Source organism: Teleopsis dalmanni, chromosome X, assembly GCF_002237135.1.
Source record: "Teleopsis dalmanni isolate 2A chromosome X, ASM223713v2, whole genome shotgun sequence".
NCBI lineage: Eukaryota > Metazoa > Arthropoda > Insecta > Diptera > Diopsidae > Teleopsis > Teleopsis dalmanni.
The window spans coordinates 12099151-12366940 of NC_051848.1; the positions used below are offsets into that span (position 1 = coordinate 12099151).

A 267790-nucleotide genomic window follows, 5' to 3' on the forward strand; every position below is an offset into this window, starting at 1 on the left:
TTTTGGAATTTCTATTTCCCAAAAATAAATGAATTGAAGCTAAAAATAAGTTTTAAGTTTATATTGTAAGGTTTGAAGGCATATTTAACCTTCATGCAACATTTTTTTGGCAGAGGTCAAAAATCAAATCAACAGGCAAGTTGAAAAATCAGCTTTTTGAATTGAGAACAAATGAATTACAGCGAATGTAAGCAGTTTCAAATGACTCATTTGAAATGAGTCATTTTCGGTCAGTGTAAACGCCATATTACACTCTGCTTTTATTATTTTAATGGTATAAATAACTATTATGTATGATTATTATAAAAATCAGGAATAACTTTTATTTTTGAAAACAAAATATAACTCACACTGCGTGCCTTTTATTTTTAAAAACAAAAATATAAAACGCGCTTTGCTCGTAAGATAGTTTTTTTTTGAAATTTATTAAAAAAAAAAATTGTTTAGTTTTTTACACAAAACAATACAAAAACGAAAACTAAAAGTAATATTTACGAACATCAATCTTTTATATTTTGTATTTATATGCATTTTGTTTACAAAAATAAAAGTTATTCCCGATGTTTAAATTTTTAAGGCAAAAATAATAGTTATTTGCGCGTTTTAAGGTAAAAAGTTGAGTGTAACAGTTTTTTGTGCGTGGAAAAATTAAATGCACATAATAATAATTTTTGAAAAATATAATATGAAGTATATTTAATTATTACTTTTTTAGTTTTATTTTAAAATGCTCATTATATAAAGCATTCATAATATTAAGAATGAGAATTGTTAGAATAATAACTATTTAGTTAAATATGAGCTCAAATTTTTGTTGCTACTATTTTCTTAAAAATGTTTGAAGCAATTTATTTTCGGTCAACGGTTTTCGAACCTGGTTAGGTTCGATATTTTTAAGTGTAAATATAAGGTCTGTTCCACGAGCTACTCGTAGTAAAACTCAAGTAAAACACAAGTAAAGTACAAACTAAGAGCGTAACACAAATAAAGTGGCAAATTTTGCTCATTTCATAGATTTTTATGAAACAGCTTTGTGTAAAGTCTGGTAAAAACATCAGTACCGCGCAAATAAACAATATAAAAATTTTAATTCAAACCAAACAGCTGATTTACACATCACACAAATTTTACTTGAAATAAAATGTACGAGTAAAGTCTGTGTAGCATTTTCAAATTTCGACAGGGATGTTACGCTCTCTCAGGTGCTTTCATTTACTCGAAAATTTGCTGGTGGAACGCACTTGTGTATACACAGTGTTACTCAAAGTTACTATATTATCATATTCGTATTCATATAATTTCATACACATTTGCATAATTGTACTAATAAAATCAAGTTTTAATCTGTCATATTAGAGCAGAAATTCAAAAATTGCCAGAAGTACCGAAAAATTTTGAGATATATAATTTAAGAATTAGAAAAAAAACATAGAACTGTTGCTGAATCTTTAAATCAACTGTTGTTGACTTCAACAAGTTATCTTATTATATCAAAATTTATAAATTATGTTAGTATTTTCATATTTTATAGGTAGAAATACACAAATAATGTTATTGTAATATCTTATCAATCAATACTACCATATAAAATATTTTCTATAAAACATTTATTAATATGTTTTTTTTTTTTATTTTTATATTTAAAAAATGAAAGCACACTTTTACAGTTAAATCGTTTACAAAATTTCTTTCTTTGGACAATAAATGTAGAAGAAGAGAGTTAAAGTGAGAAATTTGCTCGTCTTGCTCGTCTTTGACTATATTTACGACACAATTAAAAATGGAAACGTTCTGAAGTGGGACGCATTTTTCCGGGAACTATTACTTTATTGTTTATATCAACAATAAACAATATATAAATATACTTTTGCATATATTAGTTACTATTTATTTATGCTTTAATTACAAATTGTTATTCATCAGTTTCATTATAACTGTGACCCAATTCTTTTTAACAAAATTAAAGTTACATAATAATAGGAAATTATAAAGTAATAAATTTTAAATATAACAGAAGACAATAAATTTTAAAATAATTCATTTTAAATTGTATTGTTTTGAATAAATGCAATCCTAGTCAAAAACAATCTCGGATAATAATCGCATTATTGAGATATCAATGAGATCATGGGAGTGAAAACATGATCTTAAGCAGTCGATGACGTATACAAATTTATATATGGAGACTAAGGGGTAATTTTTTAAAGACTTTTTTACACTTCATTAAATTAACTATAGTAACAGATAAGAGGGTTATGTCAAGGGGAGAATATACAAGAAACTATTTTTTGTCGAAGTTCTTTTGCAATAAATTAAATAAATTATATAAGTGTCAACAGTATTTAAATTATATATTTATATAACACTTTAGTGTCAAATAGATACTTAAGTGTCTATTTATAAATAAAATTTCTTATAGTATATAAATGTTTTATAGAATGTTTTATTCTTAATTAGAAATCTCATTTTTAAAAAATTATAATCCCAATATCATTGAGCAGTAGGCTTACGTAGAGGGCTTTTGTAAATATTAGTGACTCTCAATAGACGGGAAATTTCTTTAATTCAGTGTTATGTATGTAGAAGCAAGTATGTAATTTTTGAAATAATTATTTATATTAACCATACAACCTCAGTGTAACATCGTTAACGTAGTTAAATTAATGGTTTCATAATGTTGGAAGAATGATTGAAAATGCTAGAAAATTTTTAATTTGGTGACCGCTGATGAAAAGCGCGATAGATAACGTCCACATCTTCGATTAAACGGCATGATAATAAACGCTTTATATTACTCGATAGAATCTACTAGCGATAACAAGTTGCAGAATAAGCTGAGTGGTGGATGCTGCTGGACTTGACCAAAAGCAATACATGTTTATAAAGGTCAAATGAGTAAGTAATAATGGTACAAATAATCACATGTAATTGAGTTTATGTATTTCTAAATTGTGACTTATAATTATTGGTGCGCAGTAAACTTGATCAAAGAAAAAAAAATAGGTAAAATTATCGCATGAGTTAAATTGTATTCATACTTGTCCTAATCATATTAGTTTTATAATTATAACTAACTAACTATAACTAACTAAGCAGATAAGCTTACTTATCTTTTACATACATTAAATATGAAGTTATTGAAACTGTTTTGTAAATAGATGAAACAACAGTAAGTCATTTTACAATTGAATAATTATATATTTTTATATCCTATGGCATGAATTCTATTTTGAATAGAAAAGAAATTGTTAATTGAGTTTATTTTTGATACGACCATACACCTATTTTGGGTACTGCCAAATATCTTTATTACATACGAGTATAGTTTACTGCTACACAGTAGTTTAAGTTTCAATATCGAAAAGCTTATGGGATCCCAATTAACCGACTATAACTATTTTTTGATTATAGTTTTTGAAGTGTTACTTGTTGAAGTACAATTATAACTTTATATCTATTTAAAATAGTATTTCACTTATAGGTATATTGAAACCCATATTATAAATTAATACTTGAAAAATGACAGCCAAAAACTTTGAGTTTAATTCTGTTGATACCAAGGTATGCATGTATGTTATTCTGTCTTCCTGGGTGTAGCATTGAGTTTTTGTTATCAATTTGAATTGAACTCTGTTTTTGGAGTAGGCAACGACAGCATTCCATGAATTCGCGTCTAGAATGTTTTGAGTTCCGCCTCAATGCTTGTCAAGCAAAATATAGCTATTAAGTCATCTGAAAGTGTGTTCTATCCAGTTTCATGCTGACACACAGTCAGTCGCGGAAAAAAAAAATATAAATAGATATTTAAGGTACCCTCACTTGCATTTATGTGTGATAAACATAAAAATATATGGTACCGATTATTTTGAAGAAGATTTTAAATTTATATAATAATTAGGTGTATTTAGATCGAACACAGTAGCTTGAAATTCTGTAAATTTTTTTGCTAAGAAGAGATAGTTAGGCGTGGCCAATAACTCGGCTCTTGTGAAATTACACCGTTACCAAGCTAACGAATTACAAAGGCATGGTCCGGCAATTTTTTTTCGTTTTTCGTATTCATTCTTAAGCAAATAAAAATGAAATCAGCTGATTTGAAGGTTCACCTACATATATAAATATATATCACTTTACCGGATAAAAAGTTCGATCTAAACACGCCTATTATAAAACTAGAATGGTTGATAATGATTAGCTTTAAACGTATTGGATACAAAAAAAAATTTTCACACTTACATATCGAATTATTAAAATACTTACCTTGTTTGATATCAATATTGATTTCAACTTTCTTACACCAATTTGCGGATTTACAATAATTTTTTCATTTTATATTTATATATTTTTGTTTAAATTTATAATAAAACTCAATTTAAAATTATTTTGGTTTAGTGATTCATCAAAAAAAATTTTTCCTTTATTGAATAATTATTTTAACTGCTTTGCAAGTAAAGAGAATAAAATTACAGCTTATAATTATTATAAAATATTTTTTGGATAATCAGAAATAAGTATGTATTAAATATTTAAAAAAATCCTTTGCCATTTTATATATATATATAGATTTTTCTTAATAATGTATTTTATATGTTGTCATAACCGAATTTTTTTAGTCAAAACAGTTTATCCTTATGAAAATATTTTTTATGAACACATAATTTTTTCCTGAGCTAGCATTATCTAGCATTTTCAATTAGTATTTCAGATACAACTACCTAATGTCGATATTCCGTTGACAACCATTATTTTACTTTAGATCCTAATAATATAGTGCTATAGCTCTTTTTTTAATAATATATGAAAATATTTAATATACATGAATATGTTAATATCACCTTTAACATTGTCGAACCGGATATCTAGCGATCAACTCAGAAACAAAAGTTATTCGATTGGGCGTATTAAATCAGGTAATTCACAATAGACATAAGTTCTCAAAAAGCTTTTCATTCGCAATAAACTTTCAATCACATAAAATGACAAAAGACTTAAGTGCATTCACGTATTGAACAAATGTAGAATCGAGAAAAGTCGATTTTTTTGATTTGAAGTGAATCAACCTATTAAGTTGGAACTTTAAAACTTATAAAAGGTTTCTTTAGAAAAAAAAAAAATCAATAAAAATGACTTTGGAAACAAAATAGAATATAATAGAGATATTCTTAAATAATAAACAAAAATCTAAGTCATTTGAAATACAAAGAATTGTAGTTTTAAACTTCTTACAGATCTAAATCTAATTCATACTAATTAAAAAATAATAGCCAATTGATTTCCATTCTAAAATATAATGATAAGTTTTTTATTATTTTAGTTTTAACACAATTAATTTTTGCGAAACCTGGATTTCTTTCAGATTGAAAGAAAAAGGGAAGAGTGCTGAAATAAAATACTATAAGTCTTATATACTTATATAATATACCTATAGGATTGACAAATTAAAATTTATTTATCGGCAAAACACTTTATATGACAATCACATACTGTCTTTCAAGAAATTGTTCAGTCTATTTATAAAATGAAAAAAATAGACCTTGACAGAAGACAGCTGGAGTAAGTAGATGTATCACACCCAGACGAAGGGCAAGGTCAATCATCCGCAGCAGTAGTGGGGCCTGGACGCAAGTCACACCTATGGAAGTCTTAAATGACTAATAGGGACATAATAGGATTATGTTTTAAGTTTAAGTATGAATAACTTACTTATTTAACATAAACTTTATGTAACATAACTACTGTATATTGTGTATTATATATGAAAATGAAATGGAATAAAATTATTGTTTATAATTTCCTTTTAATTTTTAAAATAAAAAAATGGATCTGTAACGCTGTTCTTATCTTGGATGGACAGACGGATTACCTGTTGACACCGTTTGCTTGCAGTTTCAATATATATTAAAATAAATAAAAAGCAATGATTTTAAAAAGATTTCAGTTATGATACCTACAAAAAATTTTTTGACAATTCAATTATTATAAGATCTTAAAGGTATTATAAAATCAATAAAACTATAAAAATAGTTCTTGATTTTTTCTTAAATTTCATGAATCCAACCATCAATGTGGACAGACTGGAAAAATAATTTAAAAATTAAGTACAGTAAAAAGGTCTTTTTGGATAAGTTCTAAAGGTCGTGGTACCCATCAGACAGTAATATACATTATTGCTGTGAATGATTTTGATTTTGAATTTTCAATATAATAACTTTTAATTCTTGACTTAATTAATTGTTGTAGGTTTTTGTTGTAGTAGGTTTTAAGCCGGCAGTCGATTCAGTTCTGGTTTTCAATCCGCCAAAAATATTAGTTTTTTTGATTTTGGTTTAGTTTCAAGTGAAGATTTTTGTCTTCATTATTTTATATATTTAAAAAAAATATAGCTAACAACTTTATTTAATTGAAACACAAAATTCTATAATTATAAGTACTAAACTTTTAAACTTGAATAAATAGGTATCGGTCTATTCGGTTCAGAACTAAAATACAGGCATATATTTTTTTTCGGTTCGGTCTCGTTTGAAGTTTACATTCTGACAGAAATATCGAATTTATATTTTCTCATTACGGTTCAATTTCGATTTAATGCGCTGGGGTTGTAACATAAATACGATATATAAAATTAATTAAAAACAACAATTTCACAGATATTAGGAGAAAGAAAGTATTTAAATAATAGTGTTTAGTTAGTTATCAGACACTGAACGTTATATATGTCGTTCTCTTGAAACAAAAACAGAACTGAAATGTAAACAAAAAATATTTATTTCAAGTAAGAACTTTTTCAATATACATATGTATGTATATAAAAATTATAAATATTTTTCATATATTATACTATTCCAAACAAACAAACTTTTAGGAGAACAAATTTTCTACTTCTTGGGTTTATATTTTAAATTCTATTTTAGTTGCATAGATTTTTTTGTTGTAGTAACTTTAATATATTTTATTCAGACATATTATAATTGTTGATTAACCTACATGACTACAAATTGTTAGCTTAATCTCAAGCTCAAATAATACTTCAAATATAAATGTAGCGCTCTTAGCAGTGGTGAATATATATTGCAGTTACCAACTGCTAACTGTATGGTCAAAGTTAAAGTGGTGAGTTAAAAAAATCATAACGTTAACTAAATAGCATTCGGCCTTTAAAATGCAACTTTTAAGCTGTTATAGATTTACGATTATTATTGATAGAAAAAGTTTAAAATTTTAAAGTTGAAGGTGGAAAATTTTTTAAATAGGTCATATGTTGGATAATTAACCGTTATTAAGGAAATAAAAAGATGGTCATAGAGAAAGAAGTAAATGCATTTGGCGATTCAACTACCATATAATATTTTTATTTCACCTCTTTGTAGCTTTAGTATACAGTGCACATACGTACTCAACGTATAAGACGCACAGTGGTACAATAGTAGCAACAAAATAAAATTGTTGAGCAGTTTTTTAATTATTTTATATGAAATGTTATTAAAATCATGTTTCTAAAATATACATATTTGTGACATTTTTTATAAATAAATTATTTAGGAGCCTTTGAAATTGAAGAGGCTGTAAAAGATGTTAATATTCCCCTTATATATCATTATAAAAATTAATAAGAGGACGAAGGACTTAGCAGTCCAGTTCATTATTCTTAGTTAACTTTAAGATTTATTTTAATGTTAACTTATACATAAATAAATAAATAAAATAATTCGCATTCATTACTTTTGCAGACAAAGTTTTCTTTTTATTTAAATAATTATTGCCGATGAGGTTTAGTTGAAACCGACATTTACAAAGGTTAAGAACAGTTTGTTGGAGCATTTTGGGTACACTATATATATACATATATATTAATCAGTATGTAAAGGTGTACTCTGCTATACAGTCAATTAAATTGTATGCTTTAAATTAAATATTAGAAAAAGAAAAGAAAAAGATATTGACAGTTAATATCTGTCCATAATGTTAAAATGAATAAAAAGTTGGTTGTTAAAGTTGATTATCAACCATATATATCTATCTACTTACGGCATAGGATCGGTTTTTATATTAGCTTGCAGAGTATTTTTCAAAACGATTAGTATGACAGATCCATTGTTTCTCCCATTGTTTTGCAAGATCTATGAGTAAGTAGATTATGTCTTTTAACAATACTTACAATATTTTTTTCATATATTTGTAAACATGTTGGAAGTTAATAAAAACCATGTTATTAACCTGATAAACTCCTTTTCCGTTTAATTTTATTCTTAATTTTTGAGTTGTTACAACGAAACTATTTTAAAGTCGGTTTTGTTTTTTTTTTAATTTTAACTTCAATTTTGAGTGTTATTTTTAGTATAATTCTATATGTCTTTCGGCACATTCGGTCTTGCATTCATCAGGAGAAGAAAGGAAAGGAAGAATCGGTGGCATTTACATTGTCATTTTAAATTCATATTTTTATTATATACATTTGAAGATATATAAGAGCGTACTAATGCAATTATACCTTCAAATAAACTAAGACTAAGAAAGAGTCGTTATACACGGATGTAATATTATTAGAAAATTAGAAAGAATTACAATACAATTGGGGGAAAAAATTAGCACCTCATCATATTTAAGTATTGATCACACACAATAAGTCCGAAATAATACTTATCTTGTTTACATTACATAGGCTTCTAGACTAAAAGTTTTGAAATTGAAGGATTATGACTTCCTTGACTTGAATTTATTATTATTATGTTGAGGCTACTTAAGTCAGTGCACTTGAGCACATTTACTCTCTATTAATTGCGAGGTTTCTTCATAACCCTTCTTTACGCCTTGTCTGGATTATTGTTTATCACTTCATCAGACTAAGATATAATTGACCTCAGATCTGCATACCTCCCCGAGGAGCCTGTAACCATTCTGAGATTCGATAACGCGGTGTTGGTAAGCCTGTCAGTTTTTGTAAATAATTTCAGGGCTTTATTTTATAATGTAATATAATCATCATTTACCAAACAATGTATTATCACATAAGATCGCATATTATTTTTATTATTATTTTTATTATTATGGAAATGCATTTCAATAATAGCTTGGCTTCACCTCTAATTTCGGGTTATGTGATTGTGTGCAAAATTATTTATATTAAGGTGCTCAAAAAACGATAATAACTGTAGAGAGAATGTGTTCTCCAAAACGTATGTAAACATAATAATTTATTAGTGTTAATTTTTTTATTTTCAAAATATTATTGAATTAATAACTAGCTATAATAAGAGTTAGTATAGATTATTGCATGTGATTTGAGTTCAATAAATATAATCATATAAAAAATATAACACCGTTTTACATAGCAATATGTAAATTAAATTTAATATGTCTTCTCATGGATCTCAGGCGGTATTAACCTACTATATATTGTCTGTTAAGACGGTATTAGAGTTTTACAGCTCGAAATTGACGGTAATCAATCTGATATCACGTCGCTACTTTAATGTTTAGTTAATACTCATAAATGTAATATTGTAAGATTATTAGAATAGATTAGAATAGCACTTAATTTTCATATTGTACTTGGATTTACAGTACGATGGACATTTGGCACATGAATGATGTTAATCATTACAGAATATCTCTCAAATATAGTTCTATTGGGATTAATAGATATTTGTATTAGTGTATTTATTTAAGATAATTATAATTATCTTAAATAAATTGTAATTTTTCCTTAATTACCTTAATTTTTTTTACCTTAATTACTTAAATTTATTTATTTATAGATAACTATTAATTTCGAATCAAAAAAATTGTAAGTTTCAAAAATCTTTATTAAAATATAAATGATTTTATTTATAATGAGTTATATAATTAACTAATTATATATTATATTATATTTATATAGTATATTAATTATATAAAATCATATTTTATGTTGTATTATATGAAATTAATTAAAAAGTTAATTACATATTAAATTACATATATGTAAAAAATTTTGATTAAAAAATAATAGCAATATATATAAAATATTTTAATGAATTAATTTAATTTTATCAATTATAAAATAAATTTAGATATTATCTAAATTTTTATATATTAATTGTATATATGTAGATATATATATATATATGTTGGTGTAAATACTATTTAGGCATCTGCAAATCCAAACTTTTTTTGTTGTTTCTTCATAATTTTTTTTATTTAAATGTTCTTTTTCTTTGTTTGCCAAATTAAGTGTAATTTTTATCGTATTCAAAGCCCGGAGCTTAATAATTTATATTCCTTTTTATTTGAACTCGAATAACTTTATGATATTTAATAAAAGGATAATAATTAATACTATTACTTTTATTTTCTCTTTTTACATTAGGTAGAAAGAATTATAAGTCAAAGTGTGAAAACTGAATCTGTCAAAACCACGTCTTAGGAATGAGTTGTGAAAAATCCTAGCCATTGGACTGTAAAAGACTGCCAGCTAAATAATATTTCTGTAGTTATGAAATAAGAGCGCTTTTATAATTTATTTTAATTCTAAGAAATAATGCGAATTAGAACTCTTTAAAAGTACTTTCTATGAAACGCGTTGTTATATCCGCGATTAAACATCGGAACTACGAGGCGTATTTTGGAGACCTTCAGAAAAGGGCCTGAAGAAGTTCATTGAAAAATTAATAATTGTGCACAATATCAAAAGGAAAATTTCACCCATATGGTATTACTTATGTAATCGAAATCATAATTATATATTTATTTTTATTTAAATAAATTTAAAACAGACTTGACGTTTCGCGGAGTATTTGCTATTTTTAGGGGTAAGCAAATGTACCTATTAACTGTATTCTTAATGTAATAACCGTATTAGTACTGATATTAATTTCACTATGTTCTATAAATATATTTCTTTCTCACATTTTTAGCAACTTTTAAATCAATTTTATGTAACTCGCAGAGTATCACTTCAACACTTTCAAAGAAGTTGGAAAATGGCTCGTCGAATTCTTTGCCGCAAAATACAATCAGTTTTACTGACATCAGTTTTACTGATATTCATAAATTGTTTGAAAGATAAGAGAAATGTGTAGAAGCCGATGACCAATATTTTGAATAAAGGAAATGTATATTCTTTGAAAATAACGTGTTTTTACTTAATATAATTGTATAATTTCACCGATCAATCTAGTTTTTGACAGTGAAATGTATTAAAATTTTTGATACCCAACATCAATATTTTCACGATATTATATTTGCAAATGAAAAAGATTTTCCCATAAAACAGACTAGTTAACCGAACCATCATTCTGTATGTCTACTATATATAAATTTGAACAAATCCTAAATCTAAATAGTCTAAATATATTTGCACTATCACCAATGACGATTACCATATATCAATTTGATTTAAATCACACTACTGTAAATTTATAATCACTATTGATTCTGATCCACACATATTTATTATCTATCTTAAACTAATATAGTTTTCATACTATGTAAGGAGCTAAGAGACTCTACAAACAACCCTGTCTATCCCTAAAACTCATAGTTCAATAAATGATTTCCCAGTTTTATTCCGAGTTGTTCTCTTGCATAACATTTGCGATGTATTGTGTATATTATTTAACTTTTTGTGAGATAATCTATTATATTATTTCAGATAATATAATGAATTTTCGCTTCATTTTTAAACATTTATTTATGTTCCTTACTTTAGCGGACGCTCCAGAAATTTGTTATGTTCAAATATTTAAAGTAGCCGTCTTTAAACGTTTATATATCCCTCATATTATTATGAACAGAGAATATCAAACGTTTAGTTATAATGATAATTTGGTACTGAAAAAGACGAGTTTCATACAAACATAATATTCATAATAGACATTTTTAGCGATATTGAGGTGTTGGGATATTCGTCTATTTGTCTATCTATCTATCTGTCAGTGGCAGATTGAGTCACAAGAAATGAACAAAACCGCTTATCTATCTGTAGGTTCTATATGTAAAGAAAATAACTTCCACAAACAATTATTATACTTTTGAAGTAGTTAAGTCTTAATATAATCGTATAGCTGGATTAAGCAGATGTATCACACCAAGATGAAGGGCAAGTCTTAAATGACGGGGTAGGACAAGGTCTTTAGGAATGAGGGAGAATGGTTTAGTAAATATCCTGAAATGAAAAGATATAGTGGTTTTCTACAAATATTTGAACGGCCGTTTTTATTCTTCGTTTTTGCTGTAGTATTTTCTTCGAATTATAATATATGTTAATATAACTTAATATAATGTTATGATTTCACTGTTTTTGATAGTGATGTACACAAAATATGTAAATATATATTAGTATATTTGATAAAATTTTTATTAGCAAATAAAGAAGTTTTTCTTATAAAGCAGTCTAGTTAACCGAATTATCATTTTGAACGTCAGCTTTATACAAATTTGAATTGATTTTAATGATTGATTGAGCAATTACAGATAGCTCAAAACCTGGCTTTAAGAAAACTGTTTAAGATTCCATGGTATATTAGATCAACAGACATACATAGAGATGTTAGGATTGACTCAATGAAAAAATATATCAGAGACAGAGCTCTAAAATTATTCACTAAAGTTGATACGCTAATTAACCCCGCCGTAACAATCCTCAAATCCACTTCTGGACTCTCAGGAAGTTATGCTGATTTAAAGTCCGTCATCAACTAAAAGACAAATATATGATATGTTTTTTTTTTAGCCTAGTTAAAGCCTAGTGTGGGGTAGAGATAAGCTCCCCAGCCATTATAGAGTAAAGGTGCGTAATAGCACTAACTCAAGAAGAAGAAGTATCAAGAAGATAGAAATCTATCAAGTATTTCTCATATTCATAATACAGGTCTTTAAAAACTTGTGTTATTTACTTATGTAATTTATAATATATAAACAATGAAAAGCACGTATCTCGATTATTTAGTTTATATAGCATACTCGAATGTTATAATATATTTAATCCACTTTTTATCATTATGACAATTAAGGTTTTCCATGGTTAGGAAAAATTTAATTAATTTTATATAAGGGAAATTCTATTATATTATAAATGATCAGAACTTAGATACCTATGTTCTACTAAGTACTTTACTGCATCTATTCCATATTATGTCACATATCCCTATTGTGCTGAGTGGGAGAAAAGCACCGTGTTTCGTGACTCTTCTTGGAATTTTTTTAGACAGCAGTTATTCTTAAAGCAATTTTTAAGCTCTTCCATGATTAGGAAATATTTAATTAATTTGTAAAAGAGTAATTCATATTATATTATAAATGATCAGAACTTAGATACCTATATTCTACTGAGTACTCTACTTCATCTATTCCATGTTATGTCACATAACCCTAGGGTGCTGAGTGGGAGAAAAGCGCCGTGTTTCGTGACTCTTCTTGGAATTTTTCTTAGACAGCAGCAAAGCAGCAAGGCAGCTACCACCTTCTGTTTCTCGTCTTTTAGCCGTTTTGTGATTTTTACCTGTTTATGCTGCTTCACTCACCAGTTGCATGTTTCTTAGCTACAAGCATTTTTCGAATTTGTTAGTCTGTCAGTCAGTCGTTAGCTCTGATCGTGTAAGCATGTCGAAGTAAGTCCGCCAATAAAAGTGATCGTCTTACATTGATTTCGAATTAAATCGGTTATTTGTTGTGCTTTGATTGTGTTCAAATCCACGAAATTATAAAAAAATAATATATACAAAATAATAAATATAAGAATCGTGGAAAGTGTAATTATGTACTAACTTATAAGCATCGAGATCGCCATAATTGATATTTAATCTTGGTTCTATTGTCGTTTGGGAGTGGAGACTGCAAGTATTTTGAATTAATTATTCTTCCAATTAAAAAAATTTATTTTCGTATTCACCTTTTTTATTTCCAATCGGACTTTTAATGTACTAACTCGGACCGTTAAAACGGTTGTTTTCGGTGCGTGCTAATATTTTACAATGCATGAGCTTCAAGTATTTTTATTTATTTTCAAGTTTCTCCAGGTGACCACCGTTCAATTTGGCGTATTTACATAAGCACTTATTTCTGTTAGCAATTCTGATCGAACATACTCCATACATAATTAAAAGAATTTAATGTTCCATTTTTATTAAGCCAAACAGGTTGTTGTTATTGTTGTTGTTATTTTTGTTGTTGGTGCTGTTGCTTGTGCTATTGCTAGTGCTAGTGCTAGTGCTAGTGCTAGTGCTGCATTTTTCTGTTGGTTGTTTGGTGTCGATGTAGGTTAACTTCGCCCGTCAGAAGTCTTACTTGCTTCTTTCTCATAAAACCCCAATATACGAAGACACAGATTGCGAGAGTGAGAGAGTGAGAGAACGTAGGTAGTTGCGCGCCGGATTAACTGAGAGCGAAAGATGTTGTACGTAATGGAGTGTATGGTGTGTGTGTTTGTGTATTGGTTTCTTCGTTGGGACATGATCAGTTTGGCTTAAGTAATTAGAAATACGGTTCTTTGCTTGATATTTATGGAAGTGTGTATCACTTTTGAGCAAGTGCTTGTTTCTGCTGGTCTACATTTGGGAATAAATATTTACAACTTATTGTAAAGATTTCGAATAGCGTTAAGAAGATTTCAAGCTTGCTGTAGAAACAATATGCATAAAAAAGTCTTAGATCTTTTAAGCGCGGTAGACTCGTGGTAGTTGAGTTTAGGGGTTCGTTGCTGAAACCAGTTGTGATTCTTACAGTTTTAACTGGTTTGTCTTGATGCACTTTTTTTCTAAAAGTGCATCAAGCTAATTTTCAGTCTGCGGTTGGAAAGCATAATGTCATTATTTAATTAAGCGCCTTAAACGGGATTAAGAGTGGTGGTACAAGCTATTATCTCTGGCAATCTCTCTTTCTAACAGCGCTTAGTTTTTATGCCGCAAATCTTTAATTTATGGCTTTAATTAATTGAATTTAATTTAGTTCATGATCAGCGCTAATTTGCATAAACAATATCATAATTAATACAAAATAAACAATAAACAAAATTATTTATGCGTGTATGACATCGACTGCACGCTGTGGGCGTAAATAAGTTTTTTGATTAAACCTTTTAATTTTTTTTGTGTTAATAATTTATTAATAAAACAAAAAATTAAGATTTCCAAAAATGTCTATTTAAGGAATTAATAAAATTACTATAAGTGTAATACAAAATTTATGCAGCACAACATAGTTATATGAACTCTTCTAAACTAATATTAGAACTCTTCTATGTACAAACAAAATTTAGCTAAAGGAATAATTAATAAAACTAATTAACAATCGTATGTATTTATCTACTGTATTGGTGTCCTGATTATTGGAACTACTTTACGGTTTTGTGTTGACCACAGTTAAATCGAACGGAATAATGACCTATTTAGGAATCATGAAATAAGTAAGAGTTTATCACGTTCATCTGTGGTGACGTAAAGTCTCTTGAGGAAAAAATGACATTTTATGTATATCTAAATATTATATTAAAATGTTTTCTTTATTTTATAACCGTACAATTAAAACAACAGATCTTTATTCCGTTTTCTATTAATTTTAAAGCATTAAATATAATATTTTTTGAGTCGAAAATTGATTGCATCTAAATAGGAAAACGTTTGCACTTCTTATTTAACAAGATCTTCATTAAATATTTGAATATTTGAACTCTTATACGAAAAGGACAAGAATTGTTGATAATAATTCAAAGATGGGACTGTCATACTACTTATGTGTTTAATGTTATAAAATTTTTAATTTTATGCCATATTAGTCTATAAATTTTTTCTAAGTGTTGTTAGTTTCTGATTATATAACAATATCAGCTACCTATGTTCATATTTGTTCACTTATTTGTTAATTGAAACAATTTTGGCGTCTTGTGACTACAATAAAATTCATAACCGAATATCTCTGACGTAAACCTCGCCGCTTCCGGAATTATGTCTCCTATGTTATGCTACATATCAGACTTATCTATACCTATATTATATACCTATATTACCTTTATAATTTTGATCAAAAACTATGATTTAGATCACACTACCGTAAATTTGTAATCACTGCTGATTCTGAAGTCTGTTGCTTAAACACATCCACACATATTCATTATCTATCTCTACTATATTAGATTTCATACTATTTAAGGAGCTAAGGGATTCTACAAACAACTCTTTTTATCCCTAAAACTCATAGTTCAATAAATGATTTCCCAGTTTTATTCCGAGTTGTTCTCTTGCACAACATTTGTGATAAAGTGTATATTAGTTAACTTTTTGTGAGATAATCTATTATATTATTTCAGATAATATAATGAATTTTCGCTTCATTTTTAAACATTTATTTATGTTCCTTACTGTAGCGGAAGTTCCAGAAATCAAACGTTTATATATCCCTTATATTATTATGAACAGAGAATATCAAACGTTTAGTTAAAATGATAATTTGGTACTGAAAAAGACGAGTTTCATACAAACATAATATTCATAATAGACATTTTTAGCGATATTGAGGTGTTGGGGTATTCGTCTATTTGTCTATTTGTCTATCTATCTATCTGTCAGTAAACTAATTTCTAAGTTTTTAAATTAATCAAAACTTTTTGATAAACTTTTTATTAAACAAGGCAGATTGAGTCACAAGATATAAACAAAACTGCTTAATTATCTGTAGGGTCTATATGTAAAGGTAATAACTTGCACAAATAATTACTTCAAATAACTTTTGAAGTAGTTAAATCTTAATATAATATCGTACGTTACATTCATAATTATTCTTTATTTTAAACATAACTTTGTCTCTATAGAGGTTTTTTAAATATATTTGAACGGCCATTTTAACTGCTAAAATTCAAATTCTGTTTACTAACATGTAACCTTTTTTTGTGATATGCTCCTTTGTGGCTGTGAGGCAACAGCACTTTTTTTGGCATAGCCTGTTTTAGCACTAAATGACAAATAGGTGATCGTAACGCATTTTTTTTTTGTTACATTTATGTTCTAAGTTAGGATGAATGGCATTACTAACTTTCAACCTAGCAAAATTTTTATTCGTTTTAATTTCTTTTGATAAAAAAAAACATCTTACAGATTTTGATGGAACTTAGATTAATAAATTTTCGTGGTCTCGAATTGGTCTCAATTTCTCTTAAATAGAAATCACACATTGAGAATATTATTTAGTACATCTAAATACAGTATATAATAAATTTAAACGTTTTTTAACATAACTATTGGTGTAGAGTAAGACCAAAGATAATATTATACTGGTTTTAAGCTAATAAAGTATTGTTTTGCTATACTCGCTGCTGCAAGGATTTTTTAAGCAAATACTTTAGAATGTAATATTTTCTTTCTCTCTTATAGAAATAGGTATTTATAGAATTCCGGATTTTCAAAGTACTCAATATATCTTGTTAAAAATAAAAAACGTAAATAGATACTTTAACACGAAATCCTTTTTACTGGAATACTCTAAGAACAATTCTGAACAAATCGAATTTAAGCGTTAAGCGTTAATAAATGACCACTTATAATTAAATTGACAAGTAGTCGCTGCTCCTTAAAGAAGCATAAAATGCGACTAAAACTATCGAAAATTGACAAATGCAGACTTTGTATGGAAGATACAGAAACATCTTAGCATATCCATGAAGAATGATTTGTCGTTTCTTTACTGATTGTTCTTCTCCATGTTGTCCTCGGCCGACCGCAATTTCTTGTTACCTGCGGATTCCACTCGAGTGCAGCATGAACAATTTCGGTGTTTGGCTTGCGAATAGTATGCTCTAGCTATCCGTATTTCCTCTGAATCATTTAGTCAGCTAAGAGCAATAGTGTGCGATCATAGTAATTGGAAATCTCCTGTGATTAGACTCAGTACATAAATGTTATTTCTGAACATGTCAATAAAAACAATAATAATCCTTGAAGAATACCTATCTAATATTTTATAAGAGAAAAATTTTCCGCAAAGAAATCTTTCATTTACTGTACAAATACAATAGTTCACCAATGAACGCAGTATCATGGATAGTTAATGTTCGGGCCCCCTACAACATTACGAGTATAATAGCATCTTTAAATGAAAATTTCATAATTAATTTAATATAAAATTAATTGACACTGTACTAATAACAGTTGTGTGTGGTACAGAACTGTTTTTATTATTTTATTGAAACTGTTTGAAGTCAAAAAAGCGATTGCTTCATTCTTTCTTCCGTTTATGGAGATTTTAGGCTTGTCTATGTAAAAACAAAGAAGATAAAGTATCAAGGCTTGTGGCAGAAGTGTAAATTGGTGTCACACTTAACACACAAAGTCAACGGCACGCCGTTTGTTGAGCTCATATTGAGGTGTTCGAACACCCAATCTAACACCCAAGCTAACTTCGAATTTCAACGAAACACCTAATAGCGCGGCTTAAGGTGTATTCAACTAAATGCAGACAATTATTTTAGAAGAGCTCACCTGTTTTTGGTGTGGTGAATCACTTCTAATTTAAAATATTGGCTTTTAGCATTTAAAGAAATATTTGGAATGGATATGCATGCGTGTACATATATATATATATATATATGTGTGTGTATGTGGGTACATAGTTATAGATATCTATATACATATATACTTAAAAGAAGATTGCATGTTTAAATATGATTTTATTAACATTTTTTTTTTCATTTTATCGCAGCTCTTTTTGTGTTCATGTTTGATGAATTGAGGCTGAATGAAATGTTTGTTCTCTCGTATTTACTTTTCTCTGTAATTCGGTGTTAAATGATAATAAATGAAAATAATGTAAGCAAGTGTAAAAATCAGTTCAGATATAGTTGTACGCAATCACAGCAACAACATTCAATTTCAAATAAGCGTTTTATTTAGGCTACTTTCTGTGTGTTTTCGAATCGCTAACACCGACTCTCGCGATTGAGTGACTTAGTTACTAACTAAATGACTTTCTCCATATTAGCAGTCCACGCGTATTATCGAAGTTGTCATGAAGTTTGTTATTACGTTAAGAAATTGCTAACTTAATTAAACAGAAGCTGCACGTCGGCAGCATCTTGGTGCTCTGTGCTCTGTGCTCCGTGCTGTGTACAGTGTAAACTCGAAATTCTGAAATGAAAGCTTAACTCTTGTTCGAATTTCAGCTTCTTAACTTTGAATTCAACGAAAGTGCAATGTGCAGTTCGAACGATAAAACTATTAGTTCAGCCTATAAGGGAGTGCATTTCAAACTAATGTTTTCTTTTTCTGAATTTTCTGAATTTTTTGAAAAATTTATTCAGATTTTACTTTGAATTGTGTTTAGAGGAAAGTTTTATTTAAATTTTTAAGCTTCAGTAGATTTAGTATACGAAAACATTTTTTTAAGCAAGCTCTGAGCGTTTTAATGTTTGAATTTTGAGTTTTGTTGAATGCAAGATACCTCAACTGTTGCAATATAAAAACCATTTGAGTCGAACTCAATATTTATGTTGAAGTTTTCTTATTTGAAAAAAAAGAATCACTACATATTCAAATTCCATTACTGATATTGTTTGTAATTAGAATAGAAATCTATGCAAATGGGCTATAGATTCTGTACAGCAGTGTAACATAGTATGAGGGGAATGGGATGGCAAACTCTTTAAATAACTATAATTTTCAAAATTTTTATGAATATAAATGAAATGAGGTTAACTCTTCACTTAGAAACCCCCGACACTAATCATTAGTTAATTTTATTTATTCAATTGTTTTAGAAAATAGGTTCCCATCAAAAGATAAGTGTCAAAATTACATGATATTAATTTGCTTAAACATTGATTTTATAAAACCCCCTATAAAAACCCCTAAATCCAATAACGTTTTAAAAACTGTCATAGGATCTCTATTCGGCTGAAATCAACTGTTTTTCGAGGGTTCATTAGTTAGAATGTAGCCATACCGCCATACAGCCATATATTCTTTTTCCTATAACAAACTCTTTCAAAGTTGGTTATAACAGTTAGTTTCTTTATAAGTTATCTACGTGATTATTTTGGGGACTATCAAAAAAGTCAACGAAATCATTTTCAATTATCATAAATTGAAGTTTATAAAGGTACTTGATAGGTTTGAGCTAACAAAAATAGTGCAAATATTAATTTCGACCTTCAAATGAAGAGTTATGAAGAATAACGCACCAAACAAACGTAAACAGCGAAATAAGAAGAAAGGAGTATGGTTGGATTGGACACACACTAGGGTTATCACTGTTGTTTTTCAAAACTTTATTGGAATATTGTCAAAGTTTTTTTGTTCGTCCTTTACTTTTATCTTATTTAAGTATTGTTAAAATTCAGATTTGTGCAAGAATACAAAAGGGGATTGGCGTTTACAAAAATGAACACAATATGGAGGTCCAGCTTTTACAGGTTAACCACGATAGTTAACATTTTCAAAGCATATGTTTCATCCGTAGAGAGCGAATATAAACGACATCAACATAAATATTCACAAAAGAAAGTTTGGCTGATTTGGTTACACCTTACGGAAGCCGTCGTGTGAACTTTGTTTTCAAGCCCTTACGTATAATCCGTAATACAACAACCACACACCTTAGTAGATTATACATCAATATTATTGAGAAATTTGTTGATAGCGTATGCCTAATATAGAGGCAGCTTGGAATCATGTGATGCCAAGCAAGGCTTAATAATAAAAAAAATAAAATAATAACTAAGGTTTTGCCCCTGTTCTTGAGGAAATGTGCTGCAATCGCCTTCCTTACGAACAATAAAAGTATTGCAGAAGTTGTTAACATTATTTGGTAATCGGTTATAAATGAATCGATATTAATTCTTATTGCATAGCTATATGTATTTTGCTCTCTTGCTTTGTTCGCAATATTTTCGTGCGAATGGTGCAGACCGTTTTCGGACCCCATTATAATGAGCATAGATCTGTATAATATTGTATTTTCGCCTTTAAGAGTCTACTTCTTGGAAAGAGGTTGGTACTAATGTTTGCAAAACAACTTGAATATTTTTCATGTCTTTAATGTAGTTTCGATTGAAAAACACTGCTCTAGATCATTATTTTTTACTGCACTTGCTATGTTTAAGAACAAAGTTTAGTTTATTTTGTACAAACAAGATTGGTGACATCTATCAATACCATCGATAAATTCAGAGGTAAATAATCATCCTGAATAGAATATATCATCCTGATTATACATTTCTGATGCATAATCACTTTTTTCTTTCAAGGAGTTGTCATTGCCATTCCTATATGGTCAGCTAAAAATTCAATTAATTAAAATAATAAAAAAAAGACTACTTTTCGAAAACGTCTTTATAAAAGTATAAGTAAACTTGAAAATATACTCCTATATATGATATTATCATTTCCATTATATTTCATTATATCGTTATGATTTTATAATCTATATCACCTTTGGAGATATTATCTCAATATACCGCAATAATACCGATAAAATATCTTTCTGTGTATATAAATATATAATTGTTGACAGTACAGTTCTGAGCTTTTGGGCAATCGAAACATATCCATCGGACTCGACAATTTCCATGATTTTATCGACATTTTCGACAATTGGCCTTCCAGTGCGTGGTGCGTCTTTGACATCGAAATTGCCGGAAAGGCTGTTACTGTATCAGGACCATAAACACTATTCACTGTAAAATATGGTGTATTTTCCCTTTTTTAGTATTCATCTTTGACGCGCATTCAAACAAAACTTAAAAGCTATTTAAGAAGGAAATCCCATCTTTTTAACGCCACCTAGCCTAACTCGATCGGATTTATACAACGCGGGATACAGATAACTAAAGCCATCTATTGAAAAATAATGGATTTCTTTTTACTACACCTAATACCTATACATCTCTTTTATATATTTCCTGATAAGTCATGCACCACAAGTAAGCTGAATGCCCATTGTTGTACTATGATGGTTAATGCCATAGAAATAAATCATTTTATTAAAAAATACTTAAAAATATTAAATTTAAATAGTTATTAAATGATATCATAATATAAAATATGATATCAGAAAAAACTGGTAAGGTGTTTGCTTCACCTATGATATTTCCATTGAATCTTCATTGTCTACACAACACATCACTTGTTTTGAGTCTTAGTTTGCTCTTCCGGTTATTATAATATTATTCCTATATTAACACACTTGCCAATTACCAAGCCATGAGTCAACAAATGTAAATGATTTAAATGATATTGACCAACAACTCCGGTCCTTGCTTTCTTAAGTAATAGCGAACTGTATTCGAATAAGCGCAGAGATGCTGAAATGTCCAAATACTTAAATGGCAAATTAGGTTTCATTAAATCATCTCGTCGTTTTGTTTACTTCATCGCTGATCATTCATAGCTCATCGCCGTTTGCGGCACAATTAACTCTGAAAAATGTCGTGGAAAGCATAAATGATTAAAAATAAATATGTTCGTATTTCATTTTTGTTATTTGATAACCATAACAAGTTTACTATTTTTAGTTATGCTCAACTATGTTCCTAAAACAGGTCTTATTGCGTTGTGGCTACAAAATATCTGTACATCTTCGAATATGCAGTTAATCGATTCTTCTGTGTATTCAATTTCGAAAATTCATTCAAGTTTATTTATATTTTGAGCTTTATTTGTTTTAATTTAAGCTACTTGCATTGCTTCTGACGATGGACCCCACGCTGACGCACCATAAATACACGTTATTATACTTAATCTGGCACAAGATGTTATATTTTAATAAAACTGTCTGTGCCCAAAAATAGAATAAATCTAGTACACATCTTAGTTTTAATGTTATAAACCACCTATATGAAAAAATGAATACATATAAAAAAACAAACATTTGTAATGGATAATAACGTAATTGATTTTAATTATGTACAATAGAAAAACCGACTGGGATTCATTTCGTGAATATGTATATTGATTTGGAATCTAGAGTAAACCTACCATTAAGAACCAATAACGATATAAATAGCGCAATCGTACATCTTAACGATGTTATTATAAAATCAGTGGAACTATCGACACCTTCAGAGGTTTATAGCCAGAAGAGGAGTAATACGACGTCACTTATTCATAAGCTCCTTAAAAAGAAACGAAAACTCCGTAAAAAATGGCAAACAACTAGATCAAGTCAAGACAAAACGATCCTCAACAAAGCTTTAAAAACGCTAAAAAAAGTTTAAGGGAAGCTGCAAATAATGCAATAATAAGCTATATTGTTACACTAACACCTACATCGGAAACCAACTATTCGTTATTGAAAACTACGAGAAAGCTAAAACATAAAGTCATGAATCAACCTCCACTAAGAAAAGAAAATGGAACATGGGCTAGATCAGATAGTGATAAGGCGAATCTTCTGGCCAATAACTTTGAAAAGGGTTTTACCAACACAACTAGTAAAAAAACAGCTACTACTAATAGCAGAAAACCATTTTACATCACAGTCAACAACACGATACGACTTGTAACTATTGTGGAATTAATAAAATTAATCAAAAACAATAAATCCAATGGAAAAGCGCCAGTTTATGATTTAGTAACAACTAAAATTCTTAACGAGCTACCAACAAATGCTATTAAATTTATTAAAAATATTTTTAACACTGCAATAAGGTTGAATTATTTTCCTAAAGTGTGGAAAGTCGCTATCATAACCGCTATACCTAAACCTGGGAAAAATGCTACTCCACCGACTTCTTATAGACCCATTAGCTTATTACCTAAACTTTTTGAAAAAATTATCTACGCTAGATTTGAACCAATACTAAAAGTAATTCGAGCCATACCAAACCACCAGTTTGGATTTCGGCGCAATCATTCAACAGCACAGCAAATTCATAGAGTGGTGAACAAAATCCTAACAGACTTAGACGAAGGTCGCTTTTGTGTTGGTATATTTCTCGATGTTGAAAAAGCCTTTGATAAAGTAAGGCACAAAGGACTTTTACACAAGATAAAAAAAATAAGTCATCACCTCATATCTTCTACGAACTCATTAAAAGTTATGTCACTGAACGATGCTTCTATGTTAGATACAAAAACGAGTATTCTACAATCAGAAATGTCCAAGCAGGTATCCCCCAAGGAAGCGTTTTGAGACCCGTATTGTATCTCCTCTATACTTCAGATATTCCTGAACCAACCAGTAAAAACTCAATGCTAGCAACGTTCGCAGATGACACAGTCCTGTTTACCTCACAAACAAGCATCGCAGAAGAAACTTCCAAAATGCAACAAACAAACAATATGACTAAAAAATGGTTTGATAATTGGGAAATAAAAATCAACGAAAACAAAACTTCACAAGTAATATTTACAACAAAAACAAAATGTGATTCAACACCTATCATCCTTAACAACAAACCCATTCAAGTAACCGAATCAGCAAAATATCTCGGTATGCATTTTGACTCTAAACTAACATGGAAACGTTATATTGTGAAAAAGCAGTTACAAATTAAAGAAAAACAAAGACATTTGTATTGGCTACTGAATAAAAAATCTAAACTAAGCTTAAATAATAAAATCCTACTCTATAAAATGATAATTAAATCAATATGTAATAAATATGGAATCAAATAAATAAAAAAAAAAATTATATATAGAATATTTGACTTGAGCAAAACCAAAATTGTGTTTATGACTGAAGACGACTGGATCTCTTCACTCTATCTCTATCTTCTATCTCTATCTTTTTACGACTGGAATTCAGATATACTAAAAAAAATAACCACGCTTAATATTTAAAATCGCGTTGTAAACAAAAGAAACTACCAAATATGGCATATATGTATATCGCCTCTATGCGGAATCTTATGACGGCGATATATCTTTATATGTCGTTATCTTTAGTAGCCAAAATTCTGAAGTCTCTGATATTAAATGAAATATCTTGTCACAAAGAAGCGTTCTAGGAACATACTATGGTGGAATAGGGAAACTGAACACTTTGCGCAAAAAAGCTCGTTAGCTCGTTAACAGAGCAAAGTCCAGCGGATATTGGGCATCATATAAATGTATTTTAACAGCTTACAATTAGAAATAAAGGAAATCAAAAAAATAATCATGGAATCTAAGACCAAAAATTATGGAGTTAAATAAGGCTAAGATGACCCTTAACAAGATTCATCGAATAGCCTATCTAAGCAGAAAGGAAGCAATGAGAACGTGCCCCCTCCCAAACTACCATTACCTACCCATATCCTAACCCATATACACGTATTTGTAATTCCCTTCATATTATCTGCTCTGTAGATATCCGCGGGTTACAACAATACGACATCAACAGAGCAAGAAAAATGTAAAGTTTAAAATACTGATGTAAAGGTGAGAATGTTGTGTGTAAAGAAAAGTGAGGATAATAATAGGTGCATGTAGGTGTATAAAGAAAAGAGCAGAAAAGGATTGAGCAGGATGAGGGAAGGAAAAGGGTGTTTCATGTAACGAACTTGGGTTAAAGCAAAGAAATCTTTTCACTTCATCGGGATAGAGTTACAAATCAATAGGAATAAAATTAGTATGTAAGTTAATGCATAAGCACATATGAGCGGGCGACGGCATAGGAAGTAAAGCTGTAGTTGGGCCATACAATAGAATCTAACGTTTTTATATGATGTCAGCGACATACAATTCTATTGGAATTTTTAAAAAATAAAGTTAAAATTTATTTTTTATTGCCAATAGTTGGCTATTTAATTTAGTTATTTAAAAAAATATAAACCTTTTTGTTATTTATTATTTTATATAAATGTCGTGCTCTCAGTGAAAGCTGCACATAATCGCATTTTTTCACCAGTAACAATAGCACGCAAATATTGTGGGCCAATTTCATCAGATTCTGCTGAATCGTTACTTCCTTTTGTACGCAACACATACTCCTTCCTTATTAATTTCGAGCTACCATCATTCAATTTAATATCATTCATTGCACTGCAACAGCCGTTTTTAAGTATTATTTGGAAAACCTCCTTTATTTTTTCTAAATCATTGTTGGGGCTATATTTATGCTCGAAGCATTTGTAATTAAAGAAATCAACTTCTAATGCGTTGAACTTATTTAAAATATCTTTTAAACAAGATGCGATGCAAGATTCGTTCTCTTCTCTTATTGTTTCCAGAGACAGCAATTCTAAGTCGTTTAATAATAGAAGCGTTTTCTCACTGAACATTTGTAAAACTCCAGATGTATTCAGTATGTCTTCCAATTGCAGTAAAGCCGAATGCAACAAAGGAATTATTGTTAAGTCAAGAATCTGTCTTATTTGTAAAGATTCCAGAAATTGCAGTACTTTCAATGCTTCACTTGTATCATCGAATAAACGTTTCTATGAATAAAATTTTATTAAAGAAATATTACAACAAAACCAGATATATATTACTTGTTTGCATGCAGGTACTGCTTGAGCTTCATTCCAAACTGTTAACCAAGTGTTTCCAGGTGTAACCATACGCGTACTTAATTCACCAACAGGTTCTCCAGACTCTGTTCATAAAATATTGACTTTTTATTTAATTGTTGTTTATTGGTGTTTAGGAAAATATTACAAACCGTTAGTTGTGTCAATCCAATCTCTTGGACTGTACCAACGTATGAAATCCTCCATTTCTGCGCTAGGATTTGCTGCCTTGAAGGCTTCCATATCAGATAATAAAGATGGACACATTATTTGTGTTTTTGTATCTAAAAAATAATTGTAATTTGTTTTTATATTTGTTATATGATTCATTTTTATTTTTATTTTTGTTTCAAATTGTTTAACATTAAACATTAGTATTAAGATACTAACCTGAATCGTGTTCTAATTTCAATAGCAATTCCGATTCGTTGTTTAATTGATCTTCTGTTTTTATCACAGGTTCTTGTGTTACTGGAATATACAAATACTCATCCTTATTTAATAATTTCAGATTACCTAAACGTTTCAATCTGCCCTCTGCTTTCGTTGATTGTTTACCTGTCTCCGACTTTATGCCATTATCAAAGTCTTCATTAACGCAATCATAGAATTCGTCATTTTCATTATCTTCATTGTCGTCATTATCCGATTCCACAACTTCCATTTCCGTGGTACTTTTATTCATCTCATTAGGGAAGTCTCTTTCTCTTCTTCGCTTTATACAAATATTTAACATTTGTAGTTTTTGATGCAACAAACAGGTGCGATGGTCAGGAAAACCTGATCCAACTCTGAAAGTAAACATTTTAAGATATCCGAAATTACAGAATTAACATATAAAACAGAAATAAGAGATGGAAGGATAACTAAAATATATATATATATTGTATTCACATTAACAAGTTACAGAGATACAAAAATTACATTAATATGTTAACCGCATTAAAATAAAAAATAAAAATTAAAAGTACAAATTTTCTTCGATTTGTAATCGTGAAACTTGATTTCATTTATCTGTTTATATATGTGGTTTTCTATTGAACTTTTACACACTTTATTTGAAAAATTTTTGTCCTAAGTCGAGCAGATACTCACTTATCTTTATGTGTTTTTTAGCGTTTGCAGTTTCTGTCCTATAACTATTATTCTTTAAATATAAAATAATGAAATCAATTACTTTTAATAAGATTATACGTAACATACCAGAAACAAGATTTATTAATTTAAAAATTCTATTTTCAGGTTAAATAGACTTTATATAGTATCACATATAGAATAACAATTTCAACAACAACATGAAAGGCGTATCTTTTTTGTTGATATCGCTCATAGTCATTTTTCGATCAGCATTCAGTCAATGTCCTTGGCAAAAGGATGTGGAAGAATTACAAACGTCCTGCATTTGTGCCTATAACTTGGGACGAGAATTATCTGTGCAATGTGATCAGGTATGTAAATCGATTATATCGAGAAATCACAACGTTAACATTTTATTTTCTCACTTACAGGTTAATTTTCTGCTACTACTCAATGCACTAAATAAGTTTGCCACACAACAACCTATAGACTTAATATATATAAATAATTCTACAGTTGGAGAACTAACAGACAACATTTTCGCCAATCTCAGTGTACACAATGTACAAATGTCAAGTTGCAAAATTAGAAAAATAACTAATGATGCATTTAAAGGCCAAGAAAATGCACTTAAAAATCTTAATCTTCAAGATAATCTTCTAACTGAGGTTCCAATAAATGCAATAAATGCGCTTTCGTTATTGAATTTGCTCGATTTGTCTAAAAACCGAATAACAATTATACCAAATGATGCATTTATAGGTTTGACAAAGCTTTCCACACTAAAACTGAATGACAATAACGTGACTTTATCGCCTAACGCTTTTCGTGGCTTGGAACAAAGCTTAAAGAACCTCAACTTAAAAGGCACACGACAGCGACGTGTACCCGATAGCATACGAGGTTTAAAGGGTTTGGCATTTTTAGATCTTTCACTAAACGGTATCAAAGAACTGCCTGGTCCTGGTGGAATACGTATTTTTGATGGTTTAGATTCACTAACAGCTTTAAATCTAGAACGAAATTTAATACAAAGTTTAGGCGAAACTGCTTTTGCTGGTGTTCGGAAAACATTGAGTTCGTTAAGTTTATTAAATAATCTTTTATCAGAGTTCCCGGTAGGAGCTGTACATTCACTAAAAGAATTACGAGTTTTGGACATAGGTTTTAATTTACTAACTACATTACCAGAAACAGCATTTCGTGGAAACCCAAGTATTACTTTGTTAGCTTTGGATGGTAATCCACTGACAACAGTCCCCGAAAAAGGTTTTCTACATCTTAACTCTACGTTGCGTGGTTTGTCTCTAGGTGGAAGGTCCTTACACTGTGACTGTAAGTTAAAGTGGGTAGCAAAATGGATACGCAATGTCGATTTACAAGTAAGTTAATGATTTTTAACATCACAACCAAATGACCAATTTCAAATCCGCTTATATTAAAAGGTAACATCACGAGAACGCAATCCTCAATTCTGTGGTTCTCCAAATCGATTTCGTGATCGAGGTTTTTATTCTATTGAACCTGAAGAGTTTACTTGCACAGACCCTACACCAGTCGAATTACCATTACCTGCACAACGACCAACAATAGCATCAGAACCAATTAAACCAAATACAATTTCTGCTGGTAATCATACTTCGCCATTAGAACCTGTCAACAACTCTGACACGCGTAATACTTCACTTACTAACTTACCTCCTATAACTGAAACCCGGCCTCCTGTGACTAAAATAGCACCAACAGTAGGCAAACCAACTATTAATACTCCAACAGTTCCAACAACAGTAAGTGGAAAAAATATTAATTGAAAATATAAAATTGCAAATTAAATGTATGAATATTTTAGACAAAATCTATCGAAGCTACTGCATCTACTATAGCCGGTGCTCCTTCTACAAGTTCCACACATCAAGTAAACAATTCTCGAACTTTGTTAAACTCATCTGCTACAATTGGTTCGACGGCAGTTGCAACTAGCTCTAATGTCAAGCATTTGCCAGGTTGGCGACAAGGCACATCAGCACCGAGTTTTGACACTGGAGCCTCCAATAAACAACAAAGACCACCTTTAGTCATAGGTTTTCCACCAGCTCGTGGTAATCGCGTCGACGATGCCATTGAAGTGGAAGTAACAAATGCATTTCGACAAGATAATTCAGTTATCATACATTGGGACTCAAATGTAGTTAATATATTAGGATTCCGCGTTGTTTACAGATTGTTTGGAGAAAAATCTTTTAAACAAGGTCCACCTTTAGAAGCTACTGAACGAGAATTTAAAATTAAAAATGTACCCGCTCAAGAATGCATAATTGTTTGCGTGATATCGTTGGAGGAGTTGCACGTTACACCCGAGACAGTACCCTATCAGCAATGTCGGGAGGTGCGTACGGAGTCATCTCAAACCTCAAATATGGACAAAATAACAATTGCTGCAAGTGCTGGTATTTGTGGAACGATTATAGTAGCAGTCATAGTATTTATTGCAGCAAGCAGGTAACCCCTAAATTAAAGAGTATTTTTATTCATAAAATCTAATGAATAATGTACCTAGACGGTCCCAAAAACTACAAACAACACAACAGAAAAGCGCTTTGCCTATTGCACGTTTACCGGTGAACTGCTGTGGACCAGCGAGCTCACCTGGACCACTGGGTTCAATTGCAACTTTGTCAGCCTTTAACAATAAGGTATTAGTTAAATAAAAAAATATATAAAACTTCTTTTTTAGTCTTGAAGGATATTAAAGCACATGGTGTTCTTTCACAAGATATATGTGTAACCAAATATAATCAATTTTAAAACTCTAGACTTGATAGAATTTGTTCAAAGAAGCCAAGTAACAAAGCTCCATTAATTTAACGAGAGCAACCTGTTTATTAAAGTTATATCACCTTTGAAAAGTCTTGTAGCACTATGTATGTGTTGTTTGTTAGAGTTTGTTAGGACAGACTATAACAAAAACAACAACAATATTAAATCTTAACAATTTTGTTTTTTGATTTTATATGAGAACAAGTATAGGATTTTTAAAAAACAACCACTATAAACCAACTAAATTTTATTTTTTGTTCACAATAAAGGAATGGGATCAAGTTTCAGCATACAGTGGAAGATCTATACCAAGACCACGTATCTACTCCACAGATAATCAAGATGATATGCGTAGTCACATTTCCGGAATGCCTGTTAAAGTCGGTAAACCCCGGTAAGTGCAAATACAAAATTTTTTTACAAACTCTAGATGAGACATTAAATATGAAATAGCAAATATTCTTCATAGTTTCCATTTTACATTAGTTTTTGATCTCATTATAAATCACATTCTCATTGAAAAAAAAAATAAACAGTTCCATTGCTGATGGTCAATCACAACATAGCTTCTCAAATAATTCACATCGCGGTTATTTGGGCTCAGCATTTCCATCAAATTTAGTTAATTATCGTCCTGAGTTACGGCAATCCCGTCAATCATTAGCAGCAGCTTCTGAAAGAATGTCAAGAGCATCTTACGCTGGTTCAATTCACGGTCCAACAAGCATAGCTTCAAGTACTCGACGTTCACGGCCACGTTCCAGATCTCGTGAAAACCTAAACATTACACATATACATAATCACCGTCCGGGCAGTAGGTAAGTTTAAAAGCCTAATATCATTTTATGATTCAATCATTAAATCAGTAGGTTCAAAGTTCAAAGTTCAAATGCCTAATATAGTTTAATGATTCATATCGACATACATTATTGCAAGTCTATCACCAATAAACTCCACACGTTCTCTACAAGATTCATTAAGTATATATAGAATTTAAGTTGTACAACAAACAAAGTCCAAGCTTTCATAACAACAAGGTCTATTAAGTACACATAGAACACAAGCGTTTCTTTAATAAAATTCAAACTTTCCTAACAACAAGATCCTTCAATTATTGCATTAACTATGAAACTCATACTATACAATGCATCACAATGAACATCTTATAACGCGTAAAAAGTTATAAATAAATAAAATATTATTTGCATATATCATCTTCTGCTTTTTCACATAAATGTCAACAGTTTTTATCTATTTTGTACAGTACTGACTTGACATTGTTAGAGAGAGGATTTTTGTCCGTATGTCCGTCAGACGGATGGTTTCAAGGAAATTATAAAACTACCGATAATAAACATATATTAGTGACATGTAACTCAATAACATTTTATTTCAGCTACAAATCGAAAACGCGACCATAATTGCAACTACTTTATCATATTGCATTGTACTTTGGAGTTCACAAATTTATTGGTTTAATTAGAAGAATATCCTTTTTATTGCATTTCCTATCTTTTCCTAAAATGTGAAGAATATACCGTACATATAACACTTGTATTTGTTTAAATTGCAGATATTCCACAGCCGGATCTACGCATACATTAAATAATTACTGCGACACATCTGACAATTGGACCGATCACGATATGGAAATTTATATGGCTCGAAATCCAACAACTCGAAATGGATTAGTGCCCTTATGAGAATATGACTTTACATTCTGTAATCATTTCAATTTTATATTACATTATTAATGGGACCATACAAAAATTAAAAAAACAAAAGTGTACATAATTTCTGATTGTATCTATAATAGTCTACAATTAGTTTAATACTTTATAACTTTTTAGTCTGGGAAAACTTCCATGCTTGCTTACTTATTAAATGTGAAGCATTTCGAATAAAAACTAAATGTTAATAATATTGTTAACAATTTATAGTTTTATAAAACCAATTGTTTTCCTCTAAATCCAGTCATTTATTCTCAATCAATTTAAATTAAATAATATTGGTTTAATTAACTTTTAATACTCAAAACTTTTATCTTCTAATATGTAGATGAAGTGAAATGTCTACTTTTAAACATTGTGTTGAGGTTGGCACTTTGCAAGACGCGTTGCAGTACTCAGGATATTAAAAAACATATTATTAACAAAAGTGAGAAGAAAATAATAAAAATATTTAATAATAACAGCTTTAATTATTTGTAATTTAAAAAAAATAAATATATTCATATCTTCGACGCACTCAAAGTGACCCAAATAACGACATCTACATTTTTATTTTTCATGGCAATAGGATACTAAAAAGTGTAAAATTATGAATAGTGCCGGAAAAGCAGTGTTCCTCTATTAGGAAAATGTAGTATTTAATTTTCAACATATTTTCTAAAAAAAAAAACAAATCTTATATACCATTTAATATTTATATTTTGAATTTTTTTTTTTTTGTAAATTTTAACTATTATATCAACATTGCCTGCACTATCCAAATATATTTTTTTAAAGCAACACTTTTCTATTACTCATATAAGTTAACTGCAATCTGTATAAAATATATAAAATGATTAAGTCGGACAAAAATATTCTCTAAATAGTAGAGTAAGTCGCTCTACTAGTTAAAAACTATAATGAAAATGTTCAGAAATTTTTCATACATAGGGTGCTTTATATATTTCTTTACATTAACTCTCTATGTAAGATTTTTTAGGATAATTTAATTAGACACACAATTAATCAAATTTTTTATGATAAACAATAAATTATATTATACAAGACATGTTGTTTATATACATAAAACAAAATTACTTGAAATGCTATTTAATCAATGTAAAATAATTATATATATATATATATATATATATATATATATATATTATACATTTCTATACAAATAAGCTATATAATAAATACGACTAAATTAATGATAATATTTAAGTACATGTTATTATATACACTAAGTTATGCTAAGGTCATACATATATAAACGATATTGTTGATTAAGGTGTTAAAACATCGAATATAAATAATTGTATAAGAATAACTTTGTTTAAATAAAAAAAGAATAAAATTGTATAAAACACTAAAAAGTCTCTATATTTTCTAAACTGAATAAACAAATTTTAGCAATTTTATAATTTCGTTAATATTTGTTTTTTTTATAATGGTTTTTATCTATTTCATATCCGGCTACATGTCAATTTTTGTTAAAATTAAAATTCAACACCCCAGTTATAAATATATAACATTAACTATTTAAAGAACAGCTTTAAAATAAAAATAGGAAACTACAAAAATAACTTTCAATTCGTGGAACTTGTGCTTCCAAATAAAGCTGTAGTTAATAAAGTTATTTTAATTTAAAAAGCATGGTAAGTGCTTTGGGTAGTGTCACTTACAAATAAAGTGACAAAAAACTTGAAACTTGAGCATTGAAAATTTGTGACTGCACAAACTTGTGGAAAAACACGATTAATCTCATCGTTTCTAATTTGACAGGCACGAGTTCTAAGTCTTACGCTTGCAGTCCAACATATTATATACGGACGAAAAATTAATTAAATAAAAATTCGAATATTTCCTAAAATCACTGACGATAAGTACTTGGCAAAACTCGAAACAGCGTTGTATGGTCAGCCAAATTTTAATAAATTAATAAAATTTTTGTTGTTGCTTCTTTATTACTGTATGAACCCTTCCAGTTTCCTTTCGTCATAAAACGCGTCACATTCGACAAAAAAAAATAACATTAATTATTTTTATGTAAACTTATATGGCAAACTACTAAATCAAAATATATATAATATATAGTCAAAATATATATAATATGTAATCAAAATATATATTATATTATAAAATTGTGTCTTAAGCAAACGAAATCAAAACAAAATATATAATCAAAATAATGAAATATTCTGTATTAATATTACAAATTGATATTATTACAACTTACCCAGGTATATCCAAATAATTATCCCAGAAATTTCGCAAATTTCTTGTAAATGCAACCCACAATTGAGCCATGCCATTAACACCACCAAGATGAGAATTACAAGTTGCCAATAAACAACTCAGGCGGTATACAAGAGAATCTGGAACTGCTGACTTAAGACGCATCTGTGTGATAAATATATATATATGTATGTATATGTATATATATAATACAATTGATAATGTTACGGTATGCATATATAAACATAACTTCTTAGTTACCTTGTTATTCTTTGCACTCGAATATGGAAATAAATGTTCAGGAAATAAATAGAGTACCATTTGATGCAATTCGTTTTCATGAATAGGACCAGGTAGTTTTTTCGTGTACGATTGTGAGGTTTTCATATATTCAAAAGTCTTACGAGTCTGATTACTATCAGTATTATTAAAAAAGTTTTGTCCAATAATAGATTCCAATGTTTGTGTTACAGAACTTAAGTTCGTATAATCATTTAAACAACTTGACATGTATGAAGTAGCTCGTGCTTTTGAATAAAATATTCGCTTCGGTGCCTTTGATTCCGTAAAATCAGAGTGATATGGTGAATCAATAATAATGTTATCAGATATATTAAGCCAAATACAAACAATAAATTGTTCTGTTTCGGAACTACGAAAATATCCATAAGGTAGCGCAATGAAGTTGCATGTTGTAAGTTTTTTTATGTTTGAAGCCAAGTCCTCACTGTCACTTTTTGTTGTTGAATGTGCAAACGGTGGAATGTGCATTGGAATAAGAATTTTTACGTCTGCTAAAGCATATGTCATTCTAACAGCGACAGATATATTTTGTAAAAAGTTTTTTGGAAGTTTTTCTTTAAATAATTTTGAAATGCCCGTTAAATAACAATATTCAGCAGGAGCTTTATCGATTGCAATAACATTGAAATTTGTACGTAAAGTTTGTGATATGCCAGTACCAATAAAATAATTCCATTTTGGATTATAAACATGTACAAAAATCGGAACTAGAGCACCACTTTCAACTGCAACAACATTTGCTGAGCTTAAGAAATTAAATTCTGCCATGTTAAAAACATACGGAGAACTTTGAGTATGTGGACAGATTACAACGAAGCTCCGTAGTCCATAGAAACGTGCTAAGGTATGACACTCGTCCATATGCTCATTCAATGCAGAGTCAAAGGTATTTCTCGTCGACAGGAGATCATTATGGTATGTAGGTTTAGCGTTTTTCTTATTAAAGCTGGCATAATCTTTAATTTCTTCTCTATTCACATTTGCAGAATAATAACTAATAGTTATTTTTTTATTATCTATTTCGAGTTTTTCGCTTTGTGTAGTCCATTGACATTGAAAAAGTTCATTTTGTTGCATTTCTGTTTCAGATTGCTCATATGACAGTTCCCATCTCTGAAATAGCTCACCAAGTTGTGCGTTAAAAACTTCCCAATCAGATTCTGTACTAAAGTCTTCATGGTAAAACCTATCTTCATCAATTTCTTCAGCCATTATTATTACGTTGTAGTGGATCACCAAAATATTTTGATGACAACTTGGATTCGTTTATATTAAGCAGTGTTGCCAGGTGATTGTTATATTGAAATCGATGTGAGTATTAAGCTTTAACTAATAAATGTTTATATAAAGATTTTTATGTTTTATGTACTAACATTAATTTTGCACTAAAATATGATTGATATCCATATAATTCATAAAACAAAATTTGTAATATTAAGAATTCATTGCAGTAAGATCGGTATATTAAGAATACATATATAGGACGTGTGCGAGTTAGGCTAAGTTGCGTTCTAAATGATGGAAATTCTAAGTAGTGCCGATAATATAGTGATGTGTCGATACCTATTGATAAATGGCTATATGTGTGCAGTGCAAAAATCCCAAGAAAAGTCCTATTTGGTTTAGCATCAACTTAGCCTAACTCACATACGTCCTTAGTATTAAACTTTATAACTTAAATCATACAAAGTAAATATGTATGCATTCAAATATAATATTTATTATATTATGCTTATTTTAAAAATAAGATATGAAACAACAACACTGTTGGCTTATTTAGTCCAACATGTTTGAAATCGCTTAACTAATAAGCAACCCAAATCGCATGGTTGTCAAGACTACAATTTCGTCTATTGTGAATGATTTTTGGGAATATGTACAAAATTATTTGACAAATAATACTTAATTCTTTTTAATTTATTATATTTTTCTGTTAACATTAAAAAAAGTCTGAAAATACAAATTTTATTGATAATCGTGTAAAAAATAAAATTTTTTACACATAATTGCAAAGAAACTTTAACTTTAAATTTTATTACATGTTTTGCATATATAAGCCTCACAAAGTGTCCAATTCTTCCAGAGATGTCATTACAAGTAGTGTTTCTTCTATGTTGTTTTTTTTTTTGCCGTGTGTGAGTTCGAGTAAATTGATGGTAAATTGCAGGACATAGTAAATTATGTCGGTCTGTCAGCGAATGTTGATATTTACCAGAATTTCGAGTACGGTAAATTAGATAAAAATTTGATAAATTAGGTGTTACCATTGTGAAAATTTTATAAGATGTTTAAGAAATAAATTTGAAAACTTTTAACAAAAGTAATAAATAAGTGCAATAAATAAATTAATAGATATTTACGTAAGTGCAGTGCAGAAAACTTCTAGGAAATTATAATTTACTTTACATCAATTCACTCGAACTCGCACACAGCCATAATACACCTGCACCATTGAAACAAATCAAAAAAAAAAACCTGCCAATAATATTGTATATAATTGGCAACGCTATTGTTAGTCCCATGCTGAAATGACGGCACAAATGTCACAATATATATAAAAAATTACAAAAAAATGCTATTGCATTTTCAATAGACATTTATATATCATACAAATTTTTTAACATATGTATCTCGTCAAGTTGTTTTAAAACACAAACAATAAGTCAATCTCAAAATCATGAGTGTGTTTTGCGTGCACTGTTTTTAAAAAAATAAATAATATAAATGCCCAATATTTTGCGGGAGGTGAGAAAATCGCTTCTTTGATGTATAGATCTAAATTTTCAATTTGGATATAAGGTGAGTTACCTACAGAAAAATGACAAAGTAGTTGCAATTTTACAAAATATAAGAAGTTAAGCATATATAATTAATACTGACTTCCATTCTTACTTCAATCAAATTACAGTGCTGCTAATTTAGCTCTTACCCCGATTGATATTCCTCATTGCTCAGTTTAATAAAACTGTGTGGAATATTACTCATAATATGCTTAAATCATCGTCAAATACACAAGAATTGCGATTACCCCGCACTGAACATAATGGATCCGCATTATTATCAAATTTGGATACTCTCAAGACATCTTTTTTACCAGACCTAAGTAACAACATGGAAACAAATAACATTATAAGTACGTCCACGCAATTTTGCCCAATGTGCGCACAACATGTAGAACGTCAACATGCTGCTGAACATATACAGCAGTGTCATGGAATAATAACAGGCAATAGTGGAATTATAATGCCTCCTAATCTACAAAATGTTGAAGCAAATAGTTCAAAAATAGATTATACCTGTCATAGTTGCGATGAAAAGTTTTTAACAGCACAAGAATTTGATGAGCATAATAGAATTGTTCACCAAGCAACAACATTTGTAGCACGTTGTCTAGCGTGTGGTATGTATGGAGTTTCTACAATCAGTCCTCAGGAAAACGACGAATATAAATGCCTGCATTGCAGTTCAATTTGCAACGCTGCAAGTTTGGGCATTGCACAAAATGCATATATTGGGCAACAAACAGAAAGACAAAATGCAAACGAAGTGCCATCAATACAAACTGTAGATATAAACTCTTTATCTAGAACCGAAGCACAACGCCATCAAGCACAAACTTTACTTCAGCAACAAGATCCATTACATATTCCAATTCAACAACCTCAATTGCAACAGCAACAACATCAGCAGGAGCGAAAATCTGATGAAAGGCAAGAAGAAATACAACGTAAAGTTCCACCACTTACCGTGAAACTTAATAAAAACAATGGAATTGGCGATCCTTATCCTCATGTAGTTGTAAAGCAAGAGCCTGTAAGCGTTAGTGATAACGGCAGTGATGGTGCTTCAACTTCTATACCTGTATTTACTATTCAGCAGCCTGCAAATATCGGGTCTCCAACAAACACATCTGCTATAATTGGTGATGGTCTCACTACAGTTGTATCAGGAAATAAAGTGCGCCACAAGTGCGCTGATTGTCCGAAAACATTTAAAACTCCAGGAACACTTGCTATGCATCGCAAGGTGCACACTGGCGAGGCAGAGTAAACAAATTTTTATTTATTTCATTATTATTAGTAATTAATATTTTAAATGGAGTAAATCTGTGTTTTTTTTCTTAATTTTTGCACAGCGTTACGCCTAAAGAACGTCCTTTTACGTGCTCATATTGCGGCAAGTCTTTCACACAATCGAACACCCTTAAACAGCATACGCGCATTCATACAGGTGAGAAACCTTTTAGATGTGGCTATTGTGGCAGGGCGTTCACTGTTAAGGACTACCTGAACAAACATTTAACAACTCACACGGGTGAGAGATTTTTTTGCAAAATCAAATTCAGCTAAAATTCAGTCAATTCCACAAATCCACTTATATCAAATAAATTACAATTATTATATATATTGCTATATATAGATGAATTTATATGTAGTAATATATACATATATATTTATATATTATTTAAACGCTTAATAATTTAATTGGGCGAATTTCAAATATTAATCAAATTTTCACTTATAAATTGAACTCATAATTCTCTCATCTCATTGACATTGACTTCATTCAATTCAGGAGAGTCTTTTATTGAATGTTCCATCAATATTATTTAACAAATGTAATCATTCTGAGTTGACAATAAGACAGTAAGAATATCGGCTATGAACTTAGTCCAAGCTAATTTCATTTATAAACAATTTTCGTTTGCTTGAAAAGTTATACATTTTTACGTTCCAAATTTAAGTATTTACTAATTTAATTTAATGTTTTCTTTTTAGAGTGTGTTTGTTATATTAGACAATATGTCTAAAAATGTAGCTTATATAGCATTTTAAAAATTTCGATAAAAACTTTTGAAAGTATTTATTGAATTAATTTAGATAGTTCAGGGTCCAAGTAATATACAGAAATGCATTGTGCAAAGATGAAACTATTTTATTATTAAAAGATAAATTATATGATAAATTCAAGGTTGTTATATTTATGAAGTTAGATTAAATAAACCGACGAGCTCATATCAAATTAATCGTCATAAAATGTGTCTTTTAAGGCCAATAATTTAATTTTTAAGTTGCTTGTTTTTTTTTTGTTATATTTGTGATGCTTTAACAATTGAGTAAATTAGTCTAATAACTTTAACTCATAGGACCAATTATTAATTTCAAATATGTTATTGTATATTATATTAATTCATAACAAAAGAAGCATAACTATTAGAAGAATAATTATATATTAGAATAATTATATTTGTGATAAAAGACAAATAAATCTTTTCAGTATTTTTCAGTATAGAGCTACCAGATTTTAACTGTTTCAATAAGAATTAGGCCATTTGCATAAAACCTTTAAAAAATATGTGCTCTCTTTTTGAGCTTCAGTAATATATTAAAATTATTGAAATATTAATTGTTCAATCAATCAACCATTTGCAGTACTAATTGAAATGCATTAATTAAAATATCCATTACATATCTAAAACATTCATTATTGAATTTTATAGTTGCCTTTGCATATAACAGCAATATTTCTTGCAGGTACCACATAAGGAAAAATATTTAATTAATATATATAGAATCTGCTGACAAGGTTCTATAACCAAAAAAGTTATTGTTGCATTTATTCTTTATCGTCAAGACTACTATTTTCAGTTAGAACAGTTTTTTGGTCTTCCCATCACACAAAGTACAATAGTTTAAGTATCATTTAATGATTTTTAGGGCAACATTTGCTATTTTAACTATTTGCATTATAATTGCGATAAAGTTATTATTGTTATCTTATATTCTTTATGAAATTACTTTGGTTTATCCTTGTATATGACTAAATAAAAGAACTTAAGTTGATAGAATCCACCTAACAAAAAGCCTCCAAAAAGAAGAAAAAAACTCTCTTAAAACGACTATTAAATAAGGCACATTATACCCTAAGAAATGTGCGTGTTAAAAGTGCTTTTAAAATGTTCCTGCATAGAATTGTAGGAGTGCTTCAGGTTATATTTGCGAGTTTAGAGAAATTAAAATAATTTATTTTAATTTTTGCAAATCTTTTATTATCTTTATTATACAAAAGTAAAAGTTAATTTTAAATAAAGTAATCTTAACTTTAACATTTTTAACATTTTTTTATTTTGTAGAAAACAATTGTGTTTTAATATAAGTAATATAAGTTAATACTATTATTATTCAATAATAGGCTATGAATGCACTTCGACCAAAAAGCGCACTTAAAACAATTCTAGAATATTTAAAAACCTCGAAATTGCGGTGAGCTAAATTTTACCTATTTGATGTGGGACCAAGATCCCGCTTCCTAGGTAGTCAAGTCTTTGTCCTGTCACCGTTGGCAACTTATATTAATATAATATATTATTTCTTTTGTATGAAATGCAAAACATATTAACATTTTTACACTATCAGCTTTCATGAATTTTCCTAATACAATGTAAGTTACTTCCGAAAACAATTTGTGTGTTGTGTGTATGGCCAATTATTTATGCTAACTATCAATAACATATGTTTCGTAACCAATGCAACTTCGAGATCCTAGAACACTTCCAAAAACAAATCAAAGCCAAATGGTTGGCTGAAAAGTTATTCAATACTTACACTTACACATATATAGTTGATAGATCAGCTGTTATTGTAGTTGTATCCTATCAAGCAGATAACATAAATAGGGTTAGGCCACTATGTAAAAGAGGGGGAAGAATAGAATCTAATGGATAAGATGTTTGCAGAATGTGGAGTATTAAAAAGAGGAATAGTGCAATCAATGAGCCAGGTGTAAAAATCTCTTCGTTTTAATGTGGTGAAACCACTGATGGGTTCAATCATTTTAGTTTCAAATTTTTAGTACAAATTAATCATTAGTTATAAATGATTAATTAATACTTATAATTATTTTCGACCTAATCAAAGTTAATACCACCTTGATTACTTGAGAATTTTGATTTTGTAATATTAAAAAACTTATTTTACATTTCGGTATGACTGAGTAGCATATACCAATCCTTTCTGTATATGAAGACATAAGTCTTACAATAAATGTAACATGTTTCATTCAAAGATCTAAAAATACCCTAGTCTCAAATATAATAAACAACTCGTGTTTGTGAATGTTTAATATATATAACAGGTTTAGTCTTTCCTTGACTTGGCTCGGTATTACGTTCTATATTTTTTTTTTACTTTCAATGTTCTCTCATTACATATTGCTGTATGTATACAAAATATATTTGTACATGTATATATATAGCACCTTAAGGAAAATGCTTAATTTGTGTAAAGTTGCATAATTAAATTTATATAATTTATGCAATATTAAGCCTTTTCGCTAAGTAATTGAAATATTATACATTACTTTATTTTACAGGGGAGAAACCATATCATTGTGGTTATTGCGAGAAGTCATTCAGTGTGAAAGATTATCTCACGAAACATATTCGGACGCACACTGGGGAGAAGCCATATACTTGTCCGTATTGTGATAAACGTTTTACTCAACGCAGCGCTTTAACAGTTCATACCACGAAGCTGCATCCGCTCTAGGAAAGACCAGAACGAAGAATGCATATAAATTCATAACATAAATTCACATCCTAAAATAATTATGCATTAAAAGCTTTTAAATGAAAAAGGAAAATATAGAGAGATGAGAGAGCAACGCTGTTTTTGTATAATAACTACTGCGTCAGTTGAATTATTTTCCTCTTTTCTAACTTAGTAAGTAAATAGAAAAATTAAGAAATAAACTATCTGTAACAGTGATATCCTCAATGTTATGTATAATTTTAAGCTCTGTTAAATAATTGTTGATCGTTGGTGACTTAGTCAACAGAAACACAAAGTAATCGATATTCTCAAGAACAGAAAAAGTCATCTGATTTTAAAACATGAGAAGAGTTAAAATCTCCTGTGCATTTTAAAAGAAAAAACTAGAACTCGTCAATATGATCTTTCTCAAGTTTGCGTTAGTAATCTTTACACTATATAGAGATTAAGGAGTGAAAGTTGTAATGAAATTTGAAGATTTTGGTTATAGACTTTATAAAAGTATTGGAAAGAAAAAGAAAAAAATCATAATTTACAAGATTAATCAGACATTGAAAATAATCATCACTACAAAGCCCAAGCCTATGAAGTGGGCTTTGTTTATTGTTTTATATATTTCTTAATATGTTTTATTTATTTTTTAATCTGTTTTACTTTATTTTTATATTATGATTTATTTTATTTCTTGATTTTGTTCTAATTTAATTTTATTTTAATTTTTTGTGATTCCTTAAAATTAAACTAAAAGTGTTAAGTTTTTTGTTCCTAAAACGTTTGTTATTTTAATTAAATTAAAATATAAGAAATGTACATTTTTGTCAATTTCGATATTATATTTCGCATATAATTTTTATATATACCAAAAATAGCAAACAATAGATATAAATAACCCTACTTAATTAATTTTTTGTCATTTGCCAAGCAAATTAATATTTGACAGCAAAGATTCAACTTAAATATAAAGCACCGAAATAACATTAATCATTACATTTAAAAATTTTCGTAGAATTCAGGTATAAACATTTTCAATGTTAAAAATGTTAAATATATACAATTGTCATTAGGAAGTTTATCCTTAACGTTTGACTGGCGATACATAAATAATCTTTGTGCTAAAGTTCAGATGAAATGTACCCTATATTTTAATTTGCCTATCTATAACCATTTTGGATCAAAATTGATAAAAACTAGCAAGTCTTGAGAAATATATGGTATATGTTTTATATTTGGCGATAATAATCAAGTGCAATAATGTATGTATGTGCAACACATCTTTTATTTGTTTTATAATATAAAAATTTTATATACATGTATGTAATAAATATAATGCAATTATTTCATTAGTATTTGCATTTAAAAACAAATTCAATTATATAAAAAAATCTGTAAAAATTGAGGATTTACTGATGCAATTTTGATATTATTGTATGTAAATATATATTTGTACGTATTAGATCAATAATTTATTTTCTCATTTATATAAATACTATATATAATATAAATTCATTTATTTTATATATATTGTTAAAATTAAGTTTTATCGTTTATGTGACGCAGTTGTTTGTAATTCGTTAAAATTTTTTTGTCAAAAATGTAAGTTAAATGCTTGTTTTATTAAATAAAATCTTTTTAATAGAGCAGGATCTCTATTGAAATATAACAGTTTTATTATAACAAAAATGAATTTGACTATTTTAAAATAAAACATATGTAACTATGTATTTTAAAATAAAAACACTTCAATTATAAAAATTTTTATTCATATTTTTAATGAAGCACTAAACTTAAATCATTTTATTGCATATAAGGAACCAAATAATTTATATGTATTAAAGAACAAAGAAGAATACATTAAATATAAATTACAATAAAATTTGACAAATCGCACAACTAATATTTATACATGTATAAACAAAGATTAGCTCAATAATATGAAAGATGGAAAGGTTAAATTAAAGCAATTGAATCTTTTTAATAAATTATAAACTACAAAAATAGTAGTGGAATATTTATGTATAAATAACTAGTAAATACTATTGTCGAGTGTTTCAATATGTAGACAAATAGTTCCAATGCATTTACTCCTCCGTTTATTGAGACACATGTAGGAGCCCAGCTTTTTGACTCGAAGAATCGCCTTGGTCGTCTGAAAAATTGGGTAAGTCTGGGAAATACACTCAACCGCACGTGTTGTCGTTTTTTTAGCTGTCAAGTGGTAAACATCATTAAGTATCAATGAAAGTGGACTTTGTCTCTCCTTGCACAGCGTTTGTTTACATTTGACAAGCTACAAAAGAGAACTAAAGTTTGATGGGATTAAATAAATAAGAAGCAAAAGAAATGATTCTATCTATAAGAGATACATTCAAACAATATTCAAAGCACCATTGCTTTTAGGATGATTTGAATTAAATATTTATGGAGTCCAAATCATTATAACATTTTCCACACAAGTGTTACTACCATAGAGTAAGCTGAAACTCGTCTTAACATGAATGACATTTTTTTTATATTATAGATAATTATGTTAGTTTAGACTTATTTAATGTTTGTTATGAGAAAGACAAGACAAGTACTACTTATCTGTTCCAAGAATTTTAATTTGAGCTTATAAATTCATTTTCATTTACTTATCGCTTTTTATGAATAAATTGCATTAGTCCTCTCTGCTTGAGTTCTTAACATAATAAGTAATTAGGCTTAAATAGACAAAAGCGTTTTAGTATCGCTATCATATGCAGTCTGACATGAAATCTTCCGTTATGGCTTTGTACAATTTTTTTTAACAGGCTCAAAAACTAAGAAAATGTTTTGTATTTTAATAGACATATGGACTCTACGATTCCGACGGGCCTTAAAGGTTCGTTTTCCTATTAATAACTACATATAAATAAGAACTCATATTAATAGAAAGTACATATTACTTTTTTTTTAATGATTTCCACTGCTCTCAAAATGGTTTTCATTTTAACAGACATACACTGCCATGCACGTAAATAGGGACAAGTATTTTATTACGAATACACAAAGATTTTACTAATCCAACTAAAGTAAATCAATAGACAAATATTTTTTTTTGTTCAGTATTGTATTTTGTATTGGATTAAAAGAAAAAACTTTTTTAAATTAACATAATATTTTTAAACATTTTTTTTTTCACGAGCTCTGCATATTTTACATATTTTTATATAGCACTTGATCCCTATTCCCTATACTAGAATTAAAATTAGTGTTCAAGAAATGGTATATAAATTTTCATGAATTGTAGACCTTACTTATTATTTATGTTCATAATTTAATTATTTTAATAATGTGTGGAGCCATCTTTTATGGAATTAACTTCATACATCCTATTAGGAAGAGAGTCATATATTGCCTTGATGTAATTTAGGGATACATACTTCGCTGCAGGCTATGTTGATGGCATCTGGTAATGCCTGTATGTCTTCGTATTGTGTCCCAGACTCATACACTTTTTTGTTAACCATTCTCATAAATTCTCGATTATATTCAGATCAGGAGAATAAGGTGGACAGTTCAGTGAAGTTACATTTTGCTGCCGAATCCAGGATTGTGGCCTTATCCTGCTGGAAAGTCCACAATAATGGTCTGAAAATGTTGTTTACCTCAGGAAACTCTTTCTCGAGCAAAACTTTGTAATCCGTTGCTTCCATTTTAGAGGACACAACTTGCAGCTTACAAGTTCCATAATATGATATGGCACGCCATACCATAACACCTTTCACACGGTTATGGTGACGGGACAGGAAGTGTTCTTCTTCTCGAATATTATGAAAATAGTAATTGGAACCATCAGGTCCATCCAAATTGAAACGTTTTTCATCTGAAAACACGACGGTACGCCTCGTTCTTCCAAGTCATATAATTTCGAACAAAGCCTTGACGAGAATCTTTACGTTGGGTATTAAGTGGTGATTTTTTTTTGAATTTTAAGCTCTTCGTTCTCTCCGCCGTTCTACAAAACGCGAAAGTGCTTTTTTGGCATTTCATATTATTCCCATACTTTGACGGATTTTTAAGAAAATTGCGTATTACACTCTTGCTTTTTCAAATTTTTTCAGCAATGGACCTGAACGTAGAATTACACTCCTTATACGCAATTGTTTTGTGTTAAAAGCAAAATTGAAAATAAATTACAACGGTAAATTATCAAGGTGTCTCTCTTATCTTCAAACTTTGCCTATACTCGATTCGTTAGAAAACAGCATACCACATGACAATAACAACAGTAGATTAATAGAAAACTATAACGAAATATATTCAATTACTTATCCCTATTCAAGTGCATGGCAGTGTATATAGGAGTGAACAGACAGACTAGCAGACTTACATCTCTTTAGATTAAAAATATATACATATATATACAAAAAATCTAAAGCCTCTCATCATATAGCAAACATTTGGACAAATATAATGTAATTATATCACATAATGTTTATTATATAAACAAGTCGTTTATTTAGAATAAAAAATTAAGGCATTACACACTCAAATCTTACGGCTGAATAATAAAACAGTACGAGAACAATGTGTCCATAACGTCAACCCATGTTAAAATTGTATATTAAACAATAAACCACTTAGGGATGCATTCTGTTTTGCTTCTATTGGTAATTTTATTTAAAGCGATAGAGAATTATAATTATTTGATAATGAAACAATATCTAAATTAGAAAAAAATTATAGTAAATATTCTGTCATATTGAAGGGTCAATAAACTTTCAGCAGGTAATTATATCATCATATATTGAGTTAAACGTGTATTCATTCACTCTTTTCGTTAGTGATTAGCTTTATAATAAGCAATTTATACTTACTTTTGTTCTGGATATTTAGATGCGATAAATGGAACTGATCTCTTCTTATCTCTGGAACTGAAGAATAAGCATTTTAAAGTTTCTATGCCTCATGTGCTTACTTAAAAAACTTTAATGGTCTATGATGTGGAATGAAAACGAACTATTTATGAAGTATATAATATATATACATTTACCACATTAAAGCCAGGATCGATGAAAAGAAAAGAGATGCTGTAAGTTTGAAGGAAATGCAGAGTACAATTTGTTATGAGTCTAGTCAAACAAATAATTAGAATCTTTATTGTCACTAATCAGTACCGTTGAAATAAGAAAACACAAACAAAACCGAAGTAGTTCAAGAATTATGGGGTTGTGATTGATTATGGCAGCACAAAAGATCAATCTGGTCGCAGTGCTACGCTTCGTTGGGAGTTGGTACCCCGTTCATTTCTAATTGATTATTGCAGTCATTTTTTGTGACAGAGAAAGTTGACAACGAAGAATTGATGAATCCATCAAAGCCCTTTCTTCCATTTTCAGTTGCTAATTTATTTGCTAAAAAATTTAAAAATAGAACTACATCAGCAGTGTTGCAAAATGCAATAATTCTTTACAGGAGTCAACCAAAAAAATCTTCACAATTTAGATTATAGTCTTTGGAACTATTTAAAGATATTTTATATATTCAAATCTGACAATCACTTTTAGCCGGAGTATGGACAAAAAATCTTTTAGCGATTTTTGCATGAAGCTAAGTTAATTAGAGAATTATAATTTTACATATTATTAAAACTCATTTGATATACAAAATATTAACAAATATGATCATTTCTTCTGTGATCTGAATTTCTGTGATCGTAATTCTACAGTTATTATAGACTTGTATTTTAACTCACCACTACCTTCAATGTCCAGTCCAGTCTCAACTTAAAGTTAAATACAATGCTCGGAAATAAAACAAGACAGGAATAATTTTATAATTAATACATTAGTTAATAAATTTTATTATACAAATAGGTTATGTGGGTATTGTTATATACTTAGATAAGTTATATTGTATAAATATAAATTATACATAGTTATATTCAGCATATGGCAATTTATATACATACATTTTAGTATTTAAAATACTAAGTTCATTTATTATACTTAATTTACTTTCAATTAATACAATATCTGCGTTAATAATAACTTAAATAAGTTTACATATATGTATATGTATATTGCAATATTTATTGTAAAAAGACTTATATACACATATATATGTATGTATGTATATATATATTCTGGTATATATATACTCGTATATTGCAGTAACATTTCAAGAAATTTGACAAGTACTTTTTCTATTTTCTTTATAATCAAAGTCAGATGAAAAGAAGGTACACTTATGTATCTATGTACCTATGTATATATGCTTGTATGTATGTATGTATGTAGTGAAAATAAAGATTTAAAGTTTTGATTTATATTTCCAGTATATGCTGTTATATAAATATGTGACATACACATTTACATATATATTTATATACATATGTAGGTGGGTTATCAATAATAATTTAATTTATAAATTATTGTTTTGACTTACTCAACATTTTTTATTGATGTTTCCTATTACAATTACTTTTAATTTATGTATAAGTATATATTTTGTATATGTATATATATCTATAACGGATAAAAAAATGTATAAAAAATCCTAAAAAAAACTCTTTTAAAATAAAGTAATAACTTCTTTAACTTGTGTTATAAAAGACTGGCATGATTTTAATTATATTAAACTCATGTCGGAGTATTGCGATGAGGATAGAATACAAGACTACGCCAAAAGTTTTCGAAAATGTTGTATGGACACATATTCATATGATAAACTATAGTAACAGCCAAGATAACATTTTCTATAATTATTCTAAATAGTTTCAATTCAATAAACTTTTTTATATATTATTTTAAAAAAAATATTTAAAAAAATATTTAAAATAATATTAAAATTGTTGATTATTAAGATATTTCAAACCCTTTGAAGCTATTGAATCTAGAAGAATGCATAGCTATATAAACTCGAAGGTAATTAAGTAAAGATTTATATGTTTGATTTCAGCAAAACACTATATTTTTAACTGTAGTGAATTAGAAATATTGTATTCTCCATTCAGAAGTATAATTTATTGATTATACTACCTTACTTAAGCCTAACCTCTTGATGAATATAAACATAGAAAGATTTTCTCCTAGTAATTGTAGTTAATAATTTATTTTAAATTTTAACCAGCTTTTACTTTCGAAAGGATAGTCATTCTTTACAAAAAAAAAGTCTTACCTTCAATTATATAAATATATAAGTGCGTTTAACGCTTTAAGATAAAAATATATCGAGATACTCCTAAGGTCTTTCTCTTAAAAATACCATTAGCATAATGAATGTAACAAAAGAGAAGAATTTCGCTAGCAGAACAACTAATGCGAGTACACAATATTGCATTATAAATTTTTATCTAACTATTGTATAATATATATAGTATACTGTATCTTTTCCACAAACATCTATCGAAAAGAGCACTGATTGGCATTATCAGGTTTAAAATTAAAAAATTGTCTTTAAGCAGTTTTTGGTGGTAAAAAAATGTTTGATATAAATACAAAAATTTTCAAAATTATTATAAAATGATAGATCAATATTATATTTAATCTGAAAAATTTCTTAATAATAAAAAATAAAAATTAAGCATTTATAAGAATATGTATGTATACATATATATCTCATCAATGGTTACTATAACGTGGGTGTGGCTTTTACCGTCTTAAAGATACAAAAAGAATTTGTGTTAAAAAAAATTATTAGAAAGAAAATTATATTATTTACACCTATTTATATCACAATTTTTTTTTACTAAAAGTAATAGAAGTTAACATATTTAAATAAATATGGCAAAATATTTAAATAATTAATAAAATAATTACTTGAAAACAGGCAGGAAATGAAACTTTATTTTTTGTTTAAACGAGTATATACGCCTACAGCGCACGTAGAAACTCTTTCTGGATTTACGTGTCCCCAAGCTTTATACTGTATGCATTCATATAGAAAGTAGATGTAACAGGAGGCTATAATGAACTTTCAATGAGATATGTTAATGCTGATATTATTCCTAGAATCGCTCTCAATCAAAATAATTCTTGAATAATAATTACAGAGACGAAATAATAGTTTAAGCATAATTCATAAATAAAATAAAAAACTATTCTTCTAGCTATTTTAGATAAAATGGCTTAAAGTTATTATTTTCGCAAAGAATATTGTTATAAACAAAGAATCATTATACTACTTTTACTTTCAAGTAAGTACAAATGAAATAAGTGTACTTCACTATTTGTCCCACTAACTTCTAATACCTACATACCTATATCACACTATGAATGGTTTCAAAACCATTCATAGCAAAAAGAATGGTTTCTCTCATTAATTTATTTGTTTATAGCTTATATCTGCGCATTTATAACTTCTCATTCATACTTGTATAAAGAGGAGTATTAGAAGTATTTCTAGAAAACTAGTAATAGTACTAAGGGAAAAAGGAAGGAAAGGGCTCATAAACCAGATTCGAGATAGCTCGATAACACAGAGCACATTTTTCTATCTATCTACCTACTTATGCTTATATCACACTTGAAAGAGGGAAATGCTTGTGGTAGTAAATGAAACAGTGAATGGTTTGGAAATAGAGATTGGAATTATAGGTGAGTACAGAAAATAATTATCATTAGCAGATATAAATATCAGAATATGTAATGTAATGGACTGTACTTTTTAGCTAATATTTTTGTTACATAAGACTTAATTAAACTATTGAATAAAAAACTCTTTATTGAGTTTTTATTATTACATTTTTAGTCTATATATGTATAATTATTTCTATTTGACGCCTTTTTCAGGGCGACGATGTTATACGTATCGTATACAGATGATTGTAAAATTTGCTTATATATTTTTACAAATTCATGTATATTTAGAGGATATTATTTCTACTTAATGATGTAGTCAAAAATCGCTACAAAAGGCAATTGACTCAAGTAACAGTAAATGTATAAGCATATATTTATTATAGGACCAATTGAATAGATTTGAAAATACGTTATTATTCAGAAAATAAATAAGACACAATTAATAACTTATATAAATAATAAGTGTGAATCAGTACTGAAAAATGTCTCTATTTTTAAAGACATAAAAATTCACAAAAAAACTTTCCAACAACACATTTTTATATTTGTATACAAAGGGCCTTTAAGTTAGGGCTTCATCTCAAGGTATCTGTACATATTATATTTGTATAAGTTATATACAATATTACAAATATTTATATGTCTTAATCCAAAAGTATTTTCAGAAAAATATTATAATTTTCAAAATAAATATTTGTCATTAGAAAGTTTATACAACTGCAGATTAAGATTATTAGCAGCCAAAAATCCCGAATCAAGAATCTAATATGTAAATCTTATCAAAGAAGTTTTTAAAATTTTTCTTATCTAACAAGTTATGCTCCTATATATAAATATAAGCAATATATTATATAATCAACACATAGTTCATACATAGTTCTGCACATATAAGCCTAGATATGGTTTCAATCAGTAAGGCTATTTGTAAACTGCCAACTTGTCGATAATGTTTTAAAACTCGGGTTTAGGGTTGACTTAATTGAAACTTCTATATTCATATATAATATATCAATTTTTTAAATACAACATTAATCCCAACAAATGCAATAACTGAGCAACAGCAGTAAAAAGTGCAAGGATATCAATAAATATTCAAAACGAAATCGGCTGATAAAATCTTGTTTCTATCGTTATCTATGGAATTGAATCCAATTATTTCTATTGTTTGTCTATATATAATGTGTGTAATTACAATTTACTGTCATTTTTCTAACTAAGTACATATGAGTTTATTTGTAAGTATTTATTTATATGCAATGCATGCTAATTATTTGTTCTAGTTAGGTTTTTATTTTGATTGCGACACCATTGAATGCGAGACAACAGAATGCGACAGCATTGATTGGGAGATTCCGGATATTTCTGCATTAAGGTCAGCACTGCAAACTGAATACTCTTCAGGTGTTCGAGAAGGTTCCGCTTCCGTAATTTCAATATCCTGATGATGCTTATTTATGCGATGTTTGGCACTCAGCGCCTATAGATATGTATGTAGAGAATTTACCATTTAAATATATATTCGACAATATAAACATTTTAAATGAACGTACACGCAAATATGTTTTACTTCACTTAAAACTGTGCAAAAAGCTAAAATGGTATAAATCGGATAAGTAATATGGCATGCAAACTAATATATAATGGTATATATTGACTAATAATATATTTCAATACATATTAAGTTAATACATATAATAATAACACATATACGTAAATATTTATGTATAAATTTTTACAATTAAATCTACATAAATGTGATAATATACAAAGTTTCTATGTTATATATTATGAGCCTTAAACATTTTTAACACTTATTTTCTACTATGTTAACAGTATGTAGATTGTATCACGTCTATCACGCCTATCCCTTTAATCATTTTAATATATAATTTTTCCTAAAAATTAGGTTAAGTTGATCTCACCGATTAACTGTGGTATGTTCTCAGTGGTAGTGTCCATAAATCATATTTTTGTAAAGGGTGTCCAAGTTCTAAGCTACATAATTTTAATAGATCCTTTAAGAAACTACATAAATGCTCTTTAATATAGTTAGAAACAGAAGTGATTATTTTGGCGTTATTGAAAAATTCTATATACAAAGTACAAGACGATTTTGGTTCAACACACAATACAAAAATATGCATTTGTTAAAATATATACATTTCAATTACATTTATAAATACAAATTTTATAGTAAACAAATAAAAATATCCTATAAACTTTATAAACTTAAACTTTATATATTAATAGTTATAAAAGCTTTATACAAGCTTTGTAATCTTAATTGATCTATTAATAACTATATGATAATATGTTATCGTATGAGATTTAAATTGATTGCTTTTGCTATAGGTTAAGTTACATTGCTCTGGCTAACTTGACTATAAGCCACACATACTATATATATATCTATTGGTTTTTAGCAACACCAAATAGAATTACAATATATTATTTTTTATATAACATAAAACAGAATTAAAAAGGTTTAATTGAATGAATCGCATGTTCAGGTACTTTTAAATAAAAATTCCCATTTGCTGGTTAGATACATTTACGAGTAATAATATCAGTCTAAATATATTGGAGATCTATGTGGAATTGCCTGAGGTCCCCTGGTTAGTTATGGTAGAAGGTAATTTAGTTTTCGTGATTTCTGTTTAGCGAAGCTTTACATATAATTAAAAAGGGAATCTTCAAAAATTCTAGTAATTCTATTAGTTTATAAATTTGCATTGCCAATATACACATCAACAATGCAATATATGTATATAAAACTGGTAAATTATTATGACAGGCAAATGTCATCTATTTAGATAGATTTAGATTGATTATTTCTTATTGAATATACACAAAAGTGGAAGTTAATGTGGATAAGCAAAAGTCTAAAGTTTTTAGACGGTTATGGGAATTCTAAGGCAACAATCTCAATAAATAGGAAATGCAATAATCATTTTCTTAATTGATATTACAATTAATTGCATTATCATTTACTTATGGCGATTTTTGTCCATTGTACAATATTTTGTAATATACAATATAATGCATTTATTATTTTCGGATTCAGGTTATAGTGCTACTATTTCATTGTTATTATAAATATTTTTTTTGTCATTATTGCTGCAAGTGAAGACTAAAATGAAGAAAAAAGTCATATGATATATTATTTGCCACAAAAGCAAAAGCTGAAAGTAAAACATCTTACTGTTGATATCCTTTATTCTGTATATTTAATTCAATACTATTCTGCATCCTTGAAATAAATACAATAATTCTTTTGATCGAACTTAATAATAATGACCACAACAATCCAATTAATCGTTATTTAAAAAATCGACGTTTAGCGTACATTTCCTATGTCTAGGTTCAGTACAATGTTCATTGTTCCTCTGTATGTGTAGTCCAGAGTCCTATTAGATGACCTAAACAATTCTTAACTAAAATAACGATGGCGAAAATTTAATTTAAAGTAATTTTGTAAAATTAAAAATAGAGACCAGAAATTCGAAAACATTAATTAAATCTGAAAAATCGAATAAAGTACTAAAGAATAAAATATTTAAATTTATTTGCAAATCTATAAATTTTAAATGAAATATATTTAGATTAAAGTATATAATCATAAATCTTTTCTAATTAGTATCTCATTCTATGTTTAGAGTACTATGTATTTTATATTAAATATATTCTGTTATATTGAGTTAGATTCATACCGTAAATGTGCAGTTATTATTATTGTAGTAAATTAGTTAATATTATAGCTTAAATTCTTAAATAACTTTCCTTCTAACTACTTAGTTAATATATGTATATTTGTTCATTTATATAAATGTCTATACATTATATATGTACGAGTATAGAAAGAGATATATAGATTTACTAATACAATTAATTCGAAATTCGACCAAATCTTACCTTGTCTTTGCTGCCCTTTTTCTAATTCAAACATCACAGGCAAAAACAGTAAAAATACATTAATACAAATTACGTTTCAATATACAAGCGCTAAAATTATCATCACAAATAAAAATGGATATTTTTTTAAAAGTTTGAAAGTTTTAACAAAATGAAAAATGAAAAATGAAAAATTATTACAAAAGAAGCTAATGAAAGGCTTTAATTTTCGTTATCAACAACACACGTCTTCAAAACAAAAAAATGGGTTAAAATTCGAAATCCAACAAAACTTGCTACTTTCGGCTGCGAATGATTATAAACTCAAGTGAAAATGATCAGATTATGTACATTCTATAAAAATATAATATATATAATATCGTAGAAGATGTTAATCTATCTCTTCCACTTTTTATTTGCCTTTACTAAGTGATTAAATCCAACATTTCTCCCTATGAAACACCATCAGTCCGATCAGTCAATGATCGATTCATTAGCGCACACTTTGTATCGCTATTACAACAACAATAACAACAAATACTTCAGATCTCCTTCAGATCGTATAGAAATATTGTCTTTAAAATATAATACATAAACAGTGTTGCCAATATTTGGAAATTTTTTTCCCGGTGAAAGTCATTCCAAAAACCTTTAGAATTAAACCTTGTTTCTTTAATATAAATTTTGTATATATAATTTGAATTGCAAATTAATTTTCTTTGTATTAATTTTATTTTCTTTTATATGCTGGACAATTTTTAACTTCGAATGTTTGGTGTTTGCACGCATATCCCTAACAATATTCATTACATCCAGTGTTCAATAGTTTAATACTATAGACATGTTTTTGAAGAAGTGATGATAAATTAAATATATATATATATATATATATATATTGCCATACAGTTTGTGGTAGTGCTGTTCATATTATTCGGATATTTTAAAAACCGAAGCTATTCAATTGTTCGATTAATCGGATACTCCAAATAGTTCGTAAAACTGAAAACGAACATCACTAATTTGGGGTTTGTTTTGGCGTACGTTATGAACACAGTGCGTGTGTCCCGCAGAACATATTGATCATAACATATATATTTAATAATAATTATTTTCTATATATTTTTATTGACAAGGTTTTGCTCACGAAATTGGGAGCCTTGTGTGTAAAATATATACATTATGTAAATGAAAAAAAAATTTTATTTTTAATATTGAAATGCAGATAAAATAATTTTTCGTGCTTGCATGATTCACTTAAAATTTGTTTTGTAACACTTTTCAAATTTTTCCCCTATAAAAGCGTTGTAATTGAGATGTAAAAATGAAATTGTCATATTAATATAATATGTTATTTGAGCTTTGAATCAATTACTATTATAACGTCATTTTTCTAATATTGGAAATTATTATTTGGTTATAACATATATCAGCTTCCTGTTCTTAGCATTGAGATTTTCATTTTTGAATATATTTGTACATCTTTTTATCCCAAAAGAATGTCATTTAGATAACATAGTTCGGGTAATTTTTGAACGAAATATATATAAAATATATTAATACAAATAAGACTTTATGGTTTTAAAATTTTAATTTGAATACAAAGTTTTGAAATGCACTTCATACAATTTGTTTCTCTCTGAGTGTACAGATCTTGTATTCAGTTTAGTTTATATTTATATTTCATCAATGTCATGTTAGTTACTATTTATAAAATACGTATAAAATACATCAAGGAAATTGTTATTGTTGTTACTGTCGTTTTAACGCACTTCTGAAAACTACAATAGAAATGTTATTATATCGTAGTGGAATGATTTTAAACCATAGTTTAAACCATAGCCCAGTTGGTTTTGCAATCTCCCCATTTTAGTTTGATGGGTTAGTTTGGTGCACCTAATGAAACAAAATAGAGTATATCTTACAGTTATTAACTTCCTTTCAGGCAAATATGTTATGCTGAATGTATACTTATTGGTTACTCTTTCTAAAATTATATTAACCGAAATCATTTACTAAGCACTAATACTAATATACAACATGGACTGAATTCATTTCATATCCCCCAAATTTTTATATTGAGTGTTTCATCTGGTACAATATGTATAGAATTAGTTTCTATTTATGCAGTTTAAGCCTGCATAAACTGCATAACTTCAAATCTCTATTTGTTGTTACATTGCTAGTCGAAAATAATTCTAATCTAAGCTTCATTTAGCTTTTTACTTTTAATAAAATAAACTAACAGAAAATAATCTAAAATAGTCTAATAAAATAAAAACTAATAGAAAATAGTTTACGAGTATTATAAAAAAAAGATCCTATGTGATCTAAGATTATATTGATGGGTAGAAATTTATTAAAATTTACAATCTCTAATTTTTTGGGTTTATAATCATTTGCAGCAATTCAAATACAAACAATCCTATTCAAATATATAATTTATATTCATTTCATGTAATGAGTTAAGAAATTCAAATGCGATGGTATATTTTACATTTGAACAGAGAACACAATTCTGCGACACAAGTGCACAGATTTCTTCAATGTCTGAGTGATTTTATATGGCATGTTTGAAACTTACTTGTAATGAAAATCGACGATGGCCTGGCTTTCGTCCACCTCGTCGTTTGCTTATATGGGGATTGTCTTGCCGTAAAGTTTTATTTTTTAAGATTTCAAGTTGCGTATACAGTCTATATAATAAAATATTGCAATTAAATTTGTTACACTCTTCATATTAAAAAGCAAAAAAAAAATGGATTTCTAATTGAAATAATGGATATTCTGCCTTAACCACTGACATTTTCTTCATATCTTCTCAAAGGGAACATGGTCTAAAAATCAGTATACATTAATATTACTAACTGTTTTTTTATTAAATTTAATTTTTTAAATTTTAGAAGCAAAAGATAACTCAAATACTATACATTAGTTCCATAATTTTTTCAATTCTTTCAAATCCACTTAAGTAACGTCGTGATGCGTTAAAGCTCTACCGTTTTTATTTAATCCGTTTATCTATCTATCATTACAGTGAATAGTTTTCTGCATATATTTTTGAAAATAATATTAAACATAAAAAATAAACATGCTTAGATTTATTATGTATTAAAGCTTTTTAAAAAAAGAATAAAAGGAATAAGAGAAGAAGAACAGCATTTGTGCTCTATAAAGAGTCAATTATATCAGTAGTATCATTAAAAAAATAATAGTAAAGTAATATTTTCTAAAAGACTTTAAAAGACATTATTCCAGATATCTTTAACTATAATTTCTCATAAAATATAACAATTTTAAGTTTCTTATAAATAAATGGACAGAAACTTATTTAGATGAACTCTAATAAAATAATTTCCAATTAAATTGTTTATGGTTTGTCCGAAAGTTATATCATTTTCAAATGATCAATTTAAAACTGAGTTCTATGCAATATACCTCTTACAATATTTTCTATTAATGGTTACTTTTTGTAAGTATATTCTTATATGTGACAATTTTTAATATTATATGTAGGTTAGTTAAGATAAAAAAACTGTTAATATTGTAAATATTAAGCACCCAATTCAGATTATATATATGTATGTATACCAAAGAAATTGTGTTCAGCGCTAAAACTAATGATGATTAAAGGATTTTATTAAACTAACCTTTTTAGTTCGGCACGTATATCCTCAGGATTCATTTCAGATATGGTTAGCTCTCCAGTATCAGGATCCCCTAAACAAAGACCAGCATATCCGCCACCCAGGCGTTGTCCAGGATCGTGAGAACCCTTGAAAGCATCCACAGGTAAACGTATTGATAGATCATGGGCAAGGAAACGAACCTGCAAGCTATGAAGATGCAACAAACACCGCAAACCACACAGAAAAACACAAACAATAGGATAACGTAAAACGAAAAAAACACAAAAAAAAAGAAAATTAAATATAACTCAATCTCAAAAGAAATTCTAATTTTGCACAATGCAAGAGAGTAAAATCAGTTTATTATAGAACGAGCATTTAACCTTTATTAAAAGTAAACAAATGCTATATTTAAAGCAGTCATTTTTTGATATACAATATGTTTCGTATCAACGAGGTTTGACTTCGGGAATTGTTTTCTTGATCAAAACACTAAATAAACTTATGGGTCTTGCGGGTCTATTATCAGTATTTAGATATATACAGGATATCGAAAGAAAATCCACTAAAAAAACATGCAATCATGAGACATAATATATTTAACACGGTTCATTGGAATAACTTAAGTCGTATACAATGCAAAGTCATATACAATAAAAATCTCAAAAAATTTTAAAAGAAGTCACAGTATTCATAATAATGAAAGAAAATTTTTTTAAAATCTTATATTTGAACCACCATAACTCTTGAACTAATAAAAATAGAATAATCATTTAAGTATCACGTTGCAAAATATCACTCAAAATAAGCTATATATGTTATTTTTTGACTGTATGTTTTTTTTAGTAAAATTTACTTTTTAAACCGTGGGTAAATCGGAGTAAATACTAAAAATAAATCCAACTCCCATGGGATTTTTTTAGTTTCATGGGCCAAGCAACAACATCTCGAAGGTAAAGCACGTTAGTGCCAAACACACTGTTTATACATGTTTGTTAGAGCTTAATCTTTCTATAATACATTAAATAATTTTTTTACAATAATTGATTTACAATAGCACTGGATATCGAAACATTTGACTATGTTAAAGTTCAATTAGTATGATAAATAGACTTTAAAAATATTAAAGTGAAAAATATTTAATAATTTTTTCAAAGCTTTAGTGTTATTAAATATAAATAAATTATATAGATGTCGAAATTTGTACAAATTGTTCACAATTATTAAAAAGAACTTTCTTGTACAAATTCTCTTCTGAGAAAACTTCTCTTTTCTGAGTTTAGTCTCACTTATGAAAATTGAGAGCGTAAGTAAGAATTTGATTCTCAATATTTTTCTGAATTCGGTAATAGAAATCAAGGCAACAAAAAACTTTATTGAAAAGTTCTCTCTCAAATCCGTTTAGAAATTAGATCATTTCAGTACAAGAAATCTAAAATTTTATGATCAAATATTTTTAGGGCTAAATATCTATATGATTTATTATCTTTGATGTTGATATGTTCTGATTAATAAATACATATTTATCAAATTTTTAGTCTAAAAATCAGACCGAGAAGAGCACTGATGCACTGATGCACTGATAGTGCATCACTTTTTAAATAGAGTGCTTGCAATTTGCAAGAATTCCTATTTCTTGCCTTTGTAATCCGGTTAAATGCCCTATGTTCCATGAGACGCTATAACGTGACAACTGATTTTACTTATGTGCTCAGGAAGAAAAAATTGAATACATTTAAAAAGTAAAACAAAAAAAATTTCTAATATAGTATACATACGATCTATTTTTCTAATTAGTTTACTGTAAAGGTTCAGAGCAATGTAAGGAAGATTTAAGAATAATTTTAATTTTAATTTAAGTTTAGTTCATTTCAATTTCTCTAATCTCAATTACATTCATTATGTAAAGAAATATTGTGTCTGCAGATAGTATAGGGTTATAATAGAATAATTTTCATATTGGAAACCGAATTTTTAACTGAACTAAGATTCATGCGTATGTAATAAGAAAATACTTTTAAAAAAAAAAGCAAATGAAGTATGGAAAACGAAAAAAATATTAGATGAAGAGAAAAAATCTGTATTAACAAAACAAAACAACACTTTTTCTAAATTTTCCATGCATAGAAACACTCAATATTTAAGTTAAGAACACAGTGAAGATATGATAGATGATAGACTATAGACTATAGATGACCATACAAAAGACAATATATTTAACATAATCGAAAATTGCGAAAATTAAATCAGAACGGCAGCTTGAAGCGAATGAGTTTAAAATTGGACAAAACTATGATTAAACGATCCTTACATGTGTACAAGTGAGCATTGATCTATGGAGCATGCAAAGTATATTATCTTTAAGAACTCTTTTCAACATCGAGATATTTATGAGAATTGGAAGCTACAAACATACTGCTGATTTGCTGGCTGAGAAAAATCGTAAGATTTTACAAATTTATAGAACATCTATTATAAATATCTGCTATAAAATAGATACCAACGTTGGGTAATTGACATTCATAACTAACATTGTATATATGGATTTAAATTATGTTGTGTTATCATAATTTCTTCATTTACTAATTTTAACTAAAACACTCCATAAGGACTATAGATCAAATGCATATGCTAATAAAAACAATACAAAATATTAACTATAGCTTAACCGAAGCTTCAATACCCCTCAAGTGAACATCGCTGAATAGATTTATTTCGTTTCGCTGATCAGAAAATATGTGTTTTATGTGATATCTAAAATCTTATGCATAGTGATACAACCATCTTGACAATTCTTATAACATATACAAATCAGACTAACAGACTAATTTTAAAATCTCATACAGACAGCTTCATACAACACTGGTGGAATATAGTAAATAGTATAATATTCCTTCATTTCGAAAAATTTTTAAAATTTTAATATATTTTATAAAAATTATGTAAAATTCTCCACTAAAGAATACGGAAATTCGAAAGTGAGAAGTGAGCGTAATATTTGAGTAATGAAATTTATTTAAAACACAGTACTCATTGTTATCTTTAAAATATGAATAAAAAGAACTTTGTAATGGTAATTTTAAGCATATTTAAACATATTATTTTCTTCACAAAAAAGGCATTTTATTATAAAATAAGTATAATTACAATTATTTTACCTTTTTACTCAAATACTTTCTTAAAATTTTTAACAATATGATCCTATCAATTTCTAGAATTTGTCTAAAGATTGCTAAAATTCCTCCTGTGCTTGTTTAGTATATAATAATTATAGACTAGTCATAGTCAAAGTAAGAAAAAATAGCATAAAGATACTACTTCAGCTAATCATATGATTTAAGAGAAAGACTTAAATCTTAATACATAATCATAAACATGTGCTACTCATATAAGATAATTCATTCTATGCAAAGTATAACAAACTTATTGACGCACATTTAGAGAGTTTATGAGACTGTACCAAAGATGATAGAATTAATTAATTTATAACAGAGGTAAGAAATAACGTATACACTGGTCTACTATCGTATTTAATATTGTGTTAAGTTTTTATATATTTAATAACCATTAAAAATAAAAGTGTGACATAGATGAATACAGAGAATACTATTACAAATTTAACAAACACATAATATATCCTGGTATATAGATTAATATGTATAAGCGATTAAACGAGTTAATATATTTAGATGAAATTAAATAATCCAAAATTATGTAGACCTAAAACATTCTTACCTTTTTCTTCGTTTTCCACTTACAGAAGTAGAGATGTTAGAAAAACAAAAATTTCACTAAACTTATTTTCTTCTTGATTCAGAAACAATAAAGTATAACAGAACAACATATATCCGTCATGAAATTTGGTAATCGTTTATTATTTTTTAGTGAATTCGAATCTGACACACAAAATACACAACTTCTTTTATTATTTAAATGAATTTTTAATTTTTGAATAAACTACATGGGCGATATAGTATTGTTGAGCATAAACCATAGTCGACCACAGTCTAGTCAAGAGACTAGAAGAATCAAATTTTAAAATTTGCAATAATCTAATTAAATATATTGAAAAATTATTCTAACATTGAATTTATCAGTAATTAGTATAGTGGCGTAGGCAGTATTAAAAGTGTGAGCAATAAGATATTTTTAAAGAAGCCAATGGGAAAGCAAAAGGTATAGAGATTAATGTAACAACTCTCACTTAAAACGATAATCAATATTAACTGTAAATTGAGAATTAACCCACGTGAATTGTGAAAACTGAAACGAAATAAACTGGATATACTTGTTCACCTTGTTCCTTCATTTCTCTTCGCTATACTACTGCCAAGAGGGGCAAGATTTTATAACTTTCTACCACAGAATTATCACTTTACTTAAAAACTTAAAATCAAGTGTTTATACTAATCAAAATTTTGACTAGTAAATACAGGTGTACAATTTACAGTATTAAATTGCGAATTCTTCGATTCGCAATTCTTCTCATAATAACTTTCTTTTGCAATTTTTAAATGATCAATAGGAGAGGACATCTCAATTATCACTCTAAATAGGGTCACCATTTTTGATGAAGAGCAGACTAATAGGGAAATAATAAATACTTAGCGGGGATTATATATTGATATATCTTCAAAATTGAAATGGTTTATCGAATTTTGAATAAATAAATGAATGTTGTGCTACTCCTATTATTTAAAAAATTTTTAAAATTGTAAGTACTGTAAAATTGTATTATACATTCCATTATAAACATAAATTTCACATAAATTTGCAAAAGCCATGATTTTCAAAACTACTTTTAAAATGGTTATAAATCTTCAGAAATACATGAAACTAAGATTACTATATTTTATTTCAATTACTCTAGACTTGTTAGGTGGTGATGGGTGTGCACTGTGATGAAGAATAAAAAATATAAATGAATAAGATTGTTACTATTACTGAAACAGCACAGAACATGCTGAGCTATATATATATATATATATATATAAATATGTTAATATATATATAATAATCTAATAAACTATAACGTTAAACAAAAAAAAACATGAAATGAAATAAAATATGAATCCAGCACTTAAAGCAACTTCATAGCTCGACAATAAAATGTTATATACATATAAATATAATGATTTTCCTGACATATTTTTTATTTACTATATCATAAACATTAAATAAAATACATAAAAAATTAATATTCAAGAAAAATTTATTCAAATAAAAAACACAAAAGACAGTTTCCATCGTTTGACGTATTACTCAAAACCTGACTTTAATCTCAATATCAGTAATTGGATTTACTTATTTGTATATTTCTGGTACCTTTCTCAATATCGTTAATATCTTAGTTGTAATTATCAATAAAATCAATAGATTAAAAGTAAAAATATTTAAAAAGAAATTCCATTCTGCGCTATCGCTTATCGTTACTAGTTAATAGACTCCGTTCAAACATTTACCTGCTTATGCTGGTACCATAATTTTGGAATGAAAATAAGGCCAAGTGCAATTGTGTTAGTAAGTTGTGAACGCAAAAATAAAGCTAATAGAATTGTACCCGGGTTCATTTGCGGTAAATAAAAATAACGCATTGCATAAAATGTACATGAAATAATGAATTCCAAGAACAAAGTTGCCGCAAGAAATTGCCTCTCCTAGTAAAAAAAAAATCATTAGCATATGAAATTACTAATGTAAATAACAATGATATACTTTGAACTGTGTATTGGCATTTCGGGTAGCAAAAGATAAATTGAGTCCGAAGCACAATATAATCACCTCACTCGCCTGTGTGACATACTCCCATTTCAGTGGTTTGCAAGTGTTAGTCCGTTTTTCACGTAAGCTTTCTAAATGTCCAGCTTCTAAAAGATCCATTGATGAAGCGGTAAAAGCTGTCATATAACAAATGACCGCAAATACCATTGTGCTTAGATATTTAAGCAAATCAACATCCCGCAACACCCACCGATGAGCCTTACGTGTACGAAACTCGACTAAATGTCGATACAATTTAAGTATGATTGCCCCGTAGCATGTGATGAAACCAAGTTCGCGAAGCCACGGCTCAAGCAGGCAACGTTCCGTGGAGGCAGGAAAGAAATGGACGGCAACCTGTAGAAAACATATTTTAAAATAATCAAATAATCTCTTCTATATATAAATATTGTTATATTATATATGGTATACTGCATAGTAATAATATGTGTTATACTAATGTGTTCGCATATATATATTTAAGTGTAACAATAAAATAATATATGTAAATCAAACATACCGATAAATAAAGTATTATTATTCCTAAGAGTATGGTTTCTAAAACAGTCCACATGCCTGAAGCGATTGCCTATATTAAAATCACAGATTAAATAAACAGATTCATATAAACACCATTTAATTAATATTAATTAAAAGATTTGTATTTACCTTGCATTTTCGTTGTCGAAACACTATTACACTCAATACAATACAGCACAGTATGCATGCACCTAACACAGATCCCACAGACACTTTCAACAAATTTTCCATGGACACAGTCTCCTGAGGAGATGCAAGTAAACATGTGCCATGTTGATCGCAGTGTGTACAACTGCCTGGACAGCGCACGCAAGAATAATTATCAAATCCTTCAGACATTTCCACAATGTCTCCTCGAAAACCTTGTAGTGTGGAATTTGGCAAATAGTGATACTCAAGACATAAACAAGTATAAACATCACGAGGAGGTAAAGGTTTATTTTCAGTTACGAGGCAGAATGTTGTATTACGATCGCAGCTATAAAGCAAATTCAATGCGGCATAAGATAAACGACAAACTTATTTAACAAATTTAAAGGATAAACTAATAAAATTAACTCACCCATGGCGTCTACCGAAAATTTCTTCCAGCTCATCATTGCATACATTCTCGTCTGCTGCTGTAAAAGCTGCAGCAACAATTCTAGACAAATAAAAGTTAATTAGATTTTGTTAAAATTTTTATATTTTTATATTCTTTGTCTATTACTTAATTTTTGAGTCGGTAAAAGAAATGCGAAACGGCCACAGCCAACGTCCTTTTAGCAAATTACAGTCTCTAAATGGTGCTCCCCATTTCGGTGTACTGTCAGTACTATTCCATGCGTAACCTAATTCACGCCAATAAGAGCCAAGAAATGCTTTGTTATGTGATTGTTCGGGGGGTATCTAAAAAAAACCATAGTAATAAAACTGTAAAGGTGACTAATATTGTTACTTACAGTTACATTGTCTCGGAACTTGACCACAACCGTATGTATACTAGGAGCAGCAATAGCGAATGCAAGTAAGTTATCATCTTCATTAAGAGCATAGCTGGCGATTCCATTTGCGCGACGCCGTACTTCGTCTCGTATTTCATCAGTAATAACTTGTTGTGCTTGGGGTACTGAATCAGGAAATTTGGTGGTCAAAAATTCAGTAAATTGTCTAGCAGCGTCTTCAGTAATATCGGTAAAATCGAATAACTATAACATATATGAAAGTGTTTAAATTAACTTAAACATACGAAGAAAGATTCTTCAATTTAAAACTGTTTAAAAATTAGCAAGTAGTACACAACTATTGTACATTCTATACCAGTAAATAAATCTTACCGGTGCTGCAGGTATTATGTCTAAAACTTTACTTTCGCATTCTTCATCTGGTGCCAAAGTTGTTGTTGTAGTGGTGTCTGATGAAACACTTCTTTTTGCCGCGCTTTTACTTCGATGTTGCTTATGAGAACTCTGCTGCTGATAATGTTTATGGAATATGGATTCTTGTGCTTCAAACAGATCCAATCCACCATTAAATGCCTCATCACTTTTAATTTTCTTTTTGATTTCGTTTTCTTGAATAATTGATGGAGTTTCTGTTTGATATTGAAAAAATGAATCAAACGCCTCCCTTTGCATAATACCATCAACAGTTAAAGTATTTGATGCGTCTACTAAAAAAAAAAACAAACTGTTAAATTATGAATTAAATATTAAAGATAAAAGAAATGAGAATTTGAGAGGGTGTGGAGTGAAAAGGAGGAGATTGTGACATAGATTGCAATGAAATGAAATTGTATACAAACTGATTTAAGATTTCTGTATTGATCCAGCACCTACTAAGTCTTTGCTTCAGTACCATTCCCAAAGTTTGACAAATGACCATTCCCTTTGAAATTTATCCACTCACGTAAAGGATGAATAAAAGAGATATGCATTGGAATAGTAAATCATTTCGTTGCAATGCGTGGTCAAGCGGAATAAAGGAGTAGCGCTGGGAACAGAGTAGGAGACGTAGACCATTTTGAACTAATATATCATTATCATTACTTTCTTTATCTTCTGCAGAAGTAAAGGATGATAATACTACAAGTCTATATCAATTAGTCACATTTGTTTGTTCGTATTTGATGCAATTGGTAGAACCGTTTAAGGGTAATTCATTAAGTCATTATACATAAATAATTCGATAAGACCAGTAACAAGTAATGTAACCAGTAACAAGTAATGAGACTAACATGTAAGGTATAAATATGTATATATGTACATAAAAAAATCTTCCTAACTAATACAAAGGGAGTGCACAATTAATGATTTCGTGATATGTTATAAAAGTTGTTATACTCACCATTTGACTTTGAGTTGGGTATAGCTGTAGCTTTAATCGGCGTTACCGATACACTAGCTATAATAGCTATAAGACATATCCATTTCAGTCCTTCCAGAACTAAACGATATTGGTTTGGCGTTTTGTTACTTTTTACACATTTTATTAAGGTTTTTACTGTTATTAAGTTTATGAATGTTAAAATTATATTACAAAGACCACTACATGACCACGAGGATATTTTTTGGTTTCTGGCATTATTGAATTTATAACTACATCTGTTCAGAAAATTCGTTACAGGATGCTCGAAAGGATTTCGTTTTATATGTGTTGCTTTTTTTCTATTTACAAATATTGATTTGAACTTTCGTTTTTTATGTTTAAGTCCTTGCAAAAAAAGACTGCTTTCATTTTTGATTTTAGGCTGTAGTAGATGTTGGTGGTGCTGTTGCTGGTGGCATTTGATTTTCAAGTACGTCCCATGTGTTCTCTGTTCTGAAGTCATGTGAGATTCTATTGTCGACATCACTTTAAGAAAACAGTTCATAGACATCTTAGTTAAAGCTGTGATCAAATTTGTTTTTGCAACTCGCAGCTAACCTCTGCAATATTAATAGAAACTATTTACAAAGTTATAATATTGATTTTGGGATTTTAAAAGTCTAGTAGTTAAGTAGTTTAATAGCAAATTATACCTTAAGCTTCAAATTAAAATGATGTGATAGTGAAGCACAGAAATTAATAATGTGTTTCCGTGCTGATAACTTAGTAAGTTTTAGTTGAGATCAGAAAACATGTACATATTTCAATAATATTGATCACATTCTTGCATACACTAAATGTAAGAAAAGTGTAAGAAAATGGTCCACTATAGGAAATATTTTAAGACAACAGAAAAACCGTGAAAGTGTTTAAAAAACTCGAGCATTCACTGAACAAAGCTAGACTAAAATAAGCAAAAAAAGACTGAAGTTATCTATTGATTATAAGACCGTGAGTAGAATGCAATTGAATCTACCTTTTCATTAAGGAAACTTCTATCTTTAGCGCACAGCGATGTAATAACATAGCACTATTCCTTCTTATAATAGTGTTGAATCAGATTATTATTAATATCGTTTCGATTTCACTTACAACTTTGCTGAAGGCGGGACGGATTTCAATATAGCAATTGAAACAGATGTCTTAATAATACAATAAAACAATAGTATCCAAACGAAGTTTCGATGGGTGTTACCTGGACCTGTCAAGGGTGTATCGATAATGATTAAATAAAGGTACTGTCACATAGAAAAACTTTTACCAAAAAAGAATAAACTTATTCTAGAACTAGAAATTATTGATACTAACATAAGCAAAACCAATAAATAAAATCTTTAATTTTAAAGAATAAAGAGATGTAAGTTAATTTACTCTAGAAATCTCGTAATATGTCCTTATCGAATCGTGCGCAACGATGATGTAAATAGTGAAATATTTTGAAATTAGATTACTTCGCAATTCTAATAGCTTATGCTTAATAAACGTCTCCCATATTGATCCTCAAAATCTCTAATGATTAGGTCAACAAAACAAAAAAGATATACACCAAAGTTGGAAACGCTGACAAAAATGCAACAAAATAACTCTGCTGAAATGCCATAATAAAATAGCAATAAACAACGATTCTTATTCCTAAACTTCTTAGCAACAAGTCTTCTTATAAAAACTATGATTGCGTGTAGTCTGACTACTTATTGAGATGTTTTGAATGTTCATTCGTAAACGAATCCTTACTCAATTTAAGCGAGCCTGTAAAATAGAGTTTTAGTCTGAATTTCTTTTTGTGATTTAATCATGATGGACTACATTTACTTGAAAATTTTTATACATAAGCTGCGCTTAATAGTGCGTGTGTAAAAAAACACAGAGTGAAGAAAAAACAAGAAAGTAAGTGTTTACTCACTTTTAAAGATTAAGCTTAGTGGTGAAAATCCCACAACTGATTAAGTGGTCACAATCTTTGTAAATCAAAAAAATCAATAGAAACAAGTACAAATCGTTGTTCGTCATTTGTGTGACTTAGGGAAGACTGTGATAAAGCGACTGTGATAAAGCGACTGTGATAATCGTAAATGCGACAACTAAACTGGCAACATAACATTGTTTGGCAATGCTAAAATATGTTACTTATTTTTATTCAAATAAGTAGAGTTTCAAATATTATTTGAGCAGATAGAAGATGAAACCATTTTAATGTTCGAATATGCTTGCACTTGCGCTTTTAACTCGAAACCATTCAAAAATGTTTGAAAGCTACATTATGTTCGATCATTTACTGTCATAAATCATTTTACATAAATTGCAATTTATATAAAACACAACAAAACTATCATAAAAGATTTCGGAGAAGTTTGTATGTTTAACTCGAACAGCTCGAACATTTCCGAACAATTAAAGTCGGTCCAATTGTTCGACTGGCTAGACTTTACAAGATTTCTTTTGCGATTACAAAGAGTACGTATTATTTTTGATTATTGTATTATTATTATTATTATATTATCGTATTATATTATTATCTGGGGGGGGCCCGCGTGCCCTCTGGGAGCGAGTACACAAGGCAACGTGTCTGATTGCATTTAACATGGAAAATGCCAGCGCAATCCTTGTTGTCCTCAATCCAAGTTGTCGCACAGCCTCCTCGTGGCACCCCTGGATAGTTACCTGGCACCCGCTGGGTAATGAACTAATAGTGCGTACGGCGAGTCCTATCCCCAGGACTTTAAATTTGGGTTGTGCACAGGGTTTGGTACCCGTCACGTAAAATCAACCACCAATGAAGGACGCAAGAATGCCTCGGAACTGGAAACCGAATAACGTTGACGACCAATGCAAACGATTAAAGGACTATGATTTACGGATATGCACCTGGAATGTCCGGACCCTCTATAGGGAAGGTGCCTCTATCCAACTGGCGGAAGCCCTCAATAAATGTAAGGCACCGTCACCGCCATCCAGGAAATGCGATGGATAGGACAAGGCTGCTCTAAAAGAGCAAACTGTGATGTATACTACAGCTGCCATGCAAATCGACGTGAATTTGGATGCGGTTTTGTGGTAAGCAAGAGACTATCAAAATTAGTCCAGCGATTCACACCGGTGAACGAAAGGCTTGCCACACTCCGTATCAAGGCAAAATTTTTTAACATCACGTTAATTTGCGCTCACGCGCCGACAGAAGAAAAGGACGACTTGACCAAAGATACATTCTACGCGAGACTCGAGGAAATTTATGACCGCAGTCCCGCCCACGACGTTAAAATTGTTCTCGGGGATTTTAATGCAAAGGTTGGAAGAGAAGAAGTCTTTGGTCCAACTGTCGGAAAATTTAGCCTCCATGAATCAACCTCCAACAACGGTCTAAGGCTAATTGATTTCGCTGCGGCGCGAAATATGGTAGTATGTAGCACCAGATTCCCACACCGTGATATTCACAAGGCAACGTGGCTGTCTCCCGATCAAGCAACACGAAACCAGATTGATCACTTCGTGATTGACGCAAGGCACGCTTCTAGTGTGCTGGACGTACGTTCATTTCGTGGTCCAAATATCGACTCAGATCACTACCTTGTCGCAGCCAAGGTACGCATGCGGCTTAGTACCGCCAACAACGTACGCTCCAATGTTCAGAAAAAATTAGACGTTAATAAGCTGCGATCACGAGAGACAGCCGAAGCCTTCGCCGCTCAGCTCTCTAGCCGATTAAACAACCAACCCTCCCGTTCCGATAATGCCGGTAGACAGTGGGGACATATCTCTCACTCCCTACGCACAACAGCGGAAGATGTCCTTGGTTTCCAACGTCCCCCACGGCGAAACCAATGGTACGACGAAGAGTGTCGCCAAGCTACTGCTGCGAAGAACGCGGCCTATAAAAGGACCCTGCAGTCAGCAGCAACGCGAACCGTGCATGAACAATATCGGGAGATGAGGAAGGTAGAGAGGTGCCTATTCAGACGGAAGAAACGAGATCAAGAAAGGCGCGAGCGAGAGGAAATCGAGGTGTGTAGAAATAGGAATGATGCCCGTAAATTTTATCAAAAAATCAACCGTCTGACTCAAGGCTTTAAGCCTGGTGCATCAACCTGTAAGGACGAAAATGGTAATCTGGTTACAGATACGCAGAATGTACTGAAAGTATGGAAGGAGCATTTCTCCAAACTACTATCTGGCGATGATAACATCAACTCTGCCATTGAAGAAATGCCCTCTGTATCCCCAATCGAAAATGATGACGTTGAAATTCCACCACCTAGCCATAACGAAGTGCGTGTTGCTATACAGCGACTTAAGAACAACAAAGCGGCAGGCGCAGATGGCCTGCCTGCTGAATTGTTCAAGGCCGGCGGCGATATGCTGATAGGGTGCATGCATCAGCTTATCTGCAGAATATGGTTAGATGAAAGTATGCCCAGCGATTGGAATCTCAGTAGCCTTTGTCCTGTCTTGAAAAAAGGTGACCCGACGATTTGCGCCAACTATCGCGGGATTAGCCTGATACCTGTCGCGTACAAGGTTCTTTCAACTGTACTGTGTGAAAGGTTGAAGCCACATGCCAACTCACTGATTGGACCTTATCAGTGCGGCTTTCGACCTGGTCGCTCCACCATTGATCAGATATTCACACTGCGACAAATCCTGGAAAAAGCCCACGAACATAACATCGATACTCATCACCTTTTTGTCGATTATAAAGCAGCTTTCGATAGCCCCATTAGGGATCGCGTTTACGCCGCAATGTCTGAGCTCGGTATCCCTGCAAAATTAATTCGGCTTTGCAGAATGACGCTGAGTAATACCCGTAGCTCCGTCAAGGTAGGATCGAGTCTCTCTGAACCTTTTGATACCGTGCGAGGCTTCAGACAAGGTGACCCCTTATCATGTGACCTCTTCAATTTCGTCATGGAAGTGATCATGCGCAGGGCAGGTGTTCATCGTAATGGAACAATATTCTACAAATGTGTCCAGCTCCTTGCTTACGCCGACGACATTGACATCATTGGGCGTAGCAAGCGTGATGTTACAGCTGCTTTTGCTGCTATCGAAAAGGAATCTGCAAGAATGGGTTTAGCGGTGAATGAGGGAAAAACGAAGTATATGTCGGCTACTGGTAGAAATGTGCGTCGCTCGGACACCGGGCTAGTGGCTGGCGACTATACTTTCGAATCTGTCAAGGATTTCATCTACCTTGGCACCGCTGTAACGAATACAAATGATGTCAGTCTGGAGATCAGACGAAGAATCACCATTGCTAATAGGTGCTACTATGAGCTCAATAGGCAATTGGTATGTAGAGCTCTCTCTCGACAAACAAAACTTACGCTCTATAGGTCGCTCATCCTCCCTGTGCTTCTGTATGGCGCAGAAGCATGGACGTTATCCCAGAATGATGAAGCAGCACTGGGAGTGTTCGAGAGAAAAGTTCTTCGTAAGATCTTTGGTCCTCTACGAGTTGGCGACGACTACCGCATTAGAATGAACCACGAGCTGTACGAGCTTTATCACGACATTGACGTAATTCAGCGCATTAACATCCAGCGGCTTCGCTGGCTTGGTCATGTCGTGAGAATGGATGAAGACGCTCCGGCGAAAAAGGTGTTTGAAGCAGTAGTTGGCGGAAGAAGACGTAAAGGTAGACCGTGTCTCCGGTGGAGTGATCAAGTTGAGGGAGCACTAACTGGACTTGATATACGAGACTGGAGAAGGCGCGCACGCAGCAGAGGCGCCTGGGGAGACATGCTGCGTCAGGCCGAAACTCGGTAACGGGTTGTTATGGCCACATAAGTAAGTAAGTAAGTAAGTAAGTATTATCTGCGAACAAGAATTTGTATGTGTTCATTAGGACGGAAAAATTAGGAGTGTATGCAAAAATCTTAACAAAGCTTAGCGGCTGTTGATGCTAGTAATATTATATAATATGAGATCTAGAACATATACTAAAGAATTATTACAAAAAATGTTACAACAAAAATTTATTTTATATTTTTTTCATATTCATTTTTTTATACCCAAATACCCGTCATCAGTGGTCTTGGAAATACGTTTTGTATTTAACTATTCGTAAATAATTTTTTGAGACTGCAAGTACCAGGAATCGAACTCGTGTCCTGCCAAATTTGAATGTTATAGAATATTATAAAGTATGATTTTTATATGTTCATAAAATAAACAAGAAGTAATAAATAAAAGAATGTTCCATTTTATTTTGAAATTTTTAATTAAAAGGATTATTACACCTGACTGTTTTTAACATCGAAGCAAACTATAATTATTGCTGTGTTTCTACCCGAAGTGCTATAGTCATAAAAGAAACTGATCTTATCTTGTATTATACAATAAAAATATTACAGTTGTTTGATTGAGATAACAGATAAAAGATAAGAGATAATAGATAACAGATAAGAGAAGCCAAACCAATACTACTTATTAACACCAAAAATATATATAAAGAATCAACTTCGAATTAAGTAAATGGGACACACCTTCTGCTTGTTATTTTTCTGTATTGTAAGCAAATAATGATTTAAAAATGATTTAATTTTCGCCCATCACTATTGGTGCAATACTATAACCAAGGATAGAAAGAGATACTGGCACAAATAAATATTTAATTTTCAGCCCAACGACCTGCCAGTTTATTGACTATTCTGAGTATTCTGAGCATAGGCAGCTTACAGCTGATGCTTTATATCCTGTTTAACACAATTCACAATTCGCAGCTATAATCAATTTCATTAGATTTCGCCATAGAAACTAGGTAAGCATTGCTTGCGTGCCATTGGAAAATACACGCCACGCGATTGCCCATGTGCTTCTCATTTCAACATTATTCACATTTTAAAAAACGTTCCTACATAAAACACATTAACACCGTTGGAAGCATCCCTTAAAAATAATAGTTTATATATAGTGAAATAGTGAAGTGTAAAGGCAGAACATACACGCACGCACAAGGCAAACAGCCAACAAAACTGAAACCAAATTAAAAACATAAACTTTTTCATTTAGCAATTACGGCAAATTAATAGTTGAAATTCAGGCAAAAGTGGTGCTTTCGGTGCTGGGACTTGGGTTGGGATAAAATGCCAGCGGGACGATACGCTTAGCTGAAAGAAGATAGTCCGTCCGATTACAGAGGAAAACTATTATAAAACGCAACTATTTTATTGATTGTGACTTTTTAATAACACACAATTTTAAATTGCACATATTACTTTTGTTAATTGAAGTTGTTTTTTTACTTCTCTTCAAGCTTCAAGTTCTCTTTGGCTCGCTGACAGCCAACATTTTGTGCTGTGCAGCAGAATGAGGATATGGATACGAAAGCTAAGAAAACGAATGAGTATGTGACTCCACACGTTAAACACCTTAAATTTTTTCATTAAATAATTTGAATCTGTTCATCCTTGCACAATTGTAAAAAATATCCAATATCCAATTTTAAATGCGTTGGATTCAAGTAATTCTTATTTATTTGGAATCACAGTTTATACGTTTTGACACAATACATTGAAAAAAAAAATAATACTTTTCGCTTCACTTTACCGCCTTTTTTCATTACTCAGACTGAACTTTACACTCATGTATCCTTAACTAAACTAAAATACGATTATTTGTGGATAACAACACTCTCCTTTGGTTATTTTTGAAAACAACCCCTAACTACGGAAATGTACAACTTGAAAGCTTCCAGCCTTACTTCATGCGTACATACATACATCAAACATCTAAATGCAGGGAAAGCTCTTTAGTTTCCTTATTTAATAGTTTTAATTGTTGCTTCCTTGAGTGCTTCTATGCTTCTATGCTTCTTACGCATTCCTCGCTGTGCTTATGCTGTGCTTTCGTTCTTAATTTCATAAATTTTAAATTTCTGAATAGCTTCATCATCACATATTTTTTCCCTACATCCTGTTTCTTATTGAAAGATAATAATATATATAATATAAACATAAATATACAATATTATAATATAAAATATAAAAATAAATATATATACTATTTATAATATTTATATAAATATAAATATAAAAATAAAAATATATATTTTTTTTGAACAAAAATAAAACATATATTTTTTTAAGAAATTCTATCATTTTATGGAATGATAAAATTCTTCTTCTTCTTTATTAAAGGATTAAATCCTGTTTTGTCACAACAATTGAATCGGACATATTTATGTGAAATGATGACATATCAAATTATTATGTTTCCGTAGAACCTGACGTCCAGCATTCACGCCATTCACGCTGTTGGTTGGTTTCTATACCATTGCAATCTTGGCCAGGCAATGATTTTTCATTCTTTCAACATACAGATTCCACTCCTTCCGTCCTCGCCTACTCCATTTAATTATGTCCGACACCTTGCAGATTCGCCTAATGATGTCATTGCTCATTCGGTCCTTACGGCTAAAGCCAGTTATCGAGTGCAAAATGTGCATTTCAGTTTTGGATATAGCATATTCGGTGGTTTTTATATCGGCACTTGTTTCAATGGCATATGTCTATATAGGTCTAACGCACGTTTTATATATCCGGACTTTTCCCTAAGCGAGCCGATAAAATTAAAGATAGAAATGATAATACAATCATACGTCAGGCTGTTATTTAAGTGCCATAATCTGAAGTACGCCTACAAATTAAAAAAAAAAACCTGTTTAACACACAGACTATAAAGTTTAACAATGTGCTTTTTAGTAGCACTGATATTATTATTGGGTTAGTGTAATCTACCTTTAAAATATATGGACAATAATTCCTGAGTAAAATTTCGAAAGCAGATTACAGCTCAATAATAATAATAAAAAATAATTACAACTCAAAAACTAGATTTAATATTTGAATATTTTTTAAAAATTTTAAATTTTAAATTTTTTTCGCATGTTATCTTATATATGTATGTTATGTAGAAAATTCGTCAGACATATTGATAGGACTTCCTTCATTGTCTTTTCTTCTTGTTTACAGCTTCTGCAATTCTGGGTTAAAGGGTTGCCAAATTTTTTAGATAGCCACTGCAATAATACAGAATTTTCAAATGAAACTATTAAAAATCTTGTTAGCAACTTTTTCAAGTTCTTATGAAAATCAAAATTCAAAATAAATTATTTTAATATACATCAAAATGAAATTAATATTTATCAACAATAAATTTATACTTTTTACAATATCTAGACTACAACTGATTTTAGCAGTCATATATGTAATAATTTCAATTGAAAAAAAACCAGGGTCAAACGAGAGCTTAAAGTTTCAATAAAGCTTTTTCAGTTATTTGTGTTAAGTGCCTTCACGTCGTTTAGTACTCTGAAGATTCTTTTCTTATAAATATATGTGGCCTATCCAGTCGTATTTGCACGTTTTGTCACCTGCTTTTACACTCATCTAGTTTATTGTTTTCTACAATAATTATTCCAATATTAATCCATGTTCTTAGAATATTACTTAAATATTTAATAACAAATTCACATTAGTTTCGTATTAGTTTCTGCTATGATAAACCATGTTGATAAGCCTGAAGTATATAGTAGCAACCTGTGCTGGTATTTCTAAAAAAATAATATTTATAAATTTTAATATATATATAGAGCTTTATTTTTTCCCTTACAACTCAACATCAATACTCACTTCGGTATTTCACATACATATGTGACAAAAAAGTAGTCTCCTGTTATATAAAAAATAACACCGATTTTTTAAGTTTAACTGCAACAAAATGAATTTCATCGAAATTATAACCCTACTACAGGAGCAATACAGCAAATAAAGAAACTCTACGTCCACATTCCAAAGCTACTTATCTGCGATGACCAATTCGATGTACGACAAGCAATTCAAACATTAAAAAAATTTTTATATTTCAAATAGTTAAATATTATATATATATAATAAGTATATTAAATAAATTTTTTATTGATATATTAGCCTATCATTAATTTATTGTCCACACATATTCATATAATTAAACTATTATATGATTATAATATGACACATTAAACTTATTGGATGCCTTCTGACCAAATGCTCATGCAATTCTAACAAATCTGACCTTATATTGGGAATATTCAGACCAGACTTGATAACTTGGTATTGTCATTAATTTTAAAAGAGAATGTATGTGTAAATAACCGATTTCGTATAAATCAATATTTCAGAATAACAACAGATTTTCAGTTTCTTATTATTTTATTAATTAAAATTATAACTATTAAAATATTACGTGACCTAATTTTTTTCTATAATAATTTAATTAATTAATTGCCTTTGATATATGAAATCTTCAGAATGTAGGATGATTGCGTATGAAGTAAACTTCAGATTCCTTCTCGACCCATTTCAATAATTTATCAACATTCTTAATCACAGTGCTTTTGTCTACTGTTGGTTCGAACACTGCATATAATCCATATGCTGCAGTTATCCACGCCAACACCACTTCATGTTCTCTTACTTCGTATATCAGTTTCAGTGGACATGAGGAGTTTTGTATGCGGTGCAATAAATCACAATAAATTGTCTGAAGACGTTTAAATTGTTCTAATGTTGTGTAGGGCGATACCAACTCTGAGCACAGTAATTGTGCAATAGATTTGGGTTTGTACAGAAAATGCCGTAAATCAGGTACACCTATTGTACTTAACTTTAATTTTACATCACAACGGACTTTAATGGCTTCGTTTATTGCATCAAGACAATGATTACGACGTAGTTTCTCGGTAATACGACTTTTAGCATCAGAAAGCGTAAAGAAAGCATCTCGGTCAACTGAAAGCAATAAAAGGCAGGCTTGACAATCATCAGACAAATATGAAACGTGTGCATGCAAATAACCGTTCATATCGAACTTAGGTAAACATATTGGTGTCCAATTTTCAGAAGCCTTAAACGATTCCGAGCATTCTATTAAATTAAAAATAAGTCTGAAAAATGAATTAAAAATTGTTAGCATATATAAAAAACAGTGAACAGTGTGTTCTATTGGTAGTTTTATAGTTTAATAGTAGAAATGATATGACTAATTCAATGATACAGATATTTTTATCAGTCTGTCTTATCTATCTATCTTTTTTGCACTGTATAAATGTAGATGATTATATTATATTAGAGCACTGCATTTATTAAAATAATTTTAAAAATAAAATATATATTTATTTACCTTAAATCTGCCGGGTGTATCGAATACTTTTTCATTCGAACCAGAGATATAAGCTTATTGTTTGCTATTAAAACTGCAAAAACTAAATTCTTTATTTTTGAGCAATTACTTTGGATTGCGCTAGCAATGCTTGATCGCACTGCTGTTGATAGGGGCAGTACTCTAATAGAATTTGTCAGAGATGCAAAGACGTTGTTTGTTACTACGAAGAAAGAAAAATTATCTAATTTGTTATAAACTTAGACACAAATATTTACTTTTATTTCCATTATAATTAGAGAGCAGGTTGTATATCAAACGTTCACTTCCAGACAATAGACGCCTTAAATCAAAATTTTTCCTTTTTTCAAATATTTTATTCATATGCGAATACGTTAATGTGGATAAAATTTGACTATACACATCGCTATGAAAAACAAAAAAGTCAGATAAATGGCTAACAAACTATATTGACATTTACCTTAACTGCATTTGCAATTGTTGAACACTCATATTACTTCTAGAAGCAGCTACTAGTATAAGTGAGTTTCTTACGAGAAACACAAATTTGATGCTATGAGCATGTATGGATATGATAGCATCCTGTCCATGTTGCACAAAACTTACAAGTGCTTGGATAACTCCAAATATTGTTGCTAATTTATCTTCACTTCCATGAAGCGAATATATTGGCTTACCAGCTTCACTTAATATAAATATGTGCTCACATTTATTTTTCCATTCTTCGTTATTCATGTAATCACTTTCCTCATCCTCTACAGCTAGGTTGGAAAATTTGTTTGATACTGCTAAGCTTGTATCTGACGACGTCATCGAATTTAACTCTACGCTTCTTTGGTCACTTTGTGAAGAAACTGATTTTTGCATTTCACTTTCATTGTTGCATGATACATTTGAGTCAATTTCCTGATTTTTAACAATCTCTGAAATTGTACCATGCGGCTCCTCATCAAGATCTTGCTCTGCATCGTGAAAGCAGTCGCTATCTGTGTTATCTTGTTCGATTACTCCCATTTGTTGACATTCTTCGCTTGAAGTTGTTTTTTCTGGATGGCGTAATTTTGTATCCATTAGAATTAAAATATTTATTAAATACTCTCCAACATTCAAATATTTTACATACTGCTTTTACTTATTACAAATTTATTTCATTAAGAATGTCTTATACAGTAATGGTTAATGTTTAATGGTTAATTGTAAGCAATTTCAATCCACTGAAACACAAACTCAGCTGACAGGGTTGCCACAATGCTTTCTAACCTATATTATAAAAGCTAATAAACTTAATAAAATAATTTATCTGATTAAGTTTATTTTTCAAAATTAAGGGTGCAACTAAAGTAATTTAAATTGGCAATTTTAATGAGGTGTAATTATATCAGTACTTATATTACAATCAAAATTACTAATGTACATAATGAGGTGATATACCTTTTTAGAATTTTATTTATTTATTGTAAAAACACAACTCTGCGTTTTATTTAACTTGACGTTTCACAGCGAAAAATCCGCATTTGTGGTTACGAAGTTTGAGAAAATATAGAAAGCAGTATGTTCGGTATGTTAAAATTAATTTATATTAGAGATTTTACAATGAAGTATCTACATTAATTAATTTTTTTATAGCTGGAAGGATTAGCTTAAATATAGGTAGAAGTACATTAAAACTTATGTCATGTCGTTCACAATCAACAATACTAAATGTATCTCCCGAGTTAAAAGAGGAACAACATGGACCAAAAGATATCAGTACATTTGAACAAGAGTTTTTAAAACATCCAGATTACTTTCAAGTTCACAATATGTTTACTGTAAGTGATTTGTTTAATGCCCGCGTTCATTACGGCCATAAAATTGGTTCACTAGACGAACGTATGCGGCCATACGTGTATGGATCACGTTTAGGTCACATAATATTTGATTTAGACAAAACTGCCTCAAATTTAAGAGATGCACTCAATTTCGTAGCACATATTGCTTTTCGTGATGGTATTATTTTGTTTTTAAATCGTAATGCGTTAAATGGGCATTTAGTGGAGAAAAAAGCTATGGAAGCAGGAGAATTTTCACACACCAGATTTTGGCGTGGTGGTATCTTTACAAATGCCAATATACAATTTGGTGCTGTCACACGGTTGCCTGACCTTTGTATATTTCTTAATATACAAAACAATGTTTTAACACAGCATGTTGCGGTACGAGATGCAGCCAAAATGGCAATTCCTACAGTTGGCATAGTTGATAGTAATTGCAATCCAAATCTGATTACTTATCCAGTACCGGGTAATGATGACTCGCCTGCAGCAATTGAATTATATTGTAATTTGTTTAAGGAAGCAATATTACGTGGTAAAAACAAAAGACGAGAATTATTTGGAGAGTCTGAAAATATCACTAAAGTATAGAAATCGCCAATGAGTAAACGCAGCTTTAGACAATTAATAAAAGTAATTCTACAAATGCAATTAGTTTTTAATAACAAATATTGTTAATTAGTTTTTAATAAAAATCAAATTTGATATGTTCGATAATTAAGTTATTTCTAAAATATGTGTTTATAGGATAATTACTGGATTACAAATGTACTCTGCATATATGTACTTGTGATAAGGACCTTCCATATAAACATTTACTAACTGAATCATAATACAAAAGGCAAGTGTCAATTATTCAATTCAATATACTAATAAGTAGTCAATGGATTACTATATTGACAACAGACAACCAGTTTCCACTCATTTCTTCTATTTGGAACACAAATGGATGGTCACCTATTTGAGCTATAACAACCGTAACAGTATTTTTAATAAAAATAGTCGCATTGATGGAATTTGACTTTAAATAAACATTCCTGGTGCAATAAGTTTAATTATAAGTGATAAATAAATTTTATAAACAAATAATAGTCAGTTGAACATATAAACTCATATGATCTACATGTTAATCAAATTTTCTAGACGATGAAATAAAAATATCCCATATACATATGTATATATATCACCCTAAGTTTGTTAATCCATTAAGTACCAGGCAATTTCAGACTTGGAATTTTACGGTGAAATTTCCATAATAAATAGTAAAATAAAACGATTTTAATATTTATTTGAAATATTACTCTCACTTTATATTTACCTAAAAAAGATAAAATATTTAAAGCTAGCCGTATGGGTTAAGCAGATTTGTAGACAGATTTATTAAATTTTACATAGCATTATAGTTCGACTATATATACCAATGAACAAAAAGAACTCTACGTTTTAAAATTTAATAATGATATTAGTTGTAATGATTGTAGCTGAATATGAAAGTAAAATTGAATTAAATATATAACATATGTATATGTATGCAATAATTAATTAATACATATTTTACGCCTTTAAAAGTAATCGAATGACTTTCCATTCGTTATATTATTTTATAACTTAAATTCATATTATCTTGAGGACAATTGTTTTTGATTGAAAATTTCTTGATGAGTGGTGAAAAATTTTCTCTAAAACATTTGAAAAACGAATAATGCTAAATTGATTGTCAAATTAAAATCATAAATCAATATTTCTATGTTGTTGCTATATTGCTATATTACTATCCACTAACAAAAGGCAATAATATGGTATTCAAAACTTGATCGTTATGGACGAACTATTTCTAGACATACACGGTACTGTTTAAAATTTCTACTATACACAACAGTTATTGATTGTTCTTGATTATACTTTCGAATATCGTTTGATTGTCACATTATCACTATCTTGTCAATTACTCCATCAGTACAAAAAAATCTATAAAATGTATTATTATCCACGAAGTTATATAACAAGACCTATGACAAGTTTGTAATCAAAATAGGTCTAAACTCAAATTAATGACTGATTTCTAAACTGCTCATGCTTCGTCGAAGTGGCACCTCTTATACACTTATAGATATTATGAAAAGTTGAGTCAAACATTCGCTTATTTTTTTCTGTTCGAAGAAACGAAACCATCAGCGAAACCTTCAGCTGAAAAAGTTTAATTGGACTCATCATACTTTATGGAAAGCGTAAAAAAAAAGTATAGGTGATCTAGTTTATTAACCGCAATCTGACAGAAGAACAGGTCATCCGGAGACTATATAGTGGTGCTCCACATTAGCAGAAATAAATTCGGTACCTTCTTCGATGATAGACAGTGTAGTCAACTTTCGGCCAGAAAAAGATATTGAAAATTAAAAGAACTACTGCACACAAGTTAGACAGTATATGTCTGGAATAGAGACAGTTTAAAATTTCTTATGTTAAACAAGATTTTATTTTTTTTTATAATCTTGATTATAGTTTGACTCTACTGCTCACAGTTACTTTGTACTGGCATTTTTTGATCATTTTAATAATTATTATTATATATTATTGTTGTAGATATTGTATTATCATCAGTAATGTTTGAAAATGATTTAAATGTGTTTTCTTCATTAAGCTCAAGCTCTGAAGAGAGTATGATACTCCAAACGTGACAACTCTATTATCTCTTATTAATTTCCATTTGTTTATTAAAGACATTTGTTAATTAATAATTTAATTTATAAACTGCGTCGTGTATTAGATGTGAAAGTACAAATGAAAATTAAGTGGATATTCGCAAATCCAACATTTTTCATATCAAGCAAAAATGTAACAGTTTTACTGACTGAAGGAGTCAGTAAAACTGTTATACTCCTTTGCGCATAATCAATAAATTAAATAATAAATATTGTTGACGTTCAATAATAGTGCTTAAAAAAATTATTTACTATTCATAAACACTGTTTTAGTCGTAATAATCTATTATGAAATTATTTTTCCATTTTACTAAAATATTATATTAGTCCTGTGATAACAAATTCCATAAATCCGAGTTTCTATACTTAAAACCGTAATTTTCACTACATACAAATATCAAACGAACCTTCGTTGCTCAAGACGATCATAAAAGAAAATTATGAAAGATAGTGTCTATAAGCACTATATCCAACACAAATATCTAGCGCACTTCAGATGTGTACAATTATTAAAAATAATATAAAACCTCCTAACGTTATATGTTAATGTCATTATTAAATTTATAAATAGATTTGTACAGTTATTTGATATCTGATAGTATTTGCAGATTCAGAAAAAGTATTCAATTGAATGTATCAAGTTCTAAGCTCTGTACTCTCTGTCTACTTTGCTCTCCTGTCCGATCATTTGTTTTTAGAGTAATTTAACATTTTTGTATTTAGTTGTATTTATATTTATATTTTTCATAAATACACACACATATATATGTCGAATCCAATTACACTTTATCTTTCAAGTCTTGTTACTCTGGCAAAATATCTAGACTGTTGTAATTTAATCTCGAGTTTTATACATTTTGCTCGAGATTTACCAATCAAACATAAAAATTGCACTAAAATTGGATCTCAATTGAAGAAATTACCCCAGATTCATCAATTGAAAACGGCATTAGAACTATATCTGGATTCACAAGTATAAAATAACATGAAATGCATTTTATTAACTTATATTTATTATGTATTAATTTAAGTGATACAATGTCAAAATATAAAAAAAAAAGTATTCAAATAATATTATATAGTATACAGATATATGTATGTATATATCCATATATATATATGTAAATAAGATAATAAAAATATTATAATAATATATGTATGGTATAACGTTTGAAATGTTAAAATCCAGCCATTTTGTGAACAGTACAATAAGTACGCTTATTACAATACGTGGCCCTAATCCCAATAGCACTTATATCAAATAGTTAAGATTAAATGGAACGATCCATTTTAAATCGGAATATCTGGGATAATTAAAACTAAACTAAACATATTTCTAATGTTTGTCCTTGTAGTTGAGGAGCAGTGGTATTTATTTAGCGAATTTAAGTCTCGCGTAGCACTGGTAGGTTTATCCATTTAACAAGATAACTTGTCAAAGCAGACATCCTTTAATTTAAGAAGTACCATCTGAAATACATAGTTAACTGCAAGATATTCCTCTTATGTTCAGCACGCTAAGAGCAGTTGACATGGTTCCTTGTTTTTATATTGGAACGGGCTTCTATATTTTGGACTATAACAAAGTAATTATAACCTTATACTATTATACAAAAAAAAAAATATATATATATGTATATACTTATTAAATTTGGAGTACTGTGAAAGTTGGTCTTTGGGGCATTCTATGTTTGAGTTATAAAAATCTTACGCTAGTTTGGTTTTTATTTCATTTATGCTATTAATATTGTTAATTAGTCTTATTTACTTGTTAAATACAAACAATTTTTCAAAAATGGGAACTACGATTAACACAATCGCTTTACTTTCAATTTGATTTACAATTCAGTACAAAGTTCTTACATATGTGTCCCAGAGCCCAACCCCAGTACCCAGAGCTTATATTAATGATATCGATTATGCTTCATATACTCATTTACATTCAGCATATTCAGCCATCGTAACAAATGGATCGATCATAACCGAGCTAAATAATTTTCATAAAATTTTACTTCACCGCTCTCACGCAACAGGAGCTTAAGCGATATAATGACGAACTTGTAATTGTAATTGTAATTATAATTGTAATTTCTTAAAGGTATAGACATTTTTATCTAAAACAGGAGAGAACTAAGTATGTATAATATTTGCATGTCTGGTAGTGTTTATAGTTTTATGTGTAAATTAAACAGTGGATACTTATCGAAATAAATGGGAGTTGAAGAGTCCATTAATTGAGTTGTTTTTGTAATTGTTTGAGGAATTGTTCAAGGGAGCCCATTGGTTGCTGCTACCTCCATTAAGACTGCCATTTCGTTGCTTCCATTGACCTGCCCATTGTGCATTCTGTCCGGCCTGCCGAATACCACCAACAAGTTCGAAAGATCGGTTTGCCGATTCTGGTTGATTGAACTTGCTTAATGGTGAGCTGTTTTGTTTTCTAATATATATTTGTAATTTGCTCTTGTTTAATTGGTCCCAAGGCGATGGTGACCGCTCTTCATTGCCATCCAGTGGCTCATCAGGGAAATCATCATAACCACTGCAATAATTGCTTAGATTTTGACCTGGTGGCATACCTTTTTGGTCCTGATTGCGTATCCAGCGCATTGCTGACTTTTGGCTTAACATCATTTTATGTGCTGAAACTGTCTCCTGGGCACGTTGCAACCTTACGCGTTCCTTTTGATCGAGATCTTCAGGATTACGTTTACCTAGTCGTTGAATGGTGCGTTTAGCGTTTGCGAATTCCCGGTTTTTAAATGGTTTCATAGCTTGTCTATACTCTCGCCACATGCGCTGTTTCTCCTCCTTAGTCTCAGGTGTTACGGCGTGCATTGGTGGTGGCATTGGAGGCTTAAGTACCCAAGTATTTTGTACATTTTTTTGATTTGGATGATTTTGTGAACCGTTATTTACACGATTAGGCCCATTAACTTTCGTCACATTCGGTGCAGCATTTTGATTTGGTGAGCGATGTGACATGTTGTTACGGTTCCAGTTATTTTTTTGAGGCATCTTTTGGTTAGTTACCTTACCCGTGTTGTTATTTGCATAATTCTGAGAACGAGTGTTGTTGCTAGTTGGAAGTGACGGAGATTGTGACGAAGAAGCTGCTTGATTTAGGGCGCGTTTATATAGTTTCCAATCGCTAAACGACATATCAATATTCTTCGACTCATCGAGCTGCTGGCGTGAAATAGTTTTCATGGGATCCGTTCCATGGTTAAAAGTTGTTTCAGCCCATTGCAAACGCAATTGCTCTTCCTCTTCAGGAGTTATCTTTTGAAACAACCGAAATTCATTGCTCATCCTGATGTCCGGATTGCTGGTCACAACTTATTTCAAATATTGCCGTTAAATTGGAACGTAGTTAGTTAGGACGGACACAAACCACTCAATATTTCCAAACTTTTAACGCAAATTTTATTTATTTATTATTTATACACGAAAAGAAATTTTATTTTAACTTTCTATCTATACTGATATTTTGTGTAGACACATATTTGACAAATCCATATTGATTTTCTTATATATACTCGCGTACATCTGCTTACTAGATAATGCACTTTTAAGATATCGAGTGCCATATGTGAACTAAACTCTTACAATTTTTTCTAAAAATTATTACTTTCTTTAAAAATGATCACATAATAATGAATTAATTGAAGAAAAACTTTATTTAATGTCGTATAACATGAAGAAATATCATGATTCATATTATTATACATACTTATCTTGAATATAATTTCGCAAATTATTGAATAGGTTCTTTTCTGTGCTATTTATTATGCGTAAACTGTTTTATCGACAATTCTGCGATTGTGTTTATTATGTGTAAGAAACAATTTGCTGCTTTGTGTTATACACAATATTTCAAATTTTGTGTATCTTTTGGCTACTTTACCTGATGCAACATTAGTTTCTTTGTTTTGTCTTTTGCAAGAGTGTGCGTCATAGGCACTGTCGCCTACCTGAAATGAATTGTCTAAAGCAAACGCTACGAAAATGTAATTACTTGCGTCTTTTTTGTTGTTACTCGTTATGTACACATTTCTGTTTGTTAAAGTTTTTTTTGTATTTCAAATTCATTATTTCTCGTTTGCACAGGAGCGAATTTATTGTCAACTTTTATGAGTATATGCAATTTTGTAAAATATTGATAATAAAATTCACTAAATTCAAAAAAAAAGTTGTTAAGAAAAGAGAATTATTGTCTACTTATTTTTAAGATGAATAAAAATTATGGATATAGTATTAAGCGTCCTTAATGTGAAAAATATCATATTTTCGGTTTGGCAATACATCACAAATTAAACATAGACCAGTTAAAATTATTGCATCCCTTTATTTTGGAGAGTGTGATAGACTGCTTGACACCGAAACTGGTTCCTTAGTGACACCAGTTAGAAATAACGTTTAGCAAAACCACAATAACTGAGTTTCGTCAGGGGGATAAGAATGTGCTTATTGAATTTTAATTACTAAAAAATCTATTAGGTCTAATACCTAATTCTCATATACAATGAAAGAACATTTCTTTGTTATAACCACAAACATTTACATGTTAGTTCCTTTGACGACCTACTCATTGACTTTTTCTCAAATATACGCTTATTCGATGGATTTTGAAGAATGAAATTCATTTATTAAAGTGAATGCCTTAAGAAAACTATTTCGGTATCACTATCCAGTAAGTGCATTCAAAATACTATACCATATGTGAAATATTGCTCCAATCACTCAAACAAATCTATATATATTTGTTATATATTTTATGCAGCAAATGTAAATTCAAAATAAAGTAAAAATAATCCAATGTATATGGAATTAACGTTGTATTTCGCATAAACCAAACCTGAATATATCATTTAGTAATTCCACTCCTTATAAATACTATTTAATGAAAATGCACTGTATAAATTTCGCGCGTGTGTGTGTGTGTGTGTGTGTGTGTGATGTTTTGGAAGGTAAAATATTTTCTTCTACAAAATATTCATAAAATAATCATAAAAATTCTTGCCAATCACGTCGATCTAAGCTAGCGCGTACACAAACACGGTACGGTATTCTAATACTTTCAACTGAAAATCGTATCGGTAATACAGTATATCAATTATCTGCACCATACAAGGCAGCCATTTTGATTATGAAATAAAACAGAAAGTAAAATGTTATATGAGTTCCACTTTTTTTAGCTCTCAATAGCAAAATTTAAAAATTATAAGAAATAATAAAATTCGATGATCATTTAGTGCAAAAATAATAAATTCTATAAGATGTCGCAGTTCGCTCTTATACACTTTAGAGCTTTCGTTGAAGCATACCAACATTAGGTGTCCAATGAACACAATCCACATTTTCTACACACCGTATACTTTGTTATTATGATTTTAACAGAAATTAATACAATTCTGTTAAAGAAAGTAAGATCACAATATTCATTTGTAATAATTGTTTATATGACGTCTTCACTAGGCAAAGCAAATTGTTGCTTATTTTTACTACTTTAAGCAGATCAATTTTTTGTAAAAATTTATTAATGAAAGAAAATGTTTGCTTATTTACTTGAAGAAAACAAGCAATGTAGAAAAAAATGAAGGGACATATGTACATATGCATATATTCTCTATATATTTATTTATATCACTTTATAAAAATTTATTTGAAGAAAACAAGTTTCAAATCATATTTTAATTGTTTTTATTTTATGTGTACTTGTTTTGATAGCCACAGTATTTTATAAATTTTAGAAGCAACGATAATTTGTCCATTGGCACTTAATTTCAATTAAACTGCGTTGAATAATATTAGGTACACTATTCCTGTTGTATGTTTTATTGTTAAATACATACGTCTTTTTGTTGGGAGTGAAATATATCTAACCCAAACATATCCACAAAAGTTATACAATGTAGTATAATTAATTCTACAAACTTATTTTAAATAATTTATTATTATATGTATAACTATTTAAATTAATAGTTATTAATTTTAAGCATATTATAGTACATTTATTATAATATTATAATATAACTATTAAAATTGATATATTTAAACATATTAAAAATAAATTAATTAACTAGAATATTACTATAACATATTTTTCAATAAAACATATCATAGAAAAAGTGTACCAAATTTTATTCAAGGCAGTTTAATTCATTTAATGTGTCAATGCATAAATGATCGTTGCTTCTAATATTTAAAATTATTTTAGCAATCAATATATATAAATATGTGGAGAATATGTGCATATGTACATATGTAACAATAATTTTTTGTTACAATACTTGTTTTCTTCAAGTAAATAAGCAAACATTTTCTTTCATTAATAAATTTTTACAAAAAATTGATCTGCTTAAAGTAGTAAAAATAAGCAACAATTTGCTTTGCCTAGGGAAGACGTCATATAAACAATTATTACAAATGAATATTGTGATCTTACTTTCTTTAACAGAATTGTATTAATTTCTGTTAAAATCATAATAACAAAATATACGGTGTGTAGAAAATGTGGATTGTGTTCATTGGACACCTAATGTTGGTATGCTTCAACGAAAGCTCTAAAGTGTATAAGAGCGAACTGCGACATCTTATAGAATTTATTATTTTTGTGGAATACAGTTTAACTCACCGTCTCCGGCAGCTTTGCTTATATGTGTGAGCAGAGTATGTGGTTTACAAAAAGTTTAATGACTGGTCCAGTCCGCATGTCTAACAGCTATAAAATAATAAATTACATTTGATTTCGTTATATATCTTATGTTAATAGCGTATTAATTGCTAACCCTTCTAGAATAAAAGTAGAACAGAGGAATAGGCCACTAAAATCTAATTCTTTTTCTATAAAAATCAAATACATGAATTTAATTTTTAAGTATTTATCGTTATTTGTCATCCATATGTGCCCTGGAAAAATTATTTTAGAATTATTATTTGAAGAGTGTATCATTATAAAAAAATTTTTAATAAATATGTGACATTACTGACATGATTTAATTTTTTAATTATTTATTATTATTTTTCATGTATTTTCCAACTCATCGTACTATTTGAAATTTGTTAGTATTTCGGGACGAAATCATATAAGCACTATAATTTGTGCGTTCAAGTTGCCATAAAGATTGTTGTAATCACAATTTACATTACCAATGGTACAAACGTAAATTCTTAAATGACTCCTAACTGTTTATATTTAATCAGTGTCAACTGTTATTGACCTGGATATCTACATAAAAACGTTTAAGAAAACACAAAAAGGCGGGATAATCGCTATTTAATACGAATTTTGCTAAAATTGATTATTCTGAGAAAGTTTTTCTATTACGGTACATATAGCTATGGATGTTTTTAATCTTATAGGACATTCAAGGTAAACCATTTATTGCACTTAACGAAAATCGAATTCAACTAAAATGTTTTTAACATTCGTTATTTGTGGTTACCAAACACAAATCTATTTGATTAAATTATGAGTGAAACATTTGTTTCTTGCCTTCATAGAATCCACACAAACAATTGTAGATGTGATAAGAATCATTCCATAAAAAGTTTTTCACGTAGCGACATCTATGAATTATTGGTCACAAACGTTATGTGTTTATGGACGATGAGTTTAAAGATTTTATAGCTGTCCGACTATCAGTAAATATGTTTATATAATTAACGGAGGCAGCATTGGGTTTCAGCCAATCCGAAAATTCCCCTATAGCATATACTTCAGCTTGGAATATAATCCTCCTCCTACTTGTTCATCTAAGTTTGAGTCATCTATGAAAAAGTTAAGACAATTATCACTCTTTACAGAGTAGCGTTCCCACGCCTCCCTACAAGAAATGAATAATTCAAAAAATCTGTCCACGATTGTGATCGTAGCACAGTAATCTGTTGTATCTGGAATAAAGTCAATTCCTTTGAAAATGGAATCATACTCCCATCCACAGCTTCCTAATTTCCTAATCCGTAAAGCTGCCCCAGCTACCATGCCTTTTGCAGCGATGTTGATAGGTTAAACATTGAAGATGGCATTTAGGGCAAGTGACGGCGTTGATTTTAACGCTTCACTTAATGCCATCAGTACAGTCCTTTGAAACTTTTCCAGTTTTTTGCATAGTGTTGACTGTATACCATACAGGAGAATCGATCTTACCACCACATTATATATTCATAGAATAGACTTCGGGAAAAGGTTCTATCTTTTACCTATGGTGCCTCTACAACAGTAAAAAGCAACCATAGCCTTTTGAGTACGCCCAATAACATTAGGTCACCAATTCAGTTTTCTATCAATTATATGCCCTAAGTATTTGACTTTATCATTTAGAGCCAGAATTTTCTGCCGAAAGCACCTACTGTAGTCGCTTTTCTTGATTGCGTTGAAAAGGCTGGTGTCCTTGGTTGGGTTGTTGTAGTCCTTGTTGATTGTACATCCCTTTCAAACCAAAAACATAGTTATTATACTTTCTACTATTTTTTACTGTATCAAAACAAATTGTAGTATTCATTAGACGTAAATTTTTCTTTCAGAGTACCAAAAAGATATTCGCACTTACGAAAGAAAACATGTGAAGCAACAACAATGCTCCTAAAATCTTCAGAATTAGGTTTTACTAGCAAAAAATTTGAAATCTTTAGTTAAAAATCAGTCTATTGTGAATGTTTACTGGAAATATGTTGCAAAATTCCAGTCATCCGTTAAAATTATATGAGCATTTCATTTACTAATAAATTCCAATACATAAATAACTTAAATTATATATATAAGATAAAAATACTTATCATTGCTCTTCTAATAGTATTAATTTTGTTTACATTTATTTAAATTCATTAGTTTTTAGTTTAAAATTTTTTTATATATCTACTATATTGTACACAGCACAACAAGAAATATATGTCAGAAAAAGCAAAGCAGAGTGATGACACAAGTGATTGTGTCAATCAGAAAAGACTCTAGCTCTTTTCTTTTGTAAGCATATCGCAAAAGAACAACCGCTTATTTTAAAAATAACTTATTAGTCCAACCTTTTTAAAATCGCTTAACTAATAAGCAGCTTAAATCGCATGGTTACCAAGACTAAAAATTCGTCTATTATAAATTATTTTCGGAAGTACATACGAAATTTCCAGTTAAATGTCAACAAATGTTCGTAACAAATACGTTACTTTTTTCTATTCATGTAAAATCATGAAAAAAATAATTTCTTACTAATAATTGCAAAGAATTATTATTCATTGCGTAACAAAATTTCCATTTTGTCCATTCCATTTTGAAGAAAAAATACGGCTATTATTACAAAAAAAATTGAGGTTTATTATGAGCTCCAAGTAAGCTTTATACAATACAATATACTTCTTTATTTTTAGTACGGGAACACTAACTATAAAAAATTCTACCAACTTTTTGATATATTTTATTAAAAATACATCTCTGAACAGATCTATTACCATAAAAGCTTCTGCTTGAATGTACTGCTAGTAACACACGATAAAAGTTATGAATGAATAATCTGCGTGCTTAGGTGCAACACTGTTTTACGTATTTTCTAGTTTTCTATCTTTGTTGACTTTTCTCTTTACTCATTGTCTCACTTCATTGTTTTTCTCGTTTTTATCGTGGAGCTGTTAAATATTTTATATGATATTAATATTCGTATTAATAAAAAACTAAAATATTGTTTAATTTAAATTGAAACAATATTTTGTTGCATATTTAAAACAGACAACAGCAATTACCCGTCACTTTGTAACGTGTTTACTCGCTGCTTCCTGGTAAGATATCAACAAATGAACGAGACGAATTAATTAATTAATATTTCACGAAGGCAAGAACTTTCAACTAAAATTTATCGAATTTGCATAAGTGTCTAAAAAAACCAAATCAAAAGTTTATATCTTTAAATCAAATAATTGAAATGTATAAGATACGATATCAACGAAAAAAGATATTTACGTCATTTCAATAAGAAAAAAAATAATTTTTTATTGTGAAGTGCATATTCTGCCTGCAAATGCTTTTGAGACGTTTGGCTTTTCAGCTAAGTAAACATAACAATTTGCTAAGCATATTCTATATAATTTACCAATAGTAAGTGAGCATCAATTTAATTTGTAAGTTTTTTTTTATAATTATAGCTTTATAAACTAAACTCATTACATAAATGAGATTATTATTATTTTTTAAGCGAGAAATGGAAGTGCCTTCCTGGAAACAAAAAGTTGCTTGCAATTACTAAGAAAAACATTTTCACAATTATAGAATTTATATAATTTGAGAAGCATTTAAAACACGGCAACGAAAGGAAAAAATAAAACAAGCACAGCTTATAAAGTATATTTATTTTAACTATACTTTTGGACAGAGTAGTGTTTTATTGACTCTGGTCCATGTATAAATTGAGGAATGGTACTATTGAAGCCGATAATTTAATTTCTCTCAAGATAAGTGGAGAACAAAAAGAAAAATCGTCTTTATCAAGTAATGTAATTCTTATATTTATATTTAATAAGTATATATATTTAAGCATTTACTATTGATTATCATCTTTCGTTTAACAACCGAAAGATAAATGCTTATTGTTAATCCTTTGGTCACATTTTTCTGAAGAACATTACGCACTCCAATTTATTTAGTTCTTATTCTAATACATATAATAAATTGTAAATATGAACATGTAATATGTTTTCCTATGTTGTAGGTATTGCAAAATGCTCGAAATGCTCAAGAATTTGAATCATACATTTAAAGGGTTTAAAAATGTTGGAACAACTTTAAAATATTAAAACTACTCAAATCGCAAATATTTTGTTTTTCATATACAAATACTCTTCACAACAAATGCTCAAACACAATATGATATTCGAACGTATTTAAGCGGTTCAAGCCGGTTGTGTTCGAGCACAATTATATTCGAACTTCAATATGCTTAAAGTCTTAAAGATAACGTATAATATATTAATTTCTAATTGATGTAAGCTTTAAATGGAATTGCATACCCGACTGCTAAATCCCCCACGAAGTTCTGCTTCAAACAAATTAGTGGACTATAATTTATACCATCCATGCAAAATAACTAAATATCGTAGTTTTCATGTCGAAAATAATACTTTTAAATATTGTTTTTTAAAAATTTTTTAAAAATAGTTAAAAAACTATGTTGATTATTAAAACTAAATTAAATTATTAATTTTAAAAATGTACAAAAAAAATTTTATCAAATTTAATTGCTCAGCCGTTCAAAAGACAATGCTCGTAGATTGTTTACAAAAAGAACTTATTTATAAACATAGATTGCTAATTTATATTCTCTTAATCATGAGATTTCTTGGTATAACAGCTTCTGCCAATCTCGATTGGCTTTCGCTTTTTGCGAAGATTAACTAGCGTCTACATTGGCAAAACTTTGGCAAGATTTTTACATAAACTCACTCTATAACTAGGCACATACAAATTTGTATTCATAAACAAAATTCGAAAATAATACGTATTTGCATTCGAACATAAAAATCTAATAAAAGTTCGAAGAAAGTGATGAAAATCCGTTTATCGTGGACAACGAAAGTGTTCGGCAAGTAGCCGATCCGAAATTCCTATTGTCGTGTTGTAGTTTTATTGTGGTAATAAACTCCATATTGTAGCATTAAATAAATCAACAGATTATTCCAATGATCACTGTTGTTCTATATATGGCAACATCCAAAACAATTGTATGGTCAGTTCAAGAGTTTACTTGATTAAAAATATTTATTTTTTTGATTTGAAAATTTTTTTGACTATTTTCGCAATAGATTTTTGGTCACAAAACAAAAAATTTCTAATTAAAAATCTATCCTATTATATAGTTTTATATTGCGTTAACATCAATGAGGCCGAATACAAACGTGGACTTATACCACTCCACACTAATGCAGTATCTTCTTCGAGACCTAGGTTTACTACCAACAAGGTTCTCAACAGGCCTTCGCCTAATATCTCCCAGGAAGAACGTCGTTTCCACCGTGCAGCAAAAACTGTCCTAGCTCAATTGAGATCATGATATAGCCATGTGCTTAACAGTACTTGTCACGCATAAACACGTCCAATCCTAATGTGTGCCCAAACTGACATATTGCACACACTAATTCAAGTCCTATCGATAGCTGGACTCCGATTGATTTCAATTATATACTTCCCATTATCCCCTTAACTCTAATCCTACTCATCTCCTCCTCTACTCATGTATTCGTCTTGTAATTCTTACATGTTATCTGCTTTTCAAATCCCAACGGGCTACAACAACAACATCAGACAAAACGGAAGTTACTACCGCACATATATGTATATGTACTATGTGCATATGTATAATATAGTAATTATGTGTAGAAATTATATAACTAACTCTATCTCATTATATAAAATAATGACATAATTATTATACCTTCTGCTATTTTTACAATATTCAAAGCATACCTGGCAGTGGGTCTATACTCTTCTTTTTAATGCGTATCAATTATCTATTACAGTACACACTTTATTTTCATTTGTATTAATTTTTAATATTTTACGAGTATTTTACTTTAAAAATATTATAATATTTTTAATATTGTGGAAAAGTATTTATGTTTAATTACACCACACCCCCTAATGAACCAATATAATGCAAGAAAAAGTCTACTTGGTCAACCGTTTGAAAGATACGTGTGTGAATTTAAAAATCTCACTTCCAAAAAAAGTCAACCAAATTTCAAATTGTGATATTCCCCTTTAAACTTCTCTTAAGCTCTTCACATTGCAGGCTCTACGAATCGGTTGGCATAACAGAACGTACAAAATGAATCTTATTTTTTGTAGCTTTTTGTTATACGTAGTCACACGGTGACAGTCAGCTGGAACTAATGACTCAGGGCTTACATATATTATGCTAAATTAAGTTTTCACTTAATTATCATTAGATTATTAATAGCTTCTCTGTGTTGTGATTATGTGACGCATACCGTTTTCAATTGAAATACAAAGGAAACGTTTTTCTAAATTTAGTATTTTTTTTAATTTATTTTGTAGATTATTTATTTTTGTTATAATTTATTTATTAAATATCTGTTTGCTTTCCACTGCATTAAAGCTAATAAGAAGAATCATATTACATTTAGAGAGCATGAAAAGCTAACCACTAAAGCTTCTTTTAAAAAGGCTAACAAAAAAAATAATTTTGTTAAAAATTTTACTAGTTAATATTAATTAATTATTTATAGTTTTAGTCAGACATGGAGCTGCTGTGGTTTTAATAAATGTTCTTCTAAACTCAATCTTAATACTAAAGCAGATTTGTGACAACGGATTTTAGTTCAATCAGCTATTATGAGCAACTTTCTCCACTCCGCAATATGGAGAGGATATAACATACTCATACTCTATAACACATGATATAACATACTTCTCGAGAAATTGATGTTTTCGATGGTTCATTTACTAAAATCTGTTGTCAAATCGGTGTTCTCAAGAAATCAAAATCGTGTCGAAAAATTCATTAACTTTATATAAATAGATTACTACAAACAGATTGTGAATGCTGTTTAAACATCTACCATGTTTCTTATAGTAGTTATAGCTAATAAAAATAGATACATCATTCGCCCTCTTTCTGGCAGTTGTAGTTACATGTAGTAATCATTATTGGGTTTGAATGCATTTTTCCGTAACTAATTTTAACCTCAAGTCCCACTACTATTGAATATTTGGACAGCTGATATAACATTTTGTTTGTGAAAAAGTTTGTGGGATTTTGCGTAACAGTTTCTGTTTTGTTTCAATAAAATATCAATATATCAAATAAGTCAAATATCTAAAATGACTTTTGATGTGTATAATAAAGATGAATACCACTGCCAAACATTATTTTTCAAAATATCATTTCGGTAATTTTGACACGATAAACGCACTACCTACATTATGGAAGGCCAGTTGAAGCAGATAAAAAATATAAAATCATAGATTGATGCAAATCGTCGAATAACGACTGGTGCTTCAGATTTCATATTTCAAATTAAATTTTAAAAAATCAAAATAAGCATTAAGTTTATCCAGATTTATAAAATTAAGGCTTGACATAAGTAAATGTTGTCTTATTTATTTATATGCGCTCTATCACATAGATATAGCCAAGTATGTCTATGTGTGACCGATGTGATTGATCGATAACGAATTCTGCAGTTTTGTGCAGCAATTGATTCCCGATATTATTACAATTAGATTTTTTTGTAAATGATAAAATAATAGATAGTGAACAGAACTTCAATAATTATTTCATGGAAATAATATTTTTTTTTTGTTTGTCTTCTACTGGATTCACACAAGAGTTTTGGTTTGTAATTTTAGTTGTCATGTTTGTAATTTTAACTGTCAATTGTTGTTGCTTTCAATGCAAAATGAACCTTTTTGACAGCTGTATGAGCTATACAACAACATTAACATAGCGAAGAAGCGAAGAAAGTGCTTCGGCTAGAAAGATGTTTGATTCGACACCCGCAGGTGGAAAACGCGGTAGGACACCCGCATCTAAGGTGGAAGGACCAGGTGATTAACAATTTGGAGTTCACTCGATACTACTAACTGACGACAGCAAGCAACTAATCAGGCTGGCCGGCAAAGGACGACTCAAATCTGTAATGGTCAACTAAGTAAGTAAGCAAGTAAAATAACAAACAAAACTCTCGTGTGAATTCAGTATTAGAACTGTTTAAATTATTATAAATGAATTAAAAAGAATATATATCCTTGGGGCCCCGCTTACTGGCTATGTCCATACTATAACATCTTGTATTGTGATAGTGTTTGTTGCCATTCTGTCCTAATAAACGCAAGATTGCAGAACTCCTACGTACCCATTTTCAATCTTAATAAACTGATTACCCGTGATGATATAGTTGCCGCATATTATAGTTATTAAAAAAATTTGATATGCATTAGTTTCCACATCTTCAAAAATATGTTTTTATAAAACATATCAATTATATATAAAATAATTGATAGCTAATTTGATATGCAATGTGATTATCAAGGACTGTTTTGATTATGTATTATTCTGCAGTTCACTAAGACTTTTGTTTGCTTATTAAAAACAAAAAAAAATTGGTCTTGCTTTCAGTTCCGTTGTTGAAGAGAGTAGATGAGTAGATATGTAGATGCGTCACTGTATAGTCGACAAAACTGCTTTCAAGTCGCATTGCTTCACAACAGCGTTTTATATTCATATATAAATTCACATATCCATTTACGTTTCTGTTTCGCTTTGTGGTTAGCTCTAATGTATATAATAAATGTATATGTTTATATAATACATATGAATGTGTTGATATATATCTAAAAAATTGAAAAGTTTGCATTTGTCGTACGTGCTGTGTATAATAATGATTTCTCTCAATTTAAACGCACAGTAATCAATTCACATACTCGTACGGCTTGGAAAGATAAATAAAGAGCCTCTCATATTTCATTCTGAACTTCCATCTAAGGGGAGTAAATAAATGCATATATTTTTCAACCCATTCAATCTAAGATAGCTTATTTTAAAAAAGTTTTAATTTCCGAAGTTTTAATCGTTAGTTGGAGTCTTAATAAATTTTCTTTATTTTAATGGAAAATTTATAGTCTTTGCTAAAAAATTTTCTAGTATGATAAGTAGATGCAGTTACTTTTTTAGAGTTTATGTACTTAATTGATTGGCAAACAAAAAATGATGCTTAAAGATATCAGCGCCGAATAATAAAGTAGTTTGAGCGAACAACCCATATACTTAGTATATAAGTATATAATTTTATCTATCAGTACACTTGGATAGGTTCCAAAATATTTTTGGTTACAACCTTCTGACCTATTTTATTTATAAATATTATTGATTTTAATAAATACATTTGTCTGAAGTTCTAGGAGTACACTCTACATTCTGCAAACACTCATCTAGGACAATCAACTATTTTACACCACTCTAAGTAGAGTCTTACTGCTTACAATCATGTTGAAATGACACGTCGACTCACAACATCGACAACAGCTTTTTTAGGTTACAAAATCACACCGTGGATTAAGTAGATATGTTTATTTGTAATTTTCTTGACTTAAGTGCTTTTACACTCCGTATAGTACTACGGGTTCTAGAAGTTAAGTAACCAGAAAATACGAAGAGAAGTCTTTTGAATAAAAGAGTTAAGGAATCAGTGTTAATAAGTTTTATAAAAAAGATGCAGTCAAGTCGAAAGTAATTAGTGTGTATAAGAGTATGTGATGGTTCTCACAATGGGCGCCATCACCTACAAATGGATTTGATATACACTACAAGAAAATTCAGTGGATTAAAAAAATTATGCTAAATTGACCTGCATTTAAAGCATATTTATTTAGTAGAAGAATCCCAGTCTATATTTAAGGTCAGTTATCTACTACAAATGCATTTCCGTTAAAATTTCATTGTTCGAAAAGGCGAAATGAGCAGATATGTGGGCACCCAGATTTCTGTAACTCTTTAACACATATTAAGAACCACTCAACAGTCTCGTCAAACTCACGTCATACTACTTTTGTTGTTTAAAACTATAATGCTTCTTTTTTTGAGAATGATGAACTTAGATCAAGAGCTGTAAGCGGTGTTTGGTAGTCGTAGACCACTTATTGCTTATGGAATATAAACACAGTTTCATCTCTAAATTTTTGCTGTTTTATTTTTGTTCAGTGTTTTAGGAGTTATCGCTTTATATTTTTTTAAAATTTTTTTGATTATGTTTCTTTTCATAGAATTCAAATTTATACCCACTGCCCATATTACACATAAAATATTTGTTTAAGCATTATCATAAATATCTAAAATCGTTTCTGATTGCCAAGTTCTTGATTATAGTTATAGTAACATTATTAGTGCATGCTTCTAGAATAATAGTAATCCAAACATTTAAGGAATATAAAAAGCGATTCCTATTAACGATGTAAATTAAACCGTCTGTCCAGTTGTTTGGCTGGCCTCAACATAACTATCTTTAAGAATCATAACTAGAACCTTACAGATCGAAAGATGTGTTGATGTGCTATTACATTTCTTAAAAGAAAGCCAAATTTTTCTTCAGAAAATTCAAATGCTCTATTGAGAAAAATCTTAAGTCTGAAGACATGACGAAATAAGTTAGTGCTTTATGAAGTCATAGAAACTACAAAGCGTTTATAAGGTAACATGCATTCAATCTGAACTGAATTGCTCTTAGTTAAGCTTACAAAATTAATAATTTTAAATTTGCTTTTTTATATTTATTTTATTTGCTCCTAGCATGTTTTACCGTTCAAACACTTGTTTTAGACACAAGCATTCACTTTATTTGAATTAAATTCTTTAAGTATTTATTACTAATTAAAATTTTTTACATACAACACGGGTAGCAAGTGTATATGTGGGACACGGTAGGTTAAAAAATAATTAAGAGCGAAAAACATACCACAAGTCACAACTACACTTGCCTGTCATTCTAAATATTGACTGGCATCTGGATTTAGCTATTCACTCACATTCTATTCAAAATACAATTAATTTTCTTGCTATTTACATATAATTCACTGTGTTTATATGGGAGATATGAAAGACAGAAGAATAGCAAAGAATGGAGCAGAAAACACATCCAACAACTGTATCTACCTATTCAGGTCTTAGTCAATCTGTTAGTAATATGGGCGCTAACTACAATTCTAATCCTCAAAACGTTCAACTAGTTTAATGTTGTACAGCCATAAACAAACCTGAGGCCAATTGATCTATACTTCTTCTCACTGTAATGAAAATATTGTATTTAATCTCCCTGTATCCTTCCCCAATATAGTATTGAAATATTGAAATAGTATTGAAATTTAACAATTAAAAATAAAAAATATAATTAATTCAAATATTCTACAACTGGTTTATGACTTTGTTCTAATATAAACACAGCAAGGAAAATAATTGAAGTTCTCTGGTCTGAATAGTCTACTCATATAGGTAGCTACATTCGAATCTGAATCGGTTTGAGTAAAATTAAAATATTATATTAAATTTGAGTTTTAAAGTTAATTATGATGAAAGAAACCAGGCTTGTTAATAGAAACTATTTTTTTAATAAATTAATAAATCAATAAACAATAAAATGTTGTTGTGATTCACTACTGTTCAAAATACCTCCCTACGAATATTATATACTATGTACATTAGGGTGGCCGTTATTTACGAATGTGTTCAAATTTTAGATGCCACCCCCTAAATTTATTCGAATACTCAAAAAACTACTAAATGTGAAGTTTTAGACTAATCGGATAATGTTTAGAGGTCGCTCATCGACCTTAAACTTCGGAAAAATGCCATTTTTTCACTTTTTTCAAATTTCTTCGCTCCCATCTCGCGTATTTTTCACCTTTGACTATTTGTACTAAATTAATATTATTCTTTAACATATTAGCTTTCAAATAAGGTAAAAATCAATCAATTTCGTCCACAATTAACTAAATTATCACTAAAATAAGAAATCATACTCGACGTTTATTGAAGCTTTCAAGAGCAGCATAAATATGGGAGTAAATACGAGTACGTATGAGCGAAAGCACAGTTTCTTGGACACAAAATGGTACAATATAATATTTGAAGACAATCAAATACTTCCTCACTATATATAATTGTCCACACTTGATTTGAATAATATGCTCAAAATAGATTAATAAATATAATAAAAGGAAAGGAGTCCTTAAGTAATTTATTTAAAAAAAATATTAAATTTATTTATTATTTGACAAAACTGTTTTAGTATACTTTTTAAAAGTCTTTCTATAATCTGTTATAACTTGCAATAAATATTGTTTATCTTGCTCATTTTTACCAAGGACTCTATTAAATTCTTCGAAAAGTTTTACTCCTCGCTCTGCCGTATCATTAACAGGTCTTATACTGTGAACAATTTTTAACGCGTGTACATAATCTGTATGTTGGTTCCATTTTTCTGGTTCTAGGTTCAAGAAATCTGTAGATATATTGAATCGCTTAAAAAAGTTAATGGTATTGGCTGTCACAAAATCCTCTAGTGATTTCGATAAAAAATCGGTTACATTCTCCGTCTTCAAAAGAATTCGTTTTTCTCCGTCTTTTTTAATATCGTCCACATTGTCGTGGCTTTCATTGTTATCATCACTATCTACTTCAACATTCATTGATATAATTTTTTTTAACTTATCTGCCATTCTTTTTTTAATTTTAATTGGAATGTTGTCATGAAAAAATGATAGACCAATGCGTTCATCGGATAAATACCATAAATGGTTACACATCTTCTTAATAGCAGCCTCAGATATTGTCTTATCAATACATCTATAATTTTACATTTCTTTTATAAAACAAAAATCTTGGTAAGCTGCTTCTGATGCTATAACACATTTGAACCAATATTTTACGTAAACATGTATTATGAACAAACAGATTTCTTTTAGCTTTTGCTCTTTGAAAGATAACAATGAGAACTCATTTCGAAATAAATATATCTTTAAACAGTAAAGGGCTTTAGACATCCAACGAGCATGGTGCATTGGTCCAGTGTCACGGAATATTGGTGATGAACTTTCTCCCAAAGAGATGATAACTAGTTCCAATAGTTCTTTATAGTCATCTCTGCAAATTGATTTTTGTAGTTCTTTGTAACAAAAAGTTGTTATTTCATCCTTAACACCTAAGAGAATTTCTTTTGTTTACTTAAGGACTCCTTTCCTTTTATTATATTTATTAATCTATTTTGTGCATATTATTCAAATCAAGTGTGGACAATTATATATAGTGAGGAAGTATTTGATTGTCTTCAAATATTATATTGTACTATTTTGTGTCCAAGAAACTGTGCTTTCGCTCATACGTACTCGTATTTACTCCCATATTTATGCTGCTCTTGAAAGCTTCAATAAACGTCGAGTATGATTTCTTATTTTAGTGATAATTTAGTTAATTGTGGACGAAATTGATTGATTTTTACCTTATTTGAAAGCTAATATGTTAAAGAATAATATTAATTTAGTACAAATAGTCAAAGGTGAAAAATACGCGAGATGGGAGCGAAGAAATTTGAAAAAAGTGAAAAAATGGCATTTTTCCGAAGTTTAAGGTCGATGAGCGACCTCTAAACATTATCCGATTAGTCTAAAACTTCACATTTAGTAGTTTTTTGAGTATTCGAATAAATTTAGGGGGTGGCATCTAAAATTCGAACACATTTTTTTGCCCCCATACATATTACGGCCACCCTAATGTACATGTATAATGAACCACATTTAAATCTAGTAATTTCATAAATAATGGGGAAAAATCATTTGAACAGTTTCGATTATTCAGTTCTTATGGAACTCGTTTTAATAAATGTTATAGGTTCATTTCCACTACGTCTATTTGCAAAAAATGTACAACTTTACTCGAAAACTTGGAGACTGATTTTTTCGAAAGTAACAGACTATATTGTCTCGGTAAATTGATTAATAATATATATGCCTTATCTAATTTCTTATATCATTATTGTTTCAAAACATCTTTACAAATTATTATAATACTATAATTTTAGCATTCTAGGATATAAAAAGGAAAACATGCGTATGAAAGATTATCATGTCATTATAATCATTGAAAGTATACGAGCTCATTTGCTAGGGAAAATAGGAAATGCAAAAAGACTTTGTATACCCACAATGGTTTGTTACGAGTTTGGAATTGATTATTGTTGATGACGACATCAAGTACGTGAATATTTTATATTCACAGTCACTACGAATGGTGAAGTAAAGGCCACCTTTATATTGACTGCTTTTCAGAGTTTATTTATTAATAATAGATATGTCGAAATTTAGGAAAATTAGTTATACAATTTCAAATTTATTTTAAACATCTATCAATGGTGTAAAGGTGCAAAAGTGTGTATTTAAATTGTAAATTAAATAAATTACTATTACATTAATTAATAAATATTATTTGTGTCTTACGAGTACAATATACCATATTTCCAATCTCAGTAGAATTTTAATAGGAAATATTTTTGAATTAAGAATAGAACTGTATTTAAATATTTCTGTACTTCACTTCTTAATAAATAAATCATTAATAAATCATAATCTTACTAGTATCAAACTTGTCATAGTTCAATATCAATTCATCTTAACAGATATATTTATATTAAAACTCGAATAATAAATAATACTTTTACTCTCTTACATACAGTTTTTACTATTCTTTCATTCTTTTTTAAGAGTAAAGAAATGAATAATGAAATTTCGGTAACCATATATATAATATAAGTATTTGATCCGCATGATAACACGCCATCTGTCGCGCATCTAGTTCATTTAGTTGCAGTTTTTTGTTAAGCGGACACTTTTGTTAAGTGTTAAGGGACACATCCAGGGAAGCACCAGAGCGGCCTAAACTGTCAGCTTTCTCGTTCCCTTCGATGTTCCTTGTTTTAGGATTTAAACAATTTAAAATTTTTTTAATAGTGGTTTTTATATATTTTCAAAATCAAAGAATATAACCTATGTATATTTATTAAAATAATTATTTTATTGTTTTCCGAAATGAGAATTTCTAAATCAATAAAATTTATTTAGTATTATTTTTTCACATTCAGAAACAATTTTTAAAATTTTTAATATTTTTAAAATACTTAAAATTTTTATAACTTATAAATATTAAAAGATTAATTTATATTCTTACTTTATCTAACATTATTGTATCTTGATAAGAGCTACTTTAATTCCTTCGGTCAATAAAAATTTTTTTACTTATAAAGATAAACGGAGAGATAGTTTGATATGTAAAATAACAACGATAGAAAACGTAACTTTTTATCCACCAACGGCGTCAATTCATTAGTGGACAGCAAATTGAGATAAGTTTTGCAAATCTTCCAAATAAAAAAAAATTATATTTTATATAAAAAATATAAATGTATTATTAACTTAATGTATGGTTCATGTATGGGACACAGTACTGGTGTAAAGAAAAATAATAGAGTTTGTATTATTTACAGACATACAATCGGGTTTTAAAAATTTCTAAGAATACTTCTTAAAACGAAGTGAAATTAATAGCAAAGCTGAGTTCATCTACAAACTAAAATATTATTCAACAATCATAATACTAAAAAAAATAATATAATAATGTGAATCTAATAGTTTCATCTGCTTAAGTCAACAAATTTCAGTATTGAACATTTGAGTTTTAATAGTATTTTCAACAGTAAATAGTGTGACTATAACAAAAAATCAAATTTCAAAGCAGTGGATTCTATAACTAATGTGTTATTCAAGTTTTCAGAATTAGTTGGGTTGGGTCTCTGCTCTGAAACCATTTTGCTATGATGACCAGATATTTTCTTTATAAACATGCAAACGTGCAAGTTTAACTATTGAAGGTGAAGTGACACATGATCACATAAACTATAACCATATTTATTGTTAGAGATAAGGTTTTGCGACTTAAATAATTAACACAAAATAAAAATCCTCATCATTGAATAAAGTAATTAGCTCATGCATTGAACATGTCAGACTGCATAAGAATTGCCTTGACTTAAAAAGCGAATCCTGTCACTCTTAGTGTGGAAGTAGTTAATGCACAACTAAAATAAGCAAAACTAAAAGTGCTACCTAACAGCTCAAAATATTAAGAAAACAAAAAGATACGAAAAGAGAGATATAAAACACATTAAAAATATATTTGTCATTGTATATTGACATTGTCAAATTCCAAAATTCTATAAAAGTTCTATTTTAAAATCAAACATATAGTTTAGAATATATAGTAAATACATTTGCTTTTATTTGCAGAGTGTTTAAAAAGTGGATTAAGGGCAACCTAGCAAATCATATTTAAATGTTTTAAGTAATATAATAGAAACAGTAATAGTAACAGATCCACTCACCTATTTTATGATATTCATACATTCGACAATTTAACGAAACTTATATTGATAAATAACGATAATGGCACACGTTGGACGTTCGATGAAGAATCCGGAGGCTCCACGCCCACTAAAATCACAATCGCGCGCATCATTAAAAAATAATTATATGCTAATTGAAGAACTGATACAGCTTATTGAAAATGTTGCAATAACTCTTCAATCAGGAGTTAGTAGTACGGAACCAATGGCAACATTAGTACAAAATTTGCGTGTTCACGGTCCACAACTAGAAAGTGTATCAAAAGATACTTTAGATCGCGCCTTCGTAGTTTTCCGCAATGCTTCACAGGACGAAAGACTAAATATAATGACAAGACTGAATTTACTCGAGCTAATCGAATTGCGCGCCAAAGGATGGTCTGATAATGGTTTAAATTCTTATTACAAAACAAAGCATGTCACCAATGAAGTATGTTATAAATATTGTATAATAGCAAATTATGTATAGGTAATTTACATCTTATTTTTTGTGTCTATTGTTTAGCTACCAGATAATCAACATCAAGTTGATCAAATGGGGTATATAAGCACTTCTCCGACGTTTGGTGCCAGTATGGGTGGAGCAGCAGTTGCCGCCGCTGCAGTTATTGGTAATGTTGGTTCAGCGCAGCAACAGCAATTATTATTAGGTCCCGGTGAAGTATTACGAAACTCTGGTAAATTTTCAAAACCTACGAAAATTCCTGGCAAAACTTACTGCAAAGATGAAGTTGTAATACGTAATGCCGATTCCGGAAAAGGTAAACTAAATTTTTGTTGATATTACAAAAAAAATTTCTTAGAGTTTAAAAACGAGAATGTTTTTTTTTTTGTGCTTTCAATTCTGTTAATTCTCGAATTTATTTATCACTCGGAAAGAAAACTATTTCTCAATTATTATAAAATATTATTATAAAATTAACTGCAGTTTTAATATATAACCTGTGAACTAGAGAGTCAATAAATACGAAATATAATTATATATAAAATAATAACATATATTTCTATTTTTGTTATAAAAATAATCATAATTAATAAATTTTTTTTATAACTTCTATAGTAATGGGCATTAAAGGACGACGAGTTCATATGATTGAGGAATTAAGTGAGACGATCATTTCGTTTCAAAGAGGTAAATTTCATATTTTTTAAAAATTAATCCATAAAAATAATAATTGTTATTCATATAATTTATAAAACTGAGAGTGTTAAGCGATTTGAAAATTTGTTGACACATTCTGAGTTACTTAAAATCACGTCTCAAAAATAAAGGCCATTAGGCTCCAGTTGGGTGACATTTTTTTTTGTAATCGGGTTAAGTGAACAAAGAAACTGGTTGAAGAAGTTAAAGGAGTCACCGATAATGATGTATTATTCTCAAATAGATATTAACGTTTTATTTAAACAGTGAACATTTAAAGAAACGATTTTCACGAAACAGCAAAAAATAATGCTTCTAAAATCAGTTTCTCCTGGTATTTATTACACTTTTAACTCTTCCCTAAATTTTCAGTATCGACTGATAACAGTCATTCTCTATAGGTTCATCTAGTTCATAATTTGAACGACTTTTATATGTTTCGTCAGATTATATTATTGGATTAAAAATGCTTCGAAGGACTCACTGTTTAAGTATGACTAACTAGTCAACTTTCCTCACTTGTTGTTATTGTAAAATCATTCCTTATACACTAATTTAGGTCAAGATCTTGACGGTTTTGTCTTTTTGACAAATTAAGCATTTTCATTGGGATTTTATGTCATAATTTTATGTCTAATTTCCATAGTCACTTATCTCAATGACTTTGGGTTGTACCTATAAGAGTTATTTTAACAACTAAGATCATAGCACTTACACCGATAAAGTTTCTGGTATAATTTGATCGGTTCTTCCAAAATAGTTATAAAGTATTAATAAATACTACCTGAGTTTGGTATAAAAATGTAAAAAGATTTATCCTAGGAATAAAGTAATTCACGTCTTTCTTAGAAGCGACAGTGTCTACCTTCCGAAATCACAAGTGTATGACGACTAAATTACTGTCGATTGCACATTTTCTTTATTAACGTTTAATCCTTTCCAAAAAAGAATAAATACTCACCACTACAATTTATTATTTAGTTGTGCATTTTTCATAAATTTTATATATATATATCATAAGTATATATCATTATTGTTATTTTTGTGGCCGAACGGTGGCCTGCTTTCCTGATTTTTTTTAGGGGGCGAACATTATTTGGCCGTCTGTTAAAACGTGTAGTTCCGGGACGTAGACGCAGTCGTTCTTGGAACTATTAATATTTATCATTGTTTAGTTTCGAATTGTTTTGTAAATGTATATTTCTTCATTTAGTTAACCCGGGAGCCAAGGAGCGTTTAGTGCAGATTACTGGCCCAACAGAAGATAAAATAAAGTAAATAATATAAATTATTATTCATTTTTGAAATGAAATATATATGTTGGAATGATTTTTTAAAGTTATGCAAAACAACTCATTGAGGATACAATTCGACGTAATGCATCTCCTGTTCGCTTAGATCCAGCAGTCGGAGGTGCAGGTTCATGTTCTTCACTGGCTTCATCAAATTCAGATGAGGGCTCTCCACGTATACCTGGTAATTCCGGAAGTAATTTAGCCAACCGTTTAAGCTTTAATTCATCTAAAAACTTTATGACTGGTCAACAAGCTGCTGCCCAACAACAATTGGGAAATATAATGACCACTGTTCCAAATAATATGTCCAATACAAACATCAGTGCTGGCACTGCCAAATTGATGCGTCCAAATGCACAAATCCTTTTGCATTCTTATTCAACTAACGACGCATCTCTTGGAGAGTATAAGTACACTGTTAATGTGGGACAGCATATCATAAAAATTACCGGAGATTGTTGTGAATTTGTGCAGGTTAATAAATCTTATTTTATATGTACTTTTTATGCTATAATATAAAGCTTTGATCTTTCTCTTCGAATTGTAGGTGGCCAAACTAGTTCTTGACGATTATTTCAGCAGTGCTGATTTTCTAGCGTCGTTTGAAGAAGGTGTTATTTCAGACGGTACTTTAGTAAGTCCCATAGTAACACCAGGTACACCAATTGGCGCACCACAATTTACGTTGGGTAATACAAGTCAGCATGGCCCACAAGCTCAATTAGTGGATGGTGGCGTTAAATATAATTATATGTTGGGCCAACTAAGCAATAATGTACACGAAGGAGATGATGAAGTATTTACTTCGGCAAATGGTTTAGGTGAGTGTAATAAAATTGAGTGTTGTACATTTTTAAAAATATTTATATAGATATTGATAATCGATCAATTTTTTTTTTTTTGACAATTAGTCTAAATAAAAATTTACGAAAAAACTAATAAAGAAATAAATTCACTAATAAAGAATTCGGTGGTGCTAATATTAGTTGTACTCTAAAAAAGTACAAGATTCTTTTATATATTATCTATATACATATATACAGTAGATGCTGACAATTCTTAAGCCTTAGAAAATTTTAGTTTTCGAGAAAACCCAAGCTAAATTTAAATCCAACACAACGTTCTAAATTCAGTACAGTTTCTATTTTATGCATTTTTTGTACAAAGCTCCATACATACGAGCACAAAAAACACGTTATTAAATAAAGTAAAATATTATGTATATAAAACATGACTTTATATGTAAATAAATGTGTAATGACGAATATATACAAATATGGTTTCCACGTTAAAGCATTTAAATGTTTTTCACAAATTTGTAAAGGCGCCTTAAAATCTGCAGATTCGATTAAATTAAGTATGTAGCTATTAAAAAACTACTTAAGAATTCCAAGCGGAATTCCAAACGGCTACGTATCCATTATGACATAGAATTTCTATATTAATTCTATATTAATCTCAGCTTTAATTCCGAAAATAATTTACAATAATAATTTGCATTACAGCAAACTCCAATTTGACAAGTAATAGTCTTTCACGTTCGAGAAGAAGTCATTTTTCTCGTAAGGACTCGACTACTGAACAAACATCTAATAATATGGCATCGCGTAAGAAGAGTGAAACTGCAATCGCTGGCGATAATGGAACAAAAAATTCAAGTATATTTAACTATTTAATAAAAATATATATAAGGTTTTAAAATTTCATATATTTTCTTTAGCACGCATTTCCCATGAATATGAGCATTTACTGTATTATGCCAAAAGCCCACATGCTTGGGCCTTTCCATCTGATTGGCAAAAAATATGTGAGAAATGCCCATCTATAATACGCAATAAGGTAAAAGTTGCAACTAACAAAAAATCAATTTCAAACATGAAATCATATGAAAATACAAGTTCAATAAATAACAACAAATCCTCCGCTCTGCAAAATCCTTCAAGTACGTTAAATAAGCCAAATCTAAATCATGTTGGAAGAAAGTCACATATCACAATAGCGCATATCAATAATAACATAGAAAGCGAAAAACAACATTCGATTTCTTAAAAAGAAGCGCAAATTAATCACAAAATCATTTATCTTGATATTTTATCTAATTTTTATATAAATTTTAAGGACTTGAGTGTTATATTGGTTTATGCTTTTAAGTGAAACATCCTGCTCAATTTTTTCTAAAGTATATATGTATACCATATACATATAGTATATATATAAAAAATTTTAACTCTGATTATTATACGCTACAATCATTTATAATAAAGACAACGAATACGATCTTAATTAATTTATAACATTTAGCAAACATTTTTTTTCGGTTTGATTTTAACGAATATTATCAATTTAATCCGTTTTAAATTTAATGCACTAAATTAATTCTGGATGTATATTTATAATTGCCTTTGAAAACTACTAAAATTTTAAAGATTGAAAAATAAGGTTTATAGATAAATAAGGTCGTGATAATGTCACAGTATAATCTGGTGTATATAATAATAACAATAATAATAAAAAAATTAAAATGAATAAAAATATATAAAGAACAGAAGACTCATAATATATCTTACAAGCGAAAAGAAATGGTTTTAATATATATATTAAAATAAACTCTTTTATATAAATATATATTATAAAATTTTTATACAAACACTAATGCTACATTTATAAACAATCACATTCGCTTTCACGAAAATTAAATTAATTATTACTCTTATTATTACGTAATTCTCTTTTAATGCTTTGTTTATTATATACTATATGTTACTGATACCTTCATTACTAATTTTTTCAATTTGATTATTATTATTATTATTTGCTCTGCCCTCTGCTTATCGATGCATATAAAGTAAAAAATTTCATGTTCAAATTATTTGAGTTTATTATTTTGAAAAAATTATATTCATGGCAGTTGGAATAAATTCTCGAGTATGTGTACCAGATTTCTTATTGCACCATAAATTCTTCTTTGAAAAAAAACAATTTTTTTTTGAGGGGTTTACTGAATATTGTTTTCGGTAATTTTTAGGTTACTAATTATACATGCCAGGTTTATGTTTTTAATAGTCGATCATCATTCAAACGAAAACTGGAATGTGCAGCAGATGATGTGCATTCAAGTATGTTAAAACACAGAATTTATTAGAGATATTCGTTATGCATAAATCGGCATTTTACAAACTTCTGCGTTTTGATTTGTAATTCCAAAAACCTGACCTGATACACTTCTTTCGTTGAAATGTTTACACATATAACACAGATTTCATTGCGTTCCTGTGCTCAACGTTAATATATATATATAAATTTTTAATTTATATAAAATATAAAATTTTAATTTAATTTAATGACAAGAATTGCCACCAACTTCGACTGTACGTCATTTTTAAAGTGGAAGCATGTTTCGCAGTGAAAGAATTTAACATTTTTTAAAACCAAAAGAACATTGCATAATCAAACCCTCACACTAGCACAAACTATCGGGCCCTACACCACTCAACCCACTTAAACCCCATTCTCAAGATGAGGCTATAAAGTCACAACTGCGAAATTTTTAATAAAATCTAACAAATAGATGTTGTGTCACAGCAGGTTTGCTTAAATGAACATCCGAAAGTACAAAAATACACTGGAACTAAAAAACAAATGTATATAAAATTAATAAATCTTCAGTTTTGTTGACCAAAAATGAGGTTACTAGAAGTTGTTTCGCGTCATTTATATATTGTACTTGTCCCCCTCACTCCTTTTCTAGTGCTTACTTTTCTTAGAATTTAGTGAACACATACACGAAAATTGTCTCCTATTAATACAGTTTGCAGTTTTTTTTTTGTTTTTTCAATTAAAATATTAATAAATTTTATTTATATATCATATATAGTATATGATTTTAGATGAAGATTGTTAAGTTATGAAGAATATAGTGTCATTTAATAAAATTTCATTTAAATATAAGTAATAACTTTTAAAAATGTATTAGATAAGATTTTATCGTTATTATTATTTATTATAAGAAACCCCAAACATGTATATCTTGTATTATCATTATTATATATTATATTTTATTAGTATTTTTTTTTTTTTGTGTTAATTTAATATGATAATTTTTTATTTATTTACCATTCTTACTTTTTATTTAATTATTAAATACTAATAAGAAAAATGAAAAATTTTATTTGTTCGTAAACAAAAGTTTGTAAATATTTAATATTATATTTTATTTATTTCAACAAACCAAATATTTTTTTTTGGTTCATATTTTTGTATTATGTCTTTTTCTTAGAATACAAATAAAAATATTTTTATTTATTTATTGTTATTATATTCTACTTGTGATATGTTACTAGTTTTTATATATTTTTTATATATTTACTTTTAATATTTTATATTCATTTGTTAATATATTTTTATTTATTAGCACTATTTAAAAACTCTCTTCTAACGAACATCACTTTTGAATGAATTCCCATCTTGGGTAGACAATTTTTCTAAAATAAATTTTTTTTGATAATTTTTTGAAAGAACCTAATTACGTTGGGACAAATAGCAGTCTTGGATGGACGTAAATTAATATCCATCTAAGTTACGTTACTGTTGAGTGTCCGCTCACACACACACAAGAAAGTTATCGTTGTGTAAAGCTCTAGTCAAATTAGGCTACCTACCACTTCCATGTTTTCTTATTTTAATATATTAATAATATTTCACTTTTACTATATATCATTTTAATTATTTTGTTTTTATAATATTTATTTGATTTGATTCTTATTTTTCTTTTTTTTTTTTAACTTTATTTGATAACACAGGATTTACAAGATGAAAGTGGTCGTTTTAATGGGGAAACATATTTAGAGCTAGTTAAATCCGGCAGCAAACGCAATTTTATGACAGCTGAAGAAGCGATAAACGATTTTGATGAACAAGAAAACGAATAAACGAACAATCGATTTTTTATTTATTTAAAGTTACTATATTAATTCTTATATTCAATTTTAATTTAAGTTCTATTTGAAAGCAAAGTTTTAAAGTATTTCCCGCTATTTTCTTAAAAATAACAGGAACTAACAAAAATCTAACTAAATAATACTTTTTGGAATATTTTTATAATTCGCGTACATATACAGTGTATGAGTCGGATTAAAAAATAATTCTTAATTCGGGTATTTCAAACTAATTGAATTCGAAATAAGCGAAATACCAAACAAATAACTAACAAAAATAAAATTTTTGTTATATTGTCTACTCCTGGGTATGGAGGAATCCGTATCCAAAATATAAAATGACAAATTTTAACAAATAATAAAATATTTAATTAACAAGCATCGACATAATGTGTATTGGCACTTGTTGACCATTAATTTTAAAATTTAATTTTTAACTGTAACGAATTATCAATTTATTTATTCAGATCAATATTACGAATACAAAATTGCATAATCCAGCATTTGAGTAATTTTGTAAAAATTTTTATTTATTTATTTTTGTCTATTTTTATCTAATGTGGTCCAACCTAATTGCAATACAATATTGATAATTAAAAGAAACTATGTAAAAGCCAAATCTTCTCCCGATTTTTATATTCTGCAAACAGGCTCTGTGAAAATTCTAAAGAAGTAAAAAAATTAGTCTCAAGTATGCATTTTATTTATTGAAACTAAATTAAAAAGTTATTAAATATAAATATACATATATATGCAATTATATATGTTTTCTTTTTACTATTTAACGAAAAAAAAAAAAATTAAAATTATTTTAAATCATTTGACTCTTCATATATTTATATTTACAATATAATGTATTTCAATAAGGATATATATTATTTAAAACATATAAAAACTTTATTAATAATTGTTAAGTTTTTGAATTCTTTTTGATTTTGTATTATTATTTACGAACAATTAATTATCAACATATACACATATAAAATCGTTTGCTAATGTATTTATATAACAGTCTAGTCTTTCGTTGCTTTATATAATCCAATTCAATTTTATTAAACTTGTTTTCAAATTTTGTAAAAAAAATTGTAACTTATTTTCACTTTATAGAACTTTTCTAATAAGACAATAAAAAGTAAAAAAAATAAAAATACACATAAAAATGAAAGATTGTCTTTCATGTTTTACTTATATACAATTTATAGCGTTACGTCATAGTTTTGTAGATTTGTTTTTCTTCTAACACTTAAGAGTCGGCAAAGTTGATGCTATCCTTGACCTAAGCAGAAACGATATTAAAATCTATACTGAACTTCTTACAGGACACTGTAGACTTAATTACCACATGAAGATTATAGGTGCGGTAGAAAGTGACTTCTGTCGACTCTGTCATGAGGAGAAGGAAACATCAGAACATGTTCTATGCAACTGCCCAGCGGTGGCAAGACGTCCCAAATCAAGTAAGTAAAATTAAGCCCACAGCAATTACAAGGTTTATAAATAGTCTAAAATTGTCCTAGTTGGGCCTTTAGGCGCACAATAGATCTTTTAGGTCGGGGTACTTTAATAGCCAATTACGTAATAATAATAATAATAATACAATATCCTAAAGTCCATATATTTATTAATCATCAATGATACTGACAACTAACTGCCTGCTTAGTAACGTATCTGGTATTATGTATGACGCGCATGCTTGTAAAGAAGAGAAACACTGAATAGAGAAATAAAATTCAATTTTATTAATAGTTGAACCTGATAATACTAATTGTCTTAATATTGTTATAAGAAATCAGCTATCAGCTGAGCACCAATTCAACCTTTTAATTTTATATTAAATAGTAGGACTTAAAGTAAGTGATCTAAAGTAATTGCTTAGTATTTCTCGTAATTGCTTAGTATATCAACAGTAAGTTGTTGTTCTTGTTGTTGTTGTAGCACGTGGCGATATATTTGTGTAGTCCCTTTTAGGGAAGGTGATCGACACTTAATCGTTGAACGCGCCACCACGGCTCCGTGATGTAGGTTGCGGTCGTTGTTGAAACCATTATAATTCTCGGAATATTCTGAAAGCACATCTACTTTATGAACCTCTTTTGGGAGGAGTAAGCAGCTTGATCACTTTCATCACTGGGTTCAATTTAACATTAAAGGTTATATATATAAACCAAAAATCCAGACATCATTAATTTTTTATGTAAAAAATTTCTAGGTACTGTAACATGACATAATTCGAAATTTTTCCTATTTTTAATATAAAAATTGTATAAAATTCAATCAATCTAATATTTATTTATACAATATTTATTTATATATAATATTTATATATACTACATAATATTTATATATACGATATAATATTAATATACATGTATATAATATTTATGTATATATAATATTTAATATATAAACTAATCGTATCGCTACTAAAACTTTAAGATCATCATTAATTCCATTATTATTGACATAGAAAACATTGATAATGATTTTTAATAGTCTAAATAAGACTTAAAAAGTTTATTTAAATTAAAATTTAAATATTTTATTTATTATTTACTAATTGATTATTATGAATTTTTCATTGTATAGTATAGTACAACAGAAATTCACACTCATAAAAGTTATAAAAAAAATCACAAAATAATTGATAAAAGTCGAACAGTTTTTTAAATAAAATACCAATTGCTATTTGCGATATGTACATATATAGTTACAAATAAAGTGGATATTAAAAATAAAACATAATGATTTGTATATTGCTATAAATACATTTGTGAGTTTCGATCACCGATCACTATTGATATCATATAAAATAACTGCTTAACAATAAAAACTAAATAAAAATTTTATTAAAATTTTTGTTATATATATTCATCAACAGCATATAATTCTATAAGACAATAATTAAATATTACAAAATATATTTTAAAATGGTAACAGTTCAATTTATATATATAAACGCAAGATCTGATAGTTGAATTGTTCTAATTTTGATTTTGAGGAATCATTTTGTTGCAGTTGAAACAGTTAACAGATAACAGGTAACATGCAGAGATAAACGTTTAATTATCCAGTAACGGCTCCTGATCACTGGAGTAGCCGGCATCGTGCGTATTTGTCGCAGTACTAAAGACATTAAAAGAAATAAATAAAATAATTGTGATCAAATTTAAATAATATTTTATAATTATTCGTAATTATACCCGTAAATTTAGTACTTAATATCAATTTTGAAACTTGTCATACATTGTGTTGGAGTATTGTACACGTTGGGCTGGTGTCATATTAAGATTGCCTTTTATTTTCTTATCGTAGGCCCAAATAATGCATGTCGCAATTAAGGCAACTGTAAACAAAGTAATTTTATATTTACATCACATTAGAACATATATATAATAATGATTAATATGTAACAAGACTTAATTGTATTATTTATTAAATATACATATATTTTTTTTTTAATTTGATATATTGTTTAGATAGTTTACTTCCCAATTATTTTTGGTCAGAAAAAAAATCGTAATAACTAAAAACGCTAGCTATGGTTAAGATGATGATACAAAATATGAATACCTACTTAATCCGAACTCATAATTTTGATCCCATTGAAAGCTATTTCTGTATTGATAAAATATTTCGACTTTTAAATTTTACTAAAATGATGCATATGTATTTCTTTAAAGTTTTTAATGAAATACAAGTACAGATAAAAAAAAGTTTTCGTTGTTACCGATAGAGTAGATATAAAGCATTTCCTTCATTATTCCTGTTACCACGGCATTATTTACTAATAACTTAGGCTAACGTTTTTACATTATAACATGCTACTTAGCCCACCAATTACCACCCACCCCACTACTAAGATTTATGAGAATCTAATCTTAACACAATTTTTAGGAGACTTAAGCTTCTGTATAGATGTTTTCAGAAAGTCGTTCTCTTCTGTCAGTAAAACGTTCAAACTAAGTGATTATAAGGAATATCTAAATATGCTTACGTTATTAAGATAAATTATGGCATGCATTAGTATAAGTTTAATTACAATAGTTTAATAGTATATACTTTGAATTCATATATGTTAAAAATTATATAAAAACAATAACATAAAACCATAAGATTATGTAACTTACTTGTCAACCAGCTAATGAAAAACAGTTCTACCCATATATAATTATCTGGAGTTTTATCCACAATCATACCAGCAACAATTGTTATTACAGCAAGACCAAGATTTTGCACAGATTGACAGCTGCAGTAACAAAAATGTTTAATTACATATATAAAAAAACTATACTTTCACACAAACTCACAATCCATAAGCAGTTCCTAACTGATAGTCTGGAATAATTAAAGCAACAAGTGGCCACAAGCTAGCGGCAAGCATGGAATATGATAGACCCATAATAATCATACCAACGTATGGATTAACCATAGTAAAAGCTAGCAACGAATGGGCTCCAATAGTTGACAATGTTGCAGTAAATACCCAAGAAACATTGCAGCCAGTTTTGTCAATGACAAAACCGAAAACTGGTGAAGCAACAGCTGCTATTAAATAGACAATTGAGTTGACGTTATTAGCTGCATCAGCCGGAAAATCGAATTTTTTCATGAAAAAGGTCCTATGCAAAAATTGAATAAGATACAATTTAATAACTTCAAAAACTCTATTTAAAAAATATCATACTTACTTTCCAAGAGCAATAAATGGAAATATGGCTACATAATATGCCACGCATATTATGGAAACCATCCAAAAAGAAACTTTGAAAGTCACTACATCACTTAGTTTTGCTATTTCACCAGATGCGTTATTGTTGCGTTGAAGGATACGTTCGGCTCTTTTATCCATCCAGCCTAAAACACAATAAAAAAATAGAGAATAATGCTATTTTGAAAGAGTCAACCTAAATACCTAATATTAATGCACACAACAAGGATAAAACACAGGTTCCTGCAGCGAGAAGCAACACAACGCCAATTGCTTCGTGGCCCTGATAGAATTTATGCACGTAATTGTAAATTGGTTGCATTACCCAAAAGTTAACAGTACTGCCAAGCCGTGCCACTGATAGCTGCAATCCAAACACCATGTTAAGTTCTTTTCCTTTAAACCACAATACTGCATAGTTATTTTGTGCAACCGCAAGAGATTCGGCGCCGATACCAAATATAAATCTTCCTAATATCATTATCCAAAACGTGCCTAATATGCCGCCAGATGCGAATAATAATTGTCCGATGAGTAAAATAAAAAGATATATAATAGTGCCTAAACGTATTCCAAATATACGATCAATCAAGAAACCGCCAACAAAACACAAGATTACATTTGGCCATGAGTAAATGGAATAGATGAGCGTAAATTCTGTAGTAGTCAGATTGAGATCTTGTTTAAAAACTTCCTGCAGCGCACCGGGATTATCATAACAAAAGTATGAACCTAAAAAAATTAAACACAAATAATATATATTAATGTTATTTTTTTTATAATTTTAAATTTTCAAAAACTTTAAGTAAAATACATCACATTCCCACTATAATACATTGTTTCATTGTATGATATTTGTAGTGAGTATTTGATGTATATAGTATACTTTTATATTACACTAAATAGAAATCTGACCCCAACTAAGCGGTTTGCCAAGATCATCCATGGCGTAATATCAATTACTTTGTGAAGGGTGAGTAGCTACTAACACCCGTTTAGTGTCGAATTTTGAGGGGTTTAAAAGCGTGACTTTCTCTCCGTAAACAATTTCTTGTAGTGTTTAACTTATATATATTTAGGATTTAACACAGGTATGAAATCAATATCGATTTGAATATTGATTACAGGCACAGTAACTCCTCATCATTTTCTGTTATGGGCTAAATGAATTTAAATGTAGTCATGCTGCCAGTTGTGATGCACTATTTCTGTAGCATTCAACTTATAATGTTTCGGATAAATGAGTAAAAATGTACGAGTTTTGCTACAGTTATTCCTATTTGAAAGATAACTGCTGCGTATGATCATGCTGGATCATAATTGCCATATTGTAACGATTTTAAAACTATAACTAAAGTTGCTTTAATATAATATAATTCAATTTAAACATTAATATCGTAATGTAAACGGAATATAGATCTAGTACTACACAATCGAAAAGAAGGAACAAATAAAAGAGTTGACTTTATCGTGTCGAAAAAATGAGGACTTTGAAGTCGATCAAAAAATTTATAAAATTTTATATATTCTGCGCTTATATAACTATTTCTTTGTAATCGTATTATTCTATATTTCCATATGAAAAATAAACAAAAGATAAACAGATAACTCATAGGGATTTGTAAAGCAGATAATATAAAAATAATTACAAGACGAATACATGGATTAGGATAAGTATTAGCTGTATGAAAGAGGAAGGATTTATTTGGGAGTGAGAGTGGATTGTGGGCTGGGTGGGATTCAAGTTGAAGTCAACCAGAATCAAGACGGAGAAACCAGGCCGCTTTTATGAGACAGGTCCAAAGGTCAATTGAAAGGCCAAAGGTCAGGTTTATGTAGGAAAACAGATGAGTATACTAAATCGTAATATTCGTACGGCTTGAAAAAATCGGGGAACCATTGCATCAAATGTTTTAAATTGAATAAAACAATCAACAATATGTGCTTTATTATAGCAAAATTAAATTTAAAAATTATATTAATCAAATGCAATTGGCTTTCTATATCCTTTAGAATATCTAACTATGAAAAAATTTAGATTTTTTTCTCTCTATTAGGAGGGTGTGTACCCACATTGGATGGGCCAAAACGTCGTTAATACCAAAATTTATTTTTAACTGTTAGAAGTTTGTTGACAAGAAGTATTCGCTAAAACGATAGATCGATGTATATAAGAACACAAATTTAAGTTTTGAGATACTATTTGATAGCCAGAACTACAAAATTACAAACACTCTCTGTATAATATACAGATTAAAATTATGTGGCATACAAACTGCAGCATGATAGCGATATACAGATATACATATATGTTCATTTCAACTTACCAAATCCAAGTAAACACATAAAAACCAAAGCAATAAAACGATGAAGGACTCCCGACGGATTGCAGCAAGCAGTAGCACCGCATCCTGTGGGCTGTAAATCTAACTCATTATCTTCCTGACTGCGACGAGTTGGTGCACGTTCCAATTGATCATTTTCCACAATAGGCAGTCTATCATCTTCCATGATAGAATCCATTCTTACTAATTTCTATAAAAGCAAACACTCAAATCTCTATATGCAGTAATGCGTGTTTGCGTTTCACTAGTTCAAAATGTACTGCGACCGCGACTGCGACTACGGCTACTGCTCCTTGTAATACTTTGTTTCCGTTATTGCACTGTGTGTTGTATTAGTGAATACAGTTTGTTATCTTTTATATTCTGTTTTATTTTGTCTTTGTTGTAATATTTTCGTTACTATATATGTATGTTCTCTTTGATATTTCAATGAGGGCGTATGGAATAGAGCTTCTTATCGGTATTTATGCAAAATATTAAACAATAGAACAAAATAATATTACGGCAAACAGAAGTGTTATTTCAATTCTAATCAGAGCGTCTAAGCCTTATCGGTTTGAGACCCCTATTATTATCTCTGATCGTTAAAACTTACAATATTTTTTGTTTATATTTTTGATATAAATAAACGCACTAATACTCAGTCGAGGTTGGGGTTCGTTCAAACAATAGTAATCTGCAATTAGAAAAAAATAAAAACTTTGATTAATACAAATGTAATTAAATGAATTTTGCAAATTCTAATTATTTATTGAAATCAAAATCGTCATCATCTCACACAGATGAATAATAATTTTCAAATTGTTATCCAATAATTTCATTTAGTAATTTAGTAAAGTTGATGTTCCATTATCAGCATAAGGTGATAATTTCCCTTATGCTAGTTAGTTATTAGAGATAATTATAATTAAACAGATTTATTTGAAGTCGTAAAAATATAAAAATGAATTAACGTAATTGCCATTGATGCTTTACCTACAATTATGCGGGTGTATCTACAGGCGAATATTTCACATAATCTATATACTTAATGATATACATATGTATGTATGTATCTATGCAATTAACTCTGGTATGGTTTTTTAATTTGTCTGTCGTCTTCTGCAGGGGTGACTTGTACTCCTTAACGATTTTCACAAGTATTTCACACCATATGGAAAGAGAAATTATAAATTATAACGCCCGAGGTCACAACCGCCGTCTCCTGTTGCATGTAATCAGAAAATTAAATATATATACAACTTCAATTTCATTTTTAATCAATTTTACTGCGGTCAGTGGATACGATGATTCACCAATAAATAACTTGTTGATATATGTAAGTTTATCCGATAAATTTGGTACGAGGCGTTTCGAATTTCACACTTCAAATAAATTTGCGTCTTTGGTGCACAGTATATGACGTTATTTATGTATGTAAAATTTTAAATGTATATGCACAAAATTGGATAAAACGCTTATTGGCACAAAATAATTGCAAGTTTGCTAGTTAAACACACAAATGTTTTCTTTGTTTTTAATTAAGCAAAGCCATAAGCAAAATTAAATAACAAACTCAACTACGTAGATATATATACATATATGTTTTAATTAATTATTATTTTTCTGAATAATATTAAACTGTTTAACTATGACATGTCATTTTTTATATGCATTAACCAAAGTACTAACAATTCAATTGAACGCAATTTACGCACATACGGATTTAACTTTTTTTGCAATAAAAGAATTGAAAATCTTTTTCAATTTTCAAAATTTTTTAATTAATTGTAAACACAATAAACTTACCAAATCTGTTACACTTTCGTCAAATTATTCGTTGCCAATGTAAAATAATTTCTTGTTTTTGAAATACTATAACATCACAATATGCAAAATATAATTAAATTTTCTCTAAAGTATCTCGTATACTAGAAAGCCTCAAATTACTTCGTCTACCTGTGCTGTAGACAAGTTACAAAACCAACAACAAACAAATGTTTTCTTTCTTTGTTTTTCTTTTTCTTTTAAACAGTGCTGCAAATCAAAGCATTACAATTATATTTGATACACTTTACAGAGTTGCATTTTCAAACAAAACATCTTTTTTTGACATTTGAAGTAGTTAAATGCAAACATTGTTTTTATATGCAAATATGTATAATTATAGGGGTATTCAAGATCTCTATTCATCGTTGAATGTGCATCAATGCAAACTTAAAGAATCGTGAATGCATTTTGTGCATATTAGTCTTGCAAATATTTAGAACAGATATTTTTGTTTATGTATTTATTTATTTGTAAAATATAGCTCAGATTCGATATGCATAATTTTAACGATGCCTAGAAAAAGTGAAAAGCAGAATATATTAAATACTATGCCAGATTTTGCTGTTGCCGAATTAATGGGTAATTTAGATATGTGCATTTGTATGTATAATATCGCACTTTCTTGGATGTAAAATAAACACATAATCAAACAATTGTCAACAAAACTTAACAGTTTCGCTAGAGTGTTACCCAGCGAACAGTATAAAAAGTAGTACCATTCACAATAGAGCCTTGAAAATCATATATGCAAGACGTAATTGGTGTTGAAAATATGATCAATATGACTAAATTATGATCAATTGATTGGCTTGGAAATCAATTACAGAATCATAAGAAGGGGAATTGTTTTTGTAAAATCAAAAAATTTTACACATGCAGTGATACACAAAAATCCTTAATACCCTTTATAATTTTATTTAACTTTTCACTTTTAAATTTTTTTGTCAAAAATCATATATAAACAAAAATTCAAACAAAATTCAAAAATTTCATAAATTTGAAAATTGGGAAAGATATAGACTAGCATGCGTTTTTTGCTACACTTGCGAGTCACCGAAGACGCTTTATATACACGTATTATTTTCGAATTTTGTCTGGAAAAAAATTGTTTGTCAATAAAAAAGTAAGAATTTTTACAAAAGCTTGCCAGAAATGTAATCAGTGTAATCACATCTATGTTAAACTATATCTTATATAACGGCCTATATGTAGATTCTTATAGATTCTGATTCTTATAGAATGAGCCTATTGTGAATGTTTACTGGAAATTTGTAGCAAAACTCCAATCATATTTTAAATATATAATAAAAATTGCTTTCATTGCTCTTCTAATATTCATTTTGTTTTCTTTTATTTAAACTAATTAATTTGTAGTGTTTACAATTTTTATATTTCATGTTGTACACAATATAACAAAAAACTTATGTCAAAAATAACCGTTTAACATATTTTAAAAGTGATGCCAATTTGTTTCAACCAGACTTAATGCTATTTTTTTTCCAACTCTGAAAGAAAAAATTACGGCAATTGTCAAATTTATTTAAGTTATTTAAAATGTAAATTTATTATTTAGTTCTTGAAAATAAAATAAATAAAGTAAAATAAAACAAACACACTCCTATAATTTTCTGCAATAAGTACTGAACACACAAAATCTTATTAGTAAATTCTATTATTTATACAAAAATTTGTGCTAATTTGTGTAATGGGCGTTCATTTGCATTTTATGCTCTCCTTTTAACTTTTGCTTACGAATAATTTCACTACGAATAATAATCGCAAATCCGGATATTCGAAGACTGGATTTATAAGAAATGCGATTTTTTTTCAACTCCGGTGACTTCGTTATTATCCGATTAATCGAATAACCGAATAGCATCGGTTTTGAAAATACTCGAATAATATGAACAGCACGAGTTAATAGTGCTAACACAAAACAGTTTACCTAGCTTTATAAGACTTACTCCAACATATAAAAACCTAGGGCTCATTCAGCGGGTTTGTGCTATTTGTAGGAACTAGCAACTTACGTCTTGCTAGTTATACATTGTTTACTGAAAAAAATGTTACTCTTTTTTTTAATTTACGCAACACTATTAAATTTAAAACCTGATTAATTGGCCATAACTACTCATGATCCGATTTCGAAGTGCTTCTTTGATTTCATCACTACATCGAAAACATGGTCTACCCCTACGCCTTCACCCTCCCACTGCAATGATATTTGCATTTTTGAGCACATTCTTCCATTCGTGCAAACTAAACAAAGCCAACGAAGCCGCTGAATATTATTTAGCTAAATGATGTCAATGTTGTAATAAGGTTCATACATCTCGCTGGTCATTCTAAATCGACAGTCGTCATTAACTCGTAGAGAACCAACGATCTCAAGAAGAACTTTCCTGTTGAAAATTCTCAGTTAAGCTTTATCATTCTGTGGTAATCTACTGAGTCCAGTGACACTGTGATCAGTGCATTTCTAAAAGGCGAAATTGCTGTTATAATGGCCAGATAATAGCTTAGAGAAATGTTCTTTCCAGATTTTTAGTACATGTTGTGTATCTGAAACTAAATTACCATTTGCGTTATACATGTTGATGCGTCAGGTTAAATGGCTTGGTTTAGACAGTTGACTTTTTATGAAACTTACGAACATCATTCCTGTTGCTACACAGCTCGATTTATTCTCGTTCCTCCCATTCTTAATCTCGTTTTTTTCATCTGAAGAGAATGTCTTTTCCTTCCTCATTTGCAGATATTGTTCGCGAACGGTTCGCGTAGTTGTCTAATCTTCAGAATAGACACTCTTCATCGAACCATTGGTTTTGCCGAGGTGGGCGCTGGAAACCAAGAACCTTTTCCACATTAGCAAGTAGGAAATGACAGACATGTCCTTATTGTCATCTGGCATTATCAAGATGAGAGGGTTAATTATTCAATCGGTTAGAGAGTGAAGCGGTGAAGATTTGAGTTGCTTCGCATTATCTGATAAATTTTTTTTTTCGAGTCTATAATTAAATCACTAAATGAATGTACGTTCAGCACATTTGAAGCGTTGCTTGTGTTAAAATGGAAGTAATCAATCTAATCGAGGGAGAGTCATATTGCTTTATGAATATTACGCTGGGGGAGTATAGTGCTACATAAAACCATGTTTTGCATCGCAGCAAAATTAATCAGACGGGTTAATCAGAGATGGGTTCATGAAGACTATATTTTTCGACCATTGGACCAAAAATTCCTTCTCTCTCGATCTATGTTTTAAAATTTTCGAGTACAATTTTAATATCGTGATCGGGAGAGTAGTCATAAATTCTTTCGAGTCTTGCGTAGAGATTATCTTTGCTTAAGTCCTCCCATTCATCTGTCAGTGCAGGTATGTAAATTAAATTGATTTTTAAAAATTTTCCTTTAATGCGGATAGTGGCAAGCCTTTTGTTCACTAAAATGAACTGTTGAACTAAATTTAAAGGTCTCTTGCTAACAACAAAGCCACTTTAATATTCATGGCTGTTTGTATGGTAGCTGTAGTAGATGAGTTGCGCAATTCGCTTTTTAGAGCAACTTTGTTCTGTTCATCGCATTTCCTGCATTATGTAACGCCAACATTACATTTGTTAAAAGCATCCACTCTTAATGTCCGTAAATCATGGTACTTAGTTCATTTAAGGGGTCGTCAACATTATGTGTCGATATCCGAGGCTTCCCTTTTACGTTCTTTTAGTTCATTACGCTGCGATGGCCAGATAATAACCTTGGGGAACCACGTGTTGGCTGTGTAACAACTTGAATTGAAGACGCCAAGGATTGCGGTTGCATTTTTTAAGTTGAATGTAATTAGATATGTTGCCCTGTGTACTTGCTCTCATGGGTTCACGGGCCGTAAAAAGGAATAAAAGTAAATATGAAAATAAAACCATATATCCTCTCTAAGAAAAGAAGTTTAGATCCAAGAAATCGGAACTATTCATTCGTACTTAATTTGTTTGAATAAATACACAAATATTTTTAAATTTCGTATATATATTTTTAATTATGATGAATTTTTTTACTGTGAATTCACAACAGAATATATGAATTCTGAACAGAATGTGTGGATTCTGAACAGAATACTCTATAAAGAATTATAAAAAGTAATTAACTAATTAACAACAGAGAAACAAATTAAAAAATAGCAATCAATGAATGCGTTGCGATGCTACATTGCTACATTATGATTTGCTATTTTTGCTTCATTGCTATAGCCGGCACCCGATTCGACAGACAACAACCAACTACCAGGTTGCTAAATGATAGTTACGTGCTACAAATCAATACTTTATATTTTATCTCGTTTGACATATTATGCAGTAAAGAATTAACTCTATTTGACACTTGATGTTTGGAAAGAAGTTCATTCATTTGGACTACAATTACATATGATGTGAGTTCAGTGTCATACCGATTACCAGAATACTCTGAACTATATCTTTTAAGCTAAAATGTTCACTACTTAAATAGCACACTGAATACACTGAAATGAACGCAAAGAGAATTGCTGTATTGACAATCAGGCCATTAATGCATTGTTAATACATATAATCTCTTCTCGAAACTGACCTGAGTCCAAACAAACTATTGACTTCTTAAAGCTCCATATGTTCTGGTATCCTGGACATAGAGACGTGCCCATAAAAATGTCATACAAGGTCCTCATTAGACAATAACATTACAAAGGCAAACAGAAAAAAATAAACAAATTAATTGTTTAAAAAAAAAATTCTTCATCAATGAAACGTAAATACTTATAAAAATGTGTTGATAATGTAAATCAAGGCTTCCGAAGAATTTATATTATCAGCGGAAAAGCAAAACTAATAAGTAGACAAGAGTAAAAACCTATTGTTCGATTGGGTCTCACATAGATTGTTAACAATTCTTCAAATTTAACTACTGCTTAAGTATTTAAGTTCTCATACCGTGTACGAAACAGTCTTTAATATTATCAAGTATCATTGACATCGGTCTCTAAAGGAAAATAATGACGTCTCTAAAGCTGGTAGTAATAGGGATAGCAACCACCAAGTATTCCTTATCAGCATTCTTTCCATATAATTAATAAATAATATTTAAAGTGATCTTAACGGACATCTTTAACAAATAATCTAGGTACCTATGGGTTTATTCCTAGTATTTGGTGTTAACTTTAACAACATATGTAGATACTTCCAATAATTAAGTCAGATTAAAATAAGTTGTTATTATGTTTTAAGAAATTTTATGCACGTCCTTGACAAGTATTGTTAAGGGTATGTCATATTAGATGATACCTGATAACCCGTGCACGCTACTTTTTTTCCGCTGAATAGAACTCATACTTAGATATTTCTAATAACTGATTCAGGTGGAAATATGTGTTATTTTATTAAACGTAATTTTATGCACGTCCTTGAGAAGTATAACTTGTTAACTAAAACCAAGGGCATTCTATTCGGTGTCAACTAAAATAGACTACATAGATATTTGTAATATCTATTTAAGGTTAAACTAAGTTTTAAAGTGTTTATAGTGATCTTAACGAAGTATTTAACAAGTATTCTATGTACTAGGCTTCTAATAACTAATTCAGGTAAAATTAAGTGTTAATGTACTTAAAGCTATCTAAAAGATTTCTGTTACCGTTCGATGGAACTGAGTATGTTCAAAATGCAGAGTACGTATCTTCTAAATTTGATCATCTAGAGAAGCCTATAAAATAGATACAAAACCATTAGCTAACAGTATATGGTTGTTTGTGAAATAGTTTTATTAAAAATTATATTATCTAAAAAAAAAATGATTTAATTATCAAGAGTTATATACACTGATTGATTTGAGATCACTAAAAGGATTCCGCTCCTCAGTTCAATAGATCATCGATTAAAACTAGTGTAAGTCGAAATTAGATCATTCCAACCTGTAGCTTTTGTTGATTTATAAGATTTATAAATGTTTAAAAAAGATTGTTATATAAATTTTTGCTGAAAAATAGTTATAAATTATAATAGTTATAATTTTTTTAAACAATCAAATTGTTCAAAAATACAACGCTGTTAATGTAATTTATAAATATAATAACCAAAAACAACAACAGGAATAACAACAAAGACCTTCTTGTACTATAAACACGCAGCTGAGTAAAGTGGCAAAAAGGCACCCAAACAGGAGTTAATGCATTTGTCTCGTCAAATGCATTCAAAGAGCAAATGATATTTAGGATAACAGCACGATTTGTTTTGAGTAGTGTCAGTAATGGATACATTTAAGGTATGTGGTGTTAGGTCACAAAAATAGGTCATTTGTCATCATGACTTTGTTATTTATTTGTTGCGTAGAATATATGTACTGGAGTGTTTTATGGCTTTTGGGACAGCATAAAAGGAATTTCTCTCCTCTTTTCTATTGATGCAGAAATACATAGACATAATGCGGAAAAAGAAATGGAAAAGCAGCTACGTTTAAATCAACACAAATATATAAGACGAACACCATCACCTACACCCTCATCAGCATCAGCCATGTTTCGTCAAATTAAAGAAAGTGAAATGACAGAATTTAAACTTCGTGACAGCTCAGATGAGCGAAGTTTAGAAAGCATTAGGAAACCATCTACGACTTCAATAGAAAAAACTCCTAAAGGGTAAAATATGAACTATAACAGAAGTACTGATTTAACTACAATTCCTAAATTACTATCTTTCTTTCTTTCTTTAGAGAAATGAAGGTGACCAAACAAATTCTGAAATGTTGCGCTTTAAATGGAGGGTTTACGTGGCTTAGTATAATCATTTTTGAACAATTTCTGCTACCAACTATAAAATTAGTGTTAACACTGTGCTATGGTGACAACTCACAAGAACTGCATACAGTGTGGGCTTGGTTACAGCCCATACTATCAATTATATTTGGGATGATGTGGGTTTTGCCAATTTTTCTATTAAGCAAATTAGTAAGTTCTCTATGGTTCGCAGATATAGCGAACGCTGCATATCGTGTCCGAAAAGGTCGTCCACAAATGATACCGAACATAAGTAAGCTTGTCGCAGACTTTCTTTTCAGTTTAGTGGTGCAGGCGTTGTTCCTAGTGCAGAGCATGTTAATTAATTTATTACCTTTACGATATCTTGGCACAATGCTGTGTTTTGTTCACCTCTGTTTGCTTTATTCTTTATATTCATTTGAATATAAGTGGTTCAATATGGGTTGGGAGCTGCACAGGCGATTGAGCTATATCGAAAACAATTGGCCATATTTTATTGGATTTGGTATACCACTTACAATTTTGACAAATTTGTCAACGTCCGTTATTGTTAGGTAAGTTTTGCTTAATAATAAAATTTAAGTACTATAATCTATCTTCTAATATCTTCTAATTTTTGCAGTAGTTGCATATTTTCTATATTTTTTCCACTATTCATACTTAGTGGCAACGAAGCGAAACCGTTGATCGGAACCACGTAAGTTTTTAAAAATTGATAAATTTCACAACTATTTTTAATTATATTTTAAAATAATATAGCGATGTTCCCATGCGCCTTTTTTCACCGGTAATTTTTGTATCAAATTTATTTTTCCGAAATTCCGACAATCGCGCAAGGAAAAAACTGCCAAACAAACATCAAAGAAGTAACTAACGTAAAAGTATGTCATATACTTATATATATGTATATATATATATATATTTGGAGAGGGACCGATAAATAATGATATCTAGGTTAAAATAAGTAAAAAATTTGCGAAAACTGATACAACGATGGCTAGCCTTTTTGTAATCCATTTATTTATGTGTGTACATTGTGACTATATTTTTAATAATGTATGAATTTATATTTTTTCTATTAGATACATATACATATTTAGTTAAATTTTTTTTTTAAATATATGCATAGGTATGTTTTTACCTATAATTCAGTCCGCTTTATATTCCTCTCATTACCTTGACTTGACATTAAAGTTTTTGAAATCGTTTGTAATTTTATAAATATACTTAATAAAAATAAATGTTTATTGCATACAAATATATATTTTTATATCTAACATTTAGACTTCCAATGTGTATCTCACATTTAGTAAAATTTTTCAAATATATAGTGTTTTTTTTAGGAACTTACAATTTGAGCAAATTAATTGTACATATGTTTTTTTTGATTTTTTTGAATGATTTTATGGGATTCAATTGGAAATAGTTTTCTTGGTGACTGCATTTTTAATCTACAATTTTGCATAACTTTTCGAATAATTAAAACTAGCACAGTTAGTCTTTGCATCAAAAGCTGGAATCGTGTTGATTTGGCGGTCAATGTAGTTGATCAATGTCTTTAAATACTTCTACAAAAAAATACTATACTGACGGTAAACCTTAAGACCAAAGAGGCCACATTACAGTTTCATTTTTGAGGATAATAAATTCATCAAACTCTTTATTTAATGTCTCGTTGATTTCACTGACAATATAAAACATGGTACACTCTGTCGTTAAAACTAAGAGTCATCTAAGGCATGTACAACAAAGAAAATAATTCGTTGTTGTCCCCTCTGTTCAGGGCGCTGATATCATTTTATTTTTGGTTTGGGCTAATCATCAGTCCATAATCAGCTTCAACAGTGTATTTTTTGGGATACATCGGAAGCTGTTGTTGTATTGCTTGCAGTCCAAACGTGATAGTTTTTTTTATTAGTAAATCTACTTACACAAAAATGATGTAGTCCTCTGCAAAAGATTATTTAATAAGGATATTTGTACAAAATTATTTATAAACACGTTTTAGTAAAAAATTTTTGCCAAACAATAATTATTATAAAAATAATGTTAACCGATAGGTGAACTGCATTGATTAATGTAATTGATGAGCCACCAGATCTAGGTCACTAGATCAGATCATTCGTTTTCGATGTCCAAGCTATAATTGTATCTTCTGTCAGAGTTACAACAAGTGTATAGACTTGGAAAAGTGTAATTTAAATAAAATATATTGTTTAAGTTTAAATATTAATAAATGCTTTATATGTTTTATTCTAGTATAATTTCATTGATATGCTTTTATTATTATAAATTACTATAATAAAAATTCTAACAAATTTTATTCTCTCATTAATATAAGAATTCATATATCTAGAGTTGGTCAAGAATATAATTGCTTATGTGTCAGTTCATTTTATATTTATTTTCGAATTGTACAGTTTTTTCCTACAGAAAAGGAAAAAAAGTTTTTTTTTATAAAGAAGTTTAAAATTTTAATAATATTTACAACTTTAGACTGTTGTCTTATCAGCAGCAAAAATCCTTTAAATGATTGAACTTTGTAATGGAGTTAAAAATTAAGCAACGAATAACATCTATATTAACCTTGAACACTTTCCGGTTTAACGCCTTAATATTATTGTAAGAATTATTTTTTTTAAAGTTAATATTATTTACAAAAATATATTGGACTGTAATTCAACTACAACTCTTTTATAGTTTAGACAAACGTGCGACATTTGTGACAATTTTAATATCACTTACATACAAAAATGTGCTTGTGAGTAGGCAGGTATCCAGGTGAGAGACGTGGGGGTTGAACTCCCACCTGAAGTAAATCGAAGGACTCTATTTATAAATATGTATTATTTAAATTATTTAAAAAGTTCCCTTCGAAGTACATTTCTGGGTTCTGGGTACAGGTTTGTTAATGAGGTTTGATAATTATATATGTAAACACATTATTATACTCAAAATCGCTAATTATTGTACAATTATTATAGAAATAATATGTTTAAGTTTATTTTTGAAGAAAGAAGAAACTAAAAAACCTTCGCAAATATATCTAGAAAAACCGTATTGAAATCAACTAATAAGTATGTTTATAGTAATATAACATACAAAGTAAAAAAAATTGGAAATAAGTTCTTAAATTGGAAATAACATAAAAATCTAGAATAGCATACACACGCTTCAACTTAGCTCCAATAAAACATCAGGTGGTTGATCTCTTATCTCCGGAACAGTGTTATATGCAGATAATGCAATTAAGGATTGTAGCGCATCAAAATTTATAGTGGGATCCTTCTCTTCTGGCAAGTTAAATTTATTTTTTTTACCTGTATTAAGTCCTTTAAAGTTTTTCAAGCTTTTATAACCAGGATCCAATTTTAATAAAGCAATTACTGAAGGATTTGACAAACCAAAAAATTTTTCTCCATTTACGCATAATGGTAAACTAACAATTCCAGCCAAAGTACGCTGTAAGGCCTCTAAAATATTTTGATGACATACACTAGGAGTATCACCAACAAATATACTATCAAGATCATTATTTGGTATTATCTGAAATTGTGGGATTCCAGCGTTGTTAAGTATTTTACAAGTGTAAACACACTTATTCTGTGGATTTTTTGGATGTGCATAAATACGCGTCGAAATAAATCCCACAGGATATATCCAGTTCGTTGTGTGAAAATTTGGATTGCTTGTTATGATTTCTCCAGCTGAATGAACTAAAACGTTACACAAATTGAGTGGAAATATTGGCTTTCCGTTTGCATCCAATGTTATTTCATTTCGTAACCTTACGGAGCGTTTATCGACTTTAATAATTTTGGTCTCGATTACACGTTTTTTAGGTCCACGTTTTTTTGGTATGTTTGGAGGATTAAAGGTATTGGCTTTTATTGAAGGAATGACTTGATTTTTAAGTAAAGAGTTTTCTTGTTTCGTCGGTTTTTTCTGCTGTTGTTTTGGCTGCGCTTTAGTTTTTGGTTGTTGACGTTTTTGTTGTCTTTTTGGTACTTTATTTACAGGTTCATAACCTTCATGACGCATCAACCGTTCTGCTAAAAACTTTCTATTTTCCCGCGCTATAATGATATCTCTTTGAACTTCGGCAACTTCATCACAAAGGGCTGCGTTTTCCTGTTTTTATTTTATATTTTTGTATAATTAAAATATTCATATATAAACTAGTTTGTATTAGAGAGATTCTTAGAGCATTAATATATTCAAATTGAATTAATTTCTAATGTTATTATTTTATTTATTACGATTATCCACATCTGTTAGTGTAGGCACATTGCATATTCAGTAAATGTACTTAATATTGTGTGCATGTATATTTAAAACTGAAGATATGAATGCTCTGAAAATTTTGCTGGATGGACTATTTTACTTACAAAAATCATATCCTTTATTTGCTGTTTCAGACGTTTGTATTTCGCTTTGTATTTTAAATTCATGACTCGTGTGTGTTGAGTATTTTTATAAACAAATCCTTTTGGCTTCGACATTTATTAATAAAACAAGTTTTACAATGTTTTAGAGAAATCTGTTACGTATACAGATTTATGGTTAGTTATAAAAAAATAATATTATTCAGTATTTAATATAGAAAATATCAAATGAAAGAAAAATACAAAACACTTTTGGATGCTTGTCAACAACAACAAACTTTCGGTGTCGAAATGTCAAACTAATGAAATTTCCCCAAATATCATAGACCGCTTTCACTTTCAATCACAAATTTTCGTTGTTTGAATAGCTGTTGTCAATAATTAAAATAACAATGCAAAAATTTTTATAATGTTTGGTACAAAATAAAAAACAATTATAGCAGTGTGCGAGTTTGAGTAAATTGAAATTTTCTAGGGATTTTTGCACTGCACTTATGTAAATATTTATTTATTTATTTATTTATTTATTGCACTTATTTATTCTTTTTGGTTAAAAGTCTTCAAATTTATTTATTAAACATCTTATAAAATGTTCACAATAATAACACCTAATTTATCTAATTTTTATCTAATTTACCCTATTCGAAATTCTGGTAAATACCAACATTCGCTGCCATACCGACGTAATTTATTATTTCCCTCAATTTACCATCAATTTACTTTAGTAAAAGCACATATTAAGCAATTTCATGCGTTAATTTGTACAATATACGAACTTGATGTCTATACTGGCCAGATTTTTATGTTCAAATATATATAGGTATATACGAATTATTTCTGTAATTTGTGTGTGTGTATGAAAAGAGAATGAGAGTGTACAAAAATCTTGTAGTCGCAGAGTAGTATTAATTTCAAACAGATATTGATATAATGAAACATATTAAAATATCATTATATTTTTAAATGAGCTTGTATTATCTAACTCAACTTTATTATACACTTATCAATTAGATCTGACACACACTAATTAAGTTTGCTTAGTTCACTGAAAGCGTACAATACATAATTTATCTATAACCTTATGTTTTAATTATAATAGAGCTAATATTATCATTTGATTGGAACAATAGTATTTCATCACAATTTTAATTATAATATTATGATTTGAATTTTTTTATACAATATACTTCGTTATTAAGATACATAATTTATGTAAAGGTAAAACATATAACAAAAAAATCATATGAGATTTTCTCGATCTAGAATGGCTAAGCAACAAATTTTTCACGTATCAGGGCCATGTCACGTGGGAGAGCAAATGATCACCGATTATAAGATTTGTTGCTGACAATGTAAGCTTAAAATTATGAAGCAGTTAAATTAACAAGTAATGCGGACATCGACGCTTATTTGATCGCATACGTAACAAGGACATTACAAATAGATGACTTCTAATGTGTGTTGTGAAATAGTACTTAATTAACATTTAACAAAAAAAAAAAAAATAAACTAAACACCTTAAATATATTTGAACATACATGTAATTCAACATAACGGTTCCATATAACAAGCAACACTTTAAAATAATAATATCAAATAAATTATTTTCTTACATGTTCCGTTGTTTTCCTGTATAGTACTAACTTAATCTTGCGATTGCCAAACTAAAATTGGATTTTGAATAAAGTTTACGCACTCATAAGAATTATTTCAAAAGGTATTGGTTATTCCTTACTGTAAGTCGCATATGTTTCAGGGATGTTCCGCTCTTTCAAATGCTCTAATTTACTGGAAAGTTTTCTGGTGGAACGCACTTGTATATTCACAGTATTACTCAAAGTTACTATGTGTAGTTCGTGGAACAGTCCTAATAGTTATGAGGTGTGCTACCTCAGTCAGGTAATTATGACTGAGAAACATGGTTTTTTTTCGTTAAAATTGACTTCAGAAATCAAATTTAGTAACATATTTTATATAAAATCCGCACAAAAATATATTAATGAGACTTAATAATTATAAGGCAATTATTGTGCATTTTTTATTTTTAATATTGTCCATAACAAATTTAAAACATGCACAAAAAACTCAAATATTATTGAAATCAATCAGTTCTGTTTCTGATCAGTTAGTTTTTTTATTGAAATCAATCAGTTCTGGTTGACAAGCATGCTGCTGAATAGAGTTTCCAAACATATGTGCACCCAAACTTCATTATTGAAAGCAGGTGACAGGTGTTCTCTGGGCGAAAAAAAGTAAAACAAAAAAATTAAATAAATAAATATTTTTATGTCATATCACTTTATAATTTAAATTTGTTTATGCTGAAAATAATAAAATACGCATCCGGTAGTTTGAAGTTTATATGAAAGAAAGATTTTAAATTAGAGTGTGGTGTTCACCTGCCTATAACAGGACTGGAATTTGCAAATAACACAAGACGGAGCTACACCTGAATTAAAATTTGACAATTGCGGTTCATAAATGCACTTTGTGAATTGAACTGTTCGGAAAAAGCATGTAAACAAGTACTTAATATAAAGTATGGCGACAAACAAAAACGAAAAGGAAACTAACATTGCATAATTAAGGACAACTTAAGAACAACTAAATTTTGATATTTAAATGGTACACATTTGATTAGCTTGAACAATAAAAAATACACATACACAAATAAATATTTTGCTTCTCAATTAGTTTTATAGTTGACTTCATGTATTGGACTGTGCATTTGGATGGCGGTCCACGCCGCGTAAATCACGCAGCTGTTGGTATTGGAGAATTTATATATTCCTTTGGCGGTTATTGTTCAGCTGGTGATGAATATGGTTTCAACGAAGCAATCGATGTGCATGTGTTGAATACTAATACACTGCGTTGGTCTTTAGTAAATTACAAAAAGGATGAAAATGGTTTGCTAAAATATCCTAATATTCCATTTCAAAGGTAGGAGATAATAGATTTCATGTCTTAGAAAATTAACAAAATTATATGATTTTAGATATGGTCACACAGTTGTCGCCTATAAAAACAAAATATATATGTGGGGCGGTCGTAACGATGAAAGTCTTTGCAAGATTTTATACTGTTTTGACCCAGAAACGCTAAGCTGGTCTCGTCCCAAAGTTACAGGAGAAGTGCCAGGTGCCAGAGATGGTCATAGTGCTTGTATTGTTGAAAACTGTATGTATATTTTTGGGGGATTTATCACAGAGATAAACGAATTTTCTTGCGACGTACATTGCTTAAATTTTGATAAAATGGAATGGAAATATGTGCAAACTTTTGGTGTCCCACCTACATTTCGTGACTTTCATACTTCAGCTACTATTAATGGACGAATGTATATATTTGGTGGCCGTGGAGATCAACAAGGGCCCTACTATAGCCAAGAGGAAAAGTACTGTAATGAAATCGTTTATTTAGACCTTAAAACTAAAGTGTGGCATCGTCCAGCTACTACTGGCAAAGTTCCTGTCGGTAGGCGAAGTCATTCAATGTGTAAGAATTTATTGTTTCTTATATTTGTTTAATAATTATGTTGAATGTTTTTTGTTTAGTTATTTACAACGAATTAATTTTTATTTTTGGCGGCTATAATGGACAATTAGATCAACATTTCAATGATTTGTATGCATTTAACCCAAGAAATAATTGTTGGATACTTATTAAACCACACTGCGAACCACCAGCAGCGCGTAGACGTCAAGTTTGCATAGTAAAAAGATCTAAAATGTTTTTGTTTGGAGGCACGAGGTAATTTTATAAAAATTAGCTTGTAGTATTTGTTATAATTTTGCGGAATCAGCAAAAGCCTTTATACAGAAGTTTTTGTGAAAAAATTTTCAATTATTATTAATCATTTATACATTTTTTAATATCTACATTTTTAGGAATTGAAACATTCGTAAATTAAATTGAAAACAACTAAAATAATTGCGGAAAAATACCTTAATTTGATTAAGTGATGACTGTTAGTCTCATATGTTGCTTTATACTATTGTCTGTTCCATTACCAAGTCCTGACCATTGGTGAAAATAAAAATCTTTCAGGAAGTTCTATTTTTGTTTAAATAAAAATAGATAATGATATAAGTTTTTCACAGTTTTCTCTTTGCTTTTAAAAGTTGGGAGAACCTTTATTACTTTGTGATATATTTTTAGATCTAAATTATATTCAACAATTAATTTAACTAAAGTTGTTGTTATAGTAGCCCGTAGAGATCTATATAGCATATACATTGCCAACATAGTTATCATGACACAACAATAGTTCTAAAAAGAGACTATTTAACTATAGTAGCTAGAAGAATTAAAAATGAACAAATGCATTATTTTACTACTGTCCACGATTAAGCTACAATTCACCTCTTATCTGAAACAACACTTCGTGTTTTCACTCTATCCTCACCCTACCAAATTCTAATCCATGTACTCGTATTTGTTATTTCTTAAATGTTTCCTTCTGTATGTATCACCATGGGCAACAGTAGCAACAAGAGAACTACAGTTAGAGTAGTCAGCTACAGCATCGAGTGTCTGTAATGGGTATTACTTACATTGTAGGTAAACATTGATCTGCCAATATCATTCCGTCCGCATTGCAATTGGTTTAAGTACCATAGAGTTTAAATTAGAATATTTAGAATTAGAATATTCAATTCTTTACTATAGATGTTAATTGTAAATTGTATAAAATATGCTTTATTAGTCTTATTTATCTGACTGGGAAATTAGCGTCGTAACTATTTTTATATTTGCGGTTTATCGTTGCGCAAACAAATTAACTTGCTTTGCAAATATCATCAGCTTCAGCTTTAAGGAAGCTAAATATTTTAGTAATCTGCTACTTTATGACTAGTGAAAAGTAATATTTTTCACCTATGTATTATCCGTACCAGAATTGACACACTTGCAGCTACTTAACATATGAACATTTTAAAAGATAAAAAAGTTCTAACTTTTATTAAAAGTTATAGTTAATATTTTGTTTTTTTTTCTATATTTAATAAATATTTGGTTGTTATACCCTAAGTAGTTCCATTGTGCCAAGAAATCACTTGGTACTCTTCTTGCAAAATGTGGAATGGTCATTATTAGTAGCGCTTTGTTGTTTTTGTTGCAGTCCACGGGGATCTGCTTATGTAATCCCTTTGGGTGTAGCGCATAGTACGTGGTCGATAAAATTAACGAGTAGCTCTTAAACGTAGAGCCGTCGAAAAATCTTTGAATCTTTGAAAATCTTTGAAATTCAAATCCGCCAACCCTTGAAACCTTTCAATAAAGATAACTACAAGTATTCACCGTTTGGATTTTAGTTTTAGCTATATATATATGCAATACAAAAAACAATTGTGTTAGTTATTTCTATAAAACACATAATTGAATATATAAAAGAATCCTTATTATATACTTAAGTGATTCCTGTCGACTCTGTCATGAGGAGAAGGAAACATCAGAACATGTTCTATGCAACTGCCCAGCGGTGGCAAGACGTAGACTCGATTAGTAGCGGGATCCTGGTCCCAAATCAAATAGGTAAAATTAAGCCCACTGCAATTATAAGATTTATAAATAGTCTAAAATTGTCCTAGTTGGGCCTATAGGCGCACAATAGATCTTTTAGGTCGGGGTGCACAAATAGCCTATTTTAAATAATAATAATATATACTTAAATTAATTATGTCGATGTAAAATTTGTACATATATCCTATGATCTATTAGTGATCAGCTCTTCAATTTTTCCTATCTTGTAGATTTAAACAAGATTGAATATTAGGTTATTCCTTCACCTTAAGTTTAAATTTTTAATGTTAAATTTCTCCCCTTATCGCTTTTCAGCCCAGTGTCTAGTGGACAAGATAGTGGAACTCTAACGGATAATAATGATATGCATATACTGGATTTTGACCCAAGTCTGAAAACATTATCCATGTTAACCGTTCTCAAATCTCATATCGACATAACATGTTTACCAGAAGAACTTAAGTAATATTTGAAAATTGTTTTAAATATTAATTTAAATTTCTTTAAATTATTTTTTCTACTCAGATTGGATATTCGCTATAACACGCTGCCAAACACAATATCAAGACATCATCGAAGCATCAACCAAACTGGATAAATGTAAAAAAAAAAGAAAAAATCGACGTAGAATTCTCAAATTCTAAAGTTTTTATAAGACATCTTTTGTCGAATTCAATATTATATATTAAAGGTGCAATAATTCGAAAAATAAATAATAAATATTACATTCAATAAATTATATAAATTAAAACGTGATTTAGTAAAAAGCAATATTGGTATATTTCCATTGACGTATAATATTTAAAGAGAAACGAGTTGTGGATAAACCGTTAACGAATCATTCTTTATTATTGAAGTCATGATACTGATTTGGAATTGTCTTAGAAATTTTTTACAACAATTTTAGTTGTCTTGGACTCCCACCCAGTTTTAAATTGCAACAATAGAGTTTACATGTGGGAATTACTCGTTTACACAGACGATCTATCTTTACTCACTTTATACCATGTAATTATGAAAGCAGATTATAAAGCGCTAAGAGAATAACAACATTCTAGTGATATTTGAACCGTATGAATTCTGTTTAGAAGCACTGGTGCGGATACTAGATAAACTTATTTTTTGTCAAACTAATCATTTTAAAGAATATAGAAATGATTGAGATTCAAAGACTTTATTTATTAAGTCTGTAAATGTCAATTGTTTATGGTTTATGGTATATATGGTATTTTCATCATAAATGAGATCTGAAATAAAATATATCTTATATTAAAAATTAAAAATATTAGAAGTGAAGTGAAAACTTTGCTTTTGTCAACTTTATAATCCAAGAGATTTGTGGTTTTACTTGTTATTATAACTCTTCTTACTTCTTCTTACACTATTTCCAAAAAAAAATCAGGTGATAGTGAATTATACATTATAAATTCACTATCATCGATCGCGGACATCGATCGTGGATATCGATCGCACTACGTTCGCATTGCATCCGTCAATCTCTTTTTTTACATCATGAATACCTTGACATTTACCGCTACTGAGCTAACATCAGTGAAGTTAATTCTTGATGAGGCTAAGCACTCTTCAAATCATCATTACTTTGAATGGATTAAGAGCCCATTAAAAACCTAAAAATGGCCGTTTTTTCTATTTTATAAGTTGTCGGGATCATAATTAGCTTTTCTGCAGATTTGAGCGTGTCATGCAAGAAATGCGTATCTTTTGTTTACTTGAATGTGGTCTATCTGCTTTTCGACACTCAAGTTAGGTTTTTTCCAGATGCCTTTATGCACATTTTTATAAGGAAATAAGGATCTTCATCTAAAGTGTGTTCGCTGCCGTCAGAGTAGAGAGCATCAAGGTAAGATAATATTGTGTAATACGAATTTGTTACCAATTTGATTTATAGAGTTGACCTGCTCTATTTTCAAAACAATTGCAATACGAGGGCCACTATTTATATTTTAAGACTAATAATGAAAAAATACTAACTTTTCGTTGAAAATTGTTTCTCGATGTATTCTCCTTTATGATGATCACTTTTGCATGCGATTGAACCATCTTTAAAAGTATTTTTTCCAATCTTTACACACCACCAAAACATGGTTTTTGAAGGCTATTGCATCTTCCCCCGACAAAAACTACCAATCGTCCACGCAATTTACGAGCATTCTTGACGTTCGAGAACAAGAAGAAGTCATTGGGTGCCAAATCAGGATTATAAGGCACATGACACAACAATTCGATTTTTTGAATATTTAAATAGTCGGTTTTTAGACGAGATGTGTGAGCACCCTCACAAATCATCTCCATCTCTTGATGGAGATCGAGAATGATCCGAGACCGCTAGTTTGTTTTCCATATTTCACTGAATACTTTCAGTTTATCATTGTATACCATTCGTAATTGACCGTTTTACGTTCCTTTAATGATACGATTATAGTTGCCACATGATCAGTTTTCGTGAAAAAACAAGCGAACATTTGTTCCGAAGTGCCTCCAGCGCGAATAACTTTTGTTGGATTTGGTTCATCTTGAAGCACCCATACAGTCGACTGCCGGGACGCGGCTCATACGCATATATATCCATGATTCCGCACCTGTTACGATTTCATACTTATATTTATACGTGTTTTGTTCTTGATTATTTGTGTATCTGACGATGGAATCTGACGAGAACAAATCTTTCTCACGGTTTAATGATCGGCAATATTTTATATAAACTGGTAGAACAAACTCCTTGGGTTCCCTCAATCTCACAGTATGTCGAATGATGCGTTTTACAGTGGCAAAGGATGAAACTTCATCGTCAAATGTGGAAATAAGTTGATCGATGCACTCTTGTCTTGATAATCCACATCGAAAGTCGTAATAAATCATCGTATGAAGATTTTTTCGCGTTAATTCCATTTTTTCGCGAACATTTATTTTAAAAATCACTTTAAATAACACAAGTAACGTTAGAAAACAAACTGTCACCGCAGACCGCAGACTATTGTGCCGCAACATCGATGCATTCAAATATGCAAGTTTTTAAAACCCTTTTCAAATATCGTCCGGTCATTGTGCGTCCATAGCTCGCAGTACACCTGTACACGGTTGATGTGTTTTACTTACTGCGGGGCCATTTAGTTAATATATCTTTTATTATTTTTTTAATACTCGTATATATGAAACCTGTGTTCCAAAACAAACATTACCTTTTATAAATAAAGTCAGCGAAAATGATTTATTATTTTTAGAAAACTCCTTCTGAACCAATTAATCGGTTTGTATAGCATAAATGTCAAATGAGTATTTTGTATCGTTGGCTGAGATGTAGATGCCTTTTGGGAGACCTCTACGCCCACAAACCGCTTTTGTTCTATTGGCAAATGGATTCTTTTCGAAAAAGTGAAAGTCATACAGTGTAAAATCAAGTGAATACGGGGAGTGGTTGATCTTATCGACTCGTGCAATTAGCAATAGACGGCCTTACTGCAAACCTTCCTCTGAAAATAATTCACATTTCTTAACTTTATTTAGTCTATAAAGTGTCTTCAAATAAAATAAATGAAAATGAATGAATTATACTATTATTGAAACAAACAAATGTTGGTTGTAAATCAGTTTCAGTTTATTTGGTAAATACTTTATTGCAAAAATATTTGTATTAATTTTTATACTTAACTGAGTTGCAACTGTTTGAAATGTTTATTTTTAGATTAGAAAACAGGGTTTATGGGAGTAAATTAGAAAGCTTCGTAATTACATCTAAACGCACAGTGCTCAAGAAATGTTGTAACGATCGCCATTGTAAACACACGCACAGGCCAAGCACGAAGAAGACGAGCATAAATACAAAGGATTTATGACGGCTTATGCGGGAGTATGCCTGCCCCTATAATATGTTCTTGTTCTTAAACTTATCAAGTTCTCCGTACCAGTTTGGTGAGCAATTATTCAGCAGTCGCCAATTAGGAGAAGGTGTGTCTGGCGACAACCAATTAAAATCGGCGACATCTGTGTAGTTGTTAATGGCTCGACTTAAATTTGCCTTGGTAAAGTCACTATCGATGCTTGGATAATGATAGTTATAATTGCCGAATTCAATTTCCTTACAGTCTTCAATTACTGCACGGCAGCTCACAAATAAATAAATTCGGCAATCTGAGGATGAGTGTAATCTTAATTGTTGACACGCTAGCGCAAATGTAGAATTTTGACAATTCTCAGCAAAAAACGATCGCATTATCGGTCCGCACAGCAGTATGCAATTGTTCAGATGCGATGCTTGTACTGATCCAGGGTGACCTTGCAATTCAATGAAGCAATTTTTTAAATTGGAGAGTGTCACATCCTTCTCATCGACTTCATCACGAGATAACATTATGTATTCGTCCTTTCGATTGCACAAAGTCCACACAATCGTTTTGTTGGCATTCAAGTATTCAAAGTTTTTGTTATCATTTAATTTGGTTGTTAGTGTTTTGGAATTTTGTAATAATTTTTGATTAGCGTTTCTGTTGCTGAAGCCAAATTTTTTCTTGGGTATAAGTTTGGCACGTGTTTGTTCACATAGGCTCGTTATTTCATTCAGCTCCATCTGGCAGGACTTGACTTTGAATTCAGTCAAAAATATGGTTGAAGATGTCAGATAATTTTGCAAATCACGTATCTCGATTGTAACATTACTGAACAAGCGCCCTAAATCTGCTTTCGTGACAGGATCAATCAATTTGTTTTCGATTGCTGAATCTGTAATATTTTTTATTTGTGCCATTATTTCCTGTGCACGTTGCGCAAACATTTGAGCAAAATTATCCTCATCTTCTAATTGCACTATAGCCTTATTGCGTTGTTCGGTCCTGATGTCATTGTAATTCTGTCTATCTTTGTTGCGCTTATTAAGTCGTTCTAATATACTTCCCGTCGTCCTATTTGCAGAGTCTGTATTATCGACCCCGCGATCAACTGAAGGATTTATGTTATACATTTTGAATGCTTAAAACTAAAAAATTTGTTTAAATATATGTTAATTTCTTTTTTCAATTTCAACAATGCAATTTTCGCTTTAATACGATTTCAATTAATTTTGCTTCTTAGTAGGATCTTCAATTTCATCTGTCACATTAGCTGATTTTTTCAGTTGATCCATAAACAATTGCTTATTTTTGTTTTCAACTGTTGGAAAAGATTGCGAAGATGATGATTTGATACGTTCTAACTTCTCACCAGATGGTGTGGTTGCAATAAGTAGTCCGTATCCAATGCCACCAAAAGCTGCTAACCAAAATAAGGATTTAACGTATGGGCTTCCTGCCATTTATAAATAGGAGTAATATATATAGGTTTTAATATAGATCGTTTTGGAATCTCGAGTTGATGATCTACCTGGTGACTGGTCTTGTGTTTCTTTATTTATTCCCCTTTTTGATGTTCACCCAATTTCTTGGTTTCACTTTTCCAGACAGAAGAATCAATTTGACGTAAGTTGCTTTCCCCCAAAAATTCACCAAGTTTATAAAAATAGTCGAGCGCAAATGGAAAATTTTCGTTGATGTAATAACGGAAATCTGAAACGGACAGAAAATTATCATTTGTTGCATTAACAATTGCAAAAGTCTTAAAATACTTTAATAGATGTTCGGCAGCCGGAAAATTAAACGGGAAAAAATATATAGTTTGTGTTTGAGCAAAAAGTAAAATTTACATTTAAATTTTATGTTGCTTAATTAAATTTTTTTTTTTGGTTTCAAGTTATATTGACAGATGAGGTAACACGACCATATGGTGCAAGTCACATGGATAAATCAACAGAGACATTACCAACGTACACACCTATTTTGCGTTTTGGTAAAATTACTAGAAACTATCGGAACAGCCACAATGACTGGCACAACAAACTTATGTCCGTCCGCAAACCAACAGACGGACAAAACAAAGCGCTGACAAAACTTGCTCCGTACGCAGCAGGAAAACAATCAGAACAAATCAATGACTCTATAAGAATAATTTACATTTAATTCGTTCATATGCTGGCTTATGCACTTTGTCACAAATTATTGTGTTATTTATTCAAAATATTTGCCTTTAATGCAATTTGAAATGAATCAATAAATCACAGATTAAATAACTTTTGAACACACCACCACATTGAAAACGTTGTGTTTTTGTGTATTGGAAAACTAACCTCGATTCGTGTTCATACGATAATAAACGGCGTAGGAGGCAGCAAAGCAAACGGCTTCAAATATAAAAAGAGTTTTTGCACTACTTTTAATAAATTTCCACACTGCTGGTTTTGGTGTTTTCGGCAACATTACACAAAAATTATAATTCTTTTCTAATTTTTAACTATTTCTTTTACAAAGCAGTGTCAACATAGTTCAGACACTTCTTTTTTAATGACAAATCATCAAAGCAGCTGATCACAGTCCCTCCTTGAAGCTGTCATCATTTAAACTAGTAATTAAGCGGCCCGTGCTTGTGTTTGGATTGATTGTTATTGGGTCTGTTCCGTGACCTACTCGTAATAAAACTCAAGTAAAACGCAAGTATATTCCAAACTGAGAGCGTAGCACAAATAAAGTGCCAAATTACGGTCTTTACGTAGATTTTCACGGAACGGTTTGTAAAGTCTGCTGAGAACACCAGTGCGGCGCAAATAAACAATAAAAAAATTTAAATTCAAACTAAAACAGCTGATTCGCACAATAACATAAATTTTACTTGAAATAAAATGTACGAGTAAAGTCTGTGTAACATTATCAAATTTCGACAGGGATGTTCCGCTCTTTCAAATGCTCTCATTAGCTCGAAAATTTGCTGGTGGAACGCATTTGTGTATACACAGGGTTACTCAAAGTTACTACGAGTAGCTCGTGGAACACACCTATTATCATGTAACATTGTAGTGTGGATAATGGATAACATGAACAAATATTTTAAAAAGTACAATTTTCTTTATGTTTATTAATTTTTAGTATTTTAAATTCCACATACACACATTGTAATATCAACTCACTGTATCACGTTTTTTTTCTTTCTTGAAACTGAAAAACTATCAAAACACTTTGTCCGATGTCGCTGGCGTGTTCACCGCAGTGGGAATCGCACACATAAGAGGAAAAAGCAGCGACACAATAGTGATTTGTATGGTACCATATATAACAGCGGATCCTCTTTAATTTTACTACTCCAAATAACTTTCTACTGCGGTATATGATATATAGTAGGGTTCTCTAAATATCGGGCTTTAAAATTGTAAAACAAGTACAAACAAAATTTCACGCAACATTTAGAATTTTAACAATCATTAGTGTAAGCAATGTAAGAATTGGAAATACTGCTTGACAATAGATGGCGCTACGACATGAAGATATTTTTCATGTAAAAAATCATATAAAAAATCCCTTTAAGCTCTATATCTCAAGAATCAAGCGATATCGATAAGCAGCATAATAGAACAACTTGCTCAGAGTAGTTAATTTTACAAAAATCAAATTGTTGTCAAATTGTCGCATCTATTGCGATACGTTGTCATGTCTATTTTTCAAAAACATTCCCTAATTTTGAGCAATTAATCGGTCTCAGGATTAGACAGCTCATACTTCATGTAACAAATTGGCGAAAATGCCATCAAACAGCAAACCGTCAACGAGCGCTAGAAGAAAATATAGCGAAATAGCAAGGGACGAGGTACAGGTGGCGCTCATTGATAACATTACTGGCAATGGGAAAAGGTGTTGAAAGGATATGGGGTGAGATTGAGCCCAGGGTATCTGAAATGGTGATGGCATACCGTTTAGCAAATCTAGATGCCCCCACACCAGATTTTAATTTATCAGAAGTGGGGCGTGGTTGCAGAGTCTTTAAGTACGACGATTAATTGTCCAAGGAACTTCTTTGTAACAGATTGCCAAAGTTAGTGATGTATAGAAAGATTTAAAGCTTCCCAGCCAATGAAATTCCAAGACGACCAACGGCTCGCATTTGGCTATGAATTATAAAAATGGAGCAAGTAAAAATGGGAAAGTATTCCAACTTCTGAACGACTGGGTAGTCATCAAGTAATGTTATCGAGAGAGCACCCACAAAAATAATATGACGCTTCTTATAGTAATAAACGAGGTATCCGTTAAACCAATAGAAAAAATGAACTGCAAGCTCAGGCTTCGTGTGCGGTATCCAAATTCAAATCTTTTGCACAACAAGCAACGATGACGAAAATAATAAGTTAGAGTGTGCCAATAAGTTGATCGACAATATGAAGTTTCAGGAAGAGTATCGGAGACGTCGTAAGCCTACTCTAATGTTAAAGGTAGCACAAACCAATCTTCTACATTCGAAAATCTCCTCAGATAATCTCGTCGTCCATCTAGTCGAGAAGGACGTTGACGTCAGCATTGTGCAAAAGTCATGGGTCAGCGATAAGGACGTTATGGAGCTGATGGTGAAAAATTACAATAACCTATATATTAGGAATAATGGTAAGCCAAGATCATGTATCCTAATTATAATATGTGTTAATGCTTTTCTTTGTCCACTGTATAGTGCTAATGATGTAACAGCCGTGAAGATCAAAATACCAGATGGACCAAACTTAATTGTGGCTTCTACAAACATGGTGCATTATAGGAATACTCCTCCGGAAGAGGTGGTCGTGCTAGTACGCAGTAGTTCATCAAAAGGCATCCCCATGCTAATTCGATGCGATGCCAACGCGAAGCACATGAAACTAATGATGATGAAAACCTGGTCCCACAGATCAGTTTTTGATCTCAAAAAAGGTGTACTATTTTTATAAATCAACCAATTCAATTCATCGCAGATATCTATAGATATCTATATACTGCAGTTACACTCAAGCTACAGTTTTTTTTAATAGAAGGACGTAGAGAAAAGAGTCTTACTAAAGAATTTAATACAAACTTGGTTATAAAGTTCACTGTAAGGAGACTGATGTCTAGAGTTCTTTATATTATAATCTTGTGTCATCATGTTACTCTTAGTTGATCATGCAACTATTGGATTCATAATAAAAAACGTGTCATGACCGCGAGAATTCGATCGTTTTAAGCTTACATCATTATAGTTAAAACACATATTAGATCGAAAAACGTTTTGTCTAAAAAGAGAAGCAAGTTGGTCTAGTATTATTGAGACGGAATCGTAGACTCAATTTATTTGTAATGAAAATATTTCCAGGTTACTAGTACCATTAGATGAGCCGTACTTTCGGAATGAGCCGTAACCGGATTGGTAAATATAAACAACAAATTTTTAAAATATATTATTAAATATTATTGTGTTTATTTTTGTACAATTTTTTTTTTCAGATCAAAGATTAAAAATAAAAATACAATAAAAAGTCTAATTTTTTAACGTTACTGAATATCCTCATTGTGGAAGACAATCGCCGGAGTGCACCCAATTTTAAATGACATTTGTTATTGAAATCTTTTAAAAATAACCTGTAGTATTTTAGTTTCCTACAGTGTTAAAATCTTCGTGGATTTAAGGTTTCTAAATATCATCATATTCCAAACTGTTTTTCTTAATTATGAATGGCATTGAAAAAGTTAATAAACTCCTCCGTTCTATGGTTTGCAGCTCCAAATGGAATGTTTTTTTTTTGTGCACTTCCCCTTGCTCTTTATTGATGAGCTGTATTTAATAATATCTGATATGTGTAAAGAAACTATATTTATATATTATAATTAACAAATCAAATCTAATAAGAGTTCAATGCAAATAGTAAATTTCCCACTCCTTCCGATAACATATCATCCATTCTCACGCCGTGAACCAAAATTACGTGGACTCGCACGTAGAGAAAACGAAGCAAATATATTCGTAGGAAGGTCAGCAATGTAATTTTTCCCATTACTTGCAAGGACATCTTTGTGAACTGTTGTGCTATTTTATAAGGTTGCTAAATGGAGGATTTGCGAGATTATAGTGTGACCTTCCTTACAGTGTCTGTGTCTGGTGAAAGATGCATAAAACTTGTACTCTGTGGAAAGGTCGTGGCATGTATGTAACCTTTTTCCGTTGTGGTTGTAGGTTTTGGAAAATTTATGATAGTAAATAATGAATAATTTTTCTATAATTGTAAATTAATTGCAAAAATAATCATCTTAGTTAATTGTATGAATTGGGAGATGGGCGAGGTTCAAACGCTTGTGGTGGCGAATACGGCCAGTATGTACGTGCGAGCATAGTTGAGGACGAGCTTGTGTTATTCGTAGTGGTTGTTGTTTTATTGGTGTTTGTAGTTGTTGTTGTTGTTGGCATTGGTGGCATGGGCGGTGGTGGAGGTGCGGTTGCAGATGCAGATGGGGGCGCTATACTTGTCGTTGGCTGTATTAGAAAATTTGTATTTGTTGGACACATTGAGTGCATAACGCTGCTCATACTGGAAGAAGATGGCGACGGAATGCCAAAACTGGACGATGTCGTTGATGATGGAGAATGAAGATGCTGATGTGTTGAATATGTGGGATTTATGGGATGGTTATGATGATGATGTTTGTAGGAACTCAACATTGTAGCAGTTGTGTCATGTGCTTGAGCCTGACATGCTGCCATTAGACTATTAAAATCGAATTTGTAGGCATATCTTTTCCCGTGAACCTTAGTCATTATATTCTTATCATAATAATATCTGCAAGAAAAAAAATACATAAAAAAAGCTACTTTTATTAAATAATTTAAAAAATTTGGAAAAAAAAAATTGCAAGTCAAATTAGTTTAGTTGTATATTTGTATATATAATAACTTGATAACATAAAAATATATGCTTAAAATCGCAATAACAAAACAATCGTTAAATATGGTTTGGATGATCATGATTCAAGTATCAAGAAATCGGCTACCTCGATTCCAAAATAAACGTATATCAAAATAACGTGAGGGCTAGCTGGTAGTGACAGCCTTGTGCAACAAAGTTCAGTCAAATACAAGTAATCGCTCGTTATGATACCAGGAATAAAATAAGGTACTGTTCGTACACTTAATCCGAAAAACTACCGTACAAGGTAGGAGTTTCAAACATCTAGTGAACGAACCGCATCCTTTTGAGAATGTGAGGGCTTTTCTTTACATGAATATTTGGCTATGCTATAATTGTTAGTGAAGTAGTTATGTGGGTGGGTGTTGATATGTTCACAATTGATTACTTATGATTCCAAGCACATCTAAGGCATGTCTAACTGAAATAAGAATGCGATATGTAACTATAGATAAATTATGGTTTCATCGTAACTAACAAAACTAAAATTAAATGATGAAAAGTTGGGATTTTCTGAGTTTAAAGGACATTTCATTTTAATACATCCACTAGTTTAGAAAATCGAGTTTTGGTGGTTTAATTTGAATTATACATCACTGTGCCCCACAAAACTGTGTAAACAGAGTGATAAAAGGCACCGGAGAAGGAGAAAATATTCACAGAATGCATTGAATTTGGAAAAACCATCAATAGAAAATGTAATATAATGCAATTAGTGAACGATGAATTTGAAAAAGACTCCCAAATTAACAAGAAGTTTTTTCTATATAATATAATGTCATATCACAAATGATAATAAAGATGATCAAATTATGTGAATTACGATTTTTCCTCACTCAGTCTATTTTCCAGATATAACTCTCAGTGACTATTGTTTGTTCATAGAACTTAAAAGTATTCTCCGATGAAAGAAATAGGGCTCGATTAAAATATCGCTCAAAGAAGCAAAAGCTAATTTTTGAAGTTTCAACAAAACGATTTGGAAGAAAAAGTAGAATGTGTTGTGTTTTTACAAAAAAACTTTTCAATTTACTTTAACTTATGTAGAAATATACTCGGACTATCGTGCGGTGATGGAGGGTCTATATTTTTTGATTACGAACATTTAATTGGATTGTTGCTCTAAAACCCACTTATCTGAGGTAGTAAATTCGAATGAAGTGATAACTGTTAAGACTTGTAAAAAAATGGCTTGAAGCTTTTCCACAGAATATAACTTATTTAAAGAAACCTCAATGACCTACATGTGATAGACATTTGGGAATAAAATGAGGTAATTTTTGGATGCATAACAATTTTTTAATATTTTTGTTTTTCAATTTGTTTTCATTTTAAGAATTGATATGTGAAAGACTTCTCTAGCTTTGATTGACTTCTTACCAAAATTGTCGACGACATTATGGATTATGGACCATGTTAGATGGTTCATGAACTAAGGGATTCGCTGGTGAAATGGAGCAAACACGAACTATTTTTGATACATTTGGATACAAGTGATGAAAAGTGGATCACAAATTATGAAACAATATGGAAGCAATCCGGTTTAAAAAAAATAGTCTGCTGAGTCTACTGATTGTGGCAAAGTTATAAATGATAACAAGGAATGATGAATGATGATGTTGTGTGTAACTAGGCTTGCTTTGTATTTTTCTTTGTCTTGTCTGTAGTTGCTGTGGTTGAAGTAAGAAACTGAAAATAAGAGACCGGAATCTATAGAGAGAAAACCTGTCAAGTTTCATTATAATGACCCAGCAGGTAGGCTCAGAAACTTAGCTGCATTCAACATTAAGTCTCATTTTTTTTTAATGTCAGGATAACATTATTTTTGCAAAACATTCTCTTCTGGGAGTAAAATTGATCTTAAAAGCTGGATGTGTTAGTTATGTACATTATTTTTACAAAAATATAATGATGAAATTTTATAACAAATAAATATAGATCCGAGTTGTTTAGATCCGAAACTCTACAAATTTTTTAAAAAATATTAAATATTTATGCTGAACTGCGTTTACGGCGTTTACATTGTGAGATTAAAAGTAGATTAAAGCAATAATCGAGAACAAAGTACTAATCTCGTTGTTTAATCGCAGATTTTCCATACAAAAGTTAGGCTCTTTTTGGTCGAGATCAATTCTTAATCTCTTCAGAAATGGTGATAATTTTTTTGTGCAATTTGCATATGGCTGAATATCATAGATTTTTTTACGATCCCAGAGAAATTGGGAAAAAAATGGCAAAATTTATGCAAAACAAACTTTGAAAATGTCAAAGTGAATAAATTATAAATTTAAATTTTAAATTTGTTTAATAATAGTTTTGTACACAATTATAACTAAAATTTGTTAAATTATTGTTATAAAACAATTTATTTTAAATTTATATTATACATTTTATTTACAGAAATTTTTCACGAAACAGAATATACGAAGATAAGCGTCAACAATTATCTTCAATGAATAATGTAAACGGTGGAGATTAAAAATGGAGATTAACTTAATCGCGTTCTCTTAATCTCACAATGTAAACGTAATATTATTACCTGTTTACCCGTTAGCCGTTACCCGTTTACCGGCATTACCCAAATGGTGTGCGGAAAGCATTTTTCGTATTCCAATTATACACAAATTTTTTAAACAAAATATATTTTTTACACATTTCAAATATTTATTTACGTGAATTTTTTAATTTGAATTTTTTATTTTAAATCAATTTTCGTGTTAAAATTTTGCTTTGGTTGTGTTTTTTTTTCGTTCACTCCATTATTGATTGAACTTCGCACATATTGCTTTCAAATATTGTACATGCTTTGTTTTTGTTTTTGGTTTTTTTTTACCTTAAAGCTCTGCTAAGTTTATCGTAATTCATATTGGGTTTGGCCTTGCGTTCACCCCACCGCTTTGCGACTTCGTCGGGGTCGATAAGCTTGAATTCGCCATTGGTGCCTTCCCAAGCAATGCACGATGCATTCGACGAATCAGCAAGAAGTTCCAGCAAAAATTGCCACAATTGTATCTGCCCTGAACCCTGTGCGACCAATCGATGCGAGGCAGCGTTTAAAAGCTGATATGGATCTGAAACACATGTACACACATTTATATATATACATATACATATAAATAAAAGTATTTTATTGAAATGAAAAATAAAAGATAAAAGGAATAAAATAAAATTTTAAAAATAAATTAATAATTGGCAATACAAAAATGGAATCGCAGCGAAAAATTTGTGTGGTTTATCTTTTGATTTGTATCTTTTCAGTGGTGAATAATTAATTTTCTGTAAATATCCATTAGTATCAAATTATAAATAAATATGTATGTATTTTTTTTTATTCAAATGTTGATGACCGCAAAGTTTTTTTAATTTCATTTAATTATGGTGGATTTGTTGATTTCAAATAGTTTTGAAGATCTTCACCCCAACCAGTAAAAAAGTATATCACACATTATTTCATCCTTGTAATCCCCTCCTTCAAATTTCAAGTAACTTATAGTAAAAAGCATAAATATATAATAATTTTGAAGAACTCGAAAAGGCTTTCAGGGTAGGGCTTTCACTACTAATATAGAATTATTTTTATTTTCAATATTTACTTAAAATATGGACGAGTATTCCAAATAATTTGAGCTAATTTAAAAAATTAAAGTATTTTAAACAATTATCGAACAGCATTAGGGCATTTTTTAAAAAAAAGGTTTTTTCGAACACTTGTGAACTACAAGAACAAAAATTCATATTATATTATTTTAATTAATTGAATTTTTGGCTGACCATACCGCTGTTTCGAGTATTGCCAAAAACCCACCTTGGAAATAATTCTTGTATTTAATTATTTGTAAATAATATTTTGAGATTGCAAGTACCAGAAATTAAACTCGGTGTTAATAGATTTTGTATAAAAATTGTTCTAATTGCTGCACATTTTTCGAGTTAAATGTGACAGTGTAAACACAACACAAATGAAACATAAATTTTAAATTAATCTTCCCTGGACAAACAATAATTTGAAAGAAATGTTTCCATATAGAAAGAAAATTTGGCTTTGCCATAAAATTTCATTTATATATATCAAGTCAATAGCTCTTTTATTAAACTAGAACCAATTAAATAAGAAAATAAAAAAAAAACACGAAATATATATTTATTCTTACTACACAAGTGCAAGTCAATAAATTGTTTTGTTAATAATAAAATAAAGCACATTTTTTTAAATTAATTCATTTTTTTATTAAGCGTAGTCCTCTACGAGTTGGCGAAGACTACCGCATACGAATGAACCACGAGCTGTACGAGCTTTGTCACGACATTGATATATTTCAGCGAATTAACATCCAGCAGCTTCGTTGGCTTGGTCATGTCGTGAGAATGGATGAAAATGTTCCAGCGAATATGTTTGAAGCAGTAGTTCGCGGTAGAAGACGTAGAAGTAGATCGTGTTTCCAGTGGAGTGATCAAGCAGTAACTGGACTTGATGTACGAAACTGGAGAAGGTGTGGACGCAGCAGAGGCACCTCGGGAGACATGCTGCGTCAGGCCGAACCTCGGTATCGGGTTTTATGACCAAATAAGTAAGTTAGTAGTCTTCATGATACTTTCTGATCTGGTACTGATTCGCCAAATGATATACCAATATTACAATCAATTATTTAGTGCACTCACACTCGCTAATCAATCGAAACAATATACATAACGTTATATACATAACGTAACAACCTGTATTGGGCATCCCGGACATTATGATTTACTAAAGCATGTATGATCAACCAGTCAATTGAATATAGTCTTAAAAACTACCTCAGATATTCTATAAACTTTATTCTGTCAAAATCGTTCTTACTAACGGCATTAAGTTATATTTTAATATTATATTAAATATTTATATATAGATATTTAATATATAAACGATACTCGTTTTTCTTCCATTCAGAAGAAATATGGAAATATAACGATTGTTCGCTATAATTATATACGGAAATTAATATTGATTTCTAATCCAAATACTATAGTATACAACTCAAAGATAATATTTGTCAAAATGTAATGTGACATCACATTGCCAGTTTTATCAACTTAAAGTTCTACGGATTTAGAGTCACACAACTGTCCTTACTCACTTCGTTATAGAATAAAGTACTGTAACCTTAAAATTTTGTTTTGAAGTGCTTTCTCTTAGTCAAAGATCTTACCTGAAGTTTAAAATATAGAACTGCTCATGAAATAAAAAATTCAGTATGCTACTTTTCTACTATATCACTCCAGTCTATATTGATAAGATGCCTTGTAACGTTTTGTTTTCGCCTCGTGTTTCGATGTTTCATCACCAGTTACAAGGGTTTGTATTTACAATGCTGAACTCTACTGTCTTTTTGGTAATCCGTTAAAGTATATAACGCGACCTCCCAAGTGTCGAAATCTTCGGACCAAATTCAATATGCTGTAGTTTTTTGTCCTTATTTTTCTCTTTGAAGATTTGTGCAGGCATACAGTGGCTCTCTTAAATATTTTTTTGTTACTTTAATTGATATTGTTGCTTCAAATAAAGTTATATTGTTTTTCATAAGAAAGTTTAGTTGCGGCTAACAGAAACAGTTCATGAATTGGCAAAGCTTCATTAATTATCACCCACCCTTTAAGTTTCAATACCAGAACCCGGTAGTCAACTGTGGTAGTCGATTCAACATATTCTAAATAGATTTCCGAGCAATGAAGTGTGTGTTAAACTGGTATCAAAGAGGCACTATCCCAACTTCATTACTTAAATCACATTCGTAGAATGAAGTGGTTTCTCAATTAATGGTCACCTATTTTCAGACATTATTCTCATAGCCATTATATCTTTTCCATTAAAAACCAACTTCTTTAATGTCTTGTCAAATAAACTACTGATTGGATTTCGTCCTTATTTTTGTGAGTAAAACTTCATTACGCTTCTAGAAATCAGTACATTGAACATGCGGTTTCTCAATTAAACATCAAGAATGATGATTTTTTTAAATTATATTAACAACTTAATTATCAAGGTGCTGAACTTTGTGGCCGGTGGTCTATAGGCAAAAAAATAAGTCTTGGTTTTTGAACATTGACTCTCAATATTAGAATTACACATAATAATAATAACGGTGCTACTGAATTTTAGAGGAAGTAAAAGTGATAGTTTCTGTTGATAATGACGATGACTTGATAATGGATAGGAATGGGAAGGTTCCAGCAAAACTTATGCCAAGTTGACGTAGTGACTTTGAGATGAAATGTTATTTGCTGGATATTTTATTTTGACCAGAAGAGACCTATTACAGTGAGAACCTCCAGCAAACCTTAACTTTATATAAATATTGTTACCTGAGAACACTCAGAACGTGTCATGTCAATTATTTTGAAAAATATTATATTCCCTTTTTTTTATATTCCAGATTATGTATTTTATTTTACATATGTAAAAAAATTAATTAGAACAATGAAGAGTTATAAGCCGTAGATTAAATTAAGCACTAATTACATTTAATGAAAAGAGCTTTGAAAAGAGGCAAAATATTTGCTCTGCCTAGCTTAAGCTTTGAGAGCCTCATCGAACGACTAGTCGGCAAAGATTTCATAATACACTATACTATTGTATTCTATTCTAGAATAGAATAGAATAGTATCACTAACAGCGTTATTCCAAAATTATTTAGCGATAAATATGTCATAGTGTTTTTTTTTTTTTAAATTCAATAATTTTGGAACAAATTTTGTTGTCACTTCAAAACCTATTTGAATAGTAGATAGGCGGATGTTTTTGTTTATTTTTTATAGAATCTACAAGTATCAGTGAACATGCTGAAAATATGGAGAACGGCATGTTAGGAAACTAGGTACGAGTCATTATGGTCTGGTCTCAAATGTTCACCCACATAAAGTTCAATTATATCCTAATTCAAAATAGCGATTATGCCTCGAAGATGTGGAAATAACTATGCATATTTTTTGTTATTGTCCGGCCTTAACAACGCACAGAAGAATCTAGAGCTCTTCTCCAGATTTTCTGAATTTTGTTCATAAAGCTGTAGAGGGTTTTGTGTAATAAAAAGAGAATTTGGTACAAAAAGATTCTTCTTGCCACAGTACCGGGTTTTGGGCGAATTCACGACATTAGTTTAAAAAAAAGAACAATTGAAAACTAGGTATTAATGTAGTTCGATATTGATTTATATTTAATAATCTTTTTCTGATCTTTAGGAATAGGTTATTTAAGTTATCTGAAGTCATTAGAAATCGGTCTTCACGATATCTGAAGATATCATAAGGCTTTCGTTTTGAAAAGTTAAACAATATTTTATTTAACTAATTGTTAGTCAGTAAAAATTAATCAATGAAAAAATTTGAATAATGCAGAATTTTCAGAATGTTAACATTTTACTCAATTTTAATTAATTTATCGGAATTTCAAATTGAATTGAACCGCGGAAATTAAATCTTAAAAAATGAAATTACTGGAAAGAAATTTAAAATTATGAGTTTTAAAATTTGATGCAGGATATAAAAACAATATATTATAATGAATCCTATCCAAACAAATCCTACAATAATCTTCTTATATAATCTACACAATAATCTATAAACTTGAACTATTATTGCTTAAAAGATACATACATTAAAAAAGATTCTTAAACACTATAAGTTGAATAGAATTTAAGTTTTATAGAGCTATTTCTACTTTAAATATTTTATAAGGTTGAAATGGTCATGTGGATATTCAAATAGAGGTTCTTATGTACACGTTTGGAATAATAATGTCTATATACAACTTGACACTGTAGTTCAAATACTTTTAAATATTTTATTATTAATCCATTTAGTTTGAAGGAAAAAATATGTACAGTCGATCAAGCCGACAACTACTGAACGATCAATACATACCATACACCCCCATATATTTGGGGAGTTCTCATATCACAAACATTTACTGCCTATTATTCACTAATCCTCATTTTAACTGACTGATTCATCGAAACCATAGATATTCAATGGTTTCAATATAATTTATCCTTCATTATAACATCTCCATTTTTGGACCAGATATGCCACAAATCTTTTTTTTATATATATCTTATATTATTATAATTTAATAATATATTTTTTTTTGATTTTTTCGTTGGAACATTATTGTTTACCGTTATAAATTAATGAACGAGCTGGAGCGGCCGTAGGTGCATAGTGCGGATGTCCATGATAATGAGGATGTGCCGATGATTGATGCATTCGCACACCAAAACGACGGCTCAAATCTTCTGATAGGCGCCACATTACGCCTACATCAACGCTTACACTCATTATTAAACAGAACTATTTTAAAATATTTTTTATTTTATTTTATCTTAGTTTATATTTCAAAACAATTGTGTTATATATTTTTTGGAACACGTTTCGAATGCCTTTTACTACATCTTCCGTGGGAAAAATTCTAAAGCGAACCGCTTCGTTGGAACTTTCTTTTAAAACTAAAAGTTTTGCAACTTTGTTTGAAATAATTTTGCTGGCAGTTTGTGTTGTAGCCTTTGACTTCCTCCCCCATTCCGCATTTGTTGCAAACTCTCGGTCCTTTATCACTATTCCATCCATCTTTCACCTGCCCAGTTGGTGGTAAACGGTATTGCATTTTAACACCCGAGCAAACAAAACCGTGCCAACACTGAAACGGCACGACAAAGCGCATAGGCCAATCAGCAGCTATTCAGCTTTGATTTCTGAGCACGTGCGTTCACTTTCCCCCCACCACCTAAACGGAATTTATTAACTGTAATCTAAATCATGTAATCCGGTATGGAATAAAAAACAAATCAATTAACTATGTGGCTTTTATTTTAATTTTCTGTTCACTTTCCCCACCTCTATATATACCCTATAACCTGTTTAAGATAATTATTCCATGATTAAAGGTTGCGAGCTTACTTCTGCTGCTGTTAAGGCGTGATATCTTTCCTGATGTTACGCCTTGAATGGATAAAAACCAGTTTTGGATAGATAGAATATATAGTTTTGGACGAGCTTTTTAATTAACATAAATATACAGTATTGGATATTATTTAATAACTATAATTTTAAATGTTATATTATATTGTGTTAAAGGATTGACGTAGTATTTAATTAATTAGATTAATTATAAATTAATTAAAAAGGTGTATATATCTATATTTTATTATAAATTTCAGATATGTACAAATCAAAATTTCTTACTGGTAGAAAAACTATTACTAAGGTATTAATTAAAGTTAATAATATTTATGTTTAAAAGTATATTATATAAATAAGTAAAAGTTCTAAGGATAACTTAATACGAGAATATAAAAAATTCTTTTAAATATGAATGATTTGACATGGAAGTTTAGTCGTCTTCTTATTGTTATCCTTATTGTTATCTTTTTTCGCTTAAATCTTAATGGATGGTAAGGCCTTTACTTGTTCTGTTGGAACTGAATTGAAGACAATGTCATATTAATATTGCAAATACAGTACATATTCAATGAAGATACAAGTTCGACAGCAATTCTGGTTTTCTAGGTTTTCAATTTAGCGCCAGGTTAATGTCTTCTTTACATCGCCCATCAAAATCCCTATGTATGGTTTTGGTTTTTGTAGCTTACGGCCGTGTTAATGCCATTTCTACCTTTTGAGTGCAATATTTCATAGTTCAGCTTTTATATTAGCAGTAAGTAAACATTATTAGAGATCAATATACTACAGTGCGATCAAAATAGATCTATTGTACATAATCTTGCTTTTTAACATTATATAATACATTATATATAACATTATATAGTATGTTTAGGTTTTTTAAAAATTGTATAAATCGGTAACATGTGGGTTCATAGTTTATATCGGAGCACAACAAAACCATATAAGTGGTAAAGCCTTTGTCTATCAAGAGTAGTGCATTCGTACACACCGTATCATTGTATGTTGATAATAATACACCTTTTTCAGGATAAAGGAAATAACTGATAAGAGGTTCTGTTGCGTAGATTTGGTGGTAATTAGAAGTATGATACTTTTTTATTTCTCGTTTGAAAATAGATTCTCCAGGGTAATCAAATAATAATTATTTAATTGATACGCTTATGTTTATATAAAAAAAAACTAATTGAATGGAGCTTCTTATGGAGCTCTTAATACTTAAGTTCTTCTATTCCAGTTAAGTTAGCATAAGTGTATGCCATTTTTACATGATTTGATTGAAGAATCAGATGTAATGTTGGACTTTACAATCCAACACGAAAACTCTTTATTTATGTAGCTTAAACGTGTTAGTTGTACAGGGCATGTACACTAAATTTCCACATGGAAAGTTCTATAAGATCTATTGTGTCAATAACTTACCTTTTGAAACGTCAATCGCCCAATTGATATCGCTCCGTAGATTACTTTACTAAAGGTATCATAACGCTCGGTAGAAATAGAGACGTTGCATGTATGTAGAAGGAAAATTTGCAGGTAAAAACTCAATTTGACCGAGACCAGAAGAAGAATCAGACCACCGGGACTTGGTAAATATTTGATATTGAAATATTAAAACATAAGATTAAATAAAATTCTCTTATGCAATAACAGTCACTCTATACTATTGTATATACTTTTATTAAAACTGAACAGGTCCTGTAAAAAAATAAATAAAAATATCATGAGAAGAAATTTTCGAATTGATTCTGTACTAACCGGTCCAAACTGAAAATGAGAGAATAACAAAGTTTCAGAATACTGAAAGTAGGGTATTGCGTTTATGGGAAGTGATTACAACATTTTTTACCAAGGCTAATACTTATAGCAGTAAGAGGGCATTATTATTAACTTTTCCATCAAGTACATTTTAGCTACGGGTAAATGGCAAACGTAAGAACAGGAAGGATGCAACGAATAAATAAATTCCTGTTCTGCTTCCGTTCTTGCTGTTCGTTGCTTTACTGTCGTCGGATTGTGCCATTGGGTTGTGCCCTTACAACTATGACAAAACGACGAAACGAAACCGGAAGAACGACAAACGAATAAGCCCCGCTGTGTGGCAGAGCTTTTCTTTTTCTGAATAGCATTAGGCGTAGAATGACTTGCTATGGAATTTAAACGTTTCAATGTTTGAAAAGGATTATTTTGATTTTATTATTAGATACCACATCCTGTGAGAAATTATCATATTTACATCATTTATTAGGTTCATCACTTGAAACGCGACATCAAGTGTATTGCCTTAGGTAATGCGATGCAATAATAAACAATTGCTTCGAATTTTCATAATGAACTTCTGAAACTCCTGAACTCCAGAGCTTTAGTACCGAAGTAAATGGGAAGTTGAGAAATGACTCTGGGTAGCAATTTGAACTTTGCAAGCCATTGACAGGATTATAATAAGCATTTTAGTTGTTATAAAACGAACTCAATATGCCATTTTGGCATTTAATTACCAAATAATTATTTAATTAATTAATATCATAAGAATACTTAGTAGTTTACAGATTGCTAAATAAAAAAAGGGTTCCAATAATATTGTACAATATAGTAGTAATGTAGTAATATTACAATACATAATTATTGCACATATCATTTTGTTGCTCGAAATAATAAAATCTATAAAAAAGTAATAGAAACATTTAATGATTTATGTTTAGAGACCCTTTATTTTATAGATAATAAAAAAAAAATAAATAAATAGTTAATATTGAGAATTATTACATAAGTAAGGAGAAACAATGTGAACAGTTCTTTTACAGCGGACAATAAGTCCATAAGAACTCTTTTTGCCAAGGACTTTCGGAATCAAGGACTCTTTTTATTTGCTTCGGAATCAAGTGCACTTACTCCAGTGTTTTCCAAGTCAGCAATAAGTCCAGTAATACTAAGTCAATACCTCGTTGTATACTTTTTTAGACAGAAACGATATTCTCTCAAGTGAAAATAGGTGAACTTAGTTAAGATTGGGGCTTAAGAGATTTGACAAAACTATGGCAAAGCAAGTATATATACATTTAGAAAAGATATTTAAGAAATAGAAAGGTTTTGAACAGTAGTGAATTGAAACAACTTTTTATTATTTTTTAAATAATTGAATCTATGATTCGAGTATTGAAAAATATTGAGCTGTTTCGAGTATTGCCAAATATTGACAATACCGGCAAAATATCATCTATTCAAATTATTTATTAAATTTGATAATTCGTAAATAATTTTTGAGACTACAGCTCTTATTCAGACACAGTTTTACTTAAACTCTTGGGAATATTATATATGAGAGTATTTTTCAAACTGAGTCAAAATATGTGGCAATAAATATGATATACAATACTGAAAGCTGGAAAGTTTCTAGTAGAAATTTTGGAGCTTATCAACACTGTCATTGTGACAATTAAGTAAATCAAGTAAAAGGATTAACACTGTTTGGATGAAAGTAGGTGGTCTTAAAATGTAATAAAGTCAGCTCCACACATTACACATTTAAAAAACCTTTCTAAATAAAACGAAGATAAAGTGAATAGTATTATTCCTTATAGTGTCTGTGAAAATGCTAAACATTAGGAGCTCCAAAAAGGATTATGAAGATTTCTTCACGGATATTAAAGATGTTCCAAAACTGTTAAATTCTCACATTTTCAGGAGTCAACATATCAGATTTTGTATTATAAACCAATAATCGTAATTACTACTCAAAATGGTATATGAATACCAGTATACTCAAGCAATATCGGTTAGAGATTGTTTATTCACATAACTTAATTTATGAAATATAAATATGAAATGTGGCCAGTCATTGAATATTAAAAATAAAAGACGAATCAGATAGCAATTTAAGACTCATTCGGTTCCTAACTGGGTATGAGTGGAATATTTATTTCGATTAGATAGTGTAAGACACTAGATTGATGTTGGTGTTTATTTCTAAGAAAATTTTCAAAATATTAAAAGTTATTTTTCAAAAATCGTGTTCAGCTATCAATAGTCGATATGTTATTAATTTTGAACTCTTCAATAACTCATTAAAATAGAGCTATGGATTGGAATGGAATTTTTTACAAGACACATCATCTATATGTCTGACTTTTATGTACATAATATTATACTTTTTTTACTTTCTAAGTAGATAACATTTCAATCTGAAAACACGTTATATATAGTTAATTAAGAAAGCCATGGTTAAATAATTAATTTAATATTAAACTAAATTTGTACTTTCAAGACAGTCCAACAACTATTTTTTAATATTCTGGGTTTTATGACTGTATACTGTTCACTTGAACTTTGTCTTAGAATCGAAGAGCAATGCAAATGGGACTACTGAAAGTAGAAACATATTGAAATGAAATATATTAAACAAATTACCCATTAAATGGAACAAGTTTTACATTCTAATTTATTATATTTATACAATATTAATAATAAGTTTTTAAGTGCTGTTATATAGCACTATGCAGCTAATTTTGCTCACTATAATTCAATTCGACTAACAACAGATTAATGAAGTTTTCGTTTGGAAATATGTGCTTAATGAAAATATAAATATGTCTACTTACACTACTACAAAAACGTTAGATTACTTTAAAAATGTTCGACTAGGCAACAAAATTTGATAAATCGATAGTTATTCTAGATTGAACCCAGATTTACCAATTGAAAACGCTGGTAAACGATGATAACTGCTGGTTTCTCTACCAATGCAATCTTGCCCAGGCGATTATCTTTCATTCCTTGAACATGCAGATTCTTTCCGCCTCCGTCTAGTCCATTTAATTATGTCCGGTACCTCGCAGATTTGCCTAATGTCGTCATTGCGTATTCGGTCCCGACGACTGAAGCCAGTTATCGAGCGCAGAATGTGCATTTTAGTTTGGGATATAGTATCGTACAGCATATTTATTCATCACTTTTTAAATATTCCAGTATAGTGCCGCGAATGTTCTCAATAACTTTTTTCGGTGCGCTATACGTCGATGAAGCTGAGTTCTTGAGATATCAATCATTTAAGGTGAAAACTTTTGCATAAAACACCAACAACAAGTAAGTAGTCCAAGAAACAGTTGCTTAGAATATAAAATAAGCTGTTAAACCGTAACATCCGATTAAACGGAATTTCATATTTTTTAATTGATATATATATGTGTGATATGTATATATATGGATATGCTGCCACTCTTATTAAACTTAAAGTCTTAACGCATATATTTCAACTCTGGCAAATTATTCGGAAGAATAAAATTTCTCCAGATCCACGGTTCATTTCGTTTTAAATGGAAAGGAAAATTTAGGAATTGAAAAAATCCTTCAGGTAAAGTACATGTACTAATGCTGAACTCTCCACCCACTACTCGATTAAACAACTCAGACACAACATAGCACAGGAATAAAATGAAGTCGACTTTTGCAAAAAAAATTTAACGAAACACCTTTCCTTAAACGAGCAGCGAAAATAATTCACAGCACATCCGATGTTCTGATAACAGAGGTTAAAAATGAACGCCAATTAAGGATAAGCAGTAAAGTATTTTTCGGAAGATGTTTGATGTATTCAATCCTTTAAATGGAATTCTTCTTCTTATCACCGCAAGTACTCGTATGTGCCCATTCCTTAGACGGCCATTACTTTTCACATCACGGAGCGTTATCAGTTAATGACTTCATTTCAACAAATAATAAATAAAATAAAAATCAAAGTAAGAGTGAAAATAAAAATGAAAATATAAATAAAGAGAGAAAGAAAATGAAAATGGAAACAATGGACATTGGCCATAACTTTTCAACTTATCCACACACTGGAATCTTAATGAGAGTTCTGTTGTTCATTCCCAAAGTGAAACATTGCCAAAGGTTAAGGAGTGCGCAGTGATTTCTGACCGCAATATTGCTTTGGATTACAGAAAAAACTTCAATAAATGAAAAAGGACAATAAAAGGATTTTCGCAAAAAAGGTTAAACAATGGCGATGTGATGGAAGATTTGCTAGATTAAAAGTTTGGAATCAAATTGGTTGATTCGATGATTGAATAAATGTGCTCTGGGAATATATAAATTGGAACAACGGTCGTAAATTTTATACGTAAAGGTGTCTGAGAATAAATAGTACTCTCTAAAAGAGTGGGAATCGATTACTAAAATATATTTTTACAATATTAAGTTATAATTTAAATTTATTGATTTGGTTATTTATATTGCAAGGATAACAAATGACAATTTAAAAATATATAAGAAAAAAATTATACACTGAAACCTTTGCTGAACAGACACTACTAAAAGGACATCTGTCTTAACCATGCAATGTTGTTAGTCCCTAGTTTGTATTACGCATACAATATACGCTCTTTTAAATTGATATATATTTTAAATGGATAAAATGGCTGGACCCGTGGCGTCCGTTTAAAGGACGATTCACTGCATACACATACAAGTATAAGACCACAGTCTAGACTTAAAGAAACTATTTCCGATCAATTGTAAAGAAAGTACAGTTAATGAAAGTAGCCATTTACGAGCAGCTTACGACATTCAGCCAAAAATATCAAATCAAATCAAATACAAATCAAATTTGATATGCATCATTAAACCTGGAAGAAAAGCACAATTTTTATTATATTCCACATAAGAACTACATAAGAGTTAGTAATAACTATTGTCAAATATATGAGCTAGACGGCTCTCATAATTTCCTAGTTAAATGTCTTTTAAACAAATCCTTGATATTTGTTTCTATAAGAAAAGATACAAATTTGATCTATAATATCACGAAAATCCTTAGTAGGATAATTCAAATTTACGGAGTCCGCAGTCAATATTATTATATCTCAGATAAGTAAATACTACATAACAAAATTAGATTACAACTACACCTAAATAGCTGATTGTTATAACTCCTTAGACAATTATGTTTTACATATCAAATTTTTCTGAAAAGCTCTATAATAGAATGTCGCAGACATCCATTTTGTAGACAACAAGAAAATACTTAAAATATATCTAGAAAATAATGTGATCGACTTCCTCACACATCCAGATTCCACATAGCAAGGAAAGACTTATTTTTGCACAACAAGGAAATCCCAAAAATATATCTAGAAAATTTTGTGATCGACTTCCCCATACCTTCAGATTCCAGATAGCAAAGAAAGATTTATAAGTCTGTATTAAAGAGTTGAATAGAATTTAATCAAAAATTATAACTATAGGAATTTTTTATTTATGTCTTATCGTACGTAGTTTTGTAGGTATAATTTATGTACACACATCTAGAAATGCGGTGAAAAATTGGAGGCCTGGACGCAGATCAAAAATCACAAAAGCATAGCTTAAAAAGCCAACATAAAAATGCGCCTCTTCGAAGAAATGCGAAAACGGTTCCGAGGGGGAATAAGTGTCTTCGAAAAAAAGCAGTTTTAGTCCATATACTACAAATTAATGTTAATAAGTTGGGTGCACTACTCCGATCTAATGGTGCATATAGCATACCACCTCCTCAAAAATAAAAAAATTTAAATATTACTATTATTATTACTATTACTTTATTAAATATAATTTATTTTGTTTTTTTAAGTATTTACCGGTAGCTATATTTTTCCTTTGTGATGTTTTCCTCAGAATTAGATATTGTCTTTAATATTCTGAGAGTGACACAAATATTAAAAATAAACTTTTTCCCCAGAATTGCTCTTCTCGTTTTCAATTTCTTTGGTTAGTGAGAAATTTTTTTTTTTCACCATAACAATGGATACTGTAACTATTGAACTATTGGATGATTTCCAAAAAAAAAAAACAAACATCTTAGTTCTGGAAGAAGTCAAATCCTCACGATGAAAATGCTTGGCATTATAATAAAGAACTATAAGTAGTGACTGGAAGTTTTTTTTAATTAATTTAAAATATAATTTCTGTTCCTAACTTCAACATCGAACGTCTATTGAAATCCGCTTATAAATTTCAATACTTCTTTAAATTGAAATTAATCCCATAATCTATGTTACAGGCGAATATGACATTCTCAACCCAACTAGCAAAAATCTAGTACAATGAAAATTATTATATTTGATTGACTCGGGTCCGGTCTTGAATATGGATTTATTTGTATAAGGCCAATATTAAACTTTAATTATTCTATAAAGTTTAAACATTCCGTCGGCATATTTAGAGTGGTTAGGAAATATTTTTTACTACGGCCAATATGTACTGAAATATTTATTTGTAATATTTATATTTATGTCTTCATTTTACAATATATTTTTAATTATAGTACAAGATTTAAGTTTTTTACCTTCAAGTTCTACCTTTAACTTATATTCAATTTAAATTGATATCGAAAATAAATTCGTTGACTTTGATTAAGGCGTTTTTCGAGGTCACTTCCTATGATAATGGAAATAATTTATATATATATATATATACATATATAATGTAATAAAAAATAAATTTATTTAATTTTAATTTATTGATCTTATTCTTTAAAAGATCTTTCAAATTACACTTAGCAACTATTAAATTTTGTAAAGTTGTATTAAAGAATAATACTATTAATATACCAAATAAATCAATAAATATTAGAATAATATACCTATTACAGATACGAACTTTCGGGAATAAAAACTGTTATATTCTAAGTGAAAATTATTTTATTATACCGTTTCGACATATGTATACATATAGATTATAACAAGCACTATGTAGAGAAAAATTATTTAAACATAAACATATCATTATTTTATGTATGTATTATTAATTATTTGAAATTGAAAAATATGTATTTGCAAATTTAATTGAAAAATGCACAAATTTGGATTCCCAAAACAAGTCACCTCTCTAAATTCTTTTAACTAGTTATATAACCTAGATCTACTCTACCGCAAATCTGTCGTTTTTTTAATCCGAATTGTAGATAATTTATTTGACTATAACAGCTCTCCAGGCGCCTTTGCTGCGTGTGTGCCTTCTCCCGTCTTGTACGCCATGTCTTATACACCATGTTCTCGGAAAACCGGAACAATTAGGTTAGATTTGAACATCTGAAGCTTGTGTATTACAAGTTATCTCGATCCATATTGACGCATTTAAATTGCTTTAAATTTTTTACTTTGCTTTCAACATTATTTTAGGTTAAGAGATTTACCTAACACCCAATTTGAATGCATTGATTCCAAATTTTACCGGTAGAGTAGGAATAAAATCGTTTTTAAGATATTTGAGAATGATTTCTTTCTAACTACTTAGCTATCTATCTGGTAAATTCATATCCAGGAGAGCAGAGAGGCGACTTGCCTCAGGATTTCTTATTTCAAAATCTTTCAAATGTGTGCATTTATTAAGTAAATTTGTAAAATATCGAATACAAACGCTTTATATAAATATTTTTAATTACAGCTTAAATTTCACACTGGAGAAAGGTACTATATATGTATCACTTTTCACTAAAAGTTAGTCAACACGTGTTTGTTTAGTTGAATTTTGCTACCTGTTGCATGCTCTTCAAAAAAGTTTCAATACCGAACGTTTTATAAAATTATTTGATGTATGTATTTTATTTTATATTCTACACTTACTTGGCTCGTTATCGGTTAACATTGGACTAGTTTCTCTGCCTGTTGCATGATATAAACTGAGAGCGAAGTGTTTTGCGAATATAGCGCCTCCATAGCTTGATCCTGCGCAGACCCAAAAATCAGCGCGGCTTAATGTGCATAATTCCTCACCGGTGGTTGGAAAGCGTGTTATATCTGGTTCGGGCTCAATTTTAAATTGTTTTGTTAACCATTTAACCCAACTGTTTATGTGATTGGAGCTCCAAACATGCGGATCTATGGGCACTTCTACTTCTAAGGTTGAATTTCCGTCCAAATAACTTGAACTTTCACTATTCGAATGGCTGCTATTATCTAAATCATAGTTATCACTAGCGACTGTTGTTGTAGTTAATGTTGTAACTGTTGTTGTTGTTGCTATTGTTGTTGTTCTTGTGTTTGTTGTGGTTGTTGTGGACTCTGTGGCTTCTGTTAACCTAATATTTGACGTTTGTGGCAAGTATAAATGTGGTTCGTTTCCCTCAGCATTTTCTCCCGACTTTAAATCAACGCTCTTCGGTACTGAATGTTCACTGTTCGATATATCACTATCTGCAGTAGAAGTATCACTATTAGAAGATTTCGCACTGTTACTGCTACTGGAACTTATTCTATTTCTGCAAGATTGTTCTTCTGTCGTAGGTGGAGCTTCCTTATTATATTTACCGACGGTTTTCGTTTTTTTCGTTTTCTCCTTGTTGCCTTGCATTTTCTGTTTGCTTTTATCCAGCTTTTTCTTTTGTTCAACATTTTCTTGCATTTGTAAAGGTCGACACTCTCACTATCTTTCACTATTACTATGACTACTATATCTCGTATTTATCGTATTATCGCTGAAAGGATCTGAAGTATATGTGTATTTTGTCATTGCACACTTTGAAGTTGGATGCTTTTGTGGGAATTTTTTTTACTGAAATTATTTCGAATTGTATTTTTGCTATTCTATTTACACTTTTATTAGTCATATTTCGTGAATAGCGCTATGAAAAGGAATTTTTAATATTTTCAAAAATGTATGCTATGCACATAAAGTTCAATGTACATACTCGTATATAGCATATATGTACATACAATAATATATATGTGATTCACAATTCTCAGGAATTTCTTATGAAATACCAATCTACAAATCCGCTTTTAATAACAAAATTGGATGATTCACTTTTAAAATCACGCACCGATCATATCATTGTGACGTAGCCGCTCACTAAACACAACACATATATAGGATTTAGGAATATCCGTATCCGTTTCAAAACTGCTGACCACAATTAGCACGTTTTGATATTTTCCGTTAAAGTTTCAAATGTGAGTTTTGAAAAATGGGAACCACCTCAAGATAAGATAACACCTCGACACTTTGACACATTGACACTTTTCTTTTGGCCTTTTGGGAAATACCTTTTTGTTTATATTTATGTATTTTTTTTTTGTTTTTGTTTTTGTTTTGTGGTAACAATTACTTTTATTAATTTTCGAATAAATTTGAAATATTTTTTTGCACTTCAAAGGACACCTCACGTTCGGCGCAAAATCCGTTGGTTTTGAATTTTTTAGTTTGAAATTTGTTTTCTGTTTTGATTTTCGTACGTTTAAATTTTTGTAATTATTTACAAATTAATTATTAAATATTTTTTTATTGTTTTACTTTGCATTAATATCTAATCGGATAGACTTGATAATAAGATTATTCCGAGTTTTGTAATTCAAATTCGCTGCCAAGTATTTGCACCGACGACCGCGCTTTTTTAATGAATGAATTGCAAATCCAATCGCAAAATTAAAAATCAAAGCACAGAAGATACCTCATTGGAAGAGAGCGAAAAATTTCCCCAGTACTACACAGCACCAGTGTTAAGAGAAATAGTATCGCTCGCCATTCATAAAAATTTTGTCCGGTCAACGACGACACTTCTTAAGCGTTATAATCTTACCAGCCTATTACCAGCCTTACCAATTAATATTGTACACACCCACTTAATTATTTTAATTTATTTATAATTTTAATTATTATTCACAAACAAATTTATTAATATTTTGTATTATTTTTTTATTCATGGTACATAATAATATATTTAATATATAAATATATTTTCTTTTTCTCATTAAAAACTCTTTATTACAAAATACAAGAAGAAAAATGATTTAGGATTTGCAGTAGTATTTAAGAAAACTAGTATATTGTTATATTCAGGACACTACATATTTCTATTTTATTTAACTTTTATTCAAGAATTTGTTAAGACATATGTCTATAAATTATTATTTTTTATTTAAGTACGTAATGTATAAAAAGTTCAAGTTAAAAGTAAAACTATAACTTAAAAACTATTTGAATATTTAATTGTTTTTAAAAACACTGCATAAATTTTTTTAAACCTGCCAGTTTATTCTGCATTAATCAGTCATTTGATATTGACATATTATTTTATTTTTTGCTAATTTAAAAATTTGAATTAAAAAGTTAAATTTTAACAAAAATGAATTATCGCGTATAAATTCATTAGAAAAAAGATTTGAAAGTAATAAAAATTCATACTGAAATGAAAATGTATAAGGCAGTGATTTGTTTAATATTGATCGTACAGGTATTGAACACGTTTCACCGAAAGCGTGTAGTATTCCTTAGTAGGTACTATTTTGCAAACGGTCTGGAAAACTACTACAGTGATGGAATTCATTAATAGGAGGATTGTTGGAATAAGTGTATTAAAATTTAGTGATATTGTATTAAAGAAATAAACTCACTTTTATACTATAAATTCCGAATTTTTTTTCTGCACAATTCTAGTTTTCGCTCTGGCAAAAATATTGATTTTTCCGATTCAATTCAGGTTTGAAGTCTTATAAATGTATATAAAATATACAATTAACTTTTTCTTATAATTTAATTATTATATTTATAATTTATAAAATAAAATTGAATCTAACCTGAATTAAGGTCAGATATTTTATACTGAAAATATTCATAAAAAACGCTTATTAAGTATATATTAAAACAAATTTCTTTAACAAATACTTTGTGGACTGTTTGCAGTGTTATTCTCATATTATATTAAAGTGATATGGTCAAATATTTTATTTATTTTTTACTTATGAACTTAAATAAAATGTAATACATTTATTCTTATATTATATTACATTTTATTGAAATTTTCATATGCAATATTTATTTTATTACACCCCAATGGATTGTAAAATAAAATATTGTACACTAGTATTTGTGCACTAACCATTAAACAAAATCGAAGATACAATATTAAAGTTCAGAATTCGTCTGGCTGAACGTAGGGTGCATTAAGCTCATTTTGCAGAGTAAGCACATGTTGTGTTGAAAATATTTTCACGATATTATCTTTTGTAAGAGAAATAATAATTCCTACTGATATGAAATTACGACTCTCTTTAGATAGTCTTTACTATGAATGAATGTTGGATAGATCAGCACTTTTACTCACAGTTGTTGGTATTTAACGTAAATTCCAACTATTTGCTCATGAATGACGTCGGGAGAAATTAGTTTTATAGTGATTACTCGTGTATTTTTTATTAGTAGAGTCCGTAATATTTAACTAATAATAGGGTGAGTCATTAGTTGCGTCATATCGAAGCAGCATTAGTAGCTGCGAAAATTTGTACACAGACTACAGAAACACGTATTTACATTAAACGTAACAACAACAGATATCCACCACTCATGCGGAGTCATCTTGTTCTTGGAAAACGTTATGTGCTATCATTCAGATTTTTGAATTGCAAGTATTTTAAGTGATATTCTGTTTCAAATATTTTAGTTGTAATTAAAAGCGTTGGTGTTGTCTAATCTGCTCAAGTAACTAGACACCATTTGATACAAACAAAATGATAGTCTGAGAGGGGAAATGCCTTTCGACATCTGAGAATAAGTCTACAAATTTTTAATTATGAGCTTTGTTTATAAATTGTTTTGTTTTTTAATATAATATAAAATTATTATAAAATAAAATTATTAATTTTTATTCTCCATGGCTTAAGGTTAAGTACATGCTGTAAAACTGTTTAAGCGTAAGTTACCGCTGTTATTGATCTGCAGTTAACATTTAAATATTCTGTTACATTTTTAAAGATGTGCATGGATCCGACCACCATAAGCAACGGGGAAATTTAAGGTTACCTCAAAAATAATTTAAATTGATTGTAACTTTTAAGTTAAGTTTTTTTTTATTTATAGTAAATGGGTTAAATACTCCCATTCTCAAAGTTAAAGTGACACATAAAATTTTTGTATATTATATAAACTTATTTTTCTCATAAAATGTATAGTTTGATCGAAAGCGACTTGCACGCAGAAGTTATTAGGTTGATATTTGATAATGATTACCCAGTGCATATACCAAAGTAGACATATTCTCATTCAATAGTGACGTAGCTTATCAAGTATTTAAATAAGGTATCTGATATATAATTATTTCCTATATACGTGTCACCCTTGCAACAGTTCCCTGTGACGCGGGCGATCAAATAAAACGTCATTCACTATATTTTTTGTTGATTTCAATGTAAATTAAGAATTGAAGGTATTTAAAAAATCAAATACACCGCAAAATATTGGAGACAAATATATAACAAATAATAATAATAAACTTTAAAATAAGCTTTTAAACATTAAACGCATCTGTAATACGTAAACTTTATAGAAATATATGTAGAAACTTTACAACCTTATAATTAAAGTAATTAATTCAGATTGCGGAAATGCTCTAATTATAAAGAGAACTTAAATCCTTGTATCTTTATTTTACATTGAAATTTAACTAAAAAAAATATTTATAATATAAGCTCTTGTTTTTTGACATAAATCCTATTACTTGCATTCATTTCACAAGAAAAATGAACGTAAAGTCCCCGAAAAAAATATACCACAAAATTTTGACATTGTAGAAAATTTTTTTTAATATTTGTATGACAATTTTTATTGACTACTTTAATAAATTGTATATTAAAACATTTACACTTGTGAAAGGCATTCATGGCATTTATATAGCATAGGTATAACAATTATTTAGTTGGAGTCGAGTGTGCTCAAAGCACTCTTGAGTTAAAATACGGGCCCATTGTGATACCACGGATTAGTGTTTTTCATTCTCAGACTAAACTAGACAAGTGCAGACTAGTGACAGTGAACCAATCTGACTAGACTATAAACTTGGCCACGTTGTTTACTTTATAGGATAACAGCTCAGTCAGATTGGTACGAAAAGAAGCCCCAAAAATTCTAAATCATCTCCAGTAACCAATATTATTAAATTCACTAATAACTATACTTAAGTTTCATTTAATATTATATATTTGTTAGGTGAATAATAAATTCTTGATAAGTTTAATACTAAAAAGAAGAATTATATTTTATATTTTCATATAATAAAAGTACAATATGAAACTCAACGGAGAGCAATAACCCTGTTGGTTAACCGCAACACATATTAATCATTAAGCATCTCTATCCCAACTACGAATCCTAGAACAAATAAGAATATTTGACCGTTAAAACTAAATTTAAATAGGAGGAGCTTAAAAAAAAAAACGCATATGTTGGTAACGCAAATAATAAGTTGTTGCTGTACTTAATACTAAATGTAGAAAGTATATAATTCGGCGTATTATAAGAAAAAAATAAAAACAAAGGCTAAGCACTAAGTCTTATAATTATCAAAGTTCCTGTATTTCTAGTAAATTTTATATAATATAATTTTAATATTAAAATTATTAATTTTTGAAGTTACATGTAGTAATAGCAGTATTAGTATACTAATAAAGTAATACCTAAAATAAATTACTACTAATAAGTAATAATAAAATAATAATAATAGTAATAACAAAAAACCTCGATATAGAAAAAAATTTTCGTAGAAAGTCTTTGCATTGAATATTTTATATTTGTAGAATAATAAAAATTATAAATATCAGAGGTATTTAGGTATAAGTTGCTAATTATGTATATATTAAAATTATCAAATAAAAAGTTTTGTATAAAAACTATTAAAGAATAACTTTTAATAAGCATTAGATAAAAACTTCATTCTTATAATTAAAAATGAAATATTCTTTAAAAAAACACACTAATATAATGATAATTTATATGACAATAATTCCTTTTCCATATGCATATCGTTTAAAATGTTTAAAAAATAATTTTTTGTAAATACATTACATTATGATCAATATTTCTTAATTGCTTATAATATTTTTAAACTATTTTTATCATCAAAATATCTCCTCTTAAGTTTGCACAAACACTAGGATGAGTCAGCTCTGTGTGTTTGTTTCATTACACAGTACTTTTTCTAGTATCTATGACTCAGTCAGAGAGCACAATAGATCTTCCTAAGCAAATAACTGATTCATGTGTTTGAAATGTTTAAACGGAATTAAAATATCAGGATTCTTGCTTATTACAAATCTTTGCAAATATTTAAAATTTATTTTAATTAGTTTTTAAGTTGTTTTCCTGTAATGAGCAATATCACGGCAATGGTAATAACTTTATATAAAACTGAAGGATTTAATAACTGTTGTATTGATATGCTAATAATATATGCTGTGCTATAAAAATATTCATGATAGCAAATATGTTAAAAAACATCAGGTTTGATATAAATCTTAATATGCCATAAGTAAGCAATCAATTTTTAGTAGTTCGTAAATAAGTTTCAAAACTCTTGTGTTGGCAACTCTAATAATTTTTTTCAAAAGAAAACAGCTGTTTGTCTTCTGAGAAATATTTTTAAAAGTTTCTTCTGAGAAACTCTAATAATTTAAATAATTATGGCATTTGTACAGACAGAAGAGCAAAACACATTTAATCCAAGAAATCCACACGGCTTAGGTATTATAAAATATCATTGTGTATTGTCATTGAATTAATTAGAATTTTGTGTAAAAATGATGGTATTAGGTGACCCAGATGACAGAAATTTGCGTAAAGTTGAAATTGAAGTTCTAATACCAAAAATTATGCGTGACCGGGCAAGAGATCTATATTGCAGTAAGGAAGTAAAGGAGTTCGAAAACTGTTGCAAGGACAACAGTTTGGCTATGGTGTTTACGTGTCGGAAACAAAATAGCGAACTAAAAGCCTGTCTCACCAACTGGTATCAGAACGAAGCATTCAAAGCGGAGTGTAGGGAAATATATCTACAAGAGCGTTCCGAATATCGACGCACTGGCATACCAAAGAAACATCGTGTGGCTCGGATGTAATATTTTATTGAGTTGATCACTTTTAAAGCATTGCTCTTATAATCAATTATGAATGATTTTTATATGAATGCAGTAAGTTCGAATATTTTTGTTTTAATTTGTATGTTTGTTGATTTCAGTAATATTTTATTTTTCAGTTCTGTTCGTCAGTAGCTATTGCATTGGAATAAGCAATCCTTACTTGTTATCGTATTGTTAACTTGTACATACTTGAGACTTTAAAGTAAATAAAGTTTTATATTTACGACAATTGCGTTATTCGTAGTGATCGAGTGTAAGATAATATATGTGTAAAAAGATTAACTCTTGCAAGGAATCACTTACAATATATAATTGCTGTCGTTAGATTTTAATATATATTTGAAGAAAAAACCATATGAAAAGTTATGTAATTCAGTAATTATAAAGAAGCGAGTTTGATGAAAATTTATACATATTTCTTAGAGTTATTCAAAAATTGTTATCAACAATACTTCTAATATTCTTAAATTTAAATAAGTTATAAAAATCGAGAATATTCAGCTAGTCGTGTAATAAAAAACGCAAAACCTGTGACAATGAAGAAAAAAGTCTATGTTGAGATATAGCTTGGGTTACCACAACATGAAATCCTCAAACACTACTGTTCTTGTTTAGCGCGTAGCATAGAAAGAATGTTGACATTCGATTAATATCATCTGAACGATATCACATTTGTTTGCAGAACTTCTTTACCAATTTTATTACAATATTTAAAATCGATAAAAAAGTTAAACGTGCTATAATTCTGATTAGGAGTGCAGTCAGTATCATGTGGAATCACAAGTTTTTTCGGCTTCTAAATAACTTTTTGTTATAGTCTATCAAGGTCTATAAATCAAGGAACATGGGTAGAATAACAAGATGACTAAATGTGTTATGATAAATAAGCACCTAAAATAGCAAATCGAATATGTTTACCAAATATGTTTAGTAATAAAAAATTAGCAAAAAGCCAGTAATCAGAAAATTTCGCTTAAAACCAAACAAAACTAATAATATAAGCCTTGATTGTTAAGAAAGAAAAACTAATTTTTTGCGATACTGTACCAGCAGGACAGACAGACAAACTGCTAGTCGTTATTGTTCGTTATTAAATACTTGAAAATTAAAATTATTTCTTTTTTGTATTTGTGGTATACTTCAATATATTATATTTCTATATTCCATAATTTATAAAAATGCAAAATTTAGTTGAACTTACAGAATAAATAGAAAAACATAATATTAATTGTTACTGCTATTTTGATCAATGCCTTTACTACGGATATTGACCAATGCCTTTAATTGGTATAGTTCTATGTCTCCACTGTGCGCAATACCATTATAAACTGGGAAACAAATACAAATAATATTTGTCTCTATTTTAGAAATTTTGTTTTTTTAAATTAATTTATTATAATATGTACAATAATAGTTTTCATTTATACTTCAAATCAACTTATAAAACGTAATACAAATAATTGAAAATGGAGTACAGCTCTTCTCTGTACCAAAGATTTAACTAGTGGTGGTTGGTTGGTTACAGTAGCAAGCCATCAGATAACTTCCATGTACCTCAATTAGCGATTTTTCAACCTTTTGCCACCACATTTCTCGCAAGAACTCCTTATATAAAAAAGTATACCCTAAATTCATTCCGTCAAACTTAGATAATTTAATAGGTCTTTCGTCTTTACCGATGAACAGTTTGATAAACTGTCAAATAACTATCTTCCTAGAAATCTAGGACGCTAAAGCTGGACATTCACATAAAAAGTGTCAAATGGTTTCTCTTCCCAACAGGTTTCCGCAACAGGTTTCTTATACACCAATGATCAAAAAAAACTGCAGTAAGCCTTGCAGTGTTGACACGGTCTCTTTTGATGAGTTTCCAGGATTTCGTTTTATTATAGATGGGCTATGTTAACTTGGAAGTTGCATATGACCTAAATGCCTTTCATCTGGCAAGCTAAAGAAAGTGGAGTTAATTACTCTTTTAATGGTCTCTAGGGTAATATAAAACAGTACTGTCAGGACACATCTAAGGAAGCAGCAGAGTGGGATAAACTTTCATCTTTCCTGTTCCCTTCGATGTTTCTATGTATAGGAACCCAGATAAGGGCGATGTTAGCCAACCGGTTCAGCTCGTCGATTGCCTCTCTACATTTTTTCACTATTTTTAATTTTGTTGTGAAAGATTCAAAAGCTTTGATTGCTGCCGGGCTGTAAATGAAAATATCATCACTGCATCTGTCCTTGATGTGACTTGAAATTTGTAGACAAGTTTTTCAAATTGCTTAAATTTCAGCCTTAAAAACCGTGCTCTCATGAGGTAGTTTAAGAGAATTGTTTATGTTTTCAGATGGCGCGATGGTCCCTGCTCCTACCCTGCAGTTAATTTTCAAGCCATCCGTGTAGATTGCAATATCGTTACTTGTCTCAAAGGTTTTTCTTCTCCATTCATTTTTTAAAGGAAATATTGTCTGAAAATTTCATTTAATATTTAATTAGTACTTTATGCATCAGTATAATAGACATAATAGATCTCTATCCCTAGGTCTAAGAGATTATTAATCCTGAAATTATCTTGAACACCTGTCTGGGATTATTTTTACACCTTTCGTTCACGATTTTTTGATATTAATTCTACTGTTATTTTTCTCCGATGGCATTAGTTTTATTTTTACTTGATAGTCTTAACAGTAATGAAAAAGTCGATCTGTAGTAGTAATAACTAATAGGACTATATCTGATTTTTTTAGACTTGTTTCAATATTGCTTAGAATTGTGGTTAGGCTTTAAAAATTAAATCTTAAATAACACGCATAATAACTATGGTTCTCAATTTTGTCTGTCTGTCCTAAAACTTGTAACATATTTTCATTCAAAAGTTATAGTTAAGCTATTCTTAATATATATATATATATATATACATATATATACATATACACTTGGTTGTCGTATTTTTATAAATATTTCTGTACAATTTTATTAATCTATATGAAAACTTTGAAGTAAGATTTCACGAATGGATAAAAAAAGGGTTATAAGGAATGGTAAACTTTGAAAATAACATATACAAATTTGAATAACTAATATTGTAGTTTATTTATAATAAACTTGAAAGGGCTTAACGTTTTTACTTAATTTCCAAATCTAAACTTATATAAAATAATAAAAAAAATCGTAGTTTTATGCTATATTGTTAAAATATTGTCCGCTTTTATTGTTAATCATTTAAAGGTAGTGGCTTCTTGATATGCCTGCTGTTAATATATTGTTGCATTAGTACTTTCCTTGAATTGGAAGTTATGGGCAAACAAAACTAATCAGTTGTTATGATCTTTATTATTAAATTAAATACAGTTATTTTTTAAAAATAATGCCTGTTAATGGAGTTTTTTATTCTTGTTTCACGCGGTTTCGAACAGTTATAAAATCCGCCGCTCTGAAGAAACCTCATAAAGTAGTAACTCCTTATCGATTTGACTGGCGAAGTTTTCATAGTAAATAACTTTAATTTAAAATAAATAAAAATGTAATTTCAAAAAAAAAATTAGGTTTTTATAAAAAAATTCTTTAACAGTTTATTAAAATCTTTTAATAACAAAAAATGACTGATTCTTGCAATATTTTTTTTTTTTTGCTGTTTTTGATAAACATCAAAATGATTTCGATTTTTATAAAAATTTATTATCATTAAAATCTGTATATTTAAATAATTGCGGTGATCACCTTTTATTATTATTAGAATTGATTATGCTAAGAACTTTTAAAAAGTTAAATTTACGACGCACTACTTCTGAAATTTGTAGGCCTTGAAAATCTTCTATAGATTTTATTTCAGAATTAGTTGTTTTGCTGACTTCCAAATGTAAGACATCCTTGTTATTTATATCTGCAATACGTTGCACTCTGTAGTTGGCCTTTAAGATTGCTATTGAAGATGAATCGAATTTTGTCACTAGAACTATGAAACTTGCATGAAAATATTCTGGCCCTGTTCTGTAAATAGCTATATAATAATGATTAATATGCAAGAAAATAGTTAGTTCACATTAATTTGAACTTACCATATTTGCCTCCATAGTTGACATCAGATTTCACAATCCAACCTTTTGATTTCAAATATAAATAAGCAGCAAAATTTTCAATAAAATTTTCATCCACCTTTAAGCAAATAGATAAAAAATTTGAAAAAGTTAACAACTGTTCTTTTGTATCGTAAATTTCTAGAGCTTTTAAGACGTGTGCAAGGTAAAATGCTTCCTCAATTTCCAATATTAAGTATTTTTTGACTTTACGTCGACTAGTTCGTAAAGACTTGCTATAACCAAACTTGCCATTTTGTTGCAGTATAGTTCTTCCAGTTTTACCAGAAATCTCAACGGATAAACCATTGAAGATGCCACGAATTGTTTTATCAGCCAGTGGTGGAAATAATTGCATGTGTTTTTCGAATTTTGCAATCTTTTCCATTGACACTTTGTTGATCATTTTTGTCTTGTTTAAAAGTTCATTATAATCTATATATCCTTGCATTATATATTCAATTAATTGAAGAAATAACAAAAGTTTTTTGGTTTTAAGTGAAGCCGCTAAATGCACAAACTTATGTGTTTTGATTTTTTATGACAATTTTTCGTCTTGTTTATTTCGCTGCGTTCTGAAAGACTAAATTTATTGACAGCGAATTTAACAATTAGGCAATTAATGTTTTTATTCTTCAGCAAGACCATAAAAGATAGTAGATAATATTAATTAAAGGAAATTTTGTTGAATATATTATTGTTTTTATATAAAAATAATAAATAAATTATTTTTGCAGATATAAAATTTTTCTGAATTTTTTGTATTGTTTTCAGCGCGAGTATTCGTTACTTTGTTTGCGGCGAAGTAAAGCAAAGCAAATCAATAAAGTCACAAGACCTGTCAGCTGAATTTTATTTCGTCGCAGTACAGAGCAAGTTTTTTCTGTTTTGCAGTTTTCTTGGATTGAATTGAATTGTGAAAAAGAGTTTGTATTATTTCATTATTTTCTGTATTAACTTAAAAGCAAAAAAAATCCTTTACAATGTCTGAAGTAAACGATCTAATGAATCTTCCGGATGAAAACATTGGTAAGCTAGAAATAGTTTTGTTTTGTATAATTTTTTATTGTTTTCTTTTATATCAAAAATTTACTTAATTTTATTACATTACATATTCATTGCCAAATATTAGACATGATCGCAGCTACTTCCGTGCTGCAACAACAAGCTGCTGATATCCGCAGCAGGACCGTTAATTGGTCTTCCTATATGCAATCGCAAATGATTTCCCAGGAGGATTACCAATGCATTAGCTCCCTGGATAAAGGAAAAGCCGTTTATTTCGAGCAAAATCCTCAACAGACTGTTAAAACCTTCCTTAACTTGCTTTCACATGTGTCTAAGGATTCGACAATACAATATATTCTTGTCATGGTTGACGATTTGTTGCAGGAGGATCGCAACCGTGTTGATTACTTCCATGAATATGCTGCCAAACGCAAAGAAAGTGTTTGGGGACCTTTTCTTAACCTATTGAATCGTCAAGATGGTTTCATAGTAAATATGACCTCACGTATTGTTGCCAAAATTGCATGCTGGGGCCACGAACTTATGCCAAAGTCCGATCTAAACTTCTATTTACAATTCCTTAAGGACCAGCTGACTATGCACGTGAGTTGAAAATGTACTGATTGTATAGAATGGGTGATAGTGGTATGTGTAAAAAAGTTTGCAGCGTTTTATGTTTGTACATATTTTATTTGCTTTACATAATTGCATTATATAATTAATCATTTAAGTTTGCATTACATAAATGAATTTCAAAAGTTCTATTTTTTTTATTTTTTTTTGTGATTTAAGTATGATCAAAACAATTCATTGTAAAATATCATTTATCAAGTCCTGTATCAGTTGACACTTTCATAATTTATTAATTTTATTTATTATTTAACTTTGTTATTAAATATGATCTTATTATTAAATATGTTATTAAATATGATCTTATTAAGTTCAATTAAGCATGCATTTATCAAAAACATATTTTCCAACAATTCATATGTAAGTTTCATTAGTAATAATAGAATATTTATAAAGAAATTGCCTATATTCATTACGGTATGCGAGCAAAACACTTGTTAGCGTTTGGAATGTATAAGTATGCCTCATCGTTTGGGTTTATTTGTTCAGTTTGTTCATAATAAGATTTTGTTTTATTAAAATGCAAATTTGAGTTACTTTTTATTAGCTACTTTGCTTTAATTTTGCCAATATTTAAAAAGTTTTTATTGCTTCCAGCTTATAAGCTGGATGATCGTTAATTTGATACTTGCAGTGAGCACTGATAAAAAAAGTTTACCAGTCGTAAGATATTGCTTATAAGCAGAGTCATTAATTTATAAAATATGAGGTCATATATGAGGTCTTCTCGGAACAGCACAAAGAAAGTCTATATAAGGGTTTAATTAGTACTCATTGTATGAACTCTTCTTTCTGTCGTCACCTCATTTAAGCGCTTTAAATTTTGTTTCTAAAAAGATGTAATCCAAAAGGTATTTATTTTCTAACCTAGCAATTTTTTAAATATAACCTATATAGTTTGATTGCAAAATTCAAATATTTCTGACAAAACATACAACAAATTCAAATATTTTAGAAGACGTTTTTGTGTTGTAACATGTAGTACTTAAGAATATTTTGATAAAACCATCTTTTGGTAACTACTAATATTCTTACATTCTATTGAAGTAAAAAGCAATTCCAGTCAGCGGAAGTTACAAAAGGTTATTGCCTTTTAACATGCTTTAGAAGTGGTAAACTTTCAATTAAATCGGTAGTTTAATAGTAAGTGATTGCTTAATGTAAAATGTTGATGGAGATGGCATTTGAATTCAAGAGATTTTATTGAACTTGTCGATAGTCTCAATTTAGATATCTTTTTCTATGAAAAGTACAATAATTTATTTTGATATAATAATAATGTAAAACGTTCTAAGTACTTAATCTACTTTTATATTTATTTAGCTAATTAAGAATGCAGTGCCTTCACACACAACGTTATATTCCTGTAGATATATTAATACATTTAGTAGTATAAGAAGAAGTAAATGAAAGAGCATCCATTTTCTGAAGATATCATCTTCGTTCTATCTTAACAATGATAAATACAATGCAGTTCATTTAAATCCGAGTTTATGTGTTTATTATATATTATATATATATATTTCGATTTTAGTTCAAGGGTCTTCCTAACAATCTTTTGCATTTTGAAGTATAAATACTAATAAGTTACTGGTTATTTCCATAAGATTTAACTGCCTTTTCTTGCATGCGCCGGAATCCGATTTCTTGAGATCTGTTGCTTGGGTTTGTACACTGTAACAAATAGTTATGAAAATCAAAATACTAACCTAAAATTCAAGATATAAAATTACTTCAATTCTACTAATAATAAACGATTCGGTAAGCGAATATTGTATGAACTTCCCACACTAATACAAAATTTTTGACAATGATGTCAGTGCCTTTCAATAATTGAATTTAAATGATTTAAATATATGTCACCTATATATTGTATTACTCATTACATATAATGTATATAATAGACTAACAACGTTTTCAAGAACATCTACTCCACTTGAGTATTTGAGATATATATTTGTAAATATTCTTTTTTTACAAGTATATATTTCAAATGTACTCACAAGTGATTTTATGGTTATTGGTGCCTAGGCTTCAGCCTATGTCAAAGAAATGGCTAATCGGGCGAAACGTGTGCAGACCGTTATAGTACATCATCATGCGCATAGTATTGCACACGGACTGGGGACCTTGTTTAATCCACATAACTCGTCGAACCATAACGCACACCGTCATGCCCAAGCATACGAACACTATCGCGACATGACAGATCAACAAGTCGGCGAAGATGGCAAACTCTCTATTCCGGTAGTGTTTCTTTTAAAAATAATAAGATTTTAGAATTAAGTTTCCTGAATTAAAAGTTGTTTGAGCTGCCAACATCCGTTTGATTAGTAAACTCCTTAAAGTTCATATAAGAAATTTTCAAATTCAGTATGAATTTATAAGTTGCATAGAATTATTTCCCAACTGTTATATGTGAAAATTTTGGAGAAGTTTTTACTGGATATTAGGCATTTCTTCTTTAAAATTTAAGTCATAAATTAAATTAATTATTAATAAATATATAACTAACAATCTTACTAATTATCTGAATTGTAATTAATATTATTATATAGCTTATAATCTGCCTTTGATGTTGTGGACGAATGTGTTAAAAATGTTTTAATAATAAACGACTCATACTCTAATTTTGTCTAAATTTTGAACTTGAGACACTTCTACATTCAGAAATATAATCAAGTTTTACAAATTGTCAAAAATTATGCCGTAAGAGCTAGTATTGTTTTAATCCATATTGTTCTACTGTCATTATGATCGATAAAACTGTAGAAAAGTAGTCAGTAGTGAATAATAATTTCAAAACTTGACAGTGAGGTGATTAGGCAATCAAGTTTTCCAAAGTAAAATGCATTCGTTGGAAATATCTCATTCTCAAATTCCAAATATTATTTTGTTTAATTATCATTTCAGAACCATTTGATTTGAATTAAGCTATACTCCTCTTAAGCAGAAATTGGGTTTATTGTACATCCTAACAGCGTCCTGAATACTTAAGTCTTCTTGGTTAATGATTTAAAGTTTTGTTAGGGTTCCCGCTGAATTAAAAAATAAATTAATCATTAATATCCGAACTAGGTTGCGATTAAATTCTGAAGATGTGAGTAAAGCCCAGACCTGTTTGCTTGGTTATTGATTTAATAATTTATTATTTCTCAATACCATTAACAAGAGACATTGGAATTTAGTCGTTTAAAGTTAAAAACATAACCATTGAATTGGATCGCTACAATTTCCATAGAGTTGTGAGCACAAAAATGATCTAGAAAAATTTTGACTTGCTGCGTTGATGGTTTGAGGATTTTTAGAATTTTTAGAATTTTTGGAATTTTTTAATATAACTGAATATAACTTTTTCAATATTATCATTAAGGTTGAGATGTCCAGAGGTTGACACCTCCGGATTAACTTTTTAATATCGTACAGATGAATTTCGTACATTACTTTCGATCTATGTGTACTCTTTGGTGCACCAAAAATTTTTCAAAATTTTTTGATGTTTTTGTTGTACGTACATGTTATTAAAAGGATTTATAAATATATTTGATATATTTATACATAGTTTAAAATATATTTAACTTAGTGTTAAAAAACCCAAATTAAGTATATAAAAAGTTATTTTATACTTTGTGCCCAATAAAAAACTTGAATGTTTTACACATTTATATAAATATATTATGTATTTACATGTCTATGTTTAATTAAATATATATAAAAACTCAATGTTAGTACTTTTTGTAGATGCACTCTATGCCCCCAGACGACGATTTGAAAGGTATGTTAAAGGTAAAAGTATTGTCAACCTTATTAAAAAATAAACATCATAAACATAAACATTTTTAAATATTTTTGAAAATTTTTGACAGTGTATACGTACGGTTTGTGTAAACTGCAATTTAAAAACAAATAATTGTGTAGGATTAATAGGAAAGTAATTGTTAATAGCTCCTTTAAACAATGTTTGGTCGTGTCTGCTCTTGGTTCAATCAAATATCTCTGAAATAGACAATTTGTATTGTCGTTTTTGGCTGTCAATGAAATTCTAAAAATTTACTCCTTTCTTTCAAGATCATGATGAAGGGTCTTTTAACTATAAGATGACCTAGGTCAATTACGTCAGTTCATATAGATGCTGGAGTGTTAACCATTGTATATATATAATAATTTTTTCAAGCTTTTTGGTATATTTGGTGTCTGCTTATAAAATTACTTTTGGTTTTGGTTTTAAAATTTTTTTCATAAATGGTTTTGGTTGTCAAATTAAATTTATTTCACATATATAGATTCCGTTAAATTGTAAATAATATAATAATTTTCTAAAACAGTCTTTTGTTAATTCTCAATATATAAGTTACAAATGCTTCGTATATAATTTATAAAAGTTAGGAAAAATGTATTACTGATACCTACTAACCTATAGTTCATTATACGACATTAATAGATCAGTAGTTTTAATATATATATTGCAATTATACTATAGACAAATGAATATATACAATCTGTCGGCCGCTGCCTCCAAATGATGCTTCGTATTGATGAGTATCGTTTTGCCTTCGTTTCTGTTGATGGTATCAGTACGTTGATCAGTATTTTGTCGTCTCATGTTAACTTCCAAGTAAGTACCTGATAGCACAGATAATGAATATGCATATTTATAAATTTTAACAATAGGTACAGTATCAATTGGTCTTCTGTTTATGGGTCCTGACATTTAATCCTCTATTGGCTACAAAGATGAATAAATTTAGCGTCATTCCGATACTAGCTGATATACTTAATGACTGCGCTAAGGAAAAGGTATGGAACTTTTTTAAATACATTAATATTTAAATAATAAAAATATTATATTCAATATAAATAAATAATAGTAATTTAATAATAAATTTTATATGCTTAGGTGACCCGCATAATTTTGGCTGTATTCCGTAATTTAATTGAGAAACCTACGGATCCACAAGTAGCGAAAGAACATTGTATTGCCATGGTGCAGTGTAAAGTTTTGAAGCAACTATCTATTTTTGAACAACGTCGTTTCGATGATGAGGATATAACTGCTGATGTTGAATTTTTAACTGAAAAACTACAAAACTCAGTTCAAGACTTGAGTTCATTCGATGAATATGCAAGTGAGTTGCGTAGTGCACGCTTGGAATGGTCACCAGTTCATAAGTCAGCCAAATTCTGGCGTGAAAATGCACATCGTCTCAATGAAAAGAACTATGAATTGTTACGCATTTTGGTACATCTCTTGGAAACATCCAGAGATCCCATCATACTTTCTGTTGCATGCTTCGATATCGGCGAGTACGTGCGTCACTATCCCAGAGGAAAGCAGTAAGTTTATTTGTGTATTTTTTTTCTAATTATTGTATGTGTGGTTCTTATCCCTAAAATTTCTTTATAGTGTCTTAGAGCAATTGGGTGGCAAACAAATTGTAATGCAACTTTTAGGACATGATGAACCAAATGTACGCTACGAAGCCCTATTGGCTGTACAAAAACTAATGGTGCACAATTGGTAATTATATGAGCATTATTTATAGTAGATTTTTAATTTTTATTTTATTTATTGTGCTTTCCATTCACATGATTGCAATTAATTTAATTCTTTAATTCTTAATTTTTTTAATTCGATTTAGGCGTCACATTCGCAAATGATTCAAAATCAAGCAAATCAAATCTCAAATTTTTAGAATAAGAAATACATATTTCTCCACAAAAGTTATTTTATTGATATTTTCTTAAAAAAATTTTTTTAGGGAATATCTTGGCAAACAATTGGAGAAAGATAGTGAAACTCAGACCAAACAAGGAGCAGCGCCAATTAGCGGCAAGGCTTAAATATGCTTATATCTGGAACAGTTACAACTAAATCCGGACGGCATTACTATTGTGCACACTAAATTTGCTGCTATACAAAAGCCTATATACTTTGAAAATCGAAGTTCATTTAGTTATAAATATATAAAATCTTTCAAATTAAATCAATTTTGAAAACAAAAATGACACAGTATTCTCTATTCTGTATCTTGTCTTTAACTTTAACTTTAACTAAATTGGATCATTCCAAAAAGACCGTTTTTTCTTATTTTAACAAAACTTATTTCAATTTATTGCAATTAGTAGAAATTATATTGTTGATTGTTTGATGTTATTATTATACCATTGTTGCTATATGTCTTATTTTATTTTTTGTTTTTAAATAATAGTTCTATTCATATGTTTATTTATAAAAGGAAAAACAATAATAATTATGCCAGCATTAATTTTTAAAAAGTTGAATCATTTTCAAATGTTCGTTAATATATAAATATGTAAAATACAACTTCAAACTATATTATAAATAAATTTAAAAATAAATGAATTAATGAAATTTATTCAATACAAATCTAAAATTTCAAATTTATTTAAAATTTAGTAATAATTAAAAATAAAACTAATATACCACAAACATTTCGATTCTACAATTGAATTGTAATATCTAGTCAAATCAGATTTCATTTTAAGGACCATTTTTTATAAACTAATTTTTGCTTGAGACTAAATAACGGAACGATCCGTCTTTGAAGAAATAGAGACATACCTCAAAACCGATCGATTGAAATGAATTTCAGTTTCTGAAGACATTTTCAAACAAATATATTAAATATCTTCAATTACATTTTGCGTCGTGTCTTCAAGACTGGATAGATGTATCCATGAAAAAATAGGCGTTCGTAGCTGAATCTTTGTTATGTTAATGTTAGATTTTCTCTTCCAAATGTTCAGTCTGTGTTATTGTTTGTGTAAGTATCTAGTGAAGCGGACAGTTTTGGAGTCATTAAAGATGTCATTAAAGACAATTTGAGAAACTAAGATTTTTGCAGGTCGAAATATCAAATTGTGTTTGGTTGTGTTAGTGTGAAAAATATGTGTGTTAGAAACAAAGCGACAAACAAAAATTACTCTCTAAAAGTATCTTATTATTCCTGTCCTACTGTGTGGTGCAAAAGCTTAGACAATTATCAAGAGTGAGGAGGCGTTAAGAGCACTTGAGAGATTTCCGAAAGATCTGTTGTCCATTATGCGTTTGCAATGAGTATCGAATTAAATGAAACGATGAGCTCTATGAGCTGTGCCTCGACGTTGACATTGTTAAGCGCATAAAAATTTATCGGTTTCACTGGCTAGCTCATGTCATGCAGGTGGAGGAAAATGCTCTAGCTAGAAAGGTGTCATTCTATACCCGCTAATGAAAAACGCTATAGAGGATTCCCACTTCTTTAAAGGAAGAATCACGTGACCTACGATTACAAAAGTAATCTGGTTTATTCTTTGACTACTTTTGTCGGAGTTCCACCTCATGTATCAATACCCATTATTGGGCAGACAATTGTCTCAAAACCTTTGGAGCCCTTTTCTAATTGACCTGACACAGCTACCATCCTTTAAAATGGTAGCTGTGTGCACAGTGAAGTTTATAGATTTATATAGTTGGTTATAGTTGATTCCTTTCCTACTTTGAGTAGGGAAGTCCCGTATTCTTAGAGTAACGCTGATACTTAAGACTTCCAACATATCTTTAAGACGATGTTTTAAGATTGAATCCCATCACCAAACAGTAAGGTCATAAATATTCCATGATATCTTTAACGGCATGCATATTTTCGACTAGAGTTACCGTAGTATGTGATGTCTGTTATCTGCTACTCACTCTCTACCTTTGTAATTGTTAGACAATTATTAATATAAATTTATTCGCTAATGCAAACGAAACTCCATATCTAATGAAATTAATCTGATTTTAAACAATGGCAAGCATTTCAGCTGTTCTAGTCATACGAGTTCCATCTGGTTTGTAAAGTTAAGTTCACTGAAATATGGTAGTTATATCAGAAGTGAGTGCGATTACAAGTTTGGCAAAAATTGGAATACTTGGAAAGAATATATTGTTAATATGCTTATCTCGATTCAATGTGTTTATACGCTAAAAATTGTGTATTAAATTTTTTAGTTTCAATATTAACATACATAATATACTAAGTTGCTGCAAACTAGCACTATTTATTTTTTATTATTGCATATGTAGATGTGTTTGGGTAGATTGAGTAAAGTAATTTACTTCTTGCTTGACATTAATACATTAATTTAGTTGAAGATATTTTTATTATATGGTATTCGTAGATGTGGTAGGATTTTTTTTTTGTTATTTCCATTTTTCACATTCTTTTATGCTTTTGCCTGGAACTTGTCGCTTTTCAAAGAAGTTTAAATGACGTGTTACAACAAATCCCTATATCAACATCAAGTGTGCTATGCTATAGCATTTTATTTAATTTTATGCTACAATTTACTATAAATAGATGTTTGATTCAGTTAAGTAGTTGAATTATTTTAATATATCTTGTTTTAATTTGCAGAAGCTACAGAACTTGCAGACATCGTTAATTTTATTTGCTTAAATAATAATCCCTACAATTTGGAAATCTATCAAAATATTAAGGAAGATGCTAAAATAAAAAAACTACCGTTCATAAATTTGTTTTGAACAGTAACGTAGTTGCTATTTTTGGTGCTGTTGCCTAGCTTTGCATTAATTTTTATTCAAAATTTTTGTTATGTTCAGTGTTGATTTTTGCAATATTTTTGGTGATGCTCACTAGCGCTATTGTTCATGTTTGTGAAATGGTTCTTCTATTCATCTTTAATACACATCACATTTTGTTAGTTTTGGTTGCTGCTAACTAGCACTTTTAGTTTTGTTCATTAAATTTTGTATGCGCAATATATGGGTTGACTTGAGCGTTTAATGTGTGGGTAGGCGGAGTAAAGAGGTTTACTTCTTGATTGGCATTAATACATTAATTTAGCTGGTGATCTTTTTATTATTTTTATAGATTTTGTTGAGGTCGTTTATTGCCACTTTCATTGTTCATATTTTTTTGTGGTTTTGCGTGGAGATTGGCGGTTTTAAAAAAAGTTGGAATGACTCGTGTTCCAACAAATCTGTTTATCAAGGAAATCGAGTAAAGTCTAGAAAGAAATGCTTTGTTAATCAAGAAATGCTTTGCTGTCTGGTAGTATGATATGATATACTTCTGGGAATTGATAAGCTAAGAATTTCACACATATGGTAAGTAATATTTGTATAAAAGTATAAATACAATGTTTCACGTTATCTAAAAAAAAGCGATGTATATTTATAACAATGGTATGATTTTTATTAATTTTTTTTTAAGTTTCATTACGTAAATCTCTGCAAGTAAATTTTTATGAACAATTTTTGGGTCGTGAACTTATTTACTAGTTACTACTTTCAGAAGATAAAAAAATTGTTGTATTGCAAGAAAAATGATATACACTCGAACCCAATTTGGGAACTTGGCTCGTATACTTAAAACCGATATTTAAAAAAAGTACAATATTTAGAGCAATATATAAAATAGTGAATCCTCATAAACCTCAATTGAATTTTGAATTTAAAAAATGAGTTTTTTATATTGTCGTCGTAGAGATATACTACTATATACTACTATATATATACTACTATACAGAGATATACTAGTATTTGTAAAAGATCAGTAAATAAAGTGCAGAATATTGGGAATGATAGGTGGTAACCAGGCGTTGGATGGTGATGTGAAACTAGTGTGTAATGAGGGCAAAGTATTGAATTTAATCTAAATTCAGATACAGAAATCTTTTATCAACTCTAAGGGACAGAATTATAAGTCAATTAGTATTAGGTTAGCTCTAAGTTGTGACATAATTAAGCATGTGAAAAAGATTCTACATTACACAATGTAGATCCTCAGTACACACATATATTAGTAAATATCAGTTTCAGACGCAACAAATAACTGTTTAGTACCCAGCTATACCCTGACCTGTCGACATTTTACTAGACCGTTATAGACTAGCGTACTTAAGTAAACCTATACCTTTTATATCTAAGTTGAGTAAGTTTCTAATGATATCCTAAGTGCATGTACGTTAATTTTGATTCAAAGTAGCTGAATGGTTCAATATCATTACTCATAATATCAATAAAATAGTGTATGGCAACATTGATTATAATAGAACCATTTTGCGATGATTTCGCAATGTAAAATCAAATTTCAATATTTTCGTTATAGTTTGTTTTTTATTTAATTTAAATTATAAACAATATTTTACTATTTAATGTTAAACTAAAATTGAGGCTATTTTGTTCTTAGCTTACTATAGCACGTTGAACCTTACAATTAATAGCAGTAGTAGTAGTAATAAATAGCCAGATAGATGGCCTGGCCCCGTCTACTATTTCAGCACCATTCTTCTGTGCCTCGTGCGGTTAGGTTATTCTTCTTATATGATTTTAATATTCTACCAAAAAGTTGATTCAATGAACACAATTGAATTTAATTTGTGACTTTTAAATAACATAACGAAATGAATTGTTGTTGTTGTTGTTTTTGTTTTATCTTGTTATAATATAATTTATATTGACATTATTATGTATATATTTATATATATATGAATTGATTTAAATAAATAAATTAATTTGTCATAATTTACTTAGTTGCTGATTTGAGGTAGGCAATAAGATCGCCACGTTCATTTGGCTTTTTAAGACCAGCAAAGATCATTTTTGTTCCTGGGATGTATTTCTTTGGGTTCTCCAAGTATTCAAATAGTGTATCGTCATTCCAGGTAATACCTTTTGCTTTATTAGCATCTGTATATGCGAAACCGGCTGCTTGACCAGTCTTACGACCGATTAAGCCATGTAAATTAGGGCCTACTTTGTGCTTGCCACCGGCTTCAACTGTGTGACATTGCGCACAACGTTGCACAAAGATTTTCTTGCCCTTTTCAACATCACCAGCTGGTACACCCATTTTTCGTAACTAACGACTACTACAGTCACTGTAAATATAAAAATATTTGAATAATTAATTTTAATTCAAAATAATTATTATTAATTTTTTCAAATTGATAAACGTTATCTTAATAATTTTATCTTTCAACACATAATCTATTAATTTCGAATTATATCGGATTAAAGTATACATAATTTAGATATAGTTTTTTGCAATACTTGAAAATGAACTACATGATAACTTAACTTCTTGACAAGACAGAAATTCTACGGCTGTTACACCATAATTGTAATATAATAATAAAAATAATATTTGTAATAGTTAAAAAAAGTGTTGTTGTTACTCAATATAAGTGTTCTTCTTTTAGAAGGTCATTGTGCAGTACTAAAAGATTTTACGGATTTTAGGAATATGAAATGTTATGGTTTTAGCTTTATGCTATTATTTTGGATTGATTTTTGCTAGCTTTCCTGAAATTAGGAGATATACCAGAATACAAAACTAAGTTAAATATATTAAGAATATTCATTACCATGACAGTATTCATCGTACTAAAATGTGAATCATATATAATCATATATATATCATATATATATGTGTTTTGAATTTAACGCTATAGCAGTTCGAATTATTATATCATAGTCGGACTGACTCATAATTTTTTTTAGCTTCCAGGAGCTGCTAGGTAAACGTCCCGAATATTTTCGTCTTTTCAAATGGCTTAATGCCTTTCACCCGTGCCAAGAGAGACTAAAAAATCAGACTTTTCGAATTTCCAAAAAACTACAGCAACAACATTTATTTTAATTCAGATGTCAACTGTTTTTACCAAAGAAGAGATAAACGCAGAATTACATGACGATTACGTGGCATAAGATTGGTTGTGAGAATGACCAGAGGTTAACAGAAAGATAGGGCCAATGTGATGGGAGTAATTGTAATTATTTGTGCTTATATGCAAGTTCCAGAACTCTTACAGAGTTTCTTCAAATTAATATATTGAATTTGAGTAATGATTTATAAAAATTGTATAGTTCTAAAATAAATCCTAAAATTGAGATTGCATCCAAAATTATATTATATCTTATGTTATATATGTTATACTAATAAACATCAATTCTAAGTTTGAGGATATATCAATGTCAAATAAATAAACTCCTATATAATTCAGATATTGAGAAGTATTTCCTAAAGATTTTTTAAATCCAAGCATAATTTTGAATTAAAAATACGCACAGAGTGCGACAAAAATGTAGGACCATTTTTTCTTTTTTGATTTTTCAATGGTTTTAAGTTAATTTGAGCTCATATTTTCAAGCTATTTTTCTTCTACACATCTGGTTCCTTTGGCAATAACGACTTAAAGTTCAAAAATAGAGATTTTAAAGAGTTAATAAAAAATTTGTATTTTAGTTAACTTGCTACTAATGAAAAAATAAACACTTTTCGAATGAAAAATATAAATTTTTTTATTAACCCTTTAAAAGCACAATTTTTAAAATATAAAACCTTTTTTTTTTTCAAAATTTTGAATGTCTCAAAGAAAAAGACACGGGTTGCAAATTTAAATTTAACGGCATGGGATGAAATCATCCTAACACCATTGATAAATCAAATAAAAAAAGTTAGTGTAGCCTAGTGTTATTTAACAATATCATAGTAGATGAAAGAAACGCGTAAATACTTTTTTAAAATGGAAATGTGATTATAAAAAAAAACAATATTTAACACAGCCATTGTTAATGGTATATACTGATCTAGAAATCTCTCATATTAAATTAAGAACTAAATAATGTTATTCAACGTAATTATTTTAAATGACAGCACCATTTCCATCGAGACGAGACGGCGGATGTCTTTAATGTTTAGTAAAGTAAGCCGGAAAAAAAATTAAATATTTTTATTCCTGCTTCTAAATTGTGAAATTATGTTATAAAATATATATATACGTAAATAATACATATTTATTCACTATTTTTTAAAAAAATAAATAATAGTATAAAAAATAAAAATAATAGTATAATCTTATATATTATGCAATTAAAAAGTCTTGTCTTATAACAATGTTTTGTGGGAGTTCACGGTTCAAATTTGACAGAGTTTGATTTTTGCAGTCTGAAACTTATAAACGAATAATTCAATCAATGAAAGCTTATGATGAAAATCGAGCGGTTTACGAAATACCTATTAAGCTATATAGTCAGTCAAAAATTCACTTAATTGAAATTTGAATTTCTCGATTTTAAATTTTCACAGTATAATACTTTTGATTAAAATTTTTTATTTTTATTTTAAAAAAAAAATTTTCTTAATAATTTTGTTTTTTACAGGCTAATTGGTCAATACTTAAATAATAAACTTTTTAAAAATTTTTTATTTGTTTTTTATTATATTATATAGTCAAAATATCGGTTTTATCTTTTAAAAACAAATAAAATTTTTTTAAAAAGTTTATTATTTAACTATTGGCCAATTTTTCTTTATACATTAAACATGTTTTTTATATTATATGTATTTTTTATATTATACATATATTTATAAAAAAAAAAATTTTTTTTATATTATATATATTTTATATATTATAAGTATTTTTTATATTATATTATATATTTTATATTATAACTTTTTTTAAGTATTAGAATAATATTGGAGGTATTTTTTTTACGTTTTTATTGAATGAATTTTACTACGATTTGAAAATATTCTATATATTCCATTCTGGGTAGTTAGAATTACGAAAAAAATGTTTATTAGCTATACTGAAGACGAATTTTTTTCTTTTCGATTATGTAAAAGTTTGAGATTACGCAAAATGCAATTTTTCAGTTAACTGCATTAAAACACAAGTCTTTCGATAAGATACAAGAAAGACTGATTTTTTTTTTTCTGTAAAATATGGCTAGGCAAGAATTCGTCAGAAGCGTTATGTAAGTATGGTTCGAGTCGTGAAATGATTAATTTAGAATTACTCAATACTCAAATATTCTAAGTCAACGGTTAGATTAGTTAATTACTTAATTATGTAATTAACATTAGACGAAGATTTTTATTAAGTTTTATTCCACGCGCAAGTTAGCATCTTTCTACCTGAGGCAATTTCTTTTGAAATTCATGCGAATTTTGTAATTTTCCAAAGCGGAAAAGAACAGGAATATGTCATCATGCTTCATACTCATTCTGATACACACACATATACACATACTCAACGCAGCGAGTAATAACAGCTGACACATATAGTTAGCAACAATAATGGCAAGTGAGCAATGGCTATGTACGACATACAAACGTGTGTTCAACGTATGCTCAGCTCAGGAGAGAACATTTTCAACTGTAATTTCTGTTTGGCTTAAATATGCACACGTGTTTGAATATGTATATGTCTGTGTGCGTGTGACAATGAAAAATTCATGTAAAATTCGTGGTTGAAGTGCGGGGGGAGTGTATGAACAAATTAACCCTGGTGCAAATAATAAAGTCATGTGGAAGAATATCGCCTATATTACATAATTAATATGTATACAAACACAAATTGCTAACACTAAAATTATCGCGACGCGACATTGAATTACTTTTTTCTGTAACCTTTGTAGTACGTAGAATTTCCTATTTTTTTTTTTTTTTTTTTTTTGCATGAAACACACATCAGTAACAGTTAACATACACCACGTGTGATGATCTTCGCAAACGGTGTGTTCACTGCTGACAATCACGTACAACAAAACGACAAATCGCTTAGGTAATGTTGTCATTTTTTGTTTGCATTTTTAATTTTTAAAATGTAATTTCCATTAATATTTTTTATTGTTTTTTTTTTTTAATTTTATAAATGTTCTTAACTTTATATGTGTGTCTGTCGCAGTAATATTAGCAGCACATTGAACATTATGTAATTGTTATAATTTTTTATGAAATTTTTAATGTTACATATATTTTACAAATTCGCCCTCTTCCTCACCGATTTCAGTTTCAGTTTAGTTTTGCAAATTACAAATCGTAAATAGAAGTTTGTTGAAAGACAAAAAAATTTTATACATAAAACTATAAAAATATTTACACTTTTAATCTCCACACTTTTCTCAAAATACTTACAATCCAAACGACAGACGTAAATCGACTAAATGGCAATCGCATTCATTTCTGGGGTAAACGTAACCCGTACGAAAATCGCACATTACATAAATGCTATACGTGAGTACGTGAGCTGGGTAGAGCGAGCAAGTGAGCGCGAGCAAACAACACCACAATGAGAGCAGGGATGTTAAATGCTAACATCTTCTGTTGTTTTATGGATTGGGTGGATTGCTTTTAATTTGTGAGCTTCACTTAAAAAGTTTGTTGTTTTTAAAAATATATGTTTTTATTTATTATTTGCGATTGTATGGAGTTTACTTTTTTTAATGTTTATGATTTTATTTATTTATTTTTGTGAATTAAATAAAAACTCATAACAACTTATTTTAATACTCCTCCTTGAAAAGGAAGCCCAATAAGCCTTGAAATGTTGTGTGTTGAATTTTATAAAGGATAAAACTATATAAAATATCTATAAATAAGTACAAAAAACTAACAAAGTGTTTTTAATTAATAGCTTAACTTGTAACTGCTTCAATTTGAATTGATTTAATTTTATTAAAATATTAAATAACAAATCATCATTATTATCATTCGTGACTATACAGTCCATGTAGGACCTAAGCCTGTTTCTCTGTTTTTGCTTTGTTTTCCAATTTCTTTCTTGGTCGCCCTCTTCTTCTGCAGGTTCCTACTTCGTTCACATAAATCTTAAGTGGTACTCTCATATCCGGCATTCTTATCACATATCCAACCCATCTTAGTCGCTGCTTTATTATAAATTTGTTGATTATATCACCTTCAGCTAGCCGTTCTAGCCCCGTTCCCATTTTCTTTCATGGGGCCAAAAATCTTTCTAAGTATTTTCCTTTCAAACACTGCTATCTTGCTTGCTTCAGTTTAAGTTAATATCCATGTCTCGCAGTCATATGTTATTACTGGGTGAATCAATGTTTTGTACATTTTTAGTTTTGTTTTCTGCGAAATATTATTACTTGTTATTAGTCGTTTTAATCCATAATAGGCTTTATTCCATGCTTGTACTCCATCTTTTATTGTAGTCATTAAATAAAAATAATCATTATAAATTATATACAGCGACCTATAATATACATATACGTTTTATGCTATATCTAAACGAAAAACAGCGTATATGCCTATGTAAGATGAATCTTCATTGTTTATTGACCATAAATTTTTGTAATAAAAAGCTTGATCCTTAATAAGCTGATATACATATATGTTACATATATATAAATTTATGAATAAAGGATCAACTATGAAATGTTATATGTAACAGTGACGTAGTTAGATGATGGCGGCGTTGTCAAACGTCGACCGCTGACAGCCTTGAGCCTTAAGGAGCTGCGTAAAATATTTTACAAATTAAATAAAAATTTGATAGTATTTAACCACGAAAAATAATTTTATCTAATCCTACATAATTGTATAAGTTTATGTATATAATTATAAAAAATCTGATATGATCATATATACATCTTACTACATGATTACAGGAGTAAATATGGTAGAATACAAAAAAGTACTATAATATATTAAAAATCGTTTCTTATTTTCATATTTAGTATTATAAAATATTATAAAAATTTGTGAACAGATTATTCATTTTAATGGTTTTAGAAATATGGAATATATTGTCTCGAAACTAATAATTTATTACCAGTCGCAAATGAGTTTGAATTATAGTTATCATATCAATAAGTGATTTTTAGATAAACTAAAAATTTAAAATTGGGGAATTCCCGAGTTCTTATTTATGACATTCCATTCAATACGCTACTTTTAATATTTGCAAAATAAAGAAATAGAAATAATTATTTGTATTGAATAAACACTGTTTTTTGGAAAAAAATACAACATCAGCTGCGTATTAGTTTGTGATTTGTTAGGTTTAAATGTGACCATTTAGCTACCGATATTGCTAAACACTAGATGAAAATTTGATGGGTGTTCCTAAAAACATCAAATTTTAAACATTTACAAGTTAGAGGAGATAGTTGATAGAAGATTATGAATGTTATGTTATTGAATTATTGGGACATTTGGGGGAATAAACTGTAAAAAAAAATATCACATTGCGAAAAAGAAAAATATTAGCAAGACTTTTAGCAAGACTATGTACAGTATCACTAGTCGTTGATTCCTTGGTGAATTGCATAAGTAACATTTCGAATTGCCTTTTAATAGATTATATTCGTCTGATTTCTTCATAGAAAAAATTTTGACCGAACAATTAATTAAGAAATGGATCGGAAGCAAGCGAACTCGCGGTATTTGAGAGAAGAATAATGGGAAAAATATTTGGATCAGTGTAAGAAAACGGAGAATATCGCATAAGAAGAACTTAATGTGGAGTGACAGTGATAAAAAATCTTGCTTCATCGTAGTACTTTGAAATTTAAATATGCTACACTAAGGTGAAAAGAAATCAGAACATATTCTATGCGACTGGCTAGACTGCGAAGACTCGACTACCTTGGAATCAGGAGCTTCATCTCAAATCAAATAGGTAAAATGAAGCCCACAGCAATTACGAGTCTAAAATAGTCTAAAATGGTTTTAGTTAGGCCTTTAGGCGTACAATAGATCTTTAAGGTCGGGGTGCATTCATAGCCTATTATTTAGTAATAATAATAAAGTGAAAAGAATGTGCTAGACTATCAGAATGCGTCATAGTTATATGAATGGCAACTGCCCATATTTTTATTTTAATGTTCAGAAACAATTTGTCATTATGTTCTCCTAATCACTAAGTTGTAAAAGAAAAGAATAGAGAGAGAAATAAAAGACCATATTTTTGTCGTACAAGAACTTTGATTTCACTTCAAAAACCAAACTCATTGTTCTCTGATATCAACTATAGCCTAATGAAGAAGTGATTTTTCAATTAATAAAATATTTATCTGAATCATTATGTTCAAATTAAGAAGATTAGTTTGACTGTGCATACGAGTATTAGATAAGAATCGATTGAACCAAGTTTAAGTACCGGATTTATCTAAATAAATTAAAAAATCAACTGCATCGAGTGAACATAATGGAAAATTTTATCATTTTATCGAATATTTTAATCACAGTCCACATTAAACAAATATTATCTATGTATATATGGTACATATGTATGCATATATTCCTATATTTTCTGTATACACAGGGAACTTGTGATGATGAGGCGGAGAGGACAGGATTTTTGATTATTTTTGTGCATTCGTTAGAGTGTGAAAATGAATTTGTGAATATTTATTCACTTCTAAATGTTGACTGTGTCAAGGCCACATTATAATTGTGAGAAAGTTTTTCTCCTCTACGAGAGAATATTTTCTATACGTATTTTTATTTTTGTGAAAAAATTTTCACACAGAATAATGAAATGTACTATCCCTACCCACGGCTTCATACATATCCAACTATTTTTAAATGAAAATTTCAAACGGATGCTTGCACTCTGAGTTGACTTTACGTAAGATACTATGATACGTAAGATACATAGGTTACGCGTAGAAGGTTACATATCCTCTATAGTTCATTGCACTTTCTTTTGAATTTCGTTCAAAGTAGGTCACAAAAATCTCTCTCCACTCTATTGTCCATGCGTAAAGGATAAATAGAAATTTTTAACAAAAAGAATTTTCTTCCAATATTTTTTTAAGTATTTCTTTGTGAACTTACATAAGAAATATTTTGCAATGCCGATTTCGATTTAATAGTTCAGTCTAAATAAATAAATTCTGTTTTGAATTAAATTTTAATATTCATTGAAACATATTTTATAATTCTAAGAACGAAATGAGCTTCATTGCAGTTACTATCGATAGGTTGTCTTCTTTATTTCCACATTATTATTATTTCCCTGATGAAGATAGAATATATTTCAATAATATCATCGATTTTCGTGACAGCATAGACCATGTTTGGATTTTTGGACAAGAATACTGTCCATGGAGTCATTTGACTGATTACCAATGCGACGAAAAATAGAATAAGTAACTGCGATTCACTGTAGCATGCGCCACCACTGACCATGCATTATATTCGAGTTCCTTCAATTGGAATCCACTACTGTTGGTTACTTTATTTCATTATTAACCCATTGTTCCCTTATGTTTCTAGAATATCTGCCCAAAAATGATTAAACAAATTAGAATACCGTCAGAACAGGAATTATTGTTCATAAACTATATTGTTAAACTATTGTTTACATACTTTATAGTACGTATATAGTCTTCTTTTTGGCGTACATAAATTATAATACAATGTTACAATTACATGCTCGATCATATATTAGACTGGCGGAATATAATAAAATACACTAAATAAAGTTTGTGATGCCTAGAGCATGTATAAAGAGAACACCCCAAGCAAGTGGTATAACAAGCAAATAAAAGAATACTAATTGGTGGGTAACAGATCAACAGATCAGAAGTAGGATGCGGGAAAGGAAGTTATAACGTAAGATCTAGTAAGCGACCGTATTGAATCGGTGTTAATAATTGTAGTGTCATTGCATTAGACTGGAAAGTGTCAAATACTTCGATTAAGAAAGCACTGAACCATCAGCACTAATGCTAAAAAAAGTGAAAATATCAGCCTCTCATAGCGTATTTAGTATCTGTTTTGTTAAACTATTTTTTTAAAATTTGTTGTTTTCTCAAATTTTAGACCTATCTATTGTTTCCAATGAATATTTGTTTATTACAGTGTTTTTGGTTTCAGTATCAATTTAACCACATATAGTCAGATCCCTTTGAATAGATTAGCGCAAAGGCAAGAGGTCAACAAAATTCAGATTATTTACCAGCGAACTTGTAAATTTTAAAGTTTAAATTAAAGTATTATTATAAAAATCAATCAAGAAGTGGACATATCTAATAATTTTTTTTCAAATGCCATGGAATCTCACGATGTTAATATTGGTTAAACTATATATAGCAAAGCACAGATGTTCTAATTGATTCATTATTATTTTTTAACATAGTTGATTGTTTCATAGTCTCAGGTGTAGTCTCAGGTAATTCAGATAAGAATATTTGAATAATTTTCAAATATAGTCACACTTTACATCCAATTTCACTTTGCAAAAGTGAAAACACTGTATGTCTATGTCAACAACCTCAATAATTCGAGCGGTTTTATTCGTTGTTGAGTCTAAAGAATATTATGAAGTTCAATAGTAATTTCATGGGACTCTCTTGTACTCCCGAATGATGTCTATTAGAATTGGATATGTGATCATTTCACTAAATTATAGATAATTAAAAACGGTGATTTTTTCATTCTGGAAGAGATACTGTACAACTATTGTTCTTTTCAATTCTCTGTAGAATTAAAATATTTACAGATAATATTAACCGAAAACTACGAATCTCTTCTCACTTCTATACAATTTAATTAAAAATTTTTTGAAATATTACAGCAACAAAATTTTTTTTTTAATTTTATGACAGTATGTCACAAGTTCAGCATACCTTTTCGAAGTCTTTTATGGGCAGCTTTAGGTTGCTGTTTCTTGTTCTTGCCTTATCGTAGCATTCTCCAATAAAAGGTTTAACATTTTCTAAAGCTTCTTTCTATATATGATCATATAATTAAATAATTTTGGATCATATAATTTTTTTATTGCAAGATCAGTAAAGCAACCATAATAGAATATTAATATACTGCATTAGCGACACAAGCGTATGTCTTCTTTCATTATTACAGACACAACTACTACTGCATTACCATAGACAATCTAACGATTAATTTTTTTTTTTTCAATTTATATTCTTTTAAATTGGGTTGTTCTGGATATATATTATATACTGAAAATTTAAGTAACTTGTTCTCTGCGAAGGATATCACTAATGGTAGGAAAAAGTGTAAATAGTCTTACAGTATAAATGTTGTCAGATGGTTACAGTATGAACTAATTACCTAGTAATTTCACCGTCTGTCCGTCCGACGAGACTGTCTTCAATTTTTCTACGATGAATTTAAGACGATAAGGCAGTATAAGGTAGTATAAAGATTTAATATTTTAAAAATTATCTGGTAATTTTGTGAGTTGATAAAATATAATTTAGGCACTAACATTTAACGCATAAATAAAGGAATCTCTAATTGTATTACTTAACATTTTTCCATTAATATATATCAGTTCATATCTAAATATGATCTGCGTGTTTGTAGTAGTTTTCAGAAAAACTTTACAGTCAGTAACGTTAAGTAGAAGTTTGAAAACCTTTAGATGTCTATAATGCTTTTCCAGTAAAGGGTGTGATTACAGATTTTACCTTGTGTGGGTAAAAGTACATGCAGGAAATATTTGTACTTACAGGTCAAAAACATTCAAACAATTTCTCTAAAAGCATTCGTTATAAACACAAATAGGCAATAGTGTCTACTATGCCACTATCGTACATTAGATATGTCACAGATTCTATGTTAAAACTATTTTCAATACAATTAATCAATACAAACATTTAATTAATGCGATAGTCTTTTAAGAAAACCTTACCTAAAATATGGTATTGATTGTATGAGTTTCAGGAAAAGTCTTTAATTGTGGAGATTATGTGGTCTCACAACACACTTTCTTTTTGATAATACATAATATTGATGGATTATTATTGATAACATCTTGATAATAATAATAACAAGTCTTGATAACATATCCAACTCAACTCTAGTTTAGGTTTCTAGTTATTTCGTTATGATAGTTACAGATAAGTTAGAATAAATCATTGACGCCTCGGCGTAATAATTCTAATATGATTCGGTTCTTGCCTGTTCTAGATGGTAGTTGATGTTCGAGTTCTTCTTTCGGTAGAAAAACTATCCAATGAGATCAAAGAAAACTCGCCAGCTTATTGCATTTCTAACTTTTCAAAACTTTTTATTCGATTATCTATTAAAGAATATAAATTGATATTTATATAGTTCTATCTATTTCAATAGTTCTATCTATTATTATGAGCGCAAGTTGTTAATATATCAAAAACTCCATCGAATGGGTTTTTTTTGACAAGTAGTATTAGTTACTTGGTTATCACTACTACTACTATTAATCAGAAAGTTTTATGAATGAGTGCCACTATATACCATCCGAACGTGGTGTTGGGTTTTCTGAGTGCACCAACTAGCAGAAACAAGAACAGATATGCTGAAAAAACACATTCTTGACGAACTTAGCAAAATAAAATTTTCGTTAGTGATTATTTTGAAGTGCACTGTTTATTCTAAGGGTTTATATAAGCTGAAGTATTACATCTCTCATTTAAAGGATAAGACAAAGGATATACTAACAGCTTTCCGGCTTTGAAGAAATTATTGATGTAGAAAAATTAAAATTGAAATTGATTACAAATGCTTTTTTAATATCATGCGGTAGCCCTATACTATTTATTTCTCGCCCCATTTTCATTTAATTTTTGAGTTAAAAACTTAATATATTTATACTTTAAGACGTGTGCGAGTTAGGCTAAGTTGATGCTAATCCAAATGGGAGATATTTTTTGATTCGTATCGACACATCACTACATTATCGGCACAACTTAGACTTTCCCTCATTTAGGACACGACCTTAGAACGCAACTTAGCGTAACTCGCACACGTCCTTAATATATTTTGAAAAAAAAAGTGTGACAAGTTTTATAGTTAAAATAGATCTATGTCAAATTAAATTGTTTCTACTTAAAATGACTTTGTTACCTATCACTTTTAAAATGATACTCAATGATACAGATACTTGCAGTTCATGTAAGGGTTTAAGACCCATATATTTTAGGCCTATCGTACAAATGCCGGAAAAGTTGTTTCCTAATTGGACTCTTATTAATTTGAAAAAGATTAGACAATTGCAATCATTTTAATTTATCTCTGGTTAAATGAGAGGATATTGTTATAGGGGCAGTATACTAGATATGAGATAGAGAAAAGTCTTCAACAACATTTAGAAGCACTTCATTTAAAAAGAAAACTCTTGATGCAAGCATAAAAGTTTTTTAATTTACATACTGTTAGGCTAAGATCTAATTAATGTGAAATCTATGTATCCGTAACGCCGAAAGATAAAGAAAATTAAAATATTAATGTAAGAGTAAAAATAATAACTAGAATTATGTTAGATACATCAATTTTAACCTGTAGAATAGTGGGAAAATTTCCCATTGACAGTTAAGTGGTATTTGTGTCAGTTGTTTTTCTCTTTTGAATAAGATTTAGAATATGCCTGGTGTAAGGTATGCCTGCCACAAGAAGGAACTAAAATCCAGTAGGCATTACCCGATACATTTTGGACTATAATTCGTAGTGAGTGAGTTTCATTTGCGGCACCTGATAGTAGATGTAATTCTGTTACCACGGGTCCAACTTAACTTGTGTCAAGGATTAATGTCCCGAACGAACGAACTGAAAGAAACCCAAATTTATTGAAATTATTCTAAGACGCTATAGTATCATCTCAGCAAAAGATTGCACCATTGCAAATGTATTATTGGAGCTCGAAGAAATTCATATAGTATCAATTTGGAAGGATATATAACACCTCTGCTCTTCTTTGGGTGCAACATCCGGTTGGAAAATGCATCTTTACATCGAATGAAAGTAAATTTAGGTTTTAACCGCAGCCATCACAATACTCCCATCAAGGGAGTATTTGATCAGGACTACCAAAGTTATTACTTGTAGATGCATAAACTTATATAGGTACTTAACATATAGAAGACAATTGGAGTTCGAAGACATTTAAGCTGCTTGAATATGTTAGAGCTGCTCATATATTTTAGAGTTGTTTGAATATGTTCGAGCTGTTGGAATATGTTCGAGCTGCTTAACTATGTTCGAGCTGCTGGAATATGTTAGAGTTGGTTAAATATGTTAGAGCTGCTTAATTATGGTGGAGCTGCTTGAATGTGTTCAATCTGCTTGAATATCTCAACTTATGCTCATTTCGAATATAATACTTACAGCTTATATTAGCTTGAATAATTTTCATAGTTCTAGTTAAAATCATTGAACCTGAAAGTGAGTCTTTCTGTGTTTGTGTCCATGCCCTTAACCTATGTTTACAGTTCTTAATCTATGCTTTAAAATTATCTTTTCAATGTGAAGTTCATAACTTGTCATAGAGCTGCGTTGTGCCTCTCTCTTAGTCGAAATGCTAGCCTCATTTTAAGCAATTAATTAAAAATAATCAACGTCCTTTTTTACGTTTTTTACGGACGTAGCAGTAGCAGAAAGTGTTGTTTACACTTGCGTATCCAAAGAAGGTTTTATAACGCACTCTGCTTGCTTACTCACTCTGCCTATTAATGTGGCTCCTGATTCAGCTTTCAACTTACGCACATCAATAGAAAATTGAATTACTTAGTAAACAAATGAAAGCAAACACTTGGAACCTTGCGATGGATTGAAGGGGGGAGAAAAAGTTTCTCTGCTAAGCGTTTTATAATATATTCGACACTGTTGCTACATTCAATTTTTATCACCTTTTAATGTGGGACATGAACGATTCTAGTTAATTTATTTGATTTTGATTAATTTTATTTGCTTTTATTTGTTTTTGTTTGATTTATTTTGTTTTTCTTTGTTGTGCCATGAGTTTTTTTTCGTTGTAATGTTGTTTGCTTATTTATCAACAAATCAATTTCGAAATGTGCTAAACTTCTGTATAACGAAAGCTTGCTAGCCTTTTTGCGTAGCCTCTTTTCAAGACGACAGGCGAAGCTTTCCAGTTCCTCTCAAAGCATTTTTGTTTTGTGTTTTTGTTGTGTTTTGTGAAAAAAGCATAAAGCAAGGACGCAATTAATGACAATGTAACAATTTTTAATAGTTAATGTGTGCACATAAGCCTTAGCGCACTCATATGACATAAGATTGTGGAGCAAGTGCGGCCAGAAGGCGGACCTGCAACTGAAATCGTTATGATATTGTAAAATATGAATAAATTTCTGCGTAAAATGTTTTTATGCTTTTTTTTCCAATTTAACATTGAAACGTAAATAGAAAGAGAACGTTGGAGACACATAGAGAGGAAGAGAGCCTCATTTTGTTGAATGAATGAAATTTAGATTAAAAACATAAAAGCATTCTTTTCATGCTGAAAGTAAGAGAGCGACAGTAGGCGAACAAACAGAAATGTAACTCACATATGCTGCAAGCATAAAAAGAATTCAAGCAATTCGTTTTAGTGCATTCAGCAAAACCGAACTTGACCCCTACACATTTTTAAGGCATATGCATTGTCACAAAATAATTCGATTCCTGGTACTTGCGGTCTCAAAAAATAATTTACGAATAATTAAATACAAGAATTATTTTCAAGGCCACTGATGATGGGTTTTTGGCAATATTCGAAACAGCTGTATGGTCAGCCAAAAATTCAATTAATTGAAATAATATAAAATGAATTTTTGTTCTTGTAGTTCACTACTGTTCGAAAAACTTCTTTACAAAATAATTTTATAAATAAAATAAAATTTCCCGTAATTGTCGTTCCCAAAAGCAGCGCCCACTTGGACCAAGAGATAATACGGCTATTTGCATATGACACATACATTTTGCACATTTTGGTATTGCAAAGGCATGATAAGGATTTTGAATCTTTATAAGTACCTGTAACATATAGGTACACTATTGAAACTAAAACATTTACAGATACGATTATAAGGAAAAAGACTACGCGTCGCGGTTTGACGTTGGATTTTGATGAAATCGGCTATTTTGAGTATCGGCTGTTTTAAAGTGTTATAAATTATTTCAATTGCAAATGAAACTTGCACTAAAAGTGAGTCTCGAACAAAAAAGTTACGCCAGATTTACCAATCGAAAATGACATTAGAAAAAATTGAATTTTAAAATGCATACTGAACTAATACAGTATATTACAGGGCGTAGAGTGCACGCACATACGTCCGTTTGCATTTACTGCGATGTACTCTGCTGCTGCTGCTGTCGCTGTTGTTGCTGTTGCTGAGCTCGCAGCAAAGAATCCAATGGGACTGTTGTTATTTGATCAGCTGTTGTGGACTCGAACGGTCGCTTTTTGTAGTGCTCGATACTCCAATTGTTGTTTTAAGGTAAAACGCATAATTTTTTAAATTCGACAAAGAAAATTTATCAGCAAAAAGAAACAAATTTTTTTTGTGAGTGATTTATTTAATATTTTATTAGTTGTTTATTTGTTGTTGTAATTTGAATTGTGCAGGAATAAAATTATATTAATTTAATAAAGTTAACAAAAATAACAAAAAAAGCTAGTGAATCGAAATCGAAACACAGCGGTAAGTCAAAATAATCAAAATAACAAGGAAGCAAGGATTTAAAGTTGAAACTTTGAAGTTGGAAAAGAAGTTACACAATGAATTCCTGAATCCATCTATCTTTCTAATAAATAAATAACGAAAAAGTGTTTTGTGTGGTAAAATTTCTGAAGCAATACATCCATCTTATCAATGAGATTGAGCAGTTCAACGAGAAGTCATTACGTTTTACGTGAGGTGCACATATTTCATCAATTGTTGTGCTCTTTGAAAATCCTGTAAACGTAATTACGTTTTGTGTTTTTTGAGTTTTGTCCTTGAATTCTCCCTTTGCAGTTCAAGCGTTTTACGTAACGTAACGCAACGCAACCTACCTACCGAGCCAAGCAGTTCAGTTCAGTTCAGTTCAGTTCACAACTCAAGCAGCAGTTAAGTAAAAGGAAAAAAAACAAATTTGTAAACAAACGTTAATGTTTACTATTCAATATTTTGGGGGGCGGACTTCATCACTTCATCACTTCATCGGCCTACTTTTCTTTCGTTCTATTTCAATGTGAAAATAAAAACTAATTCAAAGCTCGCTGCTGATGAAATGTGCTATTAAGAATTAAAGTGAAGAGTCTCTCAAACAATGTTTCAAACGATGTGACGCAATCACTTGATGACCTTCCATGCCTGATGACATACCACACACAATCGCACACAAGCAAAAGCTTACATTATTCCAAATAAACATAGCTTGAGTACGAACTTACATGTGCGCGTTGCGGGACGTGCGATGTGCGACTTGCGATGTGCGACATGCGATGTGTGATGTGCGGTTACCTGTGTCATTTGCTCAAGAAAATTCAAAATTCGTGAACTTTAATTCTCCAATTTTTATGAGATCATTTCCATGTGAATGCGAGTAATCAAATCAAATGAAAAATTTAACAACTAGTTTCGTTTTTATCTATAACTTTTTTCACCGAATGTCAACCAGTGCATCAAGACATAGTAGGTTGGAGTTATAACTGGAATTATTTGAAATTCACAGTTGGAGTAGTAAGAAATATTTTAAAAAGCCATAGTGCATTATGTACTATATATTTGACTATATCTGGCACTACCAGATGTCTGGCCAACATATCTGCATATAAGACCGTGAAATACCATGAAGTCTAAACAGCCTCCCAACTGGCTTACAACAATATTACTATAAGTCACATTAAAGATATGTTATATATTGCTTGGGGGTTGGGGAGTGAACATACAAGGTAAAGTGTCTGAATGCATTTAACATGGTAAATACCAGTGCGATACTTGTCACTGTTGTCTCCAAATTGACACACGGTCTTCACGTGGCCCCCTCTGGATAGCTACAATCATCCATGCGTAATGAAGTATATAGTATTCTTTGTCATCTTTTTCACAACATAACTATTCTAGTTATTCTTTTTTAGGAGAACTCAAGGTTCTGATGAAAGATGTTTAATTTGATTATTCTGTGTTATTAACCGTAGTCTGGTAATCGATTTACTAGTATATAAAAATATATAATATCTGAAAAGAAGAAAGAAGAACTATTCTTCTGACCATTAATCATTAAAGCGTTTTTTTAATTCTTCAATTACAAATTAAATAGTTAGTGACAGCTATGTATCTGAAATTGCACATGTTCACTATGTCCCGACTTCAACTAGCAAATAATGGTGCAACAGTTTCGATTTATCCAATATTATCCAATAGTATCATTGTCACACATAAGATACTGTTAATTGAGAAGACATGCGGACTGGTTAGGGTAAAGGACACTTTTAAACCACCACCGTCGAGGTGTGAGTTAGAGAAATATGAAAATGTCACTTAACTACTCTGTTGCACTAAAAGTAAAAGTATGTTTCAGAATGATTTATGTGTCTAGCGTCATGATTAGTTATTTAATATATGTACTTTGAATATATCGACGAAACTCAACTCAACTTAGGTGGAATGGTTTAATATTGATTGCTTATACTAACTATAAAATTAGTGTATTGTAGCATTCAGTTATTCTTTCCAAGAGTAATTAGGGGACTACATTGTGACCTATATATTTTCCATAGGAGTGTAGTAAGAAACTTTAAGTCAGCACTTATATTAAATTCAAAGTTTAATTGATTTTCTATTGATTTCAATCATCAGAGTTTCAATTAATTTCTTACAGTCACAAAACGAGGGCTATTTTCTTAATGTTATCTAATTTTTTATGCAACGTAAATGGGTCAAGTACATAAAATTTTTTTGATAATTTTCAATTTTCACATGTTCGTTTGTTGAATGAAATACCCTCAATAAAATAGCACTGTGCTCACTGTAAAATAATTATTATGAGCAAGTAAAAATATCAAGCGAATTCCTATCAGACGGAAAGACGTTCTGAAATTCTAGAATAGACTTCATTAATTTATTTACAGCGAGCACATTAAACACTTTCCGCTTCAACTTTCATATAAATCATATAATTATAAAATACTTAGTATCCAGTTTAAGAATACTAGAGATAGTCTATCAATCAAAGGGAAACTAAGTAATTTAAAGCAAAGTTGATGAAAATGTTGTATAGAAGCGTAAATTATAAATATATTTATTTCCATATAAAAAAATTAAACACATCAATGGTCTGAGATATAGCTTTTCCGAATAAATAACATTTTGCATATCAACATAATCTTTTTAACGCGTTCAATACACCTTAAAAACTTTAATGATTTGCCGAGGTTCTCAAAAATGACATTATTTGCTTTGAAATTCTCATACTCACATCATCATCTAATATAATCTTTACGTTTTTTAATTCCTTTTTTTACAGCTGCATTTCCAGCCATCAGAACTGTAGTTAATGTTATATTAACAGCTTATTTATATCTGATAAATAAGAGCAATACTAGAAAGTTTTCATTGCTCTACTAGAAATATTGACACTCCAATAGGAATATGTATGATGTACTAAAAATATTATCGTTATTTTTTGATAATATTACTAATGGTTTTGTCGTCAGCCAAAAATCGTCTTCTTTGTAATGAAAGTCTTGAATTTTGCCCCTTGAAAGATTGCCTCTACTGCAATTATTCTAAATAAATAGTTTTATTTTTTTATAGTTACAAGAGCATTTCAATCTACCTTCATTGTTATTGGATGATCGATGTTGATGTCACTGAAAACTGTCATAATATTTATTATCAAATTGACAAAAATACAAAAGATACTCTTCAATATCATTAGAACTCCGATGTAAAAATAATTAGCACAATTCTTCACAGTGTATCAGATGTGAAATAATGGGAGAATTAATCAACAGTTCTCTTTAACTTACATTTGTACTTTGCTATGAAAGACTTCAAAGTTTCGTGCAACTAATATTAATCCTTTCAAGCGTACTAACTTGAAAAATTTTCTACCTTAGCTAAAAATGTTGAGGTCATATTTATGTTTAGAAAAAATATATGATGTTATCCTGAAACATCAACCTATAAGCACGTGTTTAAAAACGGCAGACGAACGTGCGCCGTACAGTCAATCTGGACTGTATATCAGTAGCAACAAAAAATTGAGGATATCTACGTAAGGATATCTACTGACTCAAGAGATATGAGATCGATTAATTGGAGAAGTAACAAGGAGAATAGAAAAATAGTGAAGAAAACAGTAAAGAAAATCAAAACACATCCCAAATTGAAGAGCTTGAAGAACATGAATATATATAGATGTATAGATTATTGATACTCTCTTAAACTACGTATATAGACATTTGTTGTAATAGATTATACAATACAGTTCACACATTATATGGTAGTTTTCATAGTGAGAAAATCTTTAAATTATTAATTTGATTACAGATTACAGATTACATATAAATTCTTTAATCAATTTGTAGGCGTTTTTGGGTTCAGTACGGAATATATTGCCGAAAGAAAATCCATTTGCTTTGACAGTTTCTTCACAATAATACAGCCTACGGCATTTGGTTTTTTTTTTTTTTTGTGGATAAAAGTTAATATAATTTTCTTTAATATTATAAAATAATGCTATTTCGTTTCATTTTGAAACTTTAAATATCGTAAAATCTATTTTGTTGGTATTTGCTTTTGCTTTTTTTTATGGGACCACAAATCATTTTCATAAAATGAAATACGCTCATCACATGAACCGCTCGGGTATTCTTTCTTATGAAAACTTAAAAATTTTTATTATATGCACATTCTATTTTTATTGCATATTTCGAAAAAGAGCAGCACCAGTTTCAATAGCAACTAAATAATCTTATTACCGCGTTTTTACATACAAAGGCCGAATATGTCAACGCCAGATACGAGTACGTACACAAGTCCGCATGTACACACGCTTTATACGCCTCATACGACTCATACGCCTCACATACCTTACTTCTCGTCTGATTATGTTGTTTGAGTAACCTAAAAAGGCAGCAAACCACGAACTCGTAAGAAGACACTTGCCAACAGATGGAATAGAATGGAAAGTGTTGTCCAGATTAAACACTGAAACTGAAAATAGTTTGACAGCAGATATGAGGCAATGAAAGGAAAATATTAGCATTCCAGAGAAAAACATTTATCAGACCGTAGTATGACAAGTTGTGAAATACATACTTCCCTCCCAACTCAAGTGTGCAATTGCACGTGTGCTGTATCTTATATTGCACTTCGAAATTAGTACTGCAGTTGATAGATTGAGCGAATCGTAAAATGAACCATTCACCTGGGCGAAAGCAGTAATTACGTAGCGTAGTAATTACTTTTAGCAACCTGCATGGATGATGAACTGTCAGGCAATGACAATCGTTATAATTGATATGTTTTGCATAGATTACGGTTTTTAGCAATAGCTGCAGCCTTCTTTCCTTTCATGCATACTACTTTAATTTCTTTAACTTTTGGATAGCTTTAAATAGGGCTCTTATACGCTCTTATACTTATTTCATACTTCAGCTTTTACGTACATATCGAGTTACAAATGCGTGAACAGGTGAGAAAGCCACTTTAGAAAGAAAAATGTTTTTTATAACGTATAAAGAACAGTTTAGAAATCATTTAGTGAATAGGTAGCCTAATACCGCACAAAACTTAAAAATTTAAATGCAAATACGGAACTAAACCTACTAAAAAAATTAGCTGCTCAAATCAGCTGGTGAAGTGGCAGGCCCCATATACCTCAATTAGAGATTTTTCGCCGTTCGCAAGGACTTCTAGTATAGAAGAGTATAGTTTAAATCTATTCTGTTGAATTTAGATAATTTAATAGGTCTTTCGTCTTTATTGATGAACAAAAAAACTGTCAAAGAACTATCTTCCTAAAAATCTATTTTTTCTGGACTTCAAAGTCGGGCATTCACAGAGAAAGTGTTTTATGGTTTCTCTACCCAACAGGTTTATTGGTTGATTACTCAAAACAATATAGTCGACTTTATGCGTGATATGAATTAGATGCCTAGTACAACGTACAGTAAAGTCGATGTAATATCACTTTCAAATTCATTTGCTGTATTATACAAAATCGTAATTATTTTAGAAAAATCCTACCTCCCACTTTTTTTTCTCACCCCAATCGTATTGAATTAGTAGTTGACCTATTGCGATAGATACTCATTTGAAGTTTGGAAATCTAGACAAAGTGTTGCTGCTGTTAAATTAATCTAGTTTAAGGAATATTTTCTTTTATTTCCTGAAGTGCTTTCTATTTAAAATAATCAGGCAAATGAAAAGCAAGTGATTACGTATTCATATATACAATATCTGGTGGCACTGACTACAACTTGCTAACTGCTGAAGTAGTTTATAAATATTTTTGATCAAGTTAATAAAGCAAATTTTGTTTAATTTAAAAATATTTAACAGTCAAAATATTTAAAAAAAAAAAAATTAGAATTTTTGGAATTCTTACGTTAACGATACAAGAACCTCACTGAACTCTTACGAACGGAACGGTTGTCCTAACTATCAAAAATAGAGCGTCACTAAAATTTAAAAATTGTATCATCACAACGAAAAATATATCTTTCTAATTTATATATTTTTTCTGAAAAGCCGATAACACATGTATTTTTATATAAGTATATATCTAAATAAATCACACTTCAATATCCGTCAGTTAATTAATATCCAATTTTATTCTTTTTCAATCTACTTTTTTTTAGATAACAATAATTATTAAGCCTCACGGTTAAAGATAATCTTATAGGAAAACATGAAGATGGGTTCTCCAGCTATTAAACAACACAAACGTTCCAGCAAATCCTCAAATATCAGCATGTCGACTTCGGAGGTAAATGAGAATTTTGTCGAATCGAAATTCTTTAGCTGGATGCGACTATTTCGATTTGCTTCCCTGCTTTGCCGTGCCGAATAATAGGCGTAACGCATATACAAAACTATGGTCCTCTATTGGGTTATACTGTAAGTGACTGGGGAGTATAAAAACAAGTGTTTGTTAAAAAGAAACAGTACACTAACTCAGACCATGGCAAAATTTCTAAAAGAATTTCAGAAATTTATTTAAGAACTTTAAGTGCAAAATTTATTTTACATTGTTTTAACTTTTTATGCTTCAAATAAGCAATTTTTTAAAAATTATATATAATTTTGCCTGATCGAATTTGAAATAGTCAATTTTGTGTGAAAGCAACAAATATCAATGCATTTCGCATAACTTAATTATTAATTAAATATTTAAATTAAATGCAAGTTTTTTTTAATTCTAAGATTATGTATTACGCACCACCGGTTCAAGAATATGATATATGAAAGGTATGTTGCCATACCAATTCCACTCGTATATACATAGAATTTAGTCATGCCTATCTGTTAGCAAACCAACTTTTTGTGATATTATTATCAATACCGTATCTAATAGCGACACGTCATATCTTGCCCGATTTTTGATTTAATAGTTTAATTAGCGACAATTTTGAATCCTTCCTTCAACGGAAAACATATTCCGGTCTTCGAGATCAAAAGAGCAGTACTTGTGTGGTGATACTTTTTTGTTGTTATTATTTTAGCTTGCATTATTAATCTTAACATAGTTATAAAACCTTCATAAAAATTTAATCTTATTAATAAAAAAATTTCTTATAGAATCGTTACTATTAAAAGTTATTTCAAAGATAAATACGAATACAAATACAAATACAAATACAAATATTGTTAAAATATGAAAGCATGGTCTCATTCTAGAATGCGTAGACAAGATCAGTTTATTTACTATTCCAAGTAGCTATAATCTACAATAAAAGTTAAGGAGTCGTGTATATTTATGCGATTTTATATATTATATATACAAGACATAGACAAGTACATAGTACATAGATTATCCTGTTTACATAAACAATAGATACAATAACCTAAAATTATGCATTTAGAGCTAAAAATGTTGCCAATTTTGTCGATTTTACAATAAGCGAACAAAATATTACTAAAGAAATATCGATTTTTTTAATTAAAGTTGCATGTTTTATTGAATTCAATTTACGAGTAATGCATAATTACAAACATCGTTTAATTACTAATTAGAGTCCTTAAATATAAATTAAACAATAAAGAAAATTGTAATCTAGACATTTATAATTATTTAAATAATGTCAAATAATTAAAATGTTAAACGTTTAATAAAATATAGAAATAGCAATAAAACAAACTATTGTTAACTAAACTTATACAAATTTGTTGTTTTGAATTGATTGCTTTTTCTATTTATAATACATACATATACATTGTATAAAAAATATTTATATATATACACATGTAACTAATTTCACGAAATCCAGCTTACTGCCAAAAAACGAAAATGTCCATCGCTGAACCTAATCGATTTTAGACTCGCATGTGTTGAAGTACATGAGAGGACAAGTGGTTCCAAGAACTGTCAAATCTACGTCCCGGAGCCAATGACGTATTTGATGATCAAGTACCGTTCACTACACTCAAATGGGACTACACAAACGAATCGCTACGGGTTACAACAAAAACATAAAGGAAAACTTGAGAAGTCAAAAATAATAATTGTCCATCTACTGCTCATCTAGTCAGAATTTAACATTGCGAAATAGTCAAAAGGTAATGTCTCGTAGTTATTAATTCAAATACGTGAGTAACGTGGGCATGTTATGAAGAGAAGTTCTAGCAGACATTTAACATCGCGGAATACTTAAAATATTATTGTGATGTTATGGAAAGCAATCGCGGTGTATTTGTCCCGCAGGCTTAAGTCACAAGAAATCATAAACCGCGAGTAGTGCATATTATTGTGAAATCATCGCAGAGAAACGCTTTGGACGATTTGTAGATTCAGCTAACTCGACCACGATTGTTTTCAATAACTGCACGAAGATATATTGATTATTCCGACTATTATATGCAAACTCAATATGACTATATAGTCAATTGTCAATATGACTATATTGACTATTATTTTCAGGCCTGGATATGAAATAGTGTTTTATAATTGGCATAATTTTTTTTATTATAAACTTGAGTTTTGAATACCGTTTGTCATAAAAGAAGTTTGCAAATTTAATAGAAGTTTGACAAAAATATGATAAAAATTTGGTTCGAAACATGTAACAATAACGAAAGTAGGGAGAGTGAGTATGAGATAACAGTATCAGTGATCTATTAGAACACTTTGATTTCCTTGAATTGTTATTCATCAGTTGATGTTGATAGTCATCCTGGGCGAATTTTGTGCTCAACGTTTTCTTTATTTATTATAAATTGCTTATAGCAATTGTTAACTTTTTTTGTGAGATGCTTGCCGCCGAATTCTGAAAACTTAATGCAACTACTTTTGCTTTTACATTAACATTATCATCTATTTATTGACACGAAATTTGACAGAGATGTCAGTGACAGTACGTAAGCATGGACTGATACAATATATGCTGCAGTGACTTTTTCTATAGAGCAAGTAAGTGTGTTGTGAAAACTTAAATTAATTCAGATACCTCTACTTTGTTTTTGTAGAAAATTCGTGAAGTTAGTTCCGCGCATATATTTAATGCTGGAAATAAATAAATAATTGTAAACTAATTCGTAAATATTTAACAGAAATTGCACCAAATAGCAATGTTATTGGTGAAACTAACACTACAACCGAACCTATATATTTATATATATTTTTTATTAAACCAAAACGCAAAAATTGCAGTTTTAAGGTGTGAATTGTTTCGTTCTTCTTCATAATAAATTTTCTATAAAGGAGTTGTGAGCAATACAAGTTTTATGGCAGTATCTTGAACAGCATATTGTGTAATAATTTGTACATTTTTACAATTGCTTTTATTTATCACAGTCACAAATTAAGCAAGACAAAGGGATTAATAAATTCTAAATAGTAATAGAAATTTCAATAGATTTTAATGAAATTATTCAAATAAATTCCCTTAAAGCAAATATAATAATTATACCATTCAATTTAAGTAAATTTTAACTTTATCAATTAAACAAATCATAAATAAATTATGTAATTTTTAATATGAGGAATGAAAACGGTAGGTTATACTTTTACAGATCTAAATAGAAGTATTAATGGAAATTAGAAATATTTATGGATATTTGCGATAGACATTTTCGATTTTTACTCAGATCGCATAAGTACAAATATACAAACGAACTAAACATACTTATACTATTATTGATAAAAATGCTTAAAAATATATATTAGACATCGATAACATTTACTCAAAAAGTTGTTATGTACTACTAAAATATATATATAGATATATATGTATATTTGTGTATATTAGTAACTTATTTGAATTTTAGCTTGCTTCGTAGGAATTTGTATTACATAAATTTGTAGTTGATGATTTTGGAATTGTGGAACCAATTGTTTTTATAGACCTACAAATAAATTTCATTTAATACGAAATTCAATTGTTCTATATTTTGGAATGTTATCTCACTTATTGTTTATGATCGACTTCTTGTGCGTCTTCTATGTCTGTGGCGATTACTATATGAGTATCTATAAGAAAGTTCGCGTATTTGTGTAGGATAACGACTACGGCAGCAGCAGCAATGACGTTTAAAACGATGATGCTCTGGATTCTTATGACTAACTGGTTTAGAGTAACTAAGAATAGACTATTAGAAAAGAAACTGTTATTATAGTCGATGGGACCGACTATTGGAATTCACACAGCTCAAACTCATCATTCTATATATAAAATGAATCATTTACAAACGTATAGTTAAATACTTACAGACTATTTAACTGTTTTGTACAACGACCCATGTAAAGACCTGGTGTGGGTGAATGTGGACGTTGTGTGAATGAGTAATCAACTCTAATTTTGCGTCCATCGATGTCAATACCGTTTAGAGTTTTTTTAGCTAGTTTCGCATCATCAGTGCTAATGTAGTAAATAAAGCAGAAGCCTCGAAATAAACCAGTCTAAATGATAAACAAAAATATAAATAAAGGTTTAATAATAATATGCTTCATTGATTTGTTATACTATAATCTTCTTACCCTAGCATCTGTTATAAAGTTGAAATTTTCTATTGGTCCAAATTTGGAAAAAAGTTCAAATATGTACTTTTTCTTTGTGAAAATATTCATGCCGAAAACTCCGATACAACGACTAACAAAAGATTTTCCCTGCAAGTTGAAATGGGAAAATGATAACTGCTGATATACTTGTACGGAAAAGTGAAAAGTACTTACTACTGTAGTGACACATCTGTAGGACACATTTGAGCTTGATTTGCTATAATATGGAATAAGAAAAATCTTAATATATTATATAAATGCAAATTGTTAAATAAATTGATATGTACGAGTATAAAAATAACAAGCAGGCTCTAGAACTAGAAGAACGGCGAGGTCAACGTCCCAGAGCCGCTCGCCTGGTTTAGTGACCAAGTGCCGTTACCCACGCACCAGCATCCAAATCTTCTCCCTATTCCCGCTTCCACATCTTCAATCACCACCCATCCACATCCTAATCCAGCGGGTTACAACAACAACAACCAAATGTCATTCATCACACGAACTTATATATGCTGAATTACATTGAGAGCTGAAAGTTAACCAAGTAACCACAAAGTTGTTGATCTATTCAAATGCTGAATTGTGTTTTCGATTGAGTGTTTTTTTGCATACGAATGCGAAGTCTTTACGTCGTAGCAGAATTATTAGAAAGTATGACATTTAAAAAAATTTTTTTTAAGGAATCAGAAGTACTCGTCGTAGCAGAAATTTAATAAAATATAAAGAACTGGAGTCATATTGGAATTTATAAACGAAATATATATATATACAGTTAAATTTTCATAACTCGAATTTTCTATTATTCGAACCAAAAACAGTGCGCTAAGATTTTAGAGAGCAAATTACATACAATTCTGCTTTCATAACTCGAACAAAAATTTTGTTCCGTGCCGATAGGAATATGGGAAAGTGCATTTTATAAATCGAATTTTTGTTATAAGTATAAATGCATTTTGCTGTTAGAGGAAGTCCCTTTTTCCAAACCAAATGTGTAATTTTTTCTTTCTTATGTTGCTTCTTTGTGCAAATGTCAGTCACTGGCAGCGTGGTTTAAAGTAAATAAAATAATTTCCAATGCTACTCTTAATGATTATATTAAGCTTTACAATGAAATTTGTACATCAAACTTTTTCCTACAGATGGCGATATTATTGAGCATACTGGATTCAATTCTAAGCGCAACGGAAAGTGATGATGAGGGTTCGGTGGATGTAATTTTTTATCAGCATTCCAAGAATGAAGTAGAAGACTCATTCAAAATTTTGAATTTATATTTGCAAACGAATGATACTACAACTAATAGTGATAAGAGTATGAATAAAGTGGAATCTCTTTTTACTGAAAATAAGAAAAAAATTGAAGTCCCAAACCATAATTTCTAAATATTTTATTTCACTATAACTTCTGTGCTTTATTTGATTGCAAATAAATAAATAAAAATGTAATTCTAGTTTGTTTCAAAAATAAAAAAAAAATAAAAAATTCTCTAACTCGAAGTCTTCATAAGTCCAAACTTTGAACTTCGAGTTATGGAAGTTTGACTGTATATATTATATATTCACATAGACATCGAAAACTATTTAATCTGTTAGCATTTCTTATGACATAGCATCATGAGAGTTCGCAGCTGTTACTTCTATAGAAAAGTCTATCAAGTCCAAGCCATCCAAATAAACTCTCCGGAAGCATGAACCCACACATATTGTAAAATCGTATATCTTTAAACCGACATCGATAGGATAGGCATGTTGCATTTATCGTACTAAAACGTTTCACAATTTTATAATCCTATTGTGTAGTACACGGTTTTAGGTGAACTTTATATAGCACACTAAGGCCTTTCTAAATATTAATAATTTTTGCAATACTTTTCATTTGGTTTAAAATTCATCTGGATTATGTGTAGGCTACTATGCATGGCAGACTTCGAAGACTATACTCAATGCATAATTTATTGCTTAGCGGCGAAAACAGGTTGAAATTATTAAATATGTTTTCGAATCTTATTCACCATAAATTGATCAATTTATAAAACGTTATTGAAATTCGTTTCCTATTCAATCAAAATTCTGTTGGAATTACCTTAATGTACTACTTTCGGAACTGGAACGTCTTACAATTCTTTCATGCTTAGGTTCTTCATATCGGTGTCTGTGATGATGGTGTCCACTTCGATATTTTACAGTTTTACTATAAATGGATTGTAGCTCTTTAACAAATGTCAAAATAAACAAAGCATTTACTTACGGATAGTTTTTCGACAGCTTCGAACTAGAAGAAGCACCTGATTCTGTGCTGATGCTGCTTAATTTGAAACTCATTTTGTTTGAGAAATCATTTATTTCTTTAATCTGGTACAAAAAATCAAATCTTGGTCTAATTTATTAAAAATGAAATTGACTACCAACACAAAAACTCCGATAATTACAATAAAATGAAAACTTTGCTTAATGAAACTATAGACAGATGCTGTGTGGACTGTGGAATACGATCCACATACAAACAATTGACATTTCACAAGTCTTTATAAAATAAGTTGAGTAGATGCGACACTTCCATTTTTAAATTATTGTACGAAAACATATATAGTTGGATTTCATATGATTTTTAACAGAAATCATCTATAGTTAACTTTAAAAATTTTGTTTTATTTTTTAGATATTCATTGAAACATTAATATTTAAATATTTATAGTAAGATAAATTAATAATATTATGGACTTATGATATTTTACATGATTTTCAGAGTTGCTAGTTAAGTGTTTTGATTCATGGTCTCATTTCAATAGTTTTCGGTTCAATAACAATTCTCTAAATACTCGAAACCTAATTGATATGGTCATATTGAAACAGTGGCGTAACTACAGGGAAGCAACTGGAAGCAACGCTTTCGGGCCCCCGAATTTAGGGGGCCCCACTGTAAATGTTTGTAAACGTTTTTTGTTGGAATAACTTCATATTGCATTTTATAAAAGATACGTACATTTTAAATTTAAAGTACATAATATGTATGTACTTCAAATAAAATATTAAATCTATTTATAAAATAAAAAAGTTTTTCTAAGAAAAGTATGTGTCTTAATCGAGAGTTTATATGGAAGCTATATCTAGATTTATACCCATTTGAAAATAATTTTGTACGTTGTCTTTTGCAAATATCAGTACTGTATACACTAAATTCTATTTAAATACCTTTATTAAAAACGGATAAACCTCATATCCGATTGTTAAGTTTATATCACAGCTACAAGAAATAGACGTCCAATTTCAATCAAATCAAATGGTGAACAGGGTCGGCTAAAAGTGTGTGTGTAAAGTTTTATTCGAAGAGTTCAAAAGCTGAGAGAGTAGTTTGAACTGATACTGTACTGATATATACTTAATGGTATTTCCGACGTTTCCTTTAATACGTTACGAAAATCTTGACAAACCTTATATACCCTTTTCACATTTTTCGTGTAAAGAGTGTAAAAAGAGGGGCCCCTTAGTATGTTGATAGGGGCCCTTTAGTTAGAATTTGCTTACAGGCCTAAAAAATGTAGTTACGCCACTGTATTGAAAATAATTAAACTGATGAATTAGTTAAATTCATCTAATTAATGTTATTAATTAGATATGTCAAAAGAAGTGAAATGATGAGAAAAAAATTTAGGATTATTCTTTGGTTAAATCACACAAAATAATCATATTCAAGTGTACACTCATGGAAAAATTAATTCCATTGGTTTATATGATTATAGTAAGCGTGCTGTTAGTTAGTATAGTTAAATCATCAGCTGAAGTAATAATAGAAAAGGAAAACTAGAATTAAAAATATTTATCAGAATAAAAAATTTTATTGTACCATTGGACGTTGTGTAGAAAAGAGTCGATATGAAATGAGGCGGTTTACATTCAGAGCTACGCAATAGGCTAAGAGACGTAGAATATGCTAATGGTTTGATCTTCATAACTAGTTAAAATCTAATAAACTAATAAATTAAACTAATGCGATTTTTTTCTATTGATACCTATAGCGTACTTTTTTTTTACTGCGATAAACTCTTTAAGACGAGAAAATATGATTTAAAATTATATTTATTTAATATATTAATAGTAAATTTATAAGAATCTAAAACTTTTTCCTGAAATGTGTGACGATTTCGGTACTAAAATTTTTTTTTTTGAGTGCATTACATTCTATTAGGAATACTGTCTATTGAAATTTGTAATATTACAACTTCTCATTTTAAAATAATTATAACCAAAAGCATTACAAATTTTTCCAAAATCTTTTCAGAACTGTATGAAACCACAAAGATAGACTATGCATTTCTAATTAAATATATATAGTGTATATAGATATAATAGTATGTATTGGTCACAGTTCTACCTAGAGAAACGAAAATAAAAATTTATAAGAAAATCGATACACGTAGATCGGAAGAATGGGTAATTAAAACGGACTCGAAGAAAACTTATTTATTTTGGAAAAGGTATATTGTAGCAATCTTTATGTACAAGTGAAGATTGGTGACTATAAATACAAGGGAAGCGCAACCCATGTTTGAGGCCCTATGCTCAACTAGGAGATGAGGATGATAGAAGAAGAAGCGACCCATGTTTAGCCCCTTATTAGTCAATAGTTACTGTTAAGCGTATATCTCTTTGGGCTTTCTGAACTGATTCTACGAAATTTAAAATATTTGTTATTTACTAAGACACAATAACATTCCATACCTACCATGTATGCTGGACATAATTATAAAAACCTTTTTAATTTATGAATAAGTGAAAACACAAATCTGATATTTCATTGTGAAACTCGCTCTAACACAGTCTTTATTATATTATATAACGTATCCCTTTTATATAAAGACGGATACATCTCAATCAGAACTGTTTTGTTTAGTGAGGCGTGATATGTCCTGTCATTTAATGGCTATTGATAAAATCACCATAATTACCCACACAACAATAGGCATTTTCATTTCATTATTGGACCTATTTTTCTTATTTTACTGCAATTTTGGTAATTACCGCAATTGTTTTCCGCTCATCCAAATTTTTCGTTACTGACATTGGCACGCATTGTGCCAATTTTGTGCTGCAATCGCACAGAATCATCTAATTGGTTTCCCGGATGACACCATGCGTACTAAATTCAACTACGCAAAAATTTGCGGAGAAATGGTAGCAGCTGCCCACAAGCCCATTAAGAAGACAGGAAGCTATTACCTTATCAGTGCGCATTTGCATTCATTTTGGGCGTTTTTCACGGCTTTAGGCGGCGTGATCATTACTGGAGCCATTGGCGCAATGCAGTCTTCTTTCAAAAAACAAAAACAAAAAAAACAAAACAAACCACCAAATGATTACCGATTGTTGGGAAAGGTATTTCAACAATAAATGACATTTTTTTTAATTATTCAGAAAAAGTAAAAAAGGTACACATAAGGGAAAGGAATTATAGCATTAGGGGAGTTCACAACAGAAAGTTGCAATTCAGTGTAAATATAGGAAGTACTTTGCTCTGCAACATGCCAAGTTGTTTTGCAAAAGCCTGAACTGAATGATATATGTTCACTACACAATAAATACCATACGAGTGATAGATTATATTATTTGTTATTCAGTATGCGAAGGACATTGTATGGAAATACTTTCCTTTTACCTGCCTTTTTCTGTACACAATATTTTTTAAAAGGGCACAAAATTAAAATTTTAAGCTGTGATATCTACGTTTTATTTTCTTTTATTGGACAATATGGATATGAGAACACATTGTAGAATTGGTCAATAGTCCAAAAAGAGTTTTTATAAAAAAATGAAATATCTGAAATAAATTCAAGAATAATGCATATTTACAGCATTTATAATATAAAACATAAAGTATGATGAATTATGAATGAACACATAGATATTCTATATTGTATGTTGTCTGTTAAGAATCACAGCAAAACAAAACACAATAATACAATTGCAAAAATTATGTACAAAAATAAAATAACTACCATATATATTTGCAACAACAACGATGTTGTTTTGTATGCTATATGAGCATGTAAAATATTCATTTAAGTGGATACTGTAAAATTATTAAGCAAATAAATTATTATAAATTGAACATTTGTGAGCTAATTAATAATTTTCGAAATAACTATTTGTGTAAAGAATATATCAAAATAGAAATTTAATTTATTTAGTAATTAGAAGACTTTCAACATTTAATTTACCTGTTTCAGTGAATGATATTAAGAGTTTCATTACTACTTTTTATTTTAATTATTACGTATGATTGTAGTGAAATAAACAACAGCACATAAACCTTTTTTTATATAATTTTCGTAATTAAGAAGACCTAAGTTTGGTCTTAGCTTGTATTAAACAAAACAAAAATCCAGGACAAAGCACAACATTACAATACTCAAGTTGAACACAGCATTTTTAGTCTACTTGATAAACAATGTTGCGGTTATGACTCCTCTTATAAAAATTAATTTTTATCACAAAAATGCAAATCTCAGTTTTAGTCAAACCAACAAACAAACTGGTCCTAGTTCTCAATACATAACATGTTTTATCAAATTCAGAATTTGAACACGGAATGCTAATACACTATCTTTAAGAATTCAGTATTCAACTGACACTATGGTGCTGATAGGTCACTAAGTATTAGAAAGACAAACAATGAGAGTTAGTCTACTCGATAATCGCTTTTGTCTATTTGTGATTACACATGTGATTATACATTTGAAGAGAGTTTTTGCTCCAATTGGACTTTCTTGGCTATACCCGTGCAAGAACTACTAGTATTTTGTGATTTGCAAGAATCCTAAAAAATAAAGAAAACCTTTAGAAAAGTTAACAGTCCAGTACAATCCAATACAGTCCAGTAGAGCAAAGTTTGCCTCTAGCACAGCACAGTTCAAATTCAACACAATACACTACAGCCTAGTACAGTTGAGTACACTCCAGTACACTCTAGTAAACTACAGTACAGTAAATTTTAAAAACTCTTTGAAATCGATATTGAGCGCGTAGTCAATGTACATATTTCAATAAAATGCTTCGCTTATGCTGTGTATATTGTAATTATCCACTTCACAACAAATTAAACTTTTATTGTTAAAGATATAAAAAAATTACTATCAGATATGTTTAAAAAAAATGTGTAAAATATTTTTTGTTTCAGCCTTAAAAAGGTACATAATTACCGGATTTTTTGTTCCCGAAAGTTTGAAGTACATTTTGAAGGGAGGCAGCTCAGACACAAATTCATTTTGCGCTCATTAAATATGCAAATTTTTAAACCCTTTTCGTTTAATTTTTTGTGTAAACACTTAAACTTGAAAATCCTTTTGTTGTTGTTTTTTTAAAGGGGGTTTTTTTGATGTCTCTAAAATATACCTCACACAAATTTAAATGGGGAGTTTAAGTTGATTTTCAAACATTTGTGTTCCTGAAAATTTAACACATTTTCAATTCTCAAAAAAGTTAAAGGTCATTAGGTGCTTTTCCATACATTTTTAAGCTTTGAAAGGATTTGTAACATAGATCATTTTTTCAGTACTAATAGTTTTTCAATGGTATCAAATTAATTTTTGTACATAAAATCTCGGTATTTGAATTTAAAGGATTATGGATAGTTGGAGAAATCTATGACATAGTGTTGACTCAACGAAGATTGAAATTCCGCAACATTTGTTGATACTGTAGGTCTATTCGATGGATCAGTAGTTTCGATTTAGTATAATTAGTATGATCGTCTCTAAGCTAACTGATGAATTTGCTTTTTAATACAAACAAATGCAAAGGTTACATATCAACTTTATAGGACTTGGCATTGTTCAACTGTAATTTTGATAAGTTTTTGAGATGGGTGAGAAGTGAGCCAAGATAAGGCAGTTCTCCAGTAACGTCGTATTGGTCTTAGAAAAATAATTTTCTAAAGTGGCACAATCACTGTGTTGATCGATTTCAAGAAAAAGACATCGTCATCACTTAATTTATAGGTGATAACAAAAAAAATTATATTAAATTGGCCATTGTTAGTGTTTGAACCCAAGACCTGTACCAACTACAATAGTCGTTTTACTTATCAAACCAGGCACAAGTAAGTTTTAGGTTACAGGTAGTGAACCATAGTAACCATAGTAAAAAAGCAGAAGAAATATTTCCCATCAAAAATATTCTGTTGTCTCTGGTAGATGGAAAGCATCACTCAAGTTATTATTCAAGTTATTGAAATTACCTCCTACGTATTCATAAGAAAGACTCATATTATTGGTTCGGAATGTCAGAGTAGTGAAAGGTCTTTTATACACTATTATAGTAATGAAATGGGGAAGTGAAACGAGAGAACGGTGGTGAAGGTTACGCTGGCAAAGAAAGTGCTATGATTATTAAAACTATAGGAAGGATGTTATGTACGACTTTATCAGGGTAATGAAGATCAGAGTTGTAAGAGCGGAGGGAATGCATTGTACATTGTTAAAAAATTTCTACAAAATTATTTCAATGTTGAAGTAGTAACATTAAGGTGTGATCAAACTGCGTCTGCAGTAAGCATTATTAAAATTACAAAGATTAGGTTATATTCGTACTAAATTGTTTACTGAATTACTATACCTGTAGCAAGCAAATTTATATAGTCATATTCGATCTATATCGATCGGCAGATATTGAATTCCGCCGTGAATGATGACAATAGAATGTTTAATAAAGTATATGGAGCTGAAGGGTGAAAAAACTATCTTTTAGTGAAAAGTTTTATCTCAGTTGCTATTTCAATAATCTTATGCTGAATAATCGACTCTAATTTACTGCAAAAATATTCATATATCCAGTAAAAGATAATATCTATCTATATTATATTTAAAAACATTTGATATATTTTAAATAAAACGATCAAAAAATAAACATTGCTATAATTTTTTGAATTTTATTAATTGATCAATGCTGAATCAAGTAACGCCACTGGTTTTCTTGACACTCTTGACCAGTAGATCTACACACCAAACAACCTATTTAAGGAAGAAGAACAGATGTCCAATATCGGTCGAAACATGCACTCATGCAGAGTTAAACTAATTTTTAATTATAATTGCAATTATTCGAGTTTATTTTGTTATTACAGCCGTTAATTCTTGAGACCAGATTAATTATGTTGCTATCGCTCCTGCTATTTCCATTTTCAAATACGTAATTTATGCGCAACTTGCAAACTGACCCGTCCGCTCAGCGGGCAAAGCATCACCAGTGTCCGGCAGCATGTAGAACATTGCCGAGGCTATGCAAAAGGCTTAAAGTCAAAAAATCTGCCCAGAACACTTCATTCCAACATTTTAACACGCACACAACAAACAACAAACAACAAACAACAAACATCAAACATCAAATTCCAAAGCCTGAGCGACAAACGCTCTAAATCGGATTTCATTATGAATCTGTCAGATACGTGTATTCACCCCGAAAACGGATAGCGACCGTTTGGCACCCGTTCGCAGTGCGTTAGCTGGTCAGTCCGTTCACTTGCCTTGCTACTACTCACAGCTGTCAATAAGTTACCCCGCATGCGGCTTCGGCACTCGTTGGTTTATTTGTTGCGAGTTTATTGTTCTGTTCGAAGGAAGGGCGTTACTGAGGTTTTTTTGTTATCGTTTTGTTTTTTTTTTTTGTTTACATCTATAGAAGTTTGAAATCGAAAATCGGAAATTATTTACAAAAAAGGATTAACGTAAAACTGTTAAAATCTTGAAATTGATTGCGTTTGTTTCGCGGTTTCATTGTTCCAACTTAATTGACTGTGAAGTTGGCATATTGCTAAGCACGCACTCTGTTGATCCACTCGGATGTTTCCCCTGATCTCAGGCGCTTACAACTAAAATTTCGGCACAAAAACGAAAAAAGGTAAGCATTTTTGTAAATCCAAGTTAATTTATTGGATTTCGACAGCTTTCAACAGATTTTCATTGATTGCATTTCATTGGAATTATGGGTGCTGACACTCTTTGATTATGAATTGCGCAATCAGAAAGAAAATTTGGCGGAAAAACATTCGAAAAATTGCGCGATTTGTACAAATGAAAAAATATTTTCAATTGTATGATTTTAATGATGTCCTTTTGAAATAACACCAACAAAAAAATGAGACTTTGTTAATCTTGTTGGGATTCATGGGTACACAATTAGTGAGTTCGCGTCTTTGGTAAAATTATTCCATACCATTTGATTCGGGTCAAAATAATTATATTGAGTATTGCTTTGGTTGATTGTGCTTCTTGTTTCTTCTCACCTCTTTAAACGTTTCACAACGACGAGTATTATTCAAGAGTCATTTTCGTATTATTATAATACGAATATATATATAATAATATTATAGAAATTAATTAATTAATTTAACTTAAATGGTTATTGTTTGTAATAGAGTGATTTTATGGAGTTCATTTTTTTATAATATATATTATATATATAATTGAGTATTATAGTATATATAATTGTTAAGAATTATGTGTGGAGAAAAATATTACAATTGTCATATATTAAATGAGTTTCAGCATAGTTCCTCCTTTTTTTTTAGTATATACCAAAACAGCCCATGTTGAGTGAAGATTACCAAGAAACCATAAGCTTAAATACATTTTGAGTCCTTTCATTCTTCAAAAAAGTTTTTTTTTAATTTGTATGTACAAAATCGACTTTTAGTTCATTAATTTTAAATAAAATAACAAATTTGGATACTTAGAAATATTTGAAATAAAAGCACAGAAATTTTTAAACATTTTAGGCCTTAAAAATCTGATATCAATTACTTAAAATATGGGAAAAATAATGGCGTACGTTCCATTTCAAAATTGAACACTAGATTTTGCTACATAAACCATAAGTCAAACGTAAATTTTTGCTGTTAATTTATTCTTCTCTTAAATACCTTTTATTAAAACCCAACTGTATCTTAATGCAAATGGGTGTTCAGCCACCTCAAAATTGGGGTACTGTTAGCTTGGCATGAATTTTAGCTAACTACAAAATCGAACCCTGTTTTTACTTTAGAAACATACTTTCTTAAATGTCTTTCATTTAATACTATTGTCGTATTCTTATTAATCCTATTTAATCCTATAATGCAAAATCGCCCGTAACGACATAGAGGTCAAATGCAGAATATATAAGAAAAATGGAATGTGAGTCATTATTTATAATAACTGATGTTCTGTAAAATGATCAAAATGACCAAAAACTTTTCTATTGATAAAGCCTGATTCTGAGTTGAAGAGAAAATTATTCTATGTACCTATATGCATAATCTATCGATTATATTCTTAGAGATAAAAGAATATATTCATGGAAATACTCTTGCTTATATATATCAGATATATAATTGAATATAGTTCATACTTTATCACAACCAAAAACAGTACGGGAACATATAGTTCTTATAGGTATATCTAAATAGGCAAAAAAATTAGTTCAAAATTTTTATTTATTACGTAGTAGAAATTTTAGTGATGTTAGTGAGGTAAGTTATCTAAACATAGCACAATTGCAGTTCCTTATAGTATTTGTTGATTTTAGCATCCCATTTGTGGTAAATTCCTTATTACAAGCTATCTGATTATCTCACTATTGCTGTTCCTTATAACACTGATTATTGTCAGTATCTTTCTGTAGCAATTACCTTGATGAACGTTTCCTAATCATCACATCATTGCTGTTTCTTATAGAAACTATTTCATCATGCTAGCCATACTATCTTCCAGAGTAACAGCTTAAAAAAAATGTTGCTTTAAGTAGAAGATTTTTTAATAGGAGTTGATAAACTGATTAATTGCGAATCCTTATCACTTTCATCCGAAATACACGAAAGCAACGAAAGAGATCACCTTATGGTACTACATATGGGTAAGACAATACAATCAATTTCATATTCCACCCCACATTTATTACATCAATCACTTTCTAAAATATATCATTTTTTTATTGTAAAAATATTAAGCAATTTTACAAACCAGCATAGGCAGGAGGGAAAAAATTAAATGAACACGAAATTCCTATTTGGACTCATCAACCCTTGAAAAAGTAAAACCCAAACAATAGGATTGTCGGTATTCATAAATGCGATTGGTATGATCGTTCAAAAAAATTACAATAAAACAAGCAAAGCGATTTGGTTACATTCTTTAGTCTTTATATCTTTCATAAAGGATATGAAATTCGGACTTTTATAAAATTTTGTGTATCCTTGTCAAATATCCTTGCCATGCTGAGTTCAATAGACGAGAAAGGCTTAAAACAAATTATTTATGTGTTAAATAAAAAAGTAATAAAATTATAATTAAATCGCGTCATCTTAGTGTATCCCTTCCATGATAGGATCGAATGATAATTATAAGTGACAAATTAAGTGCCTCTTCCACACAATATTTCTTGCAGATTCTTAAGCTTTTTTCATCGCTTAATTATAGCATATTTGCATACCCGTCATCTGACTTGTCTACTCAAAGGAGTAGAGTATATAAAAATGTTGGAAATTGCGGTAGGGATGAACTCAAATTGCACCTTTCGTAGTGATTGAAATATTAAATTCAGTTTAATTTGACAGTCTTTCTGTCCTTTTGATTGAGCCCAAAGAACAGGAAATAGGAAATAGGCGTCATTGAAACTTTTTTTAAGGAACTTATCTTTAAACAGAGAAATGAATCTGATCCTAACACCAATAAAAATTTAAATATCCTGCTGCACGTGAAATATCCAAATGAGTAAGGTAGCTATTTAAAAAAATCTATTTTATAAATATATTTTTATCTTGTATCCTTGCGGAATCCAGAAAATAACGAAACGTGTTTTTTCTTCGAAAGGAGGTGGAACAGTTTGACGACAATGCGACGATTTAAAAGAGTTTAAAAAATTAACGGATTATTTTTAAATAGTTTATCTACAAAATGGGACAATACAGATACCATAATGTTTTGATCATTCATTTTTGATTTTTTGATTTTTGATCAATTATTCGATGTATGTTAGCTTATAGAATAATTACATTTAAATATAAACTGATCAAATCCATTCTTAGTAATAATGAATAAGGTATGTTGTAAACAGTAGTACAGTTCCGATTTTCTGTGTGCATTGGAAACATATAAATTTCAATATTTTTTAGTTAGATCATTATCTTCATATACCATTCTATTGTAGATTATTTTCATATACTGTAATTTGTTGAGCGTGCCGGTTTCTGTATGTGACATGAAACCTGACCCAGAATTTCAGGTTCATTCTATTTTATGAGTTGTTTTTTAAGGAACATTTGTTTCTGAAGTAGTTATTTAAGTATTTTTTGGTTGATGTTATTGTTTCTAGGGGTTATACAAACTCTCTGAGGACATTATAAATATTCCGCAAATTAATATCGAGTAGCTTGGTCGTGACGTCACGATGATGGATAAAGAAGATAGAGTCTCTGTGTCTTCGATGAAAAGATCGCATTGAGGGATCAACAATCGTAAATAAAATATACAAGGTGCAGTATTTAAGTATCATAACAAATAAATTGCAATACGTAGGTCATGCTATTAAGCTATTTAGCAAACAAAAGATTGTCGAAACATATATGTTATACGTAGGTCAGTTTATTGAAGTATATTTGGTTTTGGAATAGGATGTTGAAGAATATATAGCAATTGACAAAGACCTGAACTGTATTGTCGGGCCACTAATGATATATTTTCTGGAATTATTGTTGCTGATAAAGTGTGAGTATGCTTGTCAAGTCTAGTAATAAATTTGACGAATTATATTATTATATTATGATTATTACATATATTTGTACAATGTACAAGGTGTATAGATATTTGTAGGACTCATATATGAAAGTAGTAAAAGCCAAAATTCAGGCTTATAGAAAATAAAGTTGATGCTTTAGTTTTCATTGGTATTGTCTTGCTAATGTACCAGTTTTATAAGATTATATATTATGTACTGCCACTCTCTCGGAACCCTTACTAATGTAAATGATCGCTATGTTACATTTTTTAAAAAAGTGCGATTTATAAAGTACAGTAACAATAGTCTTATGTTAAATATGTATTTATATCAGAATATATGTATATTTTTAATATTTGCGTTTTTTTTTTAAATTTTTAAAATGTTTATCAAATCGAAAACGTCATATGGAAATTAATAAAAATAAAAGGATAAAACAGATCACCAATATAATCTTTTAAACAATTGCTGCATTATGACTGCATCAAAGACTCGATGAACTCATCGATCTATCAACTTGACTATTTGGCTATTGTTGTAGCATTGAAAGAGACACTAGGTATTTCGAAAATAATTCACTCCATTAATATGAAATCGAAAGCGATATTGAAATTCGAATGACTTTTGTTTCATATCGAATTCAATTAATTATTTGATTGATCGCTGATCACATTTCTCGGTTAAATTTAATTGTTATGTCATAATGAAGCATATGCGTGCCGCATAAGGCATTATCTCGAAGCGATCATGTGGCTTAACACTAACGCCAAAAAGATCAGTGAACAGCAAGAATAATTAATTTATTTTTTTTGTTTTTGTTAAGAAATATAAAATACAAATGTTATAATTTAATAATGATCAGTTTATTAAAAATTGGACATGAAAGGTATTATTTTCAATCTGAAGAGTTATTTTTTATATTCATGAAAATAATTGACAAATAAATAAGAGCCAAACCTATATTTTATGCAGAAATAGGCGATGTATATTAAGGAAACGTTTAAGTTGTCCTATAGGCATAGGATGAACTTGAACTTAACCTTTTTCATCTTACCTTTTTTTAAAATTTTTAAGTATTTATTTAAAAAAAGTAACTTATCTGCATAACATATTTTTCTCTTAAAGAATAACATCACAAATTCGCTATACATATAATTAAAAGATCAGGAGATTAGGATGAAGTCCTTCTATCACATGCTTCGAATTTTCTTGCTTGAGTAATTCTCAATAGATTGTCCAGTTCACGGTTTTCTTTTTTCTTTAGGTTTTGCTGCTGAAGTTTGATCTTTAAAATAGGGTGCTATGCGGTACGACTCCTGATTGTTTCGAACAATAGGAGCCGATAAAATGTTTCATTATAAAATATTTTTTTTGCTTTTGAGAAAATGATCAAAAATGAGCTAATTTTGTGATTGACCGATTTTGAAGAGCCAAAAATTGATAAAAACATAGAAAAAGTGCATCAAGCACTTAGTGGGTGCTAGGTTTGCTAACCATCGCTCAAACGTATTCATGTGCCTGATAAAACAACGTGGATTTTTTGAATGAATTTGTAATTGTCCAAGACATGTGAGTCCATCAGCATATTTCATAAGCTGAAGAATACTTAAAGAGGAAAACTATTTTTTAGCTAGAGAGTGCATAGCTTCTGTTTTTGGGACTCGAATGACATACTCTTGATTGACTACTTCGGGTTGTTTAATCATTGTAGCTTAATATTATATGTAAAATTAAACACCGAATTGTGGTTAGGACCCAGACAACCATATAAATATATATAAGGGTTGCAGAAGATATGACTAAAAAATTGATAATTACCCGAAAAGCAGTAGAAGACCCGGTTGTTCACACAACATATGAAAGTGACAAATCGAAGCAGTGCTGTGATCGGAATAAAGGTAAGTGATTGGTATCCAAGAGAGTACAGTGAAAATAAATGGTTGCGGTCCTATTACAATATAAGTATTTAAAAAACTATATATAGTAGGTGTAATAAAAAGAAATCCATTATTTTTGCATTAAATTTAAGACTTATTTTATTTAGTCAGAATGATTCGATTTAGGTCAAATATGCATCGTTTTGTCGATAACTTGTTGCCATTTCCAAAATAATTTCATTATGCCTCTCTGATAGAAGTTTTCTTATTGTCAAAAAATTGAGACAGTATATATATATATATATATAAAAATCAAAAGAAAAATTATCCAATTCCAATAAAAACACTTGTCGCTTTTATTTTACAAATGAATTTAAATGAAGTAAATTGATATTTATAAAGTTAATAATTAAAATTTTGATTAGTTAAAAGAAAATGTATATACTCAATGCTTATATGCGTAAGTCTCCGATTCTACTTATAGCTGACGTAGATATATAACAACAGCATTAAAATGTTCAAATATATAACATATATGGATAAGCAGCTTCTCATACTAATCGGATATGATGCTCTTCAAATAAGGATTTCGATACTTGTTATAACCGTTCATTAAAATGCATACATTAAAACTAGCACAAAATACAATTACAAATAAAAATATAAACAATAAAAAAGTAACCACAGATAAATATATATATTCGCATAAGTAAATTAATGTATCTACGTTGCTGGGATTATAATTGAAAAATCGCAAAATCCTCAAAAGTGGTAATAATAGACTTCGCCTTCAAGTGGTGACTCTCTTTTTAGTGGTTGTTGTGCGCATTGTTCGCTTCGAACTTCTCGTCGTGGTTGTTGGCTCAGAGATGGTGTAACGAGTTGTGGTGGTACGACGTTCTTTGTATACGCACATTAATTCATCGGCACCATCGGGACAGTCCATTATCTAAATCAAGAATACAAAAAAAGCAAGAAAAATGTGAGATGTAATATATTTCAAAAATATGTTAGAGTATACATATATTCCCGATATATTATTGTCACTAATAATATGTTTATAATAGTAATAATAATAATAATCACTGCTAAGTCAAAGTTATTACGAATAAGTCAAAGGGCAAAAGTATTATTAAGTGTTATTAATAAATAACAGCTGCTATCAATAATGTTATTAACTATTTCTGTCACATCTAGTAACTAATATTGCTCAGCAGTTGGCCGATACATTTGTTACCTTATCACAAATCTGTTGCACAGTTATGCATTTTCCGCTTACACATCGCAACTGCTGATCACTGCAAGTGGCAACCGGAATTTTGGGTGCATCGGTAGTTACCGCTATTTGCACAGACGCTGCGGGTTGTAAGGGCGTCGTATTTGTCGACGTTTTCGAAGACGTTCTATTCGTTCTCGCCGCGGAATATTTAAGTTTGTTTTCCGAGTCGCTAGTCATCATAATTTCTTTACTATCTCGAAAATTAACTAAAAATAAAAATTTATTTTGAAAAGGTTTTTAGAATGAATAACTATAAGCAAATAGATGAACCAACCAAATACTTTTCCATCTTCGCTCGGTACATTATTATTTATCTCGTCGGCTACGCTACTAGACCGATTATGAATGTTGCTTGTATCAAATTTATTATCACCTTCAGAGTCTTTTTTTGTTGTTGCTGTTATGTATGTGTAAAGATTGTTGTTTGTATCATTGGGCGGCAGAAAACTGGCATAGCTAAAGATCTGGCTAAATAAATCAGATGAAGTATCATTGAATAACGGTTCATCACCTGAACCAATATCTTCACAATACTCCTCATCTGACCCATCGAAGCAGTCGTACTTTAAATCACAGCGTACTGATTCCGAAACGCATTTCTCATTTGATCGACAACGGAATTCATCCTGCCGATCACAAATAAGACAGTTATTCTCATCCTCTCCACTGGAACAATCCTTAATATTATCGCATTCCCATTGTTGTGGTATACATGTACGATCAAGACATTGAAACTCGTTATCGTAACAAAAACCGCGTCGTCGAGTGGAATCTTCACATTTATGTGCATCACTAGAATCTGGATAACGATTGCAGTCAAAAGTATCTGTCAGTGTATCTGAATTGGCAATGATTTCTGAACAAGCTTCCAATATTCCTGGAGAAAATCCAAAACGATGATTTATGAACTCAACAATGATAAATAATACTACATACCTTTACAGAATCTGCGGCAGGGCATAAGTATGCCAATGTGTTTAGGACGACATTCAGGCTCTAAGGCGGCGCAAATAAATTCCACGGCACGCAACGAACAATTGGAGTAGATTAATCTTTGGTAAGCATCGGCTTCAGCAGCAGTTACTGCTGCACTCACATTATAAGTCAAATCGTAGTCCAAAACTCCACGACACATTTGCAATGAGGTGGAATAGCAACCATTTTCCTGCACTGTGGTGCGCATGGCAGCCATAGCAGATGTCGGCATTGAAGGTGTGATGGGAGGTATAGTTGGAGACACTTTAGCAAAATTGCTTGTTGTCGTTTCTTGTGGGTTTTGTGAATAAATCTAGGAGAAAGAAAAGGGTGTAGAATATAAAGACACGAATTATTTTTTTATATTATTATTGAAATTACGGTATTGAGAAATCTGAAAATAGTTGGTTTATCTTCCTTTGGAACGTTATAACCCTTCTCATTTTTCAGACGGAAACGTATGATATTTGCTGGTATTAGCGTAGACTCTTCTGTTGTCAATATAGTGCCATCCAAATTTACGAATTTTTTATTGTTCTTCTCTGATTCAATGTATGAGAATCTATTTTTTTTGGTAGACAATTTTTGATCTTCGTAGTTTTGGTGTGAATTTGTACTGACTGCTCGTAATATTGTCATTTCATGTACTTCCCTATCGATGTCAGTGCTCTTTGTTGTTGTCACAACTTTTGTTGTTGTTGGTAGTTGTGTGAAATCGATTTCACTATCACTGGATTTCTGTTTTTGCAAAATTTGTAGTTGATTAAATTGGTAACGCCTCTGCCGCACTACGCTTATGTCATGGAGCCAAACGCAGTATGCGATCACGCCGAAGAACAATAAGGCACTAACAATAATCATAACAGGCCAACGTAAAAATTTCCAATTCCAAAAGCGCTGCGTGTACTCCCTGAGAAGCATTGCTGACTTTGTGCTGTGCTCCAAGTCGTTTAGACAATAGTTGCCGGTCAATGAGTACTTGCAGCGTCGCACTTGTAGATCAGGTACATCTTCGCAGTTGCTAATCACACTTATTTTGTACTTTTGCTGCTGTACATTATCTAACGTTTTCTCAACTTCCTGATGTGCATTGGAGTGGGTCCAGTTCAGCAGTTCAGAGGGCATGCTATTTTTCATCTCTTCTCTGTCATTACCAGTTGTTGTTTGTATGCTTATACCAAACCCGTGTGGATATTTGGTTGGCTGTCTTCTTAAGGAAATAGGACGTCCTTTATAATTAAGAGTATCATTTTGTTGTTGTGGCTGTTGTTGTTCAACCGCTGTTGGTTTGTTTTCTCCGGTGCGATCTTCCATAATTGAAGTGATTATTAGTGTTGTATATCTGCAACCCGCCCACCAATAATGCACTTGATCATTGCATGATAGTTGTCTGTTGCAGTTTCTATAAATTTATAGTCTCATCAAATATAACCAGCTAACTGTGTAATCGATTATATAACAATACGGTGCATATTGCAACTGTGAGAAGTAACGTCCGTCCGCTTGTGATGCACCAATCTGTGTCTTTCTCGCCGATTTTCGTATGAATGTAAAGCGCGACCGCTGACAGAACTGAGGGTGCAATATAGTTGATTGATAAAATTTGGTAATCGTTTTTATTATTATTACTATTATACATATATTATTGTTATTTGTTGCAGACGTTGTTGTTGTTGCTGCTGCTGTTATTGTATATATCTTTGCTGTAGTTGTTGTTGTTTTCTGTCTTCAAAGTAATGCAGACTTGCGTTTTGTTATGCAGCGCAGTGATTACTTTTAATGCCACATTCACGCCGGTTTCCCCAATACCTGAAGACTACGTAGACTGCGAAGACTGCAAAGACTGTGAAGACTGTGAACGATACAATGAAGATTTTAAAGTTCAAAAGTTGCGCGGAATTGAATTTAATTTTGTGTTTCTTTTTAGATGGAAAATCTTGTTTGAAATTAAAATGAAAACAATGCGTTTTAAAATTAAATTACAAATCGTTTGACAAAAGCTTTGGAGCGAGGAGGGTCTCAGCATATTAAAAACTCTTTTGTTTTAGTAGAAAAAATTTGTTTTGAGTAGAGTTCGCATAATAACTATATGAAAAGTATGTTAATATGTTTATATTTGCATGGAAAGTACAACGAATAATGTCAGTTTCTAAATTTATTAAATGTATTATGTATGATTTTTATTTACTTCCTTCAGTTATACATATTGGAAGTTTTCTAATGTAGCTATAATGTTATAGTTTTGTTTTTAAACGGGATTGTTATAAGCCCAATCGAGTTTTACTGTTGAAGTCTGGGAAGTTTCAAAGCTGGATTGTGGTGAACTCCTTTTGAAAGGTCAAACCTTTAATGGGAGCGGTGAGAGCCATTTGATGATGCTAATGAGTGACTAGGTTTTTATATTCATATATCTGCAATGAATACATGTATTTTTTAGGAGCACGCCGACTGGTGTTCGTTAAAAAGGTGTAATTCTTTTAGGTATATAACTTATAACAATTGAAAAAAATTCGATAAGTTTCAGTGTACTTGTTACCTATACTACCGTAAAAAATTTTGTTGTTGTATGCTATCCATATTAATATATAATCATTTGAGGTATTATAATAAAAAATTCTATGCAGCTAAGTTATGATTAGTAATGATACGATAACCCAAACCAAACCATCAATTTTATATTAAATAGAAATGAATTCCAAATCACAATAAATATATAATTCTACTACCCATATATAGTGAGTTTTTTTTAAAGTTAATATGAATTATATCTTAAAAATTCAAAGCAAAGCATTTTTTTTGTAAATGCAGTTTTTTTTGACCTTAACCTTAACCATAGTAATTTGTATTATTATCGGTTTCTTTATAGTGTATTATAGTTGGAGAATCGAAAGGTTTATTCGTATTAAGGTGTTCTGTAAGAGCTACAATACGCTTCAATCAAATCTTCTCTCATTAAAGGTCGTATTATGCAGGATAGATCCTTGCAATAAGGTTGCAAGGATCTTATGGCAAAGATTAAATAGGAGAACAACGAAAAGTCTTTAGAGTTTTAGGAAATTATAGTTCGTGTGCTTATTAAAGTTTTAACGGTACATTGTGATATTGCGCCCAATTTTAAAGATGACCGATTGCGACAAGTGGGTTGTATAGGAACTTCCTTCCCTGAAGAGGAGATGGAGGTGGACTTTATCAATTTGTTTTTATGTGTTTGTCTAGAACTACAGACCAAGTGGATTCAAAGTCTAGCAGTCCATTTTTCACTGGTTTGGCAAACTTAATGAAAATTGACTAACTGGACTTGTTTAACTGCGTTCGGAAGACTAAATACTTTGACAAGTAGAATATAAAGAGCTACATAAGAAATAATGGTTAGTGTAACGTATCTTCCTCTGGCAACTTTAAGGGCAATATAATCGGCAAAAGATGTTTCCGAATGAATATTCAATCTTTTAATCAAATAACATCAATTTTTATGCTCAAAATGATTTTTATCGGTATCTTTCGACAATATCAATTCGGATTTGTTTATAAAAATTAGTCAAAATCAGTTTTATTAATTAATTGCTTAAAATTTTTTTTCTCTCAAATTTAAAATGTAAAACAGTAAATCGTGCGCACCCTTTCAGGTTAATTAGCCGTTGCTCACCGTTGGTTACTGATTACTGATTACTTTCAACCTCTCCGACCAAAGACATCTAACGCAAAAGATATCTTAACTTAAGCTAAATAAGTATTTAATTAGATTATAAAAACAAATTAAATTAAAATTTAATTGTGGCACATTTACATTAATAACGGGTTATTTTTTATTTTATTGTATCTCTTCAAAGGTTTAATCCATTTTCTCCTCCTACCTTTTGAGCATCTTCGCATTTTTTTCCATTTTTTTTTATTTTTTTCCATAAGGGATCAACAAATTACATTTTATTTATATTTTTATATTTATATTATAAAAATTCAATCCACCAACAACTCAACTCGAATATCTGCAATCGCTGCCTGAACATTTATTCGCTTTAATTAATTTCACATTTTTATTTTAAAATTTTATTTATATAAATTTAACTGAATATGGTATATCTAAATTTATATACATATTTATATATTTATGTATTGATGTATTTATGTATTTATGTATTTATATATGCAAGCATATAGACGATGTTGAGATCGCGTTAATACAAGTGACCTTTTGCTTTGACATATTTGCCATACTCTGTGTTCATGGCACTGTACCAGCAAAAGCATAGCAAGGTAGTAGCGACGTAGCTCAAGTATCTACATTGCTACAAGTATGAGAAGTGCAATCGATAAAAACTATCTAAAATCTGCGGGTGGTGGGTGAGTTTACCGGAAATATTTAACATTGTGCGAGTACGAATTTTCGAAGTTTTGAAAAAATGAATATCAATTTTCGTTACCTAATATGGGTACAAATTTCGGTGGGATTATGATCATTTACGTTTCTATTATAAAAACGTCTGACTGACGGACAGACAGACAGACAAACAGACAACAGAAAGAATCAGATAGGATTTAAATAAGCATGTACTTTAAAGAAATACATGATCTGTTTAAGTGATGACCATACAAAATGAACTGTTTTGAGAATAATAAATGCCTCTAAAGCACCTGCTAAGATTTAGCTATATGTATAAGTATTTACACACACAAATCTATAATAAATAAATAAAATAAATATGTTCACATTACGTTCTTTGTATATTCTTTTATTCTTCAGTAATAATGTTCACATAATGATAAACGATATTACTTTGTTATAACTAAATCATCTCAACCGGAACTAATAGCTTCTCTTCAGAATAAACTTTGGTTTTGCACAATATTTTATGTTCCGCATAAATTTCTTAGGTATCGTGCAGCAAATGTGGAAAATAAGCAATAGATGGAGCATTGCATTTATTTGCAATTTATTTTTAGCACACTAGGCAAATTTTATAATAGTTGATTATAATCATAGAAATAATTTACTTCGATTATTAAAACCTATTATACATTTACTGTTTATTATTGTTATTATATGTATTATAGATTCGTTAACTCTTGCCGGGGCACAAGGCCACTTGGAAACATTGTCATCTAGTTCGATTATTTGTTTTCAGTTTCACGCTATTCTAGTAGATGATAACAATCACAGAAGAGGTTTGTGATCTTAATTTTCTAACATTAATTATAATTGGTTATAATCGCAGTAAATATTTCTTTCATTATTACCGGAGGAAATGATCTCTGTGAAAGATCTTTATCAAATCCGATTCCTTGCTATAGATTTTATATTGTTTCAACAAAAAAATATCGATCGAAACAGATGATTACAGTTATAACAATAGCATATCTCGACAGAAATTACCTTATATACAACAACAAATACTTATCACATTTTAAAATTTGGTATTTTTAGAACAATACAATAATAAAAATAAAATACGCAATTTTAAATTAAACAGTATCTTCCATTTTCTCAGTTCCACATAGTTAATCAATGTTGACAATAACTCATTTGAAATAGTACAAATTATCTGAGAGAGATTACAATCAGATAACAGTTCCTACTTTGTTTAATAGAAATGACTAAAATCTAGAACCACAATCAAGAAAGCACAAAATTTTAAATTAATCATACTGAATGCAAAACCAATATATATATATATCTACGAAATATGGATACGACAAGGGAATATTGCTCTGAAGTCGTATATGATTCAATGAAAAATTAGAAGCACTAAATTAGTAGCAAAATATTGTAACATATGATTTATTGAAATTCAGAAATATAAAATAAGGACGTCTGTATGAACAATTGATGTAACATATTAAAGATAGTTTTTTAACTTAACATGTCACGGACCTATTAAATCGCTAGATGTAGTTCTTTTGTACAAGTTTAGGGTTTAAAATATAGATTTATTAAAGATAAAGTAACATTAGCATGAAGATAATATATAAATTAATTTTCCGACTGTTAGAAGTACAGTGTCATCAGTAAAAGTTCCAATTAGTCTTTAAATACAAATTTTGTATATAATGTTTAAAGTTATGAAATTATTGCTTGATGCCAAATAAAACTAATTGATAGAAAAGTATCAGTTTAAACTCTAAATACTATGTTCCGTAGAACTTTTTTAATTCGAAAGAATAAGCAAATCTAATGTTGTTCTACATAAAGTATTTATAAAGTTCTATAAGTATTTATACTCGTACGATGATTACTACTGCCATCTATCGCGGTTAGTAATGACTTCAGCTGATGCATTTTTTAAAAACCATTTAACGTTTTAATTTTAGCTATTTCACCATCAAGAAAATGGTTTCACAAGAAACCATGAGATATAAAACCAAAACTTAAATCCATTTCATTGAATTTAGCTTACTTAACAGATCTTTCGTCCCCACCGATAAACAGTCAGACAAACTGTCAGAAAAATGCTTCCCTAAAAATCTCTATTCAGAGTCCAGTATCCAAAAGAAAAGAAAACCAAAAAAAAATTAATCGCCGAGATAATGCTTAATTATATTTATTTACTGTAAATTTAACTAACTTTTAAGAATGAGTTGACCAACTTAGCTTTATCTGAACTATTCTCGGTCATTAAGTGTTTGTCGTTAGGATAGATCTATAATGCATGGTCATCTTTGAAGTCCTATGTAACAAGTAGCCGAAATTTTGATCATCTATTAGTGCAGTTTATAATTGCCGAAAGATTTATTTTTATTTTTATTTTTTTAATAGCGTTCCTGCTAAAATTGTTGAGAGGTTGGAGATCGCTTGCTAATTACCGCTTAAAATAAAGCTATCATTTGGATGAACACATCTTCTTCTGTTTGTTTTTAGTAGATACAATTTTTTTTTTGGAATAATATCGCCTACAGACAAATGGAATTGGTTAAGTGCTTTCAATTAATTGTGAAAATACTGTCAGTAAGTTCTAAATATTTGTCAGATGAGAGTATAGCTTCACAATGAATTATATTGCATTGGTTTTTAAAAATAATAAAGTTTACTCTAAATTTGAGTAAATTTATTATGTATATTTATTAGTAAAAAGTGAACATTTTGTTTTCACTTCAGTATGAAGGTGAAATCTCAAATTTAAGTAATATGAGGTCCTTTGTTTATACTGCAATTTAAATGTCTACCTTGAATGGGTTTCTACCCCAATAATACACATATGTTAGATATTGTTTAAATCTGATATAATGTAATAATTTCTTGAATTTCTAGTAAATTGTTCAAAATTTGTCTTTATGGGTCAGTATTCTGTTAGAATTCCTATAGATATAATTGTAGACAGATATATCACAATAATCTTGTTTCACGATAAGTTTAGATGTCTCTTGAGTTTAGTAGCTATCTCGATGATATATTTTGATATACTGGGTTTTCATCTAATAGATTTTTCACTTAACTGAAAGTAATAACATTTGAGAGGAGGAGTTGGTAGGGCTTCAACGAGGAAAAATTTTTGAGAGACCCTTAAAAAGAATTTATTTTATCATTGAATTAAATATTAAAATTGTCTGTTGCTTTCAAAAAACAGTTTCTTCACAAACAAGATCTAATAAAAATAGAAGGTTGTAATTTTCAAGTACTCTTAAAAATTGCCATAATTTTTAATATTTTAAACAAGATTTTACGCATAATGAGCGGCCCACATTAGTTATTATTTTTACAAGTGCACATATTAACCATAGAGTAGAAGGGTTTATTACTGGATTTCAGATTAATTTGTTAAATTATTTATTATTATTTTTTTTTTTTTTTTTTTTTTTTTTAAATTTTAATTTAATTTACTTTTTTAAAATATATGTATAATATATATAGATATCTCTGTCAGTAGTTCCACATAATAAATGTATTAAAATGTGATGATTCTATGTATTCAATCTTATTGACTCAAAATTATATTGACTCAGAATTATATATTCTAAGCAACAAATGTGTCATATGTGCTTAAAATAATGTGATTTAAAGATCGAAAAATTTGTATAGGATAATATGTCCTATATGAATGAAATCATACAAAGACAAAGACTTTATGTGACCTAATAAGCGTCCTTCATTTTCTTTAAAACTATGATGTTATATAGTATGTTATATCGAATAGGTGATTTTGTGTCAAATAGATTAAACTTTGTTAGTTAATTCCTTGATTCGAGGAACGAAAAGAATATACGAGTGATTGGTGTCCATCTGTGGTTGGCGAGACACGCAATTTTACATATAAGTCATTATTCTTAAAAACAGTCATAAAAAAGTTTAAGTCGTACACTAATTTTTAGTCCACTTAATATTATTTAAATATGTATCCTGTTATTTGAAACTAATATCGTAGCATGTTTCTCTAAAATCGGTGCTTGCCGATTACTTAATTTGCATGTGAATTTGATCTAGGTTACGGAATTGCAATTCATTTCCACCGTGTGAATAGGTTTTTACCACCAATCAATATCATAAATGGTGATATATGTACGAAAAGTGTCCATAAGTAAAAATAATTATTTATGGAGAGAAAAAATATATATTCATAAGTTTTGAATATAATGAAAACTGCATCTAAATATATTACGGCACATTAACTAGTTGAAATGCAGAGGAAGATTTTGAAGTATTGCATTGAATTACGATATCATGAAATTTAATTAAAATATAATTATTTCTTTATAATTGATTATTGATTCAGTGCGATTAATCTTTCTGATTGAGAGATAACCGATTTGGTAAAACTGTTTTAATATACATTATGAAGCGATCAATTTAAATTGAGTTTCATAAAGACTATAGTAACTATGGTCACTTCTATTTTCAATTTTTATTAAAAATATAAACGAAAGTTTGGAGCATGTCATATTGTTACGTAAAGATAGCCTTTCTCACATTTGAATCCAGCATAATTTTTTTTAGCTAAAACTTAACGTTTTCTGCGATAGCAATAGAAGAAAAAGATTTACGAATTACGAATTACGAGTACGTGAAATGCTAGCAAATTACATTAAGTTTGACATTTGGAACGACAATTTGCTCGCAGGTGTGCTCTGCAGCCATTTATGGCGGGCTTGAACTATCTTCGTCGTTTCGTCTTCAATTGGATAATGGAACAATGAAGATAAGATTTTTTTTTGTTTTTTGGCAGAGGTTTAAAGGTTGGTTACGGACGAGTTGATGTTTTTGGCAAAGGCGGATTTTTAATTAGTTCGGATTGTTGTGATGAAGATGCAAGCCTTCTTCTCCTTTGCTCCCTCTAAGTCAATTTTCACATCTATCGCCACAACAAGTTGCAATAGAGCGTTTTTAAAGTGTTGTTTTTAGACAAATTTAACGAAAATAATTACTTTCCTGGGATCAACAGAGTATGAAGTGAAGTTGAGTTGAATTCGTTTAAAGTTTATTTTTGCAAATATTTGTAATGCCACTGTTCAAAAGGTTTGAATAAGATTCATACGTTTAACGTGTCTACAGTTGCAGTCTATAGTATCAACATTGTTGTTTTGGATTGTGTGACCTCAATCGACTTAAAAGCTTTTTAAGATACATTTTTATAAACTAGACTTAATTGTATATGCATAAAAGTGCGGGCGCGGTTTGAATGTGTGCATGAATATTTATTTGCTTATAAATTTTTTACATTTATAATCAAAACGCTAGTTTTATGCATATTGAATCTTTAACCGCAGATACTTTGCCATACAACATACAAATTTGCTTGATTCCATACACCACACGTCCTTGGCGGAATATGATTTACGTAACACTGTGACAAACAGTAGAGGATTCATTGCTTTGAGGTGGGATCCTTTTGTGAAAGATATTTTCTTCCCAAAAAGGATTTAAGTTAGTCAGTATCAAGTACGAAATATAAGATTAGAGTACAATGTAAGCTCTTTCGGGTGGAATGCATGGATGGAATTAGGAATAGGTTTTACGTAACGCTGTCACAAACAGTAGAGGAGTTATTCTAAAATTTTTTCCCAGAAACAGTTTAAGTTGCAAAGAACAAAGTGCGAAATATAAAATTAGAGTACAGTGTAAGCTCTCTTAAATGGGTACAGTGGGGATCAGGAAAAGGTTTTATGTAACACTGTGACGAACAGTGGAGTATGTAAAGCTCTATGGTAGGATTTATATTTTAAAATACTTTCTTAGTTGGAGTTTAAATCGGAAAGTACTAAGTGCGATGTATAAAGTTAGAGTACAGTGTTAGTTCTTTGGGGTAAATACTGTTGGTATCAGCAATTTTTTCCAAGCAAGAGAATTGCCCTCTTAAAAGAACGTACTATGATATGTATGTATAATGAAAACTGGGGTTAAGGAGTATTGAATGAAGCCGTCTGTTTAACCGAGCTTTTGCTGTATTACTACCAACACTTACCTGTAGTGAGATTATCTAAAAATTTATTTATTTATTTATTTTATTTATTTATTTAAATAAATTTGTTTCTTTATATAATTGGTTCTCCTAACAATATTATATTCGCAATATTTTTTCTACATTTAATTAAGTTTCAATCAAATTCTTTTAATTGAAATAACTTCTTAACTTTAATTGACTTCTGAAAAAAACTGTTATTAACAATTTATTTATTTTAATTTGCAATTATAATTAGTTTTTTACAGCTTTTCTCACAGTTAGCTTAAGGGTAACACTGAATGTCTTTCTTATCGTTCGATGCTTTGCGAAGAATTCACACAGACCAGACCAGACCAGACTCGACCCGACCCGATTGGATTTGCGGTGATTAGTTCGATTATCGCTTTTTGCTCCACAAAAAATTATTTAATACTTCGCAATAAAAATTGAAAAATGAAAAATTGAGAAATTGAAAAATTGAATTTATTTCAAGCACTTCGAGCACTTCGAGCTATTAAGCACATTTTTCGAGCAAGCGTTTACCCCGTTGAGTCTCGTCTAAACCGTTTGTTGTGAAGCCAAAATCGCGACTAAATCTTCATAAAGTTACAATTTTGGATTTTGGATTTTGTGTTTTGTGTTTTGTGTTTTGTACATATATATAAGACAACTGAAGTATCTGTGTGCACGACTTTATGAATTTGTTATTCTTGCCATTAAAGCCAAAAGTTTGCATTTACGAGCGAACGCACACACAAACTCCCCAAACCCAGCGACTCCATCAGCAACAACTTCAAATCGAATTCCGATTTGAATTTACTAACTCTGGCTCTGGCTCTGGCTCTGAATCTGAATCTGAGTGCAATTGTAATATCGATATTGACTGCAAAGTTGACGTTGGCGTTGACGCTGATGTTAACTGAGGCTGTGACTGCGATTTCGTCTTCGTCTTCGGTCTGCCACTGAATACCAGACACAAATTTCGTTTTCATTCGTTGAATTGTTTTAAGTGTGAGAAATGTTTTGCTCGCCGTTGAAGACAAAAGCTCCGTTGACTCAGCTTAGTTGGCTCAGCTTAGTTGGCATTTAGCTTGCAATGCAGTTCAACTTAAGCTCTTCGTGAGACTCTCGAGTTTTGGCGAACAACCATAAGTTCGCTTCAAAGACAGTGCCCAGTGCATACAAGTCTTGCACACCCAAATACGAGTGGCATGCAGGCATCTTAGCATCGCCGTTGGTTGAATGAGGCTTGTTTCGTTGTCTAAGCTTGGCTTAGCATGGTACATATTTTTGTTTTGTTGTACGGGCTTGTTGTTCGATTTTTTTCTTTGTTAACTTGTTGTTTTGTTGCTTTGTTTATTCCATTTAATTACTGACACAGTGAATAATATGTAAAGCTTTGAGCTCTGAGCCATAAATGCTAGTCAATCTGTAATAAAAATACCAATTTTCGAATCTATTAAATCTTTAAAAAAATTTTATAAAAATAATAGAAGGCATAGGCGGCTATGAGATGCTCCGCATATATCATATAATTTAGTGAAAAACACATTTTTGAATAATTCTTTAGTAAACAATTTAATATATAATAGAAACCCAGATAATTATGTGACATTGTTGGCCTCTATGTACTAAAAACCAATATACTTTGGTTTTGTGGTATCCGATACATTGCACACCACTGTATCTTGATGGTATCTCTAATCAGAATCAAAATTCGAATTTAGTATTTAATATATTTTTAAAAAATAGTTAACTTTTCGAAATATTTTAAATAAATACATAATTATATGTGGTTACAGACTTCCATTAATTCAAATTCAATACACTTAAGACAAATTTAAAACACTTAAGTTAACACGGCCCTAACAGCGCAACACTAGCTCTTGCATTTAGATCATTAACACTGCATTGCGTGAACACTGCAAGACTCACTGTAATTCTCTCTGATCACTCATTACTGGTGTATAGGAATCCGCGTAGTAGTTGTGGAAACTTTTAAAGATTTTCACTGTAAATGCCCCACTCAGGTCTCTAGAATTAATACGTTTTATGAGAAGTAGTTTTTCGACAGCTTATCAATGATTTAGTTTTTGTTTTGTTAATGGGGTAATAAAACGGCGAAAAACCGCTAATAGAGCTCAGCGGAAAGTTATCTGTTGAACTGCCACTGAAACCCACTAACCTAGGACAAACTGATGCATTTCGATCAGAGTACCACAGGATCCAATGGTAAATCTATTCAAAACAAGAACACAAATTTATTAGGAAATGTATTTTTTAAAAAGAATGGTATGTTGTTACTGGATTTCATTAATTTAAAGTCAAAACACTTCGACTTAGGTTAAATTCGACCCGACCCATTCTTAGTTAAATCATCTTTCGCTGTTACAAATTGGATTAATATTGGTAGAGTAACACTGGCAACAAATGAAATATCTTTCAATAGAAAGGATAGAAATAAAAAATGTGTTTAATTGTTTCTTCTTATCCGAAAGTTAGAGTTGGAATATAGGCTTTATATGCAAAAGAGAAACATTTCTTGACTTTTTAGTTCAAATTTTGGATAGATAAGCCTTAATGTGAGAGCAGATTATTCTTTGATTAGACACTTTTCTATTACCTCTAGGAATATATTTTTGATTTCAAGTTTACAGGCCGCTGAAGGAACATTCATAAGTTTTTTTTCGGGAAGAGGTATATGATATATATATATATGTTTATCGAAATATTATTACTTTGACCAAAAAGGATTTAGTGATTTTCTAGTCGCTTAAGATTTAAAAAAAAACTTATTTTAAAACGATTAATTACATTTAGAATTCGATTCTTCTTTGACAGAATTGGATTTTAGTGGACAGTATTATAAAATTGTATGGATACGTATAGATAAGAGAAATTGTTGACAGAATTTTTTTCAAATAATACCGCTACAGGAAAGAGAAAACCAAAGGAATTTGGTTTTAGCCGAAAACTGCCTTATTAATAGATTGTATTTATATTTGATATGTTAGTATAATGTCATCATCATTTTATCTTTTTTTTTGTACTTTCTGTTGAAAGATAATGAATTGCTGGCAGGGTTGAATAATGATCCAGGGTATTATCGTGTTATGCACTTTAAATGTTGTGTCTGTTGTTAGAATTCAAATATTAGTGCGCACACATCACTTTTGGAATAAGTTCATCTGAACACTTAGTTAGGTTACTGAATCAGTGGTTCAGTTGACCAATATTCTTGCATTTTACGAATCCATTGTGATACCACTGTTAAACATACGACCTTAGGGTGAAGGATTGGAGTTTAGTTAACTTTAAAATTAATTTAAGCGTTAACTCACAAATAAATAAATAAGAAATAACACGCGACCTTAGCTGATGTTACTTTTACAATATTATTAAATCTTTAATAAATTCTTGGAAGAATTTAATATTAGTGGTAGACATTTCCGAGAAGGGCTTAGAAGCATTATCACTTGAGAAACCTCTGCTTCTGGCTAGGATTAGATAGTTACAGAAGAAGTGATCCATTGTGTATTTCTCTTTCTCGTCGCTACTACAGCTTCAGTACTAATGAACACTATCCTAAAACAACTGAATATCACAAAATGCAGATAACTTCGTACATGCTGATTGTAGAGTGAATATAAAGCCAACCTATACTTGTTATTCCTAGCTTTAATTCTTTGTTTTACATAATAGTTAAGTTTGGAATTTTATGAAAAATGCGATTTCTTAAAAAAAATATTGTTTATCAATTAAGAGAGTAAAATAGTGGAGAACATTGAAAATAGTTAACATGTAGAAATCTATTAGACTAAGGCGCTCATTACGTGTTTGGCTTACGCCATATAGCAGGTGATTAAGTATACTAATTCGACGTATTGTATTTATGTACGTAGAGCAAACTTCTTGATTTGCCCAACAGTTAAGCGTTCCTCATTAACCATATTTGATGGGCAAGAGATTCATTAGTGAGATATTTCACCAATGGCGTTATTACGTTATTGTTATTTTCAGTACTCTTTACCTTCTTTAATCAGCGGCAATGGTATTCGCAATCTGCGTTCGTCCGCGATTTTCAGATGTAGACCACAAGCACAAATGTGTATAAAATTGTGCGCCTATTCTACAATGACTTTCGTTGCCTCGTAAGTAGGTAAGTGTCTTTATATCCATAGCAAAACGTATCTAAACGTATCTATGTGGGTTTGTGTGGCACTATCTCACCATATGAAGCTGTGGAGTTTGATGATATTCGTACGGAATTCGGAATTGCTTTTAGAGTTTGCCGTAACTCTAGTCAAACTTGTTTTGATTAATTAAAATTAGTTTTACTAAATATTTAAAAATGAAAACTTCATTTAATATATATTTGAAACTGATTCGAACGTGTTGACAACTATTGAAGAAGGGTATGGCTTTATACCATCTTTATGGAAATATCAACAGATTTAGTGTAACTTGAACCAATTTGGGTTCACCAAGGTTGACAAAGTCCATTCAGATTAAAAAACATTTAAGGATAAAAGAAAATTATGTGTAACAAGATAATTATATTTTCCGTAACTTTTCCTCGGAAAATTGAAATATATAGCTTATTTTAATCAGAAAAGTAAAGAAAATATTGTTATTGACAGAAAGGTAGATGAGCATAACCAATTTGATATGTTTTGTGAAGTTGATTAAAGATATATACTATTTTTATAATATCACATTATTTATCGTATTAACATACTTTGATAAATTAAATATATCCGATAAATATTATATTCAAAATAATTTTGGTCTTATTCCAGTTCTATATTGTTTGAAATATGACACAATTATTTACCAAGCATAGAATATTTAAACATAACGGTAGTACAAACGATAAGAAATATGGAGCTTAGAAGAAAGGACGAGTTTTTAAAAGACGCCTTCGTGAAAAAGTATCAAAAAAAGAACTCCAAATAAATAAAAATAATATTAAATTTCTTGCCTACTTACTTAAATGACCATAACAATCTGTTACCGGGTTTTGGCCTGATGCATCATGTCTTTCCAGGTGCTTCGTACATCAACTGCGGTGAGTGCTTCCTCAACTTAATCTGGAGGCACGATCTCTACTACCTAAAAATCAGTTTTGCAGAGAACAATTCGTAGAAAACATGACCATACATGAGTATATGTCAACTTCATTAATAACTACTTAATTAAGATAAAAATAATAAACGTATAAACTCAGCATTTTTCTTGCTTTTTATATTTTTTAAAGTATTAGGTAATTTAAAAAGTATCCATCGCTTTTTGTCACTAGGTGGAGTTAAACGTGTCTAAACAAGTGATCTAGTCAAAAGCCGGTGACCCTTTGTAAACGGCTTCATAACATGGTTTGCGGGAAATAAAATTATGTTGAGTATTTGGTGGTATCGAAATGGCACTGGCCATTACGATCTTCTCCAATCCGATGACAGTGCTAGGACACACAATCCTAGCACTATTATATCTTATATAATATATTATATATTATATCACAAATTGACGGAACTTTGTTAGAAAATTTTGATTCATTCACCATATATTCACCGTTGCGAGTTAGTCGGCCTTTATTAAACACAAAACTGTCATTTAATCATGTCGCGAGACTACAGTTTCGACAATCCGATGAAGAAAGCAAAACAAATAATGACTTCTTGAGTTTGAAGAATTCACCAAGAATAGAGAATACTGAACGAGTATTGTTTGATAAATCAAAGGTGACCCATAGCTGAAGCGCATCTATGGTGTTCGCGAGTGCGCCATTCTCATATCACATACAGTACATTAAAAAGTATTATAACAGTCGATAACGAGAACAAATATTTAGTTTCTCTATATTAAGATTTTAATAATAATTTAATGGAACGTAAGATTAATCAGTATCGTATTTATTAGCAAGGTATAAAACATGTTAAACGATTTCATAAGCTATTAACGCAAGTAACTATTTATAGTGTATTATAGATACATTAAAATAAAGTGCTATTATATAGCAACAATAAGTTTAAACTAGCACAACGAACTTTTTAACATATTTTTTGGAGAATTAACTATTTATTTCAGAACTATTACAATATATTGTAATTAAATGGCTTTTTGTGAACTTGTTTATGTAGTTCTTTCATAAAGAAAAATGATCATCCTTTTGGAATTTATTTACCTTTTCATTGGAGCGTTACAACTTATCCTAAAAACTTTGCATTAGTAGTATTATAATAATTAAGATTTGTTTTGTTTAGATCCTTAGTGCTTATGTTGTTCTCCTTCACTTTTCTGTTCGTAGTTCTATTGGAGATCCGAAAAACTTGGCATTATACATATAGTTTATGCTTTCCTATCTATGTCAGACCAAAAAGTTTTTACTCGATCTCCTAACATATATATTGATAGTAATTGACTTGTGGTATACTAACTTAATTGCAATAAATTCAACCAATTTACAAAAATAAGTGCTAATATCTATACAAAATCTATACAAAACCCATATAAAATTTATTAAATGCTAATGCGGTGTAAACGAAATTCATATTCTTTTTGTGTGAGGGCCACATGAATTAAAATATATATATTATTTTTTATGTTTATATTGTTATTTAGCAATTTACAATACATATTAAGAATATTACTCTAGAGTCTATGAATTGGTGTAGTACCAGAGTTTTTTGGATTCGATTGTTTCCATATGTATGTTCTGGAGGTTTTTTTTTACGAAATCTTAAATTGTGAACAGTTGAATATATTAGACATATCACAATGCCAACTGCAATCTCTAAAAATGATCCTTAAAGGTGAGACCATCTTAATCATTTCACGTTAGTGGCTTTTGTGTATGCAAATACAAATCAGACTACAAAAACTATGTCTGTTAATTTCAAACAATAAATACTTAATAAATTTAATGAAATTCAATTAATTCGACCGTTTTTTCGGATTAACATGCGGAGTAACCATGAGTTGAAATTCATTAACCTATGAAATTTGATTATTTTTATGGTTATTTTTTATGTTTTCTCAAACTTAATACTTAATACTTAATACTCATTAATACGAATAAATAACCGCAATTAATAATAAGCCAAATATGGATTATCTATTGATATTAATAATATTAATGAAAGCGTGTTATTAACCAGTAAATATGTCATATGCAAAGCATAGACTAATAAAAACAAGCAAGCGAAGATAAAAGAGTCATCAGACGTACGGAATGGGACGGCACGTAACGAAGCGACATACTTACAACAACTGTGCAACACCATATCTGGAATAATGGATTAAAGCATGGAAAATTACTTTGAAAGCGGATGGAGCCTTTTAACAGTTCATAGAAAAATTTGTTTGTTAGTTTGGCAAAAGATACACAGTAGGCAATTTACTTAGATGACAAGAGTAAAATAGAGCACGTGATGTTAAATGGAGTTCTGTAACTTGTAAAACTGGACGAAGTTAATAGTAATAGTATATCTACACATACACATATGTATATTCATTATTGATAAGCATTTGATCTCCGAATGATCTATCTATCTAGTGAAAACGAATTGAGTTAAGTCTGCTCCGGAACCCTAAATGTTAAAATGAATTATTGAAACAGGTCGGATTGACATTTCTTAGTTGACCACTAGAGTTTGTTGTTTTCCATTGGTACAGATGATTAAATAATTAAATTATAAAATCAAAACTGTTACACCCAATTTTCAGAAAAATGAAAGAAGAAATATTTTCCACTGAAAAAACCATATCCGTATTGCTAGTGTGCACTGTCAAAATAATATGTACAGTAAACTGTCACAAATGTTATGATTTATACTAACCTATAATCTTAGAATAAAGCCTTTATGCTTCCAATCTAAAACAAAGCCACTACATAGTTCCCGAAAATATATTGCGTCGACAAATTCTCGTATCTATTGAATATATTAGAAATTATGCCTAAAGGGTCTTCTTTATACTTAAGAGAAAATCGAATAATACGAGTATTGAACTAAAAGTTTTAAAAAATAGAAATATTTTTAATTGTTAGTAGATTATAATTCTAATACACTATATTAGATTAGGTACATTAGAAAAACTATTTCAATATATCTTATCTACATCTACTTAAATACTAAGTCATTAAATATGTCCACCCGATGTTAATACGATAAGTAATGAGTTATATTACCGAATATTAGACGTATATACTCTTGACCACATTGCTTAAATAGGACTTGCGATGTATTTTATATACCATCTTGAATGTGAGAACTCAATCATTACATCCATTAGTTATATTATACAAGCATAGTTATTAAGACTTGCCAGAAGTTGACTCCAATAATTTTAACTAAAAACTTCGAGTCCACTTCTTCAGATAACAGAAGCTGATAATTTTATAATTGCTTGATTAAATATTCTGTCCATTTTCTCTATGCACCATGTACCATCTTTTTCTAGCACCATCCTTAATTTGATCGTCAGTAAAAAGTTTTTAGTTGCATTTTCTTTACAGTTATAAAGAAACGATAATATTTAAGAAACAGTTACAACATCAAAATAATAGGTTTCACTTCGTCTTATCTGGTAACCAAAAAGAGCTACAGTTTAATGTAAATTATTACTAACGTACCGGTTAGCCTTTATTGTGCACATATGATTATATTTGTGGACAAGAATTGGCTTGGACTAAAATTTTTGTTAATTATTATAAAAAATCCTTCTCATAAATGACTTTTGTTAGTATGAGATCAATTTTAAGCATGGTATGGTTTGGAGATCCATATTAAATCTAAAAATTCAGATTGTTCAGACATAAAATTATAACGGCTTGGATAATTTTTTAAATTATTTTAATAGATATTAGTTGAATTAAAATATTATAATATATTATATATTATATTATATTATTATTTTTCCCGTACCTCCGCTTTACACTCTTCCGTCGTTGCTTCTTTAACTATTTTGTATTTTTGAAAAGTACTCAGTTCCAAAAAAAATTTTGTTTCTTAAGCAATTGAAATTTTTGGCTGACCACACAAAGTATTGCCAAATATCCAGTGGTCAGAATTAGTGGTCTTTGCAAATATTCATTTTTTCATAATTATTTTTTAATGCTGCAAGTACGAAGGTTCAAATTTATACTTGATTTATGGTACTCTACTAATATCACAGAACAAATGAGTTTGTTAGTTAAAAAACACTAAAAAAAACTAAAAATTCAAAATAGAATCATCCAAGTCACGTAGGGGCTTGGGTCATGATTGGGCTCTTCCAATTTGTCATTGTATGAGTTCAATATTTTGTACAATAAAATGATAACGGCAAAACAATAATATTGCAAATGTTATCCAAATTTAATTACTGCGAATTGCTAATTATCAGTTGGAGCCTTAAAGCCTCCAAATGTTATAGAGTAAAGCTGAACATAACACCCAATGTGATCCATATTTATTCAGTGTGAACTGGTTATCATCATTTGAATGGTTATACCTCTCAGCTAAGAGGCTTGAAAATATTTGCTAGAGTAAAGCTGAAGTTATAGTTACGATCTGCACAGTATTACCCGAAATCTGTTTGTTTTTTTTAACAAACTATATTAAAAGCGACCATACGAAGATAGTTGGATAAATACGGAGAATAATAGATTCCCTTTAATTTACTTATGTTATATTGTTTCTGTGAATTAAATCTAAATCTACTTTCGTTAGAAACGGCAAAAGCCAAAATGCCATGGATTTTTGTCACAACAAAAATGATGAGATTAACAAGTAATTACTGATTGGGAAATAATAGAATAATAAAGATATTTAAAGATATATAAAATAGATCAAAAACATTGTAATTAAATTAAAAATTTGATTGAAGTTTAAGAAAACTTCTCAATCTCAATCTGATCCCTTTTAGTTATGGTAATGTATATCTTTATACGTCTATTTAAGTAAATTGATAAATCTTAAAGTGCATATTTTTAAATTGCTCTCTTTATCGAGAGTCTTCTGTAATTGAAAATTTCTTTTGCTTCAATTTAAGCTCTGTGGACTTCCACATATATGATTTATTCATTTAATACTGTGTGTTATATATCACTTCATGCCTTAATTACACTTGGCGTATTATATAACAGGGTTTATATATCTATTTCTTTCGACATACAAATATTAAATTCAGTTTAAATATAAATCCTATCCATCAGTTATTGCAATTAACACTGCGTATTTTAAGCTTAATGATAAAATATTATACTATTATTTATTATTTCGTGGGACTTCAAATAAATTATATATGGCATGGGTGACTTTAAAGCATATGTCTTTGATAATTTATCTGAGAAGTTGTTTGGAAACCCCTCCCAGTTTCTAAAAAAAAATATGGCTTTTCTTTCCCACATAAATAAATGACTATATAAATAATTTAACAAGTGAAAAAACTAAAATAATATATGAATAAATAAATGAATAAATGAATATATGAAAAAATAAATAGATTAATAAGGTATCCATCGTCCGCGTCCGTTAGTGTCAAGGGAAACATGATATGTGAAGCTAAAGAAAATATCAATAGATATTTGAAAACAGTGTTATGTTCTCAGTCCTTTAACAGTTTCCACCTACGCGTTTCGCCCAGACACTACCGTTGGATCATCAGAGTAAAGGGTCAAAAGCTGCATGTCTAACAGACATGGCCGTAAGTTGACGTTATTTAAATTACAAATGCTATACACATTTTGGGCAATATATGTACAATAGTGACTTATCTAAAAATAACTAATCTGATTGTAAGTTGAATCTTAACACAACTCTTTATATATAATTCTACAAATATTTCTCATGTCTTTCTCTTCTATTTTCTTTTCTGTTTATATGGTTCAGAAGCAACAAGTATATTATATCTAGTGAGAAGACATTTTTTCCTTCTAGAATCTTTAGAACTTGAATTTTTAGGTACTTCCTAAGTATTTATGATAAGATTTTTCTTTAAATTTAAAAAAAAATTTTCGTTAAATATTAATTTTTTTCTGCTTTTTAAATAAAATGAAAGTTTTCTGTTAACTGTCCAATTTGGAAATATTTATTAAAAGGTCTATATAGTCTACTATCAGATTTAGTCCACTGTAAATTTTTGTAGTAAAATTTTGAATTTCGAGTTTCGAATTTTGGATTTTAAATGTCGAATTTTGAATTTTGATTAATTTTGTCTTAAACGTTATAAAACCAATAAGAAGTTAATGCTGCCAAAAATGTAAACAGTTCCCAAAATCTTATCAAAAAATTAGGTGGAGGTATATCAATGATAAGTTGTAGCACTTCCAGCATTCGTATGTCACTGTGGGCATCCTGTACGATTTTTTAAAAACAGAAAATATTGTGTTTAAAAACATTTAAAAAAAAGTTTTTTTCTTACTAACTCTGGGTTTTCGAACATGAGCGCGAACTTTTCTACGCCCATGTATTCTCTTTTTATTATGCACACGGCCTTTACCTACCGGAGGTGCACGACGCTTTACAACACCATTATTGAATTTTTTCATCTTTTGTTAAAAAGTTCATATTAGAAAGAACTCAGTAACATTTTGAATGATGATAACGATATGCCTATATAGATTATGGCTAACTTGTCTACTTTATAGTTGCCAAAAATGTCCGTATACCCAGATTAGAGAAATATTGAACTGCATCGACATATCGTTTAGAGATGTGTAGCAATGAAAAACCGTTCTAGATGTGAATTCGAGTGAACTCAAGGACTTTAAAACTGCTTTATTGTCTAATAGTATGTATATATTCCTGCCAAATATATCATTCACTTTCAAACAAGCAATACCTTCCGTAATGCCAGTCATTTCTGCCTAAAAGACATTACAATGATCCGGAAGCCTTTGGAAGGAAAATTTATTCAATTTTTCTGAGAAAACTACACTCCCTACACCACTAGTTATTTTGGATCCGTTAATGAAAATGGTTAGACCCTCGTCTAAAGAGGGACATAAATCTCTTGATGGAAATTTGACATTCCATTGAGTCTTAGACCAGATGAAACTGCCAACTGTTATTAATGACATCTAATGGCTGTAAGTGAAGCATCACATCTCGTACAATGAATGGTGTGGTGCATATGGTGCCACTGATACAGAAATCAGGTCTATGCTTAACAGAAAGCATGGGCGTGGCATATAGGTAGAAGAAGCGAGCAGTACGCAGTACAAAGATTTACTGTGTTTAAATTAAAAATTTATTAAAAATAAAGAAAAACAAACAGACTAATGAAAGTAACTGATTTGATGACAATGTAAGAAATATTGTTTTAATATTGGTCAACGTAGAAGAGAAATTGAGAGTTTTTTTAAAGACTGAAAATGTCCACATGCATTTAGAAATGTACTTTGAAAACCTTGAGGCGGTTGAAGGATTAAAGGAAAGCAAAAGCGGAATCAAAAAAGCGGGATTAAAAAAGCGGGATTAAAAAGGTTGAGTTAAAGAAATTGAAATATTGATAAGAAAAATATTTTGAGCAAAAAGGAGATGTCCAATATGTCAAAATTTAGAAGAAAAGAAAATAAACTAAAATTTTAAATTTTTATCTAAGGAGCAAAAATTTTCGAACGCATCTTTTACTCGTATATGTATGCATATAAATATGTAAACAGTTTTTTTTTTTCTCCATTAGAGGTGGAATCTTCTAAAGATACGGCATGCCCGATTCATACTGTTCGCTACCACCCTGTCTCGGGTTTACACAGGTACAATGCTCTTGCATATTCCAAACTTGCGACACAGTACGCCTACGGACTTAACCTTAACCCCTATAAATAACGCTGCCTTTTAGAAAACGTCCCTAGGGACCGCCAACTAGGCATGAGTTCGAAAGGACAGGGCGAGCACTAACGCTCTATTTCTCAACTATCATTTACTCTCCTTTGGTGTTCTTGTTCGTCTCTTCGCAGTTGTTGCATGATTGCTGTAATTATATGGTTAACTTGTTCCCAGGCATCTTTAGAGGACAACATCTATTGTACGACTCTATAACAGGTAATATGGTTACCCATTTATCTTTCTAATGCTTCTCGAGCACGTGTAAAACGTATGCAAGTTGTCAGTATGTGCTCAACGTTTTCATCACAATGCAAACAAAAGGGGTCATCAGCATGTTTATACTTGAACAAATATTCTCGGAAGCAACCATGTCCTGTGAGAAACTGTGTAACATAGTAATTAGGTTCACCATATTTTCTTGAGGTCCAGGCAGCAATTGATATAATAAGATTGTATGTCCATCTTCCTTTTGTTGATGTAATCCACCGTTGTTGCCACTGCGCGTATATTTGACTTCGTACCTCATCTTTATAGTTTCGGCTAAAACACTCTTGTGACTTGAGATCTCTCAAAGCAGCTGCCTCTTTAGCCTCTTTATAGCTACTTCGGAGACTGTACGAAACGCGCAGCATAGCCTTAATGACGCTAATCTATGAGCTGACACCAAAGATCTTGTATATGATATACGACAATTTGCGGGATACCATATTGGTGCGCCATACATCATTACTGAAGTTGACACTGATGCCAAAAGTCTTCGACCTGCATATCTTGGACCACCAATGTTTGGCATTAATTTTGCAACTGCTGCACCGATTCTGATTGTTTTGTCACCAGCAGACTTCAAATGCTCCTTGAAGTTAATCCTTTGATCTATTTTGACACCCAGGTAATTAATTACCGAGCTTGACTTGATAGAGAGCTCTCCAACATGTATGTCAATAGATTCTACTCTTTTTGTACTACTTAGAAGAATTGCTTCGGTAAATATGTAAACAGTTGTAAATAAATGAATGTACATGTATGTAAACATATATGTCTGTACATATTTATATGTGTTTGTGGATTTATCTTTTACGTGTTGTAAAATATCCAATAAAATTTAGTTTAAATTTTTGACATGGATAATGTAACGGCTCAATATTTTGTTGTTTCGCAAATGACATACATATGTACATGTACATATGTATGTACATGTGTAGGAATATGCAAACGTTAAGTTATCATAACAACAACAGCAACAACAACAATGATAATAATGACAACCATAAGGAAATTTCAGTTTTAGATTAATTTTAGTAATATTTCTATGGCGAGGTGAAGTGCTGGCTTTTGTCTGTAAATTAATCAATTTTGTTAGGAAAGAGCGTATCCAAAGCATAACCGGATAACATAAAAAACCCATTTTGGTAACATAACAGTTTTAACAAGTTACATGCGAAAGGGGCGCGCAGCTAAACACAAGCACGGAATTCACCACGCACAGCCTTAAAATATTTTCGTAAAAAGCAAAAACAAAAATAAAAACAACACACACAACATTTGCAAACCTCATAAGCAAATAAGGAAATAAAAAACAACAAATGCATGCGCGCATAGATTTCTAAGCCAAGCAAAAAACACGAATGATATTCAGACGCGTTTCAATTCAAATAATAAATAAGCAAAAAACAATTTTATAGTCCAACCCCCGACGTCAGACAACAACAAGAGCAGGGGTTAATAAAAACAAAAATAACAATAACACAATTAACATTAACAAAAACAACAACAGCGAAATAAAAAATAAGAAATAACTGCAAAAAAGATCGAAGGTACAGCAACAACAATACTTGACTACAGCATAAGAAGAATTACATAGAAAACGGCAAAAATATAGCAAACATACATACACACATACATGCACATATGAGGACTTGATCAGTCGCGCATCTCATCAAAGTGTTGACAGCGCTGTTCAAAATACATCAATTTTTGCATTGCTTTGGCTATGCAATGTTCGCTATAACATAATCTACGCAACAACAATACAGCTACACATCTAAAATACATTCCACATATAGCATTTCACAGTCGTCGCACAGTGACACTTTTATGGTATATCAAAGGGGGAAGTCTAACGTTTTGGCAATGAAATATTGAAGTTAAGTGTAAGCTGCACTCCTTTCAGCGGTCAAAACATTTTTAATTTGTGCTTTAGTTTTCTCTTCAGGAAGATCTAAAATCACATTAGCAGTAATTTGGCTAAACTTTACGGAAAATATTATACATACCTACATATGTATGTACATATGTATGTATAAGCGATTTGATTACTTATTAATGTTTACTAACAAATTTTCATTAAAGCATTTTTTATTACTTTCATAAATGTATATTATATGTATGTATGTATATAAAGTAACTTCGCTCTCATATTGGTTCGAAGTGCCACTGTGTGGCGCTCCGTTCAGTAGCGTACATGGCGCAACATGAAATTGACTACGAGCCGCTGTCATAGTCAATTTGTTATAAAATTCCGATGGCTTTATCATTCAAATTTTGTGCTCGAAATTGTATTGTCAAATTGGCTAAGCGTTTCAGGTTGACAAATGCGTTGTCGGGGCCCGTTTGAAGAAAAATTTATAGATATGTGACCGGCACATCGTTGTCATTGATTTCCGTACAAGGGGAAATTTTTTCTGTTAACACATAATATGCAATTAATTTTTAATATACATACATACATATTTCATATAATATTTATTTATAACATAAAGCTGAAAAAAAGATTTACTTAAAAAACAAGTCATTACTATTATTGAAAATCGTAAAAAATAATATTACGACAACATAAAAATTAGTTACTATAATTTTAGACATGTAATATTGTCTTCCATGAGTTTTCTTTAGAAATCTCTAGTTTACCCTCTCTTTTCACCCCCCTCTACAGTCGTGACTTTTGCATTCCTGGTCACAGAATTTACAACTAATACCTATACTCCGCGTTTGCGGAATAACTCCTTCAACCTACCCTCCTTCTACCTATATGTTACGCCCATGCTTTCTGACTTAGAGAAATCTAGCGTTAATTATTGGAATGAACTTTTCATAATTCGGTGAAAAACTTCTCCTTTTATTACTAAGATGTAGTTTTAGCGAGTTAAAGTCTCACAATGTGGCTGTCAATGTTTACCGTCTACTGCACAAAAAAAATTTGAAGTCATGGTGTAATATAATTTCTTCATTTTTTATCCCTAAACCATATAAGCAGAAAAGTTTTTGACACTTAATAGTGTTTAAATAATTAAAATATAAAAATATGTAAATATAAACTAATTACTATAATCATACTTAGCCATTACAAACGTGCATCGTCTTTAGCCATGCTCAATAGCCTTCTCTAGTCGGCTCGATCAATGGTTTGCTGTCGCCAATAAGTAGGACCAACTGGTCTTTATATCGTACAATACATAAGGGACCAAAGATCTTCCGAAGAAATTTTCTCTCGACTGCTCCTAACGCCTTCAGTGTTATTAATTGTCCAAGTTTCTTCACCACACTGCAGGATAAGAATAATAAGAGATTCGTAGAGCATGATTTTTGTTCGGCGGGAGAAAACTTTTTTCCTCTATAGCCTACTTAGCCGGAAGTAATATCTGTTGGCAAAAGTAATTCTTCATTGAATTGGTAGGTTGGTTGGGTCCCAAGTGGTTCAGGAAATTTCTTTGTTGACAGAAAATACGTTGTTTTTCCATCATTTACGACAAGTCCCATATGCCTTGCCTAAATAGAAACCAACAAAATCAAGTCAACATATGTAACTTTTGCAACAAAAAAAACTTCTGCACCCTAATCAAGTTATACAATCTTCGATACTTTCATACATGAAAGTCAAATGATCTGGTTTGCTTATTTATATAGTATTATAACTTTTAACATTTCGCAAAGTTTTATGGATCAAATTAATTATTTAATATATTTTTAAAATTAAGTAAATCAAGTAAGTAAACTTAAGTAAACTATACATGTTTGTAAGGAAAAACTAAAAATTTTCTATTGAGAAGAATGGGTTGTTTTTTGAAATAATCGTTATCGCAATCATAATCTGGACTTACGGTGTTTAGCTGGAGAATAGCAGTGAACTCAAATGTGGAGATAGTAAGTCTCCACATTTATTATTTTTTTAACAAAGATCTTTTATTCATATAGATCAGCGTAAATACATTGCATTTATAACTCGAAGGGCTTGTAAGAAGACAGTAGGTCCTTGTATCATTCAACATAAATATATGGTGTAAACGCTAATTATTTATAATATTAATAATATATTTTTTCATTGAAACTTTTATTTCACATTTCCTTTTTACTTCTATTATTCTATTATTGAAGTGTAACTCAAAGAGTTTGCTGTATTATATAAAGAGAATAAGATTTGATTTCATACTGTAAACTTAATATCATAGCCTTGAATTATAGTCTCAATAATTACCCAAATTCAGATGGTATTGCAATAGTGCATTTTCATATAGGTATTATAACAACACATCACTGAGGTAAAAAATTGCATATATTTTGAAAAAGTGCTTCAATAAAGTAGTTATGTGCTTTGTTTGAATATTTTTTTTTGCTGCAAGCCCCAAGTTATATAAATTAAACTAAATCATTATGGAGATGTCAATTAACTCCAGTGGAGTTCGAATAATATAAAGTAATTATTGAGTTATGGTCCTATGCGATTGAACATATTCGATTAACAATCCTAAAAGTTCTACTTGTAAAAGATATTAATATAGATTATGTTGTAAAATAGAATTAAGTAGTGATGCCATAGAAAATTTTTGTATTATAGAAGCAGTTTTTAGTTATTCTCCAATAAAATACAGCATAAGAAAATTATAAGATTATTAATTATAAATCCTGATGCAATAGAAGAAGTTTTCAACAAAATTGAAAAAATGTTATTAGGCTAGTAACATAGATGTTAAACATCTAATTAGAAGGATCCTGGATTTATTACAAAAAGTACTAAGACTGACATAAGCTTAGAACTCATTGTTGTTGTTGTTGTTGTGGTTTCTTGACCCATTGTGATGCCATTGAAAGATTTACATATGTATATAAAAATAAACAATTCAAGATTCTTGGATACATGTCGATAGGACTAAAATCAGGAAATTATACCTGTGAGCTTTAGTGACCATATGCAGGTTACTGTAAAAACTAAACATTTAAAATTAACTTTTTTAATATTTCTGAAAATATTCAATTGAGATTTGCTGTTAGAAGAATACGGATAATGACGAATAATAACATGCAAGTTGAGTCTTATTTAGATCAGTTCAAATTCGGATCTATTTGCTTATCTGATACAAATAAATTTTTGCTTTCTTAACAACTTCCCACCAAAATTAAATTTAAGTATTGGTAATAAAACTTATGTCATATATCCTTACTAAATCTCGATCCCTGGATACTGCTATTATATACTTTGTACAATCTACTGCAAGCCCTTGTAGTGGAAACTTTCAATCAATTTCACAAAAATTTGTTTAAATCAATTAAATTGCGTTTAAATATTGATATTTCTTGATGTTGTTTATAAAAATGAATTCGACTCGTTCAGATCTGTATGTGATGAATTCGAATTCGAATTAATTCGATGCGTTCAGATCTGGATGTGATGGCTTTACGATGCAATAACATGGAATCAAATATTCAGGAAAAAGGCGAAAATAAAAGTGTTCTTAGGTTATGTATTTGTCATTATTTTTATTTCTAAATGTAATCTACATTCCACAGAAATGTAGAAAATTTATTGTTAGGGTAAGATTCAAATTTTGTTTCTACAGAAGTTGGAAACAGAAGTAAACATATATCCATGAATACAGATTAGAAGCACTTGGACGCTTTAACTCAGCAGTCATAATTTATCTTGATTCTGTGATACTGTTTTGATATAATAGAAGAATAGCTGTTTTGATCCCTATTTAGCCATTGAAAATGTTCTTTCTGCTTATGAAAATTCTTGATTCCTCATATGTTGTCTCATATTGTTACGAAATGTCATTTATGGCTCAGTTTTGAAGTTAGTGATTTATTCCTTAAATGTGAATAAAATTAATCATCTTTAAAACGCAGTCGGATGAGAAATAAGTTGTCCAGTAGATAAGAAAAATGTACTTCTAAATATAATATTCATCAACATAAGATTATCCTATGCATTTGATGGGATTTTAAAGCAATAGTTTTTCTACTGGACAACATAACGATCAATTTTGAACTATATGTTACTGTCATCCGCTGGACAAATTGAATGATTCACTTAAACAAAAAAGGAATGAATTAATAAATTGGAAAGCTATGATGTTTCATCAAGATAATGTGAGACCCTTACAAGTTTTTCCCTCCAAGGAGGAAACTATATTCAAACCATTAGTTTCAATTGGTACCGGCAGCATTCCTTGGAATTCCAATGGAGCGTTTAGCGGCGCAATATACCGATACGTGTGTTAAGAGCGCCTTCACGGCGGGTAGTCATGTAAAATAATTCTGGACTTCTGTCCCTAGCTTGAATGTGATAAATTGCCATATCCACCATGTTTACCATATCTGGCTCCTTCTTATTATTATTATTACGGTCTTTAAACAATGTTCTATACTGTAAAACCTCAGCTTCAAATAAGGAGTTAAAAAAACAGAGTTGAATTAATACTATATTTTTTGCCAGGAAAGCACAAACTTTTAATGAGCGTGAAATTATGTTCCAGCCAGAAAGATGAAGAAAGGTATTTAACTAGAATGGAAAATAGGTATATGTTTAATTTAATGAAATATTTATTCACTGTAAGAAAATCTTTTTTCGTTTTTATAAAAATAAACGATATTACTTCCATTAAGTAATTAGGTCTTTCTTTTTGTTGTTTAACAATTTTTTTTTTCTATAAATGTAACTTAGGCATATTAATCTACTCTTTTTTACGAAATGGAAGTATGTCACTCAGAAATTTTCAGATACAATTTTTCAGAGTTAATAGTTCTACTATTAAACCATAATCATAAAATCTTTCACTGAATTTTTCTATTTCTTTCCTGTGAAAAAGTATGATACTCCTTTAATAATGAATAATTTAACTATTCCATTAAAACTATGTTCTTGCCCTAGATTAAAGATTATCTCTAGCAATGACATATGACATACTAGCGCCACTCGAAATAGAAGTGGAAGACTACACAAGGAATACTTGTCCTTAAAAGAGGCACCTTTAACTTCTTTAGAATTGTTGAAAAATGCTAGCTAGTGTCATCATTATTTTGAAATTAAAATTAATTTTTCAATAAATGGACTCTCCTTTTAATGTGACAGCAATTTTTATTGTATGTAAGACTTAATAGCTTTCAGGTTATCAGACAATTAATTTGTTAAGCAAATGCGACATTAAAGTTATCACATAACCTTCACTGATCCTATACCCATACCTTACTCTGTACCTATTGAACATTAGGTGATGTGAAAGAAGAAAAAATGTGTATCTGAGTGTAAACTGCGTTAAATAATATCCTCATTTTCCTACAGGAAGTTGAACATAATTAAGTGTTGAGTGCACATGTCTTCTTATCGTGAATAAGTATCTTCACTTCATTGGAACGTGCCGGTCGTGCTTACCTCAAAACGTATGTATGTATACTGACGTCGGGTTGTGTGTCTAATTTATGTCTCTCACTTATAAGTACATTTACTACACTCCGACACTATTAAAATAGTATTGGTTCCTCAAACCAAATTTTCTGTTAATGCCTTTCGTTGTAGCAATAAATTCTGAAATTAGTTTGAGGGTTCACTTAACTGTTGAAGACACGTTCCAATTGACTAGTTGTTGCCAAAGCTATGGTTAGTGGAGCGTTCCTTTCTTTTAAGAAATAGCTCAACGCTTAGAACGTAAAATTGATCAAAATTCGTACATTCAGTTAAATAACGAAAATGCAGACCTTGAAGGAAATCGATTTTGCACCCAAGAAATACAATATTAGAATGAGAAAAATAGTTGGTAAAAGACGATCGCTCACCTGCTAACGCTTCAATGGTCTTGATGTGGAAATTTTATTATGCAGTACTTATTCAAATAAACTATTTTATAAGAAAGGTCTTCAGTGCTTGAATCAAGAAAATAAAAAACCATTTCTTAATTAAATTACTAATGACTAACAGGTCGAAGATATTCTAAAATTGTTGTAGCAAATAACATACCAGAATACGTGTTCTGAAAAGCAGATTTGCCAAAAAAATTAAAGTTTGTAGGTTTTTTTTTCAATTAGTAACAGTCATCATAATTTTATTATAAACAAATGTAATTAAAGTGTTTAGAAGAGATGTTTCGAGTAATGAACTACAACAACAAAAATTCCTTTTATAGTATTTTTGACTGACCATACAATACCAATATAACATTTACCAACATTGAGAAAGACTTTCAGTCACCGAAGAAAGTCTTTATAAAGAAATAAAAAAAAGGCTAAACAAATTATTAAATCCTATTTATTTTGTGATCGCTTTGACAAGACATCAATACTTCCTCTACTATATGCATATAAAACTAGTTGACCCCCTTAATAAAAAAGAGTAGCAATCTTATGAAGATGTCCTATAAATATTTGTTTTGTAGTGCGTTTGCTAACGAGTTACTGTCGGTAGGAAAAACACGTCAGAACATTGAATTTCTCTTCAATGGTTCTTGGCATAACTGTTAAAACTATAAAGAAAATGCTTCAGATCAAACATTATATTGGTTTAGACTATACTATATAGATTATATATATTAATTAACAAATTTTTCTTAGATCAAGTATTGTTAAAAATATTCTAGATGTGTCAATATAGTCGTATATATGGGATTTCTTGTATTATTCAAAGGAAATCACCTCTTCACTCTTCTAGACTCCCCACATAATATTGTGTAAAATCTCAGACTTACTGGTGACATGTGGCATGCAAAACAAAAAGAAAGAATAATTAATTATGTTCACATTAACTCACATATATACAAATGATATATGAACATATATGTATATGTTCATATAAGGAATGTTAATATTGCAATTTTCATATAAATTATATATGGATCTGTATATGTATACATGAAACGTTGTTAAATTTATAATAAAATGCGATTAAAAATATATTATATAAAATGCTGATTATTTTTTAAAACAATGACTTTATCAAGCAAAGTGAGCTCAACAAAAGAAGAGATTAAAATTTTAGTTCTTGCCAAATGTGAGCTCAGCTTAGACGACTTAATTCACGCTATTCATTTGTAAAACATTCTATTTAAAAACATAATTAACTGCGAATGAAATAAATTTCCAAAACTTTATCCATTTTTTAATAAACCTCAAAATTATTGAATTTAAATTTTACCTATTGACTTCTAATTTTTCGTGACCTAT

General features: G+C 29.8%; 23 protein-coding genes across 39 annotated transcripts; 9 read left to right on the forward strand and 14 right to left on the reverse strand.

Annotated features, from left to right (window-relative positions):
• Positions 1-25678: 25678 nt before the first annotated feature.
• Positions 25679-35822, reverse strand: LOC119686997 (rab3 GTPase-activating protein catalytic subunit). Its single transcript, XM_038101132.1, has 6 exons — positions 34495-35822; positions 34235-34398; positions 26780-27180; positions 26542-26673; positions 26372-26475; positions 25679-26317 (listed from the first exon to the last, which is right to left on the reverse strand). Exons 1-6 carry the CDS (start codon positions 35746-35748, stop codon positions 25733-25735), a joined length of 2640 nt encoding a protein of 879 aa, XP_037957060.1. The 5' UTR covers positions 35749-35822; the 3' UTR covers positions 25679-25732.
• Positions 27390-32687, forward strand: LOC119686996. Of its 2 annotated transcripts, XM_038101130.1 has the most exons (8): positions 27390-27837; positions 27898-28848; positions 28912-29253; positions 29316-29965; positions 30024-30159; positions 30553-30677; positions 30820-31101; positions 31857-32687. In XM_038101130.1, exons 1-8 carry the CDS (start codon positions 27685-27687, stop codon positions 31984-31986), a joined length of 2769 nt encoding a protein of 922 aa, XP_037957058.1. In that variant the 5' UTR covers positions 27390-27684; the 3' UTR covers positions 31987-32687. The 2 variants fall into 2 exon arrangements, with proteins under 2 accessions (XP_037957058.1, XP_037957059.1); XM_038101131.1 differs by lacking the exon at positions 30820-31101.
• Positions 35823-37141: 1319 nt separating the features above from the next.
• Positions 37142-42731, forward strand: LOC119687847 (chorion transcription factor Cf2). 3 transcript variants are annotated; one of them, XR_005253271.1, is made up of 5 exons: positions 37142-37335; positions 37445-38582; positions 38672-38850; positions 41908-42257; positions 42331-42730. XR_005253271.1 is itself a non-coding variant. In XM_038102361.1 (4 exons), the coding sequence occupies exons 2-4, from the start codon at positions 37525-37527 to the stop codon at positions 42081-42083; spliced, it is 1413 nt and encodes a 470-aa protein (XP_037958289.1). In that variant the 5' UTR covers positions 37142-37335; positions 37445-37524; the 3' UTR covers positions 42084-42731. The 3 variants fall into 3 exon arrangements, 2 of the variants coding, with proteins under 2 accessions (XP_037958289.1, XP_037958290.1); XM_038102361.1 differs by having other exon boundaries at positions 41908-42731; XM_038102362.1 differs by having other exon boundaries at positions 38672-38766; positions 41908-42731.
• An 8653-nt stretch (positions 42732-51384) lies between these two features.
• On the reverse strand, positions 51385-74373 carry LOC119688913 (probable G-protein coupled receptor 158). Of its 2 annotated transcripts, XM_038103583.1 has the most exons (14): positions 74335-74373; positions 66772-67352; positions 65763-66097; positions 65388-65633; positions 65156-65334; positions 65009-65089; positions 64576-64924; positions 64427-64495; positions 63862-64263; positions 63609-63803; positions 58168-58292; positions 57102-57213; positions 54542-54562; positions 51385-52106 (listed from the first exon to the last, which is right to left on the reverse strand). In XM_038103583.1, the coding sequence occupies exons 2-14, from the start codon at positions 67301-67303 to the stop codon at positions 51918-51920; spliced, it is 2835 nt and encodes a 944-aa protein (XP_037959511.1). In that variant the 5' UTR covers positions 67304-67352; positions 74335-74373; the 3' UTR covers positions 51385-51917. The 2 variants fall into 2 exon arrangements, with proteins under 2 accessions (XP_037959511.1, XP_037959512.1); XM_038103584.1 differs by lacking the exon at positions 54542-54562.
• Positions 74374-76991: 2618 nt separating this feature from the next.
• On the reverse strand, positions 76992-79166 carry LOC119689653 (vacuolar fusion protein MON1 homolog A). The gene is made up of 4 exons (XM_038104527.1): positions 78407-79166; positions 78204-78352; positions 77947-78148; positions 76992-77710 (listed from the first exon to the last, which is right to left on the reverse strand). The coding sequence occupies exons 1-4, from the start codon at positions 79015-79017 to the stop codon at positions 77071-77073; spliced, it is 1602 nt and encodes a 533-aa protein (XP_037960455.1). The 5' UTR covers positions 79018-79166; the 3' UTR covers positions 76992-77070.
• Positions 79167-79401: 235 nt separating this feature from the next.
• On the forward strand, positions 79402-80823 carry LOC119689654 (28S ribosomal protein S2, mitochondrial). The gene is made up of 3 exons (XM_038104528.1): positions 79402-79504; positions 79573-80393; positions 80508-80823. Exons 1-2 carry the CDS (start codon positions 79498-79500, stop codon positions 80349-80351), a joined length of 786 nt encoding a protein of 261 aa, XP_037960456.1. The 5' UTR covers positions 79402-79497; the 3' UTR covers positions 80352-80393; positions 80508-80823.
• Positions 80824-83593: 2770 nt separating this feature from the next.
• On the reverse strand, positions 83594-85956 carry LOC119689656 (putative uncharacterized protein DDB_G0286901). Its single transcript, XM_038104529.1, has one exon. The coding sequence runs from the start codon at positions 85772-85774 to the stop codon at positions 84662-84664; it is 1113 nt and encodes a 370-aa protein (XP_037960457.1). The 5' UTR covers positions 85775-85956; the 3' UTR covers positions 83594-84661.
• A 6123-nt stretch (positions 85957-92079) lies between these two features.
• On the forward strand, positions 92080-113469 carry LOC119689657 (eukaryotic translation initiation factor 4E-binding protein Mextli). 3 transcript variants are annotated; one of them, XM_038104530.1, is made up of 10 exons: positions 92080-92233; positions 105291-105836; positions 105912-106167; positions 106467-106538; positions 107761-107821; positions 107887-108316; positions 108390-108663; positions 109348-109500; positions 109563-109681; positions 112642-113469. In XM_038104530.1, exons 2-10 carry the CDS (start codon positions 105447-105449, stop codon positions 112768-112770), a joined length of 1884 nt encoding a protein of 627 aa, XP_037960458.1. In that variant the 5' UTR covers positions 92080-92233; positions 105291-105446; the 3' UTR covers positions 112771-113469. The 3 variants fall into 3 exon arrangements, with proteins under 3 accessions (XP_037960458.1, XP_037960461.1, XP_037960459.1); XM_038104533.1 differs by lacking the exon at positions 92080-92233 and adding an exon at positions 92284-92549; XM_038104531.1 differs by lacking the exon at positions 92080-92233 and adding an exon at positions 92657-92939.
• Positions 113470-115600: 2131 nt separating this feature from the next.
• LOC119687771 (major facilitator superfamily domain-containing protein 1) lies at positions 115601-121800 on the reverse strand. Of its 3 annotated transcripts, none has more exons than XM_038102240.1 (8): positions 121618-121800; positions 119812-120505; positions 117689-118216; positions 117465-117630; positions 117084-117395; positions 116904-117022; positions 116020-116119; positions 115601-115899 (listed from the first exon to the last, which is right to left on the reverse strand). In XM_038102240.1, the coding sequence occupies exons 2-8, from the start codon at positions 120005-120007 to the stop codon at positions 115836-115838; spliced, it is 1485 nt and encodes a 494-aa protein (XP_037958168.1). In that variant the 5' UTR covers positions 120008-120505; positions 121618-121800; the 3' UTR covers positions 115601-115835. The 3 variants fall into 3 exon arrangements, with proteins under 3 accessions (XP_037958168.1, XP_037958170.1, XP_037958169.1); XM_038102242.1 differs by having other exon boundaries at positions 115977-116119; XM_038102241.1 differs by lacking the exon at positions 121618-121800 and adding an exon at positions 120805-121114.
• Positions 121801-127757: 5957 nt separating this feature from the next.
• LOC119662119 (etoposide-induced protein 2.4 homolog) lies at positions 127758-129609 on the forward strand. Its single transcript, XM_038071674.1, has 5 exons — positions 127758-127923; positions 127992-128296; positions 128371-128970; positions 129039-129113; positions 129176-129609. Exons 1-5 carry the CDS (start codon positions 127909-127911, stop codon positions 129288-129290), a joined length of 1110 nt encoding a protein of 369 aa, XP_037927602.1. The 5' UTR covers positions 127758-127908; the 3' UTR covers positions 129291-129609.
• A 1973-nt stretch (positions 129610-131582) lies between these two features.
• On the reverse strand, positions 131583-133022 carry LOC119662113 (transforming growth factor beta regulator 1). The gene is made up of 2 exons (XM_038071667.1): positions 132805-133022; positions 131583-132547 (listed from the first exon to the last, which is right to left on the reverse strand). Exons 1-2 carry the CDS (start codon positions 132916-132918, stop codon positions 131591-131593), a joined length of 1071 nt encoding a protein of 356 aa, XP_037927595.1. The 5' UTR covers positions 132919-133022; the 3' UTR covers positions 131583-131590.
• A 1920-nt stretch (positions 133023-134942) lies between these two features.
• Positions 134943-138949, forward strand: LOC119689698 (kelch domain-containing protein 3). Its single transcript, XM_038104586.1, has 6 exons — positions 134943-135426; positions 135496-135744; positions 135800-136299; positions 136359-136554; positions 138640-138786; positions 138850-138949. Exons 2-6 carry the CDS (start codon positions 135512-135514, stop codon positions 138920-138922), a joined length of 1149 nt encoding a protein of 382 aa, XP_037960514.1. The 5' UTR covers positions 134943-135426; positions 135496-135511; the 3' UTR covers positions 138923-138949.
• A 2969-nt stretch (positions 138950-141918) lies between these two features.
• LOC119687788 (tubulin-specific chaperone C) lies at positions 141919-143402 on the reverse strand. Its single transcript, XM_038102274.1, has one exon. It carries the CDS (start codon positions 143297-143299, stop codon positions 142205-142207), a length of 1095 nt encoding a protein of 364 aa, XP_037958202.1. The 5' UTR covers positions 143300-143402; the 3' UTR covers positions 141919-142204.
• Positions 143170-144668, reverse strand: LOC119687790. Its single transcript, XM_038102277.1, has 2 exons — positions 144497-144668; positions 143170-143879 (listed from the first exon to the last, which is right to left on the reverse strand). Exon 2 carries the CDS (start codon positions 143627-143629, stop codon positions 143393-143395), a length of 237 nt encoding a protein of 78 aa, XP_037958205.1. The 5' UTR covers positions 143630-143879; positions 144497-144668; the 3' UTR covers positions 143170-143392.
• Positions 143408-144673, reverse strand: LOC119687789 (protein CEBPZOS). Of its 2 annotated transcripts, XM_038102276.1 has the most exons (3): positions 144497-144650; positions 143698-143879; positions 143531-143622 (listed from the first exon to the last, which is right to left on the reverse strand). In XM_038102276.1, exons 1-2 carry the CDS (start codon positions 144624-144626, stop codon positions 143725-143727), a joined length of 285 nt encoding a protein of 94 aa, XP_037958204.1. In that variant the 5' UTR covers positions 144627-144650; the 3' UTR covers positions 143531-143622; positions 143698-143724. The 2 variants fall into 2 exon arrangements, with proteins under 2 accessions (XP_037958203.1, XP_037958204.1); XM_038102275.1 differs by having other exon boundaries at positions 143408-143879; positions 144497-144673.
• Positions 144674-147626: 2953 nt separating this feature from the next.
• Positions 147627-168612, reverse strand: LOC119662690 (DNA-binding protein D-ETS-6-like). The gene is made up of 3 exons (XM_038072381.1): positions 167629-168612; positions 151932-152169; positions 147627-148972 (listed from the first exon to the last, which is right to left on the reverse strand). The coding sequence occupies exons 1-3, from the start codon at positions 168404-168406 to the stop codon at positions 148450-148452; spliced, it is 1539 nt and encodes a 512-aa protein (XP_037928309.1). The 5' UTR covers positions 168407-168612; the 3' UTR covers positions 147627-148449.
• A 5767-nt stretch (positions 168613-174379) lies between these two features.
• Positions 174380-175129, forward strand: LOC119689283 (COX assembly mitochondrial protein homolog). Its single transcript, XM_038104076.1, has 3 exons — positions 174380-174511; positions 174581-174957; positions 175023-175129. Exons 1-2 carry the CDS (start codon positions 174451-174453, stop codon positions 174883-174885), a joined length of 366 nt encoding a protein of 121 aa, XP_037960004.1. The 5' UTR covers positions 174380-174450; the 3' UTR covers positions 174886-174957; positions 175023-175129.
• Positions 175130-178125: 2996 nt separating this feature from the next.
• Positions 178126-179612, reverse strand: LOC119687253 (tRNA-splicing endonuclease subunit Sen2). Its single transcript, XM_038101513.1, has 2 exons — positions 178959-179612; positions 178126-178900 (listed from the first exon to the last, which is right to left on the reverse strand). The coding sequence occupies exons 1-2, from the start codon at positions 179425-179427 to the stop codon at positions 178617-178619; spliced, it is 753 nt and encodes a 250-aa protein (XP_037957441.1). The 5' UTR covers positions 179428-179612; the 3' UTR covers positions 178126-178616.
• A 206-nt stretch (positions 179613-179818) lies between these two features.
• LOC119687254 (V-type proton ATPase subunit H) lies at positions 179819-186721 on the forward strand. Of its 3 annotated transcripts, none has more exons than XM_038101514.1 (8): positions 179819-180005; positions 180109-180587; positions 182646-182861; positions 185095-185229; positions 185286-185411; positions 185512-185948; positions 186019-186132; positions 186374-186721. In XM_038101514.1, exons 1-8 carry the CDS (start codon positions 179960-179962, stop codon positions 186453-186455), a joined length of 1635 nt encoding a protein of 544 aa, XP_037957442.1. In that variant the 5' UTR covers positions 179819-179959; the 3' UTR covers positions 186456-186721. The 3 variants fall into 3 exon arrangements, with proteins under 3 accessions (XP_037957442.1, XP_037957443.1, XP_037957444.1); XM_038101515.1 differs by lacking the exon at positions 182646-182861 and adding an exon at positions 184356-184400 and having other exon boundaries at positions 179821-180005; positions 186374-186718; XM_038101516.1 differs by lacking the exon at positions 182646-182861 and having other exon boundaries at positions 179823-180005; positions 186374-186716.
• Positions 186722-190717: 3996 nt separating this feature from the next.
• LOC119689835 (cytochrome c-2) lies at positions 190718-195625 on the reverse strand. The gene is made up of 2 exons (XM_038104752.1): positions 195545-195625; positions 190718-191501 (listed from the first exon to the last, which is right to left on the reverse strand). The coding sequence occupies exon 2, from the start codon at positions 191471-191473 to the stop codon at positions 191147-191149; it is 327 nt and encodes a 108-aa protein (XP_037960680.1). The 5' UTR covers positions 191474-191501; positions 195545-195625; the 3' UTR covers positions 190718-191146.
• Positions 195626-206519: 10894 nt separating this feature from the next.
• Positions 206520-214102, forward strand: LOC119687440. Of its 5 annotated transcripts, none has more exons than XM_038101751.1 (2): positions 206520-206604; positions 212961-214102. In XM_038101751.1, the coding sequence occupies exon 2, from the start codon at positions 213011-213013 to the stop codon at positions 213170-213172; it is 162 nt and encodes a 53-aa protein (XP_037957679.1). In that variant the 5' UTR covers positions 206520-206604; positions 212961-213010; the 3' UTR covers positions 213173-214102. The 5 variants fall into 5 exon arrangements, with proteins under 5 accessions (XP_037957679.1, XP_037957680.1, XP_037957683.1 ...); XM_038101752.1 differs by having other exon boundaries at positions 206598-206670; XM_038101755.1 differs by lacking the exon at positions 206520-206604 and adding an exon at positions 206791-206808.
• Positions 214103-216634: 2532 nt separating this feature from the next.
• LOC119687441 (transformer-2 sex-determining protein-like) lies at positions 216635-219810 on the reverse strand. 2 transcript variants are annotated; one of them, XM_038101757.1, is made up of 7 exons: positions 219563-219810; positions 219398-219505; positions 217490-217532; positions 217295-217423; positions 217026-217216; positions 216726-216906; positions 216635-216663 (listed from the first exon to the last, which is right to left on the reverse strand). In XM_038101757.1, the coding sequence occupies exons 1-6, from the start codon at positions 219634-219636 to the stop codon at positions 216726-216728; spliced, it is 726 nt and encodes a 241-aa protein (XP_037957685.1). In that variant the 5' UTR covers positions 219637-219810; the 3' UTR covers positions 216635-216663. The 2 variants fall into 2 exon arrangements, with proteins under 2 accessions (XP_037957685.1, XP_037957686.1); XM_038101758.1 differs by having other exon boundaries at positions 216726-216895; positions 219563-219809.
• Positions 219811-233364: 13554 nt separating this feature from the next.
• LOC119690202 lies at positions 233365-237104 on the reverse strand. The gene is made up of 5 exons (XM_038105212.1): positions 235570-237104; positions 235150-235501; positions 234488-235090; positions 234172-234419; positions 233365-233883 (listed from the first exon to the last, which is right to left on the reverse strand). The coding sequence occupies exons 1-5, from the start codon at positions 236500-236502 to the stop codon at positions 233725-233727; spliced, it is 2295 nt and encodes a 764-aa protein (XP_037961140.1). The 5' UTR covers positions 236503-237104; the 3' UTR covers positions 233365-233724.
• Between the last annotated feature and the right edge of the window lie 30686 nt (positions 237105-267790).

What these genes read in the sequence shown, in the direction of transcription:
- LOC119687847 (XM_038102361.1), top strand. Translation starts at nt 37,525, where the DNA reads ATGCTTAAATCATCGTCAAATACACAAGAATTGCGATTACCCCGCACT. An exon ending in GTGCACACTGGCGAGGCAGA is followed by an intron (nt 38,583 to 38,671) that starts GTAAACAAATTT and finishes ATTTTTGCACAG; the next exon opens with CGTTACGCCTAAAGAACGTC. An exon ending in ACATTTAACAACTCACACGG is followed by an intron (nt 38,851 to 41,907) that starts GTGAGAGATTTT and finishes TTTATTTTACAG; the next exon opens with GGGAGAAACCATATCATTGT.
- LOC119687253 (XM_038101513.1), bottom strand. Translation starts at nt 179,427, where the DNA reads ATGCAAGGATATATAGATTATAATGAACTTTTAAACAAGACAAAAATG. An exon ending in CAACTATGGAGGCAAATATG is followed by an intron (nt 178,901 to 178,958) that starts GTAAGTTCAAAT and finishes ATTATTATATAG; the next exon opens with CTATTTACAGAACAGGGCCA.
- LOC119662113 (XM_038071667.1), bottom strand. Translation starts at nt 132,918, where the DNA reads ATGTCGAAGCCAAAAGGATTTGTTTATAAAAATACTCAACACACACGA. An exon ending in AAATAAAGGATATGATTTTT is followed by an intron (nt 132,548 to 132,804) that starts GTAAGTAAAATA and finishes AAATAAAAACAG; the next exon opens with GAAAACGCAGCCCTTTGTGA.
- LOC119687771 (XM_038102240.1), bottom strand. Translation starts at nt 120,007, where the DNA reads ATGGATTCTATCATGGAAGATGATAGACTGCCTATTGTGGAAAATGAT. An exon ending in TTAGGAACTGCTTATGGATT is followed by an intron (nt 117,023 to 117,083) that starts GTGAGTTTGTGT and finishes TTGTTACTGCAG; the next exon opens with CTGTCAATCTGTGCAAAATC. An exon ending in GTACAATACTCCAACACAAT is followed by an intron (nt 115,900 to 116,019) that starts GTATGACAAGTT and finishes TAATGTCTTTAG; the next exon opens with TACTGCGACAAATACGCACG.
- LOC119687790 (XM_038102277.1), bottom strand. Translation starts at nt 143,629, where the DNA reads ATGGCAGGAAGCCCATACGTTAAATCCTTATTTTGGTTAGCAGCTTTT.
- LOC119689698 (XM_038104586.1), top strand. Translation starts at nt 135,512, where the DNA reads ATGTATTGGACTGTGCATTTGGATGGCGGTCCACGCCGCGTAAATCAC. An exon ending in TAGGCGAAGTCATTCAATGT is followed by an intron (nt 136,300 to 136,358) that starts GTAAGAATTTAT and finishes TTTTTTGTTTAG; the next exon opens with TTATTTACAACGAATTAATT. An exon ending in TGTTTACCAGAAGAACTTAA is followed by an intron (nt 138,787 to 138,849) that starts GTAATATTTGAA and finishes TTTTCTACTCAG; the next exon opens with ATTGGATATTCGCTATAACA.
- LOC119689657 (XM_038104530.1), top strand. Translation starts at nt 105,447, where the DNA reads ATGGCACACGTTGGACGTTCGATGAAGAATCCGGAGGCTCCACGCCCA. An exon ending in TAATGCCGATTCCGGAAAAG is followed by an intron (nt 106,168 to 106,466) that starts GTAAACTAAATT and finishes TAACTTCTATAG; the next exon opens with TAATGGGCATTAAAGGACGA. An exon ending in GATCATTTCGTTTCAAAGAG is followed by an intron (nt 106,539 to 107,760) that starts GTAAATTTCATA and finishes TTCTTCATTTAG; the next exon opens with TTAACCCGGGAGCCAAGGAG.
- LOC119689656 (XM_038104529.1), bottom strand. Translation starts at nt 85,774, where the DNA reads ATGAGCAATGAATTTCGGTTGTTTCAAAAGATAACTCCTGAAGAGGAA.
- LOC119687254 (XM_038101514.1), top strand. Translation starts at nt 179,960, where the DNA reads ATGTCTGAAGTAAACGATCTAATGAATCTTCCGGATGAAAACATTG. An exon ending in TCTTCCGGATGAAAACATTG is followed by an intron (nt 180,006 to 180,108) that starts GTAAGCTAGAAA and finishes GCCAAATATTAG; the next exon opens with ACATGATCGCAGCTACTTCC. An exon ending in AAACTAATGGTGCACAATTG is followed by an intron (nt 186,133 to 186,373) that starts GTAATTATATGA and finishes AAATTTTTTTAG; the next exon opens with GGAATATCTTGGCAAACAAT.
- LOC119662690 (XM_038072381.1), bottom strand. Translation starts at nt 168,406, where the DNA reads ATGCAAGAAAATGTTGAACAAAAGAAAAAGCTGGATAAAAGCAAACAG. An exon ending in GTTAACCGATAACGAGCCAA is followed by an intron (nt 152,170 to 167,628) that starts GTAAGTGTAGAA and finishes CATGTGTTTCAG; the next exon opens with ATCCATATCAGCTTTTAAAC. An exon ending in AAACTTAGCAGAGCTTTAAG is followed by an intron (nt 148,973 to 151,931) that starts GTAAAAAAAAAC and finishes TTTTTCTTGCAG; the next exon opens with ATATTATTATGATAAGAATA.
- LOC119689835 (XM_038104752.1), bottom strand. Translation starts at nt 191,473, where the DNA reads ATGGGTGTACCAGCTGGTGATGTTGAAAAGGGCAAGAAAATCTTTGTG.
- LOC119687440 (XM_038101751.1), top strand. Translation starts at nt 213,011, where the DNA reads ATGAAGATGGGTTCTCCAGCTATTAAACAACACAAACGTTCCAGCAAA.
- LOC119687788 (XM_038102274.1), bottom strand. Translation starts at nt 143,299, where the DNA reads ATGTATAACATAAATCCTTCAGTTGATCGCGGGGTCGATAATACAGAC.
- LOC119687789 (XM_038102275.1), bottom strand. Translation starts at nt 144,626, where the DNA reads ATGTTGCCGAAAACACCAAAACCAGCAGTGTGGAAATTTATTAAAAGT. An exon ending in TCGTATGAACACGAATCGAG is followed by an intron (nt 143,880 to 144,496) that starts GTTAGTTTTCCA and finishes TGTCCGTTTCAG; the next exon opens with ATTTCCGTTATTACATCAAC.
- LOC119690202 (XM_038105212.1), bottom strand. Translation starts at nt 236,502, where the DNA reads ATGGAAGATCGCACCGGAGAAAACAAACCAACAGCGGTTGAACAACAA. An exon ending in CTGCCGCAGATTCTGTAAAG is followed by an intron (nt 235,091 to 235,149) that starts GTATGTAGTATT and finishes GATTTTCTCCAG; the next exon opens with GAATATTGGAAGCTTGTTCA. An exon ending in CGAAGATGGAAAAGTATTTG is followed by an intron (nt 234,420 to 234,487) that starts GTTGGTTCATCT and finishes TTTTATTTTTAG; the next exon opens with TTAATTTTCGAGATAGTAAA.
- LOC119688913 (XM_038103583.1), bottom strand. Translation starts at nt 67,303, where the DNA reads ATGTCTATGAACTGTTTTCTTAAAGTGATGTCGACAATAGAATCTCAC. An exon ending in ACATAATACCTGCAGCACCG is followed by an intron (nt 65,634 to 65,762) that starts GTAAGATTTATT and finishes TATATGTTATAG; the next exon opens with TTATTCGATTTTACCGATAT. An exon ending in ATCGTCGATTTTCATTACAA is followed by an intron (nt 54,563 to 57,101) that starts GTAAGTTTCAAA and finishes TGTTTGAATTAG; the next exon opens with AAAAAGGGCAGCAAAGACAA.
- LOC119689283 (XM_038104076.1), top strand. Translation starts at nt 174,451, where the DNA reads ATGGCATTTGTACAGACAGAAGAGCAAAACACATTTAATCCAAGAAAT. An exon ending in AAGAAATCCACACGGCTTAG is followed by an intron (nt 174,512 to 174,580) that starts GTATTATAAAAT and finishes TGATGGTATTAG; the next exon opens with GTGACCCAGATGACAGAAAT.
- LOC119662119 (XM_038071674.1), top strand. An exon ending in TCAACGTCCGTTATTGTTAG is followed by an intron (nt 128,971 to 129,038) that starts GTAAGTTTTGCT and finishes TAATTTTTGCAG; the next exon opens with TAGTTGCATATTTTCTATAT. An exon ending in AAACCGTTGATCGGAACCAC is followed by an intron (nt 129,114 to 129,175) that starts GTAAGTTTTTAA and finishes AAAATAATATAG; the next exon opens with CGATGTTCCCATGCGCCTTT.
- LOC119686996 (XM_038101130.1), top strand. Translation starts at nt 27,685, where the DNA reads ATGAAAGGCGTATCTTTTTTGTTGATATCGCTCATAGTCATTTTTCGA. An exon ending in TATCTGTGCAATGTGATCAG is followed by an intron (nt 27,838 to 27,897) that starts GTATGTAAATCG and finishes TCTCACTTACAG; the next exon opens with GTTAATTTTCTGCTACTACT. An exon ending in CTCCAACAGTTCCAACAACA is followed by an intron (nt 29,254 to 29,315) that starts GTAAGTGGAAAA and finishes TGAATATTTTAG; the next exon opens with ACAAAATCTATCGAAGCTAC.
- LOC119686997 (XM_038101132.1), bottom strand. Translation starts at nt 35,748, where the DNA reads ATGGCTGAAGAAATTGATGAAGATAGGTTTTACCATGAAGACTTTAGT. An exon ending in CGAGTGCAAAGAATAACAAG is followed by an intron (nt 34,399 to 34,494) that starts GTAACTAAGAAG and finishes TTTATCACACAG; the next exon opens with ATGCGTCTTAAGTCAGCAGT. An exon ending in TTGGATTGACACAACTAACG is followed by an intron (nt 26,476 to 26,541) that starts GTTTGTAATATT and finishes TTTTATGAACAG; the next exon opens with AGTCTGGAGAACCTGTTGGT.
- LOC119689653 (XM_038104527.1), bottom strand. Translation starts at nt 79,017, where the DNA reads ATGGATACAAAATTACGCCATCCAGAAAAAACAACTTCAAGCGAAGAA. An exon ending in CAATTGCAAATGCAGTTAAG is followed by an intron (nt 78,353 to 78,406) that starts GTAAATGTCAAT and finishes TGTTTTTCATAG; the next exon opens with CGATGTGTATAGTCAAATTT. An exon ending in TAATTATAATGGAAATAAAA is followed by an intron (nt 78,149 to 78,203) that starts GTAAATATTTGT and finishes CTTTCTTCGTAG; the next exon opens with TAACAAACAACGTCTTTGCA.
- LOC119687441 (XM_038101757.1), bottom strand. Translation starts at nt 219,636, where the DNA reads ATGAGTTTCAAATTAAGCAGCATCAGCACAGAATCAGGTGCTTCTTCT. An exon ending in AAGCTGTCGAAAAACTATCC is followed by an intron (nt 219,506 to 219,562) that starts GTAAGTAAATGC and finishes ATCCATTTATAG; the next exon opens with TAAAACTGTAAAATATCGAA. An exon ending in ACTTTATAACAGATGCTAGG is followed by an intron (nt 217,217 to 217,294) that starts GTAAGAAGATTA and finishes TTTATCATTTAG; the next exon opens with ACTGGTTTATTTCGAGGCTT.